Raw genomic sequence first — 288,358 nt, forward strand, 5'->3', positions numbered from 1 at the left:
TATAAAGTGGATGATTTATAAAATAGATCATTTCATAATGAGAAAATACTTTTCACAATCAATTTCATTAAGGATAAATTAATCTAAATAACAGAACAAAATCCCGAAGCCAAGAGCACACTGTACACACTGTATGTTAGTTAACTTGACAATAAATTATATTAAAAAAATAATAGAACAATTACAAATGCAAAAAATAGTTTATGCAACTAACAGCAGAGTTCAAAATACATGAGGCAAACCTGATAGAACAAGTAGAATTAGAAGAATCCATAATTATAGTTGGAGAGTTCAATACTCCTCTCAATAATCGGGTAAGTAGACAAAAAACATATTCTAAATCCTCTAGGATTTAGAAGATTTGAACAATAGTATCAACCAATTTGATGTGATTGATATTTGTAGAACATTTCACCCAACAATTGTATCAATACACATTCATCTTAAATGCACATCGAATATTTACCAAGGCAGACTGTATTATGAGTCACAGAATAAGTCTCAGTAAGTTGAAAATGATTCAAATTATGCAAAGTATTTTAACTGGACTATTAAATAATGGAATTGAATTAGAAATCAGTAACAGAGGGGCACCTGGGTGGCTTGGTCGGTTAAGCGTCCGACTTCGGCTCAGGTCACGATCTCGCGGTCGGTGGGTTCGAGCCCCGCGTCGGGCTCTGTGCTGACAGCTCAGAGCCTGGAGCCTGTTTCAGATTCTGTGTCTCCCTCTCTCTGTGACCCTCCCCCGTTCATGCTCTGTCTCTCTCTGTCTCAAAAATAAATAAACGTTAAAAAAAAATTAAAAAAAAAAAAATCAGTAACAGAAAGATGTCTGGAAAATTCCTCAATTTTTGGAGACAACATAATACACTTACATATAAACCACGAGTCAAAGAAAAAAATCTATGGGGAAATTAGAAAGTATTTTGAAATGAAGGAAAATGAAAACATAATATATTAAACATATTAAACATTAATATTAAACATATTAAATATATTAAAACGTGTGAGATGTAGTTAAAGCAGTACTGAGTTACAAAAGAAGAAACATCTGTAATCAGTGATCTCGGTTTCCAAGTTAAAAAACTAGTAAATTAAAAAAAAAACTTTAAAAATTAAAAAAAAAAGCAAAAGAAAGGAAATAAACCTAAGAGAAGAAATCAGTAAATAGGAAACAAACAATAAATATAATCTTTGAAAGCAAAAGATGGCTTTGGGATTTGAGATCAGTAAAGTTGATAAGCCTCTCTCCAGAATGATCAGGAAAAAAGAACGAGGATACAAATTACCAACTTCAGAAATGAGAAATTCTTCTACAGGAATTAAAAAGAAAATAAAGGTATATTTTTAACAGATTTACATTAACAAATCCAACAACGTTGATATTTTCACCACCACCGAAGTTCACTCCAGTAGAAATATTAAATATTTGTTGAATAAGGGAATGTTAGCTATTATTAAGGACAGGGCGCCGAGTCCAGGCTTTAGAGATCAATAAGGCATTTCAGCCCCAAGCTGCTTTCATTTCACTGGAGGGAGGAAAATAACCAAAACTTAATACAGATCAGTGCAAGAGTGAGGGAAAGCTGGGTCAGGAAAAGCTCCTCTCGGGCGGAGTCATCCAGCTGAGACACGAAGGACTCGTAAAAAGTGCTTCACTTTTTAAAAAGTGCACGGGAGTCGTTGTGCATTAGCGCGAACGCGGCCCAGAGCCGAACTCCGCGGCCCGGCCACCGCCGACTGCCTGATCCCTCTTGTCTCAGGGCAGGCCTAGCCCTTCCACATTCGCGCTCGCAGCTGCTGAACAGGCACCTCCGTCCTAACCCAGACCGCAGCATTTGTGCGCCTGCGCACTCAAGCAAAGCACTTGCTGGGGCGGGCGGGGAGGCTGCCGGAAGTGTGACCTTTCGCTCCCTGCTCGCTGTTCCCATCCGGGTCGCGACAGTCTTCCGGGTGTTTCTGACAGGGCTTTCTACGCCGCTTTTTCGGTGACTTTTTGGTCTTCCGCTTCTTGCCACCGCCCCGAACCTCCCACACCCTTGCTGGCCCTGCCTTTTCTTGTGTCGCTCCTCCCCGGCCGCCGAGCCCGGGGTTTAGGTTGCGATCCGGATCCGGAGCCAGGCCTAGCTTTTACGCGGGCCGCTACCTGCTTTGGCTGCGGCGAAAGCGACAACCGAGCGCGCCGGGCTCTCGCTGCTCCGGCCTTGGAGCTCCTGGGCGGGCAGTACCAGTAGGCCCTGCTTAGCCCTTCCCCGAGGAGACCTGTGAGTTAGGGGGCTTCGGAAAGGGACGCAATGGTGTAGGCCCAGGTCGGGGGCGGGGCTCGGGGAACTTTTCCTCAAACCGCACTGTTATGTTTGCGTGGGAAGTTCCGGCGATCTTTCTTAGACGTCCCAGACGTATGGGCGGCCCCAAGGCTGCTGCACTTTCTGAAGAATCTTAGGACCGCTTACTTTTTCCACTCGTTTCCTTTCCTCGCGCCCCGTTCTCAGTCTAGGAGCCAAAGAGGAAGACCGTGTTGGGACCCCTGCATGGAGTTTCACAGGGTGGTGAAAAAATAAGGTAAACATCTGGATTAAGTATTTAAAATGTAAGGCTTTTAGTTAAAGGGGCCTCAGTTCTTCACTTTCCAGGGAAGTGCTCAGGCTAGGACTCTGTCAGATTGTTGTACCCTTCATTTCCCGGTCAGCCTTTGTGGATAGACTCGTCATCTGTCTAGGCCAGAGAGCACGATGGGGTTTATGTGTCTCACAATTTCTTGATTATCCAGATACCGTCTTTTCTCTCCTTCAGCTCTTTGTTTAAAATAGGAGTTACGTACTTAGATTGCGGATACCAATAGGGTGAGCCGAAAAGAAACAGAGAAACTAAAACTCAGGCGAAATGGGAACTTGTTGACGGATATGTGGTATGTGATTTTGTGAGGGAAGATCATAACTGAACACTAAATCTGTGTTTTGTATTACAGGTAACATACTCTTGTAAATTCTGTCTTGGACGGTTTATTACCACAAGGCTTTTAATATGTACAGCGAAGAGGCTCACAATATTTAGCCAGTGGTAGTAACATTATTTTGTTGGTGTGATGGCCCCAATTATGTCTGGTCTGGAAATGCTCTTTCATACAGGCTTTAGGTGGAACAGGCCATTTATCAGTCGTTTAAGAAATGGCCATTTCAAACCACATGACAAGATTTTTTTCTTTTAGCTCTGGGTTGGTATCTAATTCCTAATCAAAAGGAATGTCCTTTTCAAAACTCGCAAGTAGTTTTGACAGTGGGTGAGCAGGATATAGGATTTGGACTTTTTGCGTTGTGGAGAAAAGAAGTGAGTTTAGGAGGTCAAAGGCATTTGGACAAAGTGGACAGATAACTTGATTTAGTTGCCATAGTTCTGGCTTTTGGTTTTTATACTGGGGAGATTCTGCTTTCCAGGGAATCCTGATTATGGAAGGAATTATGTAACCTTGAAAGTTCTCTAATTGGTTGGAGAAGAGTCAAATTCAGGACAGAAATTCCAGGTTGTGAGTTACAGGACCAAATACCATATCAGTAGGAATTACTTTGTAAACCACTCCTGTACACCCTTGTCTCCTGTATGATTATTTACAAATAAACGTATATAATTTCCCATTGTGTCAACCTTAGTCAAGAAGCAACTTTAAGATTCTTGCCTTAAGAACCATGCAACGGTTTTAAAACACTTCTTCAGAAGTTCCTATATCATCCTATTTTATTGTCACGAGCATTGAGAAGCCAATAACTTTAAAGCTAAGGAAAATAAGATACCAGCAATAATCTGGATTTTCTTTCTTTATTGTAGAATTTCTTATCCCTGCTATCACAGTTGATGTGGAATCGTGTTTTATGTAGATCATCAAATAGACTTACTGAAGGAGCCTTTCCTTCAGAATATAAAGAAAAAGATACAAAATTTTGTGGTGGTCTCCTTAATTCTATGGTAATAGGTGTGTCGGATTTTATACTCTAAAGCTCTATATTCTGTTTAAAAAATGATTCCTCATATCGTTTTTGATGGATGATTATTTTTGGATTATTTATATTATTTATCTTCATCAAAATCAGTGTTGAAATGTATTAGAAAAATATTAGAAGGAGGAATTGAAATTCATGCCTTTTGGTTTACTTCCTGATTTCTAGATGGTCATGCGGGATGCCCGTGTTGGGGAGCAGTGAATGCCATTGGTTACATTCCCTAGGAATGATCTGACTGTGAGGGCTGGCCTTGTTGAAGCCATACTTCAGGGCCAAGATTCATACTGAGGAGAACCTGACAGATACTTTGTTTTGGAGGAACTCCAAAAGCTTCAGTTGCTTATCTGGGAATTTGGGATAGGCTAACTAGATACCTGCTTTAGGTAAACTTTTGGCTCTGAAATCACTGTAAGCTTTTAAACCTTGGATAATTTGGTCATTAGCTTTGTAGAGTATTTGTGGGCCACAAGACATCTTTTGACTTGTTCTTGTTTTGGATCTTATCATGTCATGGCATAGAAATAAGGTGAGGTCTAGACTGTTTTGTCATTTTGGGTTTTCAAGTCTTAATGCATGTATATGGGGCTTTATTTGGGTCCAGAGGAAAAACATAAGCATATTGATGTAAACAAAGTGTCTAGAATTTTAACTATTAATTGATTTAAATAAATCCGAAAATAGAACATTTTAATTTTAGCTTTCTGAATACAAATTCCTTCCCTTGTTTGATCAGTAGTATCTGTATTCCAAGAAAATGAAATATCAAGCAAAGTTCATTTAATGAATTATATTTAATGTTATTTTCTCATGAATCTTATGAAATAGGAGTTATGTTTTGTGGGAGTTTGGGTTAGGGAAACAGAATAAAGAAAGCCAAGAAAGAAAAGAGCATGAACCCAGACAAAGGCTAGAATATGGCTTTAGTTGCTAGTCTTGAATCTGGCATTCTGTGATTATTACATGTACTTTTAATAAAGGATTGTCCAGAATCCTGCTTGGTTCAAGATATTTTCCATTTCCTTTGAGCAGTGAAAATCAGGGAGTACAGTTTAGCAGTTATGATAAGAATGATTTAAAAAAAAAAGTATCCTGTAATGAGATACAGACCTGCTGAAGGGAGTTGATGAACTCTTGTTTTCTGGAGGTAACACCTTGTCTCTGGTTCAGATGAGAGAGTCGGGCACTTGGGATGAGATCTGATGGGACCCCACGACTCTTATTCACAATCCATTATAAATCTTGGCCTAGTGAATCTCATTCATTATCTGTGTACATCCTTGGAACTTTAGTCTTGCAAAATTGAAAAAAAGCAAGGAACAAAGTGTGTATGAGTGATTTATTAGTTTCTTCACAGATCTTTCTCTTTTTCTATCCTGTTTTTTCCACCAGTTTTTCCAACCATCTGGTCTCAATACCCAGAGGCAGCTATTATTTCTTTTAGATGCTTAAGTGTTATTTTCCTCTCTTATTCTTCAAAAACTTCTATGGCTTGTTTTTAAAATTGACATCTACTGAAAATTAGAATTCAGCACCTTAATGTAGCCTCCCTTATCATTAAATTGTACTGTATATTAACATGTAAATATATATAGCATATTTTAATAATATACGTAATCTTTAAATAAATATATGAAATAGATATGTAATATGTTACAATTTTGTTTAGATTGATATTTTTAATGTTTGTGTTATTGTGAGAACCAAATAGATAATGATTATATATCCTTTTTTATATGACTTTTTGAGTGTGTGTGTGTGTGTTTAGGTAATTTCTTTTTAACTTGTTACTTTTTTGTTTGTGTGATTATTTTTGCTCCTCTCTGTGGTCAAATACATCAGGTAAACTGCCGGTAAAGTTCTAAGTTTTTTTCTCCTTGGGTCTCTTCTTGAAACCCTTCATCCTCTTGCTCTAATTTAAGCTGGTAGCTTTCCTTCACCACTGTTCTGGGGAATTACTTTGTCTCTGCCCTACAGCAGGTCTCCCTTTTCCTAGATCCCAGGTTTTTTGTTTTGTTTTATTTGTTTGATACGTGACATGTCTGAACATGTTTTTATTCTCCCTTGCAGTGATAGTATGGCTCGGTATAGAATTATAGCTTGAGAGCATTTCCTGCAGAGACTTGAAGGCACTAACTTCATTGTCTTGTAGTTTCCTCTGTTGCTATTGAGGATTTTAAAGTCATTTTGATTGTCAGCTCTTTATTTATAACATTTTCCTCTTCTGAAATATAAGTTTCTTTTTCCTTATGTTCTGAAATCTTACCATAATATACCTTGGTACATACATTTTTTAAGGTGTGCTTTGTGCTCATTAGGTCCTTTAAATCTCAGGATTGGTTTTTTTCAGTCCTGGACATTTTATTGTTTTGTTTATTTGATAATTTCCTTCTGTGTGTTTTCTCTCTTCTACAGGAACTTCTGTTATGTTGGATGATGGACCATATAGTTTGATTCTCTTATATTTTTTTCTCTTATTGTTCTGCCTCCTTTCTGCCTTTACTAGTTTTTCCTTTTTATTCTAAGAGATTTCCTCAGTGTTCTTTTAACTTTCTACTCAGTGTTTCTGCTTTTAATTTTATAATTTCGAAGAGCCTTTTCTGCTTTTTAAACAGTATATTGTTTTCTGGTGTTTTTTTGCTTTATTTAATTAATTAATTAATATATTTATTTTGCTCTTGGAATTGTTTTTGTTTATTCCTAGATCTTTTTTCTCTTATGGTGATCCTTGAATGTTTATTTTAAGTGAGAGTTTCTAGAAATCAAATTGGAAGCTCTGTGTGCATGGGTGGGCAGTTTAGTAGTAGACTTTACTGTAGTTTGCTAGCAGGCTTAACTTTTTCTTCGTGGAAAACTGTTACTATATTATAGGTTCTCTGGTTACCATGTCATTTGGTTTCTTTCCCAGTACCATAAATGGGTTTTCTGATTGCCTGCATTGGGAGGGTGGGCTGGGGATCCTATTTTCACTTTGTTGATTTTACTTAATACTTGATTTGTTTGTTACTTTGCCCTCCTCTTTGTAAGTTTGTAGCCTTTGGGATCAGTCATTGCAAAGTATAAATCTCTCCTGCCTGGGTCAGTGAATGGTTCTGATTGCTTTGTACAATAGTTCCCCTGCTTATTCACACAGGAGACATACTAAGACCCCCAGGGAATGTCTAAAACTGTGGGTAGTACCGAACCCTATATATACTACGTTTTTTCCTGTATACGTACCTTCGATAAAGTTTATAAATTAAGTACAACAATTAATAATAAAATAGAACAATTATATTACTGTATACTGCAATAAAAGTTTTGTAAATGTTGTCTCTTGGAATATCTTAATTATATTGTATTCTTTGATGATGTAGATGATAACATACACATATGATAATATGAAGTGAGGTGAATGGTGTGTGTATTATGACATAGTGTTAGGCTACTATTGACCTGATGATATGTCAGGAGGAGGATCATCTGCTTCTGGGCCATGGTTGACCACAGATAACTGAAACCACAGAAAGTGAAATTGTGGGTAAGGGGGGACTGTTATGTATGTTTTCCCCATTGCTGTGGAACAGGCTCTCTTTTAAGTGACGTCCTTTATATAAATTATTTAGACTTTGAAGGAAATCTCAGAATTTTATAGGTATTAGGCAGTACGGATTCCTTCCTTTGTTTGAGTTGATCTGTAAGAAGATGTGTAAGATCTATATCCTAAGAATCAGGTTGTCATATTATGGTTTATACCTTTGAATAAATTCAACTGCGTATAAATGTAAGAATCTGTATGGCTTCATTAAATGTCTGTCCTGAGTGGTGTCTTTTTTATTATCAAAGTATGTGGTGATAACTTGATTTCTGAAAGATCTGTTGAAATTATCAAATAAACACATCAGAAATTAGAAATTTGCATTTTTTTTATTATTTGCATGATATTCTTAATCTAGATTTAAAATTCATTATTAACAAGTTTTTTGTTACCTGTAGTGGGACTTAAGAGATCTGGTAAAACTTTTGAAATAACTTTGTAAGTAAAATTCATAACTTGGTAAATAATTGTTTTAAATAATAGATATTAGTTATTACTGAGTTCAATATTTTCAAGATATAATAATTTGTCTTTTAAAACTATCCTAGGTAGAAGAATACATGTTCACTTTTAGTGAACAAGAGCATGTTCCCAAACTCAATTTTGGGTCGCCCGCCTTTCACCCCAAACCATCAACAACATAATAATTTCTTCGCCCTGTCACCAACTCTTTATTCACACCAGCAGCTTATAGATGCACAGTTCAACTTTCAGAATACAGAGTAAGTATGGTGTTATTTTGGCCCATATCATTTGTAAATTTTGTTTTCTAATTGAGGACATTTTTATATGTTTATATGTTTCATTTTTATATGAAATGTTTCAAGTTAAAAAAACTGTCATTGTTGGGGTGTTTGGGTGGCTCATTTGGTTGAGTAACCGGCTCTTGATATTGGCTCAGGTCATGATCCTATCGTGGGATTGAGTTGCTACGTTGGGCTCCATGCTGAGCATGGAGTCTGCTTAAGATTCTCTCTCTCTCCCTCTGTCCCCTACCCCACTCGTGCTCACTTGCGCTGTCTCTAAAACAATAATAAAAAAGGTCATTGTATTGTTTTTTCTGATCAGTGAAATATTTAGTTTTTTATGAAATTGCTTTTTTGTTTAAGGGAAAAATGTTTATTACTATTGTTCTTTATGTGTTTTTGGTAGTTTGTCAAGAGCAGTGTCATTACAGCAGTTGACATATGGAAATGTCAGTCCAATACAGACCTCAACTTCTCCGTTATTTCGAGGAAGGAAGTAAGTACTTCTTAATTATTTTAAAAGAAAAGTTTGCATTTCTCTGAACTGTAGCTGAGTGTTTCTTGTATTAAGATTGTGTGGACATTATGCCCTAAATTTTATTTTCTGAAACCTGTGAAGTCATTCCTGTGACAAAATTTTGAAACTTTTATATTAAATTTAAAAAATTTTAGGGATACTTTTGTTGATTTATTATTGCCATTGCAAATTTTAGATGGAATGAAGCCACATTTTTCAGAAGACTACTTTTAATTGAGATTTTAACTAAATTAGATTGTTTTCTGAATTAGTTTGCTGGGGCTGCCATATCAAAGTACAACTGATTGGGTGGCTTGCACAGAAATTTATTTTCTCACAATCCTGGAGGCTCGAAGTCCAAGATCAAGGTGTTGGCAGGTTTGTTTTCTTCTGAGACCTCCCTCCTTGGCGTGTAGATGGCTGCCTTCTCTGTGTCCTACACAGGCATCTCTGTGTTTTCTGTGTCCTAATCTCTACTTCTAAGGACAATAGTCATATTGGATTAGGGCCTACTTTTAATGACACCATTTTAAGTTCTTTAAAGGCTGGATGTTCAAAACAGTTAAATTTTGAGGTACTGCTCAACCATTAGAATTTTGAGGGGACACAGTTCAGCCCATAATATCTTCTTTCTAGTAAAATTCACTATTCAATTTATCTAAATCTTACACACCTAAGGTTCTGTAATAAATATTATTATAGTAAAAATTTCTGCATGTTTAAAGCTTTCTATAGAGAAGTCAGAGTCAACTAATTTTAACCAATTAGAAGAAATTGATGTACCACAAAGTAATTATAATAGAATTTTAGAGATGATTATTAAAATAAGGTTTGGCAGTATTTGCAAGATATAGCTGTTGAATGCCTATATAAACATTCCATAAATTTATGTCCGATTAAAAATAACACTAGCTAAGAATTATTGATCATTCACGTAGTAGCATTGTTCTGTGGAGTTTACAAATGATTTAAGTTTCACAAAACTTTATGAGATGAGTACTGTTATCCCTCTTCTGTTGAGGAAGATGAAACAGAGGTTAAGCAACTAGTTATTCAGGTAGAAGCACACTTAGGATTTGAACCCAGGTAGTCTGGCTCTAGATCTTGTGCTTCAGAGCACTGTGAGTTGTTCTTCAAAGTTATCATTGTGGAAGGCTTTATAATGATGCCAAAAGTATTGGCTTTAATTGAGATTTTAATTTTTTTGAAATTGCCTGGATAGCCAGTTTGTGAATCACAAATGAAAACAAATTCCATTGGCTCATAGTTGTACTTTAAAAACTAAAATTGACATTCTCAAGAGAAGCAGCATATAAAGCTAAATCACTTTTATGTTAGCAGATATTAAATATACTCTTAGGTTTTTAGTGCTGTACACTTTTACTTGTGAATAGGAGTTCTACTTATTTTTGGGGTCAAGGAGAGAGGAGTTGGTGTAATCCTACTGGCGTATTACATTAAAAAACCTTCGGATGGCCGTGACCCATAGAATTTGAGAGCTTTAAAGTAATTGGATCATTTACCATGGCCGAAAGTATTGTCTGTATGAACAAACTTAATATATCATTGAAGTAAATTTCTTTTTTTAGACAAATAATTATTTTCATTCTGGCTTTTATTTTGAAAAATTTTATGCCTCCAGAAAAATTTAAAGAATAGTACAGTGAACATCTGTATGCTGTTTACCTAGGTTCATTAAAGTTTTGCTTCATTTGATTTTTTTTGCCTCTTTCTCTTTATTCCTACTTTTTTTTTTCCTGAACCATGATGAAAAATTGTAGACGTCATTTCACTGTACATCAGTGCATTCCTGCTAAGAACAGGGATCTTTTCCTATATAACCAAAATACATTAGTCATGCCCAAGAAATTTAACATTAATACAATACTGTTATCTGAAATGCAGTTAGTTTTCATATCTCTTTAGTTGTTCAGTGTCTTTATAGCTTTTTAATATGATCTTTCCAACTGATGAACCGGAATGTAGGTGGACTTAAAGACCCTTTTTAACTATGTAACACTCAGTTCACTTAATTTTAGTCTCATTCTTTAGAATTTGGGTTTTATTGTCAGTGTTTCTATGAATGGAAGTTTTCCTCCAAAGTTTTAACTGCTGAGATAAAATATTGGGATAGTTCTGCAGGAGACTAACCTTGATATATATAGTGTATAGGTTTAAAAATATATACATATATATTCTATAAATTATATATATGCATATATATACATACATATGTATGTACGTATATACACACACCCACATACGTACACACACATTATCAGTATGCATTTTTCCTAAGGTGTTTTTCTAAGGCTTCTCTTGTGCTCAAAATGAATATTTTAAGATTCATACAGAACTAATAATGTGGCCTTGCTGAAAGAGTCAATATTGGCATTTGTTATTTTTATAGTTTTAATTGTTTTCTGTCATTAGAAAGTTATATCTTTAATTACTAAGGTATATTGCTTGTTTTCAGGAGATTAAGCGATGAAAAAAACCTTCCTCTTGACGGTAAACGGCAGCGTTTCCATTCACCCCACCAAGAGCCAACTCTAGTTAACCACATAGTGCCTTTATCAGGTGAAAGAAGATACTCAATGCCGCCATTGTTTCATACACACTATGTACCAGATATAGTCAGATGTGTTCCACCTTTTCGAGAAATACCATTTTTAGAACCTAGAGAAATCACACTGCCTGAGGCCAAAGATAAGGTAATAATAATATAGATTTTAGTTTTACCTTTTGGAAAGTTGATATAAATAATGTATTAAAAACATCAGAAATATCTAATGTTTTAGATTAAATAGAATGTGTCTTTTTTTGCACTGTTTAAACTGTTCAACCTAGTTTTCTGTCTAAATTTGATTTTTTGATTTTTGTTAGCTTTTCTTTTATGGAAGTGTAGCTTTCATATCAAGAAATCAGATTTTCTCTGATTCATAAAAATCTGGATTAGAACTCAAAACATTTGATTTCTTAGTTTAGAGAACTCTACTGTTACTTATTTTTATTTTAGAGAAACACATTTTCATATGGTTATTATAAATGTCAAAAAGCATTTCCTTTTGGGAGGTTTGTGTTTGTCATGAAGTTTTTGAATGTCAAAAATAGCGAATCCAGGAGTCATGGAGAAATTGATACAATCAGAGTGATATGATGCAGAAAGATCTATCAGAAACATTTGCAAAAAGCATTTCCAATAAATGAAATAAAGCTGTTTAATAATTCTTGGAAAATGACATTATCAGCATTGGGGAACAATGAGTTATTTAACACTAATATTAGAAGCATATTTGCCCCCTACCCCCAAATAATTTTAGGTAATTTAGAAGAGTTTACAATGTAAATATCTGTGTTCTCTTGGCTTGTCTGTGGATTACATTTTGCTGTTTTTACATTTTCAAAGCTGCTCCACTTTTAAGAAATACTGACATCTGTAGGCTAAGGAGAATGATCCTGAAGGGAGTATAGTGACTTTGTTTTACTCATCTGTGGGTTCCTGGCAACCAGCATAGGTCTATAATGTTGTAAATGTATAGAAAATGTTGGATCAAAAAAGGAGCACTTGGTTCATTCTTTAGTTGTGCTGCTTTTTATTCCGTCATCATTCTTTCATTGTATCATAAAATTCACTCTTTTTAAGTATACAGTTCAGTTTTTAGTATATTCACACAGTTGTACAGTGATCACCACTCTCTAATTCTAGTATGCTTTCATCGTCCCCGGACGAAACATGAACCCAGTACCAGTCCCTTCCCCATCCCTGACCTTCCTCTCCCTTACCACCTGCCCCCCTTGGTTGCCACCAGTTGATTTTTTTATCTCTATGGATTTGCTTATTCTAGACATTCATATAAGTGGAATCATACATTATGTGGTCTTGCTTTTTTAACTTAGTGTATTTTCAAGGTTCATCCATGTCATAGAATGTGTCAGTTCTTTGTCTCTTTTTATAACTGAATAATATTCTGCTGTATAGATACACCATTGTATTTTGTTTATGCATTCATCATTTGCTCAGCTTTGGGGCTGTTTCTTCTCTTTGGCTATTCTGAATAATGCTGCTATGAAAATCTGTGTACAGGTTTGTATGGACATGTTTCTATTTCTTTTGGGTGTATGCCTAGTAGTGAAATTGGTGGGTTAGGTGCTAATTCTATGTATACCTTTTTGAGAGCTGCCAGTGTTTTCTAAAGTGGCTGCACCATTTTACATTCTCACCACCAATGTATGAGTGTTCCAATTTATCTCCATCCTTGTCAACACTTGTTATTGTCTGACTTTTTGATTATAGCCATCCTAGTTGGTAAGAAATGGTATCTCATTGTGATTTTGATTTGCATTTCTCTAATAACTAATGATGTTGGTCATCTTTTCATTTGTGTATTCAGATCTTTTGCCCATTTTTTAATTGGAGTATTTATTTTTTATTGTTGAGTTGTAAGAGTTCTTTGTATATTTTGAATATTAGACCATTATATATGATTTGCAAGTATATTCTCCCATTCCTGATTTGTATTTTTCCTTTCTTGATGGTGTCCTTTGAAGCACAAAAGCTTTTCATTTTAACCAAGTCCAATTTATCTTTTTCTTTGGTTGCTTGAGCTTTTGGTGTCATATATAAAACCATTGCCTGATCCAAGGTCTCAAAGATTAATGTCTATGTGCTATTCTAAGAGTTTTATAGTTTTAGCTCTTAGATTTAGGTCTTTGGTCCATTTTGAGTTTTAATATGATATGAAGTAGGGGTCCAACTTCATTCTTTTGCTGTTAGTCCAGTTGTCCCAGCACTATTTATTAAATAGATTCTATCATTCTTCTGTTAATATGAAGTAGAAAAGCAATTAGGTAAAACGAGTGGGAGGGAGGATGAGGCAAAGTAAAATGGGAAAAGACTAACTTGAGAAGTTTTGGTACTGTTTCTCTCCTCTCTCCATTCTTTGTCCTTTCTTTGCTTTCTCATTTTAAAGAAACTCTTACAGTGCTATAATGTAAAAGCCTATGGTATAAATCAAATCTGACAAATTCTTTTAGTGAATATATAAGAATCTTTTACTATGAGTTTTTAATTATGTATACAGACTCATTTTCTATGGAATTTATAAATATTGAATCTTTCTATCTTTTTGTATGTATTTATATAGTCATAATAGGTAACAATTGGAACTAACTAAATAACTGCTAGTTCTGCATGTGGACGAGGTATATGTTGAGTGTCAGTAAATTTAATAACATAATTTACATTAGTCAGTATATATCATTTAGTGAAGTATGGTTCCATATCAGTAACTTTTTCTGTGTGTAGTAGCATGGAAAAAGATCTCTTATATCTCATGTTTTTGGAGTAAGCATTTGTTTCAGAAAGGTAAAGATATATTTTGTTAAGCAAATTTTTTTGAGTGCTACTCTCTACCTGCCTAGTTGTGGGAGAAAGAAGGCAAGCAATTAGTTTTGTGTTCATCCTTTAAGAGAACACTTTTAAAGAAAACTAACACTTATTGATGCCTTTTCTAGGCATTCATATGTTATATCATTTAGTCTTTTCAACAACCCCATGACATGGATATTATCCTAATCTTAGGCTCAGAAAGCTAAATAACTTGTTCAAGGTCACAGCTAGTAACTGACACAACCAAGATTTGACCTTTGTCTCTAATAATACAAAGAGGAGGAATTTAAGATGTTTAAAATCAGGGGTAGGGAGATGACATTCTTAGAATTGACTATAACACCAGGTGATCTGTGAAAGTAATAGCTAATATTTAGTGGCTTTCTTTGCCAGCAGTGTGCTCAGTGGTTTCTATCATTTACCTCTGTTTATCTCTGCTACAGTATGAAGTGAATGGGAAGTCCAGTGTGAAAAAAATGGAGTAGTGGTTTGGGGTCTTGAGTGCCCAGTGGAATGCCATTGAAGGTTTTTGAGTAGAGAAATAGCACAGATTGACATTTTGGGGAAGATGGTTCTTGTGGTATAGTGGAGTTGAGCTTGGAATAAGGAGGGCCTGGAAGATGGGTGATTACCTTTAAAGCTATTAAATTCATTTGATGAGAGGCATGGAAGCTTTCAATTATGGCATATGGTAGTGGGAAAGATGTGAAAGACCACGCATAAGGCAAATTGGTAGAATGTGTGGAATCACTGAATATAGGGGAGAGAGGGGGAGGCTTTGATGTCTCCACTGCTTTGATTTTGGACTACTAACAGAGATAAGAAACCTAGATGTGAGGCGTATAAATTAGTTGAGGAACCAGTCATTTGTTTTGTTTGATTTTTTTTAAATGTTTATTTTTGAGAGAGAGTGATCAGAGCACAAGTGGGGGAGGAGCGGGGGGGGGGGGGGGACACAATCTGAAGCAGGCTCCAAGATCCGAGCTGTCAGCACAGAGCTCAATGTGGGACTTAAACCCATGATCTGCGAGATCATGACCTGAGCTGAATTTGGACACTTAACGGACTGATCCACCCAGGTGCTCCACAAGAATTTTTGGAAGTATGGGAATATCTGTAATTTTTGGGAAACTTCATCTTCTGCAGATTACACACTAAGAATATAGGTCTATGGAAAAATAGGACTGGAGCATATTATTTGAAATCTAAACATTTTTGTAACCAGAATGCTATCAAGAGTAATAATTGATACCTTGGGAAATAACTTGGTCATACCACATAGGCGGCTTAGTATGACTGGATGCTGCTGCAGGGGATATTAAAAATATACAAAATAGAGTTGAGATATTGGCTTGTGGAGGGCACTGAGACAAGGCAGTTAAAAGTGGAGCTCTGAGTCATTGAGGCTGCTACAAGTAGACACAGAAGGAAATATACCAGCAAAGAGCTGTTTGAGGCTGGGGAGATGTTTTATTGAGTGGGAACCCTCAATATAGTAGGAACGCAAACAAACAGGTGGGGGCTTATTTTTAGTTGTGTTAGATCCATAAGGACTCTTACCTGTGCAACAGCCAACCTCAGGGATTCTTTTTCTTTCTCATGAAGGTTATGATTCTGAGACTTCACTGTATGAATTTGAGTAAAGGTAGATGTAAGGAAGTTATTGTAGTGTTCTGTTCTAGGTGAAAGGGAATTATACCTTGAATTATGAAGTGCTTGTAGAGCACTTCACATTAGGAAGAGAAATTGATGGATTTAAGCTTTATTTGGGAATTCGAATTTATAGGATTTGGTGATGGATTATATTAGGTCATCCAGGCCTACTTTCACAAGGAGTGTCTTGTTCATTTTAGAATGTCTAACACTCCTGGCTTTCAACTCACTAGATACCACTAATCCCATTATGAGAAACAAAAAAGTCTACAGACATTGCCGTCTCACCTTGGGGTAGAATTGCTCCTGGTTGAGAACCACTGAATTAGATAGAGAAGAAGATACTGAGAATTTCAGGCTTCTACATGGATTCATGGTGGTATCATTGACTGAGATGGAACAAAATGGAAGAGTAGCAATATTTATGTGTGTGTGTGTGTGCTTAGTAGGGATTGGAGGATAAACAGGAGCCTCATCAATTCTGTGGACATTTGTCTTTAATGTGTATTTGAAACATCACATTAGATATTAAAGATGATAGTTTAATATTATAGATCTGGAATTCAGAGGAAAGGTATTGACTAGAAATGTACATTTGGTAATCATTGGCATATAGATGGTAATTGTGAAACCAAGAGTGTGGATGTGATTGTTCAGGGAGAGAAGAGAGCCTGGATTCAAGACTGAAAGAGGTTGAGGAAAGGATGGGAAAACAGAAATGGAAATTAAAACTATATACAACTGTTTTGGGGAGTTTGGCTGTGAAGTGGAGGAGCTAAAGATTTGAAGTTGTAGCAAAGGATTTTTTAAATTTTTAAATTTTTATTTGAACCACATATAAATGTTTAGGGGAAAGATTTAGTGGAGAGAGGGGAAATTGACTATTCTGCCAGGAAAAGAACAATCATGAATAAGATTCCTCAGAAGATAGGAAGGGCATGGATCTTGCTTATGGGTGGAGTGATTGGCTTTAGGTAAGAGAAAAGCTTTCTGGAACTGGAGGAAAGGAGGGGAGGATAGGTGTAGATAATAAGGAAGTTTGTAGATATGATATGGAGACATTAATGTGGAGTTCCCATAGTTGAGTGGCTTCTTCCTGTTTTCTTTATGAATTATTATGCAAGGGCATATGTTAAGAGTGAGGAGAATGAAGTGGGATATCCAGGGTTTGAGAATAGTGGAGAGGGTTTGAAATAAAATTGACTGAGGGCAGGACATCAAGCTGTGACCAGAGAAATAAAATAGAGAAAGACCAGTTGCTGGCTGGTGTTAGACGATTCGCTTAAGATTGGTAATAATGAATTTATTATAATAATAATGAGTCATCAACTGGTTCAGTTAGCTCCAAGGAGAGGTTTTGTTAGTTAGTTTTAATTTCTTTGAAAATTCATATTCTGTGTTTTGAGACCTGAAGATGTAAGTTTTTGAAAATGAATACCCTTTGAGTTCACATTTTTCCTCCATTTTAAAATCTCTTGTCAGTTTTTTTCAAGTTGCTATATTAACAGAATTCTTTAAAATATCTGAATTACCTTTCTGAATTAACATTTATTTCACTCTAGCTTTTAGGTGAATATATGGTTGCCTGGACAAAAAAGAGGCTGTAGAGGAATCAAGAGTTAACCAAGCTCCTGAATTCTATTATAACTGTTCTTTGGAAATTCTGATTAGTTTGAAGATACTATGTGAGTTGAAGTAATTGATTTTGAATTTTTAGTTGAGATGAGGTTAGGCTGAGGTTTTCTTGGTACTGATTATAAAATAAAAAAGATGATTGTGAATTAATTATTCAAGGTATCTTTTATAATGTTTAATTTTGGAAAGGAGAAAATATGGTGGATCCTCTTGTCACCTTTGGAGGAACAGTTTAGGGACAGTTATCTTACAGATCTCTTAGAGGCTCCATGTTTAAAAAAAATTTTTTTTTTTAAATTTCAGTATTTCACTTTGTTTAGAAACATTAAAAAAGGGGATAAAGTATTTGTAAAGTGTTGGCTCACTGAATTTTAAATACACTTGGCCACTGAACAACACAGTGGTTAGGGGTGCTGGCCTCCTACACTGTCGAAATCCTTGTATAACTTTTGACACCACCAAAACTTCACTGCTAATAGCCTGTTGACTGGAAGCCTTACCAATAACATAAACAGTCAGTTAACATACATTTTGTATGTTGAATGTATCATATACTGTATTCTTAAAATAGGATGGAGAAAAAATGTTGAAATCGTAGGGAAGAGAAAATACATTTATAGTACTATACTGTATTTATCGAAAAAAATCTGAGTATAAGGATACCTGTGCAGTTCAAACCTGTGTTATTCAAAGGTCAACTGTAGTTAAAATGCGTGTATGCCCACAACTCCTGCTAATCTTTTATTTCAGCTTTTTTGAGATATGATTGACAAATAAAAATTGTATATATTTAAGGTGTAACTATAATGTCTGTAAATTGTGATTTACCATAATCAACCTAATATCCATCACCTCCCATAGTTACCACACTTTTTTTGTGGTGAGAACAACTAAGATACAGTCTATTAGCAAATTTCAAGTATATAATACATGATTATTAAAAAAATTTTTTTAAGTGTTTGCTTTTGAGAGAGAGAGAGAAAGACTGAGTTTGAGCGGGGAAGAGGCAGAGAGAGAGGGAGACACAGAACTCAATGTGAGCTCCAGGTTCTGTGCTGTTAGCACAGAGCCCAACGTGGGGCTCGAACTCACAAACTGTGAGATCATAACCTGAGCCGAAGTCAGATACTTAACTGACTGAGCCACCCAGTCGCCTGCACAATACATTATTATTAATTAAAGTCACCATATTATAAATTATGTCTCTAGAACTTAATCATCTTATAACTGGAAGTTTGTATGCTTTCATCAACATCACTCCATTTCCTCCATACCCCCAGCTCCTGATAATCACTGTTCTACTCTCTGCTTATTAATTTGACTTTTTTAGATTTCGCATAAAAGAGATCATTCAGTGTTTTCTTTTTATGTTTAGTTTATTTCATTTACTATATTGTCTTCCAGGTTTATCCATGTTGCAAATGGCAGAATTTCCTTCTTTTTTAAGGCCAAATGATATTCCATGGTGTATGTATGTGTGTGTGTATGTATATGTATGTATACGTATGTGTGTATGTATGTTTATATACCACATTTTCTTTATCCATTCGTCGGTTGACATTTAGGTTGTTTTCTTATCTTGGCTACTGTTTAATGCTACAGTGAACATGGAAGTGCAGATATCTCTTTGAGATACTGGTTTTATTTCCTTTGAATGTATACCCAGAAGTGGAATTGCTGGATCATATGGTAGTTCCATTTTTTAATTTTTTAAAGTTTATTTATTTATTTTTAAGAGAGAGTGAGTGCTAGTGGGGGAGAAGCAGAGAGAGAGAATCCCAAGCAGGCTCTGCATGCTGTCAGCGCAGAGCCTAACACAGGGCCATGAACCCACAAATTGTGAGGTCATGACCTGAGCCAAAACCAAGAGCCAGACTCCCAACCAGCTGAGCCACCCGGGTGCCCCATATTTTTAATTTTTTGAGGAGTCTCCATACTGCTTTCCAGTGTGGTTGTACCAATTTACATTCTCACAGACAGTATGTGTTTCCTTTCCTCTGCATCCTTGCTGACACTTGTTACCTTTGACTTTGATAATGGTCTTTTAACAAGTGTGAGAGGATATCTCATTGTGGCTTTGATTTGCATCTCCCTGATGATTAGTAATGTTGAACATCTTTTCATGTATCTGTTGACATTTGTGTGTCATTGGAAAATGTTTGTTCAGGTCCTTTGCCTGTTTTTAAATTGGATTATTGATTAATTGATTGCTATTGAGTCATAGGAGTTTCTTTATATTTTGGATATTAACCCCTTATTTGGTATATCATTTGCAAATAATTTTCTCCCATTCTGTAGATTGCTTTTTCATTTTGTTGACTGTTTCTTTTGCTGTGCAAAAACTTCTTAGTTTGATGTAGTCCCACTTGATTTTAGCTTTAGTTACCTGTGATTTTGGTGTCAAGTCCAAAAAATCATTGCAAGACCGTTGTAAGGGAGCTTTTTTACACTCTTCTTTGCTAAGGAGTTTTACTGTTTCAGATCTTACAGTTAAATCTTTAATCCATTTTGACTTGGCTTTTGTGTATGGTGTAAGATAGGGGTCCATTTTCATTCTTTTGCACGTAGATATCCAGTTTGCCCAACATTGTTGAAGACTACCCTTTTTCCATTGTGAAGTCTTGGTACCTTTGTTCAAGGTACCAGATAGGTTTATTTCTGTGCTCTCTAGTGTGGTCTGTGTGTCTGTTTTTTATGCCAGTACCATAGTATTTTGATTACTATAGCTTTGTAATATAATTTGAAATCAGGAAGTGTGATGCTTCCAGCTTTTTTGTTCTTGCTCAAGATTGTTGTAGCTATTCTGGGTCATTTGGGTTCCATAGGAATTTTACCAATGTCTTTTCTATTTCTGTGAAAAATGCCATTTGAGTTTTGATAGGGATTGCATTAAATCTATAGATCATTTTGGGTACTGTGAACTTCTTAGCAATTTTAATTCTTCCGATCTGCAAATATGGGATGTCTTTCTATTTATTTGTTGTCTTCGGTTTCTTTTGTCAATATTTTATAGTCTTCATTGTGAAGATCTTTTGCCTCCTTGGTTAAACTTATTCCTAGGGCCCTATCTTTGTAATGTATGTGTCAGAAAAGTTTTGAAAGCTACTGAGATGTAAATTTATGTAGAAAATCTAGGCCAGGACTCAGCAGAAGAGGTCCTCAAGTGAAAACTTGTTTTATTTTGTTATTTCCAAGTTCAGTAATAATATATGCCTAAAAGCAGTCAAACTTAAGGGAAAGAAATCAGTAATTCAGACTGCCTAATCATTGTGCCAGTTGATAAATTAAGAAGACTACATTTTGTCCACACACAAAAACATAGTAATTTAACCTGCTAACAAGGAGTCTGTTATTTTTGACATGACATTTTCCTGATTCTATTTTATTTTAGTTAATTTTAAGAGAAAGGGAATTCAGCATCAGTAATGAATTTAAACTTTTATTACTTATCTAACTTTATTCAGTAATTAATACCAACTTTTTCTTTTTTGTTTTAAAGTTTATTTTTTGAGAGAGAAGGAAAGAGCCCGTTTGTGTGCACATGCATGTGTGCACGAGTGTGAGAGGAACAGAGAGAGAGAGAGAAAATCTCAAATAGGGTGACCCCCTGTGTGGGGTTCAGTCTTAAGAACTGTGAGATCATGCCCAGAGCCAAAACCAAGAGTTGGAAACTTACCTGACTGAGCCACCCAGCTGTCCCAGTACTGTATTGTAAGATTATGGCAGTCTTTGTGTCTGAGGGGAGAGAGCCTGAGAGAGCTTGAGAAATTGCCTGTTTTGTTGAAATGTTTATGAACTAATAACTAATGTTTTCTGTACCATACTTAATTTTATTTCCCTTGCCTTGATAGCTCATTACCGACTTGTGCTTGTTGTTTCAAATAGCAATTATGTTTAGTCAAAAGCCTGTCACCATTTTCATATATTATAGTATGTGGTCAGGTCTTGGTAATCCCAGCTGGTAGTTTTTTTTGCTTTCTTTTACCTGGGGACCCAGTGAACAGGGGCAGATATAGAAGCTGCTGAGGATGACATTAGGCTTTATTTATTGACACACTTAAAATTTTTTCTGAATCCCAATCTATACTTGTCCTTGATGGCTTGTGTTGACCTAAGACAGTGATAACTTGTAATTTGTTTGAGCCTGACTTTGAGGACGGGTTATAGTATTTTTTTAGGAAAAATGAACATTTATATTTGGAAGAAACAATAATATTTTAAACTGTATGTATATAAATCTTTTTACAGTTTTGAACATATATAACATTTACTTATAGTAAAAAATAGATATCTTTTACTATTATTATTACTTTGAAGTTAAAGCAGTAGATCTTGGCAGGCAGCCTAAACGGGTAGTATTGTAGAGATTTAAATAACTTTAAGAATAGGGGGGCCTGGGTGGCTCAGTTGGTTAAGCGGCCGACTTAAGCCTAGGTCATGATCTCGCTGTTCCCGAGTTACAGCCCCACGTTGGGCTCTGTGCTGACAGCTCAGATCTTGGATCCTGTTTCAGATTCCCTGCCCTCTCTCTGTCCCTACCCCACTCATGCTCTCTCTCAAAAATAAATAAACATTAAAAAAATTTAAATAACTGTAAAGAATAATCTATTTTACGGATACTTTGTTGTAATTATTTTTTTAAACTAACGATAAGGAAACAAAAGCAATTATTATATTTTTGAAGTTTGTTTTGAGAGAGAGAGAGAGACAGTGTGAGTGGGGGGAGTGGCAGCGATAGAGGGAGAGAGAGAATCCTAAGCAGGCTCCACACTGCCCGCACAAAGCCCGATGTGGAGCTTGAACTCATAAAACCACGAGATCATGACCTGAGCCGAGACCAAGAGTCAGACTCTTAACTCACTGAGCCACTCAGGTGCCTGAGTGAAGCAAAAGCAATTAAAGAAAGTTCCTGAAGTGCCATTATTAATAGTCACCTTGGTGTTACGTATATGATCTGAATATTTGATGCTTGATATTCATCAGCTGAGGAGAATTCATATCCTACCTCCCTCCCTGCTCCCCTGAATTATTGAACCGTCTTCTGAAATATTTCTCTAAATTTAAGTAGCAGTCTTACTTTAGCATATATGTGTATTAATTTTCAGTTTTGTCGCATTTTTACTCTATATTCTGTATGGTGTTTGTTCTAAGATACAAAAACATAATTTGATAATGAGAATCCCTAAGTAAATAATTAGATAGTAAGGAAAATTCTTTTGTATAGAAACCTATTAGATCTCCATTATAACAGTACTTGAAAGAGAAGAAATGTTTCCATGAGTGTAAAAAAGGGAAGGGAGCTAGTATATAGTATTTTTCATATAATCATAAATTTTTTCATATGTGAATGTTTCTATATGAACACGATCATTCAGATGAAAGAATTTTTATATATAAAATTTCATTTGAGCATTGTTATAAAGAAATTTGTAACTTTTTGTTATCCAACAAATGTAATTATATGTAGGATAGTACCTGCTATCAGTTCTAGGATTGTGTTGATCTAACTGATTCTGTAGATCAGGGGATTGGCAAAACTTTTCTATAAGGGCCAAATAGTAAATATTTTAGACGTGTGGGCTATGTGGGGCCTCTGTTAAATTTTTTTTCTTTCTTTTTGAAGCAATCCTTAAAAAATGTAAAAATTATTTTATGTTACTGGCCTGTAAAACAGTTCAGAGACGGTTATTTGGCTTACAGGTTATAGTTTGCCAATCCTACAGATGAATTAAACTTAATCATTCAAGTGTCATTTAAAATTTTAGGGGCGCCGGGGTGCCTCAGTCGGTTAAGCGTCCAACTTTGGCTCAGGTCATGGACTTACATGAACTCGCGGTTTGTGAGTTCGAGCCCTGCATCGGGCCCCGTGCTGACAGCTTGGAGCTCGGAGCCCGGAGCCTGCCTCTCTCTCTACCCTTCCCCTGCTCATGCTCTATCTCTCTCTGTCTCTCAAAAATAAATAAATGTTAAAAAAAATTAAAAAATATTTATATTAACCACTTTACTGGAAACCTTTTTCAAATCTTTTATAAACTTGGATGCTTTTTATTATGGAAAATATCAAATACATACAAAAATAGAATATGGTATCACAGATCCTTATATCACCAAACTTTAAAAACTACCAACATACTGCCAGTTTTATTTCATCTATACCTCTCTCCCTCATTAGTTTGAGTCATTATATAATGACATAATATTCACAAATATTTTCAATATTTTTTGTTATCTTTTTTATCCTTTTGCCAATGCCATACTATCTTGTAAGTCTTGAAGGCAGGTAATGCAGATCCTCCAAATTTTCTTCTTCTTTGTGTGTGTGTGTATTGTTTTTTTGCCTTTCAAATAAAATTTAAAGTTATTTTCTTAGTTTCTAGAAACAAGCCTGCTAGGTCTGGTCTTGTCTCCTTTCTTTCTTTCTTTCTTTCTCTCTTTCTTTCTTTCTTTCTTTCTTTCTTTCTTTCTTTCTTTCTGTTTATTTACTTTTGAGTGACAGAGAGAGAATATGAGCAGGGGAAGGGCAGAGAGAAGGACACAGACTCTGAAGCAGGCTCCAGGGTCTGAGCTGTCAGTACAGAGCCTGATGCGAGGCTGGAACTCACTGGCTGGGAGATAATGACCTGAGCCGAAGTTGGACACTTAACCGACTGAGCCACCCAGGTGCCCCCCCCCCCCCCCTTTTTTTAATGTTTATTTACTTATTTTGAGAGAGAGAGAGACAGAGGGTGTCAACAGAGGAGGGACAGAGAGAGAGTCACCCAAAGCAGGCTCCAGGCCCTGATGCAGGGCTTGAACCCACAAACCATGAGATCATGACCTGAGCTGAAGTCAGACACTCATCCAGCTGAGCCACCTGGCCTCCCATCTTTTCTTTTCTTTTGATTGTACTGACTGTATAGATTAATTTCAGGAGAATTAACGTCTTACTAGTAGTTACTTGATCCATGGGCATGGTATAGCTCTCCATTTGTTTAGGCTTTTAATTTCTTACATCAATATTTGGTAATTTAAATGTACAAGTTTTATATATCTTTTGGTAAATATATTTGTAAATATTTCTTGTTTTTTGCGGTTATTGATGTTTTTTAAATGCAGATTTCCGATTGTTTTTTTGTTAGTACCAATATATATACTAGTATAGTACTATACTAGTAACCTTAGAAAGTTAAAACATGAGAAAAAATGCCTTGGCTTGATATATTATGTTAAAAATTCCATTAATCTTGTGGACATGTCTTTGTGGTGTGCTTTATTATCTGTAGGAGTGTTACTCTCTTCTGTTTTCTTATTAAAACTTTGTATGGGAATTGACCAGAATCCTCTTTAGGCATCATTTCTTCAAATTTTTTTTCTTGCCTCTCATTCACACCTCCTCCCTTTCTGAGATTCCAGTTTTCTGTTAATTTGTATTTAACAAATACAAATACAACTGAGGGATCTTTTCCTGTACCATTTTTATGAGGGTTGGGCAGGCTAGCTTTCCTGGGTTTATGGCTTTAGGACTTGTCTTCTGTTGTTATGTAGTATTTAAGAAATACATTTTCTGAGACCTTTTCTCTCCTTTTATATAGAGTAGGATTTTTCACCCTCTGCAGTATTGGCATTTTTGAGTTAGATGACCTTTGCTGTGAGGGATCAACCTATTCAGAGTAAGATGTTTAGTGGCATTCTGGCCTCTATCTATTAGATACCAGTGATGAACCAATGGCACCTCTCTTCCCCCCAGTTATGGTAACTAAAAATGTTGCTAGGCATTGTCAAATGTCCCTGTGGAGTCAGAATCATCGTAATGCTACACTGTCTTTTCTTTGCCTCTAATGGCTCTTTACTGTTTATTTTAGATTTCTCCTCCTTCCAGTTTCTTGCTTTGTTTTAGAAAGGAGCTTTCACTTTTTTTTTTGAGATTTCTGATATTTCTTTGATCCTCTTACATTTATCTGTGGACTCTTGCATATAGCCTGTGAAACTCTCCCCCAGTTTTGATTGCTGTTCCACTCGGAATTGGATTCCTTAATTTGAGGAAGGGAGCAGGAAGTAGTACCTATGGGCAGTTTGATTTCTGGATGGTCTGGCTTTGGGACTGTCCAAAATTTTTTTTCATTTTTTTCTTCGTATTTCTGATACCATGTAGGTCTTGGTACTATTGGTATTTGGTCCCCTCTGCTCATATTTTGGGGTCCATGAGTAATACATAGTCATTATATTTGTTCACCATGTTTTATTTTGATTTGGTTTGGTTTGATCTGTTTATTTAATTCTCCTAGTTGCTTTATCTTTTTGGAGGGAAGGTTATTAAAAGTATTAAAATATTAATGTTAAGGATGTTAATATTATCAAAGTGATATTAAAAAATTGTCTCTTTCATCACCAAGTTGCCCAGACTGCCTGTCTTCTTAAAATGTGTAATCTAAACATGATAAAAGGAAATGTTTATTCACTCTTTTCTCAGTCTACTTAAAAAAATTTTTTTTAATTAAAAAACTTATTTCTAGTTGAAGGATAGGTGATATTAATTTTAGGTGTACAACATAGTGATTTGACAATTGTATATATTAGGAAATGCTCACCACAATAAGTATAATTACTGTCACCATACACAATTATTGTAATACTACTGACAATATTTCCTGTGCTGTACCTTTCATTTCTGTAACTTGTTTATTTTGTAACTGAAAGTTTGTACCTCTTTTTTTATTAAATGTTGTATCTTAATGTTTATTTTTGAGAGAGAGAGAGAGAGAGTGCATGTGTGTGTGTGTGTGTGTCTGTGTGTCTGTGTGTGTGAGCAGGGGAGGGGCAGAGAGAGAGGGAGCCACACAATCCAAAGTAGGCTCCAGGTTCTGAGCTGTCAGCACAGAGCCTGGTGCAGGGTTGAAACCCACAAACCGTGAGATTATGACCTGAGCCGAAGTTGGACGCTTAACCGATTGAGCCACCCAGGCACCCCTGAAACTTTGTACCTCTTAATCCCCTTCACTTATTTTGCCTATTCCCTCACCTTCTCCTTCTGACAACTACCATTTTGTTCTCTGTATATTTGAATCTATTTCCTTTTTTTGTTTTGTTCATTTTAAGAAAACATTTTAAATGATGGGTGGACTTGTGCCTGGACTCTGAGGAAGGCCTAGAGAAGGAGAGGCTGAAAATGCAAGAGAAAGATGAAAAACAGATGGAAATATTTGTGCTCTGGAGTGACCAGAAGGCTTGGATACCAAAGTATTGGTAGAGGGATGAACTTTGAATAGGGGAAGAGAACAGTTTGTCTGACAGAAGAGGGAAGGAGATGAGATTTTATTTTATTTAGATATGTTAGTTTGCAAAAGGTTGCAGTTAGGAAACTGAGGAATGTCACATCTGGTATTTTCAATTTGCGTAGTAAACTTTATGTAAAGTTATTTGCTAAAGAAAATGAAGTAAGTATAGGGGACTTGAGGAAAGTAGTAAAGATTTAAAATGGTGATGGTGTAAAATGAGAGCAAAATCTAACCAGAAGCATGGGTGTCTTAGTGATGGTAAGGACCAACCCTGGGCTAGACCTTAAAATATAAATTTGAAAGATGCCAGTTTTGTGATTTAAATATTTTTTTCAGCTTCATGTTAGCAACTGAGATGTAAGAGCTTAGAAGGTGGTTGTTTGTTTAGACCTAAGATTAGCATTTTGCAGGACAGGAGTCAGAGCTTCACACGGGAATAATGTTAAGGAATGAAAAAAGAGTGGTTCAAGGGATTCACTCTGGGGTATAGACTGGGTAGGGAAGGAAATCACACCATTCAGGTGTTGATGAGCTCGGAGAAAAGGAAGGATTCAGTGGAATCCAGGTCTATTAAATTTCAGAGCTAGAGAAATTCTGTTTTATTGTAAAGACCATGTTATGGCTGTGGGATTGTAAAGCTGGGAAAAAATGTTGGAGTAAGAAAGTTCAGAAATGGTGGGAGTATGTTGTGATACGTAGCGCATTGTAGATGAGGAAATTACCTGTGATGATGGCAAGAGTTGGGTTGAAGGGGGAAGTGTGAATCAAATAGGTAGATAAACAAGAGGATCTAACTGTAGATGGCAACAAAAAGGGTTCAGGCCAGTATTGTAAGAATGGGGAATAAGGGTGGTTTGCATGAAAAAAGACAACCAGGGGCTTCTAAAGTTTGTTAGTGTTTGTTATTGGTGGTGTAAATATCAGGGGTTGGGCAAAACTTGTTTTTTAAAGGGACAGACAGTAAATGTCTTATACTTTGCCACTCACATGTTTCTGTTGCGTATTTTTATTTATCTGTTTGTTTATATAACCCTTTAAAAATGTAAAAACCATCTTTGCTCATGTGCCTTCCCAAAACAGGCTGCAACCAAAGATTATAGTTTGCTGTCCCATGGATTATATTCTTTAAGAATTATCTGTGACCAGTTGTACTTTTTTGTGATTAACCAATGATACTTTACTTGGGAAAAGTTTGTAACTATTTTATTTACTAAGTAACTATCATTACTTGAGTGACAGTAGTTTTGGAAAGTGTAAGGAGATTATATGTATTCATTTTAAAGATACCGTTGGTAGTGTTGTTTTACACTTCTTAGTATGGTAATTACGTTTACGTTTCTGAACAAAATTTTTACTTTTTGTTGTGGTGGATTCAAGTTGAGTCAGCAGATACTGGAGTTATTTGAAGCATGTCAGCAGCAAGTAAGTGATTTAAAGAAGAAAGAACTGTGTCGAACACAGCTGCAGAGAGAAATTCAGCTCTTATTTCCACGTATGTTTTCCTATTTTGCATGCCCTTTACATATATATGTTCCTATTTAAAATTTTAAATAATACTTTATAATCTGTTCTATTTCTCTAGAAAGCAGACTTTTTTTGGTTGGGTCCTCTTTAAATGGATTTGGTACTCGGAGCAGTGACGGTGATTTATGCCTAGTTGTTAAAGAGGAACCAGTAAGTAATGAAACATTTATTTCAAAAGTTAAATTTCATATAAAAATCATTGAAGAAAAAAAACTTGTTTTTTGTTAATTTTTTTTTAACGTTTATTTATTTTTGAGACAGAGAGAGACACAGCATGAATGGGGGGGGGGGGTGCAGAGAGAGAGGGAGACACAGAATCGGAAGCACGCTCCAGGCTCTGAGCCATCAGCCCAGAGCCCGACTCGGGGCTTGAACTCGTGGACTGCGAGATCGTGACCTGAGCTGAAGTCGGACACTTAACCGACTGAGCCACCCAGGCGCCCCGAAAAAAACTTGTTTTAATTAGTTCTTTGGATTTGTTGTTCATATTAATTCAGGAAAACCCAGGAAATGCTTCTTTCTCTTTTAAGGCATATGCACATGCACACATAAGCATAACGGGGATTTTAGCATTAATTTATTTTTAAGTTGTTAAAGTGAGATGGCTTCACTGTGTTTTTAAAGAGCTCTACCTCTGTTTGCTTGGATTGGATATGTTGCCAAGATGCAACAGACATGAAGAGAATGTGTCAGTATTATCTTGATATAGTAAAACCTTGGATTGTGAGTAACTTGTTCTGCGAGTGTTCTGCAAGATGAACAAACATTTATTTAAAAAAAAATTATTTTAATGTTTATTTATTTTTGAGATAGAGACACAGCATGAGTGGAGGAGGGTAGAGAGAGAGAGGGAGACGCAGAATCCAAAGCGGGCTCCAGACTCAGCTGTCAGTACAGAGCCCGACGCAAGGCTCAAACTCACGAGCTGTGAGATCATGACCTGAGCTGAAGTCGGACGCTTAACCGACTGAACCACCCAGGTGCCCTGATGAACAAACATTTCTAATAAATTTTAACTTGATTAACTAGTGAGGTCTTGCAATACTTGTAGTACGTGACACCAAATGTCACGTGATCACAAATGAGCCAATGGTTCTTGAAATTCGCTTTGACATACAAGTGCTTTGGATTACAAGCATGTTTTTAGAATGAATTATGTTTGCAAACCAAAGTTTTACTGTATTTCCTTTCCATTTAAATTATCAATGATTCTTCTTTTAATCTTTTCTCCCCCCTTGAAAATGCTACGGGGTTTGGAGTTCTTATTTTGGGAATACACAAAGGGATTTCATTGACATTTAAAATATTTTTTAAATATTTTGGCTTGTTTCTTTTTATTTTTGTTTAGCAACCAAATTTTGTTATTTAGTATTATGTTTGTTTGAATTTCCTGTTAACTGATACTCTTGTGTGTCCTTAATACAACAGTAATCGGTGTTCACTAAGCTGACTTGAGGCAGTCTCTTTAATATGCCGAAGTCTCTTCTGAATTACCCAAGATTAATTTCAGTATAATTTTAATGTGCTTTATTATATTCTGCCTCTTTAAAAATACAAAAATACCTACTGAATGGTAATATATATTTTTATTTTATTATTTCACTAATAAAATTGGCTTATAATTACTGCAAATCAGAAAGAGATTTATTCCAGGAAAGAAACTCTGACACTTTTCTATGCTTTGCAATCATATAAAGGAAAAAAAAACCCTCAGAAATAATAAACATAGTGAAGAATACTAGAGTTTTAATTAAATCTCTCATGCAGTTAGACTCTTTTCAGCCACATCACACCAATCCTCCATCTGGTTCATATGTTTGTGTTGTGTTGTCAGAACTTGTCCTTAAAGCAGCTCACAATGTAGATAGGGAAATAAAACATGTTACAGAAAGTTAAAATTCTGTTTGTTTTTCTAGGAGAGGATTACTTTATGTGCATTTTTACTAAAGTAAGAAAATGACATAAGAATTTTGATATTTTTTAAATTTTGCTTTAAGTTTATAATTAGGAATTGATTTAGGAATGTTGATGTGAAAGCATAGAAGTTGACATTTTCTATAACATAATTTAGTGTATATTGAAAAGTAACTTGAAAGAAAAGTATGCTTTTTTTCTTTGTTGAGAAACATTAAGAAAATAAAACATTGAATTTAGAAAGATAGTGAAAAAACACTTTATTTTTAACTTTTCAGTGTTTTTTTCAGGTCAATCAGAAGACTGAAGCACGGCATATACTCACCTTAGTCCATAAACACTTCTGTACCAGACTTTGTAAGTCTCATATGCCTCAAGTTCATATGTCATCTGACATAACTATTTAATATGTCTTAATATGTCTCTTACTTTGTTTTCTGATAAGAATTGTTTATTTTCTGGTCAGGATAGACATAATGTGGATCCTTTTTTCCCAAATGAATTTTTTTTAACTTGATTAAAAAGAGAACAATTCTTTATTGAGATAATCCCACTACATGCACTGGGGAATTCAAATGTATATAAGCTTCATTTGTTTTCCTCAAAAGATTATAGGCTGTTAGGGAAGCTACAGCATTAAATGAATAGCTGTAGTGTATAGTATCTGTGAAAAGCCAAGAAAGTGATACAGATAAAGTCTTATGGGTATTCATGTGAGGGAGTGAGAATTTCATCTGTTTCGCAGTGACATGCAATTTGTGACATCACATTTTAAAATCACTGAACATGAAGCCCAAGTGAATTATTCCAACAGAAAGCAAATTATTGACTTAGGCCACTGTATTATAAGATTTTATTCTTTGAATAATCTAGCTAAGCACATTTAATCCACATGTGTTAAGCCGTCATAATTTATTTTAAACTTCCACAGAATATCGTAGATTGTTGAAGTCACACTCGCCACGTGATGTTGGAAAGAGATGTGTTCATTTATTCAGCCAGATAGTACTTATGTGTCAGGCTTTGAACTGGCAAATTCAAAGTCAAGTGACCTGTTACTGCCCATGAGCAAGTTATAAACTGTTGTTGGGTAGAAATCAAGTGATTTATTTTAGTGGACTTAAGTTTTCACATCTGTAAAATAAAGGAGTAATTCATACCTTAAGTAGATTTTTAATAGCTATTATTAACGTCAAATACTAAAAATGGAGGGAACCTTAGAGATCATTTAATTCAAAGGTATTTTTGGTTGTTATTTTTCATAGTTAAGGAGAATGGTGATTAGTGGATTCAGTAATTTGCCTGAGGAGTGTAGTTTGTTTTTTGGTGTCACAACCTGCACCTGGAACTTGAAACTTTTAACTCTTATTTTTCATTAAACCTCATTGAATTCCTGCCTACAGATTCTGTTTGAAGCTTGACATATTTTATGATTTTGGTGGTAAAAGCATTATAACGGGAAAATTTTTTAATTCTGGTATTATGTTTTTCTTTATAACATTAGGAAACTGCTCCTTTGGGAAGAGTTGGCAGTTTCTTTTTTACATATTTCTGTATTTTCCTAATTTTCTATAATGAACATGTATTATTTTCAAAAAATATTTTTGTGCTTAATGGAGTAAAAAATATGTATACATGTATTCTTCCTCTTAGGGATCATATTTATTTAAATGTATCACTATCCCATGTATCTATCATGTTGCAGGCATTTCCACATTTGAGACTCTTTGTAAATATGATATTTATGGCTGCTGTAAGATTCTGCCTTATGCTATAACAGAAATGAGCTATGCTCCTGCCAGCCTAGATATTTTTCCTGCTTATAATGCTCTGATGAATTTCTTTATAAGTATTATTAGATATTAGACCACACTTCTGAATTTTAATATAAAGCCCTCTAAATGGTATTGGAATTTTCAGTCTTAGAAGAATTTGATAATGTCCTTTCTTTGCGATCTTAAAAGACTGTGTTTTCATAAACTGTTTTAGCTTAGTAAGAAACCATTTTTTAAAAATATACATTGGAACACTATGAATTTGAGAAATATTTACAGATATTCATATTTTATCCTTCAGCTGGCTACATAGAGAGACCTCAGTTGATTCGAGCAAAAGTGCCAATTGTGAAGTTCAGGGATAAAGTCAGGTAAGTAATTATTGAATTTTCCTTTTTCAGTCATTTTAGATCATTTTTACATATTCTTTTGATGTAGATAGTTAAGTGTATGCTACAGCATAACAGCTTATCTTCATCAGTTTTTAAAACTTTCTTGATTTGTCTTGGAGATGATTTTTTAGAATAGTCTGAGCAATTCTTTATGCTTAACTGTGCTTAGTTATTTTGCTTGGTATTTCGAGTGTTTAAAACTATCCATTTTAAAGAATATATATATTTACATTTCACATTTTTAAATTATCTTTTGCCTTTTGGAAATGTAATATACTCTTTAGAACATATCTTAATTGATGAGATTTGATGTATGTTTATATCAAGGGAGTTGTTATAAATATAATTATATCTATCTGTACACTCTACCAGCCTGGGTTCTGAATTTCTTATGGGCATTGGGATTGGAATCTTTTATACAGTATCTGAATATAAAATGTAAATAGGTGTTGACTGTTCTATTGGTTAAAAAAAATTTGTTGTTCCCTAAAAAAGAGATAAGATTGTGATAAATTAGGTTTTCTAGCCCAGTTTTATAAAATACTGAAATGGTTTACATAAATGTAAGTGTAAAGTGTAAATATATATACATAAGTGATCCTTATTATTCATGGATTCTTTATTTATGAATTTGCCGACATGATGATATTTATTTTGTAACCCCCCAAATTAATATTTCTAGCACTTTCATAGTCATTTGTAGACATTTGCAAAGTGGAGAAAATTCTGAATCATTGAGATTAAATAATGTGACATTCTGCCTTCCTGTTTCTTCTCTTATGTATAAACAATTATTCTTTGCAGAGTCCATTTCCATGTTTTTTGTATTTTGTTGCTTTATATAGGTGACTTTGCTCTTTTAAATGGCCCCCAAGCATAGTGCTGAGTTACTATCTATTGTTTCTGTGTACAAAGCTGTGATGTGCCTCATGGAGAAAAAACTTGTATTTGATATGCTTTGTTCATGCATAAGTTACAGTGTGCTTGGCCATGAGTTCATTATCAGTGAATGGGGTGTCTTTAAATGGAAACACATAAAACAAAGTTATGTAGGGGCGCCTAGGTGGCTCAGTCGGTTAAGTGTCTGAGTTCAGCTCAGGCCATGATCTCGTGGTTTGTGAATTTGAGTCCTGCGTTGGGCTCTGTGCTGACAGCTCAGAGCCTGGAGCCTGTTTCGGATTCTGTCTCTCTCTCTCTCTCTCTGTCCCTCCCCAGCTCGTGCTCTGTCTCTGTCTGTCAAAAATAAATAAACATTAAAAAAATATTAAAAAAGCAAACAAAACAAAGTTATGTATTAATCAATTGATGAAAATGTTTTGACTGAAAGCTTGTGGGAACCTAACCCTTTGTTTCCACTGTTTTCATTGACTTTATAGAAAATAAATACTGCAAATGATTAGAATTGACTAAATATATATGTTTTAAACAAATCCTTAGATATATGCCTGGTTCAAACCTTCTCCTCCATTCATTTAAATATCTGTCCAATCTATAAGTATTTGAATTTTTTTCAAATAACTAATGGTAGTTTTCTTTTTAAAAAAAAATTTTTTTTGATGTTTATTTATTTTTGAAGGAGAGAGAGACAGAGTGTGAGTCGGGGAGGGGCAGAGAGAGAGGGAGACACAGAATCTGAAGGAGGCTCCAGGGTCAGCTGTCAACACTGAGCCCGACGACACGTGGCTCAAACTCCGAGACCGCGAGATCATGATTTCTGCTGAAGTCAGACACTTAACCGACTGAGCCACCCAGGCGCCCCAATGGTAGAGTTTTCTAAAACACTTTATGGGAGATAAACTAAACACAAATAAAATTATTAGCTTATTGTAATTATTTTTTAAAATACATGGTTGTGGGCCCCCTGGGTGGCTCAGTCCATTAAGCATCTGACTCTTGATTTTAGCTCAAGATGATCTCACGGTTCATGAGTTTGAGCCCTGCATTGGGCTCTGTGCTAACAGTGAGAAGCCTGCTTTGGATTCTTTCCCTCTCCCTCTCTGTCCCTCCCCCACTCGTACCCCTACCCCCTCTTTCAAAACAAATAAATAAACAAAAAAAAAAGTAAAACCCACGGTTGTATTTTTTTTTATGTTTAAAATTTTAATTACAGTGTTTTTAACATTCGGTTACATTACTTTCAGGTATACAATATAGTGATTCAACAATTCTATATATTACTCAGTGCTCATCATAATAAGTATAGTCTTTAATCCCCATCACATATTTCAGTCATCCCCCTACCTATCTCCTCTCTGGTAACCATCTGTTTGTTCTGTATAGTTAAGAGTCTGTTTTTTGGTTTATCTCTCTTTTTTTTTTCTCTTTGTTTATTTATATATTTTTTAATTCCACATTAGTGAAATCATACGGTATTTGTCTTTCTCTGACTGACTTAATTCACTTAGCATTATACTCTAGCGCTATCCATGTTGTTGCAAATGGTAAGATTTCATTCATTTTTATGGAAGAATAATAGTCCACTTGTGTGTGTGTGTGCATGTTTATATATATCACATCTTTCTCCATTGATGGACATTTATTTGTGTATCTTTGTCTTTGATGGATATTTGGGCTGCTTCCATAACTTGCCTATTGTAAATAATGCTGCAGTTATCATAGAGGTGCATATTTCCTTTCAAATTAGTGTTTTTGTGTGATTTGGGTAAATACGCAGTAGTGCAATGACTGGATTATATGTTAATCCTATTTTTATTTTTTGAAGAATGTTTATACTGTTTTCCACAGTGACTACACTAGTTTGCATTCCTACTAGCAGGACACAAGAGGATTTTTTTTCCTCCACATCCTTGCCAACACTTACTATTTCTTGTTTTTTATTTTAGCCGTTCTGACTGGTGTGGTTTTGATTTGCATTTCCCTGAAGATGAGTGATACTGAGCATCTTTGTCTACACATGTAGAAAAATGTTGCTATGCCAAATTTCTGAGAAATTACTGCCTGTGCTCTCTTCTAGGATTTTTATGGTTTCAGGTCTCACGTTTAGGTCTTTAATCCATTTTGAGTTTATTTTTGTATATGGTGTAAAAAAGAGGTCCAGTTTCATTCTTTTGCATGTAGCTGCTCAGTTTTCCCACTACCATTTGTTGAAGAGACTGTCTTTATTTCATTGCATATTCTTGCCTCTTTTGTTGAAGTTCAGTTGACCATATAATCCTGGGTTTGTTTCTGGGCACTCAGTCCTATTCCATTGATGTATGTGTGTATTTTGTGCCAGTACCATACTGTATTGGTAACTACAGCTTCGTAGTGTAACTTGAAATCTGGAATTATGATACCTCCAGCTTTGTTTTTCTTTTTTGAGAATGTTTTGGCTATTTGAGGTCTTTTGTAGTTTTATACAGATTTTAGGATTATTTTTTCTAGTTCTGTGAAAAATGCTGTTGTTTTTGTTTTGTTTTGTTTTTTAGTTTATTTTGACAGAGAGAGAGAGAGAGGGAGAGAATCCCAAGCAGCCTCCATGCTTCCAATGCAGAGCTTGACTCAATCCCACAAACCGTGAGATCATGACCTGAGCTGAAATCAAGAGTTGGACAGTCAGCCGACTGAGCCACCCAGGCACCCCACTGATTATACTTCGATAGGGATTTCATTAAATCTGTAGATAGATTGTTTTGGGTAGTGTGAACATTTTAAAAATATTTGTTCTTCTAGTCCATGAGCATGGAATGTCTTTACATTTGTCTGTGTTGTCTTCAATTTCTCTCATCATGTTTTATAGTTTTTAGAGTACAGGTTTTTGAACTCTTTGGTTAAGTTTATTCCTAAGCAGTTTTTCTTTTTGGTGCCGTTGTAAATGTGATTGCTTTTTAAATTTCTTCCTATTGCTTCATTATTAGTGAATAGAAATACAGTGGATTTCTGTATATTGATTTTGTATCCTGCAACCTTACTGAATTCATTTATCAGTTCCAGTAGTTTTTTGATGGAGTCTTTAGTGTTTTCTCTATATAGTATCATGTCATCTACATAAAAATAATGAAAGTTTTACTTTTTCCTTACCAATTTGGATGCCTCTTATTCCTTTTTCTTGTATGACTGGTGTAGCTTTGGCTTCCTATACTATGTTGAATAAAAGTGGTGAGAGTGGGGGCGCCTGGGTGGCTCAGTTGGTTAAACGTTCGACTTTGGCTCAGGTCATGATCTTGTGGCTCATGAGTTCAAGCCTTGTGTTGGGCTCTGTGCTGACACGTCAGAGCCTGGAGTCTGCTTTGGATTCTGTGTTTCCCTTTCTTTCTGCCCCTCCCCTGCTTGTGCTCTGTCTCTCTCAATCTCAAAAATAAATAATAAAACATTAAAAAAAAAAGGTGGTGAGAGTGGACATCCTTGTTTTGTTCCTGATCTTAGGGGGAAAGCTCTCAGTTTTTCACCTTTGAGTATGATATTAGCTGTGGATATTTCATATATGACCTTAATTACGGTGAGGTATGTTCACTCCAAACCTACTTCGTTGAGGGATTTATCATGCATGTTGTACTTTGTCAAATGCTTTTTCTGCACTTTTATTTTATTTTATTTTATTTTATTTTATTTTATTTTATTTTAGAGAGTGAGAGAGCACAAGGTGGGGAGAGGAGCAGAGGGAGGGAGAGGGGGAGAGAGAGGGAGAGGGAAGGGGAGAGAATTTTAAACAGGCTCTGTTCAGCACAGAGCCCAATGTGGGGCTTGATCCCATGATCCTGGGATCATGAACTGAACTGAAATCAAGAGTCGGATGCTCAGCCGAGTCACTAGGCACCCCCTTTTCTGCATCTATTGAAATGATCATATGGCTTTTATTCTTAATGTTACGGATGTGATATATCATGTTGATTGATACGCAAATATTGGACCCCACCCTTGCATCCCAGGAATAAATCTCGCTTGATCCGTGGTGAATGATTTTTTTTTAATGTATTACTGGATTCAGCTTGCTAATGTTTTGTTGAGGATTTTTACATCTATGTTCATCAGAGATACTGGCCTATAGTTCTCTTTTTTGTAGTGTCTTTATCTGGTTTTACTATGAGGGTACAATGCAAGTCTCATAGAATGAATTTGGAAGCCTTCCCTCTCTTCTATTTTTTGGAATAGTTTGAGAAAAATAGTTATTAACTCTTCTTTGAGTGTTCGGTAGAATTTGCCTGTGAAGCCTTCTGGTACTGGACTTTACTTGTTGGGAGTTTTTTCATTACTGATTCAATTTCATTGCTTGTAATGGGTCTGTTCAAATTTTCTATTTCTTCTTGATTCAGTTTTGAGAGGTTATACGTTTCTGGGAATTTATCCATTTCTTTTAGGTTTTCCAGTTTGTTGGCATATAATTTTTCATAATATTCTCATACAATCCTTTGTAATATTTCTATGGTGTTGTTGTTATTTCTCTTCTTTCATTTGGTGATTTTGTTTATTTGAATACTCTCTGTTCCTCCCTCTTTTTTTTCTTTTTTTGGATGACACTAGCTAACGGTTCATCACTTTTGTTGATCTTTTAAAAGAACCAGCTCCTGGTTTCACTGATCTGTTCTGTACTTTTTTTAGTTTTTGTTTCGTTTATTACTGTTCTAATCTATATTATTTCCTTTCTTCTATTGGTTTTGGGTTTTGTTTGTTCTTCTTTTTGTAACTCTTTTATGTATAAAGTTAGGTTGTTTGAGATTTTTCTTCTTGAGGTAGACCCATGTTGCTCTAAACTTTGCCCTTGCAACCACTTTTGCTGCTTCCCAAAGATTTTTGGTCATTGTGTTTTCATTTTCATTTGTCTCTGTATTTTTTTGATTTCCTCTTTGATTTCTTGGTTGATCCATTCATTGTTTTAGTAGCATGTTGTTTAACTTACATGTATTTGTGCTATTTCCAGATTTTTTCTTGTGGTTAATTTCTAGCTTCATAGCATTATGGTCAGAAATGATGCATGGAATGACTTCCATCTTTTTAAATTTGTCAAGACTTGTTTTGTGGCCTACTGTGTGATCTCTTCCAGAGAATGTTCCATGTGTACTTGAAACGAATGTGTATTCTGGTATTTTAGGATGGAATGTTCTGAATATATCTGTTAAATCCATCTGGTCCAAATGTGTCAGTCAAAGCCACTGTTTCCTTGTTGATTTTCTATTTGAATGATCTGTCCATTGACGTAAGTGAGGTGTTAAAGTCCTCTACTTTTATTGTATTACTATTGATTATTTCCTTTATGTTTGTTATTAACTGCTTTAAATATTTGGGTGCTCCTGTGTTGGGCGCATTTTTTTTTTCCTATTTAAGATTATACAAACTCTTTTTCATTGTTAAATGTTCTTTATAAACACCATTTTATATTTCTTCTCTATACAGACCATTAAAAAAATGGCTTCTAATATCCAAAGATAACCAGTGTTAACATTTTGGTGTAAAACTTTCAGTCCCTCTTCTATGCATGTGAATGCATAAGAGTTTTTAAAATTAAAATTGAGATTATACTTTTTTACCTGACCATATATCATGGATATTTGCTTATATCAGTGAATTTTTTCTGGCTTGATTTTTAATGGCTTTACAGTAGTTTTTCATTCAATGAATATATTGTGATTAACTTAGTTATTCCCCTGTTAGAATAAGCATTTTGTACATTAAATTTTTTCCATATAAAGGATTAGTTTAATATTTCCAGAAGTAAAATCTGAAGCAAATACTGTGGATATTTTTAAAGCGCTGAATCATATTTTTGGAAAAGTTTTTAACTGCAAACTGGTTGTTGCCTGTTTCTTCCTCTCTGTTGAGGTATATAGAGGAAATGCACAGTGGTTTTAGTGTTAGCCTTGCACAGACGCAGTTAGAGAATGTAACTCTCTTGCTGCCATAAGTTTCCCAAAGGCAAATATATATATATATCTGAAGTGTTGATACTACTATCCATTTTTGTCAATATGCATGGTTAATTGAAAGATTATAAGATTTCCTTTCCCTAAAAAAGGAAATCTGCATTGGTAAATTTCAAATTTTATAATTAAAAGTTTATAAAAAGGAATTTTGTTAAGTTTTTATATTAGGCAGTCTTTTCATAGAAAAACTCAGTGTGCAGAAGTTGTTGGACCTAATAGTATATTTACGTTAATCCTTTCTTTTATTTTGAGTTTTGCCATTCTTTGTAGATCCCTTCATTATTGCCCTATTTTTTAAATTGTGAATTGCACCATATCTTTGCTTTCAAAGACGTATCCCTATTGTCCTTCCAGATTATCAGTAGCTCACTTTGGTATAATATAATTTATATGTTATTTATATCTTATCCTTTTTGGAGGGAATATAATGTATAGACTACTTTTATTTTTTTTTCACCTGTTCTTTATTTGGCTTTTTATTCCTATTGTTTTAAAGCAAATAATGCTTTACTTCCAAATTAGTTGAGAATATATAACTCAGTGAAATAACTTGACCAGAAATGTTTTTGGTCATATAATTTTGTTTACCTGGAATGGATTGCAAAATTTTATAATTTGTTTTATTAAGGATAATTAAAGCCTTAGAAGTACATTATGGATCTTACAACTGTTATCCTGTTTAATATTTTTAATATACAGTAAATCATATTAAAATGATATACTGACTATATCTTTATTCTTATTGCTAAGTTAGTGTCTCATTTTAAAGTATTTGGTCTTTGGGATCATGCTATTTTTACATCATAGGGTAGATGAATATTAACTTAGTTATTAGGGAGTTAGTTTAATTTGTTCAAAAACACTTGAGGTAAAGTATTTTTCTCTGTTTTTAATAGTTGTGTGGAATTCGACTTGAATGTAAACAATATTGTTGGAATAAGAAACACATTCCTCCTCAGAACTTACGCATACCGTAAGTTTTTTGTTTATTTCCAAATAATTATAGCTTCTCTCTTTATCCTTTATTCCTTTTTAAATATGTTTATAATAAACACTGACATCTTTTTAATTATTTTAATGTGTAGTGTCTCATTTTATTATATGTATACTATGTTGTACACTAAAATTTATATGCTACCAGAGTTACAGGTCAATAAAATGAATTTTAGTAATTGGTAATTTTTAAAAGGTGACTAAGATACCTTGTAAAAGTAAGACACATTTATGGTGAACACAATGTTTAATACACAGGGAGGAAATGCTTTTTCTTTTGGAGTTGGGAAATGATACAAACTTACAGAGAAACTGTAATATTTTCTTACCATTTTTAAGTTTTCATTTTACTTTCAGTTGAAAATCGAGTTCGTCCGTTAGTACTGGTGATTAAGAAGTGGGCAAGTCACCATGAGATAAATGATGCCAGTCGTGGTACTTTAAGCAGCTATAGTCTTGTATTGATGGTTTTGCACTATTTACAAAGTAAGTATTATGGGTTTTTCCCAATTTTTAAAATGGAAACACAGTTAAACTTCATTATGGTGTCTTTTCTGTTGACACTGTCTTCAAACAGTATTGTTTTAAAAAGTTCTTTCTAAGGCCCATATAGCCATATTTTTCTAATTTGTTGCTTTGAACAAATGTTTTAGAAATGTTATTCCCCAGAAAACATTATAAGGAAGTTTCGCTGTGTTTTGTTTTGTTTTTTGACAGTTTTTTCATATTACTCTTTTGTATTCAAAGAACTTTTACCTCTATATTGTGGATCCATTATCTTGAGGCACATGCATGTTCAGAAGCCCTATAAAAATAAGCTCAAGCACCATTCATCATGTTTTTTATTTTTCACTTGAGACAGGAATTAAAGGATTTTCTTTTTGGATAAAGAAGTTTTTATTCCTTGTGAGTTGGCATGGAGTTTGGGTGAAAGAAATAATAGAAGATTGGAAATAATCTAAGTTTTTAAGAATAGAGGAATGATTGAATTAATTATAATATTTTCAGCTGCTAAGAATATGTTTTTAGGATATTTAATGGTAAAAGAAAATATCCATGATATGGTATCATATACAACATGGTATCAATTTTATTTTAAAAATTGTATTTGTATTTGAGTTTGTGTATGTATTCATATGTATATAAATATTGAAAAGTTATGTGCCAGAAATACATCAGGGGTTATTTAGATTTTGTCAAATGTACATTTTAAATTACAACTAAAACTAAAAAGTGAATAGACACTAGTTGTGATTTAGAAATGAGATTTGACTACAGTATTGAACATGTATGAACAGCTATAATATGTGCTCTTTCTCTCCATTTTTGTGGGTTACTTTAGATACTTTACTTTGCCTTCTTTAGAAAAATGGACTTTTATCACACATGTACTGAGGCAGTTTGGTAAGCAAGTTGAAAGTTCAGAAATTTTTTACCACTGTTCAAAAATCATGTTAAAATTCTGTTTACATTTTGTTAAACCTATTTTGTTTTTGACAAAGTCCTCTTCACTAAGATGATTTGTAATTAATGGCACTATCATCACTGTTTCTAGGTCTTTGTTAAAGTACATCCACTATGCACAGCTAAAGTATAACTGTATTGAGGTGCCTGGGTGGCTCAGCTGGTTGAGCCTGTGACTCTTGATTTCAGCTCAGGTCATGATCCCAGGGTCGTGGGATTGAGCCCCGGATCGGGCTCCGCACTAAGTGTGGAACCTGCTTAAGATTCTCTCCTCCCCTCCCCTCCCCTCCCCTCCCCTCCCCTCCCCTCCCCTCCCCTCCCCCTCCCCTCCCCTCCCCCTCCCCTCCCCTCCCCTCCCCTCCCCTCCCCTCCCCTCCCCCTCCCCCTCCCCTCCCCTCCCCTCTCTCTGACTCTCACTTGCTCTCTCTCCGTCTGCCCATCTTCCCCTCTCACACACTCTCTCTCTAAAATAATAATAAAAGTAAAAGCGTAACTGTTATTTGGCAAATTTTGGCTACTTCTCACTAGAAGAAATTAGATTGAAATAAGTAGCCGTGTTGAAATTAGATTGAAATAAATAGCTGCTTTTTTGGCAAACAGGAGTCTGCAAAGTGTATTGAGCAGTTCCAGTCATGCCACAGTGAACTAGTGTTTGTAATTTTGGCCAGTTTATTCCACCTTTCTGGCCTTAATATTCTTATCTGTAACAGGGATAATTGGATTGGATGGACTTTTAGGTTTCATTTAACTTCTTAAAGGCTTTTTTAATATCTTTTCTGCCATGAGTAGAGAAAGGAAATTTGTCTTCTGTATATGGAAAAGTTGAAAAGATTAAAGTATTTCCTAGAATGAATTTCAATAGTTAGTAATTGACTATATATGCTTGAAAGGTGACTGATGAAAGTGTGAAGGGAAAAAGCCGATGAGAAGAGATTTTAATGGCCATCTAAGATTAATAATAATAATTAATAAAAAGGCAAAAGTATTACCTGGTTAGAAATAATAATTTGAATGAATATTCATAGAATGTTTACCATGTTTTCAGGTACAAAACTGTTTCAGGCATTCTAAAATTGCTCTTGAATTTTTGGGACACCTGGGTGGCTCAGTTAGTTGAGTGTTTGACTTTTGATTTTGGCTCAGGTCATGATCCTGGGGTCATGGGATTGAGCTGCATGTCTAGCTGTGCGCTGAGAATGGAGCCTACTTGGGATTCTCTCTCCTCCCCTGTTCCTCTTAGATTGCACGCACTCTCTCTTTCAAAAACAAAATTGTCCTTGAATTTTCAAAATTGTTGTTTATTGTTGAAGATCTCTTTTTTTTAGTTGAATTTTTGATGAATCAGAATGGAATGTTTCCATGTTTAAATTTGTGGAGGCCTGACCAGAAAGCTCTCATCTGAAATGTAGGCAAAGTAAAATCTTACAGAGTAGCTGTTCTGAAGGTGTTATCTGTTGATCAGATACTGTAATAGTAAGGTGTTTGGTGGTTTTTTTTTTTCTTTTGAGAGAGAAATTTAAAAGATTGAAGTCCAAAATTTTGAAGTAAAAATAGCTGATACAGCTAGATCCTTCCTGAATGTATGTTGCTTTTTTCCCCCCAAATGTTTAGTTTTGAGAGAGAGAACGAGCGAACGAGTGAGAGGGGGAGGGGTAGAGAGGGGACAGAGGATGTGAAGCAGGCTCTGCACTGACAGCAGATAGCCCAATATGGGGCTTGAACTGATGAACTGTGAGATCACGACCTGAGCTGAAGTCAGATGCTTAACCAACTGAGCCACCCAGGTGCCCCTGAATATATGTTGCTTTGAGTGAAATAAACATTTGAAAAACTATTCAAGACTTTGACGTTACTATCAGGATAGTGTTAACTGCCACGGTACGCCAATTGCTCTGCAATGTGTTGACCTTAAAAAACAAAAGAGCTAGGTTTTTGTTTGTTTGTTTGTTTTTTTGCCAGTACAGTGAGTTTATTCTGGAATAGAGGAATCGCAATTCAGAACAAGCAAACTGTAGTGAACCAACCATTGGCAAGTCCAGAGAATGGAGGTTGAGGGGCTTGCCTTTATGGAGGAAGGGGAGGAAGCTGGAAGGGGCTGTTTTGCTGAATTCTCATTGCCTGGGCTGTTGCTGAGCAAGGAAGAATTCTTTCTTCCTTCTACTAGAGTATGTAAAGGAAACTTCTTCCTATTGGGGAATGCAAAGTATACTTCTTATGGAGAATGGTGGCAGTGTGTGAGAGCACCCCTTTCAGGGCTTCCTGACTCCACTTTTCTTTTATTTATTTTCACAAATGACTAGCTTTAAGGCTGTTAGACAAGGGATTTACTGAGTGATATCCCCGCTCCCCAAAACTTTCAAATTGCTTAGTTCTCAGGGTGCTTTGTCTATTGAAAGACCCTAACCAGTGATTACTGTTTGTTTTTCTCTTCCAACATTCTGGTTATGATTCTAGAATGAAATAAAATTTTTTCTAAATGTTTATAACCTTTCTTCACTGTTTTTTAAATTATAATTTTAATTTACTAGGGGTATTCAGTGAGAAGGGAATTCAGGTTTTTAATTAAGTAAACTAATTTCTAGTAAGATTTACCAATTTGACTTCTGTATTACAGCAAAATTGTTAGAAAGTCATTAAAAACTATTACATGAATATAAAGACGTTTAGAATTAAAGTAACTGGGGCTTGAGTTTATTTGTAGGATCTTCTAGAATTTTGAGCATTTGAATGCCTCTGGGAAAAAATATTTTTACTTCCTAAGAGTGATTCCAGTAAGTAATGAGTTTTTTCCCCTCAGTCACACACTGTGAACATTCCAGACTATCATGGAATTTTATTTTATTCCGATTTCAACTTGGGAATGGAGCATGATACAGAAGAGATATTTAAATATTATGTGATAGAAATTTATACATTTATAATCATAGTTGGAGATCACGTAAGTTGGTAATAATAGTTGATTATTTAGATATTAATGTATTCCAGAAGTTATATAAAAAGGTTTTTGCTAAACTGCAAATTAAAAATAATGATTGTTACTGAGTTTACTTAATTATATATAATGTGTTTCTAATTCTTAAATACACAGTTTGTTTTATGGTATTATATTTGGTCTTTAATCTTAAATCTTGAAAACACATTACTTGTATCTTATAGTCAAGATATTGTATTTTGCAGGTTGGATTTTGGTAAAGATATTGGAGAATGAAGAATGACAAAAAATAAAGTAACATATAAAGATAATGATTCCTTTGTATGAAATTTTAATTTTTTATGGCAAAGTGGCATATTTGTATTTATATTTCTAAACTTTATATTTCTGATTTATATTTCTAAACTTTGCTCAAGCCTCCTTTTTAAAAATTAGTGAAGTTGAAGATTTTTTTTTTCAGTTTTTTTAATAGATTGATCTCCTGAAACTATCTCAGTTTTGGTATTACTGTTTATTAGAAGAAATTAAACATAAAGGGACAATTATGATATAGCTATTATTCTTTCATGATACAGTATCATTGGACTTTACTTAAAAAATTTTTTTTGATAGCTACATCCATCTTAACAATGTTCATTCAGTATATGTAGAACAATCCTTGTCTTGCTTATTTTGTGTGTGTCTGATGTTGGACCAAATGATGTGTGTCCATTGATGACTTGTTTTTCTAAAAATGCAAGGAACATTTGTTTACCTAGAAATATACATAGTTTATTAACCTGAAGTTATCAATTTAGATATATTTTGAATTTAAATTTCTAGGGATCAGAGTTAATTCACAAAATATATGGAAACTGTTGAATTCTAGCAGAAACCCTTATAGTCTCATACCTGGGGTGTAGCTGACAAATTATTGCTTTGTGAAATGAATTATGTGAATCACAGAAGCTTTAAACTTTTTTTTTTATAGCCCTACCTGAACCCATCCTTCCATCCATCCAAAAAATTTACCCAGTAAGTGTTTCTTATAAATTATTCTAATACATATTATGACAAATATATGTGGAACTATTATATGCAGTATTGTGAATGTAAAAGGTGTAATAGTTACCTTCTAAGTATATAATAACATTTTCTATATAGGCTGAGGCATTGGCCACTAGCACATTAAAAATATTCCGTATACTTTTTCAGAAGACTGTCATATTTTATTTGGTTATTGGCAGTGTGGTCATTTTTCTTAATGGTGGAATTATTTGCATGATGCTCATGATTATCACTAAAAGGAATTAAATATATTCAATTGGTCAAGGCCTATTTAGACTCATTCCAGTTTTCTTCGTGCTATTTTAAAATAGTTTTATAGTATTTCTTTACTCAGAAGTCTTTTAGCCCAATCTACGTATACTTTGAAAGCAGGGGAAAAATTAAGTTGAACAATTGGATAATCATTGTATCTTTCACTTGATTTTACCAACTAATACACCAAAAGGAGTAACACTGATACTTACACTCCTTAAGTGCATAATATTAAGAATCCTTCTGAAGTTAATTGGAAACATGAAAGTGGTGAAGGGTGCCTACTAGAAAAAGTTTGGTATATACTCAGTTTGAATTTAGAGAAACCTAGGTAATGTACATAACTCACAATCTATATACTTTTGTTTCTTTTCCAGTTTTTTGTGTTCCTTTTTTCCAGAATTCTGTTTCCTTGTTTTATAGTCCTACCATTTCTGTTTTCCTCCATAATCATCCTTATTCCTGGTTGTATTTGGAAATAATATTTAAACTATCTGTTTAGAATGTTTAATCAGCCTTCTGAAACCATGTAATTTTTACCTGTTTTGTTTTATGAAGTTACAAAAAGCTGTCTTCTAAAATTACTAAATAGGCAAATTGAAAAAGATCTAGCTTGAGTGATCAGTTTTCAAAGGACTTGCTTATTTTATATGTATCATAGAAAATACAAGTCCTTGATGTGGAATCTAAATTAAATATAACTTAACCTTTGATAATTGAGAAGAACTGATGTTCTTGTTTTTGAACATGTTATTATCGTAATGCACACATGCAAGGTGCTGGATAATGAAAGGTTCACTGTAATCGAGATTGCTGTGGTGAGGACTTCCCAGGTTGTGGATCATCTGGTAAAGACACCGTTATAAGAATCATTTGGAATCTGGGTATCTTATCTTCCTCATTTTGAAAACTAATTTCTGGTATTATAAAGAGCTACTATAATGTGTTTCAGTTATTGCTAGGGATCACTATGCTTTCATAAACATTGTGAAAATGAAAGCATCAGAAAGTATAGAAATAAAAGTAACTTGAACTTTTGGGTCTTATCCTTGAATGGTTTTCTCCCTCCATAAAATATTGATTATTTAGCTTATGCTGAAAGGTCAGAAATAATGACTGGGTGTTCACTGTTTCATTTTATTGTCCCAGCTTTATTGTTAAGACCTAGGTTTCCGTGTAGAAAGAGCTGTGTATATTTTTCAGCATACAAAGCGTCTAATAGTTAAAACTTATCCTTTAAAGAATCTCTTACTGTGTGTGGAACAGATGCTTCTACACAAATCTCACTTAAACTGTGCTGCATGAATTCGTTTTACTAAAATAAAATACTAATAAAGTCTCAGTTTAATGCTCTATGCTTGAGAACAGAGCAGAGGTATTGCTTTTATTTTAGGATACCAAGGTTCTTACTAGTATATTCTAGTTTGAAGAACCTTATTTTTACTTCTGTTTCATTTTTCTAATTTTCTAGCTCCCCCCCCCCCATGACAGAGTCCCATCTTCTCTTCACTTACACTGTCTCTCACCCTATACTCTACACTCCTGTTGTGCTAATAATCCTATTTCTATACCTGTAACAAGGAAATAGATTTAATACTAGTGTAGTCCCAAAGCCTTAAAAAATACTTGTAGCAAGACCTGCTAGATTTAAGAATGTCTTAATTTGCTTTCAGGTGTGGTTATATTACCATAAATATTTGAAGAATACTATCTTTACTATAAGATTAATGCTTACATGGGTAAGGATATACTATCCACTCTTAACAGGATTTTAAATTTTATCTGAAACCTGTAAGCTAATTGATCAGTACAGTGCTTTTCTTGGTGGTCCATCCAATGGAACAAGCAAATCAGCTTATTTCTTACTACTGATAGCTATTATTTATGTAGTATCTATTTTATGTCAGCACTCTATATAAATTTTATATACAGTGTCCTTAGTCCTCGACAGGTAAACTTATGTAGTATTTTCCTTGATTCACAGGTGAAGAAACTAAGTCTTAGGAAGATTATATTATTGATCCAAGTTGTATTACAGTCACAAATTATGGACCCAGAAACTGATATTTTTTCTATTATACTGTGCTGAATGAGGAAAGGCAAAATGATAGTAGTGTTCACTAATATATTATTTCATCTAGTTTCTGTTGATTATTACATTTTATTTGTGTATATCTGATTGTCCCTATACAGATATACCTTTCTTTAAGAAAAACATATATGACAAAATTTCAGGTTGAATAAGTAAGTTTGAGAATGACTTAAAACTTTATAGTAACAGAAAAAACACTTTATTTTACAAGGAAACAAGGTTCTTTTAAATTTTGAGCTTCTCTAATATAGTTAAGTAGAATTTAAAAATAGGGTATAAATTTTGAAATAGAATAACCATTTGTTCAGTATATTATGCTTTTTTAGTTATTTTCATATTTTCTCCTCAAATTTATGATAATTGTTTTAAAAATTGGTATGGTGTTTCAGTTCAGTTTGGATACTAAATTATGAAAGAAAAGGATGAAAGACTGGCCATATCTTTACCTTCAAAAGCTATATAACATTATTATTACTATTTAATTCTTACTGACTTAAAAAAGGCAACATGAATAGTCAAATAGAAGACAGAATATTTACTATTGAGTTAAAGCAGTGAAGTTGAGAATGTTTAAATATATAAACTCGGGTTAAGCTTATGAAGGGATCTTTAGTTTAATGGAAGTATATTGTGAGATTTACCTAGATTTATGCTAGGTGGAGATTTATGAAGATAACTTATATTTGTTTCTTTCCCTAGTGGCATCTTCATATTCCAGGAAGCCATTTTATAGTTATGAAGTTAGGAATTCTGAGAAGTAGAGTTCCCCTGTGTAGTTATGTATTGAAATATATTAAATTTTACATATATACATATGCATACACATGTATACATATAGCAACTTTTTTTTCAGTTTTAAAGTGTGTACAGTATGATGAAGGATTTTAGTTACGTAAAACAGGTTATAAATGAATACCTTTGAAAAGACATATTTAAAAGTTTGGGGGGAAGTTTTTTTTAGTGATAAAAACATTCTTTTAAAGTTGATATTACTTAAATTTTAAGAGTTATAAGGAAGTTAATTTTGAAATAATACATTATTTCAGGAGGTAACTATACTGCATTATTGCATAAATTGGACAGTTATGGGGTGCCTGGGTCGCTCAGTTGGTTAAGTGTCCTACTCTTGATTTCAGCTCAGGTCATGATCTCAGGGTCATGAGATCAAGCTCTGAGTCAGGCTTAGCACTGGGCATGGAGTCTGCTTAAGATTCTCTCTCTTCCTCTCTCTTCCTCTCTCTTCCTCTCTCTTCCTCTCTCTTCCTCTCTCTCTCCCACTCCACCTTGTGCTCTAAAAAAAGATAATGTACAGGGGCGCCTCGGTGGCTCAGTCGGTAAGCATCCGACTTCAGCTCAGGTCATGATCTCGCGGTCCGTGAGTTCGAGCCCTGCGTCAGGCTCTGGGCTGATGGCTCAGAGCCTGGAGCCTGCTTCCGATTCTGTGTCTCCCCCTCTCTCTGCCCCTCCCCCGTTCATGCTGTGTCTCTCTCTGTCTCAAAAATAAATGAACGTTAAAAAAAAATAAAAAAAAAAGATAATGTACAGTTATAATAATAATGATGCCAAGCTATATAGGCAATACTATACTATACTACATACTATACTAAATGTACTAAATACTATATAGGTAATACTATTGCTGCTATGCTTTACATATATTATATCATTTAATCCTTATTACAGTTCAATGAGTACTGTTATTTTCCTTGTGTTATAGATGAAGAAGCTGAACCTTTGGAAAGCTAAGCAATTTAAGTTCATAGAGCTAAGAGAAGGTTTCAAAGCTAATTCTGACTCCAGAGCTCATGCTCTTAACCACTTCATTATAGTGCTTCTACTTTATGATGCTTATGTTGCTTTCAAAATGTTAAACATTTTACTAAAAGCAAATATAATTTAAAGGAAATTTCATGATCAGTCTTTAACATGTATCACCGAATTCATGGTAATCTGCATATAATTAAGAAAGGTTGGTGAGACTTTAATATATCATTTAGCTCTTTTTCTATTTAGGCAGAACTCTGTTTAAGTAGTCTATATCAGTTATCTTTTTCTTTGAGACCTTCCTCAACATTTATATATAGGGTCTAATAATTTATATTGTTAGAATACTATGTAACTTAAATTTCTCTGTTTGCCTGGAGGTAAAAAATAGTCTTCTTTCAATTAAGGCATGTATCTTTTTAAAGAACAGTTAGCAAGTAAAAGTTTAGCCGGTATATTTTATTCTAGAAAGTGCTTAATTGTCTAAATTTCAAACTTTGAAGGTAAGATATTATGGCACAGTCTCAGAAAATGATGGAATTTGGCAAAAGATGTTTTTGCCATTTTGGGGGGAAGCAGTTCTATGGGCAAAGAAAAGTTGAGACTTTTCAGATGTTTTTCAAAGGGTTGCCCATTTAAATTTTTCTAAAATTGGCATTGATTGAAAAGGAAAAAAAGGTACAGAAGGTACAGATCTTCAAAAATCTTTAAATATCAATTGGCAAATGTTTGCAGGAATTAAGTCATTACAGAATAAAGATGTCTTCCCTACATTAAAAACAAGCAGCAGGTATCGATAACCCACCTCACCTCCAAATGCTTTTAGAAAGATGTTACATTCTATCAGTTAAATTGTTTTTCCATGGATTTAGGATGTAATTCCTTTGACTTTTCATTGTTCTTTATGTGTTTTCTAATATGTTAAAGTTCTGCCTACTCATATCCAAGGTAGCATATATTATTTTTAAATACATGTGCAATGGGGCAGCTCCCTTTAAAAAAAATTCTTTGGTGAAATTTTTCTTAAAGCAGAGAATCTTTCTGTAATGTGAATAATTACCAACAATGGGGATTTCTTTTTTTTTTTTTTTAATTTTTTTTTTCAATATATGAAGTTTATTGTCAAATTGGTTTCCATACAACACCCAGTGCTCATCCCAAAAGGTGCCCTCCTCAATACCCATCACCCACCCTCCCCTCCCTCCCACCCCCCATCAACCCTCAGTTCTCAGTTCTAAGAGTCTCTTATGCTTTGGCTCTCTCCCACTCTAACCTCCTTTTTTTCTTTTTTCTTTTTCCCTTCCTCTCCCCCATGGGTTTCTGTTAAGTTTCTCAGGATCCACATAAGAGTGAAAACATATGGTATCTGTCTTTCTCTGTATGGCTTATTTCACTAAGCATAACACTCTCCAGTTCCATCCATGTTGCTACAAAGGGCCATATTTCATTCTTTCTCATTGCCACGTAGTACTCCATTGTGTGTATATAAACCACAATTTCTTAATCCGTTCATCAGTTGATGGACATTTAGGCTCTTTCCATAATTTGGCTGTTGTTGAGAGTGCTGCTATAAACATTGGGGTACAAGTGCCCCTATGCATCAGTGCTCCTGTATCCCTTGGTTTTGATTTGTATTTCCCTGATGAGCGAGGTTGAGCATCTTTTTCATGTGCTTGTTGGCCATCCGGATGTCTTCTTTAGAGAAGTGTCTATTCATGTTTTCTGCCCATTTCTTCACTGGGTTATTTGTTTTTCGGGTGTGGAGTTTGGTGAGCTCTTTATAGATTTTGGATACTAGCCCTTTGTCCGATATGTCATTTGCAAATATCTTTTCCCATTCCATTGGTTGCCTTTTAGTTTTGTTGGTTGTTTCCTTTGCTGTGCAGAAGCTTTTTATTTTCATAAGGTCCCAATAGTTCATGTTTGCTTTTAATTCCCTTGCCTTTGGGGATATGTCAAGTAAGAAATTGCTACGGCTGAGGTCAGAGAGGTCTTTTCCTGCTTTCTCCTCTAGGGTTTTGATGGTTTCCTGTCTCACTTTCAGGTCCTTTATCCATTTTGAGTTTATTTTTGTGAATGGTGTGAGAAAGTGGTCTGGTTTCAGCCTTCTGCATGTTGCTGTCCAGTTCTCCCAGCACCATTTGTTAAAGAGACTGTCTTTTTTCCATTGGATGTTCTTTCCTGCTTTGCCAAAGATGAGTTGGCCATCCGTTTGTGGGTCTAGTTCTGGGGTTTCTATTCTATTCCATTGATCTGTGTGTCTGTTTTTGTGCCAATACCATGCTGTCTTGATGATTATAGCTTTGTAGTAGAGGCTAAAGTCTGGGATTGTGATGGCTCCTGCTTTGGTCTTCTTCTTCAAAATTACTTTGGCTATTCGGGGCCTTTTGTGGTTCCATATGAATTTTAGGATTGCTAACAATGGGGATTTCTGATGGTTAAATGGAATTTCTGTTTACTTATGGCATCTTTTAGACCCTCTTTTTTTTTTTTTTTTTTTTTTTAAGTTTGGATTTCTCCTTCGGTTCTCCCCAGGTATATATGCCATGGCCTTTTTTGTATGTGACCATGGAAAAGAATAACGGAGCTAAGAGGAGACTGGTCAAACTGTTAGTCAAGTCATTCAGCACTTGAGTAGAGTAGGTCTCACAACTCTTCATTGTTAATCACAGTTAATGATCTTTTTATTTAAATTATTGAAAAAAAATAAAAATTTTAAAAGAGGTTCAAACAGTTTTAGAATTAAGGTAAGAAAATGACTGTTTTATTTCAGCATCAGTTCATAAATTGAATTCTTAGTGTGCTATGCGCTAGAAATCAAAATTAGTAAAAAGCTTTCTGAGCAGAAGGTATTAACAGTGATCTACTTTTTTTCTCCTTGTCATTTGAACTTATGTTATATCTTTTTGTTTAATTAGCCAGAAAATAACATTTAAATTTTACAAGTTAAAATGCTGTCCTAAGTCCAGTTTTATACTTACCAAGTACAAGACAGAGGGTGGTAGACGCAGTACTCCTGCCCCTCTGCTTTCATGCTTTTTTAGAAATTGAGGCTTCTCTTGTACTCCCCCTAGTTGGAGAGACAATGTAGATTTCTACCTTATTCTCATAATGTAATACTAAATCTGACAGAAGTGTAAGGGGAAGTTCCAGGTTTAGGAGTGTCAGCTTTACAAACTGTGGTTGGGGTGGGATGGTCTTCTGAGAGAAAGGTAATCCTTTACTTCTTGGTAGTTAAAAATTATTGATAGAATTGTAGGACAGGGAGAGAATTTGTTATTTTCTTGCTCCTTTATTTTTACTGGGAGTTTTGAGGATTACCTTTATTTTTTAAATTTTTAAAAATGTTTATTTATTTTTGAGAGAGAGCGCACTCACGCTTGCAAGCAGGTGAAAGGAGAGGTGCAGAGACAGAGAGGGAGAGAGAGAATCCCAAGCAGGCTTCGCATTGCCAGCACAGAGCCCAGTGTGGGGCTTGAGCTCATGAACTGTAAGATCATGATGTGAGCTGAAATTGAGTCAGATGCTTAACTAACTGAGCCACCCGGGCACCCCGAGGACTGCCTTTAAATAGATGAACTACCCTGTTTCTCTGTATGAGCTTAGTTTTTTGGGAGCCTTTTTTAAAAATTTAATGGAGTGACTTAGACATTACTAATTGAATTGATATCCATAAACCGAAGGTTGATTTGTTAGGTATTTGGGAACCTTAAGGATAAGCTGTTTTGCCTGAACAAGTTGCTTAAAAAAAAATCTATTACTCTGATGGCAAAGAGGCATGTAGAAAACCCATCTTAAGGACAGTGTTCAAATTACCTTAAAGTTTTTTTTCTAATACGTGGATATGTATTACGTTAGAACCTCCATAGTTCATTCAGTATGTTTTAGAACCAGAATTTGTTACTAATAAAGATCATACATGAAAATGAATGGCCTACTATCAGCAAAAAGATAAGTACCCATTAGTATTCTTTCCAATAAGTGTGTTGTTTCAGCATGGATTACAAGCGAATGATACCCTCCTTTATGAATATTGTGGTAAAAGTTTGCTGAATATTGCTTTCTGGTTTGTTTCCTATCTTTCTTCTTTTCCCTGCCTTCTTTGTCTTTTGAAGTTTAATTCATGTTGAATTTCTGTCTTTCCTTCCCATTAAGATACAAAATACAAAAATGAAATAAAATTTTAAGAATCTTAAAATTGGTATAAGTACTATACATATATTAATTACTTTTATGGTCTCTAAGAGAAATTTTAAGTGGCAGTTAGAAAACGCTCTTACCTTGTGCTTGATTTAACCCTTTATAAAGTACAACTGCTCCTTGTAGAAGCAGTTAAGGAGATACATTTATAAAAAAATCCATATGTAATTTGATGAAATCTTAGTATGTACAGTAAGGGTTTATGAGTTAGAAAATTTTTTGCTACTGTAGGGATCCACTTAAATGAGTGATATACCTCAGCCAAGGTTTAGAATCTCTTAGTTTTTTAAGTATTTTCTGGCATACTCCAAATACTGGTGAAATCCTTAGTAGGAGAAAAACTTCAGATTTCCAAACTGCCAACATAAAGATTTCTTCTCTCTTCTTCAGAGAGCATTACGTCAGGATTTGTAAAGTTTTTAGTGTGTGTTTTAAATGGCTTTATATTTCCCCCTTTTTCTTTTTGACAGGAATCTTTTAGTCCTGCTATACAGCTGCATCTTGTACATCAAGCTCCATGTAATGTTCCTCCTTACCTCTCGAAGAATGAATCAAATCTTGGGGACCTCTTACTGGGCTTTCTTAAATATTATGCTACAGAATTTGAGTAAGTGAAAATTTCAAATTGTGTTTATTCATTTATCTCTGTGAATGCTACAATTTTGGTCGGAAGCTATATTTGTTAATTTCAGTGCTACAGACTTGTCTAGAAGTACACAGTTTATAAAATTTAATATTCCAATGATTAATTGTTAGAAACTAAGTAGATTTCACATTCCTAGCTAATGAAAAATTACAGTTCAGTAAGCCCGATTTTAGTAGATTTCAGTAGCGATTTCATTTTATGTTTACCTGCCTCTTTTCATAGCAGGGCCTGAATAAATGTTTGTGATGGCCCTGTATAGGTGCTGCATAGTTTGAAACATCTGTTTTTAGGAAGTTAAGATTTATTTTAAACACAGCTAAAACAAACTTGGGAAAAGATCTTCTGGATACTTGATACCTGAATAGTTGTGTTAGTATGAATAAAAATTAAGGAATACTCCTTTTCCTTTTTTTTTTTTTTTTTGTTTCTTCTTCTGAGGGTGATAGGTAAACATAGAACACTAAAGTGTATAATCAGACTGGATTTAACTGAAAGTTCTTAAGGGAGTTCTTAGTCCAGATTGAGTGGCATTAGGGATTGTTTGCAGCTCCTCTGAAAAGCTTGAAGGAGGAAGAGAGAGGACTTAGGAGTTGTACAAAGTTAGAGGAGGAGGGTGCCACTTGGAAGAGATTTGGAGAGAGGGAAAATAGCATTTGTAATAAATTGCTGTTATTAGATGGGAAAAATTGTTCTAAACAGATATGTATTATCTCATTCAGTTTACATAATAACCATATCATGTGGTATTATATTATGCCCATTTTACCAGTGAAGCATTTAGAGAGGTGAAGAAACTTTCCCTAAGATCACATAGCTATTCAGGGGAGTATTTCTGTTGGTTTTGACTGCAAAATCCATACTCTTAACTATGATGCTTTACTGCAGTGTCAGTATTGTTTTGTTTGCTGTGATGCAGTAGCTCTAAAGAAACCTGCCTCGTAGGAGATGATTTGAAACATAGGGCATGAAAGAAGTAATGTTATTTAAATTCCTCAAAGCAGAGCTTTTACCATTCTGTGCCTGTTTAGTTTACAGTTGTGTCTCCATTACCTACCCTAGTGCCAGACAGTGGCTACTTGAAAAACACTTGCTATAAATAAATACTTTTGAAGCAGAGGGTAAGATTACAGACATGTTGCAAAGATACTAAAGGTGACTTAAAAATTACTGAATTAGGTTAAGAAAAGGAGTAGGAAAAATGCTGGAGGAAAGTAGTTGAATAAGAATGAAGTTAAAATAATCACCATTAAAAATGACCAGCACCAGAGTGTAAGTCCAGGCAATAAGGATAAAAAGGAAGGAGCCTTCGGGGCGCCTGGGTGGCGCAGTCGGTTAAGCGTCCGACTTCAGCCAGGTCACGATCTCGCGGTCCGTGAGTTCGAGCCCCGCGTCAGGCTCTGGGCTGATGGCTCGGAGCCTGGAGCCTGTTTCCGATTCTGTGTCTCCCTCTCTCTCTGCCCCTCCCCCGTTCATGCTCTGTCTCTCTCTGTCCCAAAAATAAATAAAAAATGTTGAAAAAAAAATTAAAAAAAAAAAAAAGGAAGGAGCCTTCATTTATAAAGACAAGAAAAGATTTAAGAAATAAGAGACATGGGATGTAAGAGACTATAAAGGTTATTCTAGAGTTAAGATTTTTGAGATGTTGCAGTAACTGTAGCTAATGTTTAGTGAGTACCTAATGGCCTACAGTATGCCAAGTGATTTCTATATATTATTTCATTTAATCCTCCTGGTAATCCCCCGTGAGGCCTAGGGAATTTGTATACTTTGTATACTTTAAACTTGCCTATGGCAGTACAGCTAGGTAGTTAGAGAACTGGGATTCAGTCTGGGGTCTGACTCCAAAACTATATTCTTAATTTTTAGAATATATTGGCATCGTCTGTTTTATTGTAAATTAGGGAAGTTTGAAGAGAGGGAAAGGATTCATAGAAAAAAGATATATTTCTACCACATATAGTTTAGGACTAGAACATCTAGATACCAGTACCTTGAAAATCAACTGCTTTGTTGGACTGAAACAAGATGGTAGATGTGCAGGTTTGTGTGTTAGTTTAGTATTAACAGAAACTAGCCGGTTGTACCAAATGATACTGGCTAGGATGCTGAGGTTTCAAAAGAGGTTTTGAACTTTTGGATGCATTTTTTACCACTATGATACATGATTTAGGAGACATCTTCACCCATTCTTTCATCATACAGTGCAGTTGTCAAGTATATTGTTGTTTCATACCAGATATTTTCAGAAATTTGACTGGAGAGAGCACTGCCAAGAATGTAGTCATGGCAATGAACTAGGTGCTGTTCAGAGGAATTCTGGCAGCTGTTAGAAATGTTTGTAAGGATTTCTTCTGAACTTGGAGATACTCGTTTAAAAAATTCTCTTTACTTGAAGGCAGAATTAAGTGCCTATTAAGCAACGCTTGAGTACATGGCATAAATGTTGCAGAAATTTGGTATGGCCATTTAAAAATCACTAAGATTTTCCTATCTGCTTCACTCACAGCTTTCTCCCAAACCTTCCTGCTGAAAATTCTTAAAATGAAGCCATGCTTCTAGAACTGTACCTGGGAGCAGGGAACTGACAAAATAAAAAAAAGGATCAGGTAGCTCAGAGAACCAAGGGAAAAAAAAGTCAGAATGTAATAATTTTGTATTTTAGCAAAACAAAGGAAAAATTTAAGTTTTAAATATCTTAAAAACTCCTAGGTACTAGAGATTCTAGGAACCTTAAAAGGTTACCTATTTTTTAATCCTCTTTATTCTCTGGCTGCCTAATCACATGCCATTACTGCTAGTCTATCTCAAGTTAAAAATGCATGCCTACATACTTAAATACATTTTTTAAGAAGGAAATTACAAAGGCCTAATTTTTCCAGCCATCTCCTTTCTTATTCTGATTTTTTTCATCTCATTTAATAAATCATTGAGTGCCTACTACATATCAAGCTATTTTCTATGCATCAGGGATATGGCAGTTAACAAAACAGGCAAAAGTATCTTCATGGAGCTTACGTTGCATATGTATTGTACTACAGAGAGACAATAAACAAACAAAATGTCTAGCATATTAGATGGTGGTAAGTGGAGAAAAATAAAGCAAAAGCAAAAAAGGAGTTTCTGGTATATGTAATTCTTACAGTTTTAATGCCTGCATTGCAGTTTATTACTTAGCATGGTGAAGGAAAAGTCCCACAGAAAAAGTGATCTCTTTTTTTTTTAATTTTTTTTTAATGTTTATTTATTTTTGGGAGAGGGTGACAGAGTACGAGCAGGGGAGGGGCAGAGAGAGAGAGGGAGACACAGAATCTGAAGCAGGCTCCAGGCTCTGAGCTGTCAGCACAGAGCCCAGTGCGGGGTTCGAACTCACGGACTACAAGATCATGACCTGAGCCGAAGTCAGATGCTTAATGGTTAACCGACTGAGCCACCCAGGCGCCCCGAAAAGTGACCTTTAATAAAGAAATGATGGAGAGGAATGTGTGAGTTATGTGTCTGTGGAGAAGAGGTTTCCAAACAGAAGGAAAAGCAAGTGCAAAGACAAAGAACCTGAGATGGGAGTTGTCTGACATCTTCAAGGAATAGCAAAGAGGCCAGTGTGCCTGGAAGAGAATTGAAGAAAATGCTTTCAAAGAGTTAAGGAAAGCTACATCATGTAGGGCTATCTAGTTAATTTTGGTAACTTTGGCTTTTCCTTTGGGTGATACGGAAAACCACTGGAGGGGTTCCAGTAAAGAAATGATGTAATCTGGTTTGGTTTATCACAGGGAAGAACAGACTGGCTGCTGGTGGGTAAGAATAGACTGAGGGGAACCAAGGGCATAAGCAGGGAGCCTACTTAGAAGGATATTACAATAATTTAAGAGAAGTGCCTTGGATAAGGATGATTATAGTGGAAGTGGATGAAAAGTAGTCAGATTCACTTGTATAATATTAATTTGCAACAGATTAGATGTAGCATATGAGAAGGAGTCAAGAATGATTTCTAAGTTTTTGGCAAGCAACTGAAACAATGGAGTTGCCATTAGGTGTAATGGGGAAGGCAATGGAAGAGCATTATTGATTTTAAACATTGAAAAGTTGAGATACCTGCAAAATATTCACGTGGAGATATTGAGTATATAGTTGGATATACAAATCTAGAGTTCAGGAGAGAGGTCATGGTTAGAGCTATATATTTGGGAGTTGTCAACAGGTAAATGGTATTTAAAGCTATGAAACTGTTTGAAAAAACCAATAGGAAAGAGAAAGGCCCAAAGACAACCCTTAGAAAGTCCCTTGTTAAGAGGTTTATAGGAAGTACAGAAGATACAGGAATATGTTAAATGACACAAAGAAGAGAGGCAAATTCAAAATATAGGTGTTTTTTGAAACAACTGGCCTAGTCTCTTAAAATGTCAATGTCATTAAAAAAATAAGTGGAGAGAACTTTTTCAGGTTAAGGAGATGGGACAAATACAATACACGAGCCTTGATTGTAATCTGATTAGGGTGGAGGAATTATAAAAGGCATTTGACTTACTGTTAATTTCTAGATGCTGTTGGTATTATAAAGGAAACAAATTTCTTTAGGAGATATATGCCAAAAGATAAAGAAATGAAGTTTCATGTATCCACAGCTTAGCAAATAGTTCAGTTCAAAACACGCACATATACACATATACAAGCACGTGTGGGAAATGTTAACACTATTGTATTCTTTTTGAGCTTTATGCTTTTCAAGTTTTTCTCTCTGAAGAATTTCATAATACAAAGATGAAATAAAAATGAGGTGAGGGATAAGAAAGAACTAATTTATAGTCCAAAAGGGAGGATCATTGAGATAGGAGGAAAGCCAATAGAATGTATTGTCTTAGAATCCAAAGGTGGGTAAGTGTTTCGAGGGGGAAGGAGTGATTATCTGTGTCACAGTTTTTGATAGGTCAAGTTCAAGATGAGCAGTAAAAGGTGACCGTTGGAACATTGGTCCACATGGGAGGCCCCTGGTCTCTTGCCAGGAGCAGTTTCTGTGGAATAATGGGGGTAAAAAGCATCACTGGTGTGGGCTCAAGAGAGAACAGGGAAGAATTAAATACACATAGTGTAGTATATAGAATGGAGAGTAGAAATCGGAGTTAAGTCTCTCCCTCAGCCCCTCTCCCCTGCTCGCGTGCTCGCTCTCTCTCTCTCTCTCTCTCTCTCTCAAATAATAATAACAAAAAGGAATTGGAGAGTTCAGTGGGGTTGAGTATTTCAGGAGAAATAACCCATCTTGATGTCAAAATTGATGATAGCAGGAAAATACATAGTAAATTGTTGAACAGTATACTTTTTTTGAATCAAGGAGGGTTGGAATCTAGAGCACAAGTGGGATAGGAGCACAGACAATGCATTAATAATAATAAGAAGAAGGGCCACCTGGGTGGCTCAGTTGGTTGAGTGTCTGACTTTGGCCCAGGTCGTGATCCCGCTTTGTGGGTTCAAGTCCTGCCTCAGGCTCTGTGCTGACAGCTCGGAGACTGGAGCCTGCTTCAGATTCTGTGTCTCCCTCTCTCTCTGACCCTCCCCCGCTCATGCTCTGTCTCTCTCTGTCTCAAAAATAAACGTTAAAAAAAATTTTTTAAAAACAAAACTCTGGCATTAGACCAAAATTTTCTGTCTGCATAAGAAGCTTGAAATCCCTGACAAAGTTTTCTTTTTGTTTGCTTCCCAGCCCCAAATATATATTTGTTCACTTAATTAGACTAGTCTTAGCATATGTGTGTATGTATTTGTATGTATGTATGTATGTATATGTATATGTGTACATATATACATGGTCATATAGTATCAGACCCATAATTTTGACTTGCTTTGTTAGACTTAAAATTTTAATTTTAATGTTCCTATTTAAGAAAACATTTCAAAACACTTTGTCATTAAAAAAATGGCTAGGAGAGAGTTAATGGATGAGTAGCAGTCCATTATCATTACTGAAGTAAAGAAGCAGGCATCTTACCAATATAGAGTTGATAAACTAAGTTTTATATTCAAAATATTACCATATATTATCAAATCTATTTTAGATTAAATTAAGCCCTCTATCTGCTTTCCTGACACATTCCTCTTTTATAGGCTGTATCTTATTTTACACCTTAATTATTGAGTGAAAAATAATAGATTTTCATAGGGCAAACAAATTACAATAGAAAAATATGGTATGATGGGAATGCAAGCTGGTGCAGCCACTCTGGAAAACAGTATGGAGGAGGTTCCTCAAAAAACTAAAAATAGAACTACCCTATGACCCAGCAATTGCACTACTAGGTATTTATCCAAGGGATATGGGGGTGCTGTTTAGAGGGGACGCATGCACCCCAGTGTTTACAGCAGCACTGTCGACAATAGCTGAAGTATGGAAAGAGCCCAAATGTCTGTCGATGGATGAATGGATAAAGAAGGTGTGGCATATATATACAATGGAGTATTGCTCGGCAATCAAAAATAATTAGATCTTGCCATTTGCCACTACATGGATAGAACTGGAGGGTATTATGCTGAGTGAAATTAGTCAGAGAAAGACAAAAATCATATGACTTCACTCATATGAGGACTTTAAGAGATAAAACAGATGAACCTAAGGGAAGGGAAACATAATATAAAAATAGGGAGGGGGACAGAACAGAAGAGACTCATAAATATGGAGAACAAACTGAGGGTTACGGGAGGGGTTGTGGGAGGGGAGATGGGCTAAATGGGTAAAGGTCACTAAGGAATCTACTCCTGAAATCATTGTTGCACTATATGCTTAAAAAAATAAATAAAATAAAATAACAAAAAATATAGTATGATACAAGGGTTAATTAGGGCCCTGTTTTAAAGAATGACATATTTAGGGGGGCACCTGGGTGGCTCGGTCGGTTGAGCGTCTGACTTCGGCTCAGGTCATGATCTCACGGTCAGTGAGTTCGAGCCCCGCGTCGGGCTCTGTGCTGACCGCTCAGAGCCTGGAGCCTGTTTCGGATTCTGTGTCTCCCTCTCTCTCTGCCCCTCCCCTGTTCATGCTCTGTCTCTGTCTCAAAAATAAATAAACGTTTAAAAAAAAATTAAAAAAAAAAATAAATGAATAAAAAAAAGAATGACATATTTAGGGAAAATGTTTATAAATTTCCATTTGGATTCTACATTTAAATTCACCTCTAAAAATAAAAATAGTAAATAAATTATATATCATATTTTATTATTTCAAATATTTAACAATTTAGAAATATTTAAAAGAGCTTTGAAAATGCAATAGATTGAATCAGTCTAAATTATAGTGTTTTAAAATATTTTTTTTTTTTCCCCTTTGTGAAGTACTGCAAATGATATAGTCACTTAAATAGCTGCATTATTCAGGTTGATTATAGGCTGCAGCTTAAATGATACCTGGTTAGGGATAATAAAGTGAATGTAGGTATGTAACATATGTTTCTGTGACCCAGTTTAGAACTAAGTATTGGCATGTAATATAAATTCAGGATTGTATTTCATAGAAATATGGTGGTAAGAAGAGTTCCTTTGATTAATAAAAAAACAAAAAACTGTAATTTAACAGCAGGATACAGTATTTCAACATTCTAAATTTGTCTGAAAGAAAAAAAATCGGTCTACACCTTTTTAACATTCCAATTTTAATTTTATTTCAGATTCAACTGTCCTTTAAGTTGAATGAGAAACAAGTAGTCTCAGGAAAAAGTTCATTTTATTAGTGAAATTTACCTCAAGTGGTATGAAGTAAAGTGTAGCACAAAGTATCATTGTTTGGTTCTGGCACATGGTTCTATAACTCTCTCCTTTACATTGTTATTTTTTTTTTCTTTTGTATTTATGTATGTATGTAATCGCTATAACCAGTGTGGGTCCTGAACTCATGACCCCAAAATCGAGAGTCTCATGCTCTATTTATGACTAAACCAGCTAGATGCCCATTCCTTGTTATTTTACAAAAATTTTGGAAACAAACCTGGACCAACAGAGCATTGTAGTTCTTTTCTGTTTGGAGTTTCTACTAATGGAGCTACTGTACATGACAGATCTAAAACATGTTACTGTAATTAATACTAAGTATTTCTCTTTGATAACCTACCTAGTTTTTAAAAAGCATAAATTCTGATACGTATTCTTAATTTAAAAGCTGTCTTTGCTAAGTATTTCTAGTATTCCTGATAAGAAAAAATAGAAAATCATACTTCAAGGATCCTATTCAATTATCCAACTTCACAAGGTGCAATGTTTTCTTGCATATTTAACATAGAGATGGATCAGTTTTCCAGAAACAAATGCCATATTGGACCCATGATTATATTCTTAGAAATTCTTTGTCTGATAAATAGAGGACGAGTAGATAAATGTTGGAGATGGAAGGTCCCAAAACTTGGTCTTTCTATTCTTACTGAAATGGTGAACAGAACTAAATATGGCTGAAAAAAAAAAAAAAGATTTCACCTATTCTCCAAACTTATTTTTATCTTGTATACAAGGTGAATTGTCATACATTTTAGAGAAAACGAAAATCATACTTGTGCAGAACTATTATAAAGAAATAAAAAAACCAAACAAAACCAGAATGTAAGGTTAGTACCTACTACAGACAGATTGGTCAGTTTACCTTTCGACATGCTGATAAAATTGTTTTATTTGAATATAACTTTACTGTTAATAGCTACATCTGATATACAGCAAAAACAATATGTTTTCATAAAGTATTAATTTTTCCTAAGACAGCACCTACTGGCTTCTATTGGAAAATTGCAAAATTTTCTCCCAAATCATATAAATGGACATGCACTAAACAAGATTATTTAATGATATCTGAAAACAATGTGCGATTACATGTCTTAATAAGAAATCCTTCCTGAGGTGCTAACAATGAACATAATTTTTATATTTTCTGCTTATATTTTCTTATTTTTCATATTCATTTATTCAGTAAATATGTATTGAATGTTTACTTTGTACTAAACAATATTCAAACAGTGAAAAAAATACATAAATTATCTTGGAGCTTTCATTCGGCTTGGGAGAGACACACAATAAACAGTAACATAATAAATAAGCAAATTGTTAGAATATAAGTGCTATGGAGAAAAAAGGAGAAGGGGAAATAGGGATTGTGGTGCTGAGGGTGGAGGCAAGTTTCAGTATTCTGTGAGAAAATCAGAATGGGACTCACTGTTAAATATGATAAACCTAATAAAATGAAAATTAAGCAAATAGTTAACACGATATTTTTCTTCTTTTAGCTGGAACAGTCAAATGATTTCAGTTCGTGAAGCCAAAGCCATTCCCAGGCCTGATGGTATTGAATGGAGAAATAAATACATCTGTGTCGAAGGTAGCTTTCCCACAACTACTACTTTACCACCCAGTTATCACCATGGCACTGAGAGAATTACTTGAATAATTTCAGTTTGTATTTCAGTTAAAATTAATACATTCATATTCTGGCTTACAAGTCTTTTAGTTATAAAATGTTCTTTTTTTTCTTCCAACTTTTTATTTAAATTCCAGTTAACATACAGTGTAATATTAGCTTTAAGTGTAGAATTTAGTGATTCAGTACTTACATACACCATGCAGTGCCCATCACAAGTGCCCTCCTTAATCCTCATCACCTATTTAATCCATCCCCCCACTCTCCTCCCCTATGGTAGCCATCAGTTTGTTCTCTGTAGTTAAGAGTGTGTTTTTTGGTTTGCCTCCCTTTTTCCCCCTCTGTTTGTTTGTTTTGTTTCTTAAATTCCACATATAAGTGAAATCATATGGCATTTGTCTTTCTCTGACTTACTTCACTTAGCTTAATACTCTCTAGCTCCATCCACGTTGTTGCAAATGACAAGGTTTCATTCTTTTTTATGGCTGAGTGTTTTCATTGAATTTTAAAAAATTAATTCTTTAGCTGTAAAAAATAGTAAATACGAATTTAGGCGTTTAATCTTCCAGTTGGTAATATTTGAGCAGTCTTTTATTCATCCCTCCTGCTTGTAGGTGATTGAAATTTAATTTCATGACTTGAGGTGGAAGAAAATATTATCTTCATGTGATGATTCTTATACTGAGATAAAATGAGTTCTTTTATAGCTAAAATATCGATACTTAAGGCAAGCTAGGTTTTTATGAATAGTATTTATTTTACTTTAAAAATCGAATGCTCTGAAGATAATCTGTTCTCTAAAATTAATTTACATGTTGTTGAATATTTCTTTGAGTTGGTGGGAAATTGACTTCAAGAGGCAAAATTACTCTCACAGATTCCAAGTTGAAGACTTTTGTAAATCTTGAGGTAAAAACGAATGTGTTAAGTGTTAAGTGCAGTGTTTGTAGGAAAACATCAAATTTAGAATATTTTATTCTTGGATTATATGCAACATCTTAAGCGTCTTTGAATATGAAATTTAATTTCCTGCTTTGGTGGTTGGTTAAATTGCATAGTGGGTGTGTATTATTTTAGTTACTTGTGTTCTTTTGAATATTAAAAACTGTTGTGAAGTGCTGTGTGTGATGTGATCCGGTAGCTTGGCATAAGGCATTACTCTATTTTTAAAAAAAAGCACAGGCGTTCCTCGGATATATTGTGGGTTCAGTTCCAGACCACCGCAATAAAGCAAATATCACAATAAAGTGAGTCAAATGAAGTTTTTGGTTTCCTGGTCATATGAAAGTTACGTTTACCCTATATTGTAGTCTATGAGGTGTGAATAGTATTACGTCTAAAAGAACAGTATACAGGGTGGCTCAGTCAAGCGTCCAGCTCTTGATTTCGGCTCAGGTCCTGATCTCATGGATTTTAAGTTTGAGCTCCACATCAGGCTCCATGCTGACAGTACAGGCCTGCCTGGGATTCTCTGTCTCCCTCTCTCTGCCCCTTGCCTGTTCATGCTCTCTCTCAAAATAAATAAGATATTAAAAAAAAGAAAGAAAAATGTACATACCTTAATTTAAAAAGACTTGCTAAAAAATGCTAACCATTGTCTGAGATTTCAGCAAGTCATAATCTTTCTGCTGGTGGAGGATCTTGTCTTGATGTTGATGGCTACTGACTAATCAGGATGCTGATTGCTGAAGATTGAGGTGGCTGTGGCAATTTCTTAAAATGAGACAGTCAAGTTTGCTGCGTTGATTGACTTCTTTTCACAAATGATTTCTCTATAACATGTGAGAGCATTTTACTCACAGTATTTCTTTGAAAATTGGAGTCAGTCCTTTCAAACCCTGCTCTTTTTTTCAACTAAGTTTATGTAACATTAAATCCTTTGATGACATTTCAGCATCTTCACCAGGAGTAAATTCCATCTGAAGAAACCATTTTTTTTTTGCTCGTCTATAAGAGCAAGTCCTTATCCATTCAGGTTTTATCATGAGATTGTGGCAAAAGTCATTCACGTCTTCAGGCTTCACTTCTTCTTTTTTTAATGTTTGTTTATTTTTGAGAGCGCAAGTGGGAGAGAGCAGAGAAAGGGGGACAGAGGATCTGATGCAGGCTCTGCGCTGACAACAGTGTTCAGGCTCCACTTTTAATTCTACTTCTCTCACTCTTTCCACATCTGCAGTTACTTTTTCCACTGAAGTCTTGAACCTCTCAAAGTCATTCATGAAGGCTGGAATCAGCTTCTTACAAAGTCCCATTACTGCTGATATTTTCACCTCTTCCCATGAATCACAAATGTCCTTACTGGCATGTAGAATGGTGAATCCTTTCCAGAAAGTTTTTCAGTGGACTTTGCCAAGATCCATATAGGAATCACTGTCTTATAGCCTTACAAAATATATTTCTTAAATAATGAAACTTGAAAGTCGAAATCACTTCTTGATCCATGGGCTGCAGAGTGGATGTTGTGTTAGCAGACGTGAAAACAACAATTTTTTTTACATCTTCATCAGCACTCTTGGGTGACCAGGTACACTGTCAATAAGCAGTCATATTTTGAAAGGAATTTTTTTTTTCTGAATAGTATGTCTTAAAAGGTGGCTTAAAATAATTTAGTAAACTGTTGTAGACAGATGTGCTGCGATCTAGGCTTTGTTGCTCCATTTATAGAACACAGGCATAGTAGATTTAACATAATTCTTAAGGGCCCTAGGATTTTCAGAATGGTAAATGAACATTGGCTTCAACTTAAAGTTATCAGCTACATTAGCCCCCGACAGGAGAGTCCTCTTATCCTTAAGCTTTGAAGCCAGGCATTGACTTCTTTCTAGTTATGAAAATCCTAGATGGCATCTTCTTCCAGTATAAGGCTGTTTCATTTACTTGGAAAATCTGTTGTTTACGGTAGGCATCTTCACGAATTATCTTAGCTACATCTTCTGAATACATTTCTGTGGCTTCCACATCAGCGCTTGCTCCTTCACCTTGCACTTTTATGTTATGGAGGTGGCTTCTTTCCTTAAACCTCATGAACAAACCTGTCCTAGCTTCAGACTTCTCTTCTGCAGCTTTCTCACCTCTCTCAGACTTCGTAGAATTGGAGAGAGTTAGGGCCTTATTCTGAATTAGATTTTGGCTTAAGAGAATGTTGTGGCTATTTGGTCTTCTGTCCAGACCACTAAAATTTTTTCCGTATCAGCAGTAAGACTTTGACTTTCATGTTCATATGTTCACAGGAATGGCTCTTTTCATTTCCTTCAAGAACTTCTTTGCATTCACAACTTCGCGTTCATTCCAAGAGGCTTAGCTTTTGGCCTGTCTTGGTGTTCAGCATGCCTTCTTCACCAAACTTAATCATTTCTAAGCTTTTGATTTAAAGTGAAAACTGTGTGACTCTTTCTTTCACTTCACTTGAATACTTTGAGGCCATCATGGGGTTATTTTTTGGCCTGAGTTCAATATTGATGTGTCTCAGGGAAAATAGGAAGGCCCAAGGAAAGGGAGAGAGACAGGGCAATGGCCAGTGGGTGGAGCAGTCAGAACACACACAGCATTTACAAAGTTTGCCTTCCTATATGGGTGTGGTCGTGGTGCCCCCTAAAAATTCCAATAGCAACATCAAAGAGCACTGATCACAGATCGCTATAACAAGTATAATGATAAAAAGTTTGAAATATTGTGAGAATTGCCAAAATGTGACAGAGACAACAAAGTGAGCAAATGCTGTTGGAAAAATGCCACCAGTAGACTTGTTCACAGGGTTGCCACAAAAAACACAGTATCTGTGAAGCACAATAAAGTGAAGTGCAATAAAACAAGGTATGCTTGTACTGTGACAATAAACTCCTTTTAAAAATAGCCTTTCTAAACAATCAAAAAATGTACATACAAAAGGAGTGTTTTAAAATTATGGGCCTGCTTAGATTATATGACAAATCTAGAGTTAACCTCTTCATCAGATTTCCTATTCTCCCACACTTTTTCCAGGTCTTTCCCCTCTGTTCCATTTCTTCTTTCTAGCCACTTGATTCTCTTTCTCTTTAGTCATTTTCTTTCAGCTTTAGAGCATACATACGTCTTCTCATCGTTGAAAAATGCTCTTGATTGGTACTGGCTCTTGTAATTAGTTTTTGTGGTTTTTTTTTTTTTCCTTTTTCAGTGCCAGAATTCTTAAACTAGTAATTTTTACCTACTCCTGGCATTATTTCGGCTATCCCATCTCATTTCTAATGCCTTTAGTTATCTTCCTTTTCTCACTGGTATCCTCAATTTCCTTGTCCTCTCATATAGACAGTTTCCTTATCACTACATATGGACTCTTCTCTCTTATCTTGTGGGGGAAGGGTTAGTGGGGTGGAGGTGAATATGTGGAAGGTAACATTGGAGAGACACACACACACACACACACACACACACACACACACACACACACCCCTTTCCTTTGTGTTCTTCCTGTCTTCTATACTTGCTCTCCTGTTTCTCTTCTTTCACTGCTAAATTTCCCCTACAAATTACTGTTCTCACTGTATCTTTTTCTAAACCGTTAAACCGTCCACTCACACCATAACTTTGTACTGTTTTCCATCCTTATGAGTATTAAACTTCTAGTTTCAAAGGTATTGACCTTTCCTCTGCTGGATAAATCAGTGGTCTTTTAAATTAAATTTAAAATTACCTTTCTGTGATATTTGACATTGACCACCTTTTTTGTGTATAGTGTTTTATTCCTTTTGATAATTCTTTGTTCTTTATTTTTGGTTCTCTAAGGGTAGGGGATAGGTCTTTGACCCTTTGTCATTCTTCAGAAATCTTATTTTTATAACTTAGACTTAAAACATACCTATGCTGATGACTTTGTTTTTACTTGTCCTGTCACTTGAATTCTGTCTACCTTATTAGATGGTTCACAGGTATATAAAAATTTCTTATGCAGATATCTAATTAGGATTTACGATGTGCACTTGCTATTTCATAGGTTAAAAACTGTCAAATATTGGCTCTTTCATATAGTTCAACCTAATAAAGAAACCAAAATTCTCATTTTAATAATTTCTTGTTTATATGTGCATTTGACACTCTAGAACCTTTTGATGGAACAAATACGGCCAGAGCTGTGCATGAAAAGCAGAAATTTGACATGATCAAGGATCAATTTTTAAAGGTAAACAGTGTATGAGATTAACTCTAGAAACCTTAGTGGACTAGTATGCTTTGAAAATGAAAAAAAAAATCTAATAGGACAGAGTAGCCGTGGTTCCTGTGTTATGAAGCTGTTAATGTAGCACAATAGAGAATTCATGACTTGCTAGATACACTTTTCCTACAGAGAAATCGAACTCTGTGTTCATTTACATGGCTTTCATTTTCATGGAAGTAAGCATCAAAATGAATGAATAAAACCTAACAGACTCCTTTCTATCCTTGAAATATCAAGGAACTACTATAGCTTTAGAAGAAAGCTAATGTTTGTTCTATGATTTTTCTTCTGTATACCCCATTGTAACAAGGAATTCGAGCACCATTTTATCTTTGTTTATATTTTGAGAAATTAAAAAAATCAATGTGTATATTTGTGTACCCACACATTATATATAAACCTCAGAGATATATATATAAAATACTGTTTATTCCTTCACTCTTTAGTCCATAATATGAATTTATTCATCGGTGATTTTGCTAGGTGTGGTTTCTTTCCTCAAGGAGTTCGAAGTACTGTGTAAAAACACATTGATGTAAATATATACTATGAGACAGATAGGAGAGAATGCCTCATTAAAGAAAAAAAGATCAGCAAACTGTGAAGGTCGTTTTAGAGGAATACTTTTTCATTAGACATACAAGTAGACTTTATTTTGATGATAATTAAAAATGTAAGTATGTCATATTACAAGCTGTCTTTCACATTAGGTCCTCTTTTTATCAACCAGAATAGAAAATTTAAAATTAATAGAATTCTTCAGGGCAAAACAAATATCCAAGAGGAAATATTTAGGTCTATCAGATTAAACTGAGAATTCAAAAACAGCATTGCTACATTGTGGTTTTTCTTGATGCCTGAACTTTCATTTAAGATTGTTCAGCTATAAAACCAATACTTTTAGTCAGTTGAACAACTGAAGTAGGAATAAACCAGATATGCAGTCACCGAGTAGTGAGCCAAGTCTGTAGCCTGTGAATAAGAATTTGTTTTTTTCTTTTTGATAAGTTCTGTGTGTTCTTCTTTTTCTGAAGCACATAAAAGTGGTTTATTAGAGATTTACTCTCTGCTTTGTAGTACTATTTTTAATTGGAAAAGCTTATCGATGCAAACTAGTCAACCAAATAATTGAAGTAATCTCACACTCTCTCAAACTCCAAAGGTTTTGTCTTAATTACTTTGCTATTTTAGATGAAATTATTTAAATCTGTGAGTAAATGTTAATATTGTCATTTGTATCTTTTTGTACCACCTATGTGTCTGTCCCTTTCTTTATTAATAAATTGGAACCACACAGGTATAGGGTTTTTAAATAACATTTTCTTTTCTGACAGCAGAAAAAAGACATTTACTATATTAAAAACTTGGGAGATAAAAACACATACACACACACACACACACACACACACACACACACACACACAGAATCACCCCAAATTTTACCTCCTAGAGAGAACCACTGTTAACATTCTAGTAACTCTCTTTTCAGTCTTTTGTTCCACTTATATTTTATGTTTTAAGAATTATTTTTTTCTTTTTCTCCCAGTCATGGCACAGATTGAAAAACAAAAGAGATTTGAACAGTATACTACCTTTAAGAGCTGCTATCCTGAAAAGATAACTGGCTTCTATATCTTAATAAATTCTTCTGAGAAATAAAGAACAATAGTAACACCATAATGCATTTTGTTTACCTCCATCATGGTTTCTTTTTAACTGTTCTTGTTTTCATGTTTTATTTTTAAGAGGACATACTTATATAAAGATTGCATATTTTATTATGACATTTCCTAATAAAACCCTTTGATTTAAAGATGTATTTTTGAAAATGTTTACATTGATTCGTAATATTATGGCATGGATTTTCAAGAGATCAGATAAAATATTTTTGGGGGAATTATCTGAACAAATAAAAGGTTTTTGATATAACTTCAATTAATTATACCACATGCTAATACTGAAGAGATGTGTGGAATTTTGGAAAGGGACTGATTCACACATACTTAAATATAACGTACAGTATATAGTTTGTTGCCCGTCTGTTCTGGTAAAGTGAAGATTCAAGCCAGTTATTCGGTTACTTGAAACAAAATGAAATCTGTAATTTCACTGAAATCACTGCAGAGGCATGAAATACTGGACAATTGCCTTAAGTCTTCACTTGACTCTCCAGGATAGACTGAGGCTTTGGGTGTGTCTATATTAGCATTTCATTAGTACCTCACATGCTTTTGATGTACTCTTGAGATTGCTTTAAATTTTTGTTGAAAACAGTACATTTTGCACTGTAGTAATATGAGCACCCTGTATTGTTTAGAGGTTAGTAAGTTGTTTTAAAGAATTAGTTCATCGTAGATTTTGAAAAGATGAAGTCCCCTGTGCTTTATGATAGTTCAGTGCAATGTGCACTTTTACTTTATTTCACGTTTTCCTGCTTTTATTTTCCCTGTAACATGAAGCAACAGAAACTGAAAGATCAAAGTTGAGATTATATCCTATTGACAGTATCAGAGTTTGTCTGTGTACAAGTGTAGGATTGTAATCTAAACTGGAATTTTTAGGCAGTAAGCCACTATAAAATGTTTTAGGTAAGACAAAATTATTATAAATAAAAGCTTAATGTTTGTAAAGATATCTTTTTTAGTATTTTTTTCCATATGAAGAAGTAGTGGTGGCTGCTAAAAAAAAACCTACAGTGTTTATTAAGATTGATTATGGTTTATGTAAATATTTGTAAATTGGTCAGTGCCTGTACATTTAAATATGAAGAGTAATCTTGAAAACAATTTTAACTTTTTCAGAAGGACTGTGTACAACTTCTTTGAGACCTGCTGTAGCACAGTTTGTACCTCTAATGTATTTGAGTTTTTTGCAGACCAATTCAAATGCTAAGACTTTTGCTTTTCTTTGACTTGTAAAGGTGCAGATTTTCATTTCTTCTTTAAGTTTAAATTTTTGTATGATGTCAAATGGAATAAAGTTTATATATGGAAATTGTTGATGTGTTGGTTTTTTCTGTGTGAGGCTTTACTTATGAGGTGAGGCTGTAGTTATCATCTAGAACTGAGCTGAATCTAATTTTTATGCTTGATAGTTATACAGAAAATCTCAGAACGGAGATCATATTTGGTTAAGCCAGCTAAGCACATCAACACCCTATTTCCCTGACATTATTTAGAATAAAGCTTTCCACATAGGTGAATTTTTTAGATTACTGATGTTTTCACACTTTTGAAGCAATTAAGCTTTACAGATCAATTCTTTTTCTTGGAAAGTTTCCTAAAATATACACTGTGCAACTCTTCTTTATTAGAATGTATTGAACATAATTAATATTTTGGTGATGACTGGGCATCATTAAAAACAGTAAAAAATAGTCCTCATGCTCTGTGGTAATACTGTATAGCTCTCAGGGATGGGGAAGTATGTAGGGAGTTCTGCCTTTATAGTATTAGGACATTTCCTAAGAAAGCCCTAGCATTTACCATGGTATGGACTCTTCCACTGCCACTGTTTTCTCAGCTCTCAGTGCCATACCCCGTCAACCCTATCTTACTGCTGCTACTTTTTAACTATCTTGCTACAACAAATGCATAAAGAAGTTAATAAACTTGTACCCGTTTCTAAGTCAATAGACTGAAACCTAAAATTATGTATCTTGTGATAGACAAATATGTCAAATAAGTGGCTGTTAATATATGAGGAAATTTTTTAGACTTTTAAATTATTTTCAGTTTGACTTACTTGTGTGGTGAATAATACCTTCTCTTATTTTCTGTTTGTATCGATCTGGCCATTTCTATATATTTGCATGTATCATTAAGAAAATAGTGTTAGGAAGTTAAAAATGTGCAATCTGTACTGCAGCCTAAGTTTTGGGTTGGTTTGAACTGGAATCTTTGCAAATAAATCTTGTTGGCTTTAGTTAGTGTTCCCAAGAAATGTTGAGTGAAATGCAAGGAATATACAGTGGCTTTCTATACTTTTGATTTAGTGTTTAACAGATTCCCACAACTGTGTTTGAATGCTTTTTGTCCTAGGTGACTAGTCATTTGGGACTACTAGTTGGAAAAGCCTGGCTCATGTTAGGATAATTATTGCTGATGTTAAACCTGGTTTAGTGAACCCTGGAAGACTGGACTCTTGTGTCTTCCCTTCTCACACATACCAGCTGATAATTCTGAACTATCTGCAGTTCTTTGCTCACAGACTTAATGTACACCTATAATCTAGTGTAACTGGTGAATACAACCTAACTTATGTTCATCATATTTAACAACTCTGTGAATAGAATTTGTGGTAATTAAAAATAAATGTCTATTTTAGCCATAAAATCATCCTCATGAAAAGAAGAATATGTATTATAAAGATCTCTCTACCTGTTCTATGTACTGAGCAGGTCTGGTCCTGTTCTCTTCAGGGGATATTCATTAAGCATCTACTATGTGCTAAGTACTTTGCTTCCTTCTGGGCCCCTAAGAGATGGGGATGGTGGGGAAAAAAATGAGTAACAAATTTACGAAATGTACAGAGGGAAACAGACACATGATTTGGATATAGGATTGAATTTAACCTGAGCATTTCAGAGAAAGGTAGTGATCTTGAATGGTGAGTCACCAGGTATATAAAGGTGGGAAGAACCTCTCAGGCAGAAGGAACTGTGTAAGGGTACAGTGGTGTGGCTTAATAAATGTTGAGAATCGTGACTTCTAAAGAAGAAACCAGACAGATGTGGGCTGCTGTTATCCAGCATTCATCTTCTCAAGGAGTTTGAGCTTTCGTCCTTGAGCACAAGGACGCCATTGAGTTTTAAGCATGGGCATGACATGATCCAGCCAAAGGTCTAGGGCGTTTGGGTTGAGTTTCAGACAAAACTTAGACGTTGACCAAAGTGGGGAAAATTATTTCTCTTCAAAGATATTAGGGGAGATAATGTCCCGACTGAACAGGCTAGGGGCCACGGGGTAAGAGAATACACAATTCATATGCAAACATAAAAGGAGTCAATACTGAAAGGACAACGGTTCAAAACTGGGCTTATGAAAAGGGCAGACTTAGCTGTTTCCCCCTGGATCACTTACACTGGGCGGGAGACCTTGAGCAAGCCAGCTTCCCAAGCTCTTCTGAGCCTCAGGTTTCTGATCTAGAAAACCAGCATTGCAGTTAAACGTACCACCGCAGAATCGTGAGGGGATAATGAAAGCTAGACCCTTCGCAGTGTGCCTGAACTAGCAACGGCTCTGCTCAGGAAGGAGTAGTTATTTGGTTGGGATGAAAGGTTTACCAAGAAGTTCTGTGCCAAACACACGGCCTACCAAACCCACACTGGGGGAAAGAGAGGCGGGGCTGGGTGCCTTTTCTCCTTTCAGCAACCTGGTGCAGCTGAAGCCTGTCCCCCTCGGAGTGATGATCGCTGCTGGCCCAAAGGGCCGCCTGGGATCCGCCTAAACGGGTGGGGAGGGCTGGGGGGCGGGGGGAGGTTGGCAGACGCGGGGGAAGAGGAGAAGCTGAGCCCGGGCCCCAGGAGCTCGATGGCGAAACTTTGACGCCTTCTATTTAAAGTCGCGGGGCCAGCCCGCCCCCCGGGCCGGGAACCCGAGCCGCGCGCCAGGGCAGGGCCGGGCCGGGCCGGGGCCAGAGGCGCAGTCAGAGGGAGAACACCAGGCGCGCGCGGGCGGCTCCGGCTCCAGCTCCGGCTCCGGCCCGGCAGAGGCACGATGGCGAGCAGCGACAGCAACCACGCCGCGGAGAGCCCCTTCGGCTCCGACGGGGACGAGGAGGCGACCCGAAGGCCGGAGAGCGACGAGGACGAGGAGGACGAGGAGGACGAGACGGCCGCCGAGTCGGAGGAGGAGCCGGACGCCAGGTAGCGTGCGCCCCTCTCCTGAGGCCGCAGCCCGAGCGCGGGCCCGGCCGAGGGCCTGGAGGTGCGGCCGCGAGGGCAGGTGCTTCGCAGGCCGACTCCGCACGCTTCTCTTTTCTTTCTCTGCGCTAGAGTTCGTTTCCTCCGAGCTCAGCACTTTGTCTCAGGGCGTGCTGCCGTGGTAAGGAACTTGAAGGTGAAGGTGCTTGCTGTCAGCTGGAGTGACAGGCCCGCCTGCAGCGGCAAAGTTCACGACCGCCCCCCTTCCCTCCTTCACTCCCCCCTCCCTCCCAGCAACTTGTGACTTGCTGCTCTTGTTTATTCCCGGGGATTTACTTAGGGTCCTGCCTGACCACAGAATGTGCTGAAACGCTCATGTTTGGCCCAAGGCTTAGGAACAATCTTGAAAGCCCGAGCTAGAAGAGAAGGGGGTACGGAGTGGGGGTGGAGGCGGAGAAGGCTGCTCTGGAACCTTCAGATAACCGGAGGTCTCTTGGAAGCCAGCCCTGGACCAGATCGCTATGAGAGAGCTTTAATTTGGTACAAAGGCTTACAAATTCTTTGGACGAAAGAAGCCTGACTTTCAATAACCCCTCTTCTTAAAATCGTGCTTTCTCCCCACTATGGTTCCAAATATCGTTTCAATGAATGTGATTGCAATTAGGTAATATTGTATAAAAATATGGGTCTCCTTCTACTTCCATCTCCCTCCCTCTCTTCATGTACGCCCTAAAATGAGAACAGTAGAAATCACAAGGGAGAGAGTCGTGTTTTGTTTGCTTGTTTTGGTTTTTTGTTTTGTCAGTCATGTCCTTTCCGAAATCTATTAATTTCAGTAGAAAGGCTCTGTAGGTGACAGATCGATGTGCAACATTTCAGAATGCCCCTCTCAAAGTTAAACGTTCTGTCCAACCAAAGCCCGCAGAGCTGAAGTTGAAGTAGCCCATAGAGTAGCACTGATTAAGCTGAATGGTCAGTCAGATAAGAAGACTGGAATGTAGGTTACATATTGACCAAGCAATTGCCGAGTGGGAAGCAGGCACAGTCCCTGCCCTCAAGGACTTTATGGAAGAAATTAGGGAGCAATATGGGGAATATGAGTCTATGTGCTAAAGAAATGAGAGGGGCAGGGGGGACAGACCGTGCATACTGTGGAAGCTCGGAGGAGAGTATGTAGATGTGTGACTGCCTTGAGAGGAAGTGGGCATGACCTGGGCCTTAGAGAGTAAGCAAAAGATGCAGAAAAGAGAGGCAGAAGAGAAGGCACCTGCGGGAAATGGAGGAGGGAGTAGGCACCCGTGATTCCCGGGCAATACTGAGAAGGGAAATCTGTCAATCTCAGCCTTTAGAACCTTTTCCCCTAAGTGACATTGGGGATCCTTATATCTTAGCCCAACCAGAAATTACCACCTAGAGAATTTGAAAACTCCAATGTGAGCAGCTGACAATGATTCCAAACACCACGCTGGGATTCCTTTGCCTTTTTCGGGTAAAGATAGGATTTATCTGCAGTAAGTTTTGGCCTGCTCTGACTGCAGGTGGTCAGGTGGACACCAAGGCCAGCGTCGGAATTAGTAGAGTGAGGGAAACAGGAGGAAATGGGCAGGTGGCTGGGCGCTGAGGCTTTGTAAACCATCACACTTTTACATTTTGGATTTGATAGTGTGAGTAACAAGAAATCAGTAATTCTGAGCAAGATTTAACTAAGATTGGAAACACATTGGAGTTAGGGGAAGGTTACTGACAGCAGATTGGCAGATTAGAAAGTTGGTTTTCAGGAGGGCTCCTATCAGAGAGACAGTAGCAAAGAGGAAGAAAGGTGTGTAGAGATTGAACCATGGTGAGGGCCAAGGGAAAGGAGATGGCAGGGAGGCTAAAGGTAGAGAAGTGTCAGTGGGCAGGACCTCCTGGGGGAACTGAGAGTCCTGGACTTTTTACTACCTTGAAGTATTGTTAGAAATCAAACCATTTTGTTGTGTGTACGTTTACAAATATGGCCTAAAGTTCTTTTTCTTCTGAGGCTAGAGGTGAGGACTTGGAATATCCTGTAAAGGATGGGAGGTAGGAATGATGTCTCATGGTTCTTCACCCCTTCCTCTTGCCTCTTCTGCCAAAGATTTACAATTATGAGAGGGTCCACTCACTCTGTGCCAGGCTTAGTGCTAAGTGTTTACGTATGTTTTCTCATTTTAAACCCTCCCAGCAACGCGATGAGATGACTGTCCTTTTATAGATGAGGAAACTGAGTCTTTGTATAATTTCCTGAGGGTATAAGGCAAGTCATTACAAGAACCAGGAGGTGAGTCTGGGTGTTTCCTCCAAGCCACTGCTGGAATTTCACCACCTGCCTTCCTTTGCAGGACAGACCTTTATGTAGGTGAGACTGGAATGGCTCCAACTAGCTTCTGCCTTGAAAAATTCGTAGAGCAAAAGGAAAGACCTCATCTTTTTGCATAATAGTGGAAATTTTCCCCCTTCGTGAATGGAAAAGTTGTTTGCATTTTCTTGGAGGTCAGAACCTTTCTCAGAAGTTAGACTACAAACTGATTTTTTTTTTTTAATTAAGAGGCACATAATAGTAAATAAATGGAAATAGCCTAATAGTAACAGAATGACTATTACATCTATTTTATGTGTTATTATTAAGCCATTATTATAATGCTATTTAGTATAGGTTTCTTAAAATATGGAAAGTGTATATATTGAATAGGAAAAAAATGTTCACTGTAAAATTTAGAATGATCTCACTGTAAAATAAAATATGTATTGGGAATAGGCCTAAAAGGTTAGTAAAGTTTCCTAAAAAGTTAATAAAGGTTACCATAGTAAACATAATAAAACGTTAATAAAGAACATTTCAGGAATGGTATATGGAGTTTTCTGTATAGCCACCTTTCTGAATCAAGGGAAAAAAATCCCTTTTAATTATAAAAATGCTTTTCTAGTGCAGACAAGCTCACCATTACACATACCAATGTTTATATCGGATCAGAGAACTACCCTCCTGATGTATCATTTAGTGATACGAATATGATATGTGGCATGAAAAAGCCTGAGTGTGAATCCTGTTAGCCATTCTATCATGAGCAGATTCCCTATTTTGTCTTAGCCTCAGTTTTCTCATCTGTAAAATGGTAGTAATAGTTCCTAATGTATAAGGAATGTATAATGTATAAGGTTGTCATAAACTATGTGAATGTAAGAGTACTTGCCTTTAGTAGGTTCCCAATAAATTTTAGTTTCTTATCTCCCTTCAGATGAATCATCATTGGCCATCAGATGAGTCACTATTGGCCGCAAAGCTATTTCTTCTGCCCACCTTCATCAATGAGGGGAGCATAATGGTCTCAGTTTTCAATGAATAATGATCCTGTTCCACTTTGACATTTTCCTGTATTCATTCACTAAACATTCGTGGAATGCCTACTGATTGCCATGGACCATGCAAGGTGCTAGAGATACAAAAATTACTAAGAATCCATTACTGTCCCATGGTGTTCATATTCTACTTGGAGAAACAGAAAAACATAATTATGTCACTAACTTTATAAGTGATTTAAGGGGGAAAAAGGGTCCTTATGAAGTACCTCAAAGTAGGGAGAAAGTCCTGGAATCCATCCTGCCTGGAAGGATTGGAGAAGGCTTCATAAGGGGCTTTGGAGCAGGGTATTCAATGCTAAAAGTGCCTAGAGAGCTAATAATTTGTGGATATCAAAAAAATATTTTTGTGTTGCTAAAACTTCATACCAAAGTTATATGTGAAAAGCATCTCTATAAAACCTGCAGGATTTCAGAGCTGGGAGAAGCTTTAGAAATTTCTGTTCCCAGAGAATCCTTTTGCAGATTCAGAAACTGAGTGTCAGGAACATTTGTTCAAAGTCACACAGCTTTTTAGTGGTAGAGTTGGGACTTAATCCAGGTGTCTGAGCTCCAGTCTAATGTTCATTAGTTTATTCTTTCAACAAATGTTTATTGATTGGTTGATTGATTGATTGATTGATTATTATGTGCCGGACACTTTCTAGGCACAAAGGATACAGCAGCGGACAAAATGAACGAAGTTTCTGTCTTCCTGAGAGTGACTTTCCAGTCTGGGGAGACAAATAAACAAATATGAAATATGTCAGGTGGCAACAAGTGGTATGAGAACACGTGTAGCAGGATAAGGGTTTCGCTGCTTTGGAGAAGGTGGTGAGGAAGGCTTTCCTGATAAGGTGACATTTGAGCGGAGACTGAAGGAATGAGGATTCTAGGCAAAGGGAAGAGCTGGTGTCAGGGCTCTGAGGCAGGAATATGTGTGGCTGATTTGAGGACACAAGGATGTTGGGTTGCTGGAGCAGAGTAAGTAATGAGAGTGGAGAGGTGGAAGGGGAGTCTGAGAGGTAGTTGGGTTGCAGATCAGGTAGCATTTTGCAGGCCATAGTAAGGACTTCACATTTTATTCTGAGTGAAAAAGGAAGCTGGACTCAGTCTACCAAATCACTCAAGGTTTAAAACAAACAAACAAACAAACAAGAAAAACATGGTGGTTGCGGTATTCCATTAAATAGTAAGGGCCCATACATTCATATACTCATTGATATTTATTGGACATCGACCATATGCCAAACACTGTGCTAAATGTTTCAAATTCATGGTGTCCTGTATGGTGGGAAATATGTAAATGTGCATTCATTATTTCTGCATTTTTCTGACTGCAGAGCAGTGAAGCTGGACTCTTTTAGTCTTTCTGACAGATCACTTAGAAATTTTTCAGTATTTTTGCTTTGGATCATTTTCTGTTGTTCAGTTTTAATTTCTCTGTTTAAGCACAAAGGATTTTTGCCACAGCAGTACCCAAAACCTAAAAATCCTCTTGAATTGCAGTTTTGCCAGTGTCTGTATAAAAATAGGTCTGTGTAAGCTGATAGAATTAAAATTATTAGTGACATTTACATTTAAGTAATCATTGTAAGAAACAAAACTTTTGGAAGGTGAAGGGAGTTTGTAAGTGGTTTTTGTTATCAGTACGGAGCACTCTGTTTCCATGTATCTATTTATATGATGGCTCCCACTGCTGTGCTTACCCAGGTGTTTTGACAAGTGTGTCATTTGAGCCAGCCCTCTTTTGAGGTCAGTGGAAAGAGCTGCGAGGGGAGGGGTGACTGCTCAGGATGCCAGAGACGGAGGGAGGAGAGAGGATAAAACAGGCGCTCGGAGCCAGAAACTGAAGAGCTATTTAAGTGTTGGCTGCATGAGCATTACATGCCCTTGGTTAGACTTTGACTCAATATAAGGAATACAGCAAGAGTTGTTGTTGTTGTTTTTTAAACAGCAAAGCTACTAATGTGTACGACGTATTGACTGTAGACTTTTACAAAAACAAAAGAAATGTATCCATTTCCTGGATATTCTGAACCTGGGCTTAGTGAAAACCTTGACTCACTGCAGACAATATAGCCAAATTCCCCTTCTAACCAAGAAAACTTAGAGAATCAGGTATAAGAGACGGGATGTGGTCTGTACCTGAAATAGTAATCTTTGGCTTAGTCCAGCATTCTCCAGTAGACATATAATGTGAGCCACATATGTAATTTAAAATTTTCTAATAGCCACCTTAAAGTCAAAAGAAACAGGTGAAATTAATTTTAATTTATTTTATTCAACCCAATATACAAGTTATTATCATTTCAACATGTCATCAATATAACATTATTACTGGTATATTTTACGTTTTTATGATAAGCCTTTAGATTTGATGTGTATTTTACTTTCACAATGCATCTCAATTTTTCCCCTCCAGCTACATTTCAAGTACTCAGTAACCACATGTGGTTAGTAGCTGCTGTGTTAGTGCAGGCCTGATAATACCTGGACATCCATTAGCTTCACTGGAATCCACAGAACTGCCACTAAAGTTGCATATGTGTATACAACCTTAGACACTAGGAACATAAAGGTGATTGCATGGCACAGTTCTTTCTCTCAAGGAGCTCACAGTCTGGCACAGGGAAGCAGTTAGCTCCAACATAATGTCATAATGTCATAAGCACTACACTAAGGATATTTTAACAAAGGAATAGAGAAAAGACATATATTCTTCTTAAAATGAGACTTAAAAGGTTTTGCAGAGGTAACGCCACAGCTGGGCAAAAAGATATTTCAAGTACAATATGCGGTTAGATATTGCCTTAGACCCTAGTTCCAGCTCTCCTGCTGCTAATTGCTCCTCTGCCTAAGCTTTCTTTTTCTCACCCACCCAGAAGCATTCAGCATTTCCAAGACTGAGGATATTTGTTGAATGAATGAGTGAGTGGCATGAATAACTGAATGAATGAATAAGCAAGTGAATGTCAAGTCATCAGACTCCCATGAGAAGCAAATTTAGTTGGGATGTTGAACCTGTTAGGTTAGGTAGAATTGTGGTACCATTCATTTACCAGGAACTGACAATATCCAGTGACTCTGGAAACACAGTAGCTTGGAGGGGACAGTGATAAGTACGGAGGGATTGTTCAATTAGGATGTCTGCAGTCATCATTCCCACCTTCTGTGACTTGTTGGAAAGCCTCCCCTAGGCTGACCCTCCAGCCAGATCATAGATGGGAGGATCAGAATAGGCTTTGCTTTTTGCCCAGAGAAAAGTCCTCTATTAAGGCAACTGGAGTGTATTCAGTTCCAAAATTCCACATCCTAATCTGATAAAGTCCAAGATATGTGGGAAGATTAAATGATGCTACTGTTGTCTTCCAAATTGAACAGCTCAGAGCCTTCTCATTGAGCCATTACTATGTTTTCTTAGTTTGCATATGCTTCTCTTTAAAAATAAATTCACATGCTAAACACATTTACATTCACCACAAATTTCCTCTTAACGGCTGAATTCACTAGGGCACTTAAAATTGTTGATTTGTAAATAAGATTAATTTCGTCCTGTTATGACTTTGTTAAATTAACATTTGTTAAGTGGAGCCATAGGGTGCCAGATGGTGAGCCATAGTTTGACAGAAGACCACAAAAGAAATTGCAGTAGGGATCTTTATTACTGACAAGCCCTGGAGGAAGTTCATAGCCACAAGGGAGGTGAAGGCAGAGTGAAGCAGAGAGAAAGTCAAGACCCAGGACACATGCCTTTATTAGGATGAGTGGAGGGCTCTGGGTTTCCTGGGCTATGACTAGATCAGTCAATTTGAACTAAAATTAGTGGGGTTTTGGTAAGTTCCACTGCGGTCTTATCTAGGGGAGGCACTGAAGGTGGGGGAGACTGTTGATCACAAGAACTGTCGGGGAAGTCATATCAGGAAATCCCAATGGCACGTGACTCTTCAGACTGTTACCTAGGATATGTGCTTGCATGAGGGAGGCTGGTCAGCTTAAGGCTTCCGCAGGGCAGCCACTTGACCAAACAAAATGGATGCCGAGGCCCCAATACCATGGAGTAGCTTAGCTAAGCTCATGACACCTTCACTTTCAGGAATGTCTGTACTATAAGAAAAGAGGCTCATTCATTCAACAGAAAATTATTGAGGACCTACTTAGAATGAGTGCACAAAACACAATTCCTTATCTTTAGAGTTTAGTCTCTGGAGAGGGCAGCCAGTAAACAAGCAATCTCACCTGTAATTAGTTGAATCGAATGCTTTAGTGAAATGAATTGGGCCTGCGGAGCTGCGGCTGCTAGCTGGGGTTCTGCGAGTACGCCAGCCCATCAAGTCTCAGAGTCTTTGTGTCAGTCTCTGGATCCACCTTGCTAGCACTTCTCTTTCTGCCTACAGAAAAAGATTTCAGTGTCCTGTGGTCCAAGGCTGGCAGGAAAGCCTGGCTGCTGATGGCACTTAACCTTGATGGGGCCTTAGCTTCATTTCCCTGACTTATGTTTCTGATGAGTGAACAGAGACCCAGAGAAGGGAAGCGAAACCAGTATTGACTCAAGGAACAGTTGGTCTATCCCTTGCACTGTCACGTGTTACTTTGAGTTATTTTCTCAATAACTCTGTGATATAGGCATTGTTTTCATCTCCGTTTATGAAAGAGAAAATGGAGGCTTAGCAATACTGAGTAATTTATCTAATGTCAGACAGCTCGTAAGTGTGGTAGGGTTCTAACCCTAGCCTAATGGTTCTCATGAGTTCAGTGCTCACCTCAAGATGTATGTCTGTATACACAGTGGACACATATCTGGTCTTTATTAGCTAATTTCTTTTTTATTTGAGTATAAATTAGTTTTTTAAAAATAACTATTTTAATTTACCTCTACCTTTAAAAGTAAAGCATAAAACCCAGAAAATCTGCATAATAGCTAATCCTGACCAGCCCCTTAGCATATTAAGTTTCCTAGTGATAGGGGAAGTAGATCTTATGTTTAAAAATAGACATTAGGCAATCTAGTGTGATTGAATTTTCATAAGGTCAAACATAGCAACACCAAAATAACTTCTCTACATGCTCTATGGGATCATATGATAAATGTTTAATAGATAATTACTGTAATACCTTTGTTTAAAAGAATTTGTATTGGAGGGGCACCTGGGTGGCTCCGTCAGTTAAGTGTCCGACTTCGGCTCAGGTCATGATCTCGCGGTTTGTGAGTTCGAGTCCTGCATCGGGCTCTGTGCTGACAGCTCAGAGCCTGGAGCCTGCTTCAGATTCTGTGTCTCCCTCTCTCTCTCTGCCCCTCCCCTGCTCACGCTCTCTCTCTGTCTTTCAATAATAAATAAACGTTAAAAAAATAATTTAAAAAATCGTTTAATAAAAAAAAAATCATCTTGTTCCTGGGTGCCAAGACAAGGGCATGGAACATGAGAGGTGACAAGTGGTCTTTGAATTTGGCAAAAATGCAGGTCAACAGAGATAGATTAAGCACAGAAATGCTACCACCTGTGAGAAGGTTAAAAGTTGAAACCTTTCAGCATCTGTTTTAGATTGGATTCCCTTTTGAACAAATCCCTTCAAATACAGGACCTTACAACACTTTCCTGGGAGAAGAGGGCACCAGAAAGGGGAAGGTGGGTTCTTAGGAGTAAGAGGGCACCAAAGGCCCACTGAAGTGACAATTATGCTTCCTCGGTCCTGCTCAGAGGAATGAGTTAAGGAGATTACCCAGGACACTGCAGAAAACCACTTTCTCCAAGCCCTTGGCCTCTGATCACTCATTACTCAGGGAGGGAGGGATATTCTTCTGACTCCCTGACTCCAAGAATCCAGGATACAAAAACAGGGGTGGGAAGGCAACATACACAAAGTTGGCAGTGCTGATATATGAACCAAAATCACCTGATAATAAAATGTATAGTTAAATTGGGCGCCTGGGTGGCTCAGTCGGTTAGGCTGCCGACTTCGACTCAGGTCATGATCTTGCGGTCCGTGAGTTCTAGCCCCGTGTCAGGCTCTGTGCTGATAGCTCAGAGCCTGGAGCCTGCTTCATATTCTGTGTCTCCCTCTCTCTGACCCTCCCCTGTTCATGCTCTGTCTCTCCCTGTCTCAAAAATAAATAAACGTTAAAAAAAAAAAATGTATAGTTAAACTGACTGATAGGATTCCTATCCGTTTACATACTTTGGAAGAAAATCCCCAGATACTGACCTAGTTGGCAGGAGATGCAGGGTAACACAGCCTCTGTGGCTGCAGGACCAAGGCAGAGAGGTGACTGCCTGCACCAAAAACTGGGGCCTTACGATCTGAATAACTTAGGAGAATCAATGGCCTACTTAATCTTAGAAGAAAATGGCAAGAAGTGGCAACCATTTCTTAGAGTTTTCTTTCCATTTCTCTCTGCTCCAGTTCTTACCTGCTGCTCAAACCGCCATAGTTTCCACCTGTCAATCCCACAAGTTCCCTTGGACTGAGTTTGCATAGCTTAAGAGTTAAGAATCACAAATTCAGAAACCCAGGCTTTAGTAACAACATTCCCTCTGAACAGCTTTCCATTTGCCAGGAAATTCTCATGTAAGTGATTTTCTCCAGGTAAGGGGAACTACCTTGGGTTCCAGAGTCAGGGTCAGTCAGTTTTGGAGTTGCGTAGCAAGCTGTGACCAATTGAAGCTGAAAGTGACCCTATTCGCTGGATATTGGTAGTTGAGAAAATCAGAAAAGAGAGCTTAGATGGCTAGGAACAACCCTTAAAACCATGCTTCAAAACTAGTCTGAACTATGCAACTCAATTATAAAAAGACAAATAGCTTAATTTTCAAATGGGCAAAGGATCTGAATAGACACTTCTCCAAAGAAGATTTTCAAATGTCCAATGAGCCCATGAAAAAAGTGTTCAATATCATTAGCCATCAGGGAAGTGCAAATGAAAACCATAAGATACCACTTCATACCTACTAAAGTAACCAAAAAGACAATAACAAGTGTTGGTGAAGATACGGGAAAATCAGAATCCTCATACACTGCTGGTGGGAGCGTAAAATGATACAACTGCTTTGGAAGACAATCTGGTAGTTCCTCTAACTCTGTTAAACATAGAGTTACCATATGACCCAGCAATTCCACTCCTAGGTATATACCCAAGAGAAATGAACAGATACATCCACATAAAAACTTGTTCACAAGTGTTCATAGCAGCTCTATTCATAAGAGCCCAAAAGTGGAAATGACTGAAATGTCCATCAACAATGAATGGATAAAGAAAGTATGATATATTCATACATGGGATATTATTTGGCCATAAAAAGGAATGAAGTATGGATTTGTGTTACAAGATGGATGAACCTTGAAAACAGTATGCTTAGGGAAAGAAGACAGACATAAAGGACCGCATACTGTATACTTCCACGTTTATGAAATGTCAAGAAGAGACAAATCTGTGGAGATGGAAAGGATATTAATGGTTGCCTAGAGCTGGGAGAGAGATGGGGAAAAGATTGGGGGATGATGCTTAAGAGTGTGGGATATGTTTTTGGGCTGATGAGAATGTTCTAAAATCGATTGTGGCGAAGTTTGCACAACCCTATGAATATACTAAAAGCCAATGAATTGTACGCTTTAGGTGGGTGACTTATATCGTATATGAATTATATCTCAATAAATTGGTTTGTTTTTTTAAAGTTCTTGGGTAAGGAAATGGTTGCCATTATTACTGGGCACTAGATGTCACAATTTGTACTGTTGCCACTTTCATACCAGTAACTCAGGATTGCAACAACTGCTACCCCCAGAGAAAATGACGATCTCTACCATTTATTTCATTCATCAGTGGCTCTCAAGTCGGTCTGGAATGGGTGTGAAGATCATCATGGGGAGAATATCTGGCATTGTCACCTTTAGGACCCACAAGGTGAATTCACCAAATGGGAAGAGAGGTCAGATGCTAGACAGTCCAAAGGAAGTCACATGTCTACTGGAACAGCATGAGACACTGGACTAAGATTTCTTCAGGTTTTGTTACCTGATCCTCAGAATGTTGAATACATGATGTGTGAGATTTTATTTTTTCTATGGATGGACAACGCTTTATTTAAACAGTGAAACAAATCAAATAGTTAATATAATAGGAATAATAATAATAATTAGTAAATAATAATAAATACGAATTTATTTGGAAATACAACACAGAGCAATGACCGAGTACAACCATATGAGGTTGAAGTACCCTTTCCCATTAAATATCAGTTGACTCTGACTATCACTGTTTATTCTAGCTTTGACTTTCCATTTTATGATAGGAACAAGTCTTTAATTTAGGCCTCACTGTAACCTGTCTTGTACATCTTGGTATCTCTGCTTTGGGGTTTCAGAGCTCTATTGAAATCTATCTGTTGCCATTAATTATCTGTTTGCCATTATTAGAAAGTTAATTGCCTTTTAATTCTTTTAGTCTATATACCTAGGTCAGTCCTCCTTTGGGGAATTATCTTCAACTCACAAGGTGGGCTACTATGACCCTGACCAAGGGGAGAAATGAGACTCAGATTCTCTTTTCTGGTTACTTGGAAATGGAGACACTGATTCTACTTAGCTAGTTTTAGAAACAAAAGGTTGGGGTTCAGATCTCAACTTTATTTTGATATTTTTAATAATATCTTGGCTTTTATGTTTTTAAAAAATTGGTAGCTAATTTTCCTATTAGTCAAAAAAATTCTAAATTTATTTCTATAAACTGTCCAAGAAGAAATGAGCTAAAATTGCTGAGCATAACTTGGGGTCTGAGTTGGTATCCAGAAAAAAAAATGCGATTTAAAACTAAATAAAGCCTATCCGTCAAGGTAGGGAGCCCAGAGTATAGAAGATGGGTGGGGAGGAGATCCCATATAGATGGGAAGGGTAGAACTCTGAGTGTAGGATCACCCAAGTGGATTTCTAAAACCTTGGAACAGTCCACTCAAAATAGAGCCCAAACAGGGAATGTTTCAGTCTCAGAATTCTGCAAGCACACCTATTGTCTACCTAGGTGTAAGAGGGTGAAAGCCCTCTGAATCTATCCTGTCACTCAGGAAGGCCCCCATCCTTCATCAAGGCAGGTCATGACATCTGCCAGAGGTGAGATTGTATTGCTTTCCCCGCCCTTTCCCTGTGTTCCCTGGAATATAGAGGTGTTGAAAGAGGGAGAAGCAATAAAACACCTTTTCAGAAAGCCAGGATCCTCTGCTTTTGTTTTTGGTTTATGTCTTAATCTCCTTGGGAAATAACTGTTAGAAATAACATAAGAACTCCAAGACAATCGTGTAGACTCTGGGATTGAAGGTACCGTTTGGTAGCAACCATGTTGGGCCATGTGCAAGAGAAACTGAGGAAGCCATGCTAAAGGAGAGAGAGACAGAGGGACAAGATTCATGATGGATTTCCTCTTTCCTCTTCCCTGTGAGGCCTGGATACATCTGCCCTTGGATTTCATGAGAAATCTCTGTTTCCTTCAGATAAGTCCTATTTAAGTGCTTTTTCAAAGCTAGCTTGGGAGAATTTGTTCCTTGCACAAGAGTGTTTTAATCTCTTCTTAACATTTCTAGCAGCTATTTTTTTTCTCTTGCAGACCTTGGCTCCATATGTGCCCTTCCTCAGAGCTAGCCAAAAGAACCCCTTAAGGTGGAGTCATGCCCCACTTTTCCAGAAATGCTTATTTCCCCCAATCAGGAATCTTTTGGACATCAATGGCTACAGTATTGAAACCCATTTGACCATGAAGTCCATTCAACCTTATCAGTACAACTTACTCCAGCAAAATTTTAAAAGCCTGCTTCAGACCTGGAGAAACTCATCCTTCCCATCCACATGCCTCCCTATTGCAAATATGTTAACTCTGTTGAACACAGGGTTATGGACCTAACACCAACTCTAGCACATACCATCCAGGCGCTGGTAGCAAAACATTCATGATCAATCTTGGATTGACCTCAAGAGTCAGAGTCCCAGACTGTCTTTGAGTCTCTCCTGGAGAGTTGTTAAAGCCTTAGCAGAAGTTCTCCAGTATATACTGGTGAGAGCTGCATGACCTCTTTGAGCCTCACACTCTGAAAGTTGTGGGTATGGGGAGGAGTAAGTGAAAATATGAACGCACCAGGATATCACATGCTCCTGGAACAGAGTAGAGTGTGAAGGGGTGTCCATTCTTCCCCCTGCCTCCCTTCAGTATGATCTGTCAGGACCCCTTGACTCGAGCAGTTTTATGGGACCATGCTGCCGTCTAGCAGTGCTGCTCTCAGTGCCCACTCCTCACCTACACCTTAATTGGGTGTACTCCCAGTTGTACAAATAACTCTCCTTGATTGGTGCTTTGTTTTTTTACTTAAAACTGACAGTGAACTTCAGTCTGGACTACACCTATCTCATTAGTGTCTTTCATTTCCTCAGGGGGTCAGAAAATGTCAAAAGCTTTCTTGTTAGAAAAGTATTTGAATACATCTCAGGGTTTCATTAAAATATACTAGTCCTAAAGCTCTCTGCAATAATTGTGAGCTCTAAGTCAGAATAGAGCCAGGGATGATGTCCCTGCAGCCACTGGGATATACAGTTGGAACAGCTCTGTCAGCACAGTTTGGTGAATGGCTTTTCTCTCAATTTAGGTTTCAACACGATCATGGCATTCTAAAAAGGATTTCATTCTTCATTTCTGTTTTGTTTAGGGTCTGTGTGTAATTTTTCTTTGGAACACATAGCACACACTCGTAGATGTTGACTGAGAGCATAAGTAACAATTGAGCAATGCAGGGAACAATAACCAGAAAACTCATCAATTTTGCTTCGTTACACTTTACAGAGATAATCATTGTTAGAGAGATGCCTTCTCTCTTTACTATTTATAGTGTTATGAATCAATCAAAGTGGATTTGTAGATCCTTAAAGTCTGGACTTTACAAGGTTAATTCAACATCAGAAAGGAAAAGGCAGAGAACGAACATATGGAACACTTGTTAATTGCTAAGTATTGTACAAGGCATTTTACACATAGTGCAATGCAGCTGCCTTAGGAAATACATTATTAATTTCCTTGTTAACTGATGATGACCTTCAAGTTTAGGAAAGGTAGGAGAAGTAATTTGCCCAAGCTCATACAGCTAGTAAGTGATGAAGCCAGGATTTAAACGCAGATCTCTCTGGGGTAAAAAATGTTATTACTACCATTACCCCATCTGTTTGTATCACATTGACTCAACGCTGTGGTATATACTAAGGTAATGAGACTTAGTTTGTGTTTGAAGAAACTTAATGTCAAACAGAAGATGCATAGTAAATGCTAATTGTAATAATGTTAAATAGCAGTAAGTAAACACTGTGGTCAAATTATCAGAGAAGTACTCTGTGAGCAGAGAATTCCAATAAATCTCAAGTACTGTATTTCATCTGAGAGAGTGAGCTCACTAACAACTAGCTCAGTCACATTTTGATTTTCTAAAAACAACTCTCAAGACAGGGCTCACATGGTACACTGTGTTGATAAGTGTGGGTAAGGATAGAAGGCTCTTGTACAGGCTGCTGATAGGAACACAGGGATAAACCTTTCTGGAGGGAAAATTGGCAATATGTATAAAAATCCTGAAAAACTAAGTTTGACCCTCAAATTCTACTTCCTAAGGTGTTATTCTAAGAAAACAAGTGTGCAGAAAGATATATTTGAGGATGTTGTCATAGCATTTTAAAAATTTTAAAGTTACTTATTTTGAGAGAGACAGAGCATGAGCTGGGGAGAGGCAGAGAGAGAGGGAGAGAGAGAATCCCAAGCAGACTCTGTGCTATCAGCCCAGAGCCCAGTGTGGGGCTTGAACCCATGAACTGTTAGATCATGACCTGAGCCAAAACCAAGAGTGGATGCTTAACTGACTGAGCCACCCAGGCACCCCAACATTTTATTTTTATATATTTTTTTTAATGTTTATTTATTATTGAGAGACAGAGAGAGACAGAGAATGGGCATTGGAGGGGCAGAGAGAGGAGGAGACACAGAATCCCAAGCAGACTCAGGCTCTGAGCTGTCGGCACAGAGCCCAATGTGGGGCTCAAACTTACAAACCGCAAGATCATGACCTGAGCCGAAGTCAGATGCTTAACTGACTGAGCCACCCAGGTGCCCATCATTTTTTTTTTTTTATAATAGCAAAAACTTAGAAATAATCTGTTTGACAATAGGGTATGGGGTAAAGTGTTATATCCTGTGATAGAATGCCATGTTAACCATTAAAGCTATAGACCAGTAGTAACTTTGAAAGTTTGATCTCGCAGGGTGTTCTCAAGATCAAAACTGTTTTCATTATAATACAAAGACATTTGCATTTTTCACTTTCATTCTCTCATTAAAGTGTAGAGTATGAAAAGTTCATTGGCAATTTTATTAGAATCCGCATTGTAACTAATCTTTAAAACACTACCACTTGTCAAGTTTGGGTGTGGTTTAAAGAAAAATACCCACAATAATCTGAGAATTACTCCTCTCTTTTTCCACTACCTATCTGTGTGAGGCTAGATTTTCTTCATATATTTCTTTTTTTTTTTTCTTTTTTTTTAAGTAGGTTCCATGCCCAATGTGGGCTTGAACTCACACTCTGAGATTAAGAGTTGCACTCTCTACTTACTGAACCCACTAGGTGCTCCTTCTCATATACTTCTGCTAACAGAACATATCTACATTTTGCATGCAGAAGCAGATAAGAGAATTCAGCTGTCTTCTGTTAAGCCAAACATTAAAAATATTTGCAAAAATCTGGGGCACCTGGATGGCTCAGTTGGTTAAGCTTCTGACTCTTGATCTCATGGTTCCTGAGATTGAGCCCGAGACCCTGAATTAGGCTCTCTGCTGCTAGCGCAGACCCTGCTTGCATTTCTCTCTCTCTCCCTCTCCCTCTCCCTCTCCCTCTCCCTCTCCCTCTTCTTCTCCCTCTCCCTCCCTCCTTCCCTCCCTCCCTCTCTCTCCCTCCCTTTCTCTCTGCCCCTCCCCCACTCATTCTCTGTCTCTCTCCCTCTTTCTCTTTCAAAATAAATAAACTTTAAAAAAAGTTTTTGCAAAAATCTAAAATAATGTCACTTTTATCACTAAATATTTTTGTTTACATTGAAAAATAGAATTTTTTTGTAAAATATGTTACTGATGTTGACATGTAAGAGTTACCTTAATTAATTAATTAATTTTAATTTTAGAGAGAGAGAGAGTGCAAGCAGGGGAGAGGGGCAGTGGGAGAGAGAGAGAATCTTAATCAGGCTCTACGATCAGCATAGAGTCTGACACAGGGCTTGATCCCACAACCCTGGGATCATGACCTGAGCAGAAATCAAGAGTTGGATGCTCGCACTCTCAACAATAGCCAAATTATGGAAAGAGCCTAAATGTCCATCAACTGATGAATGGATAAAGAAATTGTGGTTTATATACACAATGGAATACTACGTGGCAATGAGAAAAAATGAAATATGGCCTTTTGTAGCAACGTGGATGGAAATGGAGAGTGTATTGCTAAGTGAAATAAGCCATACAGAGAAAGACAGATACCATATGGTTTCACTCTTATGTGGATCCTGAGAAATGTAACAGAAACCCATGGGGGAGGGGAAGGAAAAAAAAAAAGAGGTTAGAGTGGGAGAGAGCCAAAGCATAAGAGACTGTTAAAAACTGAGAACAAACTGAGGGTTGATGGGGGGTGGGAGGGAGGGGAGGGTGGGTGATGGGTATTGAGGAGGGCACCTTTTGGGATGAACACTGGGTGTTGTATGGAAACCAATTTGACAGTACATTTCATATATTAAAAAAATAAAAAAAAAAAAAAAAAAAAGAGTTGGATGCTCTACTGACTGAACCACCAAGGCACCCCAGAGTTATTTGATCTTAAAATGAATAAAAAAAAATAATTTTTGTTAATTGCTAATATTATAATTATCAAAAATACAGTCCACGTAAACAAAAGCTTTTTGAAGTTCTTGATAATTTTTAAAAGCATAAAGTGGTTTTGAGACCAAAAACATTGAGAATAGCTGTTGGAATAGAATATAGCATGGGAAAATGTTCAGAGTACATTTTTAAATTTGAAAAGCACATTACAAAGCCTACCATTTGTGTAAAACAAACAAACAAACAGACAAACAAACAGAAAGACATCTCAGGATAGAAGAAGAATAAAAGAAATACACCAGTATATTAGAAGTAGTCGCTTTGAGTGTTGAGATTATTGATTATTTTCATTTTCTTTTGTGCTTTTCTGTTTTCCCACATTTTCTACAGTGAATTTATATTTGGCAATTAGGAAAATTTTTTATTTTTAAAGACAGAGCATCAAAATCTTGACTTTTTACCTGAATTCAAATGAAGAATAGGGAGAAAAGTATTAGCAAATGTTGCCTATATTATGCTTTTTAAAACATTTTACTAAGATCTTTTTTTTTTCTCCACTGGATTTTTCTTTCTCCTTTGTGGGTGATGAATAAGAGAATGTTATGGGAAATTCATTTTAATTTTTAGAACTGCTAAAGATGTTTAAGTGCTTTAAAGTCTTATAAATATGATTTGTGGGGTGCAGAGTTTTACGTTAATCCTATTTATCCCAACATATCCATATATCCCCCATAAAAGCAAATTAAATGATTGAATCTATTTTTGCTGATTTCCAATTTTGAGATTCTACAGTCAGAAAAAAAAGATGAGGGGTGCCTGCGTGGCTCAGTCAGTTGAGCATCTGACTGGGGCTCAGGTCATGATCTCATGGTCTGTGAGTTTGAGCCCCGCATCAGGCTCTGTGCTGACAGCACAGAGCCTGGAGCCTGCTTCAGATTCTGTGTCTCCCTCTCTCTCTGCCCCTCCCCCGCTCATGCTCTGTCTCTCTCTGTGTCAAAAATAAATAAACATTTAAAATAAAAGTTTTAAATGGAAAATAAAAAAGATAATAAAAAAAGAAACAAAAGGACTAGAGCAAGCTACTGGCAAATTATTCCTAGTATATTAATGGAAATTTTATTTCATCTTTTTGTTTCTTTTTTCTCTGGAATTTGAGAAACTTCCTTGATGATGTTGCTTTTACTATCTGCATTATGTTGTAGGTGAAATGCTTCTTGTTTTTTTCCAGCAACAGTGTTTGGACTTGATGAGGGGACCATCAGCTAGGTTGAGGGTGCCCTCATTGTGCTGCCAGTGGTGTCTCGTGAGGTTAATTCAAACAGGCCCAGGAGAGCCAACCCACTGTCCCCCAAGCCTCTCTGCTGTTCCAGGTGGAAGGTCCCTGCTCTGGAACCTCCAGGGTTGGGATGTTTCTCACCCATCCCTGCTCAGCTCGGCAGCATCTGCCGGAGTGAGGTCTTGGTGTGTTTTATTTTTTTTCCCCCTTTAAAAAAATGACAGAAAAAAGAAAAATGTTGCCATATACTATACTAGGCATATGGACAAACCCTCATTTCATCTAATAGAGGAGCTGGGTTTTATCTTTAAGTGTATTATTGTAATTTTCAAGACCACAATCTAAGGCCTCTTTCTTTATTGCAGACCTAAGAAAAATCACTGGAGGGACACTAAGGAAATGAGGAAAACCGATCCAATTTTTCCTACTTTTTGGACCAATTAGTCCTCATCCTCCATGCTTTTATGGAGTTATAATTGTAGTAAAAGAAAAAAAAAAAGTGGAACAGCAGGGGAGAAGTCTATCCTGACTCACTGATTTATTTTAAAAAGATCCCAGCCTGACACATTCTATGCAGATGAAGTGCTCTGTCTCTTGGTAACCACCCCTCAACCCTCACAGGAATTTGACAGCAGTGGCTGGTGGGGCACAGTTTCTGTTCTGCGCTAATACTCAGTAGCTGTTGAAGAATTCCAGTGCTAAAGAGCTAAGCCTGTGTGTAACTCCTCAGCTGGGAATCCCAGAGCACAAATGTTCTTATCCTCCTTGGTTTTTCATTTGCATGCTCAGCCAAGGTTAATGTTGCCTATGGTTGATTGCTTTTTCCCCTCAGTCTTGGGTCTCCCTATACCAGTGGTTCTCAACTAATATAATTCTGAAGATATTTTTGGTTTTGGGGGCCAGGTACTGTTAGCATCTGGTGGAAAGAGGCCAGGGATACTACTGAACACCCTTAGCACGCAGGACAGCTCCTCCCTCCTTGACAAAAAATTTACGTAGCCCCAAATGTCAATGGTGCCACCACGGAGGAGCTCCCAAGGCCACAAATAACTGATTTGCCCACATTTTGGTTTGAAGTAGTCACTAAGCTATGAACCAGCCCTATCACACCATAGTTCATTTATTTTGCTTCTCTAGGCTTGGCACCTTTCTGCCCTTAATTTTTTATAATGGAGAATTTAATGGTTGAGTTTTTATACTTCTCTCTGGTGGATTCAGACATTTGCCTATAGTTTGCTTAATTGAATCATAGCTCCTAACTCATGGCCAGGCCCTGAATAGATAGTTACCCCCTAAGTATTTATAAATTGATTGCTCATCCCAAAACCCAAAGTACTCTTTTCATGCTGGGGAGATAAACGGCTCCTAGAATTCCAGAATCCTGAAGGGTCATGTAACACCTTTACCCACTACTGGGTAGACGTTTCCTACTTGAAGTAAATGAAGAAGTTTATGCATGTAACCCACATGTAATATTTTGGTTGGGGAGGGGTGGGAGTCAGAAAGATGAAAGATAGTCACTATTTTGAAACCTTGCACTTTCAGATGAATCATTTCTTCATGTAATCCTGGTGAAAGGTCAAGCACATATTGCAGGCACTCAGTAACCCAAGTTATCTCAAGTGTATGTGTAGTTCATCATTTACTAATAATGAAGACTGTTTAAGCGCTGAGTGATGAGTATCTTCCAACCTGCTTGGAGGTTGCAATATCATTTGGAAGCATCGAAATAATATGTGCCACTGGATCTTTGAATTTTCAAAATTAGACTTATGCACACCCAGTCAGACCCTATGGTTTCACACCTCCCTCCTTTTGTACTTGTTCCTTTTACTTGAATTGCCCTCAATCGTTCCTAACCCGGTCCTCCTGGGAAACTCATTTTAATTTTGCAAAACTTTATATCAGCTTTTCATATTCTGTGATTATATTTCAGACCCCGCCTCTCACAAATATTCACACAGCCTGCCCCAATCTGCTCCCAAGTTAAAAAAATGTCCTTCTCTGTTCATCCATGTCAGATGCCTTTTGCACAGTCTTTCTGTTATCACATGTGTCAACTGCATTTTAATGATCTCTGTCGATTTATCAACATGCTAGGGTTGATGTTCCTAGAAGGCAGGCACTGTGTTATTCCTCTTAGTATTCCCATGATTTTCCACATTATGAGTACTTATTAGAATTTAAAACAATTTCTATTATTTATTTTGCCAGGCTCAATTTTTTTTTTCATTTGTAGAATATTGATTAACGGTTATCTCTGATTATGAGACTGAATCGGGGTTGTGGTAGTTAAGAGAGACTTTGCTTACCAATGTTAGGGTAATTTTTTACAAGAATGTTTTCATTTACTTGTATAATCAAAATTAAAATTTTATACACACACACACACACACACACATACATACATACATAGATATGTATACATATATAACAAAAGAAGTGTTTTCTATGCCAAGTAGTACCAATGTTCAATGTTGGTGCTCCATGGTGACTGAGAGATGTAGTTAAGGTTTGTATTAGATAACACTAGCTGCTGTAACAAACCAAATCTCAGTGACTCGTCATAATAAAAGTTTCTCCTAAGCTTGCTTGAAAGTCCAATGCAGGTATTTCTGGTTGGGCAGCTCTCCTCCAAGTAGTGACTCAGGGACTGAGGCATCTTACTTGTTGTGGCTTTGCCCTTTTTATTATGTGACATTTAAGGTTGCCATGCTTCAAGCTGCACATGGGAAAAACTACAGAGGGTCACATGTGGGAGGTTTTAATGAGCCCTACCTAGGAATGGTATATGTTACTAGTGTTCACTTTCCATTGCCTAGAATTCCTTCACTTGGCTGCCATCTAGCCAGACCTAACTCAAGGGAGTCTCTCTGTATACAAAATGGAAAATGGAATCTATTAGAAGAACTTTGAAAAGCTCACAGAACAAATGGTAGACTGAGGGATTGGACAAGAACTAGGGGAGTGCTAGGTGGGGTCCAGGGAACAAGAAAGTCTGCCATGGATTTTCAGTCTTCCAATCATGCTTCTAAGATTCAAATTCCCCATTAGGATAGAGCAGGGGGTGGGGAGTATATGGACCATATGGTATATGGGGGGTATATTAGCCTAGTAGCTGCTCATCTCTGAGCACCTAGAAGACGGCAGGACTGACAGTCTGATGGCTTACTGTCCAATTCAGAGTGAAGTTCAAACACTTCCCATGGCCTTGATGACCAGGTGAACTGGCTCCCAGCTACCCTTCTTGCCTCATCTCCTGTTTTTCTCTCTCTCCCCCTCCCAGCTCCATTACACTCCCATATTTGCTGCATGTGTTTGCTAAGTAGTCTCATCTTAGCGATGTTAGTAATATTGTTTGCTAGTATTTGCATGCTTCATCCCTCACGCTTTCCAAATCTGCTCAAATGCCTCTTGACATTGAGACGTCTTCTTTGACTACCCTATTTAATATAGCACCCCAACTCAAACCATCTCCTTCAATCTAATTTTTTCTTTTATTTTATTCACAGCCCTTACCATTACCAAACATTTGTATGTTTGCTTTGTTTTCGGTCTTCCCCTCTACTAGAATTTAAGCAACATGAGAGCAGGAAATTTGTTTTGTTCACTTGCGAAAAATCAGACACTGGGTGAGTGTCAGAGCAAGCACTAGAATCCATCAGCAGATCACTTGAGGACCAGCCTAAGAACTGACATGGCCTGAGGCTAAAGTAGCCTGAGGCATTAAAGAATACTAACTTTTATCTTTTTTGCACAATCTGACTCAAATTGTCAACCTTATTCTCACGAACATTTTTGCCATGGATATAATATTACTTATCACTGACCATGGGTAATGCACTTTTAAAATTGGTCTACATTGCTTACAATGCATCATAACAACCATTGTAATTCTGGACTTCTGAAAACTAGTGCAGATGAAGATGTGCACAGGTCTGTGTGCATGTGAAAGAAACCTACACATGGACAGGGCATTACTGAGTTCTGCCTGGCGGATTTCTCTTGGTCTGATTGGTTCACATATCAGTTTATGGTGGATACTCACAAGCACATAGGTTAGCTTTCGTAACTGTTCTTGCTGTCAAGTGATGTCCTTTAGGCTTTGCGCACTGCTATTCTTGTGGCCATTTGTGTATATTGGGCTTTGACAAGTAGATTATTATACAATATCCTCTATCCTCTGCCTAAATTCTGAAACAACTGATAAATAAATCAAAGGAATGGCAAATAGAGATGAAAATGTCAACCTTATTACTGATAAAGCTGCTAATATCAGAGAATGTGGCTTAAATATAGGATAACAATGTGCTTTCTAATACCAAATCTCAGAAATAAACAGTTTTATGTACCCAGTCATGAATTCTGAAGGACTACAGGCCTCTCCACAGGAGGGCCTGTTCTATATACTTAACAGCACAAGGAACAAAGTAAAATAGGAAACAGTGATAGAGGGAAGCTAAGCCAGGAAAGACTGTTACATAATAGATGTTCTTCCACATGGAAAGAGATACCTGGAATGAGCAGTGAGTGTCTCGGTTAATAATTTAAAGAAATTGCTGTGGTGTATTCTGTGAGATTTTGTAGATTAAAAAAACTCCTTTAAAAAATCTAAAAAGGTGTGAATCTTTATACTGCACAGTTTATCCATAATCCCTTGTATAGATGAAGCAGAAAAATGTTCCCACACAACTGAGTGTTCTGAAACTAGGCTGGGAGAATGTTGATTGTGTCTGGCAATGCTCTTGTAGAGGTGAGGGCTTAGGCAAGCACCTGATTCACTTTACTCTGGAGCTGCCTCCAGTAGCAACACCCAAATACATCTTAGATTTCAGAAGACTAAACTAAGGGAAAATTAATTTTCAGTTCTACCATAAATCTATAGCTCAGACAAAATTGGTTAATTTGAAGTGAACTGTAAAGATCTTTTAGAAAATTTGCACCAAATGATCATCTTGCTGTAAAAAATCATGCCTAACCCAGTGCCTACTACATACTTGGAGCTCAATAAATACTTGTTGAATAAGTGAATCTGGATTTTGGGCTTCAATCTGAAATCAGTTAAAAGTCAACAATGATTGAAGAAATTTTACAGTTTGGAAATTCATCTGAAACATAAATTCCATGGGTATAAATGGATATTAGAAATGTACAGAAAGAGTAATATAAGCTCTCTTAATTATTTTCCACTAAACTTAATTGACTAGAGTAACCAAAGGCCCCTAGTTAATCTTTAAAACAGGCTGATGCCCAAGGCAAGCTAACCACTCTTTGTAGTAGGCTACTGTCTAATAATACCCATCATTTTGAGTAGCATTGTTACTAAGGGTCAGTTTTGAGTATTCCCAAACCTTTTAATACTAGTTGTACTTGTTATTGTTATAACATGATTTAATTAAATATTACTCAAGCTGGTGAAACCGAGTGCAAGAGTAAAAGAGCTATTCTTCTGAAAACAAAGGTGAATGTTTTGGAAAGACTTCACAAGAGGAGAGGTCATAAAAGACAGCATTCCTGTTCGTAGGTAGTTCACAGCCTTGTAGAGTAGCTAAGAAATATGTAAAAAATAATTCTAGTGTAGGGTGGCAAATGCCATAGAAGATTATATGAAGATTCCAGAAGTTCAGAGGAGGAAAATTACTTTTGGCTCACAGAATCATTGACAGCTATGTGGAGAAGTTGATACATGAGCTGGTCTCTGAAAAGTGTAAAGTTTGGATGTACAGAGATGATTCACTCCAAGTAAAGAGAAGGATGTAAGCAAAGCCTTGTGGGCTAAGGTTAATGTTTGGCTGGAGCACAGGGCTCATGAAGAAGAGTGAAAGATAAAGGCAGAGAGATAAATGGCTTTCAAGTAGTAGAGGGCCCAAACTTCCATGCTTATGAAGTGTCTGGTCATTGTGAAAATAAGATACTTATTCTTCTCATCCACGATGAACTTGAGTGGTCTTTAGGATACCTACAAACTGAGGACTTTAGATTAGGGCATGATAAACCTGTATAATAATTTTTTCATTCATGGTTTCATACATTTTTTTTCTTAACTGCCATATAGCTTATAAGTTCCTCTTAACCTAAGCTATTTTATGTTACTTTTGTTCAACAATGCATGTGATTACTTTTCTGCTAAGGAAATGGGTATTCAATTAATTTTTGGTGAAAATATTAATTGTAGCATTAGTGAGTATGTTCTACGTGTCTTTTTTTAAGGCCCATATAAAATACTAACAATTTGTATTAGAATATTATAAGCCTGCTTGATATTTTATACTTCAAAAACATGTTTTTAAGAGTTTGCAATATAAGCAAGATCACATGTGAATTTGTTACTATGTTATAACAGTTGATACTTAATGTGCTCTGACAAGTATAGTAGGGAAAAAATCCTATCCATTACCTTTCTTTGTTTGAAACATTATTAGTGCACTGTGATTCCTTGAGAGTGGAATAAGTCATTATGAAAATCTGAGATATTTCTCATAATTATATTCCCATAAGGAATGTCACTTTAGTTGTTGGTCAGAAGAAGGTACTGCTAGTTCCTAGAAATTAATCTTCAGCTTGATAAAAACAAAATATAATAGTTATAAATCTTAGCCTTCAGGTAAAAAGTTTGAGGACCGGTTTCACTTCTTTAGAAGTATAGTTCTTTTGTCTTTAAGTAAAAATAAAAGCACCAATTAAAACAAAGATGATAATGGAATAAGGGAAATCATTATTTTGTTAGTTCTACTTCAATGGTTAGCCATTTTCCTCTTTAAAATTTTCAATTTGGATATATGTGTATTTCCTTTCTTTGGTTTTTCTCACTTGTAAAATGAAAAATGTTATAAAACCACAAGGCTCTTTCCATTCAATAATTTAATTTTCAATAAGTTATTAGTCTCTCTTTCAGCTAAAGTATAGAAATGAAGAGACAGGGTATATCTAAGGAGGGGGATCACTGCTAAATTGTGAACACAAGAATTTTTTTGATATGGTCATATTCCAGAATTTTATCCTTCATTTTGGAACTTTAGAAGTTAGATTTTTCCAGCACATTTAATAAAATTTAGCTCTTGAGAACTGATTTATACTAATACAACTTACACACACAAAATAAATTTAGAAAATACATCAATTTAACAACAAGATATGAGAATATTACCAGCAAGCATACCAAAACACAATTCAAGGGGTATCATATCCCCTCCTCACTATACAAAGGGGTTAGTATGTCACACAATGAAAATATAAATTAGGGTTTATTGGGAAAAATTTAAAGAGATGGAGAAGTAGCAGAATACACAAATCCTTCAAGTACTTATCCCACAGAAATTCTTACTTATTCAGGGCATTGGCTGGACTGCTATAGGAAGACAAGGGCTCCTGGGGGAGGGTGATGCTTATGTAATGCTTAACTTATTTATAGGGAGAGGTGGACATGGAAATAAAAGACAAGATTGAGAACTTTGTCAGAGGACTGTAAACAAAAGAATGGAAACCCTAGAAGTGAAAAATACAATAACAATGAAATATTTGATGCTTTTAGTAGCAGTTTAGACATAGCTGAAGACAGAATGAATGTACTGAACGATAGAGTAAAAGAAACATTCAAATGAAGCACAGGTAAGACACAATGAAAAATTGTAATATATGAAAAATTGGAATATTAGAAAAAGGAGAGACAAGGGACAGAAGTAATATTTGAACAGAATATGGCTAAGAATTTCTCAAAAATGGTGAAAGACATCAATATACAGATTCAAGAAGCCATAAAAACTCCAAGCAGGATAAGATTCCTAAGCACAAGATAGTAAAACTTCTGAAAACTAAAGACAACAACAAGATCCTAAAAATAGCAGAGTGATGATAGGGAGAAGTACTCGAGAATACCTTCAGAAAAGCAGTTACATTAACAGTTGATTTATCAATGAAACAATGGAAGATAGAAGACAGTGGAAAGCTATTTTTAAAGTATTGAGAGAAAATACCTTTCAATCTAGAATTTTATGCCCTAAAAAAATATTCTTCAAGAATGGAAGTGTAAAAGACTTAAAAAAAAAAAAAAAAAAAAAAAGAATAAAGAGAATTTATCACCAGCAGATTCACACTAAAGGAAATATTAAATGGAATTCTTCAGGGAGGAGGAAAGTAATTCCAGATGGAATTTTGGGGTGCAGAAAGGAATGAAACACAATAAAAAGATTCAGTATCTAGGTAAATCTAAATGAATACCGACCTTTTAAAATAATAATAAAGCAGGGGCTCCTGGGTGGCACAGTTGGTTGAACATCTGACTCTTGATCTCGCCTCAGGTCATGATCTCACAGTTTGTGAGTTTGAGGCCTGCATCTGGCTCTGTGCTAATGGCACAGAGCCTGCTTGGGATTCTTTCTCTCCTTTTCTCTGCCCCTTCCCTGCTTGTGCTCTCTCTCACTCAAATAAATAAACTTGAACAAATTAAAATAATAGTAAAGTTATGTACACAGGATTTAAAAACATTTATAGAATTAAAATATAATTACAATAGCATGTAAATTGAAATTCAATTGGTTTATAGTCTTTGTGTTGTTTTGGAAAAAACAAATACCAATTTGTGTTAGGCGTTAATGAGTCAAGGATGCATGTTATAATCTCTAGGGTAATCACTAAAAGAATAGTAAAATGTAACTGCCAAGCTGATAGAGAGGGAAAATGGAATAATAATAAATATTCAAAGGAAAATAAGGCAAGAAAGGAGAGAAAAAGGGACATTGACTAGGTAGTACAAATAGAAAAACAAAGAAGACTTAACCCCAAATATATGATAATTATGTTGGTAATTATAGTAAGTTTAAATGAACTAAGTGCTGCATTTAAATTGTCAGAGTTTATTTAAAAAAAATCTTTGAGCTACTGGTAAGAGACACATCTAAAATATAAGGATATAGGAAGGCTAAAAGTAAAAATGCAAAAAGATATACCATGTAAAAATTAATCAAAACCAAGCTGGTATAGTTTTATTAATATCTAAGTACAACTATATTAGTATCACAGCATCCCCAGGCAAAAATCATCATTTACAGATAAAGGGAACATTTCATTATGATTCAAAGTTACTATTTCCAGAAAGATATAACTATTCTAAATTTATTTGTATCTAATAACATAGCTTTAAGTATATAAATCAGATATTGATAAACTACAAAGAGAGACAAATTCATAATTATAAAATTTTAATAGATCTCTCTCAGTAGCTAATAGAAAAAAACAGACAAAACATCACTAAAGATAAAAAATTTGAATAAGACAATGAATAAGTCATACTTACTGGACCTATATAAAATGTTGCTGAAAGACTGCAGGACACATGCATTTTTCAAGAACACACAAATATTAAAAACAAAACCACCCCCAAAATTTGGCCAAATATCCATAAAACAATTCTTAACAAATTTTAAAGTGTAACTTAATATAAAATAAATTCTTTGGCTGCAATGCAAAGAAAGCACTAACAAGAAAATAACTAGGAAATCCCCCTGTATTTTGAAATTGAGAAATATATTTTAAAATAATCACTGTGTCAGATTAGAAATCACAGTGGAAATTCAAAAATATTTTGAGATTAATAATAATGAAAATATATATACAATCTTTTATGTGATACATCAAAACCTTTTTTGAAAGAGAAATACACAGCCTTCAGTTAATACATTAGAAAAAAAAGTTAAAGAAAGGAAATAATAAAAAGCAGACAGTTATGAGATAGGAAACATCAATAAAGCCAAACTTTATTTAAAAAGATTACTAAGTAATAACCTCTGGCTGTTCTTATAAAGAAAAAAAAAAAGAGAGAAGATAGAAATAACCAATATCAATAATGAAAAAAAATGGATAACATTTTATTTTTTTATTTTTTAAGGTTTATTTATCTATTCTTGAGAGAGAGAGAGAGAGAGAAGAGGGGTGCAGAGAGAAGGAAAGAGTGAATCCCAAGCAGGCTCTGCACTGACAGCACAGAGCACGACGTGGTGCTCTAACTCACGAACTGTGAGATCATGACCTGAGCCCCAAAGGCAAGACACTTAACTGACTCAGCCATCCAGATGCCCTGTTATGAATAATTTAACTCCAATGACTTTTTAAAATTTAGGTTCATAGGCCAATTCTTAGAAAAATACAACCTACTAAAATGGACACAAAAATAAACAGAAATTCCAGGTAGACACAAACTATTAAATAAATTATTAATTAAAAACCTTACCACAAAGAAGACTTCAGGTCCTGATGACTTCACCAATAAATTCTACCAAATGCTCAAGGGAGAAATAATACCATCTTCCACAAATTCTTCCAGAGAATACTGAAAGAGAGAACATTTCCTAATTTGTTTTTTGAGGCAGCACAATCTTGATATGAAAACCTGACAAGCACATTGTAAGAAAAGAGATTACAGGTCACTTATTCATGAACACAGGAATAAAATTCCTAAACAAAGTATTAGTAAACAAAATCCAATATTATTTAAAAAGTATAATACATCACAAACACATGTCATCATTTCAGGAATTCAAGGTTGGCTTGACATCTGGAAATCAATCATTATAATTCATTACATTAACAGAATAAAAGATATGGTCATCTCCATAGCTGTATAAAAAATTGTTTACTAAAATGTAACATTCATTCATTGTTTAAAAAAACCTCTTAACAAATGGGAATAGAAGGAAACTTCCTTAATCAGATAAAGCTTATCAAAAGGAAGGAGGAGACTGTGGCACTCAGCTCTGGCCTCAAGTATATTTTTCTTGATCTAACTCAGACCTGGTAAACCTTCTCCTTGCTCAATGTAACAAGTAAGTGAGCTACATACACAGGTCATCGAGATGTGTCGGTCTTCTACATGGGAAGCCAAGTAGTAATGAGAACTTTGTGAGAATCAGAGGAGAATGAATGAGATGATGTTCATAGCCAATATCCATTAACTATGAGAAGATGATGTATACATTTTTGCATAGATGAGAACACTTGTGTTCCTGAACAAGAAATATATTTCTGAACTCTATGCGGACCATTTATCTTCTATTAAGGGAAATTATTTTTTTAGACTGAGTGTAATGTGAATACTTGGGCTTTGGCTTTACACATGCTAATATAGTCATTCTCTGATTCCTGTTGGCTCTGTCATTCTTCTATTCCTTTGCTTCTCTCCAAAAATCCAGACATCCCAAAATACTTTGGGTTTTTCAGTGAGCCAGGCTGATTTATTCATATGTACATTTTGCATATTCTGTGACATTTTCCTGGAATAACCTCTCCATCCTCACACCACCTCCACTCCTCATCCATTTGGCAAACTCCTATTTATTCTTCAAAATCCAACTCAAGTATCTTTCCTTTGTAAAGTCTTCTCTTCTTTATATTGTCATTGTATCTTGCATGTCTTCTAGAATAATACTAATCACACTGTGTTAACATGTTTAGTTCTGTCTCCCTATTAGATTTTTAATTTCTTGAGAGAAGATTCTGTGTCTTTATATTTGTATTCCTAGTATTTAAACCCAACGAAAGTTTGTTAAGTGAGAAATGAATGAATGAATGAATGAATGAATGAACTCACCTCAGTAGGGCTCTGTCTTCTTAGGATCACCATTTGGGTATTCTGCTAAGCACCCATGAACTCATCCTCGCTAGTAATGAAAATTTCTCCGGTTGAGTACATTAAATTTACAATCAATAATTAACTCTAAATTGAATTTATAATTGGTTTTATAATACTACTATAGTCATGGGGTCTCAAAATGCTGACTTCTCAGATGCATGTCATAACCTTAATTTTTAATTTCATCCTGCTTCTCTTAAAGCTAAAGGGAGAAGGGGTAGAAGGAATTGAAAATTCTGAGGAATAACTTTAATTAGGTATGTAAATAGCCTGAAAAAAAAAACATTTTAAAATAAGATTCAATCCAAAACCAAGATAGAGTGTTAATTCCTAATTAAGTTCAGTGGTTTTATACCAAAGCAAATAAGTGAGAGAAGAGTTGCCAAGGAAATGGAGAAAGTAGTTCTTCCCACTGCTTTCCAGCCCTTTGCACTCATGGCATATATAGGGAGTGAAATTACTTATAGTGCACTGGGATGAATGGATGAATGGATGAATCTTCTTTCTGTTGAAGACCAGCAGGGCAGGGGTTCTGCCTAGCTGTGATGAGAGTTAGGGAAATCAGGATCTCAGCGGTCCATACACCCTTTGCTGCAGACTGTTGGGGAAACTCTGAGGTTTAAGAAAGGGGGGTAGAATGTAACTGCAACAATTCATGGTCTTGGCCCTCAGCCTCACCTAACAAATTAGGAAGTGTTCAAAGTAAGTGAGAAAGGCGTGTACTATTTAAATTTCATAGTTAGGATTGTGTAGGCTGGTGGTTTTTAATTCTGCTTTAGACTGGTGTCACTTGGAAGCTTTTAAAACCTAAAAACACAGAAAAACTGAGACCCTAACCTAGTAAAGTCAAATCAGAGTCTCTGCCGGGAGGGGTATAGGATGGCATCAGTATTTTTAAAAAAACTTCCTACAGGTAACTCTCAAATATATCCAGAGTTAAGAACCACTGACATAAGCAGTGACTGATGATTAAAAATTATTAGTAAGGGACCTAAATTCTAACTGTGTATGTTTTCAAAAAGCGACTCAATTTAATACTTGTACCTAGTGGCTTTTTGTATAGAAAGGTTTTTGGTTTTGTTTTTATTGTTGTAGAAAGGCATATGTCAGTCAGTAGTTTGTGTTTATCTCAAGTTATAGCCATATTCCTAGAAGGATATAACCCTTGGAGTTTTGATCTTGAACTTAATGTTTATGAAGTATTGGCAAACAGGATTGCTGAATTGATCAGGAATAGTAACACTGGAGTTTTTTAAAATAAGCCTTGAAGAGGAGATAGAATTTAGGTGTGCAGAAAAGGTAGAGTGAGGTGGGGGATGAGAATTTAAGTGGAGGAACAACATGAGCACCAGAAAGGAAAAGGTATAAGAAAATTTCAGAGAAAAGTACTGCAGACTCTGAGATAGGGGCCCAATGGCAATTGAAGGGACAGCCAAAGCCAGTTGTGTCTTGAAGGCACATGAGAGCAGTCCAAAGAGATCACCTTTTCAAACACCTGTAGCAGTTGAAAATGACCTTGCCAAGGCTCCCTAGGTCTCTAGTCCAATGATTATGTAGGAGCCTTAATTACAGATAGTGTTTAGTGAGCACTAACTATATGCCAGGCACCTTTCCTGAGCATTTCGTGTGTATTAACTAATTTAATCCTCACAGCAGCCCCGAAAGGTAGGTTCTATTATGATCCCTGGCTCACAGATGAGGAAAGTGCCGCCCACAGGCTGTTTTTTTAGGATATCTCTATATTTTCCCTGTATGGCTCATACTCAGAGTCCACACAATATATTAACTGGACAGGAAATTATATAGTTAATACAGAAATGTACCAGGTATGAATAAGGTAACAGTTGGTACTTGGAAATAATGTCAGCTAGGGATCAAAGAGTTAAGTATTTTGAATTTTTTTTCTACAGGTAGAAAAAAATTTACTGAGGAATGAGGAATTTACTGATATTTTTAAAGTTTATTTATTTATTTTTAGAGAGAGAGAGAGAGAGAGAGTTGAGAGACAGAGAGAGAGGGCGCGAGAGAGCAAGCACAGGCGGAGAGAGGGAGAGAGAGAGAGAATCCAAGCAGGCTCCGCATGATCATTGCAGAGCCCAACGTGGGGCTTGAATCCACAAAGTGTGAGATCATGACCTGAGCTGAAATCAAGAGTTGGACACTTAATTGACTGAGCCACCCAGGTCCCCCTCTACTGATATTTTTTGAGCAAGCAGTGTGATGATGAAAATTTTTGGTGAAGTTGGTGTGGAAAGAGGAGTAGGGTAGGGTGAGGATGGGGAGGGTAAGAGGTAAACATTATACCAGCTGACCAGTTAGGAAGCTAATGAAATAATCTAGGGATGACATGATAAAGGTCAGGGTGGTTGTAGTACTGACAGAAAGGACACAGATGCAAGTGCCATTTTGAAGGTCCTTGCGCCCAAAGAGTGAGCCTGAGTGACTGGGTAAGCCACAGGAGGTCAGGGGGGCAATCCTGGTAAGGGTAGGTGGTGAACTGAATCATTCCAGCCTAAAATGTGTTATTATATTTCATATTCTGACTTAGAGTTTTAAATTTTATTTTGTATACCTCCTTATTTTTGATACAGATGGCAATACTTATCTGTATGCTTTAATTTCACATTAGCCCATCCACCTAGTAAGAATAGGATATTTACTTATTTCTATATGTAATTAATATTATTTATTATTAATATACATGTGATTATTAATAGTATTATTACTTACTTTAGATTATCAGACCAGGATGAAGAGGGCAAGACCAAGCAGAAGTGTATCATAAATGACCCCTCCTTTTCCATGGTGACAGTTCAACGGGAAGATAGTGGAATAACCTGGGAGACCAATTCAAGCAGGTCTTCTACTCCTTGGGCCTCGGAAGAAAGTCAGACTTCTGGTGTATGTAGTCTGGAAGGGTCAACTATGAATTCTTCTCCAGGGAATGTTTCCTTTATTGTGGATGAAGTTAAAAAGGTTCGGAAAAGAACACCTAGGTCAAAGCGTGGCTCACCATCATTGCGTCGTAAAGGCAACAAAAAGAGAAATTCTTTTGAATCTCAGGATGTTCCAGCAAATACAAAAGATAATCTTTTAATTTCAGAAAGCCAGGTACTAAACAGTCAGAAAGAGAAGTCATCTAGTGGCGTTCATGATAAAATAAGAAAAAAGAAGACCACCTCAAACACACCTCCTATTACTGGGGCAATATACAAAGAACACAAGCCCTTAGTGTTAAGGCCAGTTTACATAGGAACAGTACAATATAAAATTAAGATGTTTAATTCTGTTAAAGAAGAATTAATTCCTCTACAATTTTATGGGACATTGCCAAAGGGTTATGTAATTAAAGAAATACATTATAGGAGGGGGAAAGATGCATCCATTAGTCTAGAGCCAGATTTGAGCAATCGTGATTCTAACTTAGTTTCCAAAACAGGCAAATTAGTAGCCCCAAGCATAGAAGATGATAAAGTAAAAGGGCTTGCTTCACCCTGGAGAGGTGTACTCTCCAAAAGATCAGAGTCCTCGACCTCCTCATTCAGTCATGAAGATGAAAAGAAAATTTACGTTGATTCTCCCCTAAAGGTCACATCTGCCACCAAGCACACAGTTTCCTCTTATGCAAGTAATGACACAGCAGAACAAGAAACACAGCTCAGCCCTCCACAGTTAGTGCCACAACAACCAGGCGATGAAACAAAACTCCGTGAAATGGAGTCTTCCCCTCTTACACCTGATACATCTACAACTGGGTTCCTGGGAAGAGCAAAGGAAGAATTTGAGCCTGATTCACGAGAAATTGTGACATCAGAGCATGACTCTTCAGTCTCACCACCTTCAGTGGATGAGGTAAAGAAGGAAGATGTGTATTCTGCTGACCATTCCATTTCATTGGAGGCAGAAAAGGTTTCTCGGGTAACAGGTTTACCAGGTCTGGCAGCATCCATCCAGGAGGATTTTGGCCCAGAGACAGAAGGGGTGGACCTGACTTCAACAGAAAGGGCAGAACCGGTCTCTGAAAAATGGAGCCCTCCTCATCTTGATGTCAAAGGAGTGGAGGAAGAAAATGTGCCTGAGCCATCCATTTCTCTTTCTGAACCTCCAGTATTAGAGGAATCAAAGAAAGAAATAGAAACTTCTCTACCAATAGCTACTACCCCTGAGTCTGAAGATTCTAATTTAGTGGAAGAAGAGATCATAGAACTTGAATACCCAGAAAGTCCATCTATTTCTGAGAAGCCCTTCCCATCATATTTGGCCCCTGAAGTGGAGCGGAAAGAAGAGGAGATCACTTTACCATCACTGAAAACATCAACACCTGAATATGTTGCTTCATCTGAGGAAGAAAGAGAGGAAAATGAGTCTGTTTCTACTGATTCTGCTTTTGTATCAGAATATTCAGTCCCACAGGATTTGAACCATGAACCAGAGAAGCAAGAAGTTGAGCCAGTTCCTCCATCCACTGTGAAAGGTATATCTGAACATGCAGTTTTTTCAGAAGAGGAGAATGAGGAATTTGAGCCTTTGGCCTCTGCGTCTGAACGCTCTCTCTCACCATCCACAACTGAGAAGACTTCTGAATGCCAGTCCCCACTGTTTTCAGCAGCTATCTCAGAACATGTGGTCCTGTCTGGAGAAGAGGCTTCAGAAAGTGGATATTACACACCAGATTCCACATCTGCTTCTGAATATTCAACTCCATCACAGGCAACAAAAGAGTCACTGAAGAAAACAATTGACCATAAGCCCCCATTAGAATCAACAGGTGTTTCTGAGCATGTGATTCTATCAGAAGAGAAGGAAGATACAGCACCATATTCCCCAGATGTGGCCTCTGAATATGAACACTCTCTCCCACCATCCACAACTGAGCAGACTTCTGAATGCCAGTCCCCACTGTTTTCAACTGCTACACTGGAACAGGCGGTCCTGTCTGAAGAGGACCTAGGAAGTGAGCGTTTCACACCGGATTCAACATTGACTTCCCAATATGCAGTTCCATCAAATGCAGTGCAGGAATCCCCAAAGAAAATAATTGATGATGTGTCCCCATTAAAATCAAGACCTGTTTCTGAGCACATGATTTTGTCAGAAGAAAAGGAAGACACTGGGCCATATTCCCCAGATGTGACCTCTGTATCTGAACACTCTCTTCCACCATCCATAACCGAGCAAACTTCTGAATGCCAGTCCCCACTGTTTTCAACTGCTGCACTGGAACAGGCAGTCCTGTCTGAAGAGGACCTAGGAAATAAGCGTTTCACACCGGATTCAACATTGACTTCCCAATATACAGTTCCGTCAAATGCAGTGCAGGAATCCCCAAAGAAAATAATTGATGATGTGACCCCATTAAAATCACAGGGTGTTTCTGAGCACATGATTTTGTCAGAAGAAAAGAAGGAAGACACTGGATTGTGTTCCCCAGATGTGGCCTCTGTGTCTGAACACTCTCTCCTACCATCCACAACTGAGCAGACTTCTGAATGCCAGTCCCCACCACTTTCAGCCACTCCATCTGAACATGTTGTCCTATCAGAAGAGACAGTAGAAATTGAGCGATACACACCCTCTTCCACCTCAACTTCTGAAGTTTCAGTACCACCATATGCAACACCCGAATCACAGGAGGAAGAAATTATCCGGATATCCCCTTTAAATCTAAAAGGGGTCTCCTCACCCACGAATTTCTCAGAGGGAGAGCAAGAAGACATTGGACCTTTTTCTCCAGACTCAGCATTTGTGTCAGAATTCTCATTTTCACCCTATGCAACTCAGGAAATAGAGAAAAGAGAATTTGAATGCGATTCTCCAATATGTTTAACATCACCATCTGAACACACTATTTTGTCAGATGAAGACACTGAAGTTGAACTTTTCTCTCCAGACTCAGCATCACAAGTTTCAATTCCACCATATAGAATCCCAGAAACAAAGAAAAATGAATTTGAGCATGATTCACTGGTAACTACAATATCTGCCTCAGGATACTCTTGCTTTTCAGAAGCGGGTGAGGAAGACATTGCACCAACAGCTGCAACACCTGTACCTGAGCACCTCAGTTCATCACAGAAGCAACAAGCCAAACCTTCCCCTTCACTGTCTGCACCTGAAGACTCGAGTTTGCCACCTTCAGCAAATAAAAGAGAGATCACAGAAGTTCAGCCAGATGCTCAAACAATCTCAAGACCTGTATCTGAATATCTCATTTTGGCACAGGAGCAGATAACTCGAGCATTTTTAGAACCTGACTCTGAGGACTTGATTCCATCATATTTAACCAGTGAAATGGATAAGGGAGAAATTCAGACTATTTCATCAGTAGCTGCAAGACCAGTTTCTTTACCTGAACAATCATTTACAGTAAAGGAAGACATCAAACCTGTTGTGTGTTCATCTCAATATTCAGCTTCACCTGATTCAGTTCATGCACTTAAGGAGGAACAAGAACTCAAAGCTTCACTCACTCCAAAAGCTGAAAATGAACAGATGGCTTTGTTAAAAGTTAAAAGTAAGGAAGAAATTGTGCCTGATTCTCAAGAAGCTACAGCACATGTATCACGGGATCAAGAAATGGAGCCTCAGCCTCCAAATGTTCTAGGGTCTGGGATGAAATATTCAGTTCTTCCTGACTTGGTAGATGAGCCAAAGAAGGATGTGAAACCTAATTTAGCTCCAACTGTGACATCTGAACTAGAACAGAGAATGTTGTCAGAGAATGAACCTGAAGTAATAAAACCATATTCACCTCTAAAGGACACATCTTTATCTGGACCTGAGATTTTATCAGCACTGAAAACACAAGTGAAACATGACTCTAAAATAACTGATACATCTAGAGTGCTGCATTCAGCTCCACCAGGAGTGCAAAAGGGAACTGAACATGAACCACCTGCACCAGAATTTCCGGAAGAAATAAAGAAAGAAATTGAACCTAGTTGTTCATTAACCACAACATCTGTAACTAAGCATGACTCAGGCTTAACTAAGTTAGCAAAAGAAGAAACCCCAACAGATTTCTCTTTTACCACCCCTCTAGAACATCCAGTCTTAACAAAAGTAGAAAAGAGTGAATTAGGAAGTGATTTGCCACCACTGGTGACGTCGACAGATGAACATCCACTTCTTAAAGAAGAAAAGGTAGCACTGAAAATTAGTCCTTCTCCTACTGAAACGGCTACATCTGAACGTCCAGCTTGGTCAGAAGCAGAGAAAGAAATTAAACTTGATTCACCTGCAGGAATATCCTCTGTACCAGTGCATTCTTTGTCCAAGGTAGAAACTGAAGAAGTTAAACCTGGGTTGCCAATAACAAAAGCATTGTCTTGTCAACATTCAGATGTAACTAAAGAAGAGAGGGTGGAAAATGAACAAGGTGTTTCATTTTCTACAGTCCTGGACTCTGAACAACTGGTTTTACCAGAGAAAAAGAATTCTCTGTCTGCCTCAGAGGTGTCAGGGCCTGAACATGTGCTTTTGCTCAACGAAGGTAGTGAGGTAAAGGAAAAAGAAACCAAACTTTTTTCCTCACAAAACATGTCACCTGCACTCAAACAGACAGCCCCAGAATGCAAAAATGAGGAAATGAAAAGTTCTCCTGCACTGGAAAATTTAGCATCAGAAGATTTAACTCCAACCCTTGGAGATGATAAGAACAAAGAGGCAGAAGAGCCATCTTCTACAGCGCGGGGAAATTTCCCATCAGAAAGACAAGATCTTGTTCTGGCAGAGCTCTCTTTGGAACCTGAAAAGAAAGACAAGCCATACCAAGTATCAGAATTACTGAGCACTGAGTCAGAAGTCATTCATAGTTTAGGTGGGCAAGATGGATCCATAGATACAAAACACATAAAATCTCCCATAACCGAAACAGGGGATTCTGTCTTAGAAAAGAGCCTCACTGAACTTAGGAGCAGAGGAGAAGGAAAAGAAGAAAACAGGGAACGTCATGTGTCACCTACAGTCGACCCTGAAATTCCAGAGGTTTCATCATACCTTAGGGAGGAACCACAGATTCAAGAACTTAAATCTTTCTCTCCCAAGGTGGTCAGCTTAGGGTCAAAGGAAGCATTGGACCCTCTAGTTGAAGGAGACAGCCCAAAAGAGCTTCAGCCACTTTCTTTTTCTTTAAAACAATCATCAGAGAAATTGAACCATTCAGCCGACATTAAAGAGGGAGAAAAACAGGAAATAAACCCATTACTGTCAACAGGAAATTTGAAGACACAAGTGATAGGACATGTTGAAACGAAATTAAATGAACAAACAGACCAACCAAATTCATTCCGTGTGCCCCAGAGTATAACAGATCCATCTAAGATTGTTTCTTCTGACCTCCTTGTAGAAAAAGAGAAGCCAGGAAAAGCACTTCATTCAGAACAAGCTGTTAAATTACCTGATATAAGCACATCTTTTGCAGATAAACAAGATCTGGGAGTTAAACAGTTTTTATTTCTGAAAGAGAATTTGCCTTTGGAAGAATCAAAATCACTTACAACAAATGAGCCTGAAGATGTTAAAGAAACACAAGTGAAAGAGGCCCTTATTTTTCCAAAGGATAAAAGCTGGATACTAGAAAAGCCAGAAAGGGATCTGGCAAGTCAACATGAAGAAAGAATATCAGGATCTGTGCAGCTGGGTTCCTCTGGCTGTAATGATTTGATGACAGGACAGCTTAAGGCTGTTGTGCCAGGTAAAGACCACACATGTGAAACCAAAAAGCAGGTTCTGCCACATTCTACTGAAGTATCTCCTGTATCATTACAAGAGCCAGTATCTACTCTCAGTACCTTCAGTGGTGACATAGAGACCTTATCAACTAAAACTTACTCTTTGGAAGAAACAAAGCTGGCCCCCAAACCAAAATCTTTAGTTCCAACTGGAAGTGTAGAGAGAAACGAAGCAGAGAGGAAGCAGATCTTTTCTTTCATGGGGAGTGAAAGTTTGACAGTGGAAAAAGCAAACGCAGAATTGTCCAGGCCTTGCAAAGAAGGCAGCCAGGAAGAAATCAACCTACCTTCCGAAAGAATCCTCCAGAAAGGAGTGTCTGGCCCATCAGTGGAACTGATCAAATCAGAAAATATTCCCTCTCCCTCCAAAGCAGCCCCTTTCCTGGCAGAAGATGCAGAATCTGCATTGGACAGTGAAAAAGAAGCACACAGGAGTATATCTTCTTTACCTGGAGAGAAGTCATTAGAAAAAGAAAAAACGATTCAGTCAAAGGTTTTAGATGTTAATGAGAGAGGGAAACCAGCACCTGAAGTGAAAACACCCACTCCAGTAAAACTCCTCTCTTCGATCCAAGAAAATGAACCTCAATCTGCAGAGCCATCTGAGGCAACACAAAAATTGCCTAAGCAGCCAAAGGCAGTTGAGCGAGGCCTTTCTGAGGAGAAGGGAAAGAAAGGAATCTTATCATGGATGTCCAGTTTGTTTTTTGGATCAAGGACTCCAGATGACAGAGTTGCTGAAAAAGATTTAGAAACTCAGCCAAGTCCATCTGTAGAAAAAGCAGTGCCTGCGACACTGAAGTCTGAAGGAGCAGCTCCAGCTGACTTTAATGCAACCAAGACGCCAACTGATCATCTGTTACCAGAGACAAAACTTAAACCTGCTGAAAAATCCAGAGGTACTTTAGTTAAATCTGGTGAAAGCCAAGACTTTAAAGAAAAAACTACATTTTTATCAAATGTAGAAGTTTTACAACAGCCCCAATCCAACCTTGAGGTGTCTAGTGAAGACTATGGGAAAAAAGAAATCCTAGCGTATTCAGAAGAAATGGATTTAAACTCGGTAGTTACTTCTGCTGATGGTGAGGAACGTCTTAAAATTCAATCTTATTCTCCCATGGGTGAGAAATCCATGGTGGAAGAAGCACAAAATGCTGTTCCTCTTAACATCGCTGATAGTAAAAGAGCCCAGAAGCCAGAAATTTCTGCTCCATCTAAATGGAATATTTCTATTCTTAAGGAAGAGCCAAAAAGTGATCAAAAAGAAAAAATATGCTTTTCATTTGATGCAGTGGATAAGATGCCACAACAGCCAAAATCAGCTTCATCTAGCTTCACAAGTAAAAATATCATGAAGGAATCAGAGAAGCCAGAGACAATAATTTTGCCAGTAGAAGAATCTGAACGCAGTTTAATTGATCTGGGTGAAGACAGACCGAAGAAAGAAATGCAAAAACCTACTTCCTTGAAAATTTATGAAGAGGAAACAAAACTCAGGTCTGTTAGCCCAACTGAGGAGAAAGGTAACTTGGAAACCAGATCACATTCCTTGGCAGAAAAGAAGGTGCTGGCAGAAAAGCAAGAAACTATGGCCCCGTTAGAATTTAGAGATAATGAAATAGGGAAGGCACAAATTGCACGTGGATCTAGCCCTATTAAATTGGAAGAATCAAAAGCCACAGCTGTGCTTCAGCAAGTCTCTCAAAATGAAGACCACAAAGAAAGATACACAATTATGGAGGAGGAGAAAGATGAAAAACAAAAGCAGTCACAAGCATTTTTAGAAGGAAGAAAGTGGCAGGAAATTCAACCTTATTCCTTGAATGTAGCCAGGTCTATGCCTGAAGAATCAGATATCTCTTTAAGTCATTCTTCAGGTGAAACTCAACCACTTTCATTAGTTAAAACTCTATCAGTTACTGAAAAATCAGAAACTGTGCTCTTGGAGGCTCACCCAGAAATCAGAGAAACAAGGGCAGTAGGAACTCAACCACATCCAAAAGAAGAAAGTAAAGTTTTGGTGGAAAAAACCAAGACTTTCCTTCCAGTGGATCTTTCTTATCATGAAGAAATAGATAAGCAGTCTGTACCTAAGGAAGGAAATCTGATATTGGAAAAGTCAAGCAGGGAGGTGGCAAGTCACAGTGAAGAAAAGGAACAGGTTACAGTGTCAGAGCCATCAAAAGGTGTTTCAATAGATATCACAAAAGAAAGTATGAAACAAGGATCTCCATCTAAAGAATCTGAAAGGATTTTAGATCATCCTTTGGATGAAACAATGAGCTTAGAAACCCCACCATCTTTGTTGTCATCTGTGAAATCACAAACACTTGTTTCTAGAACTTATCCAGAAATCGATACAGTGAAGAAACAAGAAATGCCATGGTCAGAATTGACTCCAGATAGGCATACAGTCCATACTATTCAAACATCTAAAGATCTAACATCTGAAATGACTAAACAATCTGTTGTTGCTTCAAATCACCACTTGGAGGCTGTGGAAGATGCCCATGTAAATGAACCAAGCTCTTCAGTGAGCAGCAACTATGCTCGATTTATAAAGGATGCATCATCAATTGATGCTGATAAAATGGTTCCTTCTAGAGAAATTTCCAAGGAACCTGAAGACACGTATGTAAAAGATGAAGAATTTACAATGACTAGCAAACCAGCTGGACTTTCAGAAGATCAAAAGAGTGCCTTCAGTATTATTTCTGAAGGCTGCGAGATATTGAATATTCATGCTTCTGCATTTATTTCTTCTGTTGATCAGGAAGAAAGTGAACAAATGCAAGATAAATTAGAATATTTGAAAGAGAAGGCTTCATTTAAAACAATATCTCTTCATGACAATAGTGAGGCAGTCTCTTGCCATAAAACATTAAAGAGTAAGTTAGAAGATTCTGATCAAGTTATATCACTGCAAGAAAATAAACAAAAGGCATCTTTTAACACAGAAGGGGAGATGCCCACCTATTCAGAAACTGACGATTTCACCTTTAATCAGCCTGCAGCTCCCAGTGAAGAAGATTATTTTGAAAAATATACATTGATTGATTATAACATCTCCCCAGACCCAGAAAAACAGAAAGCTCCATGGAAATTAAATGTTGAAGTGGAACTCTCAAAGCAGGTTACAGAAGATACTGGCTCTTTCCCAGAAAGTTCAGAGGAAAGTGCCCTGGAACATGAATATGACTTGCTGAAGTTAGATGAAAGCTTCTATGGGATGGAAAAGGACGACAGCAAATTATCTCACCCAGAGACCCGGAAGCATTTGGATATCCAGCAATCAGCTGACAGAGATGTTCCAAAGAGCATAAATAGAGATGTGGACTTAAAGTCACCTGGGATGCCATTATTTGGTGCAGAAGAAGGAGTTTTGTCACGAACCCAGATATTTCCTACCACCACTAAAGCCATTAATCCTGAACTTCTGGAGGAGCCACCTGCACTCGCATTTTTATACAAGGATCTGTATGAAGAAGCAGTTGGGGAGAAAAAGAAGGAAGGGGAGACAGCTTCTGAAGGTGACAGTGTGAATTCTGAGGCATCATTTCCAAGCAGGAACTCTGACACTGATGATGGAACAGGAATATATTTTGAGAAGTATATACTCAAAGATGACATTCTCCATGACACATCTGTAACTCAAAAGGACCAAGGCCAAGGTCTGGAAGAAAAAGCAGTTGGTAAGGATGATTCATACCAACCAGTAGCTGCAGAAGGGGAAATTTGGGGGAGGTTTGGAACTATTTTGGGGGAGAAGAGTCTGGAAGAGGAACAGAAAGCTATGTATAGGGAAGGAGAATCAGTAGGCTATGTGGGGCCTCTTGACAATGAAGCTATGCATGGAAAAGTTCCCGTAACTGAAGAAGTCACAGTGGTTACCCAGAAGGTAAGCTATGCGATTCCATTTGAAGACACCCATCATGTCCTGGAGAGAGTAGATGAAACAAACAGTCAGAGTAATGAAGCAGAAAATGCAAGTCCAGAAGTCAGTCTGAATGTCCCAGTACAGGTGTCCTTCCCAGAGGAAGAATTTGCGTCTGGCCTAGCTTGTGTTCAAGAAACACTGCAAGAATCTAAAGTAACAGTCCCGCCTGAGCCAAGTGAAGACAGGCTCCACCGTAGCCCTGTTCAGGATGAGTATGAATTTTCTGAATCCCTGAATTATGAAATGGTTGTTCAAGACACTTTATCAGAGGAACTATATTCAGAATCCACACCTGAAGATGTGTTATCTCAAGGAAAGGAATCCTTCGAACACATCAGTGAAAATGAATTTGTGAGTGAGGTAGAACAAAGTATGTCTGCTGAACAGAAGGAGTTGGGTAGGGAGAGGACAGAACAAGAACAATTATCATCAGAGTTAGCAACTGAGAAGGAACAAAAGGAACTGAAAAAGTCCCAGATCGACACGTACTGTTACACTTGCAGAAGCCCGATTTCTGCTGTTGACAAGATGTTTGGTGCCCACAAAGACCACGAGGTTGCAACACTTGATACAGCTATAAGTGCTGTAAAGGTAAAGAGATGTTAAAGCTTATAAGTACATGACAATACATATACACTTAACTTGTTTCAATTAACATTTTCTCAATTTAAAAAATGACCAATATTTAATATATTCATATTTAGGCATAATAGTCTGAAAGAAAGCTAAGAATTCTTTCCCTAAGCATTTAGTTAAGATCAGTTTGACAAACATTTATTGGGTATACACTATGTGCCAGGCATTTTTCTAGGTTCTTGCAACACCAGTGTAAATAACACAGGGTCACTGCCTTTGAGGGGTCCTCTCTTATGGCAGTAGCCCTTAACATTATCTGAAAGGGCCAAAGGATTTTAAATTGAAAAATGTACTTTTGAGCATAAAACACAATTTATTTTCTATTATCTACACTATTATTCTTTAAAAATACACATTTATATTACATTGAACAATATTACTGCAAGTTTTATAAAAAACTCAAGATGGTCGTTTTAAATTTTGGTTTTCTCTGTATTTCCTCCTTATGGTAAAATTGATATTATAATGGAAAACCTTTGCATTCTTTCTGGCTATGTCTATAGATTCCCAATATTAAAAAGCTAGTCACAACACGTACCCTCAATGCATGTAATTATAAATACTCTCCCCAGAGATACTATTGGAAGTCAAGTATTTAGTCTTACAGATTGTGACATACTTTCAGTAGCCTTCTAACTGGAATCCCTACCCTTGTCTCTCCAAACCATCCTCCAGTACATTAGCCAGAATGATCTTAAAATGCAGACCATCACAAGAATTGAGCACTGACTACGTGCCAGGCACTGTGTTAAATTCTGTGCATACAAGATATCATCTACTCCTCACAACAACCCTGTCATTATCACCAATTTTCAGACAATGAAATGAGTGCAAATTGTTTTAAGTGATTTGCTCAAGGTCATGGAAGACAGACTAGGATTGGTACCCAGGTCTGTCTGATGCCAGAGCTATGCTCTTGGCTGTATATCCATATTGCTTGGCCCAGTGCCTTGCTAATGGCAGCAATTTTCAATATGATTATTCAATCAGGTCACTGTTAAATAATTGTTAGGCTCATTTTGATTTAAAAAATGATGTTAGAATCTTGACATTTTTTTTCCCCAGAAAATTAAAATTTCTCAATTGTCTAACATAGGTTATGTTTCTCTACAGTGAAATTTTGTTGAAACTTTACCTGGTAAAATTTGGGGGTAGAAGATGGGGCAATTAAAAAAAAAAAAGAAATCTCAGGCCTCTGGATGCATTAGCACTGGTGAAATGTGCCCCATTCTGTGATGACACTTGGTTTCGCTAACTGACAACTACTGGGCACTGTCAGCAGAAAGACTAGATTTTTTTTAGCTTTCTTAATTATGTTTTATTTATCTCTATGAGTTTTAGAAATTAAAAAATAATTCTGTCTAAATATTGTCAATTTAAAACAAAGTTCGAAAGCAAGGGGATATGTCTCCTGCTTTAAAACCATTTTAAAGTTTTTTCCCCCCTGATGTTCTCTAAACAGTATGACCAAAAAAAGTGGAAAGCTAGTTCACTAAAGCCAGAGAGACCTGCTTTGTTTCATTAAATCAACTGTGAAGATTAAGAGTTGGTTGACAACTTTTAAAAATTAGAAATCAATTTAAAGTTATACCTTGAGAATTCTCTAGCATCTTGTGTGAACAGACCATTTGTGATGAGTCAGAAACTGGTGACTGCCTTTATAGATCATCGAGGTCCTTGCTTCTCCTTTCCTGACATCTCCACTGTGGTGGCTTATCTTTTGCCACTTATTTTCTTCATTCACTCTCTCCTTCTTTCTCAGTATTTATTGACCTCCCATTACATGTTGGAAACTGTCTAATCATTGGGAATGACAACAAAAATAAAAGAAGATGGACTAACGGCTCCCCGAAATCAGTCAGGATTGTGGGAGCACAGTGTTCTGAAAAAGGACCCTTTTGGGAGTGAGCCAAATGATAGAGTAGGACTGAGAGGGTGAGGGAAGGTGAAGACCAAGTGAACCTTCAGTAAGATAGAGGTTTTTCCAGCAATCAAGGCACGGAGGACATTCTAGAGACAGGAAATACCACACGAAAAGGCACACGGGTGAGAAAAAGTTCAAGGAAAGATGGGGCTTGTGTGATTGGAGCCTGGGCCTTGTGGAAAAGAGGCAAGAGCTATAGAGGTAAGTAGAAGCCAGATCCAGAAGGGGCTTCCATCCTTGCAATTTCTCCATCATTCTGTGGATAGTGAACCAGGCAGCTCTGTTATTTATGTTGCTATTCATTAAGTTTAGCAGGATAGATTATAGCAGGGTTTATAACTATGGCTAAGGCAGCTACCATCTTCCGCCATGACCCATACATTTTCTAGTTGGCTTTCACTTCTTGAGTATTTTAACCCTGTAAGGGTTATGACAACCTTTGGGTCTCTTTAGTAAACAGTTTCCATTATTTGGTATGCTAGGCTCCTGGCCCGGTGACACTCTGAGCACCTTCTCAGAGTGATCCAGGCACACTGAGGCCATTGGCACAAATGTGAGGAGACTACTTGGATAAGTTGAACAAGTTCAACAAAAAGTCTGCAATCTTTGAAGAAGACAATGTATAAAAATTGAAGCTTTAGGGACACCCAGGTGGCTCAGTCAGTTAAGTATCCAACCATTGATTTCGGCTCAAGTCATGATCCTAGCATTGTAGGATAAGCCCCAAGTCAGGCTTGGTACTGAGTGTGAAGCCTGCTTAAGATTCTCTCTCTCTCTCTCTCTCTCTCTCAATCTCTCTCTCTCTGGCCCATCCCCCCAACCCCGGACTCAAATTTAAAAAAAATTGAGGCTTTACTAAGGAGAAAATTAAAATCCATGGTTTACTAAAACAAGTATGCTTTGAATTTATGTACTCAACAAGAACTCCTTCCTCTTGCATGAGAAAATAAACTTTCTATTGCTCTCACTCACAGACCTCCTAATTGTTTATCATACAGAATTATCTACAGTCAATTTAGATGAAGCAGCAAAGAAAATTTAAAGATTGATTTGTTAGTGAATGTCATATAGTAAATCTCTACCAAATGTACTAAATTTATGAGGAAATTAGAGCTCACTGGTTGAAGTTATTTTCTCAAATGTCATATACCAACCATATCTAAATTTTTTTCTTCAGGTCCAATTAGCAGAATTTCTAGATAATTTACAAGAAAAGTCCCTGAGGATTGAAGCCTTTGTTAGTGAGATAGAATCTTTTTTTAATACCATTGAGGTAAGTTACCATAACCCTTTTACTTTGACCTGGTTTGTTCATGTCATTATAAAGAAAGAATTCTGAGCCAGAACAATCTGAATTAGGGATTGTGTATGCATATGTGGTTTGCCATTGTTGGTTTTGTTCCATTAAAAGTGAAGGTCCTCAAAGTCTTCCATCTGTGTGTAATCAGTGAAACTACTTCCTTTCCAAGGATAAACGACTTGTCCTTAAAAACATGTACACATTTATTAGGTGCTTACAATGACAGGGCAAATGCTTTGCATGCTTTATCCAATGTAATCCTTACAATAACCATATGAAACAGGTGTTATTAATTTGTTTCCATTTTCTATGTAAGGAACTGAAACTTAGAGTTAAGTATATTACCCAAGGTCATAGTACGTTCATAGTAGGTTGAGAGTCAAAATTTAAATTCAGATCTGAGTTCTTAACTTGCTCCACTATCCTGTCTTTCATTGGCTAGCTCTGCAGAAATGCTTGATGTCCAATGCCCAGGACAAATGGGTGTCTCTCATAGTACCACTATCTGGATGAATTTATGCCCTCCTAGCTGTTGGCCCCTGTTCCCTCCTCAGTGGAGGCAGGGGTGGGGGGCTATCTCCATCCATATGCAGAAATGGCCCAGATATCCTCACTTGTCAATCAGACGTGGCAGAGGGCTGCTGCAGAAGGCTGGTGCCCACGTTTCCTATCATGAGGGCAACTCTCACCCTAGTTTGCTTGAGAAGGGTCTCCTTAACTCCCGTTTTAGATCAGTTAACACTGATCTAAACAGTTAACACGCTAATTATTTCGAATGCCCCCACCAAGTATCCATTTTAGACGATAAATTATATGATCACCTTATCACTAGCCCCGTAGTGAGAACCACTATATCCAGTGGGTATCTGGATTTGCCAGATGGGCAATAAACTTTCTCTTACTGTGGTGGAAGCTGTCCCCCTCCCTGGAGAGCACTTGTGAATGTAGTGCCCTGTCCAGTATCTTGCTTCTCCCTTCCTCACACAAGGATTTTCATGGAATGGTGAAAATGGCACTAAACGAAGGTCAGGGATCTTCATTCATTCACTGTGCCGCCATCTTCAAGTTTTATCCTGTGGAAATGCAAGTAGGCAAGCCTTCCACACAAATATCTGTTTGTTTGTTTGTTTGTTTGTTTGTTTCGTTAACTAAATCCTTCTGGATAATAATCTTACAGTGAATTTTATTGCAAAGCTAACCGTGGCCAAGAGGCTTGATGTGTTGAAAACATAGACTGTGCCCATAATCTAAAATTCTCTTATGAAGACACCAGAGCTCAGTTCTTTAAAAGACTGGTGTTTCTCCTAAAAGAAAAGAAGCAAGACGTGCACTTTGTGATTCATTAAAAAGTGGGTTTTTTTGTTTGTTTGTTTTATTTGTTTTTTAGGAAAACTGTAGTAAAAATGAGAAAAAGCTAGAAGAACAGAATGAGGAGATGATGAAGAAAGTTTTAGCACAGTATGATGAGAAAGCCCAGAGCTTTGAGGAAGTGAAGAAAAAGAAGATGGAGTTCTTACATGACCAGATGGTCCACTTTCTGCAGAGCATGGACACGGCCAAGGACACCCTGGAGAGCATCGTGAGAGAAGCAGAGGAGCTCGACGAGACTGTTTTCCTGACTGTAAGCACCAATTAAAACAGGCCTAGACACCCTCCACCTGCTCTATGCATCCAAGTCTAGTTTTTAGAATTCATCTTTCAATATTCCCCAAGATCACTTGTATCATTTATATTTCTCTGTGGGGTTTATGTAATTCTGACATTTAAAGATTATTAGGTATGCCTGATGCTTATGGAAAAGGCCCAGAAAATCCTGAAAGTCTTAACATCCAAATCCAGCTGAAGGATACATGAAAGTCAGGTCACAGCATCAACCATTCACTCTGTCACATGGATTGGTCACCTTCTAAGAGTGAAGGAAAACAGCCTGAAAGCCTTACTCATGCTATGCCTTCCCTTTGGGTGCCAGCCTGATCTCCCAGTGCCTGGCATCCTCATGCTGGCCCCTGGGCCTGTCCTCTCCACTCCTACTCCCTAATCTGAAGTGACATCTCCTAGGGACCATTCCCTCTGAGCCTCACCCAGTGGCTGAGAGTAACATGTCAGTACACTTGCAGCATGCAAAAGGACGACATAATGTGATACCTCTTTCAGGTAACACATCAGTGTTTTTACAAGGGTCCTCCTGGGGACCAGATTCCTTAATTCAAGTATCTTATGGACCGAGATTCCCCTGGGTGATTCTCAAGTTGCACCACAGAGGCAGCTCTTTGCTCTCCTAATTCCCTAGAACATTCAGTAAGTTCCTGGTTCTCCATGGAACCAGGATTGACCAGGAGTAGTGTTTTCCTGGAGGATGGTCTCACACCTAATTGTCATATTGGAGGAAAGCACCATCTTATGAAGAGTTGGGACCTCCCTTTCAAAGTTCCCCAGTCCTCCCAGCTCTCAATTGAAGTCTGGAGATAGAACAAGGAAAAATGGGATAATGTTAAGCTTTTGATATGGAGATACTTCCAGGTAGGACTAATTTGAGTAGGTTAGACATGGCCTCCTCAAAGGAGAATGAAAATCCTTCAGTTGCTTTATGTTTAAGGCAAAGCTTTAATCTTTTAAAATTAGGCACCTCTTGTGAAATGTAACATTAATAAAGTTCTTTGTGTTCCCTAAGAACCTTACCTTTGTTTGATAAAAATATTTTCTCTCTACAACAAATTGGAAAAAAGAAAGCATTTTTTTCTGCTTATGAAAGTAATACATATCCATTTTTAAAAATTTGGAAAATACAGAAAAGCACAGAGAAGGTATCACCCAAAGATAACTATTGATTGCGTTTTAGGTATATATCCCACATTGAACAAATAGAAGTCCTTTTTCTTGCTTTGGAGAATTCTATTCTGGAAGCTAAGCCATTTGTTAATGAGTAGAGAGGAGCAGCATAAGAATTCGTTGCTGGCCTTGCTTATCATAGAGAGTAGAGCAGAACTGGAAATTAAGCCCCCTCCATCCCTGCCCAGATCCCCCTACCCCTTCTGACCCTCATTTCCTTGCTGCTGGGGGTTATAGCCCCCAAAAGAAAGAGACGGAGGGAAGATAAAAAGCTAAAAAATAATGCCTTTAGAACACGCATAATCTTAAGGCTCTAGGTTGGTTTTACACTTTGTTGTTAATTAGTTTCTCTCTCTCTCTTTTTCTCTCTCCCTCTTTCTTATTACCTCGTAAGTCATTTGAGGAAATCAATGAAAGGTATATAAAACATGGCACAATGTAGTGGCGACTGAGAATAGCATGACTGTATGCTTTATTTTTAATATTTTGATGCTTTCTAGAAAATGAGCTGCCAATTAAAAAATACATACATTGACTGAGCTACTGAATTTTCACTTTTAGACACTGTGCTTTTAAAAGCTAAATGACAGCTTTGAAAGAATATTGCATGTGCTTTAGTTAAATAACAATTATAACGTAGATTTTTAACTGCTTCCTTGAGATGTATTCTGTATTTTCAGCCTAATCTGGACCATCTTTCTTGTCATTGCATATAGAACATTTTGTAGATACTTAGACTTACTGGTTAAATATGAGCATTTGAAAGAATCATTCATTTTTGCTTTGAGTAATTTTGACTTCTGCAATCTTAATGGAATGTTCTCTCAGTTTCTCTTCAAACGATAGGCATGCATGTATCTTCTCTTTCTTCTCAGCTAATCTAAGTGAATCTTCCTCTTTTGATTGTGTTTTGTCTTTGTTGCTGCTGTTAACACTCAATCTAAGGGATTTTTGTCATTATTTTAAAAGGCAAAACACTCAACGAGAAACTAGGAAATGTCTATAAAAACACGTACCATCAGATCTGTGTTTATCTTTTGGAGCATCTGATGTTGAACTGCTCATACTGATCTGACACATTTTCCCTTTTGCCACAAAGCAAGACCTGAGGACTTTCCTACTAGTTGAGCCTAATGTTCTTATTATTTCTATCCCTTTAATGTACATTTTTTAAAATTGCAAATTTGGTTCAGTTTACTTCAATGGCAAATTGCAAAAGAGCATAAAGCAAAATAAAAAAAAAATTGCATTTGTGTTATATTAAAACATAGAAACCTGATTTTTTTTTAGATAATGAAAACCGCACAGATGATTCCTGCTTACCTTTAAAAACAATCTATGCAACAGAATATTGCTAATACGTTTTAAGAAAATAACTTGTATGTTAGTACTGGCGTTATTCAATAAGGGTTTTTATTACAATGGCTCTGCCATAAATCAAATTACCCAGGGAGCTTTAAAAAGTGCTGACGCTTGAATTGTGCCTCTTGTGATTCTGATTTAATTGGGTTGGGATATGACCTGGGCATTTTTAAAGCTTCTGAGGTGATTCTAATGGGCAGACAGGGTTGAGAACTTCTGGCTTATAACAATCCATCCTCCAGTGCAGTGGTGCCATAAACATGTTATGCCTGAATTACCTGTGAGGTTTGTTAAAGGAAAGCACCTGGAGTCCCACCCCAGGTCCACTGCAGGAGAAGCCAGGGTGGGATGATGGGTCTGCATGGTTACCAGTCCTCACACAGGAGTCTCAGGCACACCAGGTAGGTCTGGAAACTCATACCCAGACCTTATTTCCAGTTCTCTTTATTTTTAAAAAAGTATACATTTCTCTAAGTATTACTGAATTTTGTCTAAAAGTATATGGATTTTTATATTACAGTGCCATTTCATATACACTGGACAGTGTAGATGCATTATTTGCTTACTGATATTTCATCTACTCCCTGAACATGCTGATTGGCATGAAAATTTGGTGAATACAAAATAGCAAACACTTTGACCTTCAAAAATGCTATAGTACATTTTTATTTTTCTTAATGTTAGGATGTTAACTTGCTAATATGAATTGGCATCCATTGAATTCTAAATACCAGTTCTTTGGTTTTGTGCTTGAACTTGTTCATCTGTGTGTCCTTTTAATTAATTTTTATTTCATTGTCCAATTGACAATGGATTAATCTTTGCTACAGCCGCATGCCACCTAAAGGAGAATACACGTGGGTAACTGTTATTTTTCTTGAAGAAAAAAGACAACAAAACTTGGGATTTGGTGAAGAAACACGAGCAACTAATGAAAGCCCTTTTAGACACACACAGGGGTGTGTGGACATGCGCACACACCGGCAAGCGGTAACGCTTGATTATTTCACCAGAAAGAAGACTCTCAGGTCCTCAAGACAACTTCTGCCTCAAAGCCTCAGTATTATTGGTGTTCTTTGCCATAATAACTGTTTATTATCTGGTTGTATTTTTTTTTAACTTGTTGTTTCTTCTCCCTGCCTTCATATGATATCTCTAAAGGCAGTGCTTGTATATTAAATTATTTTTCTCAACACTGAAAACACTTAAATTAAGGAACACTGTCGAGCATATTTAGACTCAATATTTGCATATTTTGAAAAACACATTTGCTTAGAAAATGCTGGTCTGTTAAGAAGATGCATTTACTTTTTCTCTCTCCGGTTCGCTTGTTTGTGTTACAATAATGAAAAAGAAGGAGAGGCCCAACCATTGTAGGACCTGCCCTTAAAAAGATGCTTGCTCATTCTTTCATATACAGATGTTAAAATTGAACAGGGAAGTGTGTCAGGGAAAACTCAAACATTTCATTTGTGGTATCTACACCCAGAACTTTTGCATTACAGAAATTCTCCCACGTAGTCAGTTACATGCCTGGATTAGGCTCGGTGAACGTGCTAGTCAGCACTATTCCTTAATTCAGAATCCGTCATCTCCACCCTCTGCCTCCCCAAAGCCTTCTTTTAGGCCCGTGGTGTCTTCCCTCACCCAGAGCATTGTGGGCATCTCCCAACCCACTTCACTAATGCCTCTGGTCTGCGTAGTTGCTCTGGTCCTTTCTTAGACTCATTCAGGGATATTCTTCTAAACTTCCCTTGTGAAAACACTCCTGTGGTTCTCTTTGCCTTGTGAGATAAAATGGAAACTCTTGGTAGATATGAAAGTCTTTTCACAGTCAAGCCACAAACCACCTTTCCATTTGTTCTCTGTCTTCAGTTTCCTGGTTCCCAAGGTAGCCCCTGGGTCCCTCTGGCTCCTCAGACGTGCTGCACCTTTCACAGCTCTCAGCCTTTATTCAAGCTGTTCTTCTGTCTGCAACACCCTTCCTTCCTTTCCTGCCTCAGAAACTCCTATTCATTCTTTGAGACTCAGCCCAAATTTCACCTCCTCTTTGAAGCCCCTCCTGGAACCATCTCTCCTAAAATCAGATGATAGTGTATTTTATTATTTTATTATTCCTAGCACTAGTAAGCATAGTGGGCACTCTTTAAATATTTCAGTTATATTTTATGATCTTTTCCCCTCACACTGATTAAAACATTTACCAGACCTGAGATCCTGATATTCTCACCCAAATGAAAGTATCCTCTATTCATTCCAAATTTATTTGTTAAAAGCTTATTGTGTGCCAAGTAACACAGTACGGTATGGTGGTGAACAAAACAAAGTCCTTTCCTGCATGTAGATTATATTCTGGTGAAATAGAAGGACAAAAACAAATAGGTTGTGATAAGTTTGAGGAGGTAAAAGTCAACAGAGTAAAGGATATTAGGGACAGGTTGTGCTGTGTGAGTAGTGTACTCTCTGAAGAGCTGACCTTTGAACAGAGATGTAGTGAAGAAGGAGCCATATAATATCTAGGAGAAGAAAAGTCCAACAGCAAGTGTAAAGGCTCAGAAGTGGATCTGTGCTACCCAAACCAAAAAGTCCACGATAGTGAAGCCAATGGAGTTCCTCGAACCTGGCTTAATTGCTGGTATATATTTCTAGTCTCCTTTGAGCGAGATGCACAGAGGAGAGCTCCTAATGAAATTTAGGGCCCCTCGTGCTAAAGTGGAACGCTTTTGCAGTCTCTCCTTCCCCCTTTTCCTCTCTTCGGAATCAACCTGTTTTATTTTTGGTTGTTTTGGTTTTTTTTTAAAGCCCAGGTTGTACCTGAAGACAAATGCTAAGAGTTAGCATCCCCGCTAAGAGGGTCTTGAGTATATAAAAGCTGTTGACTTATAAACTGTGGTTTGTTTAGTCCTTTAAGGATTTATAGGGGCACCTGGGTGGCTCAGTTGGTTAAGCGTCTGACTTCGGCTCAGGTCATGATCTCACAGTTGGTGAATTCAAGCCCCGCGTCTGGCTGTGTGCTGACAGCTCAGAGCCTGGAGCCTGCTTCAGATTCTGTGTCTCCCTGTCTCTCCCTGCCCCTCCCCCACTCGTGTGTGCACTCTCTCTCTCTCAAAATAATAAATATTAAAAAAATTTTTCTAAAGAATTTATAGACTTTATCCTCCTTCACTGTTGTATCCCCAGTACCAGAACAGTGCCTGCCACATAGTAGGTGAACATAATTTTTGAAAAACTAAATAACTAGAAGCATAATAGTCAGAGTTGAGAAAAGCAAGGGCATCACAGAGTATGTCAATTTCCAGAAGGGCTGTCCATCTTTATATCCTTCTGGAAATAATCATTAGAATATAGTAATAGGACTATTATATTAGGACTATCTGTTAGGACTAACTATTATAATAGGACTCTCTATTAGGACTATCTATTAGGACTAAACTTATAGATGCAAAATTGAGACTGTATAACTTGATGGAATCTATCTGGTTTGGGAATATAGGTATGCAATTTCTAATATTAACCAGTTACAACCAAAGAATCCTAAGAATAAATAGATTTTAGACATATATTTTCTAGACTTTGAAACAGTTTAACTCCTTTTTGGATACAATGCCTCAAAAAAAAAAAAAAAAAAACCACCCACCACCACCACCACCAACTTTATTTTAAACAATTATTTTCATTTTGTATGTTAGTAATTTCTTGACTTATGTAGAAATGTTTTTCCTCCTATGGTAGGTTGCTGTCTGCAATGGAGAACACAGCTTCTTTAGAGAAAATGCCTGCTGCATTTTCATTGTTTGAACATTATGATGACAGCTCAGCAAGAAGTGACCAGATGTTAAAACAAGTGGCTGGTAGGAATTTTAATATATTAGTTACCTTGTTGAAATCTGGCAGTTTTTCCTTGTTTTTTTTTTTCTTTTGTAAAGGTTTTTTTTTTTATAAATACAGTTGAAAATGTTATATTAGTTTCAGGTGTACAACAATGATTCAAAAATTCTGCATATTACTTGCAATGTGCACCCAGGTAAGTGTATTACCATCCATCACCACACAACGTTATTACAATGTTATTGACTATGTTCCCTGTGCTGTACTTTTCATCTCTGTGACTTATTTATTTCATAAGTAGAAGTCTGTACCTCTTAATCTCCTTTACATATTTCACTCATCCCCCAAATCCCCTCCCTTCTGGCAACCACCAGTTTGTTCTCTCTGTATTTCTGTTTCTGTTTCTGTTTTTGTTTGTTTACTCATTCTGTTTTTTAGATTCCACACATAAATGAAATCATATGGTATTTGTCTTTCTCTGTTTGACTTACTTCACTTCACTTAATACTTTTTAGGTTCATCCATGTTGTTGCAAATGGAAAGATTCTGTTCTTTTTTTATGGATGAGTAATACTCCATTATATGTATATCACATTCCATATATATCACATCCCCTTTATCCATTCATCTGTCAACGGACCTTTAAATTGCTTCTATCTTGGCTATTGTAAATAATGCTGCAATAAACATAGGGGTGCATGTATCTTTTCATATTACCGTTTGTGTTTTCTTTGGGTAAATACTCAACAGTAGAATTCCTGCATCATATGGTATTTCTGTTTGTAATTTTTTGAGGAATCTCCATACTGTTTTCCACAGTGGCTGAGCCCACTTACATTTCTACCAACAGTGCACACCAATATCCACAATCTCCACATCCTTGCCAAGACTTGTTTTTTCTTGTCTTTTTGATTCTAGCCATTCTTACCAGTATAAGATGATATCTCATTGTGGTTTTGATTTGCATTTCCTGATGATGAGTGATGTTCAGCATCTTTTCATGTACCTGTTGGCCATCTGTATGTCTTCTTTGGAAGACTATCTATTCAAGTCCTCTGCCCATTTTTTAATTGAATTATTGGTGTTTTTTTGATGTTGAATTGTGTAAGTTCTTTATATGTTTTGAATATTAACCCCTTAGATATATCATTTGAACATATCTTCTCCCATTCAGCAGGTTTCCTTTTAGTTTTGTTGATTATTTCCTTCACTGTGCAAAAGCTTTTCATTTTGGTATAATCTGAATAGTTTATATTTGCTTTATAGTTTTTGTATGTAAAGAAATATAACTGGAAAAAACCTCTTAGTTGTAAAAATTTACAGCTAGATTCTGAATCAAAGCATAAGACTAGCGTACCATTACAGTTATAATCTGCATTTCCATTTGAACCTTTGTGACTGTCTTAGAATATCAAGGGATAGGGAGAAGGAGTGATGGAACCAAGGTCTCATCTTTTTTTTTTTTTTTTTCTCTTTGTAAAACAAGACTTCTCTCTCTGTCTTCTAGAGATTATTTGCTTCACTCCAGCAGTTAGGTATAGAAGGAAAAATAAATCAAATATTTTCATATGTGTTGAACAGATTTTTCCTTATGAGTGGTTTTTCTCTCTTCAACTGAGCCCCTGCCCCCTTTTTTTCATACTAAACAGATTAGTTAGAGAACTACCAGCTCAGCATCATGCTCTGTGGCCAGGAGCCTCCTACTCAGCTGTCAGAAGCATCCTGCTGGCTCTTTAAAAATATTTTTTAATGTGCTATTTTAACAAACAAGACAATGAAACTTATTTAGATTTCCCAAAGCTGCTGTGTTTCAGTGAAGTTACCAAGTTTCACTTACTATAAAATGTACTCACCTATCTTCCTTAAAAGATGCTATATTCCTTCTAGACCACCTTAAAGACAGCTGATGTTTTTAAACTGACAATTAATTTACATTCCTGTAGGAACAATTTTAGTTTAGTAACTAGTAAAAGGCTTTTTCTGTGTCTTTTAGAAAGACCCAAAAAACCCACCAACCTTATATAAAGTGCAAAATTCGATCATTTATCCTAATAGATTTTATCCATAAATGTGTCAAACAAAAGGGTGTTTTTTGGTCATGTCTTTAAGAGGCATTGAAATAGAGCAGTGAACTATTGGTGGGAATGTAAACTGGTATAGTCACTCTGAAAAACAGTATGGAAGTTCCTCAAAAAATTAAAAATAGAGCTACCTTATGACCCAGCAATTACACTACTAGGTATTTATCCAAAGGATACAAAAATGCTGATTTGAAGGGGCACACGCACCCCAATGTTTATAGCAGCACTATCAACAATAGCCAAATTATGGAAAGAGCCCAACTGTCCATTGACTGATGAACGGATAAAGAAGATGCAGTATATATAAAAAAAGGAATATTACTTAGCAATGAAAAAGAATGAAATCTTGCCATTTGCAACAACCTGGATGGAGCTGGAGTATATCATGCTAAGCGAAATAAGTCAGTAAGAGAAAGACAAATCTCATATGATTTAACTCATACGTGGAACTTAAGAAATAAAACAGGTGAACATAGGGGAAGGGAAGGAAAAATAAGATAAAAACAGAGAGGAAGGCAAACCACAAGAATCTCTTAAATACAGAGAACAAACTTAGGGTTGCTGGTGGGGAGGTGGGTGGGGCGATGGGCTAAATGGGTGATGGGCATTAAGGAAGGCACTTGTTGGGATGAGCACTGGGTGTTATGTGTAAGTTATGAATCACTAAATTCTACACCTTAAACCATTACTACTAGGGTAGGTAGTAGGGTATGTTAACTAACTTGGATTTAAATTAAAAAAAACCCCAGCAATTAGAGCGGTGATTGGAAAGTAAGAAATTCTGATTAATGAAGTAGATTGTTTGCTTTTAAGGGATTCATTAAATGTTGTTTTTCATGTAGAAGCATTCTTTTGAATATCTGATAGGCAATGACAGGACATCTCATGTATTTTAGAGGCCACAGGGTTAAATTGTCACAAAGTGTTAATGATTTATTCGGAAATAGGGCACATGGCAGTCCCAGCAGTTCTGAGCTGTTTATAGGGAGACTGATTTCTGAGAGGAAAATGCCATGCATGGTGTGTCTGTTTCATAGAACTGGAGCCCAGGGTGTTGACTTGCTGCTAAATAGTTTTTGCTCATTTGTGACCAGTGATGCCTCTCAGATGTAAAATCTTTGCCTGGTACCTGAAAAGTTAATCCGATCATACCCTAAACCAATCAGAAATCCTAAGGAAAGGATGTGACTTTTCTACTGGGAAATGGAACAGTCCCTAACACTCATTCCACACTTACATGATGCCATGTAAGTGTACCAGGGAGACTGTTAAGCATATCCTAGCATCCAATCTCACAACAACCCTAGGAGATAGGTTTTGTTCTTATTCCCATTTGACAGGTGAAGACACAGAGGGAACAGAAAAATGTCTCTCATATTGCCCTAGATACACAGCTACTTGAGGGTAGGGGGTGTGTGTGGTGGGGAGCACTTAGGCTTCAAGGTCTTCATACTTGAACCACTCCTCCACACCAGAGAGGTGAAGCACACTGCTGTAGCAGGAAGGGTAACCAGAGATTAGTGACATCCAAGGCTTCCTTGACTTTGGCTCCTGCGGACTTTTTTTTATTATTATTTGTGGTAAAATACACATAACATAAAATTTACCATCTTAACCACTTTGAAGTGTACATCCACATCCTGTGTAACTATCTCCATTATCCGTCTCCCAGGTTCTTTTCATCTTGTAAAACTGAAACTCTGTACCTACTGAACAACACCTCCCCATTCCCCCAGCTCCCCAGCCTCTGGCAACCACCACCCCACTCCCTGTCTCTATGAGGTTAACTACTCTACATCCCATGTATAAGTGGAATCATACAGTATTTGTCTTTTTGTGATTCACTTATTTAGCATCATGTCGTTAAGGTTCATCCATGTGTCAGAATGTCCTTCCTTTTCAAGGCTGAATAATATTGTATTGCATTGTATTGTATTGTATTGCGTTGTACGTGTTGTATTGTATCATATTGTATTGTATTGTGTTGTATGTTTATATCGCATTTTGCTTATCCATTCACCTATTGATGTCCACTTGGGTTGCTTCCAATTTTTGGCTGTTGTGAATAATGCTGCTCTCCTGGGAAGAACTAGATGGAATGGGAATCTGTATCTGGCCACACAGGTCCTGAAGTCTAAGTTGATCTGATGCTTAACTTCCTGAGTGTGACAGCTCTTTATGGGCCCACTCCATCAGGAGGAGGGAATCCATGGGGTGATTTCTCTGCCCAATTCCTTAGCCTCCAATAAAGAAGCCTTAAAATCTCATTTTGTATTTTTTTTTTTTTTTGGCATTACTCCTGTGCAAGTTTATTCCTACAGAAGTGTAAACAAAGTTGCTGACATATGAAATCTCAGTCTCTGATATTCTGCCACATGGGAATTGTAAATCCAGCCATAATCATTTGATTATATCTATGGAATATTCTTATTCTCTTTTTTAGAGTACTTTGAAAAGTAAAAGTATTTCCTGTTTTTGAAAAAGAATGTTTTAACTGTAATAATTTGGGGGGAAGGAACACATGAGGTCCAAAACCATTCCTAGCCCACACTCTTTGTTTAATTCTCTACAACTACTTCTTCCTTAAAATTTGGTGATTTGGGGGGAGTAAATATCACTTTTTAAGTTTGTTATGCTACCTGAGAGAGACGTTTTTGTAAACATGTTGCCATTTTTATTTATTATTTTTTAATTATTTTTTAAATGTTTTATTTATTTTTTATAGAGAGAGAGAGCATGAGTTGGGGAGGGGCAGAGAGAGAGAGAGAGAGAGACAGACAGAATCGAAACAGGCTCCAGGCTCTGAGCTGTCAGCACAGCTGACTCGAGCACAGGGACTCGAGCTCACAAACCTGAACCGAAGTCGGACCCTTAACCGACTGAGCCACCCAGGCACCCCCATGTTGCCATTTTTAAAAGCAGATATAGCTCAATGTAAAATTCATAGGAAAGAAGAAAGGGAGATTTTCATTGTTTATGCCTCAAGGAGTTCTCCTACACTGTTTCAAAGGCAATTGACAATAGTTGAAGAATTCTGCCTGGCTTTTCAGTAAACCCAGGTAACATGAAAATTTACTGAACTCCATTTATCCGGATGAACTCCTTTAGAATGTGACACTGATTTCCTGCTGGGAAGACAAACAGGAAAGTCAAAGACAGTGTATGGGTCTCTGAACCATTATCATTTGTTGGGGAGGTGCTCTGCCCGGCAGGCTTCTGAGTTTATTAACAATGGCTGCTCAGCCTGAGTTTACTCAGCATGTCTTACCTCTGTAGACCCTCTGTGATATACCAGATGATGTATCCCCGGTTCAACTCGCATCTTCACGGGCTTCCTGCCTTCTTCCCTCCATTGTCTGTGCTGCTGCCAAGGCCTTTTTGCCTTTTGAAAATTTAGCACTGCTGATATGTGAGAGAATCTGCTAAGCACTTAATGTATATATGCTGGTTACAACTAACCTGGGAGGAAATGTTATTATTATTATTGTTGTTTTCCCGTTTTAAAGATGGGGAAACTGACACTAAGATAACACAGCTAGTAAGTGAGGGATCTGGCATTTAACATCAGGCTCTACTTTGAAGCCCATGAACTTGACTACCCATTTATCCTGCTTCTAATTTTTCATAATTCTGTACTTCCTCAGCTCTTTATGTCTTTATTGAATCTTCGATTTGCCTCTTTTTGTTCCATCCCTTAGACCATTTATTTTTTTTCTTGTTTTTACCTTCTTGTTGAACTAACCTTTGTTTTCTTTTCCTTCAGTGTTGACTTTTAATAAAGTAATCTCATAAGACTTGGCCCATAGTATTTCAGTAAGCTTATCTCTCAGGAAATGTTGACTGGAAAAAATAACCACAGAAACAAATTTAGAAGCATAACATCTTTTCAACTATAGGAATAACCTTTTCCTCTAATTTGTAAAATATGTTCAATGCTTTTGTATCTCAAAATTTTGGAAGACAATTGCATTGGAGCTTGATTTATGGTGTTGTATACACTGTTAATGTTCAATATGCATAATGTTAACTTTTTAAATCTCTGTGAAAACCCTTGAGAATATTGTCTGAATTTAAAATTCAGAATAACAGAGTTATATCAGATATCTAAACCTTATCTTTGAATCAGTTAATGGTGTACCTTTTCTCCTATGTAATTTTAATATTTTGTTTAATATTTTAAAAAATATGTAGGTAGAGTCACATTGGAAAGAGAAAATGGAATATAATTTCAGAAAGTGTATTTTGATATTCATACAAGTCTTTTCTCTGTTTTGATCATGTAGCAACTAAATCTCAAAAGGGTTTTATTTATCTCTTTTGTGAACATAGGCTCTATGTAGAAGGATACAACATTGGTTAGGTAGCAGAGCAACTCAAGTTTTTGTTTTGAATGAAAACCATATCATTTGATGCATCCTGTAACCTGTATACATTTATTACTCTGAATATAGGACCACAGAGGAGTATTTTCAAGTGATCATATTTTGGGGTCTATTTTTATTTCTACGTGGATATAAGCACACATATACAAATGGATAAAAAACATTTTGGAGGGATATGCCCTCAAATGTCACAGTGGTTGTCTCCAGTGAGAGTCTTTGGGGTGGGGGGTGTTAGAATGAGAGAGCCCTTCCACTTTTACTCCACATACTTCTATATTGTTTGAATTTTTTTCAACAGGCCTAAGTGACTTTTGTAAAAGGAAAAAAAAATCAATAAATAAAAACAGCATTAGTGATAATAAATCTTGCTTATATTGCAGTTCCACAACCTCCTAGATTAGAACCTCAGGAACCCAATTCTGCCACTAGCACAACAATTGCAGTTTATTGGAGCATGAACAAGGAAGACGTCATTGACTCATTCCAGGTTTACTGCATGGAGGAACCACAAGATGACCAAGAAGTGAACGGTAGGATCTCTAACACAGATACAGATGTGTGTGTACGTTTCTGCATCTTTATGTGAAGTACTTACAGATATCCGTATTAAGGCTCATTCCACAAAGCATTTGTGGCTACATATAGAAACAACAATAAGCCAACAACCATATAAGTAAACACAAGACCTATAAGCAAATATTGGAAGTCAGAATCAAGAAAAAGAAAATGCATAGGTATCATAATGGTCAACATGAATATTGTAATTGAGATTCAAATTTGGCTTTGAGTTCGCGGGGTAACAGGAGCAACTAAGATATTCTCATCTTCGGAAAGGAAGTAACATACCAGCCTTTCAGGGAGAACAAGTCCCTTTCAGTGCTTGAATCTAAAAGAAAGTATAACACGTACCATTTTGCAGGGGAGAAATGAGCCATATATAGGACAGTGTCCTCCATAATAATTGTAGCACAAATGTAGGATTAGATGTCATGGTTGGCAGTTTCTCAAATCCATCTTGATAAAAGCTGCAAACAAACCATAAAGGTTAGAGTTCACAATTCTTGAGGCATGGGCTTTGAAAAATGTGCTTTGCTCATGTTCCCGATTAATATGCAGAGAGAAGTGAAAGTGCTTAGTAGGGTGAATGTATGATACATCTTTAGAGCCTCTGTAAATATCTCTCTGTTCAGTAGGACTTCTTTTTTCTTTCATTTTTTTTTTTTTTTTTTTTTTTGAGAGAGAGAGAGAAAGTGTGAGCAGGGGAGGGGCAGAGAGAGAGGGAGACACAGAATCTGAAGCAGGCTCCCAGCTCTGAGCTGTCAGCACAGGGCATGACACGGGGCTCAAACTCAGGAACCATGAGATCATGACCCGAGCCGAAGTTGGGCTCTTAACCGACTGAGCCATCCAGGCACCTCTGTTCAGTAGGAGTTCTAATAAGACCTGGAAACCAGACACTTTGAGGTTGTACTTCCTGATGAATCAGAGCTGGGTGTGCTGACATTCTATATTGCTTGTTGAAGACAGACCCACATTTTTTGGAAAACAGAGGAGCACACGACAGGATGGACATGTTATTCCAAAACTCAGGAGCCCAATTTGTAATGAGGAATGAATTTTATTATATTTCACTGTTACCAAGATTTAAGTTTTTTGAGATATCATGTGATACATATTTAAATTAGAAAAAAGTTAAAAAAAATTTACAAAGGCAACCATAGACATAGTGTGAAGTTGGCTAAGTTTGTCAGTTAAGGACTCTTTATTTTACTGGTGACCTATGACCACATACAACATGAGATAAGTGTTATCCCCATTTGCAAATAAGAAAACTGATGTGAGGTTCAGTAATTTTCCGAAGGCCACACAACTTATACATGACAGGGGTAGGACTCAAGCACAAACCTTTCAGACTCCAAAGCTTATGTTTTTGTCTGCTTGTCTCTGGGTTTGTCTTGTTATACCACACTTCCTCTTCCTCTGTATCTAGCTGCATACGTCATGGACCTTCGTGACTCTCCAAGACTCCTCTTAACAATGATTTATTGATTGCCTGAAGTGCTTTTTTTTCTTAGTACTTCACCTCCCCATCTGCCCCAGCCCCCAAACACTTACCTGTCCTGTGTCTCATCTATTCACTGCCTTGAAATCTGCAGATGCCCGTTAGCTAATCTGGTGATCTATACTGTGATGCCATGCTCTGTGTAGGGTCTCCAGCAATGTGTGTTATGTGTGTTGTTAAAAGAAGTACTGGGGCAACGGAACTCAGCCCAAGAGGATGATTCCACTGAGAACTGTAGCCACAGTTTCTAGGATGTGGGGGAAATGTTTTTCACTGTATAAGTCCTTCTAAGATTCTTTAAACCAAACTTTCTGTCCAGAAAGAAGAGCTCATTGGGACAGAAAGATGCAATTAAATAAATGGAGTTGAAGAGTTCCTAAATTTCCTTTAAAAGTAAATGATCTGGACTTCTTAACTGGGGGAGTTTTGAAGATGTGATTTTCAAGAGTAATCAGGGAGGATAACTAAAATTATCAGGGCTAATTCAAACAAGAAAATAATTCTTTTTAAATTTTTTGTTAACGTTTATTTATTTTTGAGACAGAGAGAGACAGAGCATGAATGGGGGAGGGTCAGAGAGAGAGGGAGACACAGCATGTGAAACAGGCTCCGGGCTGTGAGCAGTCAGCACAGAGCCCGACGCGGGGCTCGAACTCACGGACCGCGAGATCGTGACCTGAGCCGAAGCCGGACGCTCAACCGACTGAGCCACCCAGGCGCCCTGAAAATAATTCTTTTTAAAGGAGAAAACATTTCAGTAAGAATAATCAGATTGGCCCAAAGGGGGCAGGTGTTCGTAATGGTATCGAGTAATGATACTACTAAAATATTGAGAGTAAAGTGACTTAGAAATTTTAGGAAATGTCTTAATTGACCAAATTACTTTTTAGAATAGTTTGTGACCTATCAAAGTTATTTAAGTATTTCTGTAAGTTGTGGAACTCTCTAGTTGGAATGATTCTGGAATTCATGAAGAGGAACCAGGATTTGAAACTTTGAAAATTATACTGAATACTAAAATTGTTGACTAATTTGGGAAGTTGCTTTATAACATCATAAATTTGGAAAACATGGGGTTGTCCTTATTTTATTACATGCTCTCCTGAAATATTGGCATTGCTTCTTAAGAATTTTTTGAGAATGTATTACTGAGATTTAAGCTAACATAAACTATGCAATTTTAGTATTTGCTATTGAACTACATTACTTTAATTGTGGCAGATGAAGTTCATATCTTACTAATATCCTATTATTTTCTGTAAGTGTTCACATGTAATACGGCATCATTCTAAATGTCTCTTTTTAGCATGCTCTTGTTTTCTTAGGTATTTGAAAATACTAGCTATCACCTAATGATATCTGTAAGTTTATCAGTTTGAATTTTCCACTGAAAATAGTAGACCAATTCTTCTAGTAGCTAATTTCCAATTAACTTTAGAAGACACCCTAAAGTTTATAATTGTGTTTTGTGCTAGACTTGGTGGAAGAATACAGATTGACAGTGAAAGAAAGCTACTGCATTTTTGAAGATCTGGAACCTGGCCGTTGCTATCAAGTGTGGGTAATGGCTGTGAACTTCACTGGATGTAGTCTGCCGAGCGAAAGGGCAGTTTTTAGAACAGGTAAAGAAATGTTAAGGGGGTGTCGGGAGGCAATTTTCAATTCTTCATAGATTACTAAGATCAACCTATAAGCATTTATTAAGCACCTATCGTGTGCTAGGTGTTGTGCAGTGGTGAGTACCCAATGATGAGTAAAACTGGGCTCCTGTTCTCAAGAAGCTTGCTGTCAAGTGTGAGAGATAAAACAAAACAAAATATCATAAAAATTGTGGTAAGGGTCATGATCTATTTATGTACAAGTTATTGTGAAAACACTCCAGAGGAGTACTCAAGAGAGCCTGGGACAGGGGCAGGTTTAGGAATGGCTCCTTAGAATTGATGCCTAAATGGAACCCTTTGAAGGATCAGTTAAAGGAGTATATTCCATTTACAGAAAACATATGAGCAGAGGCATCAAGGTAAGAAAAAGTATGGAGTGTGCAGGGCACTACAAGAAGTTTAGAATTATTTCTTTGACTTAAAAACGAGGAGAGGAAAGATGTGAGGTGACAAAGGCTAGTGTATGGGGGCCATGTTTGCTAAGGTAAGATTGGGCTTCATCGTATGGGTACTAGGAGCCCCAAAAGGTTTTTCAGCAATGATATTCAACGGGGAATGCATCCCATGATGGAATCTTTTCACTGAAGGCTGCCGTGGGTGTGGCATAAGCCAGGTTTGCATCACCTTTAAGATCATTCTAACTACTTGAGGGCGAGAAATGACTCACTCCCACCATTTTATTCTTTCTTCTTGCCTCCTAAAATAAGTATTTATTGAGTACCTACTGAAGGCAAGATTATGGCTAACTTGTGTGAAGGGAGACAGACAAGAATCTGTATTGTAATTTGCTTGTAGATGTATAAAAAAACTGTTGAGATTTATAGGAAGCTAATATTAGAGGCTCTCTGGGGATGGGTGAAAACTGTACAGTTTGGAAGGCAGAGGTGGGAGGGGGACTTTTCATTATATACATTATCTTTTGGGCTTTCAACCAAGAATGTATTTTTTAATCAAAAATTAAAATGAAACCATGCCCAAGCACTCTTCCCAGGGTACGAGGGAAGCAGAGCTGATGTTGATTGTTCCATGATTGCTTTGGTTCTCTCTCGCAGCACCCTCCACCCCTGTAATCCGCGCCGAGGACTGTACTGTGTGTTGGAACACAGCCACCATCCGATGGCGGCCTGCCAACCTGGAGGCCACTGAGACCTACACTCTGGAGTACTGCAGACAGCACTCTCCCGAGGGTGAGGGCCTGAGGTAAGGATCTTTTCCACAGGGAGAGCCCAGGGTGCCTGGAACTCAGCTCAAGGTCCTAACCTAACTGAGCTTCTGCCTAGAGAGGGAGAAGAGCTTCCTAACATCCCGCTGAGCTCATTAAGCTGTTGACTTGATTTGCAACTCCATCACTATATTCGTCAATGAACTCCAAGTTTGTAATAAAACACATGCTGCAATGTAGAATAATAACTCCCTTGTAAGAAAAATGTATGCAAATTTTAATAAGATAGAACATTCTTTGAGGTATATTTAACTTGAGTCGTTAGACAGGATTTATGCATATTTCATACATTTTTTAGTAGTTATATCAGAATAGATACACCTAACTCAGGAAACTAATAGTGAGCTTATATATAATGTAAATCTGTGTCTCCATGATGTATTGGTAATATAAAGGAGCTAATTATATATATGTATATATACATATGTGTATATATGTGTATATATATAATATGTATATGTATACATATGTATATGTGTGTGTGTGTGTATATTATATATATTACATATATATAATTACAGAGACATACCTGCCTCTCCAAGAGCAAGAAGGATCTAAAGAGATTTTTCCAGGAAAAAAAGAAATGGGAAGCTCTCTCACTAAACTTATAAAGCTTTAAATTTGTTAATAAAGGGGTATGCATCCTGGGGGCATTTGGTAAATGTTAATTTATTTACTGAGGTGGTGATTTCCTAGACTCCCATCCATGGCAATAGAGCAAGTTCACATTCCATGATGTGTATTCAGATCTTTATTATTAATGCTCATATTTTAATAGAGACACTTTTAGCTTGTTTTCATTTATTTATCTTTTTGAAATGTTTATTTAAAATTTTTTTTAATGTTTATTTATTATTATTGAGAGACAGAGAGAGACAGAGCATGAGCATGAGAGGGACAGAGAGAGGGGGAGACACAGGATCAGAAACAGGCTCCAGGCTCTGAGCTGTCAGCACAGAGCCCAACCTGGGTCTCGAACTCACAAACTGCAAGATCATGACCTGAGCCGAAGCCAGATGCTTAACTGACTGAGCCACCCAGGCGCCCCTGAAATGTTTATTTATTTTTGACAGAGAGAGAGAGAGGGCACGAGTTGGGGAGGGGCAGAGAGGGGGGGGGATCAGAAGTAGGCTCCGCACTGTCAGCAGTGAGCCCGATGTGGAGCTCGAACCCACAAACTGTGAGATCATGACCTGAGCTGAAGTCAGATGCTTAACCAACTGAGCCACCAAGCACCCCTAGCTTGTTTTTAAAACAAAGTTTACTGAAATAAATTATTTTGGTAGGATATAAAACTTTGAAATAATAGTACATTAGGCAGCTTTTTAATAAAGTATATTATTTAAGCTCTTGATTATCTACATGATCAATCAACAACTATTTATTTAGTTATGTAAGGTTTCACACGACTGAGCAATAATCATAGTTTCTTTCAAATATGTGAAGACAGGCTTCACAAAACAATGTTCAAACAATGAATTCATGTTGAGTGGGGTATGTATGGGTGGGATGTAGGCATTTCAGCAGATGTGAGAACATAGTAAATGTACATAAAACAACATAGCTGTTAATGTGTCAACTGCTGGATGGCAGACCTCAATAATCAGCAAATAGAGGCAAGGTGAATTCAGCAAATAGAGGCGAGGTGAATTCTGACCACAATGGAGGGGGAGAAGAAGAAATGGGGGCAGGGGGAGTAGGGAGAGAAAGAGAGACAGAGAGATTATAACTGACTTTTATTGAGCATTTACTGTGTGCCAGTCACTGTTTTTGCCTTATTTATTTATTTATTTTTTTTAAACTTTTTTTTAATGTTTATTTATTTTTGAGACAGAGAGAGACAGAGCATGAATGGGGGAGGGGAAGAGAGAGAGGGAGACACAGAATCGGAAGCAGGCTCCAGGCTCTGAGCCATCAGCCCAGAGCCTGACGCGGGGCTCGAACTCACCAACCGTAAGATCGTGACCTGAGCTGAAGTTGGACGCTCAACCGACTGAGCCACCCAGGCGCCCCTGTTTTTGCCTTATTTAATTCTCATAAGAACTCAGAGAAAACAGACTCTTTGAGAGGGTACTCAGCTAGTGAGTAACAATCAGGATTCAAGCCCCATTTTGTCAGTTGTCAAAGTCCAAGCTAATAATCCCCGTTTAATGTCACCTAGGGGCATCCTGAAACTTCCTGGAACTTCTCCACAAAAAACCCTTGGTGTCATGAGAGCCCCGTATCAGCAGTGCCCAAGTCCCTGGCAACCCCTCCCACTGTTCTCCGCCATCACCTCAGTTCTTTCTGAGGCAAAATCAGACTGTTAAGGAGTGCTCTGAAATGACTCATCCTTGTTATGGCGTCTGGCCTCAGCCGACATTTGCATAAATAATAGCACAGTTGGATTCTTAAATCAGCAGGGATCTGGAAACCCTGAGATCTAGTGGCCGTTGCACTAAGGGAACTGTGATGTCATCTCATAAATGTGGCTACAGGGAGAAGGAACGGGGGGATGGATGGGGAAATGGCAATCCATTGAGGGCCTCAACATGCCAGGAACTATGCTAAATCTCTTTCAACTCTCTCAAAAATCCTAGGAGGGAGGTGAGGTGATGAACTCCATTAAATGAGATTCAAGAAAGTTAAATTATTTGGCCAAGGTATTAAATGATGGAGTGAGAATTTGGAGTCAGAATTCAGACTCAGATCTGTCTTATTCTCTCCACTAGTTCTAAAACTTGTATTATTATATAGACCGAGTTAGCATACTTCAACTGCCTGACAATAGGGAGTCATTATGTATCTAGAATTTCTTTTTTTTTTTTTTAATTTAAAAAAAAAATTTTTTTTTTTAAACGTTTATTTATTTTTGAGACAGAGAGAGACAGAGCATGAACGGGGGAGGGTCAGAAAGAGGGAGACACAGCATCTGAAACAGGCTCCAGGCTCTGAGCTGTCAGCACAGAGCCCGACGCGGGGCTCGAACTCACAGACCGAGAGATCATGACCTGAGACGAAGTCGGCCGCTTTACCGACTGAGCCACCCAGGCGCCCCTAGAATTTCTTTTGACATATGAAAATTATAGATGTAAAGAGAGAATGCAGTATCATTATTCAAACCTTTCCTGACCAATGTTTTTCCTTTCCCTGATCACCCTGGGGGCCTCAAAACAAAACAAAACAAAAACAAAAACCCAAAATATTCATTTAGTATCAACAATGAATAATACATTCCAAACAAATCCTTCTATCAAAGCCAAAGAAGCCAAAGACGGTTCCATTTGTAAGAAGAAAATGGCCACCCACAAATTTTATTAAGACAAAAGTTGTGCTAATTAAAACATAAGGCTTGTCATTATTTTATTCTTTTTGGGACTTGCTGGTAGGTTCATTCTAATTTTTCTTGTTAAAGGAGAGCCTCTGAGAGGCTGGATAAGCAGATGTTCCTAGTAGTTATAGAACAGTACAGGGATCCTTTGTTATTGAATGGATATAGTCCAGCAAGTTTAAAGTGAAGGGAAATTCCACATTCAGAGCCTTGTTGATAGCTTGGAGCTGTTTTGGAGATGGAACTGTTTTCCAGGTGCTAAAAGATTCCTCAGTGCCAGGAGGTAGAATGGTATGTCCAATCCACAACCCAGGGGGGGACTCTCCAGCCTCTGGATCCCTGCTGAGTCTGACAAAAAAAAATAACTTCTTGAAGCAAGCACACATTTGTTGGCCACAAATCACTACCTTGTTCATTTGCTAAGTCTGTTGCCGATGTACAACATTAGAGACATTCCTCATCAATACAAGAACCCTCAGTGTCTTAAACCCCAGGTTGGCATCAAGAGACTGCAATAACTCATTTTTAATTTCAGATGCCCAGAGCTGCAAAACTCGTTTGTATTTCTCTTGGTTCTCCAACTTAAGAGTTGAGAGGAAAGGAAAAGTGGCCATGTGCCATAATCTTTTGACTATCTGGTGCTTACAACTACCTTGAAAGTATTCCTTACAAGGTCTGATGGATCAAAACTATACAACATTATGAACTATTTAACTATGATCTGTATTGTTGCATCTCTAAGATAACAACTGTACACAGCTAGTCAGATAGTAGAATTGATAAACAAACTTAAAACTTGATCACCTCTAGTCAAAATGCAAACAATCCCTACTGTTCCATTCTATTAGAACCACATTCTTCACTTCGGTTCTCTGTACAGCAGTACATAATTAGAGTTATTTTTGTCTTGGAAAGAACAGTAAGCCAAGAGTTATCTGATCCCACTCACTTGTTGTCTCCATGAAGGGATCATTATGTAAATTTGCAGCCTCAGTGTCTGGGACACTATCTGGCATATTGTAAGTACTCAATAAATATGTGTTACCTGAATGGGTTAATATCAATTAGCACTGAACACATAATACTGATACCAACAAGAAAAGTTAGGCCAGATTTGAGGATAATCTCTTACTCAAAATGGGAACAAAATAACCTGTGCTGAAAAGTAGCACAGAATGGTGAATGAATTAATTTTAGTGCTTGGGTGCTTAGCTAGGAGATAAGACCAGCCTAGTTCATGGACTAGAAACTATTTAATGGATCACTCTATGGCACTTATAATCTTGTTTAGCCATTGGTCACATAACCTTTTCATTGGTTCTGGGTTCTATCCAAAAATCTTATGCTAAAGCAGATCCAAAAATTGATACAGAGGTCACTGTTGGGGAGTAAATGGGATCAAAGATTCCTTCTTTTTGATGTGGTGTGTTTGGGTGAGGATGGGCAACTTATCTGTGTAGATATTCAATAAAGTTCTGTTAAATGAATGAATGAGTGAATGAATGAGGGGAGTAGCCAGCCTCCTTCTGGCCTTGCCACCATCAGGTCATCTAGCTGGCTAGAGTCTCTGGTACAGTAGAGAGGGAAGACTAAAGCGAATTGAGAACTAAATGAGTTCATGTCTCTTTCTCACCTTCAATTTCTGAAGAGACAGATAACCTTAAAGGCTCTGGTCTGGAGTAGGAAGAGAAGTTGAAAGGAAATGAAAAGAATGGAGAAAAGGATGAGTAACATGAACGTACACACACACAGGAAGGGCATTGATTACCCTTTAGACTGGGGAATCTGATTTTTGTTGCCAGAACAGAAGGACCTGCATCTTCAGACCTGCATTCATTCTCCCAGTATGATGGCCTCTAAATGTTCCAATTTAAGACCAAAGGTGCTGGCGAACTCTTACAGTGAGTGTTTGAATGGAGTGAGCCTACTGAGCCCCCAAGTTCCATGACGTGGTATCTGAAATAGCCAAGCAATTGCCTCCATTCCGTAATCCTCACAGAAAACACATTTGCATATTTTTGTGTGTGGGCATCATGGCTGGGTCCCAGCAGTCGGCCCCTGTTGGGATTGGGCGGTGGGCGGGAGTGACAATCCCCGGCTTGTGTGTGGGGGCTGAGGGAGCTCCTACTCACCCTTTCCTGTTTTTCTTTGAATGCTCTCCTCAGGTTGGGTGGGCTCAAAACACTTTCAAAAATTTTCCACCGCTCGGCTGTTTCCTCAGCTGTTCTGTCTCTCCTGTGTGGAGAGAAGTCAGCAGAACTGTGGGTGGAGGAGGGAAAACTGAGAGAAATATAGTACAGGGATTAGCTGTGTGGGCTGTGCAGAGAGAAGCTGTGTACTGAATGACAAATCTGTGAGACTCAATACACCACAAAAGTAGTTGGTAGTGAACTTCCTGCCCCTTCCCCTGCCATCCTGGCTGTGGCTGTAGGGTGGAGAAACCCTCCCTGGGTCCCCCTCCCCAGAAGCATCCCCAGGGTGAGCTGGGGTCTGGGTGCTGGGCCTGTAAACTCATGTTCCTCCTGCTTCCAGCATTCAGGGCCACACATGGTGGGGCAGGAACAGAATTGTCTCTCATGGTTGGGTTTTCTAGCTGGGGACAGCTGCCACTCTGTCTGTATAATAAGGACAAATAGGGGCGAGTTTTCTAATGAACTTAGTACCTGAATAGGATATGAAGAATCACAGCATTTCTTTCTTTTTAAAAAAACTTTGTACCAAATTTTCGGCTGGATAGGTGATGACCAATTGTCAACAGCAAATGATTTGACCTTCAAATCATTGACTTCCTCCTCCTGGAGGAGGCAGTTATTCCTGCTCCAAGCTTGCTTCACAGGGTGATAGGAGGATCATTGACATGAACCGACCAAAATTTATTGAGTATTTAAGAGCTAATAGCCAATGTTTACATGGTATTGTTTTCCTGACCCAGGTAATATCTCTCAGCAAGGAGCACTTGGGAGAGTGAGTTATGAGATGATTCCCACTCCCTTACCCAGGATTCTTGGCATTTAGCTTTTCCTAAAAGAAATCTTTCTTCCCAAATGAATCTAATTAACTTTGATCATTTACAATCCTATACACCTCCTGGTTGTATAGTAAAACCTCAATCAATGAAAACCCAGACTGTTCCTTCACTTCTACCTTATGTTCTGTCAATTTCCAAAAGGATTCAAGTTGTTCACTATAAAAGACCTAGACATAATAGAACGACTAGAAACAATCATGTAAGAACAAGAGCCAGATCATGCAGGGGTGAGGAGATTGTATCAGAAAGTACAGGTTAAGAACAGCAGCTCAATGGAACATAAAATTTCAATCTGAACTTCCTGGTAGCTAAGGTGAAAACAAGAGAGGGGGAGACAGCAAGAGGGAGAAAGAGATTACATAACTCGTCTTTTTATAAAAAGGAAGCATAACATTTCACTAAGAGACAATTATATTTCTTGACATTCAGCTCTAAGATGAATTTTTCATGTAGATCTTTATATAAGGGCTATTGAACAAGATAATAGTGATTGTCTTTAAGAGCAGTTTTACAAAAATTGCAAAAACATTGCCGATGTAATCATTTTTTAAACAAGGTCTGAAAATGTAATGTTAGATCACCATTCCAGGCGGGTGGTGCTATAGGGACCTCAAGTAATTGTCTACATATGTGGGCTTAAAGTGGTTAAGGAAAATTTAGAGAATCCAGAGGAATGGATGTTACTAGACTCCTGGGCTTCTCTGCCTGAAATAGAAATGCTATCATTCAGGCTTTGGAGGGGAACTACAGAGAAAACAAAAATCCAGGATCCTTCTGCTGGAATCCTTTGGCTCACTTAGATTTTTGTGAGAAATCTAATTACAGGAGAGCCTGAGTCCCAAGGTTGGCAGTGTTCAGCCCTCGTGTTCCTACGCTATTATGAATAGTGATGTTTAGTTAACACTGAATCTCATAATGTCCTCATTTATCAAAAGAAAAATGGTCCTGCTCAAAAATTTTTATTTTACCAAGTTAAAAAAAAATCCATATATAAAGAATTTTCTTCTTAATCCTGATTTAACTAAAGTTTTTCATCTTAAAACAGAAAGTTCCATGTTTATACAGTTTAGGTTTTTAAAATGGCTTCCAACAGCAAAAGTTAGTTCTTGCATTTAATGTTGCTTATGTTCTCATGGATTTTTCTTCTTTTTCCTATTTATCCCTCCCATCCCGTCTCATCCCACTCTATCTTATGAGTATGTTTTCCAAACCTAACTGATCATAAAAATCAACTGGGTTGCTTGTAAAAGTTTAGATTCACAGGCCTCCTTAAGAAATTCCAATTCAGAAGGTCTAATGTGTCCGGGCAGGTCTGGGAAACACTACTAGCTGGTCCCCTAGGGCCCAGCCGTGTGCTGTGTTCACAGTTCACATGAAATGGTGTTGACTGACTGGCTGAATGTTGGTGCGGCCAACAGGAATGCTAGCAAGAACCCACTGTGTTTTTAACAAACAATTTGTACTTAGCCATCTGTTGTGCACTGCAGTGACAGCACCATCCGTAGGCTGCTTCCAGGAGTAATGGCACTGGATTCCTCCATATTGTTTGTACACATGCCGCCCCCCTCTGCCGGGGAGAAAACATGCTAAGTCTAGGTGTTAGACACGGCAATGCAGAGGCAGTCACTCCTCAGTATTACCAGCCCCTCAGGTTCCCTAAAGCACACATACACTCCTTTCTTCCATCCCACACAAATTGTTGAATTATCGAATTCCTGGAGAAGCTACTATACAAAATTCAAATTAACACGTGTTCTGCAAACACATTCAACCAACTCCTGAGCTTGTAATATAGCTCTAAAAGTAAATTATTTAATTAATTTTGGATAATATCCAAATGGTACAAAATTCAAAAGATACAAAGGGATACAGTGAAAATTAAGTCTCCTTTCTATTTATCTGTCACCTACTCAATTCTTCTCCCTGGAGGCAACTACTCTTACCTGATTCATATTTATCCTTTCAGATGTGTGTATACAAACATCTCTATATTTTTGCAACCAATGGTAGCATACTATAGATATTTCTACCACCCTTGCTTTTCTTATTTAAAAATATTTCTTGGTGAGTATCCTGTACCAATAGATATGGAACTGTCTCAATTTTAAGAACAATTCCATTATATTCTGGTTTAAGAATATAATTTATTTAACCAATTGAAAGGTACTTAAGTTGTTTCCATTTTCTTCCTATCACAAACAATGCTGCAGAAAAAACCTTATCATATATCATTTCACACGTGTACCAGAATATCTGTAATTCCTAGAAATACAATGACTGGGTTACCTGGGTGGCTCAGTTGGTTAAGCATCCAACTCTTGATTTCACTCAAGTCATAATCTCATGGTTTGTGAGATTGAGCCCCACATGGGTCTCTGTGCTGACAGCATGGAGCCTGCTTGGAATTCTCTCTCTCCTTCTCTCTCTGCCCCTCCCCTGCATGGGTACACACACTCTCGCTCTCTCTTTCTCTCAAAATAAATAAACATTGAAAAAACTCTTTAGAAATAGAATGACTGGATAGAGGTTTTACATTTTGGATTTTGATAGATATTACCAAACTGTTTACGTAGAGGTTGTGGCTGTGATACACAGGCTAGAAGCATACAAAAAGAGTGCTTTGTTCTTCATATCCTAGCCTGCATAGGGTATGATAAAACTTTTGATCTTTGACAACTTGATAGGTAGAAGATAGAATCTTATTAAAGTTTCAGTGTGCATTACTATTAATAGGTTGAACATCATTTCATATGTTTTGGAGCCATGTACTTTCTTTCCTGTGAACTATTCATTTCCTTTGCCTATTTTTTTTTTTTCCTGTTGGACTGTAGTTTTTTCCTTATTGATTTGTAGAAGTTCTTTGGTTTTTAAAGAACATTAGTACTCACCTACAACATGGGTTGCTAATTTCTTTTGAAGGTTTTTTGCCATGCATAATTCTTAAATTGATTTGTAGTTGATATTCAATATTATATTAGGTTCAGGCATATGACATAGTGATTTAATATGTATCTACCTTATGAAGTGATCACAATAAATGTAGCTATCATCTTTTAGCATACAAAGTTATTACATACTATTAACATACTATTAACTGTACTAACATACAGTATTCCCAATACTGTACCTTGTATCCTCATATCTTATTTTATAAGTAGAAGTTTGTATCTTTTAATCCCCTTCTCCTATATCACCCATCCCCCCACCCCTCTCTCCTCTGGCAACCACCAGATGGTTCTCTGTATTTATGAGTCTGTTTCTGTTTTGTTTGCTCATTTTTCTTTGGATTCCACATATAAGTGAAATCATATGGTATTTGTCTTTGTCTGACTTTGCATTGTTTCACTTAGCATTATACCTTCTAGGTCCATCCATGTTGTTACAAATGGCAAGATTTTGTTCTTTTTTATAGCTGAGTATTATTCCATTGTGAGATAGGTCTCTAGGCCTAGATATAGAAATATCTCACATCTTCTTTAATCCATTGATGGACCCTTAGGTTGTTTCCATTTTTTGGCTATTGTAAATAATGTTGCAGTGAACATGGGGATGCAGGTGTCTTTTTAAGTTAGTGTTTTCATATTCTTTGGATAAATACCCAGCAGTGAAATTGCTAGATGATATGGTTGCTCTGTTTTTAATTTTTTGAGGACTCTCCGTACTGTCTTCCACAGTGGCTGCACCATTTTGCATTCCCACCAACAGTACACAAGGGTTCCCTTTTCTCCACATTCTTGCCAATGGTTGTTACTTCTTATCTTTTTGATAATAGCTATTCTAACAGGTGTGAGGTGCCATGTATTGTGGTTTTGACTGATGTCTCTGTGGTGATGAATCATGTTGCATATGCCATGTATACCTTTTGATATTATTTTAGTTGAATTTATCAATCTCTTTTTAAAATAGCTTTTAGTTTTTGTCTCCTATTTAAAAATCCTCTCTCTTATGTTTTTTTTAGTATCCAGTGATTTCATTTTTAAAAACTAGATCTTTTATCATCTGAAATTTATTTCAGTAGCAAGTGTGAAATTAGTAATCCAACTTTATTTTTTCAGTATGACTATCCAGCTGTCCGAGGAAGAAAACCCATCATTTGACCTTCTGATTTGAAATACTTCCATTATTATCTACTTAAGAGCCTGTGTTTGGCTCCATTCCTGACCTTTATAATCTGTCACGTGTTCTATTGATCCATCTATTTATGTCCCAGTGCCATGCAGTTTTCATTACCTTAGCTTTGTAATTTAGAACTCTTGGTAGGTTAGGTTGCCCCTGCATGACTTCTTTTTTTAACCTCGTGTCCATGTCTCCAACTTATAGGAATGCTTTTAGTATTTTCTCATTGAGCAGTAGGTCCCTAATGGTTTTTTACTTCATGAAGACCCTTTTCAATTCCCACGTAAAATGATTCTTGCCCCATTGTCTGTATGGTAGGTTGTGTCAAACTTTAGACTGCCTTGTGAAAGGTCTCAAACTACAAAGGCCTTCCTTATATTGGGCAGACATTGTCTCCCAGTGGCTTCCCCTCATTTGCCTTCTGAAACAACAGAAGAGGGGAACAGTCTCATTTACCACAGCCTTTCGGACTTCTGTGGGTCTCCTTGAAAGTTTCTCTCTGCTTTACAGCACTGGAGTTTAACAAATGTCATTTGTTCTACCAGTGGAGAGATGAGCAGCTGAAAGTCTTTCAAAGACCTGCTGAGCACAGAAAGGTGGGATTGTACTCCTCGGCATGCTTATGCTCCACCAGCAATCTGCTAATTGCTGATGCATCAGGGTTTCTAGATGCTTCCTTGCCCTCACATTCCTGAAAACTGCACATAGAGAGCTGTCCCCTACACTGCAGTATGGCTCTTGTAGGGAGAATTCCACACTTATGACCCAGAGTGAGGCCATCTGACTCACATTTCTTACTGTCTTTTGAATTTTACTCTTGGCTTTAGACTTCTCACATAGATCAGTCATAGTACTGATGAGGCTAACATCCCTCTTACCTAAGCACCAACAACTTGCTGTGGTTCCATGTGTTGTGTAATCACTTACCTCAGTTTGGATATTCTGTGAATCTGGGTCCTACTGCAAACTACACTTTGAATAAATCATGTGGGTTCGGTTGCAGTGACGATGTTTTTGTTTCTGCAATTAAAAAAATTATCATCTGTGGAAGAGTGCCACTCTTCAGATTTCAAATTCCAAATTTTTAAGTCTTTATTGGGTGGGGCCTGGGTGGTTCAGTCGGTTAAGTGCCCTACTTCTGCTTGGGTCATGATCATGTGGTTCGTGAGTTTGAGCCCTGTGTCAGGCTCTGTGCTGACAGCTTGGAGCCGGGAGCCTGTTTCAGATTCTGTGTCTCCCTCTCTCTGCCGCTCCCCTGCTCACACTCTGTGTTTCTCTCTCTCTCTCTCTCTCTCTCTCTCTCTCTCTCTCTCTCTCAAAAAAATAAACATTAAAAAAAAGTTTTTATTTGGCTACAAAGCAAGGAAAGCTAATATGAGGAATTTTATGGCATTCAAGTGATGAGGTCAGACAAGTAAAAAAGACATGGAGATAAACCATTTGTATGTGAGATTTTTTGCTTTGTTCTTGGTGCTGGAGCATAAGATGACAACTTGTCACCAATAAAACGCTATGACATTTCACATCATTTTCGTGCTCATGCCTAGTGCTTTTATTTCACAGATGCAGTGAGGGCATCGTGCATATCTATCAACTCTGCATGACCTGTTCACATACTGAAAGCAGGATCTGATCCCATATTCTGACTTCAATACCGTGTAGACCTTTATTCTTTAAATGAGTGGTGAGACATAGGATGCAGTTGATTATATACATGGAATTCTTTCCTTGACAAACTTCCTAAAACTTCAAGGCAAACACTTCCCCCAAATCAGTATTTTTGGTATTTAACAATCTCATTGTTATGAAATGAAGCCAGCATGTTTTATCCCTTCTCTGAAACTAAAATTTCCTCACCTAGTCTTGCTAGATGCCCCTCAGGCTTCAGGGTAACAGGGTCTGGGCACACAAGTGATTGACAGACATTTATTTCACGAGTGAATGAAGTTAATTCAGTACAGGCCCAAGTATGCTTACTGAGACAATAATTTTACAGCTTATTATAATTAGCATACATTTAAAACATCTCTTTAGTCATCAAATCAAATAAGATAAGCAATACATCCACCCCAGAATAATATGCTAGATATTAGTCAGGAATTACATTCTTAATCATAGGACGTGGGTTTTCATTAACTAACTGAAGCATAATTAGTTGTCTGTGAACATGTGGCTCATTGATCCTCTGTGCATCTAAAGATAGTGCTTGTGGAGGGCTGGGTCAGGTGGTAGGTTCTGAAATACGACCAATAACATCTGAGCAGTCTCCAGCGGTCTCTTCCAGACAGGGCACTAAATAGCATATACACAAATAGACCCAGTCTGCTCCCCTCCTCTGTCCCCTTCTTTCTGAGGAAGACCGGGGGGGGGGGGGTGTTCAGGTTTAGACGTGGTGGGGGAGGGCATTGTTACTTTGTACATATTTCCTGCTTTTAAAAACTTTTTGATTAGTTTGTTTTTTGAATCAATGATGCTTTTTCCTTCTTCTGATTCTCCATGGTGTTCTCTAAGGCAGGTACTGAGAAGTGAAATAAATCTACAGAAGTAGGAGTGACCTGAAAAAAATCTTTGATTCAAACACTTTTGTAGTACATTTGTTAATAACAAACACAAAGAAAAACAAAAACAAGCAAACGGATTTAAAAACAAACAAACAAACAAACAAACAAACAAACAAACAAACCTTCTTCTGAGAATGAGCAGGAAGGGTATTGTACTATTGTTTTCGCTGACCATTATCCAAAGGCAAGATCTCCAGGGAACAGAGCCTGGCATTAGCACTCAGATTAGGAATTCCTTAGTAAGGAGCCTAATTTGTAAGTCTCTCCAAAGCCTCTCCAAATAGAGGCTGAAAAAAAGAGCACTTGTGTAATTTACTCGTATACATGCTCTGGGTCATGCTATCAAGCAGATCAAGAGAATAGAAAAGAGGCACAAACTACTTCAGTTCCCCGGCAAGTTCTGAGAGCTCTCTGTTCAAATCCAGCAAGTCTGTATGTGTTTAAATGGTTGGGCTGTTGTAAGCCCGCTGCCACTTAGATACCACTACCAGCCTTTTATCTTAATCTACATGGGAGATTTAGAAACAGAAACTTTGGGGATTTTATTTGGCAATTAGAACTTGCTTTTCTTGCTTGGACTAAACTTGCTTTACAAGATATTGTCTTCTAGGGGCACCTAGGCTACTCGGTCGGTTAAGTGTCTGACTCTTGATACCAGCTCAAGTCATGGTCCCAGGGTTGTGGGACAAGCCCCGCATCCGGCTCTAAACTGACAGTGAGGAGCCTGCTTTGGATTCTCTCTCTCTCTCTCTCTCTCTCTCTCTCTCTGCCCCTTCCCTGCTTACTCTCTCTCTCTCTCTCTCTCAAAATAAATAAACTTAAAAAAATATTTTTTAAAAGGTATTGCATTCTTTAGGGCTCTTCTGTTTCTATAACTTGACTGGCTTTTGTATGATGGCCATGTACAAAATCATCACTCACCTTAAGTTTCCACTATGCTGGATCTGCTAATTAGATATTAGGATCTGTGGTATTATAGATTGGCTTAACATCATCTTAATCCAGAAATGCCCTCTTAGGCAGAAATTGGTAAAATAATATATTCTTGCAGACTCATTAACCACAAAATTAGTCTGTTTTCTGAATTTTAAAAAAAAGTTTGGTTCAGTTCAGGAGCATTCTGGAAGGCATATATTGGACAAAGTTGACAAAGGTAGAAGTGATTTGATTAAGTAATCTTAGTGGACCATAAACATTTTGTAGAATTGGGCTTGCTAACTCGGTGGTCACCAAAAGGGAAAAATAAGTTATTTGTTGTGAATAAAAAATGTTCAGTCACTCCAGGATTGACATATGATGAGTTGTTTAGCGTGTGACCCGGTATTTAAATTAGTTTTTCTTTTGTGTTTAGATCCTTCTCTGGAATTAAAGGACTCCAGCTGAAAGTTAACCTCCAACCCAATGACAATTACTTTTTCTACGTGAGAGCCATCAATGCATTTGGGGCAAGCGAGCAGAGTGAAGCTGCCCTCATTTCCACCAGAGGTACTTCTTTTTCATACACACACAGAGAACTATTTCCAAGCATTTCCATTTCTTTCCTTATAACACCTAGAGAAGACACTGTAGAAGACTACTTCTTAAAGCTCCAACCTCTTGGACTAGGTTCTTGGCATGAGGACCCAACATTGGTTAAAGACCAAGATATTTCTTTTAGATTTCTGGTTTAAGAAGTTCTCAACTTGGCTACCCATTAGCCATCAGTCAGGGTACTTAAAAAAGACCGATGTTGGGCCCCACTCATGGAGACTCTGATCTGATTGATCTGGAGATGCATATGGGCTCTGACATGCGTTTTTAATCCCCCCAGATGATTCTTGTTTGGCTCTCAATGTGCTATAATTAGTGGGCATGTTTTAAGTGTGTGTTAGGGACAGTGGGATGGGGATATTCTTATTTTATTACACTGTAAACTCTATGAGCAAGCTTCCAGTCTCATTCTTCTGTTTATTTCTGGTGCCTAGCACATAGTTTGTGCCAATTAATGTTTGTTGAATAAATGAGTGAATAACTCAAGGAAGTGATAAAGCTGTTCAATGATATTTTGGAGAAAATAGCCAAATGATGCCAATAAAAAAATACTTGGTTGTTCTCAATTATTGTGAAAAGTGAGAGATGCAAAGGTGATCATTTTCTTATCTTACCCTAGACCCAAAGATGGCAGAAGATTGAGGGCGGTATATCAAGTGATTTGCTTAACCAGCAAAAACTTGTGCACATGCCTTGTTTGTGATGTGGTCAGGGCCAGCCTGATGTTTACAGGAGAGGACATGAGGGCTGCCTTCCCAGAAATATTTCCCTTCCAGTCCTAATATGGTGCCTGGATCTTCCACTGTTAGAACCACTCCCTCGGCTGACACGAGTGCATCTTCAGACTTTCATGTGCGCGTGAATCTCCCGAGGAGCCTGAGAAAATGCAGATTTTGGTTCAGGAGGTCAGGACGGGCCTGAGCTTCTGCATTTCTAGCCAGTTTCCAGGTGATGTTGCTGGCCAGAGGAGCACATTTGCATAGCAGAGGGAGCTCGACTATGCGAGGCGCACCGCAGCACCAGGTGCAGGCACGTGGTCATTAGCACTCACCCAGGCCTTGTTTGTCATGGATGAGATTTCCAGCTTGTGGATCTCAAGACACTGAGGAGGGATTTTGATGTCAGGGGAGAGGGAGACTGCAGTCTGAAATGTGGGGCTTGGCCCAGGGACAGCACTTACTATTGTGGTCATCTTATAATCTTATGTTCATAACTGCAATAGGAACCCGATTTCTTCTGTTGCGAGAAACGGCTCATCCTGCCCTGCAGATTTCCTCAAATGGGACAGTGATCAGCTTCGCTGAGAGGAGACGGCTGACAGAGTAAGTTGAGTGTTCTGAGAGGGGTGTCGCCCTGGTGTGGCCTTGCCTGCGCATGTTCTTGGTTTAATGGACATACCTGGGAGTATAGTATCGAATATCATCACGAGCACAGCCATACGGTTCGGGTACGGCTCATCACTAGAGAGAAAGTGCCAGTAGTTCCTAAGTTGGAGTAAGTGTCAGTATTTGTATTGCAAACACAAGCACAGATGGTTTTGCTTAAAACATAGGCTGTTTTCAGGTACCATCACTGATTTAATGAAAAAAAGAGTCTAGGCTAAATTCTTCTGTTATTTTCAATAGCAGACCAGGTTTTGAAGAGAGGAGAATGACATTTTGTTGAGTTTCTGCTTCTGGCCACAGGGAGGACTTTCAGAGTTTCAGACTTTCTTGTCCCTCCCCACCCAGGAGCTCCCAGAAAAAGGAGTACTAAAGAGCCAAAAGCCAAGGGCCCCATGGGGAGACTGATCTGCAATTTGCTTGCGATCTCTCACGGTCATTGTGAGGGGCAAATGGTCAAATGGGAGAAAGTATGTGAAGGCTTTTGAAAAGTGTAAAACATGTGAGACCCAGGCAGCTGTTGGCGTGGATGTGCCTCCCACATGGCTGCCGGCAAGCCCTCAGTCCCTCACGGTGGCTGCCAGCAATGTCCTGTGTGGTGTTCCCTTCTGGTTGCTGTTCACCGTATTCACTACGGCACATGGCCCAGCTCAAGTGCTAGCTGCTCCTGGAAGTCTTCTCTGGGCCCCAGCGCCCTTTGATCTTACCTGTGAAAAGGTCTGAGCGCAGGTGGATTGTTTGTTAGCCACTCTGTCTTGAATAATCCTCAAGGAGCAGCCCTGTATTCTGCATCTTTGAATTCCCAGAATCTAGCATGGGGCCTGGAATGTTGTAGGTGCTAAAAAATACACAAATAAGTGAATTCAGAGGAAAAAAAAGATTTAAGAAATAGATTGGGCTTTTCTTTTTCTGATTTTTCAAAAAATCAAAAAGAAAAGAAATAGAGTGGAAGTTGGTTAGAGTTCATAGATGGTAATTGATGGTAACTGTAATGTATTTCATAGACCTTTATTTATTATTAACCTGAAAATTAGCTCATAAATATCAGGCAGCCAGGTTTTGCTCAGAGAGCAAGGGCCTGTCAGTATCCACCTCTTTGAAAGGAGGTTGTTGGGTAAAGACACGAGAAAGTGAAATACATTCCTTTGCATTAATCATTTTCTCATCTGTTAAAAAGGAGAGGGTGCTGACTGAATATTAACACTGCTTAAATTAAAAATGCTTCCTTGCTGTCTCAGCCATTTCAAAGCAGGATTGAGTACTTCATGCAAACAAGGTCACCCATCAGCAGTTGAAAGTGCTTGGGTTCATTTCACGGTGCCTGTTACAAAAATAGCTAAGGTGAGACAAAAGGAGACCTTTCAACAACCTCTCAGGTGCCCCTACTACAATCCAAAGAGGCCAGAGTCCCAAAGACTGTTGACCACAGCTTCTACAAAGCACACTCATCACTCCTGATCAGTTCTACACTCTGCTCTGGCCCTCACCGGCTGTCTTGCCATTTAAGAGCTGCACCTCATTTGGTCTCTGTGCCCAGTAAGGTCAGCAAACACTGGAACTCATTGTTAAAGAAGATTTTGGAGACTCCTCCCCTACCTTCTCCTCCTTTTCTTCGTCTTCTCTTGATGTTTTGGAAAAAAACTTTGCAAGTTATGTTCTCTTGGACCTCCCCACCTTCCTCCCTTGTATTTCCTCACTCTCCCTGAAAACAGATGGTGCCATGTCTTTTTTTTTTTCCCCTGCCATTATTCTAATTATTTCCTGGCTCTTAGCTCCTTCAAGAGATGCAGTATACTATACATGCATGGTGTATGTGGCAGCAGAAATGTGTTGAATGCATGTTGAAAATTTGTGCAGTTCTGTGGCAATGAGCTCAAAGTTGGGGGCACAATGGACAACAAATGTCTCTAGTCAAATTCCAGCAGTTTCCAAGGATAGAATCCTGCCTAAACTGTGTGCAACTGTGTGAATGTGGATGTTTAGGAGATCAAAGCTGGTGATACCTGTGCTAGGCTTAAGTGATCCACTTTGTCTGCAGAATCCCCTCAGTGCTGGGTGAGGAGCTGCCTGCCTGTGGCCAGCATTACTGGGAAACCACAGTCACAGACTGCCCAGCTTACCGACTTGGCATCTGCTCCCATTCAGCTGTGCAGGCTGGTACCCTGGGACAAGGGGAGACTTCGTGGTACATGCACTGCTCTGAGCCACAGAGGTAAGCTGAAGAGGTTTGCTTCCCTTCTTGGTCAAAGTGTCATGAGTTAATGTGTAGGCAGAGGTCTCTGAGGCACCTAACAAATAGTATCCTACTTCCCTGTCCAAGTCTGAGCCGACAAAGAAAGAAAACAAAAGAGTCAAACATATGAAGACTAAACTGTTAGTCTGATTACTGAGGAAGCCAACTTTAGTGAATGTGATTCATACCTGAGGGAAAGGAGATTTCTTACATTGAACCCTATTAATAGATTTCACCCAGCCATGCCACCTTCCCCACCCTGCATGGCAGAGTTCGCCCCTGGAGAAACAAAAAAGGAAGTATGTTTCATCAGTAAGCTCATTCTCCAAAGATAGTGAGGAGAGACCTCTATGCCACGCATGGCCAATTTCTCCTTCTAAACTCACCTGAGGGTGGAGGAGGTGACAAGGGTAGTCCTAAAAAGCTTCCTCCCCAGAGGAATCAACAGGAGTGAGAAAAGAAGTGAGTCCCCGATACCCCTCTCATTGGTCCGTATCAGGAATTGGCAAACTATAGCCTATAGGTCAAATAGGACCACTGCCTGTTTTTGTAAAATTTTACTGATAGTATTATTGGAATACAGTCATGCTCATTCGTTTACATATTGTCTGTGGCTACTTTTGCATGTCAATGGCAGAGCTGACTAGTCATAACAGCAACCAGTGACCCCCAAAGCCTAAAATATTTACTATGTGGCCCTTTACAGAAAAAGTTTGCTAACTGTATTAGTTGTAGTTTTGTTTGGTTGGTTACTATGTAAACACCATAACCTGTGTTAGTCTCAGAGAGATGAGGCAAGCATGGAATGATCTGAATATGCTCACAAGGTGGTCTTTATTAGAAACCTGACTTTAGTCCTGGCCCCATCCTTGATTAGCCTCCTGTTGGCTACTCACCAGGAGTCAGTGAACCCTTTGAGCATACCTAATAGACCTCATCTATCTTGTCAGGGGACAGGGATGCCTGGTCTGCTACATTTTTGGGTTGTGAGGATCACATGAAGTCAGGTACAGGGGAGAGTCTTGAAATTGTAAAGTATCAGGAAAATGTGAGGCATTATTCAAATGTAATTCTTTAAAAAGGAAGCCTTCAGTGCTCACAAGTTCCCAGAAAAAGGCCCACAGATTGGGATTTTGCATATCTCTGGCTGCACATTCCTCCCTGTATCCTATTTGACAGAGTTTGATTTTCTGACATGGTTCATAAGGACACTATCTCCAAGAGCTATTTAAAGTCACATTTCATCAAGTCAGAGCAATTATGATAATTGATGTTCATTGCTGTGCAATGCTTAAGGGCCTAGCCCCTGCCTGGAGTTTAAAATCTCTCAAACCCAGAAATTATAATGAGTAGATTTAGAGCTGGAACCAGATATTGATTTCATGAACCAGATATTGATTTCATGAAAATTTCCTTAGGCACTTGAATCTTTTTATTTATTTATTTTTTAACATTTTAAAAAAAGTTTATTTATTTTGAAAGAGAGAGAGAGAGAACATGAGCTAGGGAGGGGCACAGAGAGAGAGAGATCTCAAGCAGGCTCTGCAGGGTCAGCATGGGACCCTGATGCAGGGCTTGAACTTAACTAATTGTGAAATCATGACCTGAGCTGAAATCAAGAGTCAGATGCTTCACTAACTGAGCCACCCAGGCGCCCCAACACTTGAATCTTTGAAACCCCAAAACCATAGATTAGCCTCCAGTAACAAATTTCTAGACTCTAGAAAACATAATTGTATCTTGTCAACAGGTTCAACAAGTTTGGTCTTCGGCTCTTTCAGGCCCAGGGTAGGCTCTGTGGGTTCCGGGAGGAAGAGTGTGCCTGTCTGTGTGGTCACAGCACAGAGAGGTCAAGCCTTGAGTGCCTTCATTTCATGTTTCAAATAGAGCACCCCACCTTAAGGCACTGTGATAACCACTGTGGCAGACCCCTCTCTGTTTCACTTTTCTGGCTTCATGATTTTAAACCCAACTGTATTATTCTTGATACTACTTGGGTAGAATCTAAGGTTTAAGATATTATAGGTGGAAAGGAGAAATGGAGAGGGTCTGAGGACACAGAATCAACTGGACTTCTTCCTGCCCACTCCTAAACTTTCTCCCCTAGTTCACAGCCTTTTCACCTCCTCCACCACAGCTACCATGCCTGTACCTTCCAGGGCGAGGTCTGCACCCATGCCACACTATCCTGTGTGTTGCAACTGGCAAATATTTCTAGAATATCATTTCCATCATGTCCCTTGTGTTTTTGCTCAAAAATCTACAAACATCTACAGTTTGTAGATGGGACCACAGTCAAGACAGGAATCCAGGAATAATATGACCAGGAAGGGGGAAGGATGAGGAGACCCAAGGGGAGTAAACCATCACGACCAAAAGGGGCTGGACTCAGTCTTGGCCAGTAGTGAGATTCACAGAGGTGGGCCCACCGGGACGTGGGGGCCCCAGTAGAGCAGTTCCAGAGTTACACGGGTATCTAGAATCAAGTTTCGATCTTTGTTCGAAAGACACCAGCAGTCCCAAGAAGGGGCAGGCAAAAGCTGGGCAGGGAAGAGAGCTCCAGTTAGACAGGCTTGGTTTCAGGCCAGAGTGGAGGCTAGAGAAGGAACCGATATGCTGGATAGGAAATGGAGGTGGAAGCAGGGCAGGGCAGGGCAGATTCCAGGCCCTGCAGAACTGGTGGAGCCAAGGCTTTGAGGAATGTCTCTCCCTCCTTGGCCTCTATGGTGGGGACTAGCTCAGGGACTGATGGGGCTGGGCCTGTGAGCACCAGGGGCCTTCTAAGCATGACTTGGGGAAAATAGCTCAGTAGGGCATTCAGAACTCTCTAGACCAGTGGTGTGCAATCAAAAATTCTATGAAGATAGAAAAATGGTGTCACAGATGGCTTTTGAACACTTGAAATATGGCTACGAGGACTGCAGAATTGGACATTGAATTTTATATCATTTTAATTTTAATTTAAGTGGCCACATGTGGCTGGTGGCAATTGTGATGGACAGGGCAGGTCTAGTTCCTGGCCCCTGACTTTACTTATTCATGTTATATCCTCACAGTCACTCACATGTCCTCTCCGAACCTGTCGGACAGATGGTGCTGTTCTCTATGACGAATGGGCTTATTCTGCCACCTCGTCATTGCTTCTGCTGTCCCTGCTGGTTGGATCCCCTTCCTCTTTCCCACCTATGTCCAGTTCCAACTGTTCCTTTTTGCTGAATATGAGCTCATCTGCTCCCAAAGCCTTCTGTAAGAGTCCCAGCCTACACTGCTGTTCCCAGTCACTGCCACTTGCAACCTTGGTTTTCTCTGTGGCTTCCAGGGCTTCCTGAGCTTCTTATTGTTCTGTGAGATCTCTCATTGGCAAGACATTGAAAAGGTCCTTTATCACTGTGTACGCCTTGCTTACTTTCACATCCCCGTGAACCTCTGCCGTCTCACATGGTGTTTATTCCGCAGGGAAGTTGCTAGCTTCCCATTCCCAAAACACACCTGTACTCAAGCTTCTGGGCCCTTAACACTGACGTCATAGGCCTTAAGGGTCCTTGCTTTCTCTGCCACACCAGTGCCACTGTGTTTCCACTCCTCAGACCATCCCCACTGATCTTTCCCTCATCGCTTCTGTCTCATTTTTTCCCTTCTCCCACTTTCAGGGCCCCAGCCTCTGCTTCTAAGACTCCCAGGAGAAAACACCAAACTTGGGTTACTTTTTGCCCAGAGCAATTTAGCCTCTTCTGTTGAGCGATTTCCCCTTCCTAGCCTGCTCTTGGACCTGTCCTTTCACAACCAAACAGGTCCATTAAATGTGTTTATAAACACTTTACCAATCTCTGCCCTGAGACGGAGCCTCACCCATAGCCCACTTTTAAGTGATCAGCAGAGTTTTCCTCCCTGGTCAGGAGGGTCTGGGTTCCCCAAGGGCAAGAACAGTACTCTGTGGTCCTTCGTAGCCCCCAGAGGGCCTAGTAAAGTGCTGGACTCACAGACATGCCCAGTGAATACTTGTTGAGTTGAATTTACTTGAATTGAAGAGAGAAACTAGAGGCAACACACCTGAGCTGCAAGCCTGCAAGAAACATTCAGAAGACAAAAAGGAAAGTTGGTCTGGGGCAGGGGGGGGCATATACAAAGGATGAAGTTGGGCAAAAATAATGAAATTTTTCTTAAACTTCATAAAGGCCCTTATGTAAGTTACTTAAAAATTTTTTAAACTGTAAAAGTAATACATTTTATGGAAGGCAAGCCTGCAGTACTTTTAAAAATACATGGCAGCCTCAAAGGAGTTTTATTCAAAAGAATGACACACCATGAATGCGGTAGTTAAAACATGTGGGCAGCTGGGAAAGAATTAGAATGTTGAGAAAAATCACAAGGGAGGCATATGCTGGTTATTCTGGGACCGCCTCCTAATGTAGAAGGAGCAAAATTATTAAAAGTGTTTGTCTATTGAGATGAGCTATGCATTTTAGCATCTAGGAGGGATCTGGTTAAAGGAATTGGGATAACATTATTGCAACTCATTATTGTGTAGTGAAATTAATAACTGAAAAATTAGTTATCACCAAGTGATCTTCTTCACCATGGTCTCTCAAGATTTCCAGTTTTTAATTCCCCATTCTGTTTCATTTCAGATATACATTCTTCTACAGTGGCATTGTGAGCGATGTGCATGTGACTGAGCATCCCGCCAGGGTGGGCATTCTGTTGGACTACAATAACCAGAGGCTTCTCTTCATTAATGCTGAAAGTGGACAGTTGCTCTTCATCATCAGGCACAGGTTTAATGAGGGTGTTCACCCTGCCTTTGCCCTGGAGAAACCTGGAAAATGTACTTTGCACCTGGGGATTGAGCCCCCAGATTCTGCAAGGCACAAGTGATTGTTGGCTTTCAGAGTTTGCAAGAAGAATAATTCAAATTTTGGGGGTCTATTGTTCTTTCCCTTGGGTGCTATATATTCAAAACGTCTCCCACACTTTCGCACTAATGATAGCTACATGCACAGTGATCAGCACGCAAGCAAAACCACCAAGGAAACGTTGACTTTCTAGGTAACATTTGAGTAAAGACGATGGAAAAACAACTTCTACCCTTTGCTTTATGTATGTTTGCGTTCTCCCCTAAATTAAAAGAATTTATACCTGATTTGGGCACCAGAATAGAGAAGTGGTCTTCCACCTGTTTTATCCATGATGGACAGACAGGATATCCTTCTCTGACAAGAAACATGGGCTTTTTCCATAAGAAAGATGTCACCTCACTCCATTAATGGATGTTGGATTCTAATCATTAGAGAAGGAGTTTTAATTGTTCACAGCTGATAACGAACTCTTTTGTAATAATATGTACTGTAGGACATGAGTCTCTTTTCCCTGAAATTTTAAATGTAGACAAGAGCTAGGTATTAGAAATTTCCATTTGCTAAATAAATGGCTAGAGTCTATAAAACAAAACCTGTTATATGAACTTATTATATATAACTTATGAGCCCTGCATCTCTGGACTGGGACAGACGGCCGAGTAAATGACCATCACGCTTCAGTGGGTTGTGTCACGACTAACTTTCACATAAGAATTTTACATGCGTCTTTTAAAATCTGAACACTTTTATCCCATAGTTACAGTCAACTACAGGAAGCTGGGAATCTCTTTTTGCCAAAATGAAATAGTTGGTCATTTTTAGATACTATATTGAAATCTCTTGAAATCTTCCTAAAATATGTGTGCCAAGTTGATAAATCTAGAAGGCATTTTGAGATGATTGCTCTTGTTTTCAATAATGTAAATACTTTGATCTTATTTATAGATTTTTTTAAATTATGAATTCATTTCTTTCTTTTCTTGTAATTAGGAAATCGTATCCTACTTTTGAGATCTGTTCTAAATTCTCTTGATTCACAGCTAGAAAATCCAAACTGGATCTGTAACTGCATTGGTAGAGCCCCTCCAAAGCCATCACAACTCTGCTTTAAAATGAGAGCAGCTACGGGCAAAGTGGATACTTAGTGAAATAGAAGGAACAATGTAGTGCTTTGTTGGGAATGTTCTCTTCACTTTTGTCAAGACTTAAAAGTGTTACCATCAGGTTCTGACTCATCAGCAACCCATGGGCATTATTACTTTTTTGGTGAGAATGTCATGTAATTAAAAACAGGAACAGTAGTAGCAACCACATGAATTTTAGAATTTGTCTCAGCTTGGGTTCTTCCAAAAGACCTGGAGATAAAGATGCACTGCTGGTTGTTTACACAGGAAGGAATTCTGGGAAGCACACGGGAGGAAGTGGGGAAAGTAAGACAGGAAGGGGGAAGAGCCAATAAAGGACATGTTTTATGAGTGGGGTATTGCCACTCTGAGCAACTGGGGCTCACTTGTGCTGGTGGTACCCTGGAAACCACCCAGAACATTCCAGAAGCTGGCATTTAACCACTCTGTCCAATCCCTGTTGGTTGAGGGTTGATCCAGGGGGCATTAGGTTCCCATCCACTGCCCCCCCCACCCCCGCTTTTCCAGGTGTGTTCCTTGCAAACTCCTGCAGTCTCCAGAAAGCCCTCAGACAAAGGAAATGAGAAAGAAAGTCATCTCGTGCAGAATTGTCACCAGACAACTCCCTAATGCAGCTGTTGGTACACTCAAATGCGCTGGGGGTGAGTTGGAGGTAAATGGGACAGGGCACCAGCAGCATCTGCCATCAAGTTGGCAGCTCTGGTATGAAGGGGAGAGTCAGAATAATGGGAAGAACTAAGGTTGAAGCTTGATTCAGCTCTTTCCAGGTTTTAACTCAAATTCTTTAGTTATGCCTTTCTCTTGGGATAATTGTAAACATCAGATTAAATAAGCATGTGAAATGTCACAGCATTTTGTAGTTTATAAAACATCCAGACAAGGGACTTCGGAGATCCTCTTTAAAGCCAATCCTCCATCACGTCCCGTGAGTGGTCCTCCCATATCTGACTCCATGTGTGTGGTGGAAGATAGGACTCTGGGCTCAGAAGGTCCATGTTTCAGCTGCCTCCATCTGTTGACTGATGGATTTCCAGTGGGTGGGTTTCTAGGGAATTATTCCAGTGGAGACAAGCGAAGTGAAGTTAATGCTTTTTCCTTACCTCCTCAAGCAATTCCTTCCTCCTGGCCCTTGTTTTGAGTTCATTTTTCCTTCTTCTTGTCCTTCCCACTCACATAACCAAACCCTCAGAGCAAAGAAAGGAAGTCAGCAAATTTTGTTAAAATCGTTCCTCTGCAAATCTGTCAATGGTACTTATTAGTTTAATAACATGTAGAGCTCATACCTCATCTCTTTTAATCTTCATCAGGACCTTGCACAGTAAAAATCACTGCCATTTCATAGATGAGGAAACCAGTCTCAGAGCAGTTAAATAACTAGTTCACACTCACAGCCGGCAGGTGGCAGAGTGTGGATTTAGATACAGCTCAAATCCTGAGCCAGGAGGATAAAAAGATGTTTCATTTTGTATCAGAGATCATGTTTTACATATATATGTGATTTGTGAAAATTACATGTGTGTATATATACATACACACTCTCCCCATACACCTGTACATATGCAGGCAGACATTCATACATAAATATTTTCTTCCCTCCTGAACTGACTTCCTTCCCAAATGTCAGTTTTGTTGTTGATGCTGTCTTGGATTTACCTTTGATTCCTTCTTCAGTACCGATGACCTTAATTAGGATTCCAAAGAGTCGGTAACATCTTATTTGTGAAGAAAAGACTTTAATACATGAAACCACAATGCTTCCTCTCAGAGGTATAGGGCAAAAATAAAGGAGTTTTAGGAAAAAGAAGAAATGAGGGTTAACACTGTGGTTCTTCTTTGTTTGCATACACACCTGCACAACCCTGGACAGGTACGTTCTTGGTCAAAGATGGAAGGATTTTTCTACTGAAGTAAATCAAAATGCATTCCTGCTGTTTTTTTCTGGAGATGCTTCCATAACGTGCAACAGAACTGAAGTATCTTACTTCATCATACCCACTTACAAAATTGTGTGCCTTAAGCACCAAACACTAACACTCTCCTGTCAGAAGCATCCTTCAGGCTCCAGAGTGGCCTGTGTTGGAAGTCACTTCTTATCTTTACTGTGTTAATTACCCACCAATGATCTCAAGTGTTCAACTGCTGAAAGGACTCACAGGACTCAGTTCATATTCAACGAAGAGCTTCGTCACAGGCAAAGATATAGTACAGCTGCACAGAGGAATGTTAGGCCATCAAGGGGTTCTGGTATCTCAAGTGCAGCCTTGTTTGTGCTCCCACCGTTGGGTTACGCATTCTGTCCAAAGTCTCCAGGCCTCAAACCACCACCAGTGTGCATGTGAGGCATTGTGATACCAGGAAGCCCAAGTTTTGTTTCTGGTGGTGTTGGGCCAGTGAACTGGTCACATAGGCACTTTCCAGATATACAACTAGCCCTAACTGTTGAGCCTTACTCTCCTGCCTCCTTCAGCCTCCACCAAAACCAATGCAAATCATCAATCTGTTGATTGTTACTAAATGATACTATCATTCTGCAGCAAAACAACTGGTGGTTGTTGAATCATGGTTCCAGAATCTCACTTATTTTTTTTTAATGTTTGTTTATTTTTGAGAGAGAGAGCACAAGCTGGGGAGGGGCAGAGGGAGAGGGAGACATAGAATCTGAAGCAGGCTCCAGGCTCTAAACTGTCAGCACAGAGCCTGACGTGGGATTGAAGTCACGAATTGTGAGGTCATGACCTGAGCCGAATGCTTAACCGACTGAGCCACCCAGGCACTCCATTTATTTTTAGTTAATAGATCTCATGACCATGTCCAAGGGTCAGTAGCTTTGTGGATATGCATGTGATCAATTAAGACTAGCAAAAATAAGCCTATGCTGGGCACTTACTGTCCTGTGTCCCTGAGCTCAACTGCTGGGGAGTGTGTGAAGAGTAATAATAGTAAGAACTGAGTCCATCCGCTCATGTCCCTGATATGGTGATTGCCAGAGTGATCCCAGGCACATCCCTGAGTTGAATGACACGGGTGCTGTCCCTGATATGGTGATTGCCAGAGTGATCCCAGGCACATCCCTGAGTTGAATGACACGGGTGCTGAGTTCCAGTCCCCTTTATAAAGTGCAGGAGGGAACACGGTTTCTGGGCTGCTTTCTGAAGAGGAGATCAACACCTTTCCTTTTTCCTTAGTATCCTCAAAGTGTTTGTGATTGTGTCCCTCTTGGTGCTTCCGTTTTGGTTGTAAATGCACTCCTTTTCTATGCTGAGTTTGTTTTTTGCAAGTGATATCAATAATTTCAAATCCCAAAACAGTATATGAACTACAGTTTCAGAATAGATGGGGGATTAAGAATGTCTAACTTGGAGCAAAGATGATTAGGGAAGGAGGTAAGATATCTTTAAAGGTTTGAAGAGTTATCTCTAAGAGTAATAAAGCTTACTTTGATTTTTATACTAGGACTGGTGGGGAGTCCCAAGTTGACGAATTTGGTTCAAAAGATGGAAGAACGCCCATCAGTGATGATTGGCCCAGGGACATGCTGCTTAGCAGTAATGAGCACTCAGAGTTAGGATGAATGATCAATTGCCGGAAATATTAAAGATTTGGGTTCTAGATTCGTGGTTTTGAAACTGTGTTCCTGAAGTGCTGGGATTCCACAGACTTGCCTGATGGCCACTGTGGGATCCAACAGGAAAACCGAGTGGGCATAAATTCTGACCCCTGTCCTATTTCATCACGGCAGCTCAATATTAATCTGTTTTACACACTGGGTTTCATATAATAATTCATTTGATGAAAAGATTTCCATGAGTAAGTAAAGTTGGAAAAGTAGATAACCATTGAGTTTCAAGTCTGAATTCTGTGATGCAGGATGACCCAAAAGTCCTTAAATCCTCCATTCTTTCAGAGTACCTTTTATTTTACTATCCAATACTGATATCATAAGGACTTAAAGAAATTGTTTCCTATCCCAAATTTCCAAGAACTTCTATAGATGATTACATTCTCCTGGTTGACATTGCTGACCTCCTGCTTCTGCGTTCTTCTCCGTGACCTCTAGCTACCTCACCACTACGTCTTCATCCTTCCTTCGTCCTATTTGGTCATCCCGAAACATTGACACAGTGCTCCGTTGATTCCTTAAGGCAGTGTTAACACAAGGCTAAAACTGGTAGTGATTAACACAGCTTTTGCTCAAGAGTTGGGTTTAGTGAGGGAAATTTCTTCATAGATCATGAAACAAAGTAAAGCTGAATGTGAGGCATCTAACAGTGCTAGGAGCCCCTTTTGATCTCTTCTCCAGCTCGGTCTTCCAGCCGCACTGAACAGACTAACCTCTCCATGCTACTTTATTCTTTAAGTTTCTAGATTCTGCTCAAACTTTTTTTTTTTTTTTTTTTTTTTTTTTTTTACTATCAGCTTGCAAGGAAGCTGAAAATGTCAAAATACAAAAGCCTCTCTTACCAATATAGACATTTTGTATAATAGAATGAGAGAAAATTTTTCCCTCCTACCTCAGCCTCTTCCATTCTGCCCAGATTCTAGGCCTCTCTTTGCAGAACTAAAAAGGCCACTAAATCAATTCTCTAAACCAAAGAACACTCATTTCCCCAGAGTGAATTTGGCCATTACCCCTCAGAATGGTTTTAGAATTCCCTTAGTGTCTTCCCTTTAGTAGATTTGTGTAGAACTAGGTAATGTTTGAAAGTTCTTTCTCAACCTAACTGGAGCTCCCAGACTTTGTGGTGGACTTCCTGGCACTGTGGAAGACTTTACTGCATGTTAGGCACTTCAGGAAGAATGACACCCTTCTAGAGTCAACATATTATTTGAGGATTTGATAACTTCAGAGGCAGTGGGTGATTAGGACAAAGGAAAATGGGGAAGGAGAAGCATAATTCATTCATTAATTCATTCAACACATGTTTATTGAGTACTTACAATGGGCTGGGCACTCTTCTAGGCCCTAAGGAAATGATAGTTATCAGATCAGACAAAATCCCTGCTTTCAAGGAGCTTATATTCTAGTGAAGGAAGACAGACAATAAATAGATATATAGCCGGTCAATGGGGAATAAGAACCAGGAAAAAATGAGAGTAAGAGAATAAAAAGTAATAAGAGGTAGAGGCTGCTATGTATTTTAGGTATGATGGAAATATCTCTGATAGGATGATATTTTAGTAAAGACCTGAAGGAAATGATGGGGTGAGCCACATGGATGTCCTCGGGAGAAGAGTCTCCCACACAGAGGAACAGCAAGTGTAGAAGTCCTGAGGCAGGAGTATGGGGGTGTTGGAAGACCATTGAGGCCATGAAGGCCGGAGTGGAACAGCAAGGGAGAGAGAATGCTATGAATACAGTCAGAGAGGAGCTGGGGACAAGTCCATAGTGACCTTAACCAAATAAGGACTTTTTGTTTTATTCTAGGTGAGTTTACAAGAAGTAACAGGTATGGAGAGTAGACACAATGGCAATCTCAAAGAATTGGCTTTTCATGTGCTTGGGTATTATGTTTTTTAACATTAAATGGAAGATTTCATGAAGGCCCCCTGAGCTGGCCTTTGCCAACTCTCAGCTCCCGCAGAGAAAGTGCTTGGTGTAGGTAGAAGAAAAGGTGGTTTTTGTTTTTTGTCTCCTCCCCAGCTCTGCCCAGGAATCCTATGGCCCTACTCACTTTCTATTTCAGGGGAGCAGCCCCTGCTGACTGGTTGCCATTAGGACCATCTAGCCCAGAACTGTGGAGGGTGGGGCGGAACTGCTATCATAGCCGGGCTGACATTGTGCTGAACAGAGTCTGCTCACCCTTAATAACAGGTTGGCAACCATCAAAGATGGAGAAATATAAGCACATTTGAAGGAAATGTTTCATATCTTTTCAACGGCATGATTTTTCAGTTACAGAGAAGGTGAAGTAATGATGTCACCTAGGGAGGTTGCCTGCCAAACAGGCCCTCATAGGTGTGTATGTGAGTGTGTTTGTGTGTGCATCTGCATGTTGTAAATATTTCATATGTGTGATTGTGTGTGTGTGTGTGTGTGTGTGTGTGTGTGTGTCTTAGCAGGGGTGTGTGTGTGGCCAGAAGTGTCATTACAATTCAGAGCTTGCTTTCCCATTGAAGATCTAGGAACTGGATTTGTCAGAGCTCCCAAGGGTTGTTAGGTTCAGAGGGACTCACCCACATTAATCGAGCCCACAAAAGACTTATTAAGTAATTGAGAACACCATTTGCTTAATTTATAGTGAGAAATCAAATTATCAAAGGGACTGATGACCACATCTCTGCTGGTCACAGGATTCTCTCTCTAGGCCCCTGAGGAGAATTAACATATTTTCACCCGGGGAAGCCCTATGACACTCAAAAGATTGGTGATCAAGGCAAATCATGTGAATGATCTTAATGACCAGCATTATTAAACTGCCATGACAAGCCATGGGCCCAAACATTTGGGTTTACTGCTCTAAGTACTTTCTCTCTGCATTAGCACTGGGCTTCCCTAAATCCTGTCCTTCGAGGGTTATTCAGTCCAGTTGCTTACATTACCATTAAGAAAAAATGTTGCCTTAAGACCATTTCCCAGGCTATAGATTTTTTCTTTGGTAAATAATTGATTCGATTTTTAAGCCCTGTTCCTCCTCCTTTTGATCTGAAGAATGTCATGCCTGTTACGATGACTGTTGCAGATGATAGAACATTATCTATTACATAAAGATCTTACTAATTTAACACAAGGAAACCACACTTGCAAATTCTTCTGTGGCATCTCACTATCTCTCTCATGGGTTGACTGCATGTGGGAGGAGGACATTCATTCAAGGATTTGTTGTCACTGATGAGAAAGAGTGGTTGAGAACACACATCCGGGAATCATGGAGATGGAGCTCTGTACCTTCATAGCACGTTGGGCAAACTGTTCCACCTCTTACAGAGTCCTCATAGTAAGACAGGAATAGCACCAGTTATTATGTCATAAGGTTGCTCATACACTCATTTGAGGACTAATTAAGTACCAAGCACTGCTCTAGGTACCAGGGAGCCAGCAGTGATCAAACATTGCTGCCCTCTGGAAATTTGCATTCAAATGAGAGGAATGACACACAGTACAAGAGATAAGTAAGTACACTGTTTAGTTTCAGAAAGTGATCAGTGCTATACAGAAAAATAAAGCAGGGAAGGGTTGTTGTGACATGTAAATGAAAGAATGTATGTAAAGTCCTTAGAATGCCTGACCTATAATGATAGCAAAAACTTCAGCTGTTACCAATTGAGCTGTACCGCAGGGACTCTTACAGTGAAAGAACTAAGTGTGGCCCTCAGAATAGCACATGGGCCTCACACACAACTTGGCATGTAGTTATGCTATCCATGACCACTGTGTCTCCAATGCAAGTTTAATATTTTCCTGTTTTTACTCGTTGCAAACACTCAGGAAAAGTATTTAGAACAAAAGATAAATTATCCTTAATGTCACCACTCAGAAGCAATTTAACATTTGGTATGCATCCTCGTAGGCTTTTCTCTTTTTCTTTGGACGCACGCACACACACACACACACATTTTTTTTTTTAATTTTTAACATTTTATTTATTTTTGAGACAGGAAGAGAGACAGAATGCAAGCAGGGAGGGGCAGAGAGAGAGAGGGAGACACAGAATCTGAAGCAGGCTCCAGGCTCTGAGCTGTCAGCACAGACCCTGACGTGAGGCTCAAACTCATGAACCTAGAGGTCATGACCTGAGCCAAAGTCGGATGCTTATCGGACTGAGCCACCCAAGTGCCCCCAACACACATTTTTTAAATGCGACTAAAATTACTGTTACATAACCTGCTTTTGTCACTTAAAGCTCTATCTTCTGACATCAACAGATTCACATCAGTATTTTAATGTCCAGTTATAGTCCACTGGAAAGAGAAATCTTTTTATTTTTTTATTTTTAGAGAGAGAGCAAGTGAGCAGGGAAGGGGCAGAACGAGAGTGAAAGAGAAAGACAGTTCAGCGCAGAGCCTGACCTGGGGCTCCATTTCATGACCATGAGATCACGACCTGAGCCCAAATCAGAAGTTGGATGTTTAACTGACTATGCCACCCAGGTGCCCCTGGAAAAATGAATCTTAAGCTAGTTTGTTATTGATAGATATTCATCGACTTCCAAGTTTTTGTTTCTATAAAAGTGCTTTGGTTTTAAAGGCACAACTTCACTATTTGGCCTAGAGTTTTCCATGGATCTGTCATGAGAAAGTATGCATTATTTCCATATTTACTATGGACTCTTATCACCTTTTAAAAACCCAGCTGGGAAGATTGAATAGAAACTCCTTCATGGTATCTAGTTTAATTTAGAGTCAATTCAGTGTAATTACATTTAACAGTGTTCAGTTTAGATGTATTTTTTAACATCTTCCGTGTCAGGACACCATGCTGATTCCTGCTGGGAACCAAGATGAGTAAGACGTAATCCCTCCTTTCAAGGAGACCAAGACGGGAACATAGATATTGGTAATCAGCATATAGGCCAGAAGAATCATCGGATCACAGACTAGGGAGAGGACATATCTATCTGTTTGCTGTGACCAAATAATAAGAAATGTTAGCCTTATGTCACTAGTGTGTTGAATAAGCAAGCCTCCTGAGACAGAGTCATAAATGATGTACGTTTTTGTCTCCTTGTTCCCTTTTAAGTTTACTCAGTAGAAGGAAGTTCTAAATGAAATTTTAGGCAGAGGAACTTGGGAGGCCTTAGGTGGGCTTTCTTAGAAGAAATGTGGAAACTAAGACCTGGTGATTGAGTAAAAGTTGGCCAAATTGAGGGGTGTGAGCTCTGGGGCAGGAGGAGGGAAGAGAAGAGTATTCCTGATGTAGAGTAAAGATGAGGAGGTGAGAAATAGCCTGATGCCTTAGAGGGGTTCAAAGATCAATATAGTTATGTGGGAGGGAAGGAGAGGTGTGCTGTGGAGGGCTTTTATAGTGGGACAGATTTTCTCTGAATACCCCAGGTTTTAGCCTACATTCATACAAAGTGGGCAGTAAATAAATATTTTTGAAAATAAAGTCTGAAAATCATATAAGTTTTTGGTTCCTTAACACAATTTCCCTTCTCATGATTCAGAACCACCATGCATCAACTTCCCACTTCTCCTCACTGGAAAATTGGAGGACTATCTCCAAATGGTTTTTGGACCTTAAGGCAGAGGGAGAAATGTTTGCATCCTTCAAGCAGAATCTCCCATGGAGTTTGTTGGTAAAGCAAGTTGTCTCAGGAAGTAATGACTGAAGGTGAGTGAAGGATTGAAGCCTCCGGGTCAGGGATTATCATTCAGAGTGGATGAATAAGCTAGACTCATCCAAAGCACAAGCTATTTCAAAGGTGGTTTTCTTAGGAAAAAAAATGGTGATCAATCGTATCTTTCAGGAAATCAACTCTGCTGAAAATAATTTATCCTCCTTTTTACTTTTGTCTTCTTTCAGTGAATTAAACTATAACCAAGCTTATTTCTTGATTTGCATTTCTCCTTAATTATTCTGAGCTAAGTTCTACCCTGCAGAGCTCCAGAAAATGGATAAAATATGCATCCGAGTGTTGAACAGCAGCGGCAGACTCCTACACACCAATCCCTGGCTGTGTGGGACGCTGCCATTTTCCCCAAGTCATTTCAGGTCAGAAACACCTCTGCTCCCAAAGAATAGCACTTAGGGGCCCCCACACAAGGTCTTTGTATGCACCGTATAATATCTATCAAGGAGCAATACATTGTTCTGCACCCTCCCAAGAGTAAGTGCAAGGCTACTTTTCTGCCCCTATGGACATAGAAGGGATTCTACAATCATTCTGCCCAACGGGAAACCCTGTGAATTACCTTTAGAGGGCTTGAAGTCAAAATCAGAACATGATTTTACTTTATTCTCATCCAATAAGCCAAGCTTTCTTTTAAAAATAACATTAATCCATATGATTGTGGAACTTCTGAAAACTGCAGAAATGAGTTAAAAAAAAAAAAAGTATCCACAATTCTGCAGACTTAGACTTGGTTGGTATGTTCTTTGGCTTCTGGCCTTCTGCCTTCTGCCTTCCCCTAATGCAGATACAATGCCTAGAAGTGTCACAGGCAACTTGCAACCTTGAGGATAAAATTCACATGCTGAGCATGAAGGAGCATAATGACAGAAGCTTGGATTCTTTCTCAACGCCATTGGTGAGAAACCATTCTGGTTCACTACTTCTTACCTCTAATCTTTTTGGAGTAAAATAAACCCCTATCCTTGGAAACCATTAAAATTTTAGCTGTATTTTGAAGTATGACACACGTTCAGAAAAGTGCATCACAAGTTTATAGCATAATGAATTTTTTTCAAAGCCAATATAAGTGTGGACATGTAATATATGTATACCAAGAAAAAAAGCATTATGGTAAGTGACTCCCAGTTACTCTCACTTCCTTAAGTAACCTGAATCTGAAGTTAACCACAGATTAGTTTTTCCTGGTTCTGAACTTTGTATGAATGGAGTCACACAGTAGTTTTTTTTCTTTGTTTCCAGCTTCTTCCGTTCAACATTATATTTGTGAGATTTATTCATGCTGTTGTATGTGGCATTATTTATTCATTCTCTTCATTGTATAGTAGTATAATTTATAAATATACCATAATTTGCTTATTCATTTTGCTACTGATGGACATTTGAGTTGTTTCCAATTTGGGGCTGTTAAAAATAATACTGCTGTGAGTATCCTTGTACATATCTTCTAGTGAATATGTACACCCTTTGTAGTGAAGATAGCTAGGAAAAGAACTGCTAGGCCATGACATATGTATGTTCAGCTTCAGTAGATAGTGCTGAAGTCCAAAGTATAAAGTTACTTCCAAAGTAAAAAAGTTCCAATTTCCACTCTAACCAGCACTCATAAGAGTTTCAGCTGCTTCATATCCTTGCCAAGTATATTCACATCATCGTGGGACCTGAACTTTTTTTTTTTTTTTTTTAGGATTGGAAGACACTATACTTTTACAAAGTGATTGTCATGTAACTCTTCTTATTGTTCACTCCCTAAATACTGAGTACATGCCTGAGTCTTAGTGATGATTCTCTCTCTTAAGGGAACAAAATTTACAATGAGTCAAGCTGGTTAATATGAGGTTTTGGATTTTGAGATTATAATGAGGTCATCCCTTAGCAACTCAGCTTAAAGCTAATGTCATGCTTCATTTGAAATGCTAGGTTAAATTGGCTTTGGTCAATCAATGCTAGGTTTAAAAACTAAGAGAGAATGTGTGGGATGTTCTTGCTCCATTATGATAAATGCTGTGATACTCAAGGGTATTGCTGTGGACAATAGGATGTGGAATTCAATCAATCTGGCACAGTGCCCTCTACTTTGCAGAATGAAGAGAAAGCTGACAGTTGGATGAAGAAAGGCCTTGTGGAGGAAGCGTCATTAGAGCTGACCTTCAGGAAAAAGTTCAGTGTTTTTGCAGGCAATCCTGGGGAAGTTATTACAGAAAGTGCAGAGGAGATCACTGGATCAGAGGTGAAAAGAACATGCAAGCGACCCTGAGGAAGCCAGCAACTAAGCTGCCCCAGAAGTCAGGAGTCTTTCAGTCTTTTCCATGCTTAGAGCCTCATCAACCAAGACAGGTGTGTGTGTGTGGTGGTGGGGGGGGGGGGGGGGAGGGGAGGGGGGGGATGACGGGGGAGTTTCCTCTCAATCCCCTGGCTTTAGTCTTGCTCAGCATTCTGGGGTGTGCTGGCTCAGGTCGAAGAAGCAGCACATATTAACTTCCTCCCAGCTGCCTGAGTCAGCTGAGCCAATTGCATTGAGTGCTTGACATCAAGTCTTCTCAAACAGAATCCTGTTGGAAGTAAGAAACACAGACAGAGCACTCCCCTCTTGTGTCTCCGCCTCTGGTAGGACATTTTCATAGATGGTGCTCATCTCCCAGTTGTGGTACTGGTGGTTGGGATAGTGATTACCTGTCTAGGTTGTGGCCTGCCTGGACTGAAGTCCCATCTAGTAACTTGCCCCAGGGAGGGGCCAAGGCTCAGTCAGATAAAGCCTCTTCTCATTACACGGAACACACCCACCCCATCGGCCCAGTTCTACTGCTTTTGATGTCAGGGATGCAGACTTAGGCTGATTAGTCCATTCAAAGTAGATTGAAAAAAAAAGTCCCTATTTATTTAGTCAGGATTGTGTTTCAACAACAAAATCCTGAAAAGCTCTGAGGCTTCAAAGTTTATTTCTTATTTTTGCTATATATCCATTATGGGTTGGATGTGGCTCTATCCCATCTTACCTTTACTCTGGGACCCATGCTGATGGAGCAGGGGGCCCTAACTGAAACATTGCTATTTATCTCCTGGCAGGGAGGAGCTCAGTGAACCAGCCATTAGCCCTTAAAACTTCTGCTGGGAAGTGATCCAAGGCTCTTCTGCCCAGTTCCATTGGCCAAAGTCAATCATATGGCTAAGTTTTCTCTAAGGGGTAAGGAAAGGATAATCCCCCCCACCCCCCCCCCCCCCCCCCGGGAGCAGCATGGAATATTTGTGAAAAATGCTACAATATTCCACACTTGGTCACCAAGGAAGGTATTCCTCAATTTCATTGTAAATTTACCTTAACTGACAGGTACTGATGTGGTTTTTATTTACCATCTTTTAAAACGGTGGGAAAACCTGAGTGGTAAGTACCAACCTCCAGATGATTGGTGAAGGTCATTCAGTTTGGGTGAAGAGCTGAGAAATAACAGATTCAAAGCATAGTGTGTGTTGTAGGTTGGGGGCATAGAGTAGGAGGCAAGATGGGGGGAGAGAGAGGAGCTTGAGTGTGGTGGGCCTTAGGCACCAAGGGTTTAGAATCATTCTTTAGGCAGTGAAGTTTCATTGAAGACTTCAGAGTGTTGGGATGCACACTCTTCCTGCCAAGAGCCCCGAAGACATTTATAAAGGATGAAATGAAGGCTGGGTACTAGTTAGAAACCATCACTAGGAGAATAATGATGAATTTGACTTCAGTTCCAGACAGATTTAAGTTCAAGATCTGCCTTTGAAATATCATAGCCACATGATCCCAGGGAAGTTCCTCTACCTCTCTAAACCTTGGTTTGTTCCATGTAAGATGAGAGGCCTGAGAAAATTAAAACTTAAAAGCTTAAGTTACGGGAAACTGAAACCTAACCAAGCTTAACCAGCTTGTTCCGCTTCTGTACAATTGCTTGGCGCGCCCATGTATTCCTGATCAATCATAGTTGCCTGGCACAACCGTATATTCTTGATCAACCATTGTTACTTGGCACATCCGTGTATTTCTGATCAACCATTGTTACTTGGCACATCCGTGTATTTCTGATCAACCATTGTTACTTGGCACATCCGTGTATTCCTGATTTCCCCATGACTTGTTTGTACCTGTCTATAAAAGGGGTGTGAAAACCTCTCTCAGGACCTCTCGGCGTCACTGGCAATGAGGGCGCAGAGGTCCAGGTTCGAACCTGCAATAAATGACCCTTGCTGCTTAGCTTTGACTCTGGACTCTGGTGGTTCGTTTTTGGGGGTCTCTTAGACTCTGAGCGTTTCAAAGACAGAGATGATAATAGCATTGCCTTCCATGGTTTGCTGTGGGAACTAAGTAAAGTAACGTATGTAAAGTGGTTAGCAAAACCCAATACACCTAGAAAGCCCTTACATGTGGGAAAGCAGAGACAATGAAGATTTAGAATCAATAGGATCTGGTGATTTTATGTGAAGAGTAAAGACATGGGAGGATTTGAAGAGAGTACCAACGTTCCCGGACTGGTGAATGGTAATGCCACTTACTTATTCAGAAGCTGGTAACAGCTGGGGGAGGAAAAATCCTGAGTCTGGGATCCCAGGGAGACATCCGTGGAGGTTTCCAGCAGGTGCTTAGAAATGTGAGCAAGGCTGAGTAGATAGAACTTGTACAATGAGTCATTGGCTGATTGTGTGGACAGATGGTTTCTGGGGTCTCTTGCGGAAAGTACTTAATTTTATTTTAATACTTACACAGCACTAAGAGCTGAGGAAAGAGACACTTCTCCAGGCTAAAGATTCTGGACGTCAGTGATTCTCACACTTGAATATATCAGAATTACCTGGAGGGCTTCTTTAAGCCCAGAATTTCTGATTCAGTAGGTCAAGAGGCTGGAAACTGGGTTTCCTCACCTCCTCCAAGTGCTCTGCTCTTATGTTGTCTCTGTCTTAACTTAGTCTTAGAGTAGACCTGGAAAATGCTGACCCCACAAACAGGAGTGATTACATTCACACCATTGATCCTCATGTCTAGAATAAGATTTAGGGAAATGGCCTTTTGAGAATACACAGCAGATTGCTGGGAGATCAGCAGCAATTCAATATGACAAGTGTGGCAGATTTTTTGATTTGTAACATCCCTATGTTATAATTCATAGAATAAGTCTTTAGCCTATGGACCTTATTCAAGAGATATCATCTGTCCTGATGAACTAAAAAATCCAGAAAACCACAATAAATGCCTGTTGTGTGCAGATCTTTGTCTCACTCAATAGTCTGCCTTTAGCAGCAGCCGCTGTCACAGAGGGTATCTTCCTTTAGGCATTAGCAGGGATGAGGGGTTGGGATGGAAGAAGTGACAATCCTAAACTCCTCTCAGTAATAAATACTGCACGGATTTACATCCCTCAAGAATTTATAGTTTTTGCCTGGATGTAAAGCATTCTCTTAGTTTACTAACAACTATGTAAAATACAGTAATCCTTTCTTTTGTCCAAAGGACCATCTAGTAGAAGCTTCTAAAGTTTCCCATTACTTTTTTTTTGCAGTATAATTGACATAAAATAAACTGCACATACTCAAAACGTACAGTGTGATGAGTTTTGACCTATATTCACATTCATAAAACCATCACCACACTTAATATAGTGAACATATCCATTACCCTAAAAGTTTCCTTGTGCCCCTTTGTAATCTAGAGACTACAAAGTCTTAGAGTGTGCTCTACTCCCTACATGACCCTATTCCTCAGCAATCACTAATCTGCCTTCTATCACTATAGGTTGGTTTACATTTTCTAGAATGTTGTATAAATAGAATTATATAATATATACTGTTTCTTTGGCAGGGGAGGGGTCTAGCTTCTTTCACTTAGCTGAAGTTTTTTGAGATTCTTCATGTTGTTGTATGTATCAATGGTTCATTCCTGGTTTTTTTTTTTTTATTTTTTTTAATGTTTATTCATTTTTGAGAGAGAGACAGAGAGTATGAGTGGGTGAGGGACAGAGAGAGAGAGAGAGAGAGAGAGAGACAGAGAACTTGAAGCAGGCTCCAGGCTCTGAGATGTCAGCACAGAGCCCGATGCGGAGCTCAAACCCATGAACCATAAGATCATGACCTGAGCCAAAGTCAGACCCTCAACTGATTGAGCCACCCAGGTATCCCAGTTCATTCCTGTTTCTTATTGAGTAGGATTTCACTGTATAGATATACTCCATTAGTTTACTTATTTGTTAATGGGAATTTAAGTTGTTTCTAGTTTGGGGCTATTACAAGCACTGCTGCTATGAATATTCACGTGAAAACTCATGTACATGCAGATGCTTTCATTTCCCTTGGGCAAATACCTAGTAGTGAAATGTCTTGATCATGTGATGTACGTGTAAAGTTTTCAAGGAATTGACAAAATTTCTGAAGTGTTGGAACTATTTAAGATTCCTTAAGGAATCTTAATGGTGTATGCAAGTCCCAATTTTTCTGCTTTCTAGCCCATATTTAGTTTTGCCAGTCTTTTTCATTTTAGCCATTTTAATAGATATGTAGAGGTATCTTATTGTGGTTTTAATTTGCATTTCCTTGATGGTTAATGATGTTGATTATTTTTTTCAAGTGCTATTTGCTATTTGTGTGTATATATAAAAACATATACAATGTATATAAAATATATGTATGCAATTTTTTGATGAGGTATTTATTTTTAAATTGATTCGTTTGACTTTTCATCATTGAGTTGTAACAGGTTTTAAAAATATATTCCAAATACAAGTCTTTTGACCAACATATGTTTTTTCAAATATTGTTTTCTCAATCTGTGGCTTGCCCTTTTCACTTTTATAACAATATCTTTTGAAAAGGAAACATTTTATTTTGATGCAGTCCAGTTTGTTGGTTTTTTAAATAGTTCCTATTTGTGTTTCATTTAATTACCCAAAGTTACTAAGATTTTTTTATGTTTTCTTTTAGAAATCGTATAGTTTTCGTTCTTATATTTAAGTCTATGACTCATTCTGAGTTAATTTATGTTTATGGTGTAAGGTAAGGATCAAGATTCTTTTTTTTTTTTTTTTTTTTTTTTTTTTTTTGGTTTTTACATAGACTAACCAGTTGTTTTGGCTCCATTTGTTAAAACAATTAACCTTTCCTCATTGAGATGCCTTGGCACCTTTGTTAATCAGTGGATCATATATGTGTGAATTCTCTGTTCTGTTCCATTGATCTGCATCTGCCTTTAATGCCAATATCACACTATCATAATTACTTTTACTTTATATGTATTTCTATCTTACTTAGTTACTTTATAATGTTTTAAAGGTAGTTCTCTAATTATTTTTTTAATATGAAGACAACCGAAATCTTTTAGAGTTGTACAAACTTTAATCAAATCCCCATATAGCTTTTGTCTCTCTAAACTGAGAAGTCTTGATATTTCTGATTTGTCTCTATCCAAAAACTCAATAACAATTATTGTAGTGAAATTTTATCCCATTGCTTCCATTTCTTTTTTTTAACTTTTTTTAATGTTTTTAAATTTTTTAATTTATGTTTTTATTTTTTTGAGAGACAGAGAGAGAGCACCAACAGGGGAGGGGCAGAGAGAGAGGGAGGTGTAGAATTCAAAGCAGGCTCTAGGCACTGAGCTGTCAGCTCAAAGCCAATGCAGGGCTTGAACCCACAAGCATGAGATCATGACCTGAGCTAAAGTCGGGCCCCCCCCCCCCACCTCATTGCTTCCATTTCTAACGTGCTTTCTTTGTCACACACACACACACACACACACACACGGCACATGAGTAAGTGCAATAAGAGTAGCTTTCCTTCACCCTCCTGTCATTATCACTATTGCTGCTACTGTTGTTACTATTATTGCACACACACTTTAGTTTCCAACATCCTTCCTAAATATACAAAACCATTCATTTTAGTTTTGTGCCCAAAAATTGAGCCAGGTTAATTTCTTTAATAAATGTACATCACTCCTATGTTCCATTCCATCTCGGCTATTCTAGAGGCTGTACTGGGGTATCTCATTGTGGTTTTAATTTGCATTTTCTTATGAGTAATGATGTTGTACACTTCCTGGAATATAATGGAAAACTCAGATATTATTAATTTATAAGTATTACTTAAATTCTTTCTCCCTATATGTATAACTGAGTACTTTTTTACACTGATCCTTTTTCAGGATCTTGCCCCTTTACCTGTCTTTGAGAGATCATTCTGTGGTATCATTCTGATTAAATGATAATCAGATTATCATTTAATAGGCTGAAAAGCCCTATGAAAACTGGAGGTTATGTCTTGTCTTTGTTTTCTGTCTTAAACCAGTGTTCTATTCATAATAAAAATTTCCATTTTCAACCCAACCCCTAAAAATACAGTTTTTAAGAGTGCTGTGTGTGTGTGTGTGTGTGTGTGTGATTACGTCAAAAGTTTGGGGAAATGCAGATTATAAACTCAGCAACATCAGGCTTACATCTCTGCTTCTTTTGCTTGAAACCAGTCAGATTTTTGTTCAAATTTCAGCAAATTCCACTCTAAGTGATGATATGACTTTAAGTAGGGGAAACTCCTTTCGGCTCTCTTACAGCATTTTGGAGAAAAAGGAAGAGGGGCTGACAGGCAAAGTTGTTAAATGTTAAATCATAAGCTGAAAAGTCATTGAATGCAAAATAATTCAAACTCCAAATGAGAAGAGAGCTCAGGAGGGACTTCTCACAATGAGGTGGAAAAAAAATGTCAAACCAGCAGTAATTGAGGGAAAAGTCAAATGGAGGATGGAAGTCTCCTTTCTCAGAAGAAAGGGCTACTCTGTCTTTGTTGCCTCCTCCACTTTTCCTTTTTTCAATTTGGGATGAGGAAGGTGACAAACTGGAGGGAACATAGGTGGAGGGAGAGCAGAGGAAACTGCTGGCTGAGCAGGAGCTGCAGGGGCAGAGGGGGAGGGGCCCCACTTTGTGCTTAAAAGAATCTGAGAGGCTGCCAGCAGCCCGAATATGAATTAAGGAAGGTGACCTTACAGAAATAGAAAAAATGACCTCTCTCTAAAATCTAGAGGGAAAAGATGAGGATGTTAACTAGTTAGGAAAAAAAATCATCGCATATTGGAATATGAAAGGACCTTGGAGGTCATGGAAACCAACTCTTGCATTTTACAGATAGGCCAACAGTTGTGAAGAATGAACCATCAGAGTCCAAATTGGTCTGCCACAACATAATATGTTTGCATTTGAAGTAATAAAAAATAATGTTCTTCAACATCAAAGAAATTGTGTGCTCTGAGAAGAGTCAGTCTTTTCCTCTCGTGGCTTTTTGTCAGTGACACTGAGCACCATCAGAGCCCTTTTAGAAGGACCGGATTGACTTGCCTAAGAGCCATTGCTTGTTTCATGAGATCATTTTAAATTGTGTTTTTGAATATTTGGAAAACTATCGTCATCATACTTAGTACTTAATCAATAGTTGTGTACATTTTGATTCTTTTAATAAATAGCTATGGTATTTGAGCAGGGTTGCTGTATACCTGGTGGTCCAGTGGGTTGGGGCCAAGGAAGACAAGGCTCTTCATTCCCACCACCTCATACGTTTCTTAGCTTTGGCTGTAAGAGCAGCCTTTCATGTGTCTTCCTGTCTCCTACCTTGCCTGCTTCCTAACCATCTTCTGCACCAGCCCGCAGAGTGACTTTCCTAAAATGCAGACCCGATCACACCGCCTTCTTGCTAAAAACTCTTGGTAGCAACTCAAAGACCACAGGTTAGATTCTAAACTCCCTAACCTCCAGGTCCTTCGGGCCCTCCCCCCCCCCCCCATTTATGGCTCCCCTCTTAACACTTTACACTCAAGTTTTAGTGATCCCGTGTTACTCAGCAGACCACTCCAGATGGCTGTGTCTTTGCTAGCAGTTCTTTACTGCCTAGGATGTCTTTTCCCACTTCCTTCTCTACCTACTATCTGTCTACCCGTCCCTCAAGGCTCAAATCAACAATTTCCTTGCACTCCCGGTTACAAGCGACTGTACTTCTAATTGTCTCACTCCTTTCTGGACGTACATTTCTCATCACACCTATAACATCTTATTGCACCTATTTGTATCCACATCTATGCTAGAGAAATCAATGGTTTTCAAACTTCAAAGCACATGGTGCACATAAGAACCACCCAAGGAGTTCGTTTAAAAGGCAGAAATTTCTTGGCCTCACCCCAGAGCTTCTGTTTCTGATTCTGATTCAGTAGGCCGAGCATCAGAGGGGTTCACGGACATCTCTGAGCCTAAGGAGAACCTACTGTAAATCAGGTAAGTCTTCTCCTGCTTACAGCACCATTTTTCCAAGGGCAGAAGATACTGCTGGTGAGTTCCACCTGCTTCTCCTTGATCACTGACTCACAAGAGTATCAGCTTGAGAGATCCCAACACTCCCTTCCTCTCCTCCCACTCTCTTGGGGGTAGAATATGCAAAACTCATTTATATTCCCGCAAGTAGGTGAGAATCACATTCTGGGCCATCACCATTCAATAATGGAAGCTTTGTGGAAAGTAGTGACAGGTGAGAGGAATGATTTCATTTTTCACTTTGACAATTGGGTGAAGCAGATTCCTGGCAGTTCTGCAAAGGTTTTATGCCCACATAGTTACCCAAGGGATCTGCTTAGCAACCAAGAAATGCTGCAAGGGGAGGCAAAGCAGATTCTTCTCTCAGTGACATCTTGTAACTGAGATGCTGCTGCACAAAGAGGAGATAAGAGGGCACCTCTGACCTAGGGTTCCCGCTTGTTCTATGGTCTCCAGAAAGTCCTGTCCTGAATGCCCTGGTCCCTCTCCCCTCCCCACAGCCCACGCAGAGCTCACCTAGATGGGAGCATCATTCCCCAGGGGGCTTGGCTGTGCTTGGCTAGACTTCTTCTTTGTGCGACTATGTTTCTGACTATAACATTCAACCTATTTGTTGGAGGTTTGTTTTGAGAGGATCTAATATAGCACCCCTCTTTCATGCCTGGGTTTTGAACTGCGAAGGCAAAAAGCAGGCACTTGGCAAACCAAATAGGACAAGTTCATGGAAAAAGTGGATATTGGAGGATGGGGCTTGTATCTGTCGACAAGGGGGTTTCCTAATGCTGAATCCTGGAACCAAACTGAACTCCCTAAGTGACAGCCCTCCCATCCTCTGCCCAGGAGCTGGGGCAATCTAGCAAATGTGCCCTGGGCTAGAAGGTGGGTTCCCTGGAGGAAGAGTGGCAGGGGCTGGGCAAGTCTGGATGTCTCTTTTAAACCCACCCATCTGGTGACTCCTTCAGTCTTTCTGGGTGGAGCGAGTCAAGGGCAGGGAGAAACCACAGTGGCAGGAAACATCAGACACAGGTGCAGGTGTTCCCCAAACCCAAGTATATTTACTGTTAACTATTGGGAAAATACAGAAAAATATATAAGGAATAAAGTGCAAATCATCAGTAATTCCAAAGATACACCATATATTTTTTTATTCTAAGGCACATATTTCTTACTTTCTAATGTTCCTTAAATTGAGATGTACTTTACAATTGTATGTGTTTAATGTAGTATTATGACTTTTTCATGAAAGTTTTTTTAAGCCTCTAGTGCCTCTTTCAGTTGTCAATATCTTAGAAATGAGGAAAGATGGTAAATTTCAATTGTTTTACAAAATAGGGATTTTACTGGAGCATTTGTCTATATCAATAGGTAGTGAAAACCTGATGTACAATGACTGCAAAATAGTCCAGCAACTGAATGTATCAGAATGTATTTAATCTCTACCTTTTGTCATTCAAGTTGTGCTTTTCTGTTCGTTTTAGTTTTTAGTATTATAGATAATGTGGCTGGTAAACTTTCTTGTACCGAAGTCTTTGCTCCAAATGTGATCTTTCCCCCCTTAAGAATTGGTTCTTGAATCCAGGATATTAACTTTTTTTAAATGTTTATTTATTTATTTTTTTTTTGAGAGGGAGTGTAAGTGGGGGAGGGGTAGAGAGGAAGGGGGTTTGAAGATCCAAAGCGGGCTCTGTGCTGACAGCAGCGAGTCTGATGTGGGGATTGAACTCACTGACTGTGAGATCACGACCTGAGCTGAAATTGGCTGCTCAATGGACTGAGCCACGCAGGTGTCCCCAAGATATTAACTATTTAAAAGTGTTGGTTTCATGTGACCATATTGTTCCTCAGAAAAGTTATCCAATGGAGCATCCCACTAATACTGTCTGAGGGTGCTCATCTCAGCACAGGCAGCAACACTGAATATCATATGTTACATTATAAGGTAAGATACCTTCTGAATTCTAGAATTGTCCATCTTAATGCCTACCTTGCCACTCTTCATCAACCCTCCCATGGTTCCTCCCAGTCCGGTCCAGTATCCTGGGAGAATAAGAACAAGCAGAGAGGACAAGACTCAACAGTATAAAAACCTTTGCTGCCAAACCCAACATAGTCCCCTGATTGGTTAGGCTCACTGATGGAGGAATGAGGTAGCCCTAAATGGCTAGAATCAAAGCAGGCAAAGGAACATCCACAGCTCCTTTGCCCTCTGTCCATGATCACAGCTCCCAGTGGCAAGGTAGCAATATGGCAAAACAGTGCCGAGGAAGCTGGCCGGCTAAGCATTTGTCTTCATGCCTAGAACACACTGTTTGAGGTTCCTCACTGCACCTCCTTCTCTCTTTACCCCAGTGCTCAGGATTGGAGGAACCTTGAGCTTCCTGTGGATGCCAGAAAGCATCACCGGTGGGGATGCCATGCTTCACCTTGGTCACCAAGTAGCCATTCCAGAGACAGCAAGGGAAGGCTTTGGTCTGGGTTTGATGCCATGCAACACATTTTAATCAGCATCTGCCATGTGAAAGTCAGTATTAAGTGCTGTAGGAAAGACAAGGTTTTATTTCTGTCGAGAGCTTTTTATGGCAGCAGTTCCATGGATCCCCACCCCACTCCAACCCATCTGCTTGCTCCTTGGGTATAGGCAGGAGATTTTTCTGGAAAGGAACAGCATGTGCTCACTCCTCAGAACCACAGACAGAAGCAGATTGGACTACGGCAAATGCAAGCCTGTCATGTTTACTGGGAAAAAAAAAAGTTCTTGGTTCCCCAGAGAATAATGTATCAAAACAAAGTGGATTCTGTGGACATTTCTCAGCAGGATGATGTGTGCTCAGGTTAAGTAGAGAATTCTAAAGCCTAAATATGCCCCAATTACACTGGATTCTTTACCTGTTTCTCACCTGAGAAACAGATTCTCTTATTTGATACTTAAAACCAACTGGGGGCTTTAGGTGAAGATTTTTAGGGTAGAATTTGGGCTTTTTCTAGTAAGATGATTTAGTAAGATGATTTACCACAACTGCTGGGCCAAGTGCCTTCATGCTACAACAGTTTATGTTTAAACAGTTTCTATAAAAGTAAAGGGGCTCGTAGGGTTTCCGAGACAGGTAAGCTGCACTAGGATAAAGCTCACTGATAATGGAGCCCAAGGAGCCTTCTCAAGGGACACTACCAGGGATGGTGGTTGTGGACCAAACAGAGGAGCAATTTGAACAGCCAGTCTCTCAGACAGGAAAGGTGGAAGAAGATATCCTTTCCCAAAACAGGTGTTAGTGCAGAGTGCTGGATTATGTAATAGTGGAACAGACCCATCTTGGGGAAGACAGTGTCCTTGGGGGTGTTCCTCCAAAGGGAATTCAAGGAGATTTAAAGGCAAAGTGAGTAGGGTTGACATCTCATCAAGACAGTAGGGCTCTAAGGGTTGATCCAGGAGCCCTGGGCACTCTGATGTCCTCATAATGGTATCCTGTTCTCCTGGCAGAGCAGAGAAACTGGGGAAAACTTGGAGAAGCTTTAATGCACTGATCTCCGCCAGCTCCCAAAGATCCTTGGAGCATGGGAGAGCAGAAATGAAGCCTCTCAGTATTATTTTTCCTGAGGCCCCATCTGTGCAATGAGATTTACTGCCTGAGGTCAGGATGGGGATTAACTCTTGGATCTATCCAGCCCATTGAGGAGAGGGTCTTTGTCAAACAACCCTTCACTGGGTTGGTATCTCACCAAGAGAATAGGGCAGAACCAGTAGGGTCAGCAGGGGGGTAGGGGATCTCCAATCTGTCTGTGCTGGTGGGGCTTCCACTATGAACACTCTTGGGGTTTTACTTCCTGCTGACCATTTGAAAAACAAATCCTGGAAAGTAAATAATATATAAGAATAACAAAGAAGACTTGGTTTCAATAATAAAAGATGAGAAGATTAAGATGGGCTTAAAACCAGACATTTTAAACACGAATAGGCATTTCAAAATAAGTTTAAAAATAAGCAACTGTGTTTGAAATTCCAATAAAAATAAAGGAGGAAAAATAACTGAAATAAATTAGGTTTAAAAATAAAATTTTAAATTAAATTCAAAAAATAAAATTTAAGAAATTTTGTATCTGGAAAGTTGGAAGAAAAGTTACAATTCCAATAAAAGAATATTAAGAGTTTTTTCAAAAGAGAAGCTACAGCTAGATGAGATTTAAAATAAAAGAAATGGCTAAACTCCAGTAAGAGATCAAAAACATAAAAAATGAAGCAATGCATGATCAAAATAAAACCCAAAGCCATGAGGTAAGAAGCTAAAAACCTGTTAGTAAATGAAGCTAACCATGACATAGGATTTGTAAACATTATAAAATAAAAGGAAAAATATGTAGGATAAAATGAAAATGGAGAGTTTTTCAATTTGGAGTCAGGTGTAAGACAAAGTGGGTGAGGAGGAACAGACCAGGCAATAAGTTCCTGTGGACATGGTTTCTAGGGACTGCTCCTCCTTCTCCCAGTCAGTGACCTCCACCTCAAGGGGCGCCATTTATTTTGGGGGTGGGGGTGAAGAGCCAGGTGGCAGAAAGTCAAGAGCTCCTCTTACCCCCTTGTCCTAGACATCACCCCCCACCCCCAGACTCTTGGTGTGGTCTAACCCTGACGGTATTTCTCCTTGCTCCTTAATTCTTTGTACCTATGAGAGGCCCCGAGGAAAGGAATTTTCCAGAGCCACTGCAGCCCTGGGGCAGAAGAAAGAGCCCCAGATCCTGCTGTGACATTCACCCTCCTATTTTCACAGGAAAAGGAGAAGACATGAAAATAGGTAAAGAGAAAATCAAATATGTATTGAGGGTAAAATGTCTAGAACTGTAAATCGTTCACTAATAACTCCTTTCGATGTCTTCTGCATCAGAACATAAATACCAGTGGCAGGAAGTTTATCTTCTGCAAAGTTGCTAAAACTACCCCACATATAATTATATATTCTTACTGTATTGGCTTAAAATTGTGCAGAATAAAGTGTAACCTAAAGAGAAGCCAAAAATAGTTACTTGGTTTCCTTTGCCAAATTTCCTTGAAAAATGTAAATGCATGAGTGTTTAAAATTAGGTAATCAGCTAACAAGTATTTGTTGAGTATCCTGTGTTTGGAGGCCTGGAAGCCTCGCTGGAAGCAATGAGGACAGACTTCCTGGGCTTGCTGTCCACCAGAAGGGCACAGGGCCCAGCCCAGGCTAATTTTCATTGCTGTGACCTACTTTTCATCAATCTGATAGCCAAAAAAAAATGTATTTGGGGCATGCTTGCTCTTCCAGGGTCTTTCTTGGTCTACTACTAAGACACTCAGGTGTTTTCTTCTCTTCAAAAATAGATTATTCCTGCAAGTGGGCATTTTAGAAAGTGCTGTGCTATTTTACTTCCTTAACTCACTTTTTTCTGCCTCAGATGATGCTGCAGGTCTGACCACACTACCTAAGAAGCAGCAGGTAGACTCCTCTGGTAAGAATCACATTTATAAATTAATTTCATGTTCCTGTTTATTACTGTGTATAGCCTGGTTTCTCTAAGCCTCATCAGTCTGTCAGTAACAGAGGTCCTATGAAACATCATAGCCCAATAATACCTAATAAATGCACATCCCAGTCATCCATATTTCGGGGAGTGCCTATGATAGTTCATGCCATCCCACTTAACTCCTTATGTTCACCTCTGGACCCTCTTTGCTGTCCGTTTGTGAATCCACTGGAGACTGTTGTGTCACGGTTACCACCAGGTCCCGTGGTAAATGGGAACAGGAAGCAGTTACACACCACTCCCCCCACCGTCCTGAGCCCTCCAAAAGACTTAGAGCGAAGGTAGACGAAGGAATTTTGCGCGTTTGTGCCTGGATGGTGGATCCCCAACCCTGCTGTTCACCTCAAGCAAATAGCTGCTGGTGCCAAGAGGCAAAGCTAAGAGCTGTAGAGCCATTCTTCATCTCTGGGAAGCCTTACCTGCCAGAGCCCTGGTGTGCTTCACACAGAGCTATCGAGAATACCTACTTCCTGCATGCGGGATGGTACTTCTCACCTGCACTCAAAAACATTCTGGGCCCTTCCTTGGGTTTTCCCTGGAGCCCCTTTATCCATAGAACTTAGACACAGAACCATGGACTTGGCATCAGGGCTAAAATGTGACATATACACCATGTTCTCCTCCTGGAGGGATGTGAACTCTTTTCCTTCTTCTCAATAAAAATACTCTTAATGCAGGTCGACTCCTAGAAGGCCCTCCTACCACTCAATCAGAGAGGCTCCTGAAAGCTGGTTCCCACCTTGGTCTCAAAATGCTCCAAGCACAAAAGTAACCTGTGACCATCAGCAAGGCGTTTGTGCCCCCTGGACCTCCATTTCTTCATCTGTAAAATGTGATGTGCCCTTTCCATGTCAGTTATGAGTATCAAATGACATCATTGATGGCTGAGCACTTTTAAAAAGCCCTATAACAATACAGAGTTGGAGGAAACTAAGAGCCAATTGCTTTGTTTTCTTTAAGCCCAGAATGCCAGACTTGGGGGAAAGGTTGGTTTCCTTTGCCTAATTCAATCTGGCTGGCCTAGTTTAGTTTTTTTAAATAACAGATTAACTTTATATGAATTATTTATATATTTTACTAGAGTTTTGCCAAGAGACTTTAAACACGTCAAAAATGTTGGGGTTGGGAGTACAATGGTGGGTTGAACAGGTAGGCAAGCATTAGGTGGGCGGGGGGGGGGGAGAAAATAAGAGGCTATCTCTCATAAAATAAATCAAAGTGCATAGCCCCGCCAGTACCTAAATGGAAAATATACTGGATATGTGCGAGTTAATTAGCTCACTAGTCTGTGAAGCAGAGCCATACCCAGGACTAACTGGCAAACCCAATATCCAGAACCACCATTTCCTCTATGCCCGCAGCCATGGCAGACATTTCTAATGGATTGTGGCACCCTCTCTATCTGGGCCGAAAGTTGACCTCACATTCCTTCACAGGAAATGCTTTTTAAATTCTTCTTTTTAATTTGTAATTTTTTATGCTAGAAATCTTGAAGAGTATAGTTAGATCAGGGTAGCCCACGTAATGACAACAGTAGCTTGAAGCTACAATCATTTAAAAAAAAAAAAGAAAGAAAGAAAGCTAAGGGGCCATATGTTGAAGGAAACTGCTTCATGAGCTATTTGGGCAGTTGTTGGTGGAACGTGGGAGGACCATAGACCAAGAGGAGACCAAGAGAGGAGGGAGGGGGTCAGAGCCTGCTGCTGTGGGATCGTTGTGCTGCTTCCCTCCCTTGCCCCCTCCCTCACCTCACAAACAACTAATCCCCTGAACTGGGTCATATATTGACACATTGAACTTTAGATTTAGATTTAAATGAATTTAAATGAAATGTACTTAAAAATTCAGTTCTTCCGTTACACTGGTCGCATTTCAACAACTCGCTAGCCTTATGTGGCCAGCGGCTCCTCCATTGGGCAGTGCAGATATAGAACATCCCCATCATCACAGACAGGTCTATAGGCAACCTATAGCAAACCCCACCATGTATCCTACTCAAAACACTGCTCAGTAGCCTGGCATCATAGGACTTGTCCTCACATGGTAGGAGTTCCTCACACACAGTATTGATAGAAACTCAGTTCTGACCACCTGCCTTCACTTCACCTATACAGAAAGAAGGACTCGGTCTGGGGAAAGAAGGAGAGAAAATACACTATTTCAAGAAATTATTTTTCTTCAACATGAAAGTTACAAAAAGAACAGATGGCACTTTTTGAAAAATGAAAATCTGGGATCGAAGAGAAGAAAAGAGCCAAGCATGAGTCTCAGGACTGCTGTTGATTTTTCCTGACCACCCCAGCCAACTCAACACCATCGTTGTTGCTATAAAATACACAAATGTTCTTAGTTTTAAAACTTGGGTTGTAGAGAGAATTCTTACTTTTGCATTCAGTTGAAAAGAAGATGCTTGCTTTTACCTAAATTTCTTAAGATTCTGTGATTTCCTATCCTGCCTGCCTGCTGGCTGTTTTGTGTATGAGGCAGAACAGATAAGCTTTGACCTTGGAGCTGCTCTGTGGGATTTTCTGCAGATGGTTCTCAATAATAAGGTGTTTGCTCATTTGTTTCTAGGTTCCTTTATTTCAAAATAAAAGTGCAGCCAAATTGACCCACGGGGAGAGAACAGATTAGGCAGAAAATAGAATCTCCTTACATTTCTTACTCTAACGCACTCTGATTCCACCCGTGAAATTGTCCCACCAGGATGCTGGCAGTAACAGAACAGGGCATGGCAAGGAGAGGCAGAGAAGAGACCTTAGTTCTGGATGGGCACATGTGAGGGCCAGGAAAGTCAGCTGAGGCTGAGAGGGCAGACAGGGGCCTCAGGTTCGGAGCAAGAGGCCAGGATCTAAAGTGCAGGAGTCTGGGGAGAAGGTGAGCCTCATACCGTCTGTTGCTGTAGGCACCTTAGAGCTGAGCACAGGCAGTTTCCCCACCAGCCTTGAGCCCACAAGGCTTATCTGCATGTGGCTTCCGGCCCTAACTGAGGCAGAAAGGAGATGGAATCCTGGCACATGAGACCTGAAGGGACCTTTGGTATCCCCTTCTGGAGTCTTCCCAAAGAGCCTGAAGATAAGAAGCACCTTATATACTTGTTAAGTGTGGAGCCCTGGATCTGAACCACACCTCCTGAATCTTGGTCACCTAGGTATCTGATAAGCAGCTCAGGTGACTGATCTCAGAAAGTCTGGGGGATGCCTGGGTGGCTCAGTCAGTTAGGCGGCCGACTTCAGCTCAGGTCATGATCTCATGGTTCATGAGTTCGAGCCTCGTGTCAGGCTCTGTGCTGACAGCTCGGAGCCTGGAGCCTGCTTCAGAATCTGTGACTCCCCCTCTTTCTCTGTCCCTTCCCCAGCTCATGCTCTGTCTCTATCTCTCAAAAAATAAATAAACGTTCAAAAAAAATTTTTTTTAAAGAAAGTCTAGGAAACACCTATCCAACGGTTTTCGGACTGGACCCCACAGAACCCTGAGGTCTCTCGATGCTTCTTTAGTGCTACAGAAGGGTGCAGTAAGAATGAGGGGAAGGTAGGTGACGGGCATTGAAGAGGGCATCTTTTGGGATGAGCACTGGGTGTTGTACGGAAACCAATTTGACAATAAATTTCATATATTAAAAAAAAAAAAAAAGAATGAGGGAAGGACAGAATGTGTGAAACTTGAGGCTTCCCACCCTGCTACAATGTGATAATGGTGAATAATAGTAGCAAGTGCTTATCAAACGCTTCTATCCTAAGAACTATGCATGTATTATCTCATTAATCCTTACAATCACTCTATGAAGAAAGTATTATTAGAATACCTATTTTATGGATGACAAAACCATGGCTTGGCAAAAAAGTAGCTTATTCAAGGTCACACAACTAGTAGGTGGCAAGGCTGAAATTTGAATAATAAAACTCCTTACCATCATGTTATACTAACCTTGAAGAAGCTCCTCTTGTATTTGGTTTATGTCTTATTGGGCACCTTATAGTATTTAGACTATAAAATAGTGGATTACCCCACTAATAAAGGTGTGAAAGCACTTGGCTAATCTGATCCCTACCTTTTATACAAGAAGAAGGTAAGGCCCAGAGAGGTGACGTTGCAGTCACAAGGTCACAAAATAGGGACACAAAGTTGGATGATCTAGCCTGAACAAGGCTGGTAGCTTCCCCAAGAGGCTGGCTCTGAACTGGGCTCTGCACTCAGCCAGCAGTATGCACTGAGCCAACCCGTTCTTGCGACCTTTCCTGATTTCCTACGGCTGGCGGTCATCATCGGCTGGGAAAGAGTTATGACCCCCACTGAGGCCTGGATTGGGTACTAAGGGCGTTTAGCCAAAGGGGAAAACAAAGGTCACAGTTTATGGTGAGTAAATTTCTCATCTTGTTACACGGAACCATGACTCCTTTGTTAGCCAGCCTCGAGTGTCTATGACTGCGACTGAATCTGATCCTCTTTTATTCCTGTTGTAACTAATGTCCATGTGGCATGGGGCTTCCTGAAAGGGTGAAATATTTTCTAGAGGAGGCTATATTTCAGGTGCTGGTGACTTATTTCTTCTTCCCTGGGACTGGTTCATCAATCACTTGGAGATGTTTTGCAACCAAAGGGCAAATGCATTTCTCAGAGCAGCGGCCTCCACCCCAGTCCCCAAGGCAAAGCCGGGTGATCAGGAAAGGGCTTGGGGGGCAGCCAGCCCTTGTCTTCCAAAACCCACCATCTGGGAAGTGTGTGTTTTGCTCCCGCTGGGGAATGGACACATGGCTAGATGCCTGAAATCCCTGATCCCAGAATGTATGGTGTCTGTCTGCCTACTGTCCCTGTGAGGGGGAAAAGAAGGTTTTGAAGCTGCACACTCTGCTTGGGAAGTCCTGCTGAGCCTTCAGGTTGATTTATTTGATTGAGTGTCCAAGACCCGGTGTGGTTTCCAGGGCTGCTGTCAAAACTATCTTTTCATATTGAGAAATCAATTTTCCTCCCTTGACTGAAATGGTTTTACAAAATGTACATTTGAGAGAGAGCTTTATTCTGGAGGCTACTTCTTGAATGACATGTTTCTTGACACAGGCTCTGTCTTGGAGGGGCTTGGATGAGTTGGGTCTTGACTCCATGGATGGCCTTCTTGTCCGCCCCCCCCCCCCCCCAGGTTTCTAAAGAAGGTGGTTGCATAGTTGCACCAAGTAGCCTTTAAACATCTCTCCTCATTACCTAGCAGATGGATCACAGACAAATTCTGCTTTCGTTTTTTCCAAGTAGTGATATCTCTGATGTATCTTAGCAGAAAGTCCCATGCTAAGCAAATCTGGCCAAGGAAATCTGACCTTTGCAGCGAGAGGCAACACTGTGGTGCCACACATCTGCAGGAAAGTCTGGGAAAGACAGGTGGGTAAATAAAATGGAGGTGGGATAACAGGGTGAATTTGGAAGCCAGCAGTTGTGGGGGAGACACAGCTTTACCCTCTTAGGGTTCTTTTTGGCTGGGCCTGAGAATTAAACTGACACAGACAGATCAACAGGAGAAACATGTGCACATTTATTTAATGCAAGTTTTATGTGACACGGGGGTCTTCACAAGGAATGAAGAACCAAAGAAATGGCGAAGACTACTTGCTTTTCTATTAGGTTGAACAAAGAGAAGCAATTGTGGAGCTGCAGGGAAAGGCTAAAGGAAGATTAGAATTGTTTTAACAAGGTCTGTTTGTGTAGCAGAATTCTCTCCAACCCAGCTTATCCGGGATGAAAAGAATGTTGCTCTCCTCCTGGTACAAGGAAGACAACTTTCCTATGGGAATCTCATCTCCTGCTTTTAAGAAAAAGAAGGAAGGTTAGAATGTGTTTCTTGTATTTGCTGTTTGAAGTGCCTTGACTTCAGAAGAGTCAATATGGCAGAGAGGCATATCTGGGGTGGCTTGTTCTGAACTCCTTCACCGTGCAGCATGAGGGGAGGCTGCATAGGTGGCCGTTAAGAGCATTAGGCTTCTGGCCAGTCTGGGTTCGAATCCTGGCTCTGTCACTTCCCAGCTATACCTCTGTGAGCGAGTTCTTTATTCTCTACTTTTGGTGGCTTCATCTGAAAATAGCACTTCATGGAGTTGTGAGAATCAGATGAGTTAATGGATATAGAACATTTAGCACCATGCCTGGCCTACAGTATGTGCTTAATAAATATTAGTATCATTATTCACCCTTTCTTGGGAAGTGATAGTGGCTTAGTGTGGGGACCTACCTAGTGAGGTTTTGATTCATCCTTGACTGATTTCTCAGCCTCTTGGGTGGCCATGTTTTCCCGGGAAGTTGGCAAGTGGAGTGAACTACTCTCACCTGCCCTGAAACGCTGGGTCGAGCTTCCTAAAAGCAAGGCGGCTGGAAGGCAGGTGATTCTCTCAGAGGTTAAATGCTCCTCGGCCTCCTGACCACTTCATTCTGCCATTTCAGAAGGGATTTTTCAGTTAATTAAAGAGAGGCAAGACCAATTACATTCAGCCCTGCCTTATAAAGAGAAGACTTGCTGGTATCTTTACAAGCCTTGCCTCATCCCAGCGTGCTCCTCCTTACCCTCCAGGCGGAACATGTGTGTCTCTTTTTCAACCTCCTCAGGAGAAAAATGAATGACTCTCATATAAATACACAAATGGCAAGAATAATTAAATCTGGCAGTGTTTGAAATAAAGCCATGGCCTATTATTGTCCTGTCTCCGCGGGTCTCTCATTCCTGGCCTGTGCAGAGTCCTTGAGCAGAAAGAAATCACTGGCGCTGTGCGGCGAGCTGCAGTCAACCATGCTTATGAACCGCAGGGCAAGTTCCCCAGCTCGAGCCTCAAGGGCTTTCCTATGGGTTGAGGCAGCTGTCTAATAAAAGACCATTTTCGTAATCAGTGTTCAGTGAAAACGTACCATTTTCATTTATAGAAACAGTGAAGCCACCTGCTATTTAAAGGCCCCCTCCTCCTCTTCTTCCTCACCCCAGGGCTGAATCTCCCAGCTCACTCCCTCAGCCAGCTGTGTCTTGTCAAAGTTCCAATCTCCTCCTTCGGAAACATAAATCTCTCTGACCGTCCACCCCATGCACATTGCTTTTTATCCTGTCTGGAGTGTAGGATTATGGCCTCACCCGCAAAAAAATAGCTTCAGGGAGAGTGGTCAGCTGAGAAGGAACTAGGTGTACCCTATCAAGGGAAGGGTAGCTAGACATGACTCTGCTTCAGAGCCCGGACTCACTGATTCACACGGCACCCATTCCCACACAGCTCCGGCTGAGTCAAGCACTGACAACTGAGAGGGCGGAGAGGAGAGGAAGAGAAGAAAATGCTGCTGCAGAGACAGGAGCGCAGCACCCAGAGTAAAAGGAAGGGGCTCAGAGCAAACAGAAGGAAGAAAGCAAAACAAAGAGACAGATGCAGCAAAACCTCAATTAGACAGCCGGCTTGGGGAATGGGCGTTTTGGTTAGTGGAAGTTTCTAGTTAACTGTGAATGGAGCCAGAATCCTTTGTCTTAACCCTTAATTCAGAAAAGCTTTTTACATAATGTTAGTTCACTTCCCTAAGACCATTACAGATGGGGACCATGGGATCTTATGGCATCTCAAAGGGCAGCAGTCAGGATGTGAATACCAAGTGCACAGTAGAGAGAGTATGGAGGGAAGTGTCCCAGCCTTGGAGAAATAGATGCTGAACCTTGTGTTTATCCTGAAAGTTAAATCTCTGATTTAAACTTGCCTTTTATCTTAATCACTAATTGCTGCGAATTTTTGTTAAATTTTAACTGCATAGTACGCTCCTATTTATTCTTCAAATCTCAACTTGAATATCACCTCCTCTATGAAGCCTTTCTGATTACTCCTGCTCTCCCCTCAGGCCCTCCCTGTCACTTCTGTCTTTGCTTAGCATACTGTGTTTAAATAATCTGTAAGCATGGGACACAGTGGGCAAGTGATTGAGGGAGGGCTTCATCTAAGACCTTGCTTGTAAAGAAGCTGAACTCCCAGTCTTTGCCTTATGATAGTAATAAACTCCAATTACCTGTAAAGTCTCAGACGGTAAAAAAAAAAAAACAAAAAAAAACAAAAAAAACAAAACAAGTCCAACCTTACTGTTAGATCCCCAGCCCATAGTCAGAAATAAGGGAGGGAAAGAGAGAGGTGAAAAAGGGAGGAGAAATTCTATAAACGTAAGAGGGGGAGTGAGAGAAACCATTTACAGTCTTGGTGATTTAATCTTGAGACCTAGTCCTTGCTGTTTCCCTCTGATCTGTAAAACAAAGTGCCTCCTACAGGGTTTTTGAGTTCTGAAACAACTCAGGAAGATGATAGTTGTCTTTCTATTAACCACTCCATTCTCTAAATGTACCATAGGGGGTAGGAGTGGGGTGGGAGTTTAGGGAAGAAAATCAGTCAACAGTTAGCAAGAGCCAAATAAACACAGTGGCAGATCAGTGGAAGCTGAATTTGAGGATAGACTGAAGTCCAACCAAGAGCTAGAAGGTCAACTCCATTCAACATTTGCTGGGTCTCTATTCTGGGGGCCATGATAAAAGTCACCAAAATAGTCCTTGTTGGGCCATGATCTGTTGTGGAGAATAGAAAATAAGGAGTAAGGCAAAAAGAAGGCAGGGGAGGGGCGCCTGGGTGGCTCAGTCGGTTAAGCATCTGATCTCAGCTCAAGTCATGATCTTGCGGTTCATGAGTTCGAGCCCCATGTTGGGCTCTGTACTGACAGCTTAGAGCCTGGAGCCTGCTTCGGGATTCTGTGTCTCCCTCTCTCTCAGCCCTTCCTCCGCTCGTGCTCTGTCTCTCAAAAAGAACTTAAATTAGTTTTTAAAAAAAGAAGAAGAAGGCAGGGCACTGGCTTGGCATCCAGTTGCACAGCTCTGGTTGTGTCAGGTCTGTGGTCCAGGAGGCAACTGCCTGGACACTGGTCCGTGGACTGCTGGCACTAGAGGGCCATGGAAGGAGCAAGCAGGCAGGGCTGGTATCTGGGAGATTAGCTCCATCTTCCCTGAGCTCAGCGGAAACCCAGAACCCCTCTCTGCCCTGGGCATACTCCTGGTGTGTGACTAGCCCCCAGTAAGCCCTGGCAGTCTCATGTCTGTCTGGCCATGATTTCAATTCTAATTTAAGCCATGGCCCTGGTGATCTTTTTAACACCCCTCTGAGGGGCACCTGGGTGGCTCAGTTGGTTAAGTGTCAGACTGTTGATTTCAGCTCACAGTTCGTGAGATCGAGCCCCACATCAGGCTCTGTGCTTGGGATTCTCTCTCTCTCCTCCCCTCCCCCTATCCCTCCCCCACTCAAGCATGTGCTCTCTCCCTCTCTCTCTCAAAAACAAAAAACAAAAAAACAAAAACCTTTAAAAAAAACCACCCCTCTAAGAAGGGCTGCGTATTCCTTAAAAACTAACCAATAGCCCTTTTGAGCTATGGGTTTTACAGACAGGAGAGTGTGTGGTGAAATCCTATTATAGACGTTGCAACACTGTCCTTTAGGATTCCCAAGGTAGACAACAGTGTGGATGCCAACCTGGCAGACAAACTGCCCGTTATGTTTATGTGCATCAGTTGTCTGTTCAGAGCTATACCCACATGAGGAAACAGGAAGCACCCTGGACATTTCCCTGGTATGTCCCTGCTTTCCCTGGTCTCCTGGAGGAGAGGGCCTATTTTCATAGTATCTGGCACAGAACCTGACAGAGTGTAGGTGCTCAACAGATGCTCCCTGAATGAATATAATAATTCTATTTTCAGAATTCAATTATGACTGGATCAAGTCTGACCCATCGTCTCTTTGCTCCTTTATAGGGATGAGCTCATTGAATGTCCCCACAGGCCCCAGTAGCTCACATGTTACTCAGCTGCCACCATCTCAGCAGCAAGGCAAGCTGGTCCTCAGGCCGCAAGCTAGAACATGCAAGATATTATATTGCCTTATCCACACATAAATATGAGTAAGGATCTTGGCCCAGTTATAAGACAGGTGATTATTTCCATTCCTTTCTGTGGCACCTCAAGCCTCGATTTCTGCCACATCTAGAACACAGAGCCTGATGAAGCTGGAGTTGGGCGTCATAGTGCCTTTTGGCCTAGGATTTCAGAGCCTGAGCTCCACACTCACATTGGGCAGCTCTTGAGCCAGCTCAGGGCTTCCAACATTTCTTTAACATCTGTCCTTGAGATAGTGGAGAAGAGACCTTAGATATTTGGTGGGAGTCTACTGAGCCTGCTTTTGGTCGGTCTTTTCATGCTACTCTTGAAATTGGATGCCTTCTGATCTCTCTGGTTTTTCTGGCGTTAGCAACTCACTGCCCTGGGAATCTTTGCTGGCCACAGCGATTGCCAAGAACAGGGAATGACAGATACCTCTGAACCAGAGCCTTGTCTTATTCCTTCAGGTTTGTGGTAGACTGGGATGCCCACCATGTGTACACACACCCACAGCACATGTCGTAGGCACTCCTGGTAGTTCAGCTCCATGTTAACTTTGCTGTCCAGTGGAAAGTGGCTGGAGTGCTCAGGGATGAGTTCACCCACTTTCATGTAAGAGTCTGTATTTACTGATGGATCAAGGCCCTTGGGATTTCTATAATTTGACTGGGTCCATTATTTCTCACCAGCACTAAATTCAGGGGGTAATCGGAATCAATTTAGGGTTTTTATTCTAGTCACTTAAAAGTAATTTAAAAAAAATTCACCTTGTCCTACATCTACTTCCCACCTGTACCTTAACAACATATTCTCTTCTGACTTACGTACTGAATAAGTTTTGAGATGAACTTAGGGCAGGAAGTCTTCATCTGGCTGCCATGGAGGTAGATAGGTTGCCAAGAATCTTCTTTGGTAGGGCAGGTGGCCATGTCTCGGTCCCACCAGGTTTGACAGCTACATTATCTAGGGCCTGCTAAGCTGCCTTAGGGAAGCCTGCACCAGAGGAGGTGGGGGTTGGGTCCCCTATTTGTTTGTAGACCCAGAAATCCTGAAAGCCCCCCAGGAGCCTATTCTTCTCATCTGTACATGTAGATGTTGACTTCTGGAGCATTCCAGGTTCCCAGGACTGAGGCCACCAAACTAGGGGAAGGAGGGTGCTTTGGACTTGGGTAAGTGCTTCTTTCTAAGCTACTGTGCAAACGGGCCAAGGAGAAAACAAGAGATAATGAACTCTTACATTGAATATGTTCCTCCTTCTGTGGAGGATGTTGCTTTCCCTACAGGAGCCTCCCTTTAACTTTTCTCTTCTTTCTGGCTGAGTTCCTCTGCAATTTATGGTAGAACTTCTTCCTACCACATGTTTCTCCTGGAGTCTACTTCAATGTCAGTAGTCTGTTCTCATGGATTCAACAATTCAGTAATATTCATATCTGGATTCATGGTATCTTCATACTACTATTAGGGAGAGAAAACCCTCTGCCAAAAGGGATAGTGCACATAGTTTCTTTCTCTTTTTGAAACATATTCAGCTATGACTGGAAGTGGAGAGACAAGAAAGGAAAAGAATGTGGCCACCCAGACTAAACCATAAAAGTATAGAAAGAAGTTCCCCCCACCATCCTCGTAAGGTGCCACATCAAGACAAAAGTGCCTTTCAATGAAAATAGCTCAAAGTGGCTTGCTGATAACAAGTACAATCATGACATTGATGACAAAGATGAGGAGGAGGAAGATGATAATTGTAATGATGTGATCTGAGTGTTTGAACAAGTGCCAAGAATGAATTCATTTGATTCCTGAAACCTTCATACTGGGAGTGTCCAGTAGTTTCATAGCAATTGGCATCATGGATCAATCAGCAGCCATTTCAACTGAGTGGAGAAGGATTCTGAGGTTACATCCAGGGTCATCTGCAGACGATGTGATGACCAATTAGTGACATCAGATGTAACCAAAAAAGACAGTGGGGAGCAAGAATTTCATATACTCACCATCCACGCCGTGTAAACCATGGTTTGTTTGCATCTCTTCTCATTCCACGGTTGAGTCATCTTAGCTGTTTTATTTTGCATTGGGTTATTTATGAATGTGCCATAATTTGTTGGTCACCTTTTCCTGCTCTTCCACTATGTGCTAGGCACTCTACTACATCTTATCTCGAAGACTTGAGGAGGGCTAGGAAAGTGGCCTTTTCTTACAGTAACCTTGTGTCCAGGGCCCACCCTTCTCTTTGCTTTTTGTGGGGGCACAGTCCATTTTTCAGTGACAGGCCTGATGTCATGATGATTTCAAGTGATTTGGCCCAAAGACAACACCTACTCCCTGAACAATATCCATGAAAACTTAACACAGTAACTCGAGTGAGTCACATTTTCCCTGTGGATGTGATTTGCAGATGTCGGGATGGAACTTAACCAGGGCTGCCTTCTGAAATGGAACTTCCAGAGAGCAGCAGACTGCAGAGCTGCCTTCCTAGAAAAGAAAAGCCTCCTCTAGACAATTAAGAGCTCTGATCACACAAATGAAGGCAAGGTTTCCAAAGAAATCGAAACAAGAGTTGAGAGAAAACGAGCGTGGAAAATTTCTTTACAGAAAGATTCAAACTCACTGTAGAGCCATGTAAAGGAATCTTTTTTTTTTTTTTTAATCAAAATATGTTCACGAATACTGGCTTATTTGATTCTCATAATAACCATGGATGTGGACTGTGGATGTGGGCCACAAAAACATTATGCTCCATTTTGTGGTTGGGAGAAGCCAAAGAGAATGTAGTGGTTTGCATCTCAGGGCACATGACTAGCAAATGATGGAAGCAGGACACCGGTCTTCTGGTTACTCCTAGACAGTGTTCTTTCTGCCTCACCCTGCCTTTACAAACTGGAGGTAGGTCACCTAAGCAGTAATCTATTTTCTTTCAGAGAGAAATGTATCTTTTAAAAAATTGAGGATAAAAAATAGTCTTAAATAGGATCGCCTGGGTGGCTCAGTCAGGTAAGCATCCAACTCTTGCTCTCAGCTCAGGTCTTGATTGCATGGTCGGGAGTTCAAGCCCTACATTGGGCCCCATGCTGGGTGTGAAGCCTACTTAAAAAAAAGTCTCAAATAAACATAAAAACAGTATTTTAGTTATATTTTATAATACATTCAAAGATTTTCTTAAGATAGAAAAACCGAGGGGCAGAGGGAAGTAGGGACAAAAGGAAGTGGAAAAAGACACAGTGGAGTGCTAGATACACCCATGACTTACATGGAGTAACAGCCCCATAGTGTCACTTTTTACTACACAAAAGGGCGGTTATCTTTTCACAATGATAAGCAGAAATGTGGGCAAAACTTCTTCTGGGAGCTGGTGATGTTGAGGATAAAATTTGGGGTAGGATTGAGAGTTCTCTTAGCTGTGGCTGAAAATGAGGGAGATCATTTCCTTTGATGTTGTAATGTTTAACTTTGAGAACTAAGCTACTGCTCTGTATTCAGCTCCTTCTTTATAATAATGGGCGATGACGACTGATGAGCACATAGAATACGAAGAGTAAGAGAAAGCATGGCAAGAGAAAACCAGAGTGGTGGCTTTTTAACACATTAGGATCATCCAGGAAGCTGTAAACCTGTCCTGCCCAGCCCTGGCCCCAAACCTCTCGGGCCGCCATGGCTGGGACCCTGGCAGCAGATCAGGACTTAAGAGTCTACAGGTGTGGCCAATGTGTGGCCAGTTTGAGAACACTGGTCCAAAAGATCTGTCCCAAAAGGCTGATATAGGAAAGGAAAATACACCAAAATAACTGAAATGAGATTGGGGGAGGGCCACGCAAAGTCTTCTCCTGGAAGAGAGACTGAGAACAAAAGATAGAGATGATTCAGGAGGTGAGAACGCAGGAGGGTGGCAGCTGAAGATGCTGTCTCTCTGATTCAACTTCCAAGAGCAAAGACAGAGGGGAGAACCCAGGGATTTTGCTGGAAAGTTGAGTGTAGAACATCTTCCTCCTTTGCCTTAATTAACCTTTATTCCAATGCAGCACTTTGAGGGCTGGGAGAAGGGTGCTAAATCCTCCGATTCATTTGGTGCTGGGCCTCACACAGCAGCAGTGTAGGAGGAATTCTCACCGGAGGGAACACTTGCTCTTATGTAGGACTCCTAAGGTTTCCCTCCTCCAAAGAAGCCAACGGTTCTGACAATGGACAGACCAGCCATACAAGAACAGCCGCCTCACCAGTGGAGGTGACCAGCCAGGCCAGCAGGAAGCTGGTGATGGTGAATGGGTGAGAGACTCTGAGATAATGTGTGATGAGAATGAGAAAGGAAAAGAAAATGTCAGCTTTCAAATTCCTTCTGAGATGGAGTCAGGATGAGGGGTTTCTCCTTTTATAAATGATCTGAATGAAGGGATGAAACTTCTTTTAGATCGATATTCGTACCAATATCATTTGTTATGGCTACACCACCCCAGGAATCCTTAGTGTCATGACCTCCCTCCCCACCCACTCCCAGTGGGTGTAGAAGCTCCCTGAGGGGCTATTTCTTATGCAGCTTTGTAGCCTTTAAGGTATACAGTTTAGCACCTCCCCAACATGTAGTAGAATCTAAATGAAAGTTGATGGAGAAACCAATGTGTATGGGAAATACCATGGGCTAAATTAAATGGGTCCTCCTGAAATGCAGGTGCCATGTCCTGTTGCTAAGGGGCAAGCGGGGATGCCCTTTGGGGAACCCAGGTCCAAGGGATTTCTACTCTCCAACCTCATTCAGAATGGGGGCAGGGAAGAGGAGAATGGACTAGAGATATCCTGGAGGTGACATTTTAGATCATGACACTTGGAGACTCTCTGACAGGAATGTGGAGGGCAAGGCAGTAAAATGATCTTCTCATCCCTCAGGTCATGGGCAACACTTTGGGGAAGCAATTGAGGGACCACAGCATCAGGTGTCACTGCTTCCCAGAAAACTCAGTTTGTGATCAAGTGGATTTTATGATGCTGAAGTCCTTTCTGGAAGGCCAGAGACACTTTGAAATTGGGTGTCCAAGTGGGCTTGAGAACTGGATTTTTCTATTGGTGAGAGAGCTCTTGTTTCCTCCAAAGCAGTAGGCCCTGAGTAGGCTCTTGGAACCCCCCTGAAGCCTTGGAACACTTGCCATCTTCTGAACAAAAGCATCTCGTACATACTCTTAGGAAATAGTTACATGGAAGTTTATTCTCAGTCTCACTTTGTTTTGCCTGCAGCATATAAAAAGTTTCCAGTGTGCATCTCCCGTGCTCTGATGTTGTGGATTAATCACATTCTGAGGGAGAGCCTAGAGCCTGGCCCTGCCTGAACTTTCAGTGAGAAGATGCAGATATATTGGTCAGGACAATTATGGAGATAGGTCAGGGCATTAGAGGCTTTGGCTGCAGGCACTGGTGATTAGGTTAGAGCCCATTGGACAAATGGATTAGTGTTGGCTGATTGGGCTCCCTTGGACAAAGGGAAAGAAAAGACTACTTTAATCAAGACTAAGCCACATCTCCCAGGCAGTCAGCCATCGTCAGTGCCTAAGAATGTTCCAGTATGCTAAGGCCTGGCTGGTGTCTGTTAGATGGGACTCTGCACCTGCACCAGTCGGGAATACAGTCAAAAGATGGAAGCCTGGGAGGAAAAAATCTAGGTCAACTTCTGTTGATTCCCTAACATTCTAGTTTCATGACTTAAAATGTACTTCTCATTGGTCCAAATAACTACTGGACCCCAAGTTTATGAATATAAGCACTTTCAAGCAAGCTAAGTGGCTCCCAAGGAATATATAGTTAGTCCAAGACTTGGACTATATTTGCATTGACCTTGGCTTCTTACTTCTTTATCAGCTCCCAGGTCTATCTGATTGGGTCTTGCCATTTGTCAATTCTGAGTAATAAACCTTCTAGATGAGCTCCTGGGCTGCAGTGTGTTGATTTTCCTGCCATGGTTTCCTTCTCCTTGTGTCTTCTGGAAAAGAAGACCTGGTCTGAGTTCCCTGGGTGTTTCTTTGCTGGAAACATTTGGAACCTTTGAGAATCAGTCAATATTTATTCCTTCTGGCTGGGGAAATCAGGGAGGGCGAACTGATTTCTGTATTTAACAAGAGGTAGCATTTAGGCCAAATTTCTCAAGTCTGAGTGCACCTGAGACTTGCATGGGTTGGGGCGAAGAGGATTGGCAGGGTTAAAAATTATTAATACCTAGGCTCAACCTAGATATTTCTCATTCAGTTGTTTGGTATGAGGCTCAGGCCTCAACGGTGTTCCTAAAGTTCCTTGGGTGATATTAATGTGTGGCCAGAGTTGAGACTCCGATTTCAGGTTCTCAGCTGAGAGGAAATTTGTAGGTGGGTGTAGGTATCCCATCTCTCTGATTAGATTATAAGCCCCTAGAGAGTGAGGACAGTGTCCTTTGTTTTGGCATCTTCTCCCTCAGCGTTTAATAGTGTGCAATATGCACGGGGTTCTCAGTAGGTATTTAACTATGAATTCTTGGGTGCATGCACAAAACATTCCCGGAGAAACCTCATCCTGTTGAGGCAGTGGCTACTATTTTAAACACACTGCAATCCGGAGGCCCTTTTAGGGAAGTCTGGGCCAGCTGGACCTGTCACAGTTACACTCAGCACCAACCTAGCTGCTTAAGAAATGTCTAGACGGAGAAATCCTCCAGACAATGAAAAGTAGAAGGTGTCTAGGGTATTCTTTCTGCCTCGCCTTGTCTTGCTTTGCTTTGCTTTCTACAGGGAGGTGGGAAGGGGGAGATGGTCAAGTATCTGATAAGGCATCTCTGTTTCCCTTATCTTAAACATACAGTTTCTGTAACTTTCTGGAAACCATTATTTCATTATCAAGTTTTCCTTGGAAACCTTAGATGAGGGGCCCCTGGATGGCTCAGTGGGTTATTCATCTGACTCTTAACCACAGCTCAGGTCATAATCTCAGGGTCATGAGTTCAGGCCTGCATCAGGGCATGAAGCCCACTAAAAAAAAAAAAAAAAAAAAAGAAACAAGGGAAAAATTAGACAATAGAGTCGCTTGTCTAAGTACATCTGGAAGGAGCCTCTGCGGTTATCCCTTGATACACTATTATGATTCAAGTGTCTGTAGGTCTGAGCACTTCATTCTAATAAAGAAGGAAACTGAGAAAAGCATGACAAAACAGAGAGGGAAGCAAGAAGAGAAAGCCAAGAGAGGGTGAGAATGGAGTTTAGAATGAGCCCTGGCATAACAGCCACCTTTGCTACATAACACAATGGTCTATGGATTCTATTTCAAAAATCGACCTAAAAGCACAGAAGAGCATTTTGGATTTTCAAAAGTAGCATACACAACAAGGAGGGATTGCGGATCAATAAGAGACTAGATGGAGCCTCACAATTAAATGCTTTCTATACCGTGAAGAGCAGATTTCTTCCGTTCCCTTTGTTCCTTTCTCTCTCTCCTCTCCTTCCCATAAACACTCATTGAGCTAAGAATAAAGGCTCACAGTCTTCACATTCCCTCAAAGAGGTCATGATTTCCTAGGGCAGATAGGGCATGCAACAGCTCTGACAAACGGTGGAACATGAGACATGCCTAAGCGAAGGAACGTGGGAAAGGAGGGGCTATGTTCCCACAAAGCTGTTCCCATTAGAAAATGAGCCCCAAAGGCAGCCCAGCTTGGTGAACTCAGCCAAGAGAGAGTGGGCCTGGCCCAGCCCAACTCTCAGAACGCAGGCATGACGCCCAAGAGGAAGGTCAGCGAGGTTGTCATCTAAACCTGCTCCTGTAAAAATGGAAACAAAGCTAAAAAAGGAGGCAGGTGGGGTGCCTGGGTGGCCCGGTCCATTAAGCATCCGACTTCAGCCCAGGGCATTATCTCGTGGTTCACAATTTCGAGCCCTACATTGGGCTCTGTGCTGACAGCGCAGAGCCTGGAACCTGCTTCGGATTCTGTGTCTCCCTCTCTCTCTGCCCCTCCCCCGCTCGCTCTCTCTGTTTGAAAAATAAACATTAAAAAAATTCTTTTTAAAAAGGCAGCAGGAAAGTATAAATCTTCAGACAAAAAAGTGCAAACAGGGAAAAGGGGAGCAAAGGGAAAACGGGCTGAAGTGGCTAACCAAAAACCAGACGACTTTCTCCTGCAGAAAACGGAGAACGTAAAAAAGAGGAAAGTCCAGCCTCTGATGAAGCAGGAGAGAAAAAAACAAGTCTGATTAATACCATGTCTTCTCAGTGTCCCTGTCTCCATTCTTGTACAAGCTGGAGGACTGTTTTTATCAACTATTTTATAAACGCAAGTTTTTTGGTAGCTCTTGAAACATTTTTTAAAAAGAGAGAATCCCACCCTGTCCCATTTTTTAAGTGTAAATGCTTTTTTTAAAGAAATGAAATAATTTGCAGGTTGTTTATTTTCAGGTACAACCAGAAAATAGTGGGATATTGAATTTTGGAGGTTTTCATTGTCTTGGGTGTCAGCTTAACATTCCATAGATGGGGCAGTTTTCATAACCTATAATACCAAGCCAACTAAATGACAATTTGGAGTCAGTCTTGCATTTCATATGTCTTGAAAATTTTAAATTACCTCTATTCCCATGTTGCTTTTGGTAGAATTGTTTCCTAAATAAAACCACTCCTTGATCTTCACTCTCCTTGTCAGAATTTTGTGTGCTCTGTGTAACACCTTGGTTGTGGTAGTCCAGTTTTCCTGGTAACTTTGTTAATGTGCTATGCAAGATCGAAAATTTGACTATGTACTGTATTTGATATTAAATTGTAAATTAGTGGGGCTTACCAATGTAACATGTGTACATATGTACATTGGGGCTTACCAATGTAACATGTGTAAGCATATCTTCCACAGCATTTGAAGATACTGGTACTTGATATAATGTTAAGGAAAATTTGCCTCCAAATTTTAAGATGGAAGGTCACTGGAATAACTTTTCAAAAAGAATCACAACTACATGATTTTTTAGATTTTTGGTATGTACGTTAAGAATTCTGTACAAATTGAAATCTCTGTATGATCCTCAGAACAACCAATAAAAACTCAATTATTAAAGAAAAAAAATGAACCCCAAAATGAACTCTGGTTCTCAAAGTCCAAAAGGACATCTAAGGCCATCTCATCCAGGGTGCCTTGTGGGATCCTTAACCAATCCATGGTTGTAGAACCTTACTTAAATATTTGCTGTCTTCCATTGCCAGACACTTCTAGCATCCTTAAGACAAGCAACAAAGTCAGTCATTATCATTCACGACTCTCATAGTTATGATAGAAAATTGCTTCCTGGTGGAAGCAAAAAAGATAAGTTAGTAGCTCATATAACAGTAATGTCCAAGATGTAGGTCTGGCTTCAGACAAGCCTAGGTGTAGGGCTCCATAGGGAATCTTCTGCTCTCTCCCTCAGCTCTGCTTTCCTCAGATTCAGCTTCATTCCCTGGCAGGCAAGAGGGTCACCAGCACCTCAAAGTTCCTATAAACTTAGCAACCCACAAAGAAGAGAGCACCTCTTTACTACCAGTCTTGGAAAACTCTCATTAGCCTAGTTGGAGTAAGGGCCAATCCTTAAAGAAGGAATGATTAAAGATAACTCCAAGGTTTCAGACTAGGGAAAACTGGAAAATATTAATACCTTGACCAAAATTAGTGTAATCAGAAAGAACACTAGATTTGGAGAAAGAGAAATTGGAAAGGAAGAATTTGTTTTAGGATAAGTCAAAGATATTCCTGGGATTCTAATGAAGAATGGCAGGTGGTTAGGAAAATGACTGTGGTACCAAATGGGAGAAGATATTTGCAAATGATATATCCAATAAGGTGTTAATATCCAAAATATATAAAGAACTTATTCAACTCAACACCAAAAAACCACATATCCCAATTAAAAAATGGGCAAGGACTTGAGTAAACATTTTTCCAAAGGAGACATCCAGATAACGAACAGACACATGAAAAGATGCTCAATATCACTCATCATCAGGGAACTGTAATGAGATATCAAAGATATAATGAAATATCACCTCACACCTGTCAGAATGGCTAAAACCAAAAACACAAGAAACAAGTGTTGATGGGGATGTAGAGAAAAAAGGAACACTTGTGCACTCTTGGTGGGAATGCAAACTGGGGCAACCATTGCAGAAAACAGTATGGAGTTTTGGTCAAAAAATTAAAATTAGAATTACCATATGATCCAGTAATTCCACTACTGGGTATTTACACAAAGAAAATGAAAACACTAATTTGAAAAGACATATGCATCACTATGTTTATAGCAGTATTATTTATAATAGCCAAGATATGGAAGCAACCCAAGTGTCCATCAATAGATGAATACATAAAGAAGATGTGGTGTGGGTGTGTGTGTGTGTGTGTGTGTGTGTGTATATATATATATATATATATATATATATATATATAGTGAAATATTACTCAGCCATAAAAAAGAATGAGATCTTGACATTTGCAACACTATGGATGTATCTAAAGGGTATAATGCTAAGTGAAATAAGTCAGTTAGAGAAGACAATAACATATCACTCATATGTGGAATTTAAGAAACAAAATTAACAAAGAAAAGAGACAAAAAACCAGAATCTTAAATAAAGAGAAATGATAGTTACCAGAGGGGAGGGAGAAGGGAGGGGGTTGGGTGAAACAGGTGATGGGGATTAAGATTGCACTTATCATGATGAGTGCTGAGTAATGTATAGAATTGTTGAGTCATTGTAGACCTATGTTGCAATGCAATACTATGTTGATTATATCTGAATTAAAAAGAAATAAAAATTTTAAAAGTTAAAAAAAAGGAAAAGGAAGAGGGGGAGTTTTGTGGAGAAGCTGGAATTGGAGGTGAGAATCTGGATCATTCTATAGAAATGAGAATGAGAGCTACAAAATTGATTGTATTCAGTAAAGAATAGTATGTAAAAGTGAGGGTTGGGGAGGCTCTGGACAGGTGACTTGTGAGCTATAAAGCATTCAGTATGTGGAAATTTCTATTATTAGAATCAGGATTACATGTATGAGAAAGGAAGAAAACAAGAGGCCAGAGAAAGAGCATGAGATTACAGGATGGGGCCTGAGATGCTGCAGATCATAATAACCATAATTAGGATTCTTGACTAGGAAAGTCAATTTCTCTAGGTAACTCAATTCAAATTGGCTTAGTAAAAAAAAAAAAAAGGAGTATTTTGACTCCAATAACAGGTAAGTGCAGGGTAGTCCAGACTTAGATGAATTCTGGGATTCAATGACTTTGGGACTTGTTCTTAGTCTTTTCACCTTATTCTGCTTCCCTATGTTAGCTCAGAAATCTTCTTCTTATGGTGACAAAAAAAGAAGAAAGAAAGAAAGAAAGAAAGAAAGAAAGAAAGAAAGAAAGAGAAAGAAAGAAAGAAAGAAAGAAAGAAAGAAAGAAAGAAAGAAAGAAAGAAAGAAAGAAAGGAGCTCTATTCTATCTTCTTGAGAGCAGTTCTCCAGAGAGTTCCAGTAAAGGGCTCCAAATTCATCCTACTGACTCTGGTTGGCATACCTGCCATTATATGCCCATTTCTAAGCTAATCTCTGGGGCAGAAGTTTGTTATTCTCTGATGTTTAGAATTAAATCAACTGGAGATGTGAATGGAGGCATCCAAACCACATGGGCTGAGAATAAAGGACGGGCGATTCCCTAGAGGAAAAGTGAGGTGCTGTTCCCAGAAGAAGGTGGAATAGATACAGCAAAAACAAGACTATCTACCACAGAAACCAGGAGAAGAATGTCAAGACGGGTGATAGTCCCAGAGGTTGAAGAATATGGGAAGTGAATGGACACAGTGCACCTTAGGCAAAGGCAGACGTTCTTTAGACAAGTGGCTGAGTCATTTACTTCTTTAAAAGATCAGAAACATGGGAGGAAAACAGATTTTAGTGGGTGAAGGAGTGAGTGGGAGTAGAAACACTGTAAAGGCAGGGATTTGGTATTTTAAAGAAGTCTCTGAAGGAAGCAGAGAGACCAGCTCTAACCCAATTTCCACAATTATTGAGCCAGGCACTTTGCTAGGCACTAGGAGAGCTGAGATGAGTAATTAATTACGTCTGTGTCCTCAAGAGGCTCAAAGTGTGGAAAGGAAGGGAGAATGGTCAACAAATAAAATATGCAAAGAAGGAATATGTAGTATCTCAAAGGTTGCAGAATGAGACGGTGCACCCCTGGGAGCCTGATATTAGATCAGAGTTATCTCACAAGAGAGAATGACGAAATCTATCCAAGGGTTTGGAGGAAGTCTCTTCATGGAAGGTGGTGCCTGAACTGGGTTTTATGTGATGAATGGGAGTTTGCTTTAGGAAGCAAAATGGGGAAAGGGGTGCCAGGCAAAGGCAGAAGTTCCCTAAGAGGCTCATGGATGCATTTTGTGGGAGTGAAAAGCATTGAGTGGGGGAAGGCAGGTGGAGAAGGGCCCATGTGATATGTGGAGGGGGTGAGGGCTTTGTCCAGTGGTGTTGGGCAGGGGGCAGTGAAATGTCAGTCAGGGCAAGACACATCAGACTAACATGTTAGAAGAATCTCTTTGGATCCGTCTAGAGAGGAAGCCGCATGGACAGGCCAGTTCAGAGGATGGGTTGGTGGTGGTGGGAAGGAGTGACAACGTACAGTAGACTTCTGTGTCCAATAGACACTGAAGAAGGGAGAGAGTGAAAGGACAAGAGCAAGGGAAACTCATGAAACTGAATAGTTATTGGATGGAGGAGCGAGAAAGAGCAAGCTTTGAAGGCAGGTGATAGAGATGAGGAAGGATGCCCCGGGGAGGGCGATGCCAGAGGTGCAGGGCGGGGGAATGGGGAATGGGAGGAGAGCAATACCCAGAGAGGCAGGGAAGGCGGTGCGGCTCCACACACGGTGGCGGCGCCACAGGCCGAACACTGAGTGGAGGGGAAAGTTAGAGAAAAGGGCTAAGAATCCGGCGTGTCATTGAGGACGGCAGGAGAACAGTTGGAGGGCTTTAATTTTGTCAGTTCAGAAAGCAGTTAAGATCACCTGTTGGGAGTGAGTGGGCTTCCGACTTCCCTGTGGGAAACATGGGGATAGTAACAGAACCAATCAATCCCCGAGTCATGCCAACTCCACCCCCACCTGGGCCCTCCTCTCCACTTCCGGCTGCTTGCCTCTTCTAGGTCGTTAACTACACCAGCGGTGCGTGAGGTGGGAGTGCTTTTCAGACCCAATCGCCCCTCGGAGTTTCTTCAAATTCTCACCACCCCAGCATCTGATTTGGGATGTCTGGAGTGAGACCCAGGCACGTGTGTTTTCAGAACACTTCATATAGGAGATTCTGAAATGCATCATACCCCCCCACACAGTTGAGAGTCGCTGAGGTACGTAGGGCTGAGTCCTGGAATTTGCTATGATGTGGGAGAAGATGGCATGGATTCGTTTGCAAAAACTGGGTGGGTGTCAAGTGACTCAGGAAAGGAGGACAAGGAGAGCAGGTGGCTGTGCCAGCAGATTCGGGAAAGCGCGGGGGCTCCCATTCTTGTGTTCAGCGGATATGCCTCTCCCAACCACACAGAGTGCCAGAGAGCACTTAAGAGACTCAGAAAATCTATAAACGCTGAGAACAACCGAGGATAACCACATTTCTCTGAAATATCACGGTCATTCTTCTAAAGGAATGGAAATGGGGAGGGGAAAAAAAACTATTGATAATGGAAAGGCACTGGGGAATCAGCAAAGTTGTAGTAGTTTGTGTGCAGCACTGCCCTCTGCTGGTTACAGTCGGACCTGCAGCTGTATGGCAACAGCATCCCTGACTTCTTGCGTGCACCGTGGAGAAGACAGGTGAGTGGGGCTTTTGAGCAGTTGGAGGTGAAGGCACGAACTAGCGTTAAGTCCACACATATGACTTTCAGGTGAAAGTTGAGCCTGGAAATTTAGACTTGGAAATCTTCCAGTTAGCTATGTTCAGAAAAAAACAAACTGTTGAGGAAAAACTGCTGGGGCCCTGAAAAAGTTTCTTTGGAAAATATTTTGATGTGCATTTAATGGGCACAGTCACCTAGAAAGAAGCTACAGAGGTAGAATTTTTTCCTGGAATGAATTAATGAACTTTCAAAAAGGTTTGGCATTTCTATGCTGTTAATAATAACGTCCAACATTTATTGAACATTATTGGCCGCTTGTATGCGTTACATCAATTAACTTTCATAACAACCCAATGAGACAAGAACTATTATCATCTATACTTGACTGGTGAGGTAAGTGAGGTGTAACGAGTATAAGTACTACAGCCAAGGTCACAAAACCTGGGCTGGGCAAGGAATGAAGCCTAGAACCATTATGCCATCAACTGCTGTATCACATACATGAAAAAAATGTATAATCGCTCAAACATCAGCGATATTTATTTTGTGTTCGTGTAATGGGGCCACTCAGGTGTTTCTTGTGAATGGGTGCATCTCTTCCTCCATGTGCTGGTTTAAGGACTCAGACCTCCCCTGGCTTGCAGCTCCTTTTAACTGGGTCTGGTCATTTTCATACACCTCTCGGCAGCCAGAAGAAGAGAAAAGAGCAAAGAGAAAGCACTTCTTAATACTTGTTAAAAACTGTGGCTCACATTCCAGTGAATAGAACTAGTCCATTGGCCACACAATGCCAAGGGGGCCAAGAAATGTGCTTTCTGGCTCATCCGCCACTTTCCAGCACCAACTCTACACCATGGGAAGGGGAGCAGGGATTTGCGTGGTCAGCTGGCCACCTCTGATCTCCTTCCAGTAACTCTGATGGCATGGTTCGCTGGCTCAGGTCACACCTGTTCAGGGAGGATGGAGGAAACCGATCACTACCCCAAGTGAATAATACCACAGCAAGATCCTGAAACTGGGGTCTTTAGCAATAACCCGCTTGTTCTTTTCCTGCTAACAAAGCATTTTCATGCTTATTTTCTCATTTAATCCTCACAACTCCTGGGGGGTGGGTTAATGATTTTTATTTCCCACATAATAAAACCAAGTGTAAGCAGTCAGGTGGTTTGCCCAAATTCTCACAGCTGGGGCTCAGAATTCTCTTTTCCAGATCCTTGAAATAGTGGTGGCTGCTCAGGTAGGTGGAACTCGACCGAAATATTTTATGGTGAGATGAGAGGAGTAGGCAGAGCAGAAACAGGTGATGCTGCCCATGGCCTGAATAATTGCTTATAAACAGGGACCTGGTGACTCTGTCCAATCTCTGCCAGGGATTCTAAAATTGGAAAAGGATGACAGTGAAGCAGAAGGGAAGCAACAAAGGGAGGAGAGGGAAAGAGGCTCTTGGAGAGTCAGCAAGGTTCTCAAAATGTGTCCTTGTTTTCTTTCATACCAAATGCAGAAAACGATCAACTATGGTACATTTCACAATTTATCAATTTACATTGCAGATTCTCTTTACCTTTGGTAATTCTATCGTGTTCTTAATTGTTACAGCATTTCCCTTCTTCGAGTTTAGGAGGGGTCTTTACTTCCATCTACTCCGCGCCTCCTTTTTGCTTTATCAGAGTCGCCCATAACAACCTGGTAAAAAGGAGGGACTATCACTATTTTAATTCGCCAAGTTTTCATTCTGTGCTAGTTAAAACTTTTATATTTTTTGTGAAATTATTTTAATATACACAAGGCAGAAAAGTAATATATAAACATAGAGACACTCAACAGGTGAATTAACAATTTTAGCATTTTCCAGATATTTTTCTGTTAGTGATTTTTAGATTAATTCCATTCTGTTTGGAGAGTAGAATTTGCTTTCAGTTATTTTACATTTGCCAAGGCTTACTTATGACACAGAATGTGATCTATCTTCTGAATGTTTACTGTGTGTGTGAAGAGAATACATATTCTGTTCTATGTAAATACTATACAGGTCAAGTGTGTTGGTAGTGTTGTTCAGAACTTCTGTGTGCTTGCTAATTTTCTGTCTATGGTTCTATTGATCAGTGAGAGAAGATTGTTGAAATCTCCAACAATAACTGTGGATTTGTCTGTTTATTCTTTCACTTTTTGCTTCATGTATTTGGAACTTCTCTTTGTAGGTGCATACACATTTAAATTGTTAGATCTTCTTGGTGAGTTGAGCCCTTTATTATTATGAAGTGTCCCTCTTTATTTCTGAAATATTCCTTAATCTGGAATCTGGTTTGTCAATAATAAAACCACTTCAGTGTTATTTGACTAATTTATATTTGAAGTATTTGTGTTCCATCTAAATTTATCTGTTGGCTTTTTTTAGTGGTTTTAGTGGTGCACTAGTAGTTAGAATATATACACCTAAATTTTCATAGTCTACTTAAAGGTAATATTTTACCACTTAAAGTAAACTATAGTGTCCTTAGACCATATTGGTTTTTACTCTCCCCTCTTTATGTCGCATTTGTCAAGTGTAGTATATCCACATACACAGAAATGTCAGCCATATATTCTTAGGATTTTTGCTTTCAACAGTCCTATCTATAAGTAGGGGGAGAGAAATGGTTTTTATTAACCCGGATATCTACCCTATCGACTCTTCATTCCCTAAGTTTGAGGTTTTCCTCTGATACCCTCTTCCTTCTGCCTGAAGAGCTTCCTTTAGTATTTCTTTGAAGGAAGGCCTGTTGGCAACAAACTTCTTACTTTCCTTCATGACAGAAAACCCCATGGGGCCATGACTAGTTTGAAGGCTCTAGAGGAAAAACAGGAAAAACGGGAAAAACGGGGGTGGGAGGGGTGGGGGGGGTGGGGGGGTGGTAAATCCTGGAAACCCATGCCCATGTAGGTTGCTTCTTCAAATTTTGATACCCCTTCTCAATCTGCCCGCTTTTCTTTTCAGAGTCCTCAGATAATTGCTTTTTGTATTTTTTCCAGTATTTTAGTTATAACCAGTGCGATAGTTTGCAGGGGATTAATCCATCTTGGCTCAAGTCTGTTTCCTCTTGTTTCATTGAATTTTATCATCTTTTTCTAGCTTCTTAAGATGAAAACTTAGATCATTGATTGGAGAATTTTTTCTAATGTAAGCAATTTAAAGGTATAAATATCCCTCAAGACACTGCTTTGATTGTATCCCACAAATTTTAATGTGTTTGATCTCTATGATCTTTTAGTTCAAAATATTTTATATTTTTCTTTGTGATTTCTTCCTCGATGAGCTAATTAGAAGTGCATTGTTTAATTTCTGAATATTTAGAGGCTCTTAATTTATCTTTTATGTCAATGATTTCATTAATTCTGATGTGATCACAGAACATATTAAGTATAATTTCAATGAAATGCATTGAGATTTGTTTTATGGCCCAGTGCAACCATGTATAAGTTGAATATGTGCACTTGAAGATATTATTGTATTTTGTGGTGTGATGTTCTATAAATGTTAGATCGAGTGTGGTTCAGATCTCCTATGTCTCTACCGATTTTGTATTCTATCAATTACTGAAAAAAATGTTGAAATTTTGTAGTTCTTCTTAAGTTTTATTTTGTTAGTTTTTGCTTTATGTATTTTTTGAATCTCTGAATTTGGATGTATTCACATGTAAGATTTTATTACTACAAAACATCTCTCTTATCTTTCATGATAATCATTGCCTCGAAATCCATTTCATCTACTATAAATATAGCCATTCAGTTTTCATGATTATCTTTCTAATGTAGCTTTTCCCATCTTGGCCTTTAACTTCTGAGTTTTGAAAGTGAGTTTTCTTGTACAGAACACTTGTTGGGGTTGTCTAGTTTGGCCATCTCTGCCTTTTATTTCATGTATTTGACAATTTATATTTAATATAATTATTGATATAGTTGGGTTTAAATATAATATTTTACTATTTGTTTTCTATTTGTTCCAATTTATCTCTGTTGCTTCTTCTCCTCTTCTCCTACCCTCTTTTGGATTTATTGAGGATTTTTAATATTCCATTATATCTCCTCTATTGGCATATTGACCATACCTCTTTTATTGACTTGCTAAATGTTGTTCTGAAGTTCACAATATCCATGTTTAACTTAGCACAACCCATCTTCAAACAATACACGATTTTGCATCTGTATATTTCTACTTCTCCCTTCTATCCTCTGTATTATCATTGTCATACATTTTACCCCTGCAAATGTTACAAAGCCCACAATACACTGTTACCAGTTTTGCTTTACACAATCAAATGTCTTATTAAAGAAGTTTAAAAATGAGAAATAAGTATATTATATTTCTCCCTTTATATTAAATATTTATATTTTCCTTTAGTTATCCTTTTTGTGCAGACACAGATTTCTTCCTGGTATTATTTCTTTCAGATTGAAAAATACCCTCCTTCATTTCTTTTAGTATGAGTCTGCTGGCAATGAATGCACCTAGTTTTGGCTTCCCTGAAATAAAACATGTTTTTATTTTTGTCCTTACTTTTGAAGAATATTTTTACTGGATATAGATTCTATATTAATAGCTTTTTTCCCTTTCAGCACTTCACAAATGTTATTTCATTTTCTTTTGTCTTCTGTTACTTCTTTTCAGAAGTCACTAGAATTTTTTTAAATCTTTGTTCCCCTCTATGTAATTGTTTGGGCTGCCTTTAAGATTTTTGCCTTTGTTACTCATTTGCTGAACTTGGATCTATGGGTATATAGTTTTCATCAAGTTTGAAAAAATTTGGTCATTCAAATTCCATGTATAGGGTTAGTCTTTACATTCTTTCAAGTTGTCCTTGGTATCTCTAAGTGGCATCTTAAAGTTGTCTTCTTATAGATCTTAAATATTTCTTATTTATTTCTAGGTATTTATATTTTTGTTGTAGTGGCTGTTATAAATGAGGTTTCTTTGTTACTATATGTTCCAAATGGTTGTTGCTTTTATAGAGGAAGACCACTATGCATTAATCTCTATATTAATCTTGTCCCAACCACCTTACTGTATTCCATTATTGCTTCCTGTTCATTTGCCTATATTTTCCAGGTGCATTTAATATCAGGAAGTGCTACTGTGATTGTATTTCAAGATAATTCCCTTTCTTCATGATATAAGTGTTATGCCCAGAATTCGTGATCCCCAAATACCGCCAGGGAGCCGAGTCCAATGTAAAAGCAAAAGAGCCTTTATTCGAGCTAGCTCGAGCTCAATCCCCTACCTGCACCGACGCAGCGGTGAGATACCAGGGAGAGAGAGCGAGTTTCAAAAGGACAAAGGTTTTATTGGGGCCTAGGGGCAGTTGGTGAGGTAATGGCTATGGCCTCAGCCGATTGGCTGGGGAAGGGTCCTGGGGAAGGGTCCAAGTCCTGTTAGGCAGGTGAGGGGGTGGTTACTCAAGGGGAGGAGGTGTGGTCAAGGTGAAGGACACAGAACAAGATGGAGTCAGCCGGCGTAGGCCCGCCCTTTCATAAGACATATTTCATCTTCAGTAAGTAGCATTTCCTATAGAGCCTGATGAGCCTGTATTATATAGGCATCTGTTGTACTTGGTTCTTTAGCCCTTTGTAGGATTAATTCTTGGATACTTTTTTTTTTTTTTTTTTTTTACTGTAACTTCCTTTAGTTATGGTTTGGAGAAGTTTTGACTAACACCCGCACATGGTACAATTTTGGAAGTTTGATTTCTAGAGGTCTACTTTTTTACCACCCACAACATTGGGCAGATGGTCAGCTTCCTGCCACATCCTTAGACCAGTGGGCTGAGTTTTCTAGTCCTTATTTCATGGAAGGAACAGCCTTCTCTGGCTTTTAGCTTTATTCAAAGAGGTCAGTTTCTGCTTCTAACCACCAGCCAGCCAGAGGCTTAATTCTCTCTTCTTTGTGTCTTAAAACCCAACTTCAATGCCAACACCTATTTCTGGTATCCCTGTAGGCCATTTGCTCTTAGCACCTGCTCAACTTTTTGGGTTTGAGTTTCAACTTCTTTTCTGGGACCTGGGAATTTTCCTTGCTTAGTTTTGAGTTTGGCTATGGAATAATGATGATAATAGTAATGATAACAACAGCAACAAATGTGGTTGCTGTTGTTGTCACTATATTTTATAGAGAATTTATATGGGCTTGGAGCATAATGAGAAACTTCCCAAGTCGGTTCAATCTGTGCTGTTGACCAGGATTTCCTGATAATCTCTTAAGTAATCCTGAAATATGTTCTTTACTGCCACAGAGAGGAATTAGTTATCCTCAGAATATCTTGGGCCCTGGAAATAAAAGATACCAATTGTTCGTATTCGCTTGTGCACTCAGCAATTTCCTTCACAACCTCCATTCTACTCTTTTATATACAAACATCTATTGAACGTCTATTTTGTGCCAGGAACTACGCTGGCATATTAAACTTAATACAGTGACATCACTTGCTTATAAGACATGACTCTATGGTACAGGGTCAGGGAATACTTTTCATACACTCTGCTAAGTACCAGACAGGCATGCGGGCAGTGCATTTGCAGGGAAATGTTGCTTAAACGTTTTGTGTATGAATATAAAACAGAGATGACCATGTGTCTGTTTTTTATTTTTCTTTTACATCCTGGGAATAATAACAGAGAGTGGGAAAGTAGGCAGCAGGAGACAGGGAACAGAGTGGGAGTCACTCTGAGAATCAAGACACTTGGCTACTGATACTTGTCACTAACCAGTCAGAGGCTGTCAACCCCAGCTGCCCTTCAGAAGCCACCCACCTGAGGTCTTGACTCAGCAGATCTGGAGTGGGTCCTAAGTATTTGCATATTTAGAAGTTTATGTGATTTAATATATGATTAAGACTGAACATTAACCTAATGTTACAACCTTGGGTTAGTCATTTTAACCCTTATTTTCTCTGTGCCCTCAACTGGGAAATGAAGCAGGTAATTCCCAGTTAACACATAATAGTTGCCCAAGAAGACTGTTTGTGACCATTGTTGTTTTTGGTGATCATACTATTGTGTAATCCCACTGCTTTTAGTAGCTTAGTTGGTATTTTTCCTGAGAAAAGTGCCAATAACCTCAAATGAAAAGCAGACTACTTTTCCTATCATCCAGTGTTTTAATTTGGCTTCCAAAAATTAAGTAATGGTGCTTGCTATAACAGCTTTGCCAGTCACAGGACCTGCCTTTACACATAGTATTACAAAGTAACGAGACTGAGTGTTAGGATTTGTGGAATCTGCCTTCTTGCCTTTCAGTAACACCTCAGGGGTGTGTGGGCAGGCAGGAGAGTGTGAATCGTAATTGTTACTGAACCCAGTTGGAAGACTACAGCAGGTGCCCAGAGGTTAAGGTTCCAAATGTTTCTCATTAATTATCTTCAAAACAACCTCTCATCCTAAAAAAGCCCCAATTAGGGAGCAACACATGGCTTTGAAAGCCATGGTGGTAAATTTCCTGAGGTACTGGTTTTCATTTGGGGAATTAGTGAAGCACAATGGGAAAAACGTGGACTCTGGAGCCAGCCAGGCTGGGTTCAAATTCTACTGCTACCACTTAACGGTTTGATGACACCGGGTGAATTACTTCATCGCTTGTGCCTCAGTGTCCTCATTGGAACTATGGAGATAACGATAATGACACCTACGTCACAAAGCTGTTACACAAATTAAATCAGTTAACCCATGCATGACATTTAGGACTATGCTTGGAGTATGTAAACATTCAAGAAGTCCTGGCTTTAAATTATTTACTCCGAGACAAAAATCTATAGGGACAAAGTGCAAAGTGGGGGCACACGTCAGGCTTGTGGGGAAGACATCTGGGGGATGGGTCGGGCTTTTTTTTTTTTTTTTTTTTTAATTTTTTAGTGTGTTATTCATTTTCTGAGAGAGAGAGAGAGAGAGCAAGGGAGGGGCAGAGAGAGAGAGGGAGACACAGAATCCGAAACAAGCTCCATGGCCCGCAGCCTGATGTGGGGCTCAAACTCCCGAACCATGAGATCATGACCTGAGCTGTAGTCAGACATTTAACTGACTGAGCCACCCAGACGCCCAGGTGGGGGCATGGGTTGGGCTTTACTGAAGTTCTTACATGGCATTTTCTGGTCCTTCTAATGCAAGGCCAGCCTTGCCTGGAGTGCAAGCCCACCTCTGGCTGGCCAGGTTGACAAGGACTGGACTGAGGATCCCACAGACAGTGTATGAGGCCAGACCATGAGACACTGGGTCAGACAGTGAAGAGCTCTTTGCATCTGTCAGCCCCACCACGGTTTCCACCTCAGCCTCTCCCTCACTCCTTTTAGCTCTTTCCCCTCCTTCTGCCCAAGCCTGGCCTCCACTTCATCTGCCTCATCCCTAGGCTTTTCTCCACCTAGAGATCATCCTCAGGGCTTGCAGCCTCCTGTCAAGTCTAATGAGTTCCTAGCGCCTTGACCCCACCCTACCCACCTAGAGCAACGGGGTCTTGGGCCCAGCCTCTTCTGCTTCCTAGGATAGTAGGACTTGCGTGGAAGTGAGCCTCCTGTATCCCATGCAGAAAAGAGCCATCCTGGCTAGGGAGGGGCAGCTTGTTTTTGCCATTCCCCTGGCAGACTGTTCTCACACACACATTTTGCTCAGGGCAGTTTTCAGAACACAGACATGCCAAGCTGGCCTCACCTCTTATTAACTGGGACTCAACAGTCGAGTCAGTTTTGGTTTTAATTAAGAGAACACACGGATTGGGGCAAACTTTGCAGAAGTAAGAAACAGGAGCGAAGGAAAGAGATTAAAGCCATGCCTTGTTCTCATTGGAACATTGGATGTTTTGAGAATACAGAGTTGTTACTGAGTCTTCTTCATTATCACTAAGGACTCCCTCCCACTCATGGAGGGCAAATTGACTAATGTGTATCCTTTAATGAATTCTTCTTAGCAACTGGTTTTCAGGGCCTTGAGAAGCCCTGTGAGTGTAAAGGGCGTGTTTCATTTCAACAAACTGGGTGGACCTCGGGAAATGCAAACTTCTCTACAGTCAAATATCCTTCCTTCAGTGTACGCGTTTCCACACGCAGAGCTGTGTGTACCGGAATGCTGGAGAAATCTGTAGGTGATGAGAAGCCAGTAGGGTCACTTGATTAGTTCCCCAGGATTGCCATGGTAAAATGCCACTAACTGGGGGGCTTAGAACAACAGAAATTTATCACCTCCGAGGTTACAAAACCTCAGAAGTCAGAAGGGCAACACTTCCTCTGAAAGCATCAAGGAAGGATGTGGCCCAGGTCTCTCTCCGAGCTTCTGGTGTTCGCTGGCTTGTGGCAGTGTGACTGTAGTCTACATGTGGTTTGCTCCCTGTGTGTGTATGTGTTTACATCCAGATTTCTCCTTGTTACAAGAATATCAGTCTTGGATGCCTACCCTATTCCAGTGTGACTTCATCTTAACTAAGTATGTCTGCAGCAACCCTGTTTGCAAATGAAGTCACATTCTGCAGTACCAGAGGTTAGGATTTCAGCATATGAATTTGCAGGGGGTGGGGGTGGGGGGGCACAATTCAGTGTGCACTAGCCACAGCTATGTCCTACAAATTTGAATCCTCAAAACTGTGGGACTCTGCTTTGCATAGCCCATCCCACAGCTCAACACTTCCCTGCTCCTTGACCACACGTTTGCTAGAATGACTCTGGTAATAGCTCTGTGTGTGCTGGAAATGAGGCCAGAAATGTGGGCTGGGCTGAGTGTGCAGAGTCTTAGGGACCGGGTTAGAGCCCGGTGCTTTATCCTAAGGGCAATGGGGGCCATTGAACATTTGTCAACAGAGGGATGGTCAACCTCTACAAAGACTCTTTCAACTATAGTGTTGGGAGGAGGAGTGGAGACAGAAGAAGGCTGTCTCAGTTTTCCAGGCAAGAGACAGAACTGGCTTGAGCCCCACTAGTGGCAGTGGAGTGGCAGGAAGATGGCTTAGAGAGAGGACTGCTGTGATTTCTTTATCAGTGTCTAGAAAAAAGGAACTCAAAGTGTGTATTATTGTAGTATGGGCACTGCCATTTGGGTTTCTGGAGATGGACACTCTAATTTTGGAACAGATTCTCTTGTTTTCGAGGAAATCACCAGGATGAAATCGTTATTCACACCAAAGTAAAGCAGGTTGTTCTTGGAACAAGTGATACAGACATCATACATCTGACTGTGACCACTGCAGAGTGAGATGCAAAGTGATAAGAAATTAGAGAAAAAATTTCCTGAAGTAAAGATTTAGACCAAATTATTTGTAACCCCCATGTATTGGTTTCCTGTCTGCTGCCACTACAAACCACCACAAACTTAGTGGCTTAAAATAACACAAATTTATTATCTTACAGTATCCTATCCCTGGGTCAGGATCTGACATGGTTCTCCCGGGGAGAAAATGGAGGAGTTAGCAGTGCTGTGTTTCTTTCTGGAGGCTGTGAGACTCTTTGCTCTATTTCTTTCTTTCTTTTTTTAATGTTTATTTTTATTTTTTTTGAGAGAGAAAGAGAGCTTGAGTGGGGGAGGGGCAGAGAGAGAGGGAGACACAGAATCAGAAGCAGGCTCCAGGCTCTGAGCTGTCAGCGCAGAGCCTGATGCAGGGCTTGAACTCACAAACCACGAGATCATGACCTGAGCCAAAGTCAGACGCTTGACTGACTGAGCCACCCAGGCTCCCCTCTTTGTTCTACTTCTAAGGCATCTACATTCCTTGGCACATGGCCCCTTCCTCCATCTTCAAAGCCAGTACTGTGGATAATCCAGGGGAATCTCTCTACTCAAGGTCAGCCAATTAGCAAGCTTTATTCCATCTGAAACCTGAATTCCCCTTTGCCATGTAACCTAATGCATTCACAGGTTCTGGTATTGGGATGTGCATGTCGTGGGCGTGGGGGTGCATTATTCTGCCTACTACACCCCCCATGGTGAGTAAATTAGTATAGTGCAGGCAGTGCAAGGCTGAGTAGTGCACTTGTCTTATCTGAGCTCTGGAGAACTTCTCAGGGGCTTTCTCTTGAAGGAAATGGAGATTCCCAGGGCCAGGTGGGCTGAGGCAGCATGAGCAGACCTGAGTCTGGGAGTAGGGGGCAACACTCCCTGTTCTCTGGGGAGAGGGGTTGGGGAGGGGGATCCACTCAGCATTGGCATGATATCTTCTAAATAATCTTATTGAGATACAGGAGACTGATAGGAGGTAGACATGGCCTTAAGGTTGGGGGTCCAGGGCCTGTGACTCCAAGGAACACAACAATCCCCTTCTGTTATTCCCCAGACATCCAGGACATATTGTCACCTGTCCTAGACTGGGGAGTTAGTGATGGGTGGGGGTGGGGGAGGTGCCATGTTGCCACTTGAAGCGAGTTCCTTTAGTAAAACAGCACATCCTGGCTAGCCGAGTTATGGGAGGCAGCGTGAGATGAACTGGGGGCCCCAGACCGCAGCACTGGAGCCTCAAGTGGTAGATCAAGTGACACATGCTCACCCTCACAGCATCTTCAGGGATTCCCAGAAATGGAAGAGGGAGACCCTTGGGGGTGGAGGGAGGTGACAGGGGTGGGGGGTGGCGTGGGGGTGCAAAGTAGCTGTTCTGCTAATCCCAGACAGATGCGGGTTTGACCGTGAAACAGTTGAGACTTTATTTTGGGCTCCTGAAGCAGACATCTGGGTTTCAGGAATTAGACATGGAAGGACTGTGGGAGATGATGGAGGAGAAGGTGTCTGGCTGACGCTCACATGTTTCCTTGTGGAGCAGGGTGGATTCTTGGTTCCTGGAAGATGCATTTTGAGGAGGCCTGTGGCAGCAAGGATGCAGCCATTTGCCTTGTGTGCCTGGAACTGGGGCAGCTCCCACAGGCCTAGGTTTAGAGTTGAAGCTTCCTGTGGTAGCAGCACAAAATGAGGGGCATGACTATTGATGCTAAACAGGTGAGGGCAGGGAGCACCCTAAAAGCCTCTAGGTCTTTGGGAGGCGGGGCCCCCCTCCTCTCCCAGTACCTATTGCAAAGGTCAGCTACAGGTGTAGGGCGGTTTCCTCTTCTGGTTCCATCTTCCAAAGGGAGGAGTAGTTTCCCTGTAAGATGTCAGGAAAGACGCCTTTTTAATGAGAGACCTTGGTGCTTGGGGTCTTCTCACCCTCCCTCCTCACCACCTTGGCCTTCTCCTCCCACTTGCTGTCTTTTCCCTTATTTAGAAGAAAGGTTTGGTTAAGACCATTTGCTTCATAAGATATTTTCTGTTTAGTCTTTTTTTTTTGATTAAAAAAAGAAAAAATTGTCAAAGTCTTAGCCTCAGACACCTAGTCCACAGTTGTCCATAGGGTTACATGTTCCTATATCTGACTTTGTCCAAAATGCATCCCCTGGAAGAGACCCAACTGATCTTCTGATTGCAATGGAAGAGAGAACAGTAGTAGTCCAGTGACAAGCAGCTTTTCACTGCTACCAACTCCACCTGGTTCTGGAAGCAGCAAGAACTTAAACCAGATACTTGTTATAGGTTCCAAAGGCATTTTGTCTTAGCCATGCCCTTGTCCTTCAGACTTGTCTAGTTGTGCCTTCGCCTCTAACTCTTTGATTCAGTTCTGTTCTGTGAGGGATCCAAAGAAACGAATCTATTGCCAGTCTATGCTTAAGCAACTGATGAGAGACGAGGGCTATCTTCAGGAGGCAGGCAGTTATGCTAGGAGGTTACACTATGAGGCAGTTTGTGAGTAGGTCCCAACCATAGTTAAGACTGATGGGAAATTCTGTCAGGGTTCAGAGCAGGTAGAAGGAACTATTGAGGCATTGGTAAATTGGGAACAGAAGACTTTTTGAAATTATCCCTTGAAGGATTGTCTCTGCAGAGAGAAAGGAATAGGGGCATGGAGTAGGGAGAGAGCATAAGGGATATGGTATATGTGTGCATGTTTGCACGTACAGGCACATAATTGTTATACGTGTAAACGGTGTAAAATTTGAAAGGATAAAAATGTATACAAAGTCTCCCTGTCTCCTAGTCCCTTAGTCACCCAGTTCTCCTCCCTAGAGACAGAGTTGATATTTAAAAACATTTAATAAATACAGAGAATCCCCCAACACATACACACACACACACACACACACACACACACACACACACACACACGTACACCCATGGCCGGATGGCCAAACCATCTTCTAGGAATGGAAGTCTTAAACATGCATGTTGACTTTTTTTTCTCTGTAGTGTTATGTGGCCATTCTTTACAACCACCAAACCCTGACAAAGAATACTTCACACACTGTTTTGAGGGCCATGCTTCTGGAACAAGACGCTGAAAACTAGAAAGACCAAGTGTAATTACATAATGTTAGCCACCCCTAACCCCACCCAGGAATCCCAGGAGGACTTGGCTCCCCCAGGGCATGGGCTGTGGAGTTGGGCCAAGGTACCTAGATGACATGGACTAGTGGCCCTAGCTGACACATGGGCTGCACCTAAGGGAGAAAGATTTGGTCCCATTTGGAGACCAGGGAAGAGGCAGGGCTACCCCCCTCTTTGCAAGTGAGTGTGCAAAGGAGGTGCACAGGGGACCCACAGAGGCACCCCTCAGGGAGGGCGCTGCCAGGGCTCCAACACTGGGGAGGAAAACAGAACCTGCAGCCCCGCTGCGGCTCTTTCCAGATGGGTTTCCCGACCAGAGGAGGACTCCCACATTGAAAGGTTATGTGGGAAGGATTCTGGTTTTTCTTCTCCTGCTGTGAAATCAATTAAAAACAGGACGGATATAAAATGGTTTTATAACCTCCTCCCCCTCCTGGCTTCCTTCCCTCTTGGGGATGGGCCAACCCCGACTGGAGAGAGACGAGAATCTCATGGTCTGAAAATTCTGTGGCAGTTTAAATAACGGTGACCTATTGCTCCCGCTCTCCTCAGGGGACCTGAGGCAGGAGGAGCAAACGTCTCCTGGAAAATGGACAGATGAAGGAGGACCCCATAGGTTGGCGGAAAGGGGCCGACCCTTCGGGGCTCTGTGCCAGTCCCTAGCCTCTGCTCCCCGCAGGTTCAGAACTGGTCTAACCTGGGGAAGTAAGGCTACCTGTTTTAGAAGACAATGTATTTCTCACAGAATAATTCAAATTGGCTTGTTCTGCTTACACATACTTGCTCTGTACAAACCAGCATCAAGAATTTTCATTCTGTTTATCTACAAATGATCATAACAGATAACTTTTATTGCATACGACTGTGTGCCAGGAACGTGATTAGGTGCCTTTGCTAAATTAATTCTTCCAATTCTGCCACCACCGAAGGTTAAGTAGTGTTTTGCCCTATGTACAAAGAAGGAAAATGAGCCTCCAAAAGCTACCAAGTGGCAAAACTAGGGTCCCAATCCGGGGCTGCTTTACACAGCCCACCAAGGTAAGTAATAATGATTCTCATTTGTTGAGCCTTTGCTGTGCGCCAGAGACATGACGCACGTTATCTGGAATCCTCACGGCGAACCTGTGAGGAGGCAGCAGCTCCGCCCCGCTTGTAGACAAAAAAGTGGCCCTTAAGGAAGTAGCATGAGGTCACAGAATTGACTTGGTGAAGTCAAGGCTTGAAGTCAGCTCTCCCTGCGTTCAGCAATTCATTCCCGGCATGAGGAAGGTGCTCGTGTCCTGAGGTGCTCCCGGTGGGTGCTCTGGGAACAGAGAAGGGCCCCTGAAGGTCATCCCTGGTGGGCTGAGGTTGAAATGGTCTGTGCACAGAGCGTGAGTGCAGCCGTCACCAACACACATGGTTCTCAGCAGCGTGTAATGTTTCCTGGGACCGTGGCCAACTTGGCTGAGGCTTTTTAGACATCTTGAGGGACACAGTTCTGAGCATCTTAAATGAATAGACAGACTTCTGTCAGGAAGTGCCACTTCATACCACAGAACTGCCCCCATTTTTCCCAATGAAGAGTCTTAGTTGGAAATACGTGATCATTTTAGGGTCCTATGTTTTTCTTAAAATGTTTTAACACTTATTTATTATTTTTGAGAGACAGACACGGAGCACGAGTGGGGGAGGGGCAGAGAGAGAGAGAGAGAGGGAGACACAGAATCTGAAGCAGACTCCAGACTCAGCTGTCAGCACAGAGCCCGATGCAGGGCTCGAACCCACAAACCATGAGATCATGACCTGAGCAGAAGTTGGACACTTAACTGACTAAGCCACCCAGGCTCCTATTAGGGTCCTATTTTTGTACCTGATACAAAATCTTGTGAATGGACCCGTATGGCTTATACATCCCTCCTTACACGTTGGATAGTTTTTAATCTCTCTTTAGGCAACTCCAGCCTCTCTGAACCCCTGTGCTATTTTCCAAGGTACAACCTCCCCTGAAAACATCTTGGAGTGTCTTAACATCCTAATCGGCATCTTCCCTTCACTCACTTTTCCCCATATGATCCTCATCCTGAAACATGTAGTCTATAAACAATAGCAACATAATACAATCCAGGTTTGGGTTGGCATCAGAACTTGCTGACACATTCTCATGTCTATTATGTATTTTAGGGCTCTTTTTAACCCAAGGAGGAAAAACCGTACAAACACAGGTTTCAGAAAGGAAATGCGAGACAGTTAGTGTTCAAAGCAGGACTGGGGCTTACGTTTCCACTTTCTGCCTTTTTCTCCACCTCTCTTGGTCCAGACTGGATTCTCAGGTGCAGTCAGGCAACTGCACCCTTGTGACTCAGGAACATTGCTCTGACTCAGACTGTTTCCTTCAAGGGGTTTCTTCAACTGCTCTGAAAACTCAGCCTGGAAATGGAAAATGCCCCATACAGGCGAAGCTTAGATCTAGAACAGTGCATTTCAGAAGAAGCGTATTTTCTGAAACCAAGATTGTTGCACAATTTGAGCTATCTCCTCTGCACCAGTGGCCGGTCAGTCATTCACTCAGCAAACACTTAAGAGTATCTTCCAGGCACCAGTACTGCCAAGTACTGCGGATGTGGTTGGTAACAATATTGGCACAGTCCTTGTCCTCCTGGAGTTCAGAGTGCATCCAGGGAGTTGGATAATAAACTGGAACTCACAGTGAAATTATATGTTATAACAACAGGGAAGCCAGGTCAGTCCCAAGGTTTGGGACAATTTCTGTGAGGATATGACTTTCAAACTTGAAGAAGTTTCACAAGCTGGCCAGGTGGGGATGAGTTGACAAGGACTTCAGGTATGACAGCCAAAAGCATGGTCCTCACATATCTCTAAGTTGAGGGAATTTAATTGCCCAAGGCCCAGATGCTCCTCTCTGAAATCCATCCCCATGTGTTGAGGCTGTGCCTCCCATAGGCACTCCCAGCCAGCGACTGATCATGGCAGCCTGTTCCTTGGAAGCCAGGACTCCTCTGATGCCACCTTGGCTTGAGGATACCCCCATAGCCCTATCAAACGCCCTTACATTGCTGGCTGGTCTAAGCTGCGTCCACCCACCTTCCTTCCCTCCCTCCCTCCCTCCCTCCTTCTCTTGGGATCAGACTTGCCCCTGTGCTCTTTGTTCAGCCTCCCCATCCACCTGGGGAGTGTATGGCATTGCCCAGGGGAAGTGAGCCAAGAAGAAAGGAAAAACCAAGAGGAAAGGGCCCAGAGCAGATCCAGGCAAGTTCTGTTCTCTCAGCAGGAGGAGGAAAGTCAGACATGAGGTGCTGACAGTTTATTCCAGGCATTGTTTAAGACTAGATTTCTCTGTCCCTTCCTTTGAAAATTCCAGAATGACTCTGGCTAAAAGCACCCTGTTTCAGGACAGGGTCCCAGAGGATTCTGGGGCAGGATGGAGATTGTTATGAAACCATCTTTTATTCTACCTATAAGAACTTTTCCCTTCCTGTAACATCTGTATCTTTATGGGAGCAGAAGCAGGTGACCCTCCAGGATCTCACCTTGGCAAGGCCCTTCCCAAGCCTCACTGGGGGCAAGCGCAGGCAGGCCTCAGACAGGGCCAGTCTAGTCTAGGTGCCAGGTGTGTCCTTATTGTGGAGATGGACACTACAGCCTATCAGCACCTGGCACCATTCAGTATCTAGATCCTTACTAGCCATCAGCCCAGGCTCAGATGCTTCCTGGCTACATGGGGAGAATGTCCTTTTCCAGCTACCGTGAGTCACGTAGCAGATCTAGTTCTTCTTGCATATTAATAAATTGATTTTCTGGTTTTATTTTTAAAACAAAAGAACAACAGTAACATCAAGGGAGGTCATCAGAGAGGGAAAGAGTTACAAAAAAGCAACATGCAGCCTGTGGGTGTCAGGTGGAAGTAAGCGGAGTAGATTTGGGCTTTTAGGTGGGCATAGTTACCCCAGCCAGGATTTCAATGGTGCCTTTCAAATTCATTCTTTATCTATGTGATGCCTGGGGATTAGGTGGGAGTACCAAAATGCTATAATTATAAAGAGGAAAAAAATGACCCTGCTGGTGATCATTTAAGGAAGTATTAAGGACAAATAAAAGGAAGTACATCTTTACACAGCCTGTAGCATATAAGTGGAACTCATTGCCCCCTAAGGTGTTACAGATGAAAATAATAAAAAATGGGTCCAAGAAAAGGCTAGGTAAATTCACGGATATTGGATGTAATGGTTATTAAGGTCAGCCTATGAAGACACAATGTTCCCTCAGAACTGTTTCTGGTGCCCCTCTAGAGACACCTGGGTTCGAGGCACATCAAGCTCCTACATGTTTCTGGAATGCGGAGTGCTCTTTCTCAATGCTATGCCTTTGCCACACTGTTGTCTTGAGTGTCCCTTGCCACTTTCTTCTAAGTCTGATAAACTACCATGAATTCTTCAAGACCCAATTTAAATGGAGCCTCTTCTGAGTAGCACCCCCTCCCTGATTCCTCCAGGTCAATGCTGATCACTCCTTTCACCAGTGGAACCCTCTCCCAACACACTATCATGGTTTGCCCAACTGGACAGAGATTGTGTCTAATTCTTGTGGGCTTAATTCAGAGCCTAGTTGATAGCGCCTAGGTATGAAATATGTTGAATGAATGGATGAGTGTTGAGCTATATCAACCAATGGTTTGAACACATACAATGTTTATGATACTCTTAATGACCCTCTTAGAAGCTTCTAATATCGGATAGATGATACTTTTCTTCCAGGACATATGCTTGTTTATGTCAGCTAATACATACGCTAGTCTCCAAAGAAGCATCTATGTAGTTGAAGTGGAGTAGCCAAGAGTCTTATTGAGATTTTAGTGTCTTTAACTTAACTGTGTCTCTTAGGCAAGTGAGCCAGTTCCCCAGAAATCTGGTCTAGAAATATTGCCAATGCACATTCCAGTGATTTTGAGATGTTAGAAAAACAGACATATCACCTTTCAGGCTGAAATCACTGGGAACTGCATTTTAAAGTTGGGTTTCCTTCCAGATCCTTAGGTTATGAATGACACACAGTCTGTGGAAACTTTATGAGATCACCAAGAAGCTGAGGTCTTTAACTCTCAAGAATTGTTTAATCACAGATCAACCAAATACAATATTTGCATGTTTTAAAAAAACAAAACAGCAAGCAAAGGTCTGTTGATCAAAATGCTGCCCCAGTCCAACCAACACGAGAGGCCTGCCCAAGCTCAAATATGGAGATTCAGAAGATGATGAGTTTTAGGCAGAGGGAAGAGAGCAGCAACCCTGGACAATAAAAGAAAATCTAAGAATGATGAGAAGTCCTTCTCTGTCAATTAAACAATCAGGCCTAGAGAAAGGCTCTTGGCAAGACTCCTAGCAAGAACCTGGAGGTCCAATCCTGATTTTAATCCCCTCAAAAAACCATTTGAGTTTAACTTTTGTAAAGTTTTAGTAGTCAATTTAAAAATAAGTATCTACAGAGGCGCTTGAGTGGCTTAGTTGGTTGAGTGTCTGACTCTTGATTTTGGCTCAGGTCATGATCCCAGAGTCACGGGATCAAGCCCTGAGTCGGGCTCTGTGTTGAGCATAGAGCCTACTTAAGATTCTCTCTCTCTCTCTCTCTCTCTCTCTCTCTCTCTCTCTCTCCCCCCCCCCCGCCCCTCTCCATTGCTTACGTGCTCTCTCTCAAAATAAAATAAAAATTTAAGAATCTACATACTCTACTAACTTGAAGGTAAATACAGGGACCACATACAGGTGTCCATTCAACAGACAGCTGTGGGAGCAACTCTTTCATTTAGGGGCATCTGCTTGGACCCTGGAGATGCAGCAGGAAGCAGGGCTAAGGTCATCCTGCCCTCTTTGGGCTTATAGTCTCACAAGAAGGACAGGCCAGGATAAGTGACAATGATAATGACTGATGAGGTTTCCTGGGCAAAGTTCAGGGAGTTCTGCTACTGTGTAACTAATTAGAGGACTTTATCTATCCCAGAGGTCTGGGAAGATCTCCCTAAGGAAGTGATTCTTAAGCTGTTGCTCAGAATTGAGGTTGTAGGGAGAAGAATGTTTTAAGAAGAAAGGAGAATCCTGAGGAACTGAAGCTTTCAGCATTGCTGGAGGTCTGAGAGACGGTGGGGCAGGGCTGTGTAGGCCTTGTGCAGGAGTGAGGTGCACGTATTTAACCACCGAGCATGAATACAGCTCAGTCATCACATTCACCCAAGGTGCATTCCATTTTATTCTCTCACTAGGCTAAATTGTAGATATTATTCAACCTCTTCCTTGCTAAGAGGTTTAAATAATAGTACGAATTTTTCGTAGATGTGCGGTTTTTTTGCTTGCTGTACCTACCAGTGCATAAATGATGTGCCACAGTCATGATAAAACTTTTCCAAAGATGTTTCCCATTAAGTTGCTGGACATTAAGTAACAGGGAGAGCTCGGTGTAAGAGGATAGGTAATTCACTTAACTTAAATGATATTTTTTAGGATGCAGAATTTTTCTCAGCATTTGCTGAACTGGCAGCAATCAACAAAATTTCTTAGCCTATATAATACTGTGTTAGAATTTTCATATTGACTCTGTATTGACTAACTCATGAAAATTGTATACTGGAATAACATACTTCAGTCTAACCTAATCCTCCAGTCTAGATGAGAGGCTCAAGTTGGCAGTTACATACTGAGCTGTGAATTTAGAATCCTGGCTCAGCCACTTGGGTGTTAGATAGCCTCTCCGTTCTTCAGTTTTCTCACCCATAAAATGGAGATTATGAGATCTATAGTCCTCAACTGAATTAATATACCAGTGGCATTAGTACTCATTTTTAGTAATAAAATTAATATTGTAAATTCTCAAGACAGGTGGGCATCAGGTGGGTTTTAACCAAGGCCTTAAATAAATGTAGGAGGACTTCAACAGGGATGAATTTCACACTGGTCTCCAAACCATTCCTAAGGGAGTCCATATATCTCAGGAGTGACAAGCATTCCTGAGGAAACCCTGCCTGGAACCTGACCACAACCTGCGGGGACCTTTTACCATCCACCCATTTGTTCTCCCACTTTTCACCCCCGTAATCTGGGAACCCAATTCCAGTGGAGGCTGGAGTTCCCACGTGTGGCCAAGTGAGGGTTACTGTGAGGGAACACTGCCCTGTGGTAGTTAGCCACAGCCTCAGAGGACCCTGGGGTGCCAGCATGTCTTCCAGGGCCAATGTTATCCCCTGCCACAGAACTTGGGAACACCCTGGTTAGAGGACTTGGTCAGCATAAGGACTAGCACTTGGGAAGCATATTGGGCTGGTGTGCTGAAGAAACCAAAATGATCTCCAAGCAACACCCACCTGGGCTTGAGAGGAAAGGGAGCACCAAGATACAGGCATTGAGCCAACTATGGTGGAAGCCAATGACAGTGTCCAGTAGTCTGTACTTTTGAGAAGACTGGCATAAGAACCAACTGGTCAGACCAGATTCAGCATTAACTCTTTAGTTGATAGCTAGTGAAGACGTAGGGAAGGTATTTCCAAACTATGGGAGAATTTCAGTATTTAAACAGCCAATGTAACTAGCTATATACATAAACACAAGTTGAATATTAATTTGGGGACCTTGGAAACCATATTAATGGCTCTGGACTCCATCATAAGGATATGGAGAACTATAAGGGTCTTAAGAGATTTTATGTATTTTTTGGACCAAGGCTTGCTGAATACAGTAGGGAGGACGGATTGAAGGAAAAGAATATAGGAAACAAGAAAACAGTTAAGGTGCCCTTGCAGGAGTTGAAGTTGGAGATAATAGGAATGGGTGGATATGAGAGATATTTAATGAGTACAATTTTCAACACTTGGTGATTGACTAGACATGGGAAGTAGGAAGAAGGAGGAGTCCACAATGACTTCTAGGTTCCTTGCTCAGGAAATAAGACAGATTATGTCACCATTTAATAAGGGAAATCAGGAGACAGAGCAGCTTTGAGGATATGATATGACCAGTTTGGTTTCAAATGTGTTGAGCTTCAGGTGCCTATTACATATTTACACAGAGATTCAGTAGGCAATTGGATATATGGGTACTGTGTGTGAAATAAGCCTGGCTGGAAATTATGGTTTTGGAATTTTTATATATTGATGCATGAAGTTGTCCTGAAAGAGAATATAGAGTGAGAAGTAGGTGTGAGTCTTGAGTAACAAAAACATGTCAGGAACAGGTAGTAGATGAGGTACCACAAAGTTAGAGATTGTGAAGTTGGTGAGCTGTGGACAGAGGGAAGAGAGCAGAAACCCTGGATAATAAAGGAAAATCTAAGAATAACAGAAGGCAAGAGAAAGGTGTGTTGAGTATGGTAGATGAACAATTAGCATCCATTCCTACTTTCTGTTTTATTTGTCTTCTGGACAGCCAAAGACTACTTCCCGAGATTCCCTTGCGTCCAGAGGTCTGGATGCAAATTAAGTTCCACCAATTACATATACCACTCAAGAATTAGGACGTGAAACTGAGGCAGAGGCTGATGCTTTTGGCTATTTTCCACCAAAATTGTGGAGCTTTTCTGCAACAGCATTCCAGCATTTAGTTGCTAGCTTCGTGGTTCTTCAGTTGTCATGGTAGTAGCAGCAGCTTCCTAACACCAAGATTGTAGTCATAATAGTGTGTTCTAATTCCCTACCTTCCTAATTTTGGCAAAGGTATCATCTTCCCTGGCAGGCCAGTTTGTGATGTCATTCTTGGAGATTCACCTATATCTCAAGCCCTTCCAACTTTAATAAACTCCTAATTTCTTTATCTTTATTTTTAGAGAGAGAGTACATGAGCAGGGGAGAAAAGCACAAAGAGAGAATCTTTTAAATTTTTTTAATGTTTATTTTTGAGAGAGAGAGAGACAGAGACAGAGAGAGAGACAGAGAGAAAGGGAGACACAGAATCCCAAGCAGGCTCCAGGCTCTGAGCTGTCAGCACAGAGTCTGATGCAGAGCTCACACTCATGAACTATGAGATCATGACCTGAGCAAAAGTCAGACTCAACCAACTGAACCACTAAGGTGTCCTGAGAGAGAATCTTAAGCACGCTCCACGCTCAATGCAAAGTCCAATGTGGGGCTCAATTCCGTAACCCTGGGATGCTGACCTGAGCCAAAATCAAGAATTGGACGCATAACCAGTTGAGCCACCCAGGCACCCCAATAAACACCTAGTTATATATTAAATCCTTTTCTGCTTAAAATATCTACAGTGGTTTGTTTTTCTTTTTGAATTCTGAATGATATGGAAAAATATTTCAGAGAAGGATCCATCATGTGTGTCTTTGCCCATACCATCAAGCAATTAAATCAATTCTGACACTATCTACCCAGAGATAGAGCTCAGTCCTACAAGACTGTCCCCAACCTCAGATGCCAATTGCAAGTCCAGAATGTCACCTGGGTTTCTAATTGATGAGCTATATAGATTGGAGATTTCTACAATTCTCTCCTCAGGTTTGAGTAATTTACTAGAGTGGATCACCAAACCCTGAGAAATGTTTACTTATGTTTAACAGTTTATTATAAAAGGATGTTAGGAAGAGCCAAAAAGAAGAGTGGCGTAGGGCAAGGAATGGGAAGAGAGCAGGAGCTTCCGTGCCCTCTCTGAGTGCACCATTGTCTTAACACTTCCATGTGTTCATGAACCTGGAAGCTCTCAATCTCATCCTTTTTGGACTTTTATGGAGTCTTCATTACACAGACACAATTGGTTAAATCACTGGCAATTGGTGATTGATTTTACCTTTAGCCCCTCTCCGCTCCCAGGAGGTTGGGATGGCACTGAAGGTTCCAACTGTCTAATCGCTTGGTTGATTCCTCTGGAAATCAGCCCCCATCTTCTGTGCTTTCCAAAAGTCACTTCATTAATATAAATTCAAGTGTGATTGAAAAGGATTTGTTAGAGGTATCAAGACAACTCTAACCCTCTTATTAGGAAATTCCAAGGGTTTTAGGAGCTCTATGCCACAAATGGGGACAAAGACCAAATATGTATTTCTTACTGTAAAGCACAATATCAAAGGCCTTCAGTGCACTTCATTTCTTCACAGGGTCTCTTGTGCCACTCTAAAGAGTTTTGGTTTAATCTGTGAGCAAAAGGAAACCCATAACTAGTTTTAAGCAGACGAATTACAAAAGCATATTGGCACACATCAGAAATGTCATGGAATACAGGGAATGGTTGGGAAGGTAGCAGACTGGATAGGGGTTACCCCTTAGGGTTTGTTGGTCAGTCCTCTGGGCAAATTTTGATGAGGTCTAAACTCAGGCAATGACAGTGGAGATGGTGAGAAAGAAGATAGATGAAAGAGAATTTTAGGAAATACTGTCTTCAACTTTGATTAACCTCAGGTAAAATTAAAAAATTCAGGTCACCATAGTATTTTATGAGAAGCCCTATAAAGAGAAGTGCTATAGACAGAATATTTGTGTACCCCCAAATTTCGTATGTTGAAACCTAATCTCCAAGGTGTTGCATTGGGAGATGGTGAGCTTGAGTTTGGGAAGTGATTTATGTCATGAGGGTGGAGCTCTCATGAATGAGATTAGTGCCCTTATAAAAGAGACCCAAGAGAGCTCCCTTATCCCTTCCACCATGTGAGGACATAGCAAGAAGATGTTTGTCTATGAACCAGGAAGTGGGGCCTCACCAGACACTGGATCTGCCAATGTCTGAATCTTAGATTTCCCAGAACTGGAGCGCCTGGGTGGCTCAGTCGGTTAAGCATCCAACTTTGGTTCAGGTCATGATCTCTTGGTTTGTGAGTTCAAGCCTCGTATCAGGCTCTGTGCTGACAGCTCAGAGCCTGGGTCTTATTTTGGATTCTGTGTCTCCCTCTCTCTCTTCTCTCACCGCCTCCGCCCTGTCAAAAATAAATAAACATTAAAAAAAAAGAATATTCTTGGGAATGCAAGTTGGTGCAGCCACTCTGGAAAACAGTATGGAGGTTCCTCAAAAGACTAAAAATAGAATTACCCTACAACCCAGCAATTGCACTACTAGGCATTTATCCACGGGATACAGGTGTGCTGTTTCGAAGGGACATGTGCACCCCCATGTTTATAGCAGCACTATCAACAATAGCCAAAGTATGGAAAGAGCCCAAATGTCCATCAATGGATGAATGGATAAAGAAGATGTGGTGTGTGTGTGTGTATATATATATATATATATATATATATACACACACACACACATATACAGTAGAGTATTACTCGGCAATCAAAAAGAATGAAATCTTGCCATTTGCAACTACGTGGATGGAACCGGAGGGTATTATGCTAAGTGAAATTAGAGAAAGACAAAAATCATGACTTCGCTCATATGAGGACTTGAAGAGACAAAACAGATGAACATAAGGGAAGGGAAACAAAAATAATATAAAAACAGGGAGGGGGACAAAACAGAAGAGACTCATAAATTTGCAGAACAAACTGAGGGTTATGGGAGGGGTTGTGAGAGGGGGGATGGGCTAAATGGGTAAGGGGCATTAAGGAATCTACTCCCGAAATCATTGTTGTACTATATGCTAACTAATTTGAATTAAATTAAAAACAAATTACAATTAGAAATGAAAAAAAAATTTTTTCCCTTGTATCTGCACACAGTCCCAGGAGCAGCACTTCTGCAAGAGGGTTGTGGAGAGGGAGACCATTACTCACATCATGGAATCCTCCAAAAGGCAATTCCTTGATGCAAGTAGATAATTTATACAGACATACTTGGGAGAGTTCTGAATGATCAGGTTATTAACCTCAAGTTGAAACTTTTTCTTCACCAGCTTCCCTCCTCTAGCTCCTTCCCTAGATAGCAAAAGCTTAGTCAACATTTGCACAATGTACTGGGGCTTCAGTAAAATTAACATGGTTGATATGAAATACCAGTGAACCCATCTCCTAACTAATTTGTTCTAAGAGTTCCAGGAAGAGATCTGCCTTTAACAACACCTAGGAAAAAGACTCTACCAGGTTTGCTCTCTTCATCTTCCAAAAATTCTAGTGAATTCATCACCTGAGTTAAAATTATCCTCTTGCAAAGCAGACTCAAGAGACTTGGGCCATTCTAAGTCCAGCTGTTCTTTACTGTCAAAGCAATCTGACTTAATTTAAACAAATGAGTGAATGTTGGTGGTGAAAATCAATCACTCCAAGAATGACCAAAGAAGCAGACTCTAAAATTCCCTGAAGCTCCAAATTCTTCTGAGGCTCCTCCCCAAAATGTAGAGGTGTGAGGAAATGTTAAGTACACCCCACCTGAGCAACACCTGTTGTTGTCTGTGAGCCAAGACTATTTGTTGAAGTATATCTGAGAAGTCTGATTTGGTTTTCCTGTTTTAATTTTGGGCTCTGGTTCTTGATTTTGCTTTGTGAGGCTCTCTAGGGACAGGTGCATCCCATCTGCTGACATCTTGTTGGCTGAGTTGACACATTCTCATTAAGACAGCTTCTATTTAATGTTGTGTCTTCAGCTGTTTTGGTCTCTGCAACTTTCTCATTTTCAGTTTTTTTCTCCCTATCCACTGATCCCAGCGGACCTGAATGGACCACTTGACATTCTCCTGCTTTTAATCCTCCACCTGTATTCTATCAGTATGGAAAATGGTAATTACTTGATTCATCTTCCAATTCACTGGACTATAAACAGGAGCCAGGGAAAGCCAACAACTCCATTTTCCATTGGAAAATGCCCAGGGGCTGGTTAACAAGACGGGGGGGGGGGGTAGGGTTCACAGGAAGGAAATTAACAGTTTGATGAGATTTCAGAATATGTGCTTGGGAGGATCAACCAGCAGGAATCCTCTTACATAAAGCTAAGACTATGAATCTATTCTATACCAAAGCTCGATTTGAAGTACAGACCCACACTCATATTTTCCCATAAGATTTACTTCTTAATCATTCTTTTAAAAGGTAGGTGTTCAACTGAGTCAGGTCATTTTGTTTCTGAAGTGAGGGGCGTAGTACACTAGAAACTATGTCATTGTTGTATAATAAAAAAGTGGCTGGTCTTTCTAGTTAGTGAGAGGTAACCTCTAAATCTTTGGAATTTCCCTAAGGTTAGAAATGTCTTTATTATTCATGATGAGCCCCTCAAGACTATAACTGAATTTACACTAACAAGATGACTTTGACTTGAGGCTGCCTATGCCAGAAAGACTAATCTTATGATTAGAAGGTAGAGCCTTGGGCACAGGTGGAGAATAGACATTTTTTTTTCAGATAGTTATAAAACTGGAAGTTGTTCTCTTTTCACCTAGAAGTCTAAGTTCATAAATTCCTTCTCATCATTGAGGAGAACCTCAGGATGTAAGCAACTTAAAGATGTAGAATACAACACTATACACATGAAGAAAATATGTGCAGGGCAAAAAGCAACAGGTATTTTACAGAGTCTGTATTTAATGTGCCAGAATTGCACAAATCTAGTAGGAAGAGAAAAATTAAAGTTATAGACCAACTTTATGAAAACTGTATTTAAATGAGATCATTTTGCATTACATAAGACAAAGAATCAATATTCTGAATATACAAAAGTTCTAATATGTCAATAAGAAAAGACTAACATCCCTTAGGAAAAAATGGCAAAGCAGAGACTATAGGCAAGAAAAGTTTAAAGTAGGTAACACGGAGCAGGAAAATAGCAAGGTAGGAGGACCCTAGGCTCACCTTGTCCTAAAAACACAACTAGATAACTAGATATCAGATCATCCTAAATATACTAGAAATCAACCTGAAGACTGACAGAAAAAAATTTACAATTAAAGGGAGAGAAGAGGCCACATTGAAGAAGGTAGGAAGTGCAGGGAATGGTTTAAGAGGGAAACAGATCACAGCTGTTGTGGAGGGGCAGGGGCCATGGTTGTGGAGAGGGTGAGACAGAGAAGATCACATAGGGGAATGCTCAAGGAGAATATTTTCCCAAAGCTATTGGCTTGGAAGATGAGAGGGGCTGAATTTAATGAGTTCTTGCAACCAGCAGAGCTTAAAGCCTAGAGTTGTAAAGTTCAGTGGACTTGGCTGGGACAGAACACTGAGAGCACTGCCCTGCTTCTGAAGAGAAGGCAGGCAGACAACCTGAGGACAGACAGCATGGAAACAGTGATCTGAAGAGCACTTGGAGCACACACTGGGGAGATTATTTGCTCTTCCAAGAGTGTGTTCCTAAGAGGCAACATTCATGAAGACACTTCTCCAGGAACAAAGGAGCTGGCCTTCACCATCTCCCTCCCCTGCCCCTCAGCATAAACACAGAGCCAACTGCAGAAAGCAGTGCAGCACTGACACTGGATGCCTAACTTGATTACACCAAGGCCCTGCCTCTCCCCACCCCCACACTCCAGTGGAACTGCCCTTCTCAGTCACACTTACCTCAGTCCCAGTGTGGTGGTCTTGCAGGGCCTCACTTCTGTTGGACGTGGTGACAGGTCTCATTTCACAAGCAGACCAGAGCGCCCCTAGCTAAAACTCACCACATTCAGGCCAGGAAACAAACACTACCCACAGCAGGCAAATGACTGGCCTAAAGGATGGAACAGCCAGAACACAATAGCAGAGCACACACAGCACACACTGGAGACACTCCCTGAAAGTGCCAGGCTGTGGGCATTATATGACCTCTTCTTCATAAGGTTATTACTTTCAAGATCAGGAAACATAACTGGCTTTTCTAATACTGAGAAGAAGGCAGAGACTTAGACAAAATACAAAGAGGAATTTATCCCAAATGAAAGAACAGGATAAGGCTATGGCCACATATCTAAGCAAAACAGATATAAGTAACATGCCTGATGGACAATTTAAAGCAATGATCATAAGGATACTCACTGTGCTTTAGAAAAGAAGACATCAGTGAGACCCTTACCACAGAGATAAAAGACTTAAAAAAGAATCCAAGCTAAAGAATGTAATAAATGAGATTAGAAACACACTTGTTGCAATGAACAGCAGGCTGGAAGAAGCAGAGGAATGAAATAATAACTTAGAAGATGAAGTAATTGAAAGCAATGAAGTTTGACAAAAGAGAGAAAAAATTATGCAGTAGGAGAATAGACTTAGAGAACTCAGTGACTCCGTCAAATATAATAACATTTGTATGATAAGAGTCCCAGAAGAAGAGAAAGAAAAGGAGGCAGAAAATTTATTTGAAGAAAGAATTACTGAAAACTTCCATAATCTGAGGAAGGAAACAGACATCCAGATCCAAGAGGCACAGAGAACTCCCATTACCATCAACAAAAGCAGGCACACATCAAGACATATTGTAATTAAATTTGCAAAATATACTGGTAAAGACAAAAATCTTAAAAGCAACAAGACAGAAGAAGTCATTAACTTACAAGGGAAAACCCCTAAGGCTAGCTGGATATTTTTCAACAGAAACTTGGTAAGCCAGGGGGAAGTGGCATGATATATTCAAAGTGCTGAATGGGAAAAATTTGTAGCCACCCATACTGTCTCCAGCAAAGCTATCATTCAGAACATAAGGAGAGATAAAGAGTTTCCCAGACAAATGAAAACTAAGGGAGCTTGTGACCACTGAATCGGCACTGCAAGAAATATTTAAGGGGACTCTTTGAGTGGAAAAAAGACACCAAAAGTGGCAGTATAAAGGCAAGAAACATAAAAGCAGCAACACTTAATATTTCTGTAAAAATGAGTAAAGGAACTGTCTCTCTCTCTCTCTCTCTCTCTCTCTGTCTCTGTCTCTCTCTCTGTCTCTCTCTCTCATGCACACACACACACACAAAGATATAGAATATAATAACATATACCTAAAACGTGGGGAGGAGAGGAGAAAATAATGGGTTCAAACTGAATGACCATCAACTTAATATAGACTGTTATTTGCAGAAGAGGTTATATATAAACCAACTGGTAACCATTTATCAACAATCACTAATAAACATACAAAGAATAAAGAGAAATCCAAATATGCTGCTAAAAATATCAGCAAAACATGAAAGACAAAGAGTAAGAGAGAATCTCCAGAAATAACCACAAGTAATAAAATGTCAATAAGTACATATCTATCAATAATTACTTTGGATATAAATGGACTCAGTGCTCCAATCAAAAGACATAGGGTGACAAAGTGGGTTAAAAAAACAAGAATCATCTATATGATTCTCTATATGCCTACCAGAGACTCATTTTTAGACCTAAAGACACCTGCAGTTGGAAAGTGATGGGATGAAGAAACATTTATCATGCAAATGGGTGTCAAAAGAAAGCCAGAGTAGCAATACTTATATGAGACAAACTAGACTTTAAACAAAGACTGTAACAGGAGGCAAAGAAGGTACTATATAATAATAAAGGGGACAATCCAAAAAGAAGATGTAGCAATTGTAAATATTTATGCACCCCAAATATATAAAACAGTAACATGGATGAACTAACCATTAATGATACAATAATAGTATGTGTCTTTTACACCTCACTTACATCAATGGACATATCATGTAAACAGAAAATAAGCAAGGAAACAATGTCTTTGAATGATACACTGGACCAGATAGAACATTCCATTCTAAAACAGAACATACATTGTTCCAAATGTGACTGAAAGATTCTCCAAAATAGGTCACATATTAGGCCACAAAACAGACCTCAATAAATACAAAATGATTGAAGTCATGCTATGCACCTTTTGTGACCACAACATTATGAAACTAGAAGTCAACCACAAGAAAAAATCTGGAAAGGCCACAAATACATAGAGGTTAAACATTGTTCTACTAAACAAGGAATGGGTCAATCAGGAAATAAAAAAAGAAATTTTAAAAATACATGTAAACAAATAAGAATGAAAATACAACAATCAAAATTTGGTGGTGCAGCAAAAGTGATCCTAAAAGGGAAGTATATACCAATACAGGCCAACCTTAAGAAGCAAGAAACATTTCAAACAACCTAACGTTACACCTAAAGGAGCTAGAGAAAGAACAACAAATGAAGTCTAAAGCCAGAAGAAGGAAGGAAATAATAAAGATTATAAACATTAGAGAAGAAATAAATGATACAGAAATGAATGAATGAAAGAAAGAAAGAAAGAAAGAAAGAAAGAAAGAAAGAAAGAAAGACAGACAACTAGAAGCAATCAATGAAACCAGCAGCTGGTTCTTTGAAAAAATTAACAGAATTGATAAACCTCTAGCCAGACTTAACAAAAAGAAAAGAGAAAGGACCCAAATTAATAAAATCATAAATGAGAGAAATAACAACCAACACCACAGAAATACAAGCAATTATAAGGGAATATTATGAAAAATTATATGCCAAAAAACTGGACAACCTAAAAGAAATGGATAAATTCCTAGAAACATATAAATTACCAAAATGGAAATAGGAAGAAATATAAAACTTGAACAGACCAATAACCAGCAATGAAATTGAATCAGTAATCAGAAAACTCCCAACATGATGAATTACTAAATTCTGTTCCTGAAATTATTACACTATATGCTAACTAACTTGGATTTAAATTTTTAAAAAAGTAATAAAAGCAAAGGCAATAGTTATCTAATGCCCATGAAATACTTATAACTAATTTTTTTGAGCACTTGCCATGTAATCCTTACCAATACTGTGCAAGGGAAATGTTATCCCTATTTTACAGATGAAAAAACTCAAGCTTGAAGATTTTTCATGATTTGCAAATGTAGTACATTGGATAGGGACATCTCCAGGAAACAAAGCCAGTTTAACTGGTTTCAAAGCACATCCTTGGCCCTCTTCACCATAATGACTGCTTAATAACTATTGTGTTTAAGTCTTTCAGGCTAGCCTCATCCATGATGATTTTCTAAACCACATTTTTTTTCTTGTTTAGACTCTCTTAAGACATTACTCATTTAACACATAATGATTGATCATCAGATATATGCTGGGCACTGTGCTAAACCTGTTCTTCTGGGTTAGTAAATACATTCTCTTTTTAATTCTCCATAAGAAAATACTAAACTTTTGTAGGTCACAAATTCATGTTCTTTCAATATTTTTCTGAAATATAGCAATACAAGATGATAAACGTTATCTGAAAACACTCTGAATATTTATGACAAAGACTGAGGAGTACATTTTACATTCCTAGTACATTGACATGCCACGAATCAAAATTATATCAAATATTTTAGTCATAAAAAGGGATATATTTGTGTCTATAAGAAGGTAGCTTGTTTCTTCTAATAGAATGATCCTAATAATTTTTTATAAGCTTAGTTACATAAATGATCCCTCCCCCTTTTTTCTGCTAATAAAGTGCTTTTAGAAATAAATTACTTAAAAAAAAATTCCAACAAACAGAAGTCCAGGAACAGATCACTTCATAGGTGAATTCTACCAAACATTTAAAGAAGAGTTAATACCTATTTTCCTCAAACTATTTCAAAAAAATTTAAAAATGGAAGGAAAACTTCCAAATTCATTCTGTGAGGTCAGCATTACCCTCATACCAAAACCAGATAGAGATACCACTAAAAAAGAGAACTATAGGCCAATATCCTTGATGAGCATAGATGTAAAAATTCTTAATAAAATACTAGCAAGCAGAATCCAACAGTATATTAAAAGAATCATTTACCATGATTAAGTGGGATTTATTCCTGGGTTGCAAGCGTGGTTCAATATTCACAAATCAATGTGATACATCACATTAATAAAAGAAAGGATAAAAACCGTATGATCCTTTCAATAGATATAGGAAAAGCATTTGACAAAGTACAACATCCATTCATGATAAAAACCCTCAACAAAGTAGGTTTAGAGGGAAATACCTCACCATAATAAAAGCCATCTATGAAAAACCCACAGCTAATATCATCCTAAATGGGGAAAAACTAAGAGCTTTTCCTCCACAGGCAGGAACAAGATAGGGATGTCAACTCTCACCACTTTCATGCAACATAGTACTAGAAGTCCTAGACACAACAATTAGACAACAAAAATAAATAAAAAGCATCCAAATCAGCATGGAATAAGTAAAATATTCTGTATTTGCAGATGACATGATACTATGTAGAGAAAACCCTTAAAGACTCCACTAAAAAACTGCTAGAACTGATAAACAAATTTAGTAAAGTTGCAGGATACAAAACCACCATACAGAAATCTGTTGTATTTCTATGCACCAATAATGAAGCAGCAGAAAGAGAAATTAAGAAAATAGTCCCATTTATAATTGCACCAAGAACAATAAGACACCTAGGAATAAACCTAACCAAAGATGTGAAAGACCTGAAAACTATAAAACACTTATGAAAGAAATTGAAGGTGACACAAAGAAATGGAACAACATTCCATGTTCATGGATTGAAAGAAAAAATATGGTTAAGATGTCCATACTATCCAGAGCAATCTACACTTCTAATGCAATCCTTATCAAAATACCAAAAGCATTTTTCAAAGACCTAGAACAAACACTCCTAAAATCTGTGTAGAACCACAAAAGACCCTGAATAGCCAAAGTAATCTTAAAAATGAAAAACAAAGCTGGAGGCATCACGATTCTGGGCTTCAAGTTACATTACAAAGCTGTAGTAATCATTTTTAGTATATGTCCTGCTGAAGCGATCACTAAAGCTGTAGTAATCAAAAGAGTATGGTACTGGCATAAAAACACACATAGATCAATAGAATAGAATAGAAAACCCAGAAATAAACCCACAGTGATATGGTCAGTTAATCTTTGACAAAGCAGGAAAAAATATCCAATGGGAAAAAGAATGTCTTTTCAACAAATGGTGTTGGGAGAGCTGGATAGCAAGATGCAAAAGAATGAAACTGAACCACTTATACTATACACAAAAATAAATTCAAATTAGATTAAATACCTAAATGTGAGACCTGCAACCACAAAAATCCTAGAAGGGAATATAGGCAGTAACTTCTTTGACATGGGCTGTAACAACCTTTTACTAGTTATGTCTCCTGAGGTAAGGGAAACAAAAGCAAAAATAAACTATTGTGACTTCATCAAAATAAAAAGCTTCGGGGGGTGCCTGGGTGGCTCAGTCAGTTAAGCATCTGACTTTGGCTTGGGTCATGATGTCACAGTTCATGGATTCAAGCCCTGCATCGGGCTCTGTGCTGACCAGAGCCTGGAGCCTGCTTTGGATTCTGTGTCTCCCTCTCTTTCTGCCCCTCCACCACTTGTACTCTGTGTCTCTCTCAAAAATAAATATTAAAAATAAAATAAAATAAGAAGTTTCAGCACAGCAAAGGAAATAATGAACAAAACTAAAAGGCAACCTACAGAATGGGAGAAGCTATTTGCAAATGATATATCTGATACAGAGTTAGTATCCAAAATATATAAAGAACTTATGCAACTCAACACACAAAAAAACAAATAATCCAATTAAAAATGGGGAGAGAACATGACAAATATTTCTCCAAAGAAGACCTACAGATGGCCAACATTCACATGAAAAGGTGCTCAACATCATTCACCATCAGAGAAATGCCAATCAAAAACACAATGTGGTATCACCTCACACCTGTTGGAATGGCTAAACTCAACAACACAAGAACAAATGTTGTAGAGGATGTAGAGAAAAAGAAACCCTCTTGCACTGTTGGTGGGAATGCAAACTGGTGCAGCCACTCTGGAAAACAGTATGGAGGTTCCTCAAAAAATTAAAAATAGAGGGGTGCCTGGATGACTCAGTTGAAGTAATGTGTAACTCGATCCCGGGGTTGTGAGTTCTAGCCTCATGTTGGGTGTAATGATTACTAAAAAGTAAATTTAAAACTTTTTTTCTAAAGAAAATTAATAATAGAAGTACCATAATTACCACCAGTAATTCCAGTACTGGGTGTTCACCCAGAGAAAACAAAAACACCAATTCAAAATGTACTACTATGTTTATTGCAGCTCTCTTTACAATAGCCAAGATCTGGAAGCAGCCCAAGTGTCCACTGGTTGATGAATGGGTAAAGAAGTTATGGTACATATATACAATAGAATGTTAGCCATAAGAAAGAATTAAGTCTTTCCATTTGCAACAACATGGGTATATCTAGAGAGTATAATGCTAAGTTAAAGAAGTCAAAGAAAGACAAATTACCATATGATTTCACTCTTTTGGCATTTTAATAAAACAAATGAGCAAAGAAAAAAGAGACAAAAAACCAGACTCTTGAATACAGAGAAAAATGGTGGTTACCAGAGGGGAGGTGGTGTGGAAGATGGGTGAAATAGGTGATGGGGATTAAGAGTACACTTATGGGCTCCTGGGTGGCTCAGTTGATTAGGCATCAGACTTCAGCTCAAGTCATGATCTCATGGTTTGGGAGTTCAAGCCCTGCATTGGGATCTGTGCTGATAGCTCAGACCTGGACCCTGCTTCAGATTCTGTGTCTCCCTCTCTTTTAGCTCCTCACCTGCTTGCTCTCTGTCTCTCACAAATAAATAAACACTAAAGCATATGCTTATTGTGATGAGCACTGAATAATGTATAGGGTTGTTGAATCACTATATTGTACACCTGAAACTAATATAACACTGTATGTTAATTATACTGGCATTTAAAAATAATAATAAGCATTCTCTGGAGAAGAGATATTTCTTCTTTGCCTAAAAGACTGGCAAAGATTAAAAAGATTGACAGTGTCTAGTGTTGGAAAAGTGAATACTCTTGTTAATAGTGTTAGATGTATAAATTGATACAACTTTTTTGTAGGAAATTTGGCACTATGCATCAAAATGGTACATGGACATTGCCTTTCACCCATTAATCTCATTTCTAGGAATTTATAATATAATCAGACAAATATATACATATGCATACTGATATGCACATATACATACATGGATGCAGTGTATCTTTTAGTAGATGGTTAAAACAGACTGTGGTACATTCCCCACATATGGAAAATATGCAATCATTAAAAAATAAGGTACAGATTTGTATTATTTGTGACTACAATAGTTTTGAATAAAAAAGCAAGTAGCGAAAAACCATGCATAACATATTCCCATTTTAATTGTGTGTTTGTCTGTATATGTGTGTGTGTGTGTGTGTACGTACACATACAGCAAAGAAAGTTTGAATAATACCTGGCAAACATTAGCAGTTGTTCTGCTTATGAGGTGAAATTACAACTGATTGTCACTTTTGTTTTGTTTGAGTTTTTTAAGACTATTTCATTCACTGCAATTTTAAGTTCATAGCAGAATTAAAAGGAAAGTGTAGAGATTTCCTATATATCCCCTGCCCCCACACAGCCTCACCTTTCCATTATCACCATCTCTGACAATACTAGAACATTTGTTAAAATTAATAATCCTACATTGACACATTGTAATTTCAGATTTTGTCAAATGCTTCTTATGCATCTACTGATTGTGATCAAATAATTTTTCTTCTGTAGCCTATTGATGTGATGGATTATTTAATTAATTTTGAACACTGAACCAGTCCTGTATACCTGGAATAAATCCCAATTGGTTATGGTGTATAATTCTTTCTATACATTGTTGAATTTGATTTGCTATTGTTTTGTTGAGGACGTTTGCATCTATGTTTATGAGAGATATTCGTCTCTGGTTCTCTTTTATTGTAATGTGTTTGTCTGGTTTTGGTATTAGGGTAGTACTGGCCTCACTGACTTGAGTTAGGAAGTATTCCCTCTACTTCTGTCCTCTGACTGAGATTGTAGGAAATTGGCATAATTCTTCCTTAACTGTTTGGTTGAATTCCCTAGTGAACTTTCTGGATCTACTACTTTTCAGTTTGGTAGGTCATTATTTTTACTACATTTCTTTATAGACACCAACCTGGAGTTCTCTCTTGTCCAGCAAGAGAGTGGGACACAGTATTGAAAATGTGAGAGAGGCTAATGTTCTGGAGGAGATAAAAGCCCCGAATAAGAGTCCTTGCTCCGTTTTTATTAAGATCAGAAGGCTTACAAGCATGATGGACATGCATAAAGAGACAATGAAACTGTGAACACTAACTCATGAGCATGGGGGAAAGGGGGTTTTGAAGATATGCAGTGTTAGGGGTCTGGGTCAATACAAAACAAAATCCTGGTGCTGGGCAGATGGTTGTTTACAGCAGACATGAGGCCCCACCTCTGTTTACCTAAACTGGCTTAGGGAACAAGAAAGACAGAGCATGCTACCTCAGGGTCAACAAGGCATCTTTCTTTTGCTAATTAGCTCCACTCTGGGCAACTTCACTCAGCTCCCAGCTGTGGTCTATAGCCCTATTTACCTGTTTATCTAATTTGGTTCTTCCTTCCTGTGAAAGCAACTTTCTGCTATTGTCCTATACCTTTGTCCTATACTGGGGGCCTTTGTCCCCTTTACCTAATCTTATTTACCTCATCTTGTTTACCCAAATTGGGTGTGTTCATCCTATGGCTTTCTAATTCTTTATGCCTTATTAATCCATCAGTGCAAGCTCAGGGAATTCCTAAGCTTATTCCCCACACCAACCCATTCATATTGTTTATTTTTGTGTATGTGTGAGTTTTGGAAAATTGTGTCTCTCAAGGAATTGGTCCATTTTATCCAGGCTATCAAATTTGAAGGAATAGAGCTGTACATGGTATTATTTTTTATCTTTTAAGCGTCTGTGGGATTTGTAGTGATGTCCCCTCTTTCATTTCGGATATTTGTAGTTTGTGTCCCCTCTCTCTCTTTTCTTACTTAGCCTGGGTAGAGCTTACCAATTTTACTGATTTTTTCAAAGAACTACTTTGGGCTTTGTTGATTTTTCTTTATTTAATTCCTGTTTTGTATTTTATTGGTGTCTGCTCTAATTTTTATTTTCTTCTGCTTACTTTGGATTTAATTTGCTCTTCTTTTTTAACTTCCTAAGGTGGAAACTTTGATTATTGATTTACTTTTTATTTATTTATTTATTTATTTATTTTTTTTTTTTTCAATATATGAAATTTATTGTCAAATTGGTTTCCATACAACACCCAGTGCTTATCCCAAAAGGTGCCCTCCCCAACACCCATCACCCACCCTCCCCTCCCTCCCACCCCCCATCAACCCTCAGTTTGTTCTCAGTTTTTAAGAGTCTCTTATGCTTTGGCTCTCTCCCACTCTAACCTCTTTTTTTTTTTTTTTCCTTCCCCTCTTCCATGGGTTTCTGTTAAGTTTCTCAGGATCCACATAAGAGTGAAAACATATGGCATCTGTCTTTCTCTGTATGGCTTATTTCACTTAGCATCACACTCTCCAGTTCCATCCACGTTGCTACAAAGGGCCATATTTCGTTCTTTCTCATTGCCATGTAGTACTCCATTGTGTATATAAACCACAATTTCTTTATCCGTTCATCACTTGATGGACATTTAGGCTCTTTCCATAATTTGGCTATTGTTGAGAGTGCTGCTATAAACATTGGGGTACAGGTGCCCCTATGCATCAGTACTCCTGTATCCCTTGGGTAAATTCCTAGCAGTGCTATTGCTGGGTCATAGGGTAGGTCTATTTTTAATTTTCTGAGGAACCACCACACTGCTTTCCAGAGCGGCTGCACCAATTTGCATTCCCACCAACAGCGCAAGAGGGTTCCCGTTTCTCCACATCCTCGCCAGCATCTATAGTCTCCTGATTTCTTCATTTTGGCCACTCTGACTGGCGTGAGGTGATATCTGAGTGTGGTTTTGATTTGTATTTCCCTGATGAGGGGCGACGTTGAGCATCTTTTCATGTGCCTGTTGGCCATCCGGATGTCTTCTTTAGAGAAGTGTCTATTCATGTTTTCTGCCCATTTCTTCACTGGGTTATTTGTTTTTTGGGTGTGGAGTTTGGTGAGCTCTTTATAGATTTTGGATACTAGCCCTTTGTCCGATATGTCATTTGCAAATATCTTTTCCCATTCCGTTGGTTGCCTTTTAGTTTTGTTGGTTGTTTCCTTTGCTGTGCAGAAGCTTTTTATCTTCATAAGGTCCCAGTAATTCACTTTTGCTTTTAATTCCCTTGCCTTTGGGGATGTGTCCAGCAAGAAATTGCTATGGCTGAGGTCAGAGAGGTCTTTTCCTGCTTTGTCCTCTAGGGTTTTGATGGTTTCCTGTCTCACATTCAGGTCCTTTATCCATTTTGAGTTTATTTTTGTGAATGGTGTGAGAAAGTGGTCTAGTTTCAACCTTCTGCATGTTGCTGTCCAGTTCTCCCAGCACCATTTGTTAAAGAGACTGTCTTTTTTCCATTGGATGTTCTTTCCTGCTTTGTCAAAGATGAGTTGGCCATCCGTTTGTGGGTCTAGTTCTGGGGTTTCTATTCTATTCCGTTGGTCTATGTGTCTGTTTTTGTGCCAATACCATGCTGTCTTTTTCTTTTTTTTAAAAAAGGTTTATTTTTGAGAAAGCATGAGCATGAGTGGTGGGGAGGGGGGAGAGAAAGAGAGAGAGAGAGAGAAAGAGAAACAGAGGATCCAAAGCAGGCTTAGCAGTAACAGCAGCAAACCTGATGTAGGACTCTAACTCATGAACCGCAAGATCATGCCCTGAGCCAAAGTTGGACATGCACCAACTGAGCCACCTGGGCGCCAGTGCTATAAATTTCTCTCTAAGCACTGCTTCTGCTGCATCCCACAAAATTTGATAAGTTGCTTTCATTTTCATTTGGTTCAAAATATTTTAAAATTTCTCTTGAAATTTCTTCTTTGGCCCATATGTTGTTTAGAAGTGTATTGTTGGGGCGCCTGGATGGCTCAGTCAGTTAAGCGTCCGACTTCAGCTCAGGTCATGATCTCGCGGTCCGTGAGTTCAAGCCCCGCGTCGGGCTCTGGGCTGATGGCTCAGGGCCTGGAGCCTGCTTCCAATTCTGTGTCTCCCTCCCTCTCTGCCCCTCACCGGTTCATGCTCTGTCTCTCTCTGTCTCAAAAATAAAAAAAAAAACGTTAAAGAAAAAAAAAAGAAGTGTATTGTTTACTGTCTACTCATGTTACTGATATCTAGCTTATCTTTCTGTTATTGATTTCCAGTTTAATTCCATTGTGGTCTAAGGTATTGTATTATTTCTATTCTTTTAAGTTTATTAAAATGTGTTTTATGGCCCATAATGTAGTCTGTTTTGGTGAATGTTCCATGTGAGCTTGAGAATGTGTTTTCTGCTGTTATTGGATGAACTAGTCCATAGATGTCAATTATATCCAGTTGATTGGTGGTGTTGTTGAGTTCACTATGTCCTTGCTGATTCTCTGCCCACTCTGTCTGTCCCTTTCTGCTACAGGAGTGTTGAAGTCTTCAGTTATGATAATGAATTCATCTGTTTGTCTTTGCAGTTCTATCAGCTTTGAAGCTTTGTTATTAGACACATACATGTTAAAGGTTATTAAATTTGCTTAAAGAATTTATTCCTGTATCATTATGTAATGCCCTTCTTTATCCCTAATAATTTTGCTTGCTTTCAAGTCTCCTCTGTCTGAAATTAATATAGCTACTCCTGCCTTCTTTTGAAGCTTTGAAATGTTAATATGCTATGTCTTCTCTGTCCATTTGCTTTGTATCTTATATGTGTTGCTATATTTACTTTTTCTTCCAAGTTTTTATTTAAATTCCACTTAACATACAGTGTAATATTAGTTTCAGGTGTACAATTTGGTGATTAATCACTTACATACAATACCCAGTGCTTTTCACAAGTGCCGTCAATACCCATCATGCATTTAACCCATCCCTCCAGCCACTCCCCTCCAGCAACCCTCAATTTATTATCATTAGTTAAGAGGCTGCTTTATAGTTTGTCTCTTTCTCTCTCTCTCTCTCTCTCTCTCTTAATATTTAAAGTGGGTTTCTTGTACATAACATATAGTTGGGTCTTGTTTTTTTTATGTACTCTGGCAGTTTCTTTTAATTGGCACATTTAGACCATTGACATTCAGAGTGATTACTGATATAGTTGGATTGATATCTACCATATCGGTTACTGTTTTCCATTTGTTGCCCATGTTCTTTGTTACTGTTTTTGTCTTCCATTTTTTTTCTCCTTTGTTGGTTTTAATTGAGCATTTTATATGATTCCATTTTCTCTCCTTTCTTAGCATATTATACTTGTTATTTTTGTTTTTGTTTTACTTTTTACGTGACTATTCTAGAGTTTGCAATATACATTTACAACTAATCCGAGTTCACTTTTAAATAACACTTTACTGTTTTGTGGGTATTATAAACAGCTTATAATGACAAAATCATCCTCATTTCTCCCTCCCATCCCTTGTATTATTACTGTCATTTATTTCACTATATAAAAAAATATATAAGCATGCATATATGTACATATATAAGACGTATACATAAGCATACATAATTGAGTATGTTGTTGCTATTATTTTGAATAAACTGTTCCCTATCAGATCATTTAAGAATAAGAAAATCAAAGTTTTGTTTTACCTTTACTTATTCCTTCTTTGGTGCTCTTTCTTTCTTTATGTAGATCTGAGTTTCTGACATATCACTTCTTCACTCTAAAAACAACATTTCTTGTAAAGCAGGTTCACTGGCAACAGATTCTCTAAATTTTTGTTTGAGAAAGTCTTTATTTCGTCTTCACTTTTGAAGGATAAATTTGCAAGGTGCAAAATTCTAGATTGGTGGGGGTTTTTCCTGTCAATATTTTAAATATCTCACTCCACTCTTTTCTTGTTTGCATGAAGTCCTCTAGTAAGTAAGGTATTTTTTAACCTCTAACTTCTTTCATGATTTTCTCTTTATCTTTGATTTTCTGAAGTTTGAAAATGATATGCATAGGTGTGGTTTTTGTTTGTTTGTTTGTATTTATGCTGCTTGGTATTTTCTCAGCTTCCAGAATCTGTAGTTTGGTGTCTGGCATTAATTTGGGGTAAATTCTCAATTTTTTTTTTCAAATATTTTTTCTGTTCCTTTCTCTCTTTCTTCTCTCTCTGGTATTCCCATTATGCATATGCTATAATTTTTTTCTAGGTGTTCTTGAGTATTCTGTTCTATTTTACCCAGTTTTTGTTCTCTTCACTTTTCAGTTTTGGAGTCTTCCAAAACTATTGAGATATATTCAAGCTCATAAATTCTGTCCCCAGGCTTGCCCATCTACTATTCTAATCAGCGCATCAGAAGCTTTCTTCATTTCCATCACAGCGTTTTTGATTTCTTACATTCCTTTCGGTTCTTTGTACATTGCCCATCTATTCTTTCATGCTCTCTGCTCTATCCTTTGGATACCTTAGCATATTAATCATAGTTATTTTAAATTCCTGATCTGATAATTATAACATCTCCTCCATGTCTGCTTGTGATATTTGCTTTGTCTCTTCAAATTGTGTTTTTTTGCTATGCCTCATGAATTTTTGTTGATAAATGGACATGATGCACTAGGTAAGAGCAACTACACTAAATAGGCATAAGTAATGTGGTGAGGTGTGGGGCAGGGGAGGTGTTGTATAGTCCTTGTGTTAGGGCTCAGTCTTTCAGTGAGGCTATGCCTTTGGACTGGGAACTTCACCTATATTTCTTAAGGGTTTTTTTCTTCCCCCTTAAGTGAGACATCCTGGCTAGAGTGAGCTGGAGTTGGGTATTTCCCTTCCCCAGGTCAACAAAGCTCTGATTATATCCCAGCAGCTTAGGCTCTGCTTAATTAGTTTCTCCTGAGGATAGATCTTATGAAAAGAACAGGGTAATCTGGCATATTTCCAAATAATTCCTTTTCTCCTCCCCCTGCTAGAAGCACAAGGAGATTTTTTTTTTCTCTAGTATTTACTGTCAGAACCTGCTCAAGCCACCCAGAGGTAAATCTCACAAAATTGTGGAGGCCCCCCATGACTGGGTCCCCGGGGGTTTTTAATTCTTAGAATTATCCACACTGATCTTCCTGTTACATGTTAATAATAGTTCAAGTTTCTCTAGCCTGGCACCAGTTTTCTCAGTGATTTCTATATATGAGATTCTATACATGTAAGATGTGGCTCCCTAAATTTGCCTATCTCTCTGATCTTGGGGGCAGCAGTTTGCCCTGTGACCTTTCCTCCCTTATAGATCCTAGAAGAGTTACTGATTTTTCAGTCAGTTCAGCTTTTTACTTGTGAGAACAGTGGTGACTTCCAAGCTCCTTACATGCAGAAATGGATATTGGAAGTCTTGATTTTTTTAAAAAAACTATAAACACAGACTTACTTTATAATCAGAAAAAAACCCAGCTAATTTCATTTTGGAATTTTTAAAAATGAAAACTTTTAGGAATTTAATACAGATAAGAGACAGTTCTCCATAATTATTATTAAAGATTCTGATATTTTAAAAAGCTGGCATTTTGGGGTGCCTGGATGGCTCAGTCGGTTAAGTGTACGACTCTTAGTTTTGGTTCAGGTCATGATCTAACAGTTTTATGACTTTGAGCCCCACGTTAGGCTCTGCACTGTCAGAGCAGAGCTTGCTTGGGATTCTCTCTCTCTCCCTCTCTCTCTGCCCTCCCCCACTCAAACTGTCTCTGTCTCTCTCAAATAAATAAACTTAAAAAAAAAAACTTTTTAAAACGCTGTCATTCCGTTTTTTTTCTTGAGGAAGATGGTGGCGTAGGAGGACGCTGGGCTCACCAGGTCCTGCTGATCACTTAGATTCCACCCACACCTGCCTAAATAGCCCAGGAAACCACCAGAAGACTAGCATAACGGATTCTCCGGAGACAAGCATAGATGAAAGGCCCACGGAAGAGGGTAGGAAGGGCAGAGAGGTGGTGCGAGCTCCACGGACTGGCGGGAGGGAGCTGGGGTGGAGGGGCAGCCTGCTGGCCAAGCAGAGCCCCAGAGTCTGGCTTGCAAAAGCGGAGGGGCCGGACGGAGTGTGTTCCGACAGCAAGCAGGACTTAGCATCTGGGAGGTCATAAGTTAACAGCTCTGCTCAGAGAGCGGGAAGGCTGGAGGACAAAGGGAGGAAGAGTTGCTGAGCCCCGGGATGACAGAGCTCAGTTTGGTGGGGAACAAAGGTGCTCGCCAGCGCCATCTCCTTCACCCATCTCCCAGCCAAAATCCCAAAGGGAACCAGTTCCTGCCAGGGAACTTGCTTGCTCCGTGCAAACACCCAACGCTGTGCTTCTGCGGAGCCAACCCTCCAGCAGTGGGTCTGACTCCCTCCCGCTGCCACAGGGCCCCTCCTGAAGTGGATCACCTAAGGAGAAGCGAGCTAAGCCTGCCACTCCTGCCCCCGTGCACCTTGCCTACCCACCCCAGCTAATACGCCAGGTCCCCAGCACCACAAGCCTGGCAGTGTGCAAGTAGCCCAGATGGGCCACGCCACCCCACAGTGAATCCCGCCCCTAGGAAAGGGGAAGATAAGGCACACACCAGTCTGATTGTGGCCCCAGCAGTGGGCTGGGGACAGACATCAGGTCGGACTGCAGCCCCGCCCACCAATGCAAGTTATTCAAGAAAGCACAGGGGAAGTGCCCCGCAGTTCTGCACCACTCCAGGGACTATCCAAAATGACAAAATGGAAGAATTCCCCTCAAAAGAATCTCTAGGAAAAACCACAGCTAACAAACTGATCAAAAAGGATTTAAACAATATAACAGAAAGTGAATTTAGAATAATAGTCATAAAATTAATCTCTGGGCTTGAAAACAGTATAGAGGACAGCAGAGAATCTATTGCTACAGAGATCAAGGGACTAAGGAACAGCCAGGAGGAGCTAAAAAATGCTATTAATGAGCTGCAAAATAAAATGGAGACAACCACAGCTCGGATTGAAGAGGCAGAGGAGAGAATAGGTGAACTAGAAGATAAAATTATGGAAAAAGAGGAAGCTGAGAAAAAGAGAGATAAAAAAAATCCAGGAGTATGAGCGGAAAATTAGAGAACCAAGTGATGCACTAAAGAGAAATAATCTACGCATAATTGGTATTCCAGAGGAGGAAGACAGAGGGAAAGGTGCTGAAGGGGTACTTGAAGAAATCATAGCTGAGAACTTCCCTGATCTGGGGAAGGAAAAAGGCATTGAAATCCAAGAGGCACAGAGAACTCCCTTCAGACGTAACTTGAATCGGTCTTCTGCAGGACATCATAGTGAAACTGGCAAAATACAAGGATAAAGAGAAAATTCTGAAAGCAGCTAGGGATAAACGTGCTCTAACATATAAAGGGAGACTGATAAGACTCGTGACGGATCTCTCTACTGAAACTTGGCAGGCCAGAAAGGAATGGCAGGAAATCTTCAATGTGAAGAACAGAAAAAATACGCAGCTGAGAATCCTTTATCCCACAAATCTGTCATTTAGAATAGAAGAAGAGATAAAGGTCTTCCCAACAAAAACTGAAGGAATTCGTCACCACTAAACCAGCCCTACAAGAGATCCTAACGGGGATCCTGTGAGACAAAGTACCAGAGACATCGCTACAAGCATGAAACCTACAGACATCACAATGACTCTAAACTCATATCTTTCTATAATAACACTGAATGTAAATGGACTAAATGCGCCAACCAAAACACATAGGGTATCAGAATGGATAAAAAAACAAGACCCATCTATTTGCTGTCTACGAGACACTCATTTTAGACCTGAGGACACCTTCAGATTGAAAGTGAGGGGATGGAGAACTATTTATCATGCTACTGGAAGTCAAAAGAGAGCTGGAGTAGCCATACTTATATCAGACAAACTAGATTTTAAATTAAAGGCTGTAACAGATGAAGAAGGGCATTATATAATAATTACAGGGTCTATCCATCAGGAAGAGCTAACAGTTATAAATGTCTATGCGCCGAATACGGGAGCCCCCAAATATATAAAACAATTACAAATATAAGCAACCTTATTGATAAGAATGTGGTAATTGCAGGGGACTTTAACACCCCACTCACAGCAATGGATAGATCATCTAGACACACGGTCAATAAAGAAACAAGGGCCCTGAATGATACATTGGATCAGATGGACTTGACAGATATATTTAGAACCCTGCATCCCAAAACAACAGAATATACCTTCTTCTCGAGTGCACATGGAACATTCTCCAAAATAGTTCACATACTGGGTCACAAAACAGCCCTTCATAAGTATACAAGAATTGAGATCATACCATGCATACTTTCAGACCACAATGCTATGAAGCTTGAAGTCAACCACAGGAAAAAGTCTGGAAAACCTCCAAAAGCATGGAGGTTAAAGAACACCCTACTAACGAATGAATGGGTCAACCAGGCAATTAGAGAAGAAATTAAAAAAATATATGGAAACAAACGAAAATGAAAATACAACAGTCCAAACGCTTTGGGATGCAGTGAAGGCAGTTCTGACAGGAAAATACATTACAATCCAGGCCTATCTCAAGAAACAAGAAAAATCCCAAATACAAAATCTAACAGAACACCTAAAGGAAATAGAAGCAGAACAGCAAAGACAGCCTAAACCCAGCAGAAGAAGAGAAATAATAAAGATTAGAGCAGAAATAAACAATATAGAATCTAAAAAAAACTGTAGAGCAGATCAACGAAACCAAGAGTTGGTTTTTTGAAAAAATAAACAAAATTGATAAACCTCTAGCCAGGCTTCTCAAAAAGAAAAGGAAGATGACCCAAATAGATAAAATCATGAATGAGAATGGAATTATTACAACCAATCCCTCAGAAATACAAGCAATTATCAGGGAATACTATGAAAAACTATATGCCAACAAACTGGACAACCTGGAAGAAATGGACAAATTCCTAAACACCCACACATTTCCAAAACTCGAACTGGAGGAAATAGAAAGCTTCAACAGACCCATAACCAGCAAAGAAATTGAATTAGTTATCAAAAATCTCCCAACAAATAAGAGTCCTGGGCCAGATGGCTTCCCTGGGGAATTCTACCAGACATTTAAAGCAGAGATAATACCTATCCTTCTCAAGCTGCTCCAAAAAATAGAAAGGGAAGGAAAACTTCCAGACTCATTCTATGAAGCCAGTATTACTTTGATTCCTAAATCAAACAGAGACCCAGTAAAAAAAGAGAACTACAGGCCAATATCCTTGATGAATATGGATGCAAAAATTCTCAATAAGATACTAGCAAATCAAATTCAACAGCTTATAAAAAGAATTATTCACCATGATCGAGTGGGATTCATTCCTGGGATGCAGGGCTGGTTCAACATTCACAAATCAATCATTGTGATACATCACATTAAGAAAAGAAAAGATAAGAACCATATGATCCTGTCAATCAATGCAGAAAAAGCATTTGACAAAATTCAGCATCCTTAATAAAAACGCTCGAGAAAGTCGGGATAGAAGGAACATACTTAAACATCATAAAAGCCATTTATGAAAAGCCCACAGCTAACATCATCCTCAATGGGGAAAAACAGAGCTTTTTCCCTGAGATCAGGAACACGACAGGGATGTCCACTCTCACCGCTGTTGTTTAACGTAGTGTTGGAAGTGCTAGCATCAGCAATCAGACAACAAAAGGAAATCAAAGGCATCAAAATTGGCAAAGATGAAGTTAAGCTTTCACTTTTTGCAGATGACATGATATTATACATGGAAAATCCTACAGACTCCACCAAAAGTCTGCTAGAACTGATACATGAATTCAGCAAAGTTGCAGGATACAAAATCAATGTACAGAAATCAGTTGCATTCTTATACACTAATAATGAAGCAACAGAAAGGCAAAGAAACTGATCCCATTCACAACTGCACCAAGAAGCATAAAATACCTAGGAATAAATCTAACCTAAGATGTAAAAGATCTGTATGCTGAAAACTATAGAAAGCTTTTGAAGGAAATTGAAGATATAAAGAAATGGAAAAACATTCCATGCTCATGGGTTGGAAGAATAAATATTGTCAAAATGTCAATACTACCCAAAGCTATCTACACATTCAATGCAATCCCAATCAAAATTGCATCAGCATTCTTCTCGAAACTAGAACAAGCAATCCTAAAATTCATATGGAACCACAAAAGGCCCCGAATAGCCAAAGTAATTTTGAAGAAGAAGACCAAAGCAGGAGGCATCACAATCCCAGACTTTAGCCTCTACTACAAAGCTGTCATCATCAAGACAGCATGGTATTGGCATAAAAACAGACACATAGACCAATGGAATAGAATAGAAACCCCAGAACTAGACCCACAAACGGATGGCCAACTCATCTTTGACAAAGCAGGAAAGAACATCCAATGGAAAAAAGACAGTCTCTTTAACAAATGGTGCTGGGAGAACTGGACAGCAACATGCAGAAGGCTGAAACTAGACCACTTTCTCACACCATTCACAAAAATAAACTCAAAATGGATAAAGGACCTGAATGTGAGACAGGAAACCATCAAAACCCTAGAGGACAAAGCAGGAAAAGACCTCTCTGACCTCAGCCGTAGCAATCTCTTACTCGGCACATCCCCAAAGGCAAGGGAATTAAAAGCAAAAGTGAATTACTGGGACCTTATGAAGATAAAAAGCTTCTGCACAGCAAAGGAAACAACCAACAAAACTAAAAGGCAACCAACGGAATGGGAAAAGATATTTGCAAATGACATATCGGACAAAGGGCTAGTATCCAAAATCTATAAAGAGCTCACCAAACTCCACACCCAAAAAACAAATAACCCAGTGAAGAAATGGGCAGAAAACATGAATAGACACTTCTCTAAAGAAGACATCCGGATGGCCAACAGGCACATGAAAAGATGCTCAACGTCGCTCCTCATCAGGGAAATACAAATCAAAACCACACTCAGATATCACCTCACGCCAGTCAGAGTGGCCAAAATGAAGAAATCAGGAGACTATAGATGCTGGCGAGGATGTGGAGAAACGGGAACCCTCTTGCGCTGTTGGTGGGAATGCAAATTGGTGCAGCCGCTCTGGAAAGCAGTGTGGTGGTTCCTCAGAAAATTAAAAATAGACCTACCCTATGACCCAGCAATAGCACTGCTAGGAATTTACCCAAGGGATACAGGAGTACTGATGCATAGGGGCACCTGTACCCCAATGTTTATAGCAGCACTCTCAACAATAGCCAAATTATGGAAAGAGCCTAAATGTCCATCAAGTGATGAACGGATAAAGAAATTGTGGTTTATATACACAATGGAGTACTACATGGCAATGAGAAAGAACGAAATATGGCCCTTTGTAGCAACGTGGATGGAACTGGAGAGTGTGATGCTAAGTGAAATAAGCCATACAGAGAAAGACAGATGCCATATGTTTTCACTCTTATGTGGATCCTGAGAAACTTAACAGAAACCCATGGAAGAGGGGAAGGAAAAAAAAAAAAAAAGAGGTTAGAGTGGGAGAGAGCCAAAGCATAAGAGACTCTTAAAAACTGAGAACAAACTGAGGGTTGATGGGGGGTGGGAGGGAGGGGAGGGTGGGTGATGGGTGTTGGGGAGGGCACCTTTTGGGATAAGCACTGGGTGTTGTATGGAAACCAATTTGACAACAAATTTCATATATTTAAAAAAAAGCTGTCATTCCAATTTCATTTAACATTGTACACACACACACACAAAAAGAATGGAAAGGATCAGTGAATGATACAGAATAGTGAAAGCCTAAGTGAGAATAGTTCATATTTCCTTAACCACATAGCTAAGAATTTTATTACATCTTCATACAAAGAGGCTAACCTCAAAATCACACTGTACTCTTAAAACCAAATAATAAAAGCACAAAAATCCAATTTAAAAATGGATAATGGGGGCACCTTGTGGCTCAGTCGGTTGAGTGTCTGACTTCGGCTCAGGTCATGATCTCGCAGTTCGTGAGTTCGAGCCTCACATTTCAGCCTGGCAACTGCTTCACATTCTGTGTCTCTCTCTCTCTCTCTCTCTGCCCCTCCCCCACTCACACTCTGTCTCTCTCAAAAATAAAATAAACATTTAAAAAATCATAAAAATGGAAAATTATTTCAATAGACATCTCTCCAAGATTATATACATATGGCCAATAAGCTCATAAGAAGATGCTCAGCATCTTTAGTTTTTAGGAAATTGCAACTCAGAAGCCAATTAAATACTTATCCACTAGGATGGCTATAATTAAAAAGACAGACAATAACAAGTGTAGGCAAGAATGTGGAGAAAATGGAACCCTCAAACATTGCTGGTGGGATTGTGAAATAATACAGCTACTTTGGAAAACAGTTTGGCAGTTCTTTTAAAAGTGAAACAGAGGTCCATATGGCCTAGCAAATTTGCTAGATATTTATTCAAGAGAACTGAAAAACATATGTCCATATAAAAACTTCTATACAAATGTTTATAGCAGCATTATTCATCACAGCCAGAGGTAAAAACAGCCCAAATATCCATCAACTGATGAATTGATAAACAAAATGTATATCCACTCAATGGAATATTACTCATTAAAAAAGTGAAGTGCCAATGCTTGCTGGATGGATGAAAAAGGAGGTATTTTGAAAATATTAATGCTAAGTGAAAGAAGTCAGACACAAAAGGTTATATGTGTATGATTTCATCAATAGGAAATATCCAGAATAGAAAAATCTATAGAGACAGAAATTAGATTAATAGTTTCCAAGCACTGGGAGGAGGAGTCAGGAGTGACTACCAATGGGTAAGAGTTTCTTCCTTCTGGAGAGATGTCAATGTCTTTTTTATTGCATAAACACCTTATATCCCCCTGCAAAACCCAGAAAAGCAAAGACAGTAGTTACCAATTACCTTGCCACTCAAAGATACACTGTTAAGACTTTTATTTTACATTCTTCCAATTTTTTAAAGTCCTTTTCACTTTATGAAAATAGGATTTTTTTTAATGTTTATTCATGTTTGAGAGAACAGAGTATGAGTGGGGAAGGAGCAGAGACAGAAGGAGACACAGAATCCGAAGCAGGCTCCAGGCTCTGAGCGGTCAGCACAGAGCCCAACAGCAGGGCTTGAACCCGTGAGCTGTGAGATCATGACCTGAGCCAAAGTCGGATGCTCAACCGACTGAGCCACCCAGGCGCCCCTGAAAATAGTATTTTAAAATGTACATATTTCTCTTTAGGCCACCACTCAGCTGTCATCTCGAACTTCCCTCTGTTACCATCTTGGGAGTTCCTTTTACTTTTCTCATGATTATATTCCCTGCTTCCCAGTCTCCTATCTTCCTGCTTGCTATAGTCTCTTGTTTTGAGGATGTGACAGGGTGGCATAGATAATAGTCTCAGCAGCCTGCTTGGCCCCTGAGACACACTGTGGCATTCTGGGTTGGTGGTACTCAGCTGGTGACACGTTGTCATCTTGTCATCTTGGGATCTCCCTTTGCCATCATTGTGGAGATTCCCTGTTTTTCTCCGGTCTCTTGGCTGGAGATTCTCTTGGCTCTCCAGTTACCTTTATCTTTTTATTTTCCTTTAGTCTTCCCCTTGCTGAGTTTAATCTCTTCTTTTTGATATAGCACATCCTCCAGTAGATTCTGGAAAAAAGATGCATGGACGGTAAGTTTTTTGAGACCTTTAAAAATGCCTTTAGTCTATGCCCACATTTGATGAGAGTGTAGATAAATTGAAAATTCCAGGTTTAGAATTCTAAAGGTGTTGCTTATTACCTTCTGGCTTCTAGTGCTAGCACAAGGCAGGCCCTTCCAATCTGGAAAATCTTGTATTTCGGCCTTGGAAATTTTCTTGAATTATTTCATTGGCAATTTCCTCCCTCCGTTTTCTCTGTTTTCGATTTCTGGAATTTTTGCTATTTGGCTTTTGGACCTGGTAGTTGAATTCTTGTTTGTCTCTTAGACACATCCTCTTAATTTTCTATTTTCTTTGTTTTCTTACTTTACTTTCTAAGGGCAAGAGTTCAGCTCTATCTCCATTCCTTCTTCACTTTGCTATCACAATCTTAATTCCAGGAGGTCTTTTGTTCACTGCATATTTCTTTGTGTAAGAGAGAAGAAGAAGCACATAATGTTCCATTCTTTTTTCATGTATACAGCATCTTTTCTTAGCTCTCTGATATATTGCCTATAATTGGTTTCTTTCTCTAAAAGTGTTCTTTGTCTTTCCTCCAAGTTGCTTTTTCTTTGTTTGCATCTCTTTCTTCCAAAGTGGAGACTTTCCTCAGATGTCTGGTATTCTTTAACTACCCATGATTAAGGGTTGGGGGATAAAAGGCTGTTTGAAAGCTGTGAATATGTAGGTTGGGCTTGGTAGTCCTAAGCTTTACTGTAGGGTGAGTAAGCCATTTGTTGGGAAAGACCCACCTTTGCACTAGCCAACTAAACCAGAGTTGTCTTTCCTATATCCTTCCAAGAGGGCAAAGGACTGAGTGTCATCATTCTGGGACTGAGAGAAAAAAAGAGCCGGAAATGTCTACATTCAGCATTCAGAAAATAGTCACTTAATCCTCCTGTTTTAAGTGTTCACTGTGCCTGTCAACCCATTAATAGCCCCAGTTCCAGAGACTTTGGGTTTGGTTCTTAGCTCTCCTCAGCACAGTTTAAGAGTATTCTTTCCTACATCTAGGAAGGAAGAACTATTATGTCAGAAAAGCTGAGAAGAATCAAATCTTAGTTTTGGCATTTCTAAAGTCTAAACCCCCAGGACCCAGTTTACATCATTATGCAGCAAAAACTAAAACTTGGAAATAGGACAAAAATGATGACTGTGTGACCATTCTAGAAAGTCTGTGAAGCGTTATCTGACTCACTCAGGGAATGTCCCTTTGGTTGTGGACCAGACATTGTACAACCCTGGTAAGTTAAAGATTCACTTGTAGAAAAATGATAAGGTGTGATGATATATTTAAGGGCTGGGGAGGAGGCTGGAAAATAAAGAAGATAAAACCTAACTCTTATGTGTAGGGCATTAGCTTTTTTAGTATCTTTTTAATAATCTTATTTCAGGATTCCATTTCTCACTAACTATATAATCTCTGTTTCTCAAAATTTCAAGCTTTTTGTCTTGCTGCCAGTTCCTTCATTAATGAGCTAAGAAAACCTTGGTTTGAATTAGCCCTCTGTGTAAGGGAAATAGGATTTTATTTTTTAAAGAATTCGAGAATGGTGCTTATACACCAAGAATGAAATATCCGGAAGACTAAGGCTCAGTGATAATAAGTTGTCTTTCCTGAACTTTCTTCCCAGATTAAATGAAGGGTCCCCAGGCTGGGAGAAAGAAGAATCAGGGAAGCCAAAGAGCTTAGAAACTGGAAGGTGCTAAGAAGAAGTCTGAGCTACAGAATGTAAGTAATTTACTTTTTATACAGTGGATCATTTTGTACTTCTGTTGTGTATTATACTCAGTAATATAGCGTAAACATCTTCATAGGCCAACAAATTGCCTATATATGATATATATGGCCTAGAATATGATTCTTCATTGCTACATAGCATTCCACCCCATGAGCTATTTTAATAGTTTAGAAAAACTCTGAACATTTCTCTTTCCAACTGGTAGGCAAACTCCATCTTAGTTATTTTAGTTATTAAGTCCTGAGTTAAAAGACCATCTCCTTATTGGAAAAAAACCTAGACTGGGTAGAATCCAACAAACAGTTTTAGTCAAGGATCTAGTGACCATAGTTGGCAAAGCCAAGTTAGCTTCTCTTGTAGAAAACTCTTTAATGAAGCTGGTCATGTTTAATTCTGGATGGCCATACTAGGGCAACACTTACTTGACACCATACAAGGAGAGCTCTAGGAATGGAAGACAGTGGATTCAGGGAGCCTCCCCAATGCATGTCTTAAGTAATAGCAAAACCTAGCTTTCTGCCCACCCCTAGCCCTGTTTTCCTGCACAGCCGGTGATCGGGAGGCAGGGATGTGCCTGCTGATGACAGGCTGGTGCTGGGCTTCTCTCAGCCTATAAACAGAAAGTAATAAATGGGCTTGCTCGAAAAGGCATGGGGGAGACTGCCGTGGACTTCCACAGCTGATGGAAGGATTCCTAATGTGGACAGAGATACTAGTGTCTAAAGGGCCCCAATCCCATGATGGAGTCTGCAATGGCCTTGGTATCCCCTGAAGTACACTTGTTAGTAGAAGTCTCAGAGTTGATCAGTTACCTTTCCCTGAGATGCTGGTTTGAATCATTCCCTGTTTGGGGTGAGGGGGTTGGGGGCTTACTTTTACCATAAATCAAAACGCTTCCAATTGAGATCTATGTGGGATTGGGAATTTTGTTGTTAGTGTGTGTGCACGTGCCTGTAGCTTTGAAAAACACGGCGTGTTTGGATCAAACAGCAGCATTTGGATAACTGTGGTTTGGTTAAAACAGATTTCTATTTGCTCTTGCTATTATGTACATTTTATTCTGAAAATCACAGACACTTAGAATCTATTCAACAGGGTCACAAGATAGTTTTTAAAAGCTCATTCCAGTGATAGAAACAAAATACAAATTCCTAGTTTCTTTAAGAGAAAAGAAAATGTCACTTTCTTCCCTCAAGTGTTGAGAGAAAAAAATAATATTTGCATTATAAATCCTGATACTAAATTATAGGCAAAAATGTGACCCATGGAAGTTATTTTATTGTTCTGTAGTTTTGTGTTATATTCAGGGTATATTATCTTCGTTAGTTGGAAAAGCAAAGTTAGAATCATATGCAGACTTTCTTGGTAATTCATTTAATTTCCTGTTTTCTGTTTTTTTTGGTGACTTCTGTAGAAGGACTATTTAAAAAGCTTCCCTTTGAGAATGGCCCAAGGAGCAAAGGAAAACTTCTATTTTAATGCTTTATGAGTTGGAGAGAGGAATGCATCTCACAAAGCCTAAGCACCATTCCAAACAGTGACAAGACAAAGTTGAGCTGAGTGAGAGAACAAACTAGGGGCAAAGTCGTGGGTTGGGGAATGGAGGTTAGTGTTCATCTGCTTCATAAAAGAGAGTGATGATCTGTTTTCCACCTGTGAAATGGTAGAATGAGTGATTGAAGTCCAGTTGTCTTAACATCAGAAAAATAACATTGATTTCAGAAACTAATACATAATAGTATATGTATATATGTGTATGTATGTAACTTGTACACACCAAAAATAAGAATGATCATACCATTAGTGGTTCTCAAAATTAAGATGGCTTTTTCCCCTGCTTGAAAAAGAAAACCTTAGCCAACCGAAGGAATAGACTTCAACACTATGACCCTGCTGTCCAGCCCCCTTACCTTCCCCACACAGATCCTGTAGACTAGAACAGTTGGCATTGGTCACAAAGGCAGTTGACATGAATAAAACAGCTTTATCCTGGATTCCAAGATACCTGTGCAATGCTTTCCCTGAAGACTCTGGGCTTTCCCAGCTATAGAAACCACCCCCTTTCCCTTACTTTTCTCCAGGAGGACAGAGGAATCCACAGACTGTCAAGAATATCAGGTCTCCACCCACAAAGCAGAAAGCCTTGGAGAGGTGACACTTCCAAGATCATATTGTTTAATGTGTTTGCTCTACCTTGTGAGGGACAATGGTCTTAAATGTTTTTGAAGTACAAAAGCTGTTTATTCCAAGGGGACTATCATTTTGCTAAGAATAGGACAAAGAGGTCTATCCACCCTCATCCTTAACCTCCTCCCTGTCCCTAAAAAAGAACTGGATTAAAGGGCACATGTCAGAAAATCTGATCTGGAGAACATGTGATGAAGTTTTATCCTTCATGAAAAGAAAATGTTCTGTTTTTCCCATTATAAATGCCTTGGTTCCTGCCAAGCCTCTTTTTATCCCAAATGTCAGAATATCCTGGTATAACACAGCAGAGATAGGGCAGCACAAACACTGAGTTATAATTTAATTCAATGTATACTCATTGAGAACTGTTATACTAAGAATACCTTCCTCAAATCTCTTCCCCTGTCACCAGTAAAATAGTTTTTGATACTAAGAATTTCATTTTTTAAAAAAATTCTCCCATTAAATAAGACCGTGATGTTTCCATCTGGACTTTGCCATGGGCACCCTGGGCTGGAAGTATAAAGTACAGTCTTTCTCATGTTCTGGGAAATTCTTGTGGCCCAGTACAGGTAGCACCACTTTGAGCATCTGGCCAGTATTAGGGACTATACAGAGGGGCCAGCATGGCCATTTGCTTCCCAAGGCCAGGTGGTCATGAGAGACCTAGCAGGCAGGGACTATCAGTGCCTACCATGAAATAGGCGGTCAGTAAATGTTGAGATCTGAAATCTCAAGATCGGAATGATCAATATGCACTTTATTGGCTCTAAAAATAGACTCATCTCTTCTTGTACTGGCTCAGAGAAGTGTGAGTATTCATGTAGTAGAGGAGGTTGTTTAAGGCAAGCAAAGCTCTGTTCTTTTTCAAACATGCCTGTTTCAAACACACTGTTCTTTTTTTTTTTTTTAATGGCTTCTATTTCTTCTTGCATTGCCTTAATCATTTGAACAGAAGGGCTCCTCTTTAAGGCTCTTTAAGATGGAACAGAATGTTACCTTTAGGTTCCCTGCTTTGCACAGACCCCCAGCCTTGTCTCCTACCCCTAAATCTATGTCTTTGTCCAAAACGCCCTTGGGCTCCCTCCACACCAGCTCACATGCATGGCACTGGTTTTTCTTTGTTTCCGGCACTCAAGAAGGGAATTATATATATTGTGGGAGGGGTCATATCTACAGCAGCTCAGATTCTCCTTATTGCAGGAAGTTCCTCCCATCTCCTTTACATCATGGAAAAAGTATTCTTTTAAGTTTAGAGATCTTGTAAGAATAATGTATGACCTTTAAGAAATGAATGCAACAAAATTAATACAGCTTAAAGTCTAACAGAATGAGTTTATATAGATCATATAAACTCTGTTTCTTCGTTCTCAAATATAAAAGCTGTTGCTTCCCTCTCCCACCACCACCCATTGGATATCATTATTTACGGGGAGAATTCTATTTCTTAGAATCATTATATTTTTGTCAGTAGAAGGGGAACTCAGATACCTTCAATGCCAGGGAGATACCACAGATAAGTGACTCTGACCAGGTGTAAGCCACCAGGGAGAGATGCAGGCTGGAGTAAAATGAAGACCTCTCTCTCACACAAAGGAAAAAAAAGAAGAGAGACTCACTTACATGTTGCTGTCATTAAAAGAAATGTCGCAAATTTTCTTGTCCCCAGCTTTCTTTTAACAACAAATTCTGAATAGCATCAGAATATATAGATAAGTTGGTCAGAGCCTGAGCAGACATGCAGGCCTGGGCCTGATTTATGAGAAGGTTTGAGGACTGTTGTACAAGGGTGCAGCTCAGGGTTTCCCCACCTTAACCTAAGCAACCACAGAAAGCCTTGTGAATCACTTAGCAAGTCAGAATCTTGCACCTGTTTCACTCAGAGAGGACTCCAGAAGCCCTGACACCATCACTTCCCTGTCACAAGGGGCTGGGGGCCAGATTTTCGCCTATGAAGTATCCTGAGAAATTCTTTTCACCCGGTAAACAAAGCCTGACTGAAACCCCTTCTGATATATAGACCCTGGCCGAGTAGTCTGTGTGACCTCGTGCAGGGCCAAGAATTGCTTTTGGTCACTCTGTGGCATTACGTATGTCTTAAAGGGGTTTGATTATGCAAGAAAGGTGTGGTGTGGTGTGGTGGCAAGAACAGGCTTTTGGAACAAGATCGACCCACTTCTGAATGCCAGTGTTGATGAACAGTGAGTGCATCACTGTCCAGTCAACAACGCTTTCTGAATGTCCGCTAGGTGGTGGGCACTGTTCTAGACCCCAAGGAGACAATGGTGAACAAAGCAGAAAAGTCCTTGCTTTGGGGAAGTTTACATTTAGCTGGGGGGAGACTGGTAATAAATAAAAAATTAATTAAATGACATAGTAGGTTAGAAGGTGATGGGTGCTGAGGATAAAATCAAGTAGGGACCGTGAATGGAGAGTGCAATTTAGTGTGTTCAGGGAAGCTTCACTGAGCAGAGGACCGTTGGGCAAAGACTTGAAGGGGGTGAAGGAGAGAGCTGTCAAAATGTGTGGGGAGTAGGGTTCCACGGGAAGGTCCTGAGGTCGCTTCAAGTAACAACAGGGAGGCCAGCACGTCTGGATGGAATGGGGTGGGTGGGAGTGGTAGGAAATAAGTGGCTAAAGGCGATGAGGGGTGATCAGGCCATTGCAAGTACTTACCGTGAGCGAAATGGGGAGGTGCTGTGGGGTATATTTTAAAGGATTTCCTGATGGATTGAATGAAGTCTCAGAGAAGAATATTCAAGAGGGAGCCCAAGGTTTTTGGCTTGAGCAACTGGAAGAGTGGAGGTGCCATCAACTGAGACAGGAAGGATGTAGGAGGAACTGATGGCAGGGAAGGGCAGAATCAGGAGTTCACTTTTGGAATTGTTCGGCGAAGATGATGAATAAACTGTGGCATAGGAGTCTGAAGCACACAAGAGAGACCTAAACTGAGGATATAAATGTGGGATCATGTAAATGGTTTTTAAAATTGTGGGAATCACTGATAGCACTGACGAGTGATGGTAGACAGGGAAGAGAAGAGGTTCTAGGACTGAGCCCTGGGACACATCGACACAGTAGCCCAGCTACTGTGGAGGATCTGGGTGGCTGCAGGGGTGATAGGGTTAGGACCAAGGCACTCATTTTTCCCAGCTGCTAGCAGTTAACAATCTACTCCCCACCTCAAGGAATTGCCCTCTGCTGAAGGAGGCTACCACACCCCAGGTTATACCCTCATCCCAGGGATGGCCTGGGTCCAATTACTAGTCAACTTAGGGGTTTAAAGCCCACCTAATATCTAATTTCAGAACTCTGAGGGGCCCTCCCAGCTCCAGAGCATTTGTGGTATCAATCAAAGCCATTGTTGTACCTGCTTCACTGTTCAGCTTCTCCCTTGGCCTAACCCCACTGCCTTCAAGTCCTTGCAGGTGGTGTTTCCAGGAGCACCCCTGTATATAGATCTCTACCTCGGTTGATTTCTTAGGGGATCTGTTCTAAAACAATAGCTTTGGGCATAGTGCTTGCTTTTACAGTTTCCACATTTGTAACATGGCAATAATTATACCTACCTGGCAAGATCGTTGTAGGGAGAAGAGACTTTGTGTGTACAGTGCCTAGAAACAATGCTTGATTAGTGGCAGGCACTCAAAACTTAAGTCTTGTCAGAATCATATTTCACTATTCCACTTTCTCAAACACTCAAGAAGATTAGGAAAGGTAGCATTACAGTGCTCAGGAGGTCTGTCTGTCCTTCCCCTGAACTCCCCAGACTACATTCAGATGCTTCTTTTGTGTGCTCTGGCAGCACCCTCCACTTCTCACATCATAATTATAGATGGCACTATTCTAGACTACAATTGCATATTTAATTCTGTCCCACCCCTCTTTCCCATAAGGTCTATATCTGTCTTGTTCATGATTGTGTATCTCCAGGGACTAGCACATTGTAGGCATTTCATAAATATTTATTGAATTGAATTGAATCGAATTGAATTGACACGTGGCAGAGTTTACAGAATAAGGCAAGACTCAGTTTGGCTCAGCTCTGGGAATTAGACTCAAGTAACCTTGATGAAGCCCAAAAAAGACTATCCATCTACCAATCTATCCATCTATCCATCTATCCATTTACTCAAGATTTAAAGAAAACCAATTTGTGCTAGGCACCAGAAACAGGTATCAAACAAGATCTTACAGGCAAGCAGGGGATAGACAGTGGACAATAAACAACCATAAAATCTGCTGTTAAAAAATAAAGGGGGAGAGAGAAAGGCAGCAGGGACTCAGTTAGACAGAGTGATTGGAGACTTCTGAGAAGAGGAAATTTAAGATGACCTGAAAAAATGTGTAGACGCTAGACATGAGAAAGGTAGGAATATTTCAGGCTAAGAAAGATCCTGAAAAGGGGAGAGAAAACCAGTGTGAAGGAAGAAGAGGGTGTAGTACACACTTTGAGAGAATGAGAGAATTATTCTTGGTACTGTTGAAGAGAATGGATTATAGGAGAGCAAATGTGTGGGTAGGAGGGACTAGATCAAGTAAATCTCTTCCTGATACACTTTGAAAGGAACCATGATAGGACTACCTGACAGTGGAGGTGAGGGAAGGGAAAGACTCAAGGATGGCTTTTAGGTTTGGGGCTTGATTCTCTGAGTAGATGGTTATAGGAATAAGAGAGACTGAGGGAAGTAGGCAGGATTTTAGAGAGAACCAAGAGTTCCCTTTAGGAAATGTGCAATTCCCTTTTGGAAACTCGAGAGCCTGCCTCAGGACAGCCAGCTGCACTCCTTGCCCAGACTCTTCTGAGATCGCCTGAAGTTCTTGGGGCCCCCGGGAAGCCTGGGGAAAAGAAGGCCCACAGTGCTGGGGGTGAGTAACCACAGAGAGAACAAAGCATAAAGCAGTGCTTGTCTCCTGCAAAGATCAACACTCGATGTTCTTGGAAACTGAAGTGCAGGAGTTCAAATGTCTGCAGCCCCATTACCAGAAGGAGAGGTGTTCCCCAATCAGGAAAACTGCTCACATCGAGCTCTCGGCACACTGCCCACGAATCCCTGAAGAAGGGTCCTCTCGTCTCACACGCCACAGGAATGGAAACCAGATCTGAAAGAGAGCACAGGCCTGCCAGTTGGGTGTCGTTCAGACATCTGCAGGCAATTAGGGGCCTCCTCATGCGTCTGGTCCTGCTCACGACTGGCTTTGTGCTAAGAAAAGCACATTTCTTCTGTGACCACCGGTCTGTCTAATCCACAAAGTGTGCTCTGGGACTCATTGGGCTTCTGGGGGTCGAGGATGGGCGAGGAGGGTGGCCGGGAGCCTCATCCCTTAGCTTGAGCCCCAGGGGATATGACAGCATCGAAGCCAACCACCAGTTCTTTTCAAGCAAGTGTCGGGAGTAACTCAAGTCCTAATGCCATTTGGCTGTGAGCACCACAGAAATCCTGTCACTGGTCAGCCTGGGTCACAGAGCCCCTGTTCCTCAACTCTGAGGCCTCTCTTTTAATTGCTGTGATTTGGCCAGTTCTCAGCATAGCCCAGTAGTGCACTCTCGATCCATCAGGGACATAGGAAATTTTCTCTTTAGTTACACTTTTCTGTGCCAATGAGATTATTTTAAGGTGCTACCCCCCACCCCCACCGCCATTTCCCCTCTGTGTTAAGGCTATGCTCATTAGCCATGAGAGACTGAATATGCAAATGGACAGTGGCCAGACCATACCTAAAAAGAGAACCCTACCCACAACTTTCAGCAACCTGCCTAGGAAACCAATCCCCTTATGTATAGTAAACAGCCTGGAAGCCAGTCTGCTGTACATGAGGCTTGTGAGAAGCCAGGTTGCCATCTCTTGTGACAATCCAGAAAGCTAATCAATAACTTCTTTAACAGTCAGCCACAGATGGCCAGAGCTTGGTTAATAACTTCCAGATTCCCTAATCCTTGTCCCTGCTTTCAACTTAGGACTAGAGAAAGTCAAATATGCACCTTTAACCAATCATACAGGATGCCCCACTCCTAGTTAGCCAGCCTCCAGCTTCCCCATGGCACCGGCCTCCAAGCAGGTGCACCATAAGCCTTCCCTTTCCTCCACTCTAAAGCTTTCCCACTCCTCTGCCTGCCTTTGAGTCTCTACTAAAACGTATGTGACAGCGGCTGACTCTGCTGCTTTAATAATCTCTGATAAATAGGCTTTGCTTTCTTCATTTGCTTGATCATGATTTCTGCAGCCATTTATGAATTTTTTTCCTTTATGAGTTTCTGAAAAATAATTTAATAGTACATTTGGACAACATATTGAGTCCTAATGTAATAGGTCAGGTACAATTAATCTGCTGTAACAGACCCCAAATACTATGGCCTAAGTAAGACAGAAGTTCATTTCTCTCCCACGTACCTGTCTGCAGCAGCGGGTGGTCAAGGCCTGGATGGTTAACTGTGTTCCTTGAAGCCACTCAGGGACCCAGATTCCTTTCTCCTTGTTGCTCTACTGTCCCTTGGTGTGTGCAGAAAACAAACTGACTCAGTCCCACGCTGTCTGTGCTCTGTCTGTAGAAAGGAAGCATCCCTTTCAAGGATGTGGTCTGGAAGTTACACACTTCACTTTATCTTATAACTGGTGAGAACTCAGCCTCATAGCCACACCTGGCTGTCAGGGAAGCTGGGAAAAGTAGTCTCTGCAGGTCTAACACCTGTGGAATGGGAGAAAGTAGATGTCAGAGGACAAATTGAAGCCTTGCCCACATCATGCTGGGTAAAAAGGGATACAGAGTACACATGGCTTTTGTCCTCGAAGGTTAACCAGTAATGGTTCATGCGTAGGGTAAAGACTAGATCTTCTAGCCAGGCATTTAAGAGCTACCACCCTCTGGCTCTTTCCTCTTTCTCCAAAAAATTCCCTCCTCCCTTCCCTCCCATGTGTTCCTGCCAATGGAATCATGCCACACGCTGCCATAATAACTACTTTTAATTCAAATTAATTCCTTTGAACATTTATTCTATCAAATTGTTCAAGAATTTTTAAACCACACCCCTGATTGCTGGTGATTGAGGGAGAGGGTGGCATAGCCCCCCACTGTTGGCAGAGAATTTCCCTACCCCACCTCCCAATTATGCATACCAGACTCTGTTGTCATTAACTCTGTCTGCTCTGGTGCCCAACCATGAATTCAGTCAGGGAGAATGTCCATCTCTCCATCATCATATTCCCAGCACCTGGCTAGGCCCTGGTGCACAGAGTTTGTGTTGGACAAGCAGACTGGGTCATAGCCCTTACTTCTTAGGTCTTATCATCTGAGGAAAGCAACCCCCCCTCCCCCCCAGAATGAAGACTACCCTTCCCTGGCCCTACCATTCACCTGGCAGCAACTCATGAGAATCCAGACAGGCACACTGGGGAAATAACAGAGTTTTAAGCTCATATCATCATTGTGATGGTTAATTTGATGTGGCGGTCTGTCTGGGCAAAGGGAGGCCCAGAGAGCTGGTGTATCTGTAAGGGTATTTCTGGAGGAGATTAGCTTTTAAATCGGTAGACAGAGTAAAGAAGATAGCCCTCACCAACATAAGTGGGCATCATCTAATTCATTGAGGGCTTTAATAGAACAAAAAACAGATAAAGACAAAGTTGCTCTCTCTGCTTGAACTAAGACATCCATCTCCTCCTGCCCTTGGACACTGATGCTCCTTGTTCTCAAGCGTTTGGACTCATACTGAATTACACCCCTGGCTTTCTTGGTTCTCCAGCTTGAAGACAGTAGATCATGAGACTTCTTAGAGTCCATAATTGCATGAGCAAATTCCTATAATAAATCTCATCTCTGTCTCTATCTGTATATATATCTATATCTATCTAATCTGTTGGTTCTATTTCTCTGGAGAACCCTGACTAATACAAACATAATCTTGGAGAAGCTGCTGGGGTGCCCATTCACACATTAAAGAACTTGGAATATTTCTCCCCTGTGTAAAGAGGGCAGTTTTCAGGCCCATGTGGTCTGGCCACTGGCATGTGACTTTCATTTACTAGTCTGTGCCCTGGAACAGCATGTTCTATGGCTCGTTTTGATCTGGCACAGTCAGATCCCCTCCCCACAGACCCTGGCCATGAACTAGCAGCCATTCTAAGGACTCAATGGGCTCTGCTTTCACCCCACCAACACAATGCCCAGCCAAGTTCTCTTAGACCTGCAATGTCCTCAGCAGTTTGAAATCTCCTCAAACCAGTGGAAGGTTTATTAGGTATATATTTACAGAAGAAGCTGAGTTAGCAGCTTTATGTGGCAGAAGGGTTAATAGGGAGGCTTTCTGGTGGTAGCATTCTGCCTCTTCTCTATTGGTCTAAGCAGTTCAGCTCTGACCCCAACTTGCATGTTCTTCTCAGGTAAACAAAAGCCGTGTATGACTTACTTGAACAAGCCCCATAGTTTCAACATGAAGCAGCTCATCGAATGAGTCCTTCCAACTCTCTCCCTGTAAAGATTTCTGGTAAATACAATTTTTTCCATCCTGTCCCATTTACAGGAATGTCCTGGCATTCCTTATGAATTGCTGCCATGCCCCTAACCTAAATCTCATCTCAAAGAGCTCCACCTCTACTGCTCAGCTACCGGGCTCCTTTATGTCTCCTGTTCCCAGCCCAGCCCCAAGTGAGACTGTGGTCGTCTGCCCCTCAGTTGCTGCCTTAGGATATTGATGGGAAACAGCATCGAGTGACTGCGTTTCATGCCTCTTGGCCTCCAAAGAAGCAAATTAGGGTTTTAAATAAGATGAACTAGGCTTGAGTGGGAGTGGGAAGACCGCCAATTACCATCTCTTAATTCAAGGTTGCTAGCAAAAAGGCTTGAACTATTTCTACTTTTAAACAAAGTGAAAATTTGATGTTAATTCTGACCTAAAAATGTGGGGCTTGGAGGGGAGAGAGAGAAAGAAAGGAGATGCTTTCCTTCTCTGATTTCAACTGGGAGTTGTGTTAAATCCAGCCCTCCAAGGTGCTGGGGTGGGAGGGCTTTTTCTGATTCTCCATAGACTCCAAGCCACCATGGGCCCACCAAACCCAGGTGCACTCTGTTGCTTTCTGTAGCCACCAAAGCCACAGACTTTCCTGCTCAAACTTCCAGCAGCTTTCCCCAGTTTTATCCACCAAGACTCAAAAATTGCGGACAGAAGTTATTTTCCGGTTTCTTTACATTTAACTGATTACATTGTTCACGTTACAACACCTGCAAATACCTGAGAGAGTCCCAGTCTATTCCAATTTTCTCGTCATTAGCATTTTTAGCTTCCCACATCTGCTAATAAGAACAGAGCTGTGGGTTGAGGTAATCCCTTCCGAAACTAAATTATTTTGTGTATGCAGTAACCATTCTGGGATTATGGCTACACTCCACTGACATAACAGACGCATAAAGATGATGAATAGAAGTTGCAGGCTTTGCAACCACAGAAGATAATTCTGGCTTATCCTTGTCTCCAAGCAAGCTGTACATTCTTTAATATCTGAATTTTAAAGGCGAGGACCAAGATGGTGGAGAATTTTTTAATGACTTAACGCATTTAGTATAAGTACCGCTCTATGAATCATTGTGCTGGTAGGAGCAGGAAGAAGGGGGAGGTGGATAAGAGAAAACAGTGGAGTAGGTGGCACAGAAAGAGGAACACGTGGGCTGTTCCAGACTGTTTCAGGCAAGCGCCTGAGATGGGGTGCCTCCCTCTCAAACCACCCTGAATTTTCATCACAGTGAGTGATGAAACACCCCTCACCACCACACCCTCACCTCCCCACAGAGATTGCAGACTTCCTTTGGGGTGGTGGTGGGGGGGGGTCCTCTGTCTTCTTGCTTGCCAGGAGCTCATGAAATAATATACCTTTCAACCCAAGTCCTGCAGGGGTAGGCACCTAGCAGAGGGAAGGCGGGAGTAGTGACTCATCTGTGATGAAATTTTCACAAGTCTAGAGTGATATGAGAAAAACAAGGATAATTATATACATATATATAATTATAATCATATGTATGTGATGGTGTAAGATTACTAACTCATTTGGGGGGAAAGACTGTTCATTATACGGAGATTATGCTTTTAGCACTCATTTGGGGTCAAAAAGTCCTATTATGAAAAATGTATGACAGAAGATGCTAGGATTTTTGTGTTTGGTTTTGATTAATCTGTCATTTGGCAAAATTAAAAGCTGACTATCCTGTGTATGTCTCCCACCCTCCCACTTCTTTTTAAAATTTTACCAATTTGGGAAATTATAGTTCTGAGAAACCACTGGCCCGGAGCTCCATGGCCAGCCTTGAGCCCTACCATGGGTACCAGCACCCAAATGCCCTCCCAGCTTGCTTGAAAGGCATGATTCCCACTGCCTTCAAGGTCAGTGCATTGAGTTCAAAGCCAGGAGTCGGTGAATGTGGGATGTTGCCTAGTGCCCCTTACTGTCTTTGCTTTGTTCACTCCATGTGAATGAACCTTTTCTTTTGGGTCCTCTCCAACTCCTCAGGGTCTCCTCCCAAGCTGAAGACAGCATTAAAAAGTCAGAGAGGGGTGCCTGGGCGGCTCAGTTGGTTGAGTGTCCGACTTCAGCTCAGGTCATGATCTCATGGTTCCTGGGTTTGAGCCCCACGTCAGGCTCTGTGCTGACGGCTCAGATCCTGGAGCCTGCTTCAGATTCTGTCTCTGGCTCTCTCTGCCCCTCCCCCACTTGTGCTGTGTCTCTAAAATAAATAAAGCTTAAAAAAATTTTTAAAGATAGACTTTCCTTTCTTTCACTCCCACACACCTGTGTTGCTCCAGCAGGCAGACCCGTGAACCTTGCATAAGGGGATGGGGGTGTTTGTGGATAATTATTAATAAACGACAACAGGCACCTCTCAGGAATCACTCAGGATATGGAGAGGTGACACAGCCTAGTGTTGCTGTTTATATGAGTGAAGGTGTACTTTCCACACCAAAACTTGTGACATGTTTACAGACAAATAAATCCAACTCAAGCGGCACATCTGTTGTCAGAGCTTTCCGCAGCTGTGCTATGATAGGGGCGCAGTCCTCTCCTGCTTCTGTGCCACCCCCAGGAGAAGCTGAGTGTCTTGAGGCTCGGTGGCAGCATTTGTGAATGGATGTCACTCCATTGGTGGGGGAGGGAACAGCACAGAGGGGACAGGGCCTAGCAGAGAATGAGTGACTTATGCAATGGGGATTTGGGTCTGATCTCTGGTTCTGTCGCTTCCTGGCTTAGGGTCTAGGGGCTCCTTGATCCCAAACAAGTGAAGCCAAGCTCAAGCAAGATTGAGATGCAGGGGTGTCTCATGGGATCCACGAGTGGGATGGCAGCTGAGCCTCAAGAAGGAGACTCATCAGAAGCCGACAAGAAAGAGCAGGTTCACTCTTGGCTTTTCCTCACTGCCTCCCTCTGTGCCTGGCTCAGCAGCTCCTGCCCATGAGGTGGGCAGGAGACCACTGCCTCACAGCCCCTGGGTTTACACATTGTAGGTCCAGACACTGGATTGTGACTGTCAGCCCCAAACCCAGTTTCCTGGGGGAGTCACCCCATTGGCTTAGCCCGGGATGGCTTTCCACTCCTGCTCCGGAAAGCAACAACATGGGGCCAACAGCGCTGCTGAGGCCCAGATGAGTTTGCTAGGAAGGCTGTGTCACTGTTAGCAGGGCAGAGATCTGAAGTGTGTCTAACACTGGCCAAGGATCAGCCTCGGAAGAGCCTGCATCCCTCTCTGTAAAATGGAGCTGTGGAAGTGGCCATTTCCATATATTCCTGAAAAACAAACACCTTTTCATGGACTAAGAAAACACTCGGTAATATGAATTTAATGTCTCTTATGATAAATTATTTTATTCTTATCCTTTGAAACGTTGGAAAATATAAGAATAGATAGGTCTGAGATCAGGCAGGAGTATGGCAAAGAGCGAGTGACTGTTTCCAGATCCTAGGCATTGCCAAAAATAGTGACAGTCCAAAGCTACAGAAAATATTTTTAAATTATCTTTTTCTCATTATAGAAGAGCATATTCTTATTATAAAGCATCCAAATAATACAGGAATGTATTCAACAATAAGTAAAATATCCCCCATGATCCACTCTTGCCCCCAACCTGAAAAATCCCAGAACAACATCGCTACAGTTTAGTATAATCCTCCTAGGTGGTTTTTATGCATGTTCGCTTACGTGCGTGGACTCGACACACACACACACACATACACACAGACACACACACACACACTCACACGCACACACACACACGCTCTGACTCAGGTTTGTTGCTTTTTCCTACAGGACAGAGTCCTGTGATACATATTCTTTTAAGTGTGTTTTTAATTAACCTTTCCTGCATCAATATGTATAGATCCTAGTATCTATAACCGCTGTGAAGTATCCCTTTATAAGGCCATACCACAAAATATCTATTGTTAGATACTAACAGTGACCATTGAGATACGGCTAGAGAACACTGAAGCTAAAAGAAAGTTTATTCTTTTTTTTAAAACCTTCTTTATCTCTCTCCTTAGAACATTCCAAAAGCCTTTGGAAAAGAGAAGTGGCAGGAAAGCCAAATAGAGGCAAAGGTAAAAATAAATGCAGTCCCTCATCGGGTAGGTAGCTGAGCCACGGCAAGATGTCTGGCAGTGCTGGTGACCCTTATGGCACCTCAAGGGCTCAATGAATTCATGTTGAAAATATAAATGGCTGTAACTTTATCTTCAGATGTAAGAGCTCAGAATAGTATTGCGACATGTTTAAAGACATGGTTCAAATGACTAGCTGGAGGTTTCCACACAGATATCTTTATTCTGATATCCACAAATTCATCCTAAATGCATACTCTGAGTCATACAGGCTTTAAAGAAACACAATTTTGCACTTATGGCAAGATGGGGTTTCTCTCCACCTGCCATCTCATCCTGGAAATAGAGCACTTATTCAGTTTTCCTCTGGTGCCTTGTCCTTATCAAACCAAGATAACAGAAGAGGTCTTCGGTAAGACCTGTTAAAATGTCCAGTTTGTATTGCCAGTCAGCAAAAGGTCATCTGAAAAGTCCCCTGTCAGTGTCATTAATCAGGAGGAGAAGAGCCCAGGCTGGACCTCCTGAGTTTGAAACACTTGTATGGGAAAGTGCTTTTCTTTTTTTCCTGTTGATAACTCCTAAGCCTTTTTGATTTTTGGCCAGATGCTTGTCAACAAGAGATAAGTGTGGGGGGGATCTTAGAAGGAGGATGGGAAATTACGGGGGCAGAATTGAGGCGTACGCTGGAACTGCCTGTCTAGCCTATGCTTAGCGCACGTGCCTCTCCTTCCTCCTCAGAAGGACCACCCAGGTGGTCATGGAACCAAGTCAGTGTGTTCAGAGGCAGACACATTTCTGATGACCTGTATGAGGGGGGATCGAGTAAGGAATTGTCTGCTTTCCATTAAACACAACCACGATGACTGGTGTCTGATGATAGGTGAAGGACTGTGCCAATTCTGGGGTGCCAGAATGAAGGAGATGCCATCCTTGGCCTCCAGGAGCTTACAGGAGGGGCCCAGATGTAATACAGACGGAATGACCTAAATAAGTTATAACTAAATACCAGGAGAGAAAAAGAAAGAAGTAAAAGAGGCTTATAGTGAGCCTACCACTTTGTAATACGCTTTCACATCGATATGCTTATTTAGTGGAGTTGACGTAGGAGTACCGTTAGTGGTATGGGACTCTCACTCCCAGCCGGCCAAGCTCTTCTACATTCAGGCTGTATTCACTGTTCCACAACATTAACCTAACTCTGGCTTCCTTCCAGTTCCCCCCTCTGAGTCAAGTTTTAAGCCCCACCTATTTTATTTTTTTTTCTTCATCTTGACTGATGCTACGCACCCCAAGACGATCTTTGGGTGTTAAGTCAAATTAAAGTCTCTATAGACCAAGTCAGATAAAAGGATGGATAAGGATTATCCCATGAGGGCAGAGAAGATTTCCCTCTTACCTGATGAAAAGAACTTGCAAATGGAGTCTTTTCGCCATGCTAACCTCACATGGCAGCATCACTTGTTGCTCCCAGTGAGTAGGGATGGTCAGTGGTAGGTGTGCTTAAACTCTTCAGTCCAATCACGCCCACCTCCTTCCTAGCTAACTTGGTCACTTCATACCTTTGCTGGAGTCTTTTTTAGGTTTAAGTAGCCCTGGGCTGTCTACATCCTTCAGAGCCCCCTCAGAAACAGTTTGACGGGACTCAGGTTATGGTACTGCCCTGCCTCATGGCTATGGGACTGTAGCCCTGGATAAAGTGACACGTGGTGACTAAAATGACCCTTTCCATGTCCCCAGCTGTGCCTGGCACCACAACCTGTGTTTCAGTCCTGGCCTTGAAGCTCCTTTGGAAACCTTTTACAAAGGCGCTTCCTTTCACAACGAATAATTCTGGATTTCAGGGTTGTCCTCGCAAGAACTCAGCTTCCACTTCTTGATGTGTCATAGGCTCCAATTTTCATTATTTTTTTAAACACTTTTTTCCAGATTTTGAAAAAATTTTCTGGGGGAACCGCTCCCAGAGTCCTCTGAAAACATTAGCTCCTTGGCCTTCTTTCCCATAAAGCCTAGTCTAGGCTGTCAGATGCATGGACTTCATGGAAACTTTCTGGAGTTACCTCTAATCCTCTGATCTCGGAAGAAGAGGGATCCAGTAAGCAATTTCACAAGGCCACAATGCCGCCAGGGAGGCTGCAGACCTTGATTAAAGAAAGGTGCCTTCGGGAGAAGCAGAGAAGAGCCCCTAGAAGCCCCTACACTGTGGCCATTCCTCTTGTAGCCCTCTGTGTACTCCTACCTACCCTCATCATTCACCACCCCTCCAGCCCATTGGAGAGGGGAAGATGTCTGTGGCCCCACATTTCTGAGGTTCCATTCATGATCCATGCCCCACTGCATGCTACAGGTTATTGAATCTTAGAGCTCCATGGAAATCTTAAACTTGAAAAATCACTTTTGGCCAGTTGGCATCCATTTTATGTCTTGGGGTTACAACACCTCAATTTTCTTTATGGAACTGTTTCCCCCACAGTGTGTGGCTTGGTTAAAAATGTGTCAGTACGCCCTTATCTGCCTTCCCCGAGGGGTGGGCAGTGATCTGAGTGAAGCTAGTTAGGCTGAATATTAACAAGTGAAATAAGGAAGGGGGAGGCCGTCAGAACTCAGGCATTCGAAAAGGACCCCACCACCACTGCCTGACAAGGCCACTGATTAAATCTTGCCAACTAGCCCCTGAAGCTGTCCTGGTTCCTATCCAGGACAGGTTTCAATCCTAGTTCTCTAGTCTTTGCTTCAATTCTGTAAGCTATTAGATATCCCCATAATAGATTTTCCTTTATTTTTCCTTCTTTTCCTTCCCTCCCTCCCTCACTTCCTTCCTTCCTTCCTTCCTTCCTTCCTTCCTTCCTTCCTTCCTTCCTTCCTTCCCTCCCTCCCTCCCTCTCTCTCTCCCTCCCTCCCCCCTTCCTTTCTTTCCTTTCTTCTTTGTTTTTGCTTAAGTTTGCTAAAATCAACTTTTGTTGCTTACAACCAAAGCAACTTGGCAAAGGATTTATCTGACTGCGCTGCTTTATTTCATGAAGAAACTGAGGACCAGGGCAAGTCTTGCCAGAAGTCACACAGCAGAAGAGAACAGAGCTAGACAGAGAGCTCACGTCCCCTTGGTCCCTCTCCAGGCTCTTCAGACTCCCCCAGGCTGTCTGTGTGTCTTTGGTAACTGAGGCAGCATGCAGGACACAGGACCCCTTCCCCTCTGTGACTGGGTGATGGTGGCCCCATAGCTCTGGAAACTTCTCTGCACCGCAGGTGCTAAAAGCTAAGAAGAATCTTTAGTGTCTCTGATATAATCCATTGTCTTCTTGATGTTTTGGGGGTGTGAGTTGCTAAATACCTACTAAGAAAATAGCTCTACACCAGATCTGGGGCTGAGGGGAGGCTTGAGAGGGTTATAGTATAAAGGAAAACACTATCTCAGCACCCAGAGACACATCCTCTGGGTGTGTGGCCCTCACCCTCTGCCCAATGCTGTATTGTGGGAGTCCAGCTGCCATGATGGCTAGTACTCCAGGAAGTGATACTTTTCAGGGTGATGGTGACATCCCTGCTCCCCTCACCTCCACAGGGTCCTTGCTTGTCCCTGCGTCTCCACTCCCAGACCCACTCTTTAAGTCAGTTCCATGTCATTTTGCACCTGGACATGTGTCAACAGCCTTCTACAAGGCCTCTCTGCCTCCTTCTATCCCATTTTAGGAGATATTTATGAGGGTAGATCAGGTCACACTGCCCTTTCCAACCTTTAGTAGCTTCCCACACCTGTGCAAGGGTGGAAAGATTAGAATAGCAGCCACAGCCTTCCCAGCCCCTTTATCTGACCCTGATTTCTATTCAATGAGATCTCTCCCTCCCCCTCCCTCTCCCTCTCTTCCTCCCTCTCCCCCCCTCCCCGTCCCTGCCCCCCCCCCTCCAGCTGTGCTTCCCAGCCTCCCTTCAGCTCCTCCTTTAGAAATACTTTCTTGTTCACACTCCTTGCTGCGCCCATCCTCCTCTCGCCAGACTGCTGTCTCTTCCCTAGTGCTCCCTGCAGCGATTTGCTACTGCTTGTATTGTGGGGTTCCCACCCTGCTTTGCAGGAGCATCAGTCATGGCATACACTCTCTCGCTGGATTGTAAGTGCCTCCAAGGCAGGAACTAAGTACCCCACCCACAGTGCCTAGCACATAATGCTCAGAAAGAATGTGTTCAATTTGTTCATTCAAAAAAATATTCACTGAATATAGAACAGTAGGCGTATTAGCCTTGATTGGATGCCAGTTCTGACCGGCCCCTTCTCCCTCAAGAGATTTTTCTCCTTTTTCACCAGGAAGCTCTGGTTCTCCTCTGTCCCCCAACTTCGTTCCACCCTGTAGGTTCACATCTTGCCCTCTCCCAGCCGAATCACATTATAACATTTTGTCACACTGGCTCTCTCTGCTAGAAAGAAAGAAAACATTAGAAAGAAAGAGACACGTTACATCCGCTAGGATGTCATCTTGTTTCCAGTTTTATTGAGAAAGAATGACACACACTGCTGCATGATTTGAAGGCATAGAGCGTGAGGGTTTGGCTTGCATATATTGTGACACGATGACCACAATAAGTTTAGTTAGCATAGGGCATCTTCTTGATCCCCTTCTCTCTTGTTCCTCACCAAAGGTGACCGCACTCCTGAAGTCAGTATTTATGTGCTTTACATGTACTTATCCTATATATATGGTCAGTCCATTGAACCAGGAACTTGAAGAGACCTGCTGCTTCAGCAAATAAATAAAACGTGGGCGTTTGTAAGTGTGGTGGGGCAAGAAATCTCTGTATGACAATACACTGACCCCCAGATTAAAAGGGCATTAACGGCAGTGGGCCCAGAGGTTCCCTCACTCTTTGATGGCTGTGAAGACCACGTCCTTGAGAGCCTGGGGAGAGGACTCCCCTGTTACCCCCATACAACCTTGAGTGTAAACCAACACGTGTGTCATCCCAGCCTTGCTCTCCACCCACCAGCCTGGACCAGCCCTTGTAAACTGGTCTAGTTCCTGATCTTTCATCCACAATAGCAGATTAAGTTTGCATATTTTCAATTTTATATAAATAATGTGCTGTTGTCATTTATATCATTCTGCAAAGTGTCTTTTTTTTTTTTTGCTCAGCCTTATGTTTTGAAGGTTCATAACTCCATTATATCTCAAAAAAAAGTATGCATATAGCAAAATTTGTATCTTCTTTTCCTGCTGAAAAACAACCCAAATTTAAAATTCTGACAATCTACAGTGAACATACTTGTACATGTATGTGTCTTTGTTACTATGTGTGTTTCTTCCTTTTCTCACTTTATACTTTATGACAGTCTGATGGGAGTGTAAAGTCCTGTCTCCTTGTGATTACAATTTGTATTGTTCTGTTACTAGATGGAGTCCAACCACTGAGTCAGGCATCTATAAACTTTTTCTGTAAAGGGCTAGATAGTTAATATTTTAGACCATTCATCCTTTACTGCAGTACATAACCCTGCCCTAGAGGCATAGAAGCAGCCACAGACATTCATTCATAAGCTAATGTGCATGTTCTAATTAAACCTTATTTATGAAAATGGGCGGCCAGCCAGTAAGCTTTGGTTTTCTGACTTTTGTTCAAGAGACAGTCTCTGAAAGACACAAACCAGTAGAAAGATAGTCAAGATCTGAACAGGCAGTATACAGAAGGTGATGTGCAAATGGCCAATAAATATAAAGCAGTTCAATCTCATTACCCAGAAAGTTGTGATCAAATTCCCTCCCTGACACCGCCCTAAAAAGGTACTTGTAGGACAGCAGGAGGCAGCATGCAAGTGAAAGCAGTGATAAGAGCATCCTAAGACAGCTCTCCCCACACAGAATGAGGGGGTAGGCCCTGCCATTTACATACACTCAAAGCATCCAAGACCATCCTTGGCACCCTCAAATGCACGTAAAATATGTACCTCCTGCCATTCAGCAAGGCAGGAGGCAAGAAGTGCATCTGGTGAAATCACTGATGAGAGACAGAGAAAATTTCCAGACCATCCTTCCTGAAGGGTAAATTCTTTCTTTGCGAAGGGAGAATTGGACAATGGAATAACAGCAGAGGCAAAGAGGTTTCCAGAGGACTTTCTGCTTGGTCAGCTGTAATATGTATCCTCTGAACATTGCTGATGTCATACATTTTAAGTGACTTAAGCTTAACAAGAGTTTACCATTAGAGAAGCATCCCACTACCCTGAAGTGTGATTAGCAGGGAAACTAATAGCTGCAGAGTTTGCAAAACTCTCCATCTTCCCTGGATTAAGTTTGCAACCTGGGAAAACATTGGAAAAAGATGGTTCAAGATCATGGCTTAACGAGCAGACCTGTGAGGCACTGAATTTTTGCCCGTGGCACACTAATGGAGGAAACTGTACCCTGCCCCCCACTCCACCCCTATGTAGTTGGGAGGACCCTGATATAATGGTTCTAACGTCAGGGACAGGCCCCAGGGGACAGAGCTTTAAAACACAGGCCTATCTCACCAATTAAGGAAGTGCTAATGCTCTTCTAACCCACCAGGGTGCTCTGAAGCCTTCCTTATCTCAAATGTCAAACAGCTCTTAGCTGGATGACAAGGCAGATGCTATGGGCCACAGCCAACTGAGGCACATAAGGAATGAACATAGGCCACCCCAATTTCCCCAAAGATCCCCAAACCATATTCCATTGCAGAAGTTACCACTGCAGGATGGTCCTCTCATCCGCACCCCATCCCCTGCCCACAAACCGAGTGAGGGAACAAGTAGCCTGAGAAGCATAAATCTGCTAACACAGAAGGAGAGGCCTCGGCAAGGTGCGTGGCTGGCCCAGGACTCCAGTTCTCTGTGTTAGGTCAGATTCCATAATGAGCTAACTCTAGTCAAAATGCCCCCACTGTAGAGCATTTTCAGAATGATACCAACACGGGTCTCTGGGAAAGGGCAGCATTTCAGTCCTGACAGTTTCTCA

The 288,358-nt window shown here is 39.4% G+C and overlaps 2 protein-coding genes and 3 long non-coding RNA genes across 9 annotated transcripts; 4 read left to right on the forward strand and 1 right to left on the reverse strand.

Moving 5' to 3' along the window:
• Positions 1-1,963: 1,963 nt before the first annotated feature.
• On the forward strand, positions 1,964-72,176 carry TENT2 (terminal nucleotidyltransferase 2). Of its 2 annotated transcripts, none has more exons than XM_007079809.3 (16): positions 1,964-2,264; positions 2,493-2,562; positions 8,118-8,291; positions 8,722-8,811; positions 11,309-11,546; positions 28,144-28,258; positions 28,349-28,440; positions 30,483-30,561; positions 32,281-32,350; positions 40,125-40,201; positions 40,579-40,707; positions 45,588-45,631; positions 54,443-54,579; positions 63,861-63,952; positions 69,067-69,146; positions 70,729-72,176. In XM_007079809.3, exons 3-16 carry the CDS (start codon positions 8,155-8,157, stop codon positions 70,801-70,803), a joined length of 1,455 nt encoding a protein of 484 aa, XP_007079871.1. In that variant the 5' UTR covers positions 1,964-2,264; positions 2,493-2,562; positions 8,118-8,154; the 3' UTR covers positions 70,804-72,176. The 2 variants fall into 2 exon arrangements, with proteins under 2 accessions (XP_007079871.1, XP_007079872.1); XM_007079810.3 differs by having other exon boundaries at positions 30,495-30,561.
• A 2,539-nt stretch (positions 72,177-74,715) lies between these two features.
• CMYA5 (cardiomyopathy associated 5) lies at positions 74,716-164,714 on the forward strand. Its single transcript, XM_042989189.1, has 13 exons — positions 74,716-75,048; positions 107,910-118,434; positions 121,581-121,676; positions 123,091-123,324; positions 124,927-124,949; positions 129,627-129,745; positions 136,566-136,715; positions 139,723-139,869; positions 140,961-141,108; positions 155,497-155,630; positions 156,898-156,997; positions 159,096-159,269; positions 163,919-164,714. The coding sequence occupies exons 1-13, from the start codon at positions 74,900-74,902 to the stop codon at positions 164,163-164,165; spliced, it is 12,246 nt and encodes a 4,081-aa protein (XP_042845123.1). The 5' UTR covers positions 74,716-74,899; the 3' UTR covers positions 164,166-164,714.
• A 9,692-nt stretch (positions 164,715-174,406) lies between these two features.
• Positions 174,407-177,777, forward strand: LOC102954532. The gene is made up of 4 exons (XR_444731.3): positions 174,407-174,562; positions 175,369-175,479; positions 176,665-176,918; positions 177,648-177,777. It is a non-coding gene; the product is annotated as an uncharacterized LOC102954532 (long non-coding RNA).
• Positions 177,778-225,723: 47,946 nt separating this feature from the next.
• On the reverse strand, positions 225,724-227,981 carry LOC102954250. Of its 4 annotated transcripts, XR_006218685.1 has the most exons (4): positions 227,912-227,948; positions 227,559-227,603; positions 226,141-226,216; positions 225,724-226,023 (listed from the first exon to the last, which is right to left on the reverse strand). It is a non-coding gene; the product is annotated as an uncharacterized LOC102954250 (long non-coding RNA). The 4 variants fall into 4 exon arrangements; XR_006218686.1 differs by lacking the exons at positions 227,559-227,603; positions 227,912-227,948 and adding an exon at positions 227,276-227,391 and having other exon boundaries at positions 225,728-226,023; XR_006218684.1 differs by lacking the exon at positions 227,559-227,603 and having other exon boundaries at positions 225,731-226,023; positions 227,912-227,981.
• Positions 227,982-229,700: 1,719 nt separating this feature from the next.
• On the forward strand, positions 229,701-268,325 carry LOC122239500. The gene is made up of 3 exons (XR_006218690.1): positions 229,701-230,314; positions 266,530-266,627; positions 268,052-268,325. It is a non-coding gene; the product is annotated as an uncharacterized LOC122239500 (long non-coding RNA).
• The last annotated feature ends 20,033 nt before the right edge of the window (positions 268,326-288,358 follow it).

The sequence above is a fragment of the Panthera tigris genome, chromosome A1 (assembly GCF_018350195.1).
Source record: "Panthera tigris isolate Pti1 chromosome A1, P.tigris_Pti1_mat1.1, whole genome shotgun sequence".
In the NCBI taxonomy this organism is placed as follows: Eukaryota; Metazoa; Chordata; class Mammalia; order Carnivora; family Felidae; genus Panthera; species Panthera tigris.

Bases quoted from the DNA above. Each gene is read 5' to 3' on its own strand.
- CMYA5 (XM_042989189.1), top strand. From the start codon at position 74,900: ATGGCGAGCAGCGACAGCAACCACGCCGCGGAGAGCCCCTTCGGCTCC. The intron at 75,049-107,909 runs GTAGCGTGCGCC...TACTTACTTTAG, and splicing joins GAGGAGGAGCCGGACGCCAG to ATTATCAGACCAGGATGAAG. The intron at 141,109-155,496 runs GTAAGGATCTTT...TTTTGTGTTTAG, and splicing joins CCCGAGGGTGAGGGCCTGAG to ATCCTTCTCTGGAATTAAAG.
- TENT2 (XM_007079809.3), top strand. From the start codon at position 8,155: ATGTTCCCAAACTCAATTTTGGGTCGCCCGCCTTTCACCCCAAACCAT. The intron at 28,259-28,348 runs GTATGTTTTCCT...CTATTTCTCTAG, and splicing joins AATTCAGCTCTTATTTCCAC to AAAGCAGACTTTTTTTGGTT. The intron at 63,953-69,066 runs GTAGCTTTCCCA...TTGACACTCTAG, and splicing joins TAAATACATCTGTGTCGAAG to AACCTTTTGATGGAACAAAT.